At 36.9% G+C, this 286511-nt stretch overlaps 1 protein-coding gene across 1 annotated transcript; it reads left to right on the forward strand.

The window, feature by feature from the left end:
- The first annotated feature begins 32062 nt into the window (after positions 1–32062).
- On the forward strand, positions 32063–243375 carry RNF180 (ring finger protein 180). The gene is made up of 7 exons (XM_043591137.1): positions 32063–32174; positions 59844–59978; positions 81262–81357; positions 83237–84196; positions 178502–178727; positions 188703–188828; positions 242376–243375. The coding sequence occupies exons 2-7, from the start codon at positions 59844–59846 to the stop codon at positions 242573–242575; spliced, it is 1743 nt and encodes a 580-aa protein (XP_043447072.1). The 5' UTR covers positions 32063–32174; the 3' UTR covers positions 242576–243375.
- Positions 243376–286511: the final 43136 nt, after the last annotated feature.

Consider the following 286511-nt stretch of genomic DNA (forward strand, 5'->3'; position numbering starts at 1 on the left):
TGTACATTACAGTCACCTGGAGAGCTCTTTAATCAAATAACATGTATATCAATTAAATCTGAATATCTGAGGGTGGGAGTTAGTGTATACCAAAGTTTGGGAAACTTAGTACCATGTTACTAGATGATCAATAAAAAGAGAATATATTTAATAAAAAGAAATTAGGGCATTAGTGGGAAAAACTGAGCTTCTTGAGGGACTGTGAGTTAGAAACCTTCAAATGAAGCCTGCGAACAGGATGGAGTCTTTTGAGAAATAACTTGCTAGAATAAATTTTACTTGTGTACAACCCTGAAGATAAGAAGTAAGGACAGAAACTTTAAGAATAAATATACATTGTACATAGCATCTATCCAATAGATAGATGTCACAACAGCAATAAGGATAATGATCATATTATGTGGAATGTGCACTAACTTCTAAGAAGAAAACAAGACTCTATTATTTTATTCTCTTGTCAACATAAACCACTCTAATTCTCTCCCCGCCCTCTCACTTCTTTTCTCTTTTTGGGCGGCAAGGAGGATGCTGTATCCAGGGTCCTGGCCTCTTGTAAATATTGTGGTCAGAGCTGTGTCTCTTCCATTGACCGAAGGAGTGTGGTTATGTTAGTCTTGCTTAAGGTAATTAGTGACTTACTGGAGGAATCTGTACGGTAGGAAGAGCTATAACAATGGTTTTGAGAGGGTTTAATTAAAGAAGAAAACAAGGCCTTTCAACTTAGGTTGGTAGAACATACACTATTGTTTGAAGCAGTCCTTACGTAACTTTATCCACACTAGCAAGCACATTATTAGTCAACCAACTTAATAAAAGAAATGTTGTGTTTCATTAGACAAAAGGAGAAATAAATGCAAGTCAAAACATTGTGGGTGTTTATTACCACCCAGCTGTTAAGGAAAGAAATGGTATCTTTTGAAAGCAGCTTGTAAAAAAGATATAAAGATAAGATACTATAATAAACTCTTGTATTTACCTCAATTATCTGGAAATGCCCTCAAAGTTTCATTTGTATGAAGCCTTACATTGCCTTAGTATATTTATAATAACACATGCTTTTAAGTATATTTATAATAACACTCACAATGAGTAAAGTGAGTGATTTTCGTTGTTTTGTTTTGTTTCATTTTGAAGATCTTTAACCATTCTGAATCTTCCTTTGCTAACTTGTATTTGTCTAAAGTTAGGAGTCTCAAAGCCTTGGAAATCGATCTGTACCTTTCCTTTAGTTACACATATATTTTTAACAGCTTTATTGAGTTATAATTGGCATAACAAGAAACTGCACATCTATAAAGCATACAACTTGATAAGCTTGACATAGATAAACACCTGACAAGCCATCACTACAAATTCGATAATGAATATGTCTCACATCCCCAAAAGATTTCTCATGTATCTTTGTGATTCTTCCCTCATAATTTTCCTGGAATCTCCCCCCTTCCATTCCCTGACAAATGCTAATATGTTTTCTGTCATAAAAGATTAATGTGAATATTCCAGAATTTTATTTAAGTGCAATCACATACTCTTATTCTGTCTTCTCATCAAATTATCTTGGGATTCACCCATGTTGGGATATGTATAAATGAGTCCTTTCTTTTTATTGCAGAATAGTAGTCCAATATATGGATATATCAGTTTGTTTGCCCATGCACCTGTGGATAGACATTTAGGTTGTTTTTAGTTTAGGGCTATTAAAATAAAGGTGCTAGGTACATCTGATCAAGTCTTTGTATGGATATACGTTTGCATTTCTCTTGATCTGGAAGTGGAATGGCTGGCTTGTATATAGCTCATATATGTTTAACGTTTAAGGAAACTGCAAAATTGTTGTACAAAGTGTTCATATTATTTTAGATTCCAGTTAGCAGCATGTGAGAGTTACTATACCTACTCACCAACACTTGATAGGGTCAGTATTTATTATTTGAGCCATTCAAATAGATGTATAGTGCTATATAATTGGGCTTATAATTGCATTTCTCCCATGACAAGAAATGTTGAATACCTTTTCATGTGTTTGACCTTTGTATATCTTCTTTGCTGAAGCATTTGTTGAACTATTTTGTCCATTTTTTCATGTTTGTTATTACTGAGTTTTGAGAATTCATTTCATATCATGGATACAAGTCTTTGATCAGATATGAAGCTTACAAATATTTTCTCCCAGTCTGTGGCTTGTATTTCACTTTCTCAACACTGCCTTTGAAGAGCAGAAGTTTTTAACTTTCATAAAATTCTATCTATATTTTCATATTGATCATACTTTTGGTGTTGTATATATGAGAGCCTTTCCTAACCCAAGGTCACAACGTTTTTTTAGCTATTTGATTTTAAAAGTTTCAGACTATACCTTTATATGATGCAAGGTAAGAATCAAAGCTCATTTCTTACATATGGCCATCCAATTCTTCAAGCAACATTTGTTGAAAAGATAATCTTTGCTCCACCGAATTACTTTTGCACCACTGAAAATTGTTCATTCTTGGTGGTCCTGTTGTGTACTCCCTATTCTGCTATATTGACCTATTTCTCTTTGTGGCAATATCACACTGCCTTGATGATTGTAACTTTATAAGTCTTGAAGTCAGGAGTATTAACCTTCAAACTTGTTCAAACTTGTTCAAAGTTGTTTTGGCTATTTTAGTACATTTGCATTTCATATAGATTTTATTTTACTTTATTTTTAATGTTTATTTTTGAGAGAGGCAGGCAGAGAAAGGCGGACAGAGGATCTGAAGCAGGTTCCACACTGACAGCAGAGAGCCCGATGTGGGGCTTGCACTCAGGAACTGTGAGATTGTGAACAAAGCTGAAGTCAAATTTTAGAGTCTGGTTGTAAACCTGTGGAACAATTTTTGACTGAGATTGCCCAAAACGATAGAGTAATTGGGGGGAAAATGGTATAATAAAAATTTTGAGTCGTCTGTCTCATGAACACAGTATAACTCTCCATTTGCTCAAGACAATGGCAATGATGTGTGAACTTCACTGTACATGACACAGGCTGTAAGAGAAGAAAATAGAAGCATGATAAAAGTGCAAAAAAGTGTTGGGGTGGGGGGGGGACACTAGGAACTGGCCAGCAACATCAAGGACTTCTAGAGGCCCTGATACGGGAAATAGCAAAGTGTGGTAGGCATTGCATAACAGTGCTTGTGTTTGCCCTGGTGTTCACAGTCCTATTACTGCTACCCAGTACTTTAATTGCAATGAACAAAGAAGAAAAAGTCAGAGATAGAATTAATTCATAAAGAATGCAGTCATGCCATGTGAAGACCAGATGACTACAAAGTGAGTTATATGAACTCTGGTTTCATAAAAGTTCAAATAGAGAAAAATAATAGGAGAAGAATAGAGTCATATACCCCAAAGCAAAATGGACATTTAAATCTGAAATGAAGGTGAACCACTCAAGTCAGAACCATGTTCACGTTGCAACTGATAATACAGTTTTAGAAACAACTTAAGCCACATCGAATTAATATTCTTCATTTGTTCTCAGAGAGCTCTAACTACCATCTATAGACCATATTTCCCAAATTTTTATCACCACCTTACATTTCTACTCTCATCTCCAATTCGGTGAATGTCCAATAAGCATCTCCAATAGAACACTCCCAAATAACAACTTTTGTTCTCTTCTCTAGTTTCATCCCTCCAACCCGCCCTTCCCTAGATTTCTCCACCTCAATAAATGGCACCTGTAACCATTTGTTTGCTCAGCCATCTGGTCACCTATGAGCCTTCTCATTCACACCTGTAATTTAATCCATCAGGAAATTCTCTACCTTCAGAACATACCCAGAATTTGACCCCATCTCACTACCTTCATTCTACCATGCTGGTTCAAGTCCATATTACTCCTTACCTCCTATCAAGTCTCCTTGTCCTTTGCCACCCCTGCCGTCTTTTCACCATATAATCCCTAGAGTGATCTATGTAAATTTATCGTGTCTTATCTCGCTTCTATCCAAAACTCTCCATTAGCTTCTAGTCTGGTTCAGAGTAGTGTATGTATTTTACACATATAAATTAGATGGATGGATACATAGATAGATAGATAGATAGATAGATAGATAGATAGATAGATAGAGTTGACTGCAAGGCCCTATATAATCTGCTCCCTCCTGTGCAACCATAGCTCTCTGACTATGCCCTCCTACTCCTCATTATTCACTCTGCTCTAATGCTTCAGCCACACAGTCTTCCTTAATGTTTCTCAGACATACCAAACAGGCTTCCGCCTCTCTGTTTTTTGTTCTCTTGGCTACTTCCCTCATGTCCTATGGGGCTCAAGGAGAACCTTCTTGGCCTTATCTAAAATTCAAATGCCCCGCTCACTCCTATCTCCCTTCTCATCCTTATTTATTTTTGTAAAATTCCTGCAATAGCATTGGGAAAAGCATACAATTAAAATACAATTCCAGAATTCGTACCATCTTCCGTGGGCCTCTCATCTATGCTTGGCTCCGGAGAGTCCTTCTGCTAGTCTTCTGGCGGTTTTCTGGGTTATTTAGGCAGATGTGGGTGGAATCTAAGAGATCAGCAGGACGAGGTGAGCCCAGGGTCCTCCTACACCGCCATTCCTCAACAAATACTTATCAAGGCTTGAAACCAGAAGGGGGCAGCAAAGCTGCACCAGCTCAGTAGGTAGCTACCATGTTGGGTCAGCAATTCAGAGGCACAGCAGAAAATTAGACCCAGCTCACACTGAGAGTCTAAGCTGAAGAGAGTGAAACCAGAGAGCTGGTTCAGACGGTGTCCCCACCAAGAAGTAGGGAGAGTGGCAGGAAGAGAAGAAGACTAGGCTTTTCCAGGAGAATGAGACCCACAATGGGGGTCTATGGAAAGGATGGCTGGGTTGATACGGAACCAAATCAGGTGCCAGAGAATTAAGCAAATTATCCCTATAAGTCAGTCAAGCCTTTCGGTGGTGACCACAAGGAGGCACAAGTCTCAAATACAAGCCAATTTATCCGCATAGCCAGAATCCAGAGTCACTGACAGTGGACCTACCTCTGAAAAGACAGATGGGGAAATGTGCAGTTACCAACATATGTGATACCTCTTCCTTGAGGGCCATGTTTCTTTTGATCATTTAAATGTTTGACATTTAATATTTTGTTAAGTAAAAACAATGGCAAGTGCTTCGGTCTAGGTTACTGCAAAAGAAAAACAGATACTGCTGCATTTGCACTAACGAAACAGTTAAAATAGTTATGGCCAAAAGTGGTTAGAAAAACACAGGCACTTTTCCCATTATTCCCTCAGACTCTTGTCATTTATTCCCTAATAGATAGTCATTCCTTGAAGTAGGAAAAAAAAAAAGTATACCATAGTCCTGTCAATTCTCTGTTGGCTAGTGTGACTGAGGAACTGAATTTTAAATTTTATTCCATTTTAATTAAACTGCATTTAAACGCTCATGCTTGATTCATTTAAGGGGAAAATTTTAAGTATGTTTGGAATAACTTGAGTTACATGAATCTACTTTTGACCATAAATGGTATGAAATACAAATACATGCATATTTCCAATGAAAATTTAGCATCTGAACTAAGATGTTGAATTTTGATGACTTTGTGCAAAAATATATATTTTAGTAATAATTTTTATATTGATTGGTGAAATGATAGTATGTTAAATATTTGGGTCATTTGAAATATATTATTAAATTAATTTCATCTACAATTTCTTCTTAATGTGGTTGCTAGAAAAAATTTAAATTGTACATGTGTCTTATATTTTTATTTCACCATTCTAATCTGCGGTCTTACTGCTGAAACTGTGGTCTGTGTATTAGCAATAAAGGTGTCCTGGAACTTCTAAGAAACACAGAATAAAAATCTGCCTTTAAAAAAATCCCCAAGTGATTTATTTATCCATTAAAGCTTAAGATGCCTGGCTCTACACTGCAACTGTCAATCCTCACCCACCCACTTTACCTCTATATCTCTGGCATATGGAAGCCCCTCAATCATTAGTATTTAATTTCCCTCAAATTCCCTTCAAATGGCCAGGGTATGAGACCATGATCAAGCTATTTACTAAACAGCACTGGTCTCAAGAAATTGTTGCCACTATCTTTCCCTGGCCGCCACTGCCTTTCAGCTACCATAACCTAATCCAAACTCTATGTTTACTCCACATATTATAATCATGGATTCATATAGTGCTAGAACTAGATGATGACTATTACAGGTACATTGCCCTGAAAGCAGAGCCTGAGACAGGGATTTGTTTCCAAGTGATTTATTCACAATGATCTCAGATAAAAGATGAGTAAGAGAAGCAGAATAGGGCAGGGGGAAAAACCACGAAGCAAGGATTTTGTCTCCCCCGGAGACTAGCTTTGTCCTGATTTACAGAGATGGTCTGAAACCCAGATTTTACTACAGTACTGTTTGCACCTTCAGACAATCATAAGCCTTTTGTACCTTTAGGCTCGTCACTCATTGGCTGAAGTTGGGGGTCAAGGGTTAGCCTCCATGTTAGGTGGCTCCTTATAGCTGAAATTTTCTGTGTAAGGGGGCAGCTATGGGCTGTTACCAGCTAACTCACAGTGGTTTGGTAAAGGATATACCAGCTTTTAAAGGAAATTGAATTGAGCAGTGTCAGCACTGATTGCAGTCAAACCCCATTGCATAACAGATTTACTTGGTTTTCAAATTAAGTTCACTCCATCCAAGCATAGCTTCTCTAGGGTTCTGGCTGAACACGATTTCTGGAAAATCTTACAAAAAGAGGATTCTTAATGAAATACATTCCCAGCTGTTGTTTGGTCTTGAGGATAATACTCATACCATCTGCCTCCACCACCACCATTCTAAAATCCCTTCCGTTCAGCTAGCCCTTCTGCTGGTCTTGTTGTCTTGCCTGGAAAGTTGGCCCAAACCTTCATCCTTGAGGGGACTGAGGTCCTGGTTTCCATGCAGCTGTCAGGCCATGATTGCTGTATTGTTCATTTACAGTTATAACTGGGAATATACCAAAAGAAACCTCAGTAGATCACCTGAACACAACTATACTCCATCATGCTTTCATTTTGTAGCAGTATTTCTACCTCCTCATGATGGTTAGGATCAATTACATTTACTAGTGTATCACGTTCTTTCTTCATTTATTGCCAACTGTCATGGAGATCCTATTGTGACGTAAGCCATAAATTTAAGTTTGGTGGAACTCATACTGTGTACCCCAATAAATAGGACTGCTAAAAACACACAGAAGCTAAAGTCAACACATCAGGTGAGTCACTGGGAGTGACTTTCACTTTAATACGTTGGTTTCTGGACCCATGCATTCTACATAGTGGTGACACCATTGATTCATGATAGAAACGGAATTCTGAGGACAGTGTATTCCTGACATGGTGTGATTCGCAAGCTCTTACTCAGCTGCACGTTTAAGAAGCCATTCCTTTGCTTTATCCTGAGTTACAAGGTGAAAGATCCCTAAAAAATTTTCAAAAATGGAGGTTCCTGAATCTTTGTGTAGTTCATCTCTCACCCTCTGGAGCATATGAATGTTAACAAGCTATCCAGTGTTCTTGCCTCATGTTTTTCAGATCAAATTAATCATCAATATATTATCAATAATTTCAATATAGTGGACTAATGTTAAATTTAGCAGAATGATCAGATAGTGAACGTCTCTTCAAACCATATTAGGACAGAGAGCAAGAGGATTAACATAGCCCTGAGATAAGACCCTGTATATATTCTTGTTTTCTATCTCATGTGAATGTAAACTGCTTCTGATACTGCTTCCGATGTGGACTGACCAAAGGATATGTTCACTTGATGGCTTCTCCATTTTTAAAAATATCAGAACTGTTCAAGAATCTCCATTACTATAAGGGATTTTTGATCCCTTCCTCTACAGTTTGCTACAGCAGATCTGGCATCTCTACATTATTTCGTGTAGACAACCATTCTTTCCAAATGTCCAAAGGTCATTGCAGAAATGTATTAGAATCAATGACTTAGCACTATTGCTAAGGGTTTTAATCCTTGTTATAGGAAAAAAAAATTCTTATTACAGGAGAGTGCTTATTACAGGAGAGTGCTCCCATATCCTCAAACTGTCTCCTATCCAGCTTTATAGTCCTCCCCTCTTGATTTAATATTGGCATTCATTCTCAGGCATAATCTACTGGTTTGGATTGCTATGCATTGGCTAGGAATTGTAGCAAATTGGGCACATAATTTCTCTGCTTTCTTGGCCATACTTAGCACTTGTTCAGGATATGCTGAGGTTTTATTTTCTGGTGGCCAGTATACAATATAGGGCAGATTCTCAGAAGAGTGGGGGTTCTAAAAGGCACCTACCTCCTTTGAAGTCTCTGCATAGTCTTCAAGCAAAGGGGCCTTTATCTTCTAACAGAGAATAGGCCAGTCTTGCAGATTCAGAGCATTTAAGGGAATCCAGGAGGTCAAGGATCTCAAAGGTCCTCTTGTACATCTATGCAAATACCCCCTTCCCAACCCTAGCATCACTCCTGTCAGGGCACTCACTTTAATGTAAAACACTTGACAGCGTTGTGATTTCAATCTTCTCAGAATGTGTACTGCTTTTCCAATTAAGTAATGAGTAGTGTCTTGAACATGACATGACTTGTGGCTGTGGAAGATAAGAGACTCTTTCCCTGGTGCCAAGGAGGCCCTCTGATTCTCACCCTTTGCTTTGTATTGTTGATTAATAGATACGTTTTGTCATCTCTCAAACATTCATGAGCCACCCAATGTCAGTCCTTATAGTTATTTCTCCACTTTGTTCAACCCACTGAACATTGCGCCAGTAACAGATCTCTCCAGCTATATCCCATCCCAGTTCACTAAATAAAGTCTCAGTAATTATTCTGCTGCATTATGCTTGGGGCTGTCAAATTCCACCTACTGTCAGTGATAGTGTCCTTGTTGTTATCTAGCTGCAAAATAATCCAGAGTGAATGACAGAACTATAGAAACCCATCATTAGAGGCTGCATCCTAAAACCACTTCCTAGACTCATAAAATTGAAGCACTCAAAGATACCTGTTGTATTCTATTTCTCTGGAAGCAGACATGGATTCTTGTTCAAGTGATTCTCGATGAGAACTTTGAGAAAAAGAGGGAAAGAAGATAGAGCTTGCTCAAAGGTAGGAGAATTGATCCTACCTTGAGGTATGCCTATCTACCACATGCCAACTGGTCATTGGTTTGAGGGCTGCCCTGCCCTGGGTTAGACATTTGGGGTGGTGGTTTAGATAGCCTCCCAGGCAAGGTGGCTCCAATTTCCCTGAGGATTCTCCTTTAGAAGAGAAGACATCTTGAGTTTTATTAGCAGACACTGACAACAGCTGACAGGCAAGTACACAAGCCAGTAAAGGGGATCCGGCAGGCACCCATTTATCTATCTATCTATCTGTTTATTTATTAAATAAAAAAATAGCTAACTCAGTGATCTTTAAAGTTGTTCTGCCTTTTGCACCACATACTCCTTTAAGAAGCCATTGAATGTTGTGAATCCTCCCCACAGAAAAATCTGCATGCGTTCAGATATTTGCATATATTGAAAGGAGGTTGACAGACAAGTTAATTAAGACTCAAAGAATTTATATGACTCAGCCAAAATTTATGCTACAAGTTGGAGCAGAATGAGATGACCAGACCACCAAAGTTGTAAGCACCAAAACTTTTTGATGCAAAAAAAATTTATAATGTATTATACATACTTGAGGTATTAAAGCAATAAGATATCTGAACATTTCCCTGTTGCCTAAATTCACAGATAGGTTAAAGTCATGCTTGAGATCCTCAATTTTTTGTATTTATATATTGCTTCCTGTAACTTTTAAAACAATCATAAAGATGTACTCAGAAGTGGGTGTTGCGTTGGGGCACCCTGGTGGTTCAGTTGGTTAAGCGACCGACTTCAGCTCAAGTCATGATCTCATGGTCCGTGGGTTCCAGCTCCACGTCGGACTCTGTGCTGACAGCTCAGAGCCTAGAGCCTGCTTCTGATTCTGTGTCTCCCTCTCTTTGTCCCTCCTTGCTCACATGCTGTCTCTCAAAACTAAATAAACATTAAAAATAATTTAAGGGGGGCGCCTGGGTGGCGCAGTCGGTTAAGCGTCCGACTTCAGCCAGGTCACGATCTCGCGGTCCGGGAGTTCGAGCCCCGCGTGGAGCTCTGGGCTGATGGCTCAGAGCCTGGAGCCTGTTTCCGATTATGTGTCTCCCTCTCTCTCTGCCCTTCCCCTGTTCATGCTCTGTCTCTCTCTGTCCCCAAAATAAATAAATGTTGAAAAAAAAAAATTAAAAAAAAATAAATAAATAATTTAAGGGGCGCTTGGGTGGCTCAGTTGGTTAGGCGGCCGACTTCGGCTCAGGTCATGATCTCGCGGTCCGTGAGTTCGAGCCCTGTGTTGGGCTCTGTGCTGACAGCTCAGAGCCTGGAGACTGTTTGAGATTCTGTGTCTCCCTCTCTCTGACCCTCCCCCGTTATGCTCTGTCTCTCTCTGTCTCAAAAATAAATAAACGTTAAAAAAATAATAATAATTTAAAAAAGAAGTGGGTGTTCTGTTAATGGGACTAGGGGAAAGGATAAACTTTGAAGTACAACTAGGGCTCAAAAGTGCCTTGTTTTTACCAAAAGCACATATCTTAGTGGGGTTTTTTGTTTTTCTGCTTTCATCTTCATTTAGAATACTTAAAGTAAGAATTAAAGTTCACAAGTTCAGATGTGTTAAGAATGCCTGTTATACAATGCAAGTTTTTATAGTCCCTGTTTTCTCATTAGTGGTGTTATAGATTGTTAAAATGTAAGTACTTTTATAAGACAAGGAAACTTTGGATTTAAAAAAATTTTTAAATAAGTTTTAGTCTGTGTTAAGAGTATTGTATGTAATGAAAGGCTATTGACTAGTCCTTTGAAAATGGCTTTTGGATGCCAACTTGCTACTTGGGGAGTTAATAGGGGACAAATTGAGCCCTTTGGGAGTTTAACATCTCTGGTTTGATATTTGACCTCAAAGTAAATAATTACCTGTTATTAATAGATGATATGGTTTTAGAAGATGATGGTTGTGGTTTCAGAATGGTGATTTAAGACCCAGGAAAAATGGCTCTAGTTCTGGCATTTAACACGATAGGCTTTGGCTGCCTAAAATAACATGCATACCTAGTGACATAGTATATTTACATACATATTATATATACACACTCAGATATTCCTGTATTCTGCAGCCTTCCATACCTCAGTCATGCCCTGAGGTCTTAAAACTTTACTTTTGAGGATACCCAAGTGTGTAATATAGTGAAGGCTGTATTTTCTTGAATGCATTATAGAAATGACCTCAAACACAGGCCTGTCTTGCTGAAGGATGCTCTTAGGAGACTGACCATCACATCATTTTGTTTTGCAACAAATACTTAGGAATGGTCTTGCATTGTTTTCCCCTAGTTACCTCTACCTGGAGGGCAGGAAGGCCCAGAATACTAGTTTTTTATGCTAGAGGAATCCCTCTTCTGTACCAGCAGCATCACGCATAGCTAAAATCTCTCTGGGGAACTCTGGTATAGAGGAAGCTGTTGGTCCATCTGGAGGGGCTCTATGTTATCTCCTAATTTTTCTAGATCCTTTGCATCGTAAGTAAATGTACATCCTTTAAATGTACCCATTTTATCTTTCCACCTGTCATACCCCTTTCCCATTATGAAGCTCAAATGCATAATAAGCAAGTCATACTTTCTTAGTATTGAGCTGAATAGTAAGGAGTTAAAAAATAACACTACTGTTTTTGAAAGGGCCTAGAACACAGTAATGTTTAATGAATACGCTCAATATGTCATTTTGTCTTCCAGCCAAGTATTCATTTTTTTCCAATACTAAAAAATAATTAAAATTATTTAATTTATATTTCAAAATTACAATTTTTAACACTTGGACCCAAGGTGGAGACTTTGCAGTGGGCACTAATTTATTTCATCAGTGTGAACTTGATCATTTCTTTTGTCTTCAGTTCCTATCATGTTTGCTTCCTTTGGGCAACATTTTCTGTTTGATTTCTTTTAATTCCTTCTCTTTGTTCTCCTTGACTCCTCCTTGGGCTCTTTCTCAATTGCAATAATAATGGAGGTATGAAAGATTTCTGTTCTAAGAACAGGCATAGCATTTGTAAAGGGATTTCTCCTTTGTGTCCCCTGCCTTAAGCAATGAGAACACCTGCAGAAAATTAACTTGAAACTAAATATCTCTGCCAGTCATATTTCTAAAGACTGAATCCAAACTCTGACTCCATTTAGAAAATCAAAATTCAAATTCTAAAAAAAATATTTAGAATTATTTTATTTAGTAAATAGCTTTCAAATAAATGAATACAAATAATCAAATAATAAGAATTCAATGCTGTCAACTTGCCTACTTTACTGTAACACAACTATTCCTTAAATATGGCTATATTTTTTCTAAGAATTGGTTTATAATCTTGAGATTTAATAAATAAGGACTTAAGATTCTACACTAAGTACTGATAACTGACCTAAGCCAATTTGATCCTTCCTAATTGTTAGATATTTTTGGTAAATAGCAATAGTCTGGTTCAAAAGAGATAAGTAAGTATTATAAGTCTCTTCCCTAATGTCTTGTTACCAGATGGAATAATACAATGAAAACAAGGTTTAGACCAAAATTTGCCCAGCTATAAATCCTAGAGAAAAAGTAGGCCAAAAAAAAAAGGTGAGAAATGGAATAATATTCAGCCTTATAAAGGAAGGAAATTATGACATATACAAGGTAATATAGCAGTCAAAATTATAGAGAGAGAAATTTGAATGGTGATTGCAAGGGGCTGGGTGGAGGAATGTATAATAGGGAGTTTATTTAGTGTGTACAGAGTTTCAGAATGGAAAAATGTGAAAGTTCTGAAGATGGATGGTGATGATGGTGGCACAGCATTAATGTTTTTAATAACATTGAACTGTACACTTAAAAATCATTCAGGTGGTAAGTTTTGTTATGCATGTTTTACCACAATACAAAAAAATGGGGAAGAGAAAAAGGTCATTAGCCTATCATGTAAGCTCAGCGACATCCTATCCTTCGTACTTTAAAGCACTTAGCCAGAAAGCTTCACCCAAAGCAGAGGCAGTAACATTCTAGTTGTAGGGTTCTGTCCACCTTCTGGTAAGATCAAATAACAGACACATCCCAAAGTGTCTATCCACATCACCTAGTGGAGTTCGTATGCTTAGCGTTAGGCTATTCTAAATGCAAGGGCACAATCTCCTGGGATTAGTGAATTTGGATTACCTTTTCATGCAAGCATGGAGGTAACTGTGAAGTTTGTGGTTTTTTTGTTTGTTTTGTTTTGGTCAGTCTGTATACTTTGAAAACCACTGACAACATGAATAATCATTTCTAAGAGGTATGTACTAATGATCAAAACTTTGGGTGTGCCTCACTTGATAAAACTAGTCATTCTGACTAGTATTTCAAACATCTCAGTGATATGAATGCATTTAAAAGCCATTAACTAATTGTCCTACAGTATAGATTAAAAGTAGTATGCATATTTATCACATTAGTTTTCTAATTAGAGATTAATGGCCCTTAGTAGGTACTGGCTTGCCCTATTAACTCTTTTCAAATCTTTTGCTATTAATGAAGCATTTTCTAGGCAGAAAATTTCTACCTTCCTGACAACCTCTCCAAATAGTTCATCCACTCCACCCCTTTTAATTTCCCAGCTTTCTTTTTTTTTTAATTTAATATTTTATTTTTTTAAATTTACATCCAAATTAGTTAGCATATAGTGCAACAATGATTTCAGGAGTAGATTCCTTACTGTCCCTTACCCATTTAACACATCCCCCTTCCCACAACCCCTCCAGTAACCCTCAGTTTGTTCTCCATATTTATGAGTCTCTTCTGTTTTGTCCTCTCCCTGTTTTTATATTATTTTTGTTTCCCTTCCCTTATGTCCATCTGTTTTGTCTCTTAAAGTCCTCATATGAGTGAAGTCATATGATATTTGTTATTCTCAGACTGATTTCACTTAGCATAATACCCTCCAGTTCCATCCACGTAGTTACAAATGGCAAGATTTCATTCTTTCTGATTGCCGAGTAATACTCCATTGTGTATATATACACCGTATTTTCTTTATCCATTCATCCTTCGATGGACATTTGGGCTCTTCCATACTTTGGCTATTGTTGATAGTGCTGCTATAAACATGGGGGTGTGTGTGTCCTTTCAAAACAGCACACCTGTATCCCGTGGATAAATGCCTGGTAGTGCAATTGCTGGGTCGTGGGGTAGTTCTATTTTTAATTTTTTGAGGACCCTCCATACTTTTTTCCAGAGTGGCTGTACCAGCTTGCATTCCCACCAACAATGCAAAAGAGATCCTCTTTCTCCACATCCTCGCCAACATCTGTTGTTGCCTGAGTGGTTAATGTTAGCCATTCTGACAGGTGTGAGGTGGTATCTCATTGTGGTTTTGATTTGTATTTCCCTGATGATGAGTGATGTTGAGCATTTTTTCACGTGTCGGTTGGCCATCTGGATGTCTTCCTTGGAGAAGTGTCTATTCATGTCTTTTGCCCATTTCTTTATTGGATTATTTGTTTTTTGGGTGTTGAGTTTGATAAGTTCTTTATAGATTTTGGATACTAACCCTTAATCTGATATGTCATTTGCAAATATCTTCTCCCTTTCTGTTGGTTGCCTTTTAGTTTTGCTGATTGTTTCCTTCACTGTGCAGAATGTTTTTATTTTGATGAGGTCCCAGTAGTTCATTTTTGCTTTTGTTTCTCTTGCCTCTGGAGACGTGTTGAGTAAGAAATTGCTGCAGCCAAAGCCAAAGAGGTTTTTGCCTGCTTTCTCCTCGAGGATTTTGATGGCTTCCTGTCTTATGTTTAGGCATTTCATCCATTTTGAGTTTATTTTTGTGTCCAGGTTCATTCTTCTGCATGTTTTCCCAGCACCACTTGCTGAAGAGACTGTCTTTATTCCATTGGATATTCTTTCCTGCTTTGTTAAACATTAGTTGGCCATACGTTTGTGGGTCCATTTCTGGATTCTCTATTCTGTTCCACTGATCTGAGTGTCTGTTCTGGTGCTAGTACCATACTGTCTTGATGATTATAGCCTTGTAGTATAGCTTGAAGTCCGGGATTGTGATGCCTCCTGCTTTGGTTTTCTGTTTCAAGATCACTTTGGCTATTTGGGGTCTTTTCTGGTTCCATACAAATTTCAGGATTGTTTGTTGTAACTCTGTAAAGAATGCTGGTGTTACTTTCATAGGGATTGCATTGAATATGTAGATTGCTTTGGGTAGTATTGACATTTTAACAACATTTGTTCTTCCTATCCAGGAGCATGGAATCTTTTTCCATTTTTTTGTGTCTTCTTCCATTTCTTTCATAAGCTTTCTAGAGTTTTCAGTGTATAGATTTTTCACCTCTTTGGTTAGATTTATTCCTAGGTATTTTATGGTTTTTTGTGCAATTGTAAACGGGATCGATTCCTTGATTTCTCTTTCTGTCGCTTCATTGTTGGTGTATAGGAATGCAACCAATTTCTGTGCATTGATTTTATCTCCGGCCACTTTGCTGAATTCACGAATCAGTTCTCCCAGTTTTTTGGTGCAATCTTTTGGGTTTTTCATATAGAGTATCATGTCATTTGCGAAGAGTGAAAGTTTGACCTCCTCCTGGCCAATTTGGATGCTTTTTATTTCTTTGTGCTGTCTGATTGATGAGGATAAGACTTCCAGTACTATGTTGAATAACAGTAGTGAGAGTGACATCTCTGTCTTGTTCCTGACCTTAGGGGGAAAGCTCTCAGTTTTTCCCCAGTGAGGATGATATTAGCATTGGGTCGTTCATATATGGCTTTTATGATCTCGAGGTATGATCCTTCGATCCCTACTATCTTGAGGGTTTTTATCAAGAAAGTATGCTGTATTTTGTCAAATCTTTCTCTGCATCTGTGGTTCTTGTCCTTTCTTTTATTAATGTGATGAATCACATTTATTGTTTTGTGGATATTGAACAGCCCTGCATCCCAGGTATAAATCCCACTTGGTCATGGTGAATAATTTTTTTAATGAATTTTTGGATCCAGTTGGCTAAAATCTTGTTGAGGATTTTTGCATCCATGTTCATCAGGGAAACTGGTCTATAATACTCCTTTTAGGTGGGGTCTTTGTCTGGTTTTCAATCAAGGTAATGCTGGCTTCATAGAAAGAGTTTGGAGGTTTTCCTTCCATTTCTATCTTTTGGAACAGCTTCAAGAGAATAGATGTTACCTCTTCCTTACATGTTTGGTAGACTTCCTCTGGAAAGCCATCTGGCCCTGGACTCTTGTTTTTTGGCAGATTTTTGATTACTAATTCGATTTCCTTACTGGTTATGGGTCTGTTCAAATTTTCTATTTCTTCCTGTTTCAGTTTTGGTAGTGTATTTGTTTCTAGGAATTTGTCCATATCTTCCAGATTGCCCATTTTATTGGCATATAATTGTTCATAATATTCTCTGATTATTGTTTTTATTTGTTCTGTGTTGGTTGTGATCTCCCCTTTTCATTCTTGATTTTAGTTATTTGGATCCTTTTCTTTTTCTTTTTGATCAACCTGGCTAGTGGTTTAGCAATTTTGTTAATTCTTTCAGAGAACCAGCTTCTGGTTTCATTGATCTGTTCTACTGTTTTGTTTTTTTTTTTTGGTTTCGATAGCATTAATTTCTGCTCTGATCTTTATTATTTCCTGTCTTCTGCTGGTTTGGGGTTTTACTTGCTCTTCTTTTTCCAGCTGCTTAAGGCGTAAAGTTAGGTTGTGTATTTGAGACTTTCTTCCTTCTTTAGGGAGGCCTGGATTGCTATATACTTTCCTCTTATGACTGCCTTTGCTGTGTCCCAGAGGTTTGGGGTTGTGGTGTTATCATTTTCATTGATGTCCATGTACTTTTTAATTTTCTCTTTAACTGCTTGGTTAGCCCATTCATTCTTTAGTAGGATGTTCTTTAGTCTCCAAGTATTTGTTCCCTTTCCCAATTTTTTCTTGTGGTTGATTTCAAGTTTCATAGCATTGTGGTCTGAAAATATTCACGGTATGATCTCGATCTTTTTGTACTTGTTGAGGGCTGATTTGTGCCCCAGTATGTGGTCTATTCTGGAGAACCTTCCATGTGCACTGGACAAGAATGCATATTCTGCTGCTTTAGGATGAACTGTTCTGAATATATCTGTTTTTCCATCTGTTCCAGTGTGTCCTTCAAAGCCATTGTTTTCTTGTTGATTTTTTGATTAGATGATATGTTCATTGCTGTGAGTGGGTGGTTGAAGTTTCCTACTATTAACGTATTACTATGGATGAGTTTCTTTATGTTTGTGATTAATTGATTTATATATTTGGTTTCTTCCACATTTGGTGCATAAATGTTTACAATTGTTAGGTCTTCTTGGTCTATAGACCCCTTGATTATGATATAATGCCCTTCTGCATCTCTTGATAGGGTCTTTATTTTAAAGTCTAAATTGTTTGACATAAGTATGTCTACTCTGGCTTTCTTTTGTTGACCATTAGCATGATAGATGGTTCTCCATCCCCTTATTTTCAATCTGAAGGTGTCTTTCAGTCTAAAGTGGGTCTCTTGTAAACAGCATATAGATGGATCTTGTTTTATTATCCATTCTGTTAGCCTATGTCTTTTGATTGGAGCATTGAGTCCATTGATATTTAGAGTGAGTACTGACAGATATGAAATTATTGCCATTATGATGCTTGTAGAGTTGGAGTTTCTGGTGGTGTTATCTGGTCCTTTCTAATCTTTTGTTGCTTTTAGTATATATATATATATATATATATATATATATATATATATATATTTATTTATTTCATCTTTTTTCCCCTCAGAAAGTTCCCCCTTAAAATTTCTTGCAGGGCTGGTTTAGTGTTCACAAACTCCTTTAGTTTTTGTTTGGCTGGGAAACTTTATCTCTCCTTCTATTTTGAACAACAGCCTTGCTGGATAAAGAATTCTTGGCTGCATATTTTTCCAATTCAGCACACTGAATATACCCCACCGCTCCTTTCTGGCCTGCCTAGTTTCTGTGGATAGGTCTGCTGCAAACCTGATCTGTCTTCCCTTGTAGGTTAGGGACTTTTTCCTTGCTGGTTTCACGATTCTCTCCTTGCCTGAGTATTTTGTGAATTTGACTATGATATGCCTTGTTGATGGTTGGGTTTTGTTGAATCTAATGGGGGTCCTCTGTGCTTCCTGGATTTTGATGTCTGTGTCTTTCCTCAGGTTAGGAAAGTTTTCCGCTATGATTTGCTCACATAACCCTTACACTCCTATTTCTCTCTCTTCCTCTTCTGGGACCCCTATGATTCTGATGTTGTTCCTTTTTAATGAGTCACTGATTTATCTAATTCTTAAATCATGCTCTTTTGCCTTAATTTCCCTTTTTTTTTCTGCTTCATTACTCTCTATAAGTTTGCCCTCTATATCGCTGATGCTCTGTTCTGCCTCATCCATCCTTGCTGCCGCTGCATCCGTCTGTGATTGCAGCTGAGTTATAGCATTTTTAATTTCATTCTGGCTATTTTTAACTACTTTTATCTCTGCAAAAAGGGATTCTAATCTGTTTTTTACTCCAGCTAGTATTCTTATTACCGTGATTCTAAATTCTGGTTCAGACATCTTGCTTGTATCTGTCTTGGCTAAATCCCTGGCTTTCGTTTCTTCATGCTCTTTCTTTTGGGATGAATTCCTTCGTTTTGTCATTTTGAAGGGAGAAAGGGAATTAATGAGGTAGAAAAATTAAAATAAAAACAAATTAAAATTTAAAAAAAATTAAAAATTAAAAACACACACACATAAAAATCGAATAGATGATGCTAGATCCTAGGTGTGTTTTGGTCTGGGTGTTGAAAGTGGTTTGACAGATGAGAGAAAAAAAAAAGGAGGAGGGGAAAAAAGAAAAGGAAATTGTTTGAGAATTTGAAAAAACGAATACACTGAAGTAACTGAAGTAGACTAAAATGAGATGATGGGGGTAAAAGAGAATTTGAAAAAAATATACACAAGAGTAAAGAATATAGTAGAAAAAAATTAAAGAAAAATATTTTTAATAAAAATTAAAAATAAATATAATTTTTTAGTTTTCTGTATTTACGAAAAAAGAAAAGAAATGAAAAAGAGAAAAAAGGTAGAAAAGAAAAGAAAAAGAAAAAAGAAATAATTTGAAAATTTGAAAGAGTGAATATACTGAAGTAGACTAAAATAAAATGATAGGAGTAAGATAGAATTTGAAAAAATTTACACAAAAGTAAAAAATATAGTAATAAAAATTAAAACATATTTTTAATAAAAATTGAAAATAAAAATTTTTTCTCTTGCTTTTGCGGCTTCTCGTTCCCCACGTTCAGCTCGTCGTGCCACATACCTGCTGAATTCTGTGGTTCAGGTTGTGCACATTGTTTTGTTAATCCTCCAATCAGTTTTCTAGGTGTGTAGGATGGTTTAGTGTTGGTCTGACTGTATTTCATGGACGCAAGGCACACAAAAAACTTCCATGCTGTTCCATCATCTTGGCTCCTCCCTAATTTCCCAGCTTTCTTATTTTCCCCTGCAGGCTGATCTTTAAGTGTTTTAGTGAAGAGCCTCTATATTAAACCCAGTCTTATGTTCCTCCTCATACTATTCTCTCCCCTGCAGTGGCACTGAGACACTGAGAAAAGAGCCTGATTTCCCTTCTTTGTGGGAGAAATAAGAAAATGTTGTAAATAGCTCATGTAAAAATATTCATTATAATTTACAATATCCCAATGTCCTAGGAGAATGTGCCCTAGTACTTGGAGGGTCCTTTGTTGTCGAGTTCTGTAAGATGTGAAAGGTTAGAGCTAGAACTAAATTGCTCTGTAGAAGAAAAATCGAGAAGCAGAGACAGATTCCTGAGGAAGACAGGGCTAGCAGGGGCACCTGGGTGGCTCAGTTGGTTAACTCTCTGACTTCCACTCAGGTCATGATCTCATACTTCGTGAGTTCGAGCCCCACAGCTCTGTGCTGACAGCTCAGAGCCAGGAGCCTGCTTGGATTCTGTGTCTTCCTCTCTCTGCCCCTTCCTGCTCACACTCTGTCTCTCTCAATTCAAAATTTTTAAAAAGAGGGGGAGGGGTTAGAAGCACAGAAACCAGGGTCTCTAACCTAAGCCCAGTGAGATGTGAGGGCAGTAAGAGGAGTCTAGTGACAGTGTGGCCAGAAGCAAAGAATTGGGAACGGACAGCAAAGTGAGATTTTGAAAGAGACGCGGGGGTTGGGGGCGGGGGGCGTGTGATCCTGTTGGGATCCACAAAACTACAAGGATTGCAATATGCTTGGTGAGGTTGGATTTCTTGTGGAAAAAGAGAAGAGCTGACTAAGAAGAAGATGGACAGCTGACCCCTGGGTTATGTAAAGATGCATAAGATGCCTTAGAATTCAGCTCTTTGTCTAAAGGATTGGAATTTGTAACATGTAGGACTATGGAAAAGATAGAGCCATGTTTGCATATACCAGGGATAATGCAATCCCTGATACCTTCATACTAAGTACAGGAGCAGACACACAATGAATCAATAACAGGAGGAGTCTAGATTTACCAAAAAGCAGTAAACACACATGGTTGCTACATAACATTCTTCCCTTAGTCATTTTTTCAAGTAAACATTTAAAAGCATTTGGTACCTTAAAAATTTATTCCGTTTTTTGTATTTTTCTTTTGCTCCCCAATTCTGTCTCGTCAGTCTATCATACCAAAAGTACACAGCAGAAATAGGGAAGAAACATACCAAGAACAAAGAAAATAAGAAGACACAAGGGCGGCCAAAAATGTAAAATACGTACTAATAGCCAGGAGAACAGTCACAGCTTGGAGAGTGTTGTTTCAAATCACAGTCAGTACCCACTTATGATTCAAGATTTCCAAACTGAGCTCTTGATTAGTATTTAGCACTGCCTGATTTAATAGTCACCAAATTGGAGGGATACATGGAAAGCACATTACCAAATTTCACAGGGCTCAGAAATAAAAACATATAATAGAATCAAGATTTTTGAGATTTTGGTGCAGGTGCATCACAAAACAAAAGCAGTATGATGATCACAAGCTCCAGTGATGTGGAGACCTGTCTTGTGAGCTCGAGAACCACATTTCCATCTGCCTGCTTGCCCGTACTTCTTGGACATCTTTAGGGGCAATCTTAGGTTTCATATATCCAAAGTGATCCTCTTTCTTTGTAAAACATGTTTCTCTTACAGTATTCTACATTTATTTTGAATACAACCACCATCTAGCCAGTTATGCAATTAAGAACTATAGTGCAGTCATCATAGGCACCAACTTGGCCTTTTGTGACAATTTCACCTCAAGATCGCTCAGATAGGAAAGTTACTCTATTTCTTCCATAATGCCAACACTTCTTCCCAAGATTAGCACAATAGCCCCTATTGGTCTTATTGAATCTGTTCCTAACTCCCTCCAATTCATTCTCTACACTGTTGACAGGATGATACTTTCAAAACATGGGTCTGACACATTCATGCAGCTGCTTGAACTCTTTAACGGATTCTCACTGCTTTGGAAATAAAGAACAAAATATTTACCGTAGCCAGTGAGGCTCTGCAAGATCTAGCCTTTTTTTTTTATCTTGCTAGCTGCATTTTATATTATACTTTTACTCTGGCTCTGTGTCAGCCCCCAAGGGCTTCTTTCCAGTTTCTTGAACTGACAATTCATGGTTCATCTACAGAGCCTTTATATACTCTTTCCTTCTTCCAGAATGCTTTTAATTTCCCATTTCACCAAATTGCCCATTATTTTTTTTTCACATTTACTTTAATCATCATTTTCTCAAAGGAGCCTCCCTGAGCTCCCAGAGTTGGTCATATCCTTCAGGTATATTCTCTCCTACTACCTTATCCATGCCTCACGTAGCATTTATCTTTTTAATTTCCTTTTACTCGTGTGATTGTTTCCTAAACTAGGCTAAAACTTTCAGAAGAGTAGAAACCATTCTTGTCATATTGACCATTGGAGTCCCGTAGTATTTGACATAGTAGATGCCTATTAAATACCTATTTAATGAAAAGATAAAAGTTGATAGTGGTAAATGTGCAATTGTACATTCTGTTCCAAAATCTTAATGAATCAAAAGAATTGGATTTGAGTTTACGACAAACCTCTTATTAACAAAGAAGATGGCCATAACCTTTGACTACCCTGAAGAGCATTCACTGTACTCCCACACTATGTCTGAAGCAACATGCCTTTGTACTGGCTGCTCCCGGAGTGCTCGTGCCCTCAGGTAGACACATGGCTTACCTTTTTCTCTTTCATACCTGCTCAGATAGCACTCCCTCAGTCAGAGTCCCAACAGGAAGCTGGGAAGTACTTCCTTGGAAGTACATACATGGAAACAGGATACTTCAAGGGAAGTTTATGAATTGTAACCTCACCACCGCCCTCAGAAACATTTTGTTTCTTTCACTGCTTTACTTTTCTCCCTAGCACGTTTGGCTTTGTAACATACTGTGGACTTTATTTATTTATTTGTTGTCTTTCCTTAGGCAAATGTAAGCTCTACAGGAGAAAGATTTCATTTTGTTCACTGCTGTATCTTCCCACTATAAATGGACACATGAAAGATTATCAGGAAAAATCTCCTGAATGAATGAATGCACTAAGTCCTGGGTTCTATATTTTTAAGAGGGGCATCAAATATTAGAGGAGAGGTCCAGGATGGTGAAGTATCTGGCCTGCGTGTACCATAAATAGCTGAAGAGCTTGATCACACTTAACCTAAAAGTGAGATGGCAATGGATTGCCTTCAGATCTGTAAAGGGCTAACCTTTAAAGGTTAAAACAGACATTCTATTAATATGTTCCATCAGAGGACAGAATTAAGGGCAGTGGACAAAATGTTTTTAAGCAAGAAGCTTTCAGGATAATATAATAAAGAATATTTGATTAGTTAGATCTGCCCACTAATAAGACAAGGAAAATTTTGCTTTGTTCAAAAGTAAATTGGTCATCATTGGAAAAGCCCTAACAGAACGAAATGGCTATCTTCCAGAATATTATGGAAGAAATTGCTGAATGGGATGGAAAGTTTAACTAAATTTCCCATTGCAATGCACCAAATACACATTTTGGTTGAACAACGAAAGTTTATGTCAATATTTGGCCAAAGTCAAGGCCAAAACTGAAAATTACCATCATAGATTGAGTTCTTGAGGGCCTGAATAAAGCTGAAATTTTATTTCAAAATATTACTATGGGGAGCCTGGATGGCTCATTCAGTTGAGTGTCCAAACTTTGGCTCAGGTCTTGGTCGCATGGTACTTGGGTTCAAGCCGTGCATCGAGCTCTGAGCCTCGTGCCTGCTTTGGGATCTGTGTCTCCCTCCCTCTCTGCCCCTCTCCTGTTGGTGCTCTGTCTCTGTCTCTCTCTCAAAAATAAATAAACATTAAAAAAAATAAAATTGAACTGCAATGTTGTAATTAAATTTTATCATTTAAAAAGCCTCATATTATAGTCATGAATCATCACTTAGCACCACAGCTGCTAGGTGCTCATTACACTTGTGATTCTGAATGCTCATCTTCACATGAGCTTGGTGGCAATGCAAGATAGATGTCAGCTAGCTCTGTCAGTGCAATATACTGACCTTTTTGTTATTAATCTTTCCTTCCTCTCTGACAGGAACCAACCAAGGTTATCCATTCTTAAGTCTCCTAACCTATGCCTTGTTAATGCTCTGGACCCAGAGATTCTTGGATGCACTTTCACCGACAACCCCAACAATGAAGTCTCATTCCCTGACTGAATAAAATGTTTCCTGAGGGCAATTGTGTTAACCTTTTGTTTTCTTTCTTTCATGTACTTGTTGCTTTACAGGATCACTTAGGAGAATTTTTTTTTATTTCATTAAACTTTGGATATAGTAACATATCAAAATAGAAGGCAATTGGTTTTCAAAATAAAGAAGATGTCTATGTCACCAGAAATGACCCTCGAGTCAGCGTTTGGCTTTGTGGCCCTCCAAAGACCAAGGCCGAAGCTAAGGCCAGGGAGGAGTTTGTGCCATAGCTAACAACTCTCGCTGCAGGTGGACAGACACCTCAGAAGTAGAATCTGCCTTATGACTCTGATAGGATAAGGCAGGGCTAAACAAGCATCGGTATTCAGGGGTCTTCTGGTCCTAAAATTCTATGATTTTATTATTTTATAGATCAGGAAACTGAGGTTCATGCAGATTAAGTGGTTTGGCCTGAAACAGCACAGATAGTGAATGAACCAGGCTTGTGTCTTGCATCACAGTGGCATTCATTCTGTTCCATGGTGCATATTCCAAAGGTTAAAACTGTTAAATATCTAATTAAATTGCCCAATTTCATGTAGGCACTGTGTGTAGAATGTTGCTCTCTAGGCAATACTCTAAGAGTAAGTCTCTAACCATAACCTTTCAAAAAATATATTTTTTAACGTGTATTTGTCTTTGAGAAGAGAGACAGAGCATGAGCAGTGGAGTGGCAGAGAGAGAAGGAGACACAGAGTCTGAAGCAGGCTCCAGGGTCTGAGCTGTCAGTTCAGAGCTCACCATGGGGCTCAAATCCACAAACCGTGAGATCATGACCTGAGCCGGAGTCAGATAGTCAGACAGTTGGACACTTAACTCAGAGGAGTTGGATACTTAACCAACTGAGCTACCCACGCACCCCACCTCCTTTTTTTTTTTTTTTTAAGAATTACTGACTTGGGCATCTTTCCTTCAAATGAAACTTGTGAAAAGAGTACAAACTTGTCCGTCCTTCATTAAAGGATAGAAGTGACAGCCACTCTGAATACTAACAGTTTATGAGACCGTTAGGTATATGACATGATATGCACCAGTGTAAATGATGCTCTTTTGGTAAATTTGTGAATTTCATGTCCTCACTGTCTAAGACCATAAACTTAAATATCAGGATAGACTCAGGGTTGGGCCTTTTTCAGGGAAAGCAATAGTAGACTATCTGGTCCATTCAGACCCACTGCTGCCAGAGTGAGCTAGAATAAAGACTGTCAAAATATTTAAATGGTTATATTTACTTGAGTTACTTTGGCAAGGCAGCACGTATGAATCACAATTCTTTTTTTTTTCTTTTTCTCTCCTCTCCCTTTTTCTTACTCCCTGATAAATAACCATTGTTTTTGCAAACCAGTTTCATTTAAATTCTGAAACCAAACGACTAACATTTGAAATGGGTCCCCTAACAACGTTTGAAGATGGAAGGGATGTGTAACCTTTTTGAAACTAGTAATATTCTCAATTTTGATCAATGAATTTGTTTCAGTAAATGTACTGATGGAAAGACTACTTTGAGATATTCACTTAGAAAAGACAATGCAGGTGAGGGGCAGACTGATTAGGAAGTTATCTCAATAACCTGGAAGGAGCCACCACCTAAGAGTTAGTGTTTAAAACGTGTATCCTGGACATGTAGGCTAGCAATTACTGCTCAGTCCACCTAATGATTATTGTAGTAGCCCTCTAAAGAATAAATTGTTCCTACTGAAAAATTACCTATTTAAATGCTTTTGTTGTTTACAAGACACTGTCACATTTGATAATGACAACTGGATTAAGACATAGCATTTAAGAGAAATCAATTTAATAGTTAAGTAATCTTGGAAATAAAGTTATGTGATTTGCACAAGATCATGTAGCTCATAAATCAAGAACCCAAGTTTTTTTTTTTGGTATTTTCACAACATCATACTTTCCTTTGAAAGAAAGTTTTTCCCATTAGGTGTTTAAAAAATTCAGGACTGAACATAATTTATTCATTCTATATTTATGGTAAATATATATCACATATTTTAATTGGTATGTATAACTATGTTATATATAATTATAACTTATTATAATAATGTTAATAAGCTCCTGATTTAGTGTCACTGGAGTGTTTTCAATAGAATCACATTTCATTCCAATAGTAATCAAATCCATTTTTTAAAAGTATCTACTCTTGAGAGAGAGAATGCAGGTGGTATAGGGGTAGAGAGAGAGGGGGTCTGAGGATCCGAAGCAAGATCCAGGCACTGTGCTGACAGCAGGGAGCTCCCAGTGCTGGGCTTAGACTCCCAAACTGTGAGTTCATGACCTGAAGTCGGACACTCAACCAACTGAGCCACCCACGCACTCCATAGTAAAATACAAATTATTGTGTATTTAGTAATGGCAAATAAAAATCAAATTTATTCGGCTTTTTCAGATTTCATTTGGCCTCAGTTCCATTTTCAGTGGGTCCATTTAGTCTTACATGTCCTGAAGAGAGAGAGTTAAAAGTAAAAATGTGTAACCACTTTTCCTGAGGGTTTTTCCTTCTCCATGTGTGTTATCTACAAATCTCTAGGAGATTTGCCCTCTTTAATAATTTTGGTCTTAGTTGCTTAACTTTTCTTCTGCAGGTACAATGCAGATACTTAGGGATTACTTTGCCATTGTCTTTCTGGCCTCGTTGTATCCTTGCCCAGTCTGGGACCCATGTATTCACCAGCAGTTCTTTTATGAAACATTAATTCCTTTGACCTTTGTCTTTGGGCCCTGCTCACTTTTCCAAGTCTAGGCCTCCTATGAATCATATCATTGTACTGTCTTTGTTTTTCTTCCTGAGATGCTGAACATTTTGGAGGGAGTCTAAAAACCTGCATATAGACTTTTACCAACATTCCAGCTTCAGCCTGTGTCTTTTTCTGATGTCCAGTAATCTCTTATTCTGTGCTCCATTAATGACACAGTCACCACTTAAAATAGACACTTTTTGTTTTGAGAATTTGCCCACCTAAATATCTGTTTCTATATTCTGATAACAGTACCCAATATTCCTTTGGCGGATTATGCCTCTTCCACTTTCAACTTTTGTGATCTGAGTAAGGAGGCTAATTCCTCTCAAAACTCCTATCCCAACACATCCACACATGAGTTTTATGGGTGAGAAAATAACATCCAATTGGTGAAGTTGTTGGTTACGTCCTTCTAGTCACAGTGATTGATGGGAATGGGCATGCTGTCCAAGTCTGTATACTGAGTATCAGTTCTAGAACTTTGCTGCAACTATTGAGAAAGAGGCATTCTTCCGCTGCACTTGCTAAACTGCTTGAATTTCAGCCTGGAACTCCTGGTGGCCAATTGTGCCACCACATAGACTGATCCTGCCTAAAATAAAGTCAACACAGAGAAAAATAAGGTCGAAAGATTGAGATATCCTGCTGATGGCATCATTTGAGCACTTAGATCCAAATATGGATAAAACTATCGTAGACTTATTCCTATGAAGTAATGACTGTTTTCCTTGTGTCGACTTGAATTTGCTTTCATGTCATTTCACTGAAATGAGTCCTAACTAGAGTATTGTTCCACAGAAACTGTTTTCTTGAAAATTGTCGATAATAATAACAGCTGGTATTTGTTGAATCCTTACTGTATGTTAGGTGTCATTTTAAGCTCTTGACATAGACAAAATCATTAACACTTCATAATAACTCCGAATTATTTCCTACTTACAGACTAAGAAATTAAGGCAAAGAGAGATGAAGAAACTTGCCCTAAGGTTTTATAAATTTAAGTGGGATTCAAACCCAGGCATTATGGTCTTACAGTCCAACACCTAAACTCTATTGCCTTGTGCGTCATCAAACCCAGTTACCTTTTCTTATCCCCCTTAACCTCTTTGCTGTATTCAGCACTATCCACTTGTGCTTCATACTCTCATGGAAAGCCTTTGCTTTCCACAACATGGTTTTCTTATGGCTTTTTCCAGTCCTTCTAACAGGAACTTCTTTAATTCTTTTTCTGCCATGCCTCCTAAATGTAGAATTTTCCTAAGGCTTCTCTATTCTTCCCTTGGTGGTCTTAAAACTTCCAGTATCATTTCCATGAAAATGATGCCATTAACTCAAGCTTTTATTTCTAACTGCCTACTATCTCCACATCACCTAAATGTCTGCTCAGATCTCAAGTGTCATGAGTTGCAGCATGCATTATTGGGTTTCTAGGAATAATTTATAATAATTTGATCTTGGTTGGAAATTATAACTGAAGCCAGATGTTAGAAAACTCAACTCTCAGATAATGCAAAGCCTATTGACACAGATACTTTGAGATGGCTTCCTACTCAGCTAGCCATTCTATCTGGTTGGATGACAGGAACTGTTAGTAAATTTTGAGATACCAATTATCTAATAGTTAAAATAAATTAACACTTATCTGGGTCTTACATCATGACATTGTTATCTGTCATTTTACAAAAAAAAAAATGAAAGATCTTCTATGAAGAATTGACAATCATACTCTTCATTTGTAACTTGGAGATGATGAATACTTGTTAAGATGTTTATTGTAGAAAGTTTCACCTCAGGTTGTAAACTGGTAGAGAGGTTGTTTTTACTTCACCAAATTTGTACACATTAACTCCTCTCTAGGGTTCTGGTTTTCAACCTTGGTCATACATTGGAGTCACTGGTGGTCTCTTCGCAGGAAATTCTGATTGAATTGTACCAGGGTGACAACTGACATGGGTAGTTTGACCAGTTCTTCAAGAGATTCCAAGGTGCTGTCACGGTTGAGAAGCATCGTTTTGAGGGTTCACTTTTTAGGTTGCTATAGATCACCAGTTGAATTTTAACTTCTAACATAATAGGTTTTAGTGCTAAAATTTTAACTGGGCATCCTGGTTTTATTTGCCAAATTTGTCAACCCTGTCATTTCTCTGACTATATTCTGTGGCTTCATCGGAAATAAGAGGCTAAATTACATGTTTTATTCAGTGTTAAGACTTTCTGTTTTGTCTTTCTTCTTTCAGTACTGTTGGCAATAAACTTAATCCTTCTAAAAAATTTATTTCTATTAAAAAAAAAAGAACACTGGCTTCTGCTTCCATGAGCTGCCCACATTTTTCTTTGTGGCTTCCATATTGTTTTCTTTAGCCCCCACAAGACTCTGACTACAGCTGGAGAAGGTTTTCTGCTTCAGAAGGATCATGTGATTAGCTTGGGCCTACCTGGAAAATCTAGGATAATCTCTTTATTGGAATTCGTGACTCTAATTACATCTGTAAAGTCCATTTTGCTATGTAATGTAACATATTCAGAGGTTCCAGGGATTAGGATGTGGACATCTTTTGGGGGCCACTGTGCCTACCACGGTTGTCTTGGGTGTAATTTTCACTTTTCTAGCACACCCCCACCTCACCCCTTTTTTGTAATAGAGCACACCCTCCAGCTGTTTTCTGAGAAAGAATGTCTGAAAAGCATATTTAAAATGTCGCATAACTGAAATCTCTTTTTTTCATCCTCATGTTATTGATCTCTAGGTTAGAAATAATTTTCTCTCAGAATTTATCATTTATGTTTCTGTCAAAAAGTCCAATGTCATTTAATTTCTGAATCATAATAAATGATCGATTTTTTTTTCCTCCCTGGAACCCATTAAATTCTTCTCTCTGACACATGTGCTTTGAAATTTCACAAGAACACACCTTTATATAGATTATTTTTATCCACTGAGCTGAAAGCTTGTGTCCTATTGCCCTTCAGTTATGAGGACTGTTGTCTTGGTTTTCCTCAACAATTCTTTTTCTTCTATTTATTGTATTCACTCTTAGGTATTTGACCTTGCCTAGTCTAATTGCCCTGGATAAAACATGCAGTACAAAGTTGAAAAGAAGTAGCAAGAGAGGACCTATTTGTCTTATTCTTGATCTTAGGTATAAGTATCAATTCTCTCACCATTAAGTATGATCTTAACTTTGGTTTTTTTATAGATGTCTTTTATCAAGTTGAAGAACTTCAGTTAGTTGAATGTTTTTATCATGAAAAAGCATTAGATTTTATCATGTGCTTTTTCTTCATCTATTGAGATGATCCTGTGGTCTTTACCCTCTATTCTATCTAAGAGTACAACTTCAGGAAACCAACTTTGCATTCCTTAGATAAATCCCTGTTGATCATGTCATAAAATGTTTTTTTTCTTTTTTTTTTGTATGAAAAAAAAGTTTATGGTCCCAATGAATAAATTATTTTGATTATATAAAACAGACAAATCAACATACAGAAAATGCCCTCTGAGGTACCTTTTGAAATTTGTACCTTTGTGTATAATACCTATTCAAAATATAAATTAAGAAAACTCTAATGTAAGTTTGTTTTTAATTATTTAATTTATTTTTTAAATTTACATCCAAGTTAGTTAGCATATAGTGCAAAGATTTCAGGAGTAGATGCCTTAATGCCCCTTACCCATTTAGCCTATCCCCCCCCCCCACACTCCTTCCAGTAACCCTGTTTGTTCTCCATATTTAAAAGTCTCTTATGTTTTTGTCCCCCTCCTTGTTTTTATATTCTTCTTGCTTCCCTTCCCTCATGTTCATCTGTTTTGTATCTTAAAGTCCTCATAAGAGTGAAATCATATGATACTTGTCTTTCTCTAATTTTGCTTAGCATAATACCCTCTGGTTCCATCCATGAGTTGCAAATGGCAAGATTTCATTCTTTTTGATTGCCGAGTAATGCTCCATTGTGTGTGTGTGTGTGTGTGTGTGTGTGTGTGTCACTTCTTTTTTATCTATGAATCCATCGATGGACATTTGGGCTCTTACCATACTTTGGCTATTGTTGATAGTGCTGCTATAAACATTGGTGCATGTGTCCCTTTGAAACAGCACACCTGTATCCCTGGGATATCTCTGTATCTCCTGCCACTTTGCTGAATTCATGGATCAGTTCTAGCAGTTTTTTTGGTGGAATCTTTTGGGTTTTCCATATAGAGTATCATGTCATTTGCGAAGAGTGAATGTTTGACCTCCTCCTGGCTGATTTGGATGCCTTTTATTTCTTTGTGTTGTCTGATTGCAGAGGCTAAGACTTCCAATTCTATGTTGACTAACAGTAGTGAGAATGGACATCCCTGTCTTGTTCGTGACCTTAAGGGGAAAGCTCTTAGTTTTTGCCCAGTGAGGATGATATTAGCGTTTGGTCTTTCACATATGGCTTTTACGATCTCGAGATTTTTATCAAGAAAGGATGCCGTATTTTGTCCAATGCTTTCTCTGCATCTGTTGAGAGGATCATGTGGTTCTTGTCCTTTCTTTCACTGATGTGATGTAAAATGTTTCTTCTGTATTGCATTTGGTTTGCCCGTTTTTGGTTGTGGATTTTCTATTAATATTCATAAGGTATATTGGTCTGTAGTTTTCTGTACTCCTTGATGTCTTTAGTTTTTGTTAATGGTTTCATTGGATTCTCAGGTGGGAAATCATTACAATGCAGCTGTAGTCTTGGACAAGAATCCATCTCAGCCGCTTCAAGCAAATGGAAATTTCTGCATCTAGCAGAGAAAGCTATATAGTTTTTAGACGTTCCTCTCCTTAAAACTTCCTTTCCCTTCCTCAAACCAACTCATAAAACTTAGCCTTTTATGTTCTGAAACTTAGGTATCATCTTCTGATGATCTGTTCTCATTGTTCTGATGTACTGCTGAAAAGTCAACATTTACTGCAAAAGACCCCCTCTCTGAATAAGCACTTTTGATTTACCTCTGGTTATCCACTCACTTATACCAACTGTGATTGATCAAGAGCGAAGTCAAGAACACTTCAGTGATTAATCTCAATTGAACAAAAGTGGAACCGAAGGCACAAGAAGTAATAGGCCCTGCAGGTGGGATCAGAAGTCAGACCTCCAGGAGGGACAGGGTGAGGCCAAGATTGAACAAGGCACGGGAAACTTCAGTTGCTCTGGTAGGGGATGGCGAGAGAGAGTAAGTTCGCCCCGTCTCCCCTAGCGGGGCATTGCTGGCGCGGCTCCGGTCTGCACGTGGTCAGGTCAGGGTGGGGCGCAGCCCACACCCGGCCTGCGGGGGCGGGACCCACGGAGGTAAGGGAGCAGGGCGATCCGCGGTGCGGAGCGCCCGGGCGCCGAGACCGAGGCGAGCTCGAGCGCTTTCCGCGGGGTTTGGCTCCTGTCGCTTCCCGTCTCCCAGACCCGGCTTCGCGGCCGCCGGAGCCGCCGGGCGGCGAGTGCTCAGAGCCGGGCTGCGAGTGGCCTGGCGCGCCGGGAGGGGGCGCGGAGCGGGCGGCTCCCGGAAGCGGACGCAGGTAAGGGCCGGCGGCTCCGGGCCCCGCAGGGCGCGCCTCGCCGAGAGGGTCCGGCCTTCACCGGCCCTGAGCGGCCGCGGCTGCTCGGGCCGCTGCTCCTCCCCGAGCTAGGACTGCTGGAGGGCTGGCCTGGCCTGGCCGCGCCGCCCCCCGCCCCGGGCCTCAGGTGATGTGGCCACGGTGGTTTAACTTTCGCACTTAAGGCTCTCCGTGGAGTCCTCGGGGCGCGACCGGAGACGGGGTGGAATTACACCGGGTCTGGAAACGTGAGCCAGGGCGGTGAGCATCGTGGCCGGGGGGGGGGGGGGGGGGGGGGGGGGGGGGGGGGGGGGGGGGGGGGGGGGGGGGGACAGGGATCCGGCGGATGGCGGGGAGTGGGGGGGGGGGCGACTGGGTGGACTGTTGGCTGCCCTCCAGGTCAGAGTTGAGGAACTGAGTCCTCCTGGGGAGAGTCGGCACACACCCCCTTCCGTGGCCCGTTGCCTCTGCACAGAGCCACTTTCTTTTGTCTGGTCCTTTTTGGTATTGGCCTTTCAGCTGCTTTTGTTGCAGCCTTGGATCCAGAGTGTACAGAATTTGCTCGGCAGAGGTTAGAAGGAAGCTTTGTGCAGCAGCGGGGCGAGGTGGGCAGAGGGTTGTTGGGGGATGTTGTTATTAGTGCCATAATTAGCGTGCATTAACACGTGTTTATCACCGTGACCTTTTCCAGATAGTACTCAATACTTTTGTAGCATCTAATAGTTTGGACCCAAGACAATATTCATTAGCTAACTTCAAAGAAACGTTGTGTGGACAGGTTACTATTAAATTGCCCCATTTTATAGGCCAGGCACCTCAGGCACCCACGCCCAAACCTGATGATAAAACTAAGCAGTCAGCCCTTGAGGAAGAACTTGTCTGGCTGAGAGTCATCCTCGGTCCAGTCAGTCACTCAACCTTGCACAAAATGTAGGGCCCACAGTGCTCATCTGACACATTGTATTTTTGTTAAGTCATTAATTACTGAAACCTTTTGCTAAAAATAGAACTGAGCCCTTTTCTGACTCTGGGAATAGCACCCATAAAAATCATTTTAGTACATCAGAATCATTTTGTTACCAGAGCCCAAGTTCAGGGCCACCTGGGTGCCTTCAGACTTCAGCTCAGGTCGTGATCTCCTGTCTGTGAGTTCAAGCCCCCGCATCAGGCTCTGTGCTGACATCTTGCACTCTCTCAAAATAAATAAACATTAAAAAAAATAAAATAAAAACCCACCCAAGTTCAGCTTCCTGTTGCTGGGAAGGCTTAAGAGATGAGTTTTCAGTGGAAAAGAATATGAGCTTTATTCATGAGGCTGGCCACTTGAGGAGAAGGCGGACTCTTGTCCAAAGGCCAACTTTGAAATTTGTCTTGCCCTGATATTTTTAAAGTATGTTGATCAGTTAAGGGAATACAGTAGTCTGTGATGTTTCTTGATTAGGTGCAGACTCCACGATGCCAGATACAGAGTTAGCTTTGTACTCAGAGGTTGTGCAGAGAAGTTCCTTGGTGCCCCGGGTTGATTGTGCAAAAAGACCTGATTCCTTGGTACCCAGGGGTGGTTATACAGGAATACTGTTGTTTCTGCAAAGGAGGGCAAGGTCTATAGATGCACAAAGGGAGGTCAGTAAAGTCATTCGTGTGACCTTAAAAAGAAAAAAAAACATTTCGCTAAAAGAGGGCTGATCTAATCAGCAAGCTGAGGGGCCTTCAGGTGGACTTCCTGGCCTCTGTGGCCTGGGAAAGTTCTGGTCCCATATTCCCCAGGGCCAATGGTCTGCAAATCTTGGAGAAAGCCAGTTAGTTCTGTTACAGATCAAGGGCCTTAAGTCAGCAGGCAAGGAGTGTGTTAACTTGAAGCAAGTTAACCCTTAAGACCAGCTGGAGTGCTGTTACATGTTCAGTTGGATCAGGAGAGTAGTAGTAAGGACTAAGGTTTTGTTTTGTTTTTTGTTTTTTGTCTTTGGTCTGTCAAATCTTAAGCTCCTATATAAATACTGTGCCACTGGAAGCCCTAAATATTTATTTAATGAATAAGTGGAATAGAAGAAGTGAGCTCCTAGGTATCCTAGAACAATGTGCAGAAAGTTTTCCCAAACAGAAGAATTAAGCATTTAGGAGAATAGCCATTTTAATAATTTCAATGACATTTAACTTGTAATCGGGCACATTTATGTTGTACTTTTTTGACTCTCAGAACCATCGACAGTTCACCAGTTTTCCTAGGGTTTTCTCTTATGTGAATTTGCCAATAGATCTTTTACTGTCCATTTTTCTTCCTCCCTTTCATTTATGTATTTGGTTTTTCACAGTGAAGGTATTTTTTCTTCTAAAATCAAGTATTTAAAAAACAAGCATTCTTTCTTGGTAAAATAGACTCAAGTAGGACTTTTATGAGTGTATTTTAGGTTAGACACTAGCCTCTCTAATAAGTAGCTGTCAAACATCAAGCAAGAATTCTTTCAGACAAGTATGCAATGAATCTTTAATCATTTTAATGGAGCTCTGTAATATTTTATGACACATCTATTTCATATAATGCCTTTTTATCAAGCAGCATAAAGCTAAACATTTCATTAAAATTTTGCCAACGACAAGATCCTTAGACTTAATTATTGACTCATGAAATAAACACAATTCTTTGCCTTACACCACCTTCATTCATCCACTTGGGGAAAAAAAAAAGAATGATAATCTGGCCTTTCTGTCATTAGTGATATTTGGAGAGTTAATGAAGTAAATATTTTTAACCACATGGAAGAAAGATGCTCTGTGACTTCAAAGTGTGACTATAGAGTCATGAAACCCTGCCCTTATCCAAACATGCTGTTATTTATTTTTTAAGGGAGAGTGTTCATTCCAAGTGGTCACTTTAGGACACTACATGCCTCCAAAAGTTGCTATTCACAATTATTTTGAATCTTTTGGAATGTCTAGTCAATTTACAAGTAACAGAAACGCTTTCAGGATCGCTTTTATAAGTACTTGTTTTTGTTTGTGTTTTTTAATCAAACTATTAACTCCATTAGAACACCATTTTCATTTGCTAAATTTGAAAAATGATTTCTGCATGACTGTGAAACTCTTCCAGATTTTGCCACTATTAAGGATATTAAAAGATTATTTGAAAGGCTATGAAAGCAATTTCAAACCAGTGGTTTAAACATAGTTTCAAACAATGGCAACGTTGTTAGAATAACTTTGCATCCTTCCCAGAGTGACTACTCTAAAGGGGACAATACTTACTTGAAGGCTAAAGTTCTATGTCTATATGTGTATAGGCATAGATATACTTATTTTTTATATGTACATTTGCATGTTTGTTAAATAATTTGAAATTCATAATTTGAATTGTAACCTAACAATTTATAGTAGTCCACAATAAAATGGGGACATGAAATGCCCACATTAAAATATCTTGTTTTGGCTCTAGTATTCGATAAAGTGCATAAAAAAGGAATCATACTGATGAAAACAAAGTATTCTTGTTTCTTCAAACATCATCCACTTAATTAACAAGGTTTTTTTTTTTTGCTTTCTTAGATTTTGAAAATATTGGAGGAAATGACTTGAATGGCAAATCTCTTGGAAAAGCTAGCTAAGGAAATTAGATCTGTTGCATTTTTTTATCTTGATAATTTTCTCTGTAGCAAGCAGAAATATTATAGATGGTTATATTAATAATAGAACTGACCTCATTCTATAATCTCTTTACTTGATTATTTCACTGGTTTGATGGCTGGAAAAATTTAGAAACAATCAGTAGATCATTAGCACACATATTTAAAGCAGTTTCAAAACATCCTTCATAAAATTGCTGAGATAAGCATGAGAGTTATTCTGAATTAGATTTGCCTGACCTATTTAGAAGCCTGTTGAAAAAATTTATCCAAGGCACCAGAATTGAAGTGTGGACACCAATTCAGGCTGCTTTTTTTTAACAAATAGTATAGGCAGGTTGGCCAATGATGTGATGAATAAATTGAGAACTATTTACTTACTTAATTAATGGAGCTAGAAATTAAAACTGAAGTGTATTTTTCTGGCCATATTCTACTCAAAATTTTGGGTTTAAGGTAGAGACGGTTCTTTCTCAGACAACTTGTCTCCTGGAGAATATATAAATTGTGTAATAAATATTTATATGGCTGCACTTGGCTGATTTAAAACCAACTAAGGCTTTATGGTCCTAAATAAAGCCTTCTCTCTTCTAGTCAGGCGTTATTCTTTTTGCTCACCAACCATATCCTTTCCCAACTTAGTGTTTTGCCTTATATTATTTTCCTTGCTCAAGATACCTATTTCTCTGCACTCTCCTTAACTAATGCTGTCTACATCGTTTCTATCCTTAAGACCCAGCTGTAATACCACTGTTTTCCACAAAGCTTTCCCTGACTCCCTAGTTCTTGTTTTCAGTTTACCAGGCAGTTGTAGTTGTTGGTTACTATCTATGTTTTTTATTATTTAATTAACTTTGTCCTTGAACTTGTTCTCCACCTAGATTTTTTTTCCTTGAAGGCACAAGTCATACCTTAAATATATAAATTTTTTTCTGAATCCTATGCAGCAACTAGAACACTGGATAATAGCAGGACATATCGGCTTATAAGGTTAGATCTATAAGGTGAATTTATTAATCAGGTACTGAGGTAAAATTTCTTAATGCTTCATAATTGTATCAGTCATTGTTCTAGTGGAAAACAGATTGCAGGCTCAGATGGGGTAATGGAGAAGAGTTTAACTTAAAAGGTGTGCCTGGATTAAAATACACCAACAATGGATGGTGAAGTATCTCACGACTATCTGTAGTGGGAGCCATTATCATCCCTAGGCCTGAAGGGTAAGAGAAGAGAACCATTAGTGAAACCCAAAGACAGTAGCTATGTGGAGGGAAAGGCTGTGTGACTATAGCTCTGGTCTTTCTGTGATCAGGCAGGGGAGCAGCTGCAGGAATAAATACCCCAGCTTCACTTTCTTCCAGTCCTCTGATGTCCTGTTTCGTTCTAGTTTAATTCAGTTACTAACATGCAAGAACACTTTATTTATGAATGATGTATTTCATTTGAACCACCATCCTTTTTTTCCCCCCTTGTGATGTTAGTTGGTATGGTATTGGTATACATGGCATCTCAGTGATTTGTTTGTTTCGTCATGTGTTGTCTTTTGCTTATACTGTGCACAGGTGGAGACCTAGAACTATGTGCATGGTCATTGGTAAATCTCCCTTCACCATTCCAACCATTTGATTTGGCTGAATCAATCAAGGGTGCTCATTTTGTCTTTGTGCCATTTTCATAGATCATTGATTTTCAGTCTTGGTGTATGTGGTTCTGAGTGTCGTCATTCTGATTCAGGCAGGTTTAGGATAAGGCTTGAGCATCTGTTCTTTTACAAAGCATTCACATATTTCAGATACACAATACGTGAGAACCACTAGCAAAAATAGTCACTTTGACCCAAAGGTTATGGCTGTTGCCCCCTTTCTCCTCATTGTATACGTAGCATCATCAAGGCTCAAATGCAAATTTGATTGTGCTTTATGTACTCTTGAAAGCAAAATAACTGTCTTAGATTTTTCATTTTGTGAAATGCTTATGTTATAGGATGCAAAACATGTGGCTTCCATGTTAACAAATTTCAAGTTTAGAAAAATCATAAAACATTTCAAATAAACAATACAGAAAATAATATAATGAACACTCATGTTCTCATCCCTTAGTCTTATAAAAAATAGCATATTACTATTATTAATGATTTTTTTAAAAGCCCCTTTAAATCCCTTCTTAGAAGTTACTATTATCTTAAGCTTGGTGTCTGTTACTCCCTTTAGTATTTTTAAACTGATGCTACAGAAACATCAGTAAACAAAACATAACATTGTTGCACATGCCTTAAATTTTTTTTGTGACTGTTACTAAGCTCTGTGTGTCCTTCTTGAATGAGCATATTTCTGCAGCATTTTTTCCTTGTTTAACATAATGTAGAGTTTTTTCTAGATACATGTAGCTTTAGTTTACTTTTATTATACAGTATTACATTGTATCCACGAACAGAAATTTATTTGTCACATCTATTGATGACCATTTGGTATGTTTCTAGTGTTTTGCTACTGCAAAGTGTTGCTAAAATGAACATTCCTATATGATATATTTTTTAGGGTTTTTTTTGTGTACATAAACACTTAGATGTATAACTGTAAATCAGTAGATGCACGTTCTCTTACCAGAGTTTGCCAAATTGCTTTCCAATATGTTCGTGCCTCGTTGTGCTTTATGAGTCTCTTGATGCTGCTTCCTACCATTTTAATGTGATATTATCAGACATTTATATTTTTCCCAATGTAATGGTTATGAAATGGTGTCTTATTTTAATTTTAACTTTCGCAATTTCTGGTAGAATTGAGCACTTTTCATATGACTGCTAGCCATGTGGTTTTCCTCTTCTAAAAATGGTGTTTCTCAAAGTTTTGCCGCTTTTTACCTTACTGACCTAAATTGTTCCAAGATGAGTTATAAATAATATGAAGAAATAAATGTGGCATGCAGTTTGTCATTGGAATGTCCATAAAAGTATTAATCTTTTAACCAATTGTGTAAAAGAATTTCCCAGTTCAAAAGTGATACCTGAATAGCAGCATCCAGTGTAGTTTCTTCGCATTTTTCTTTAAGTTCCTCTGAAGATGCAGAGTAACATGAAAACTCAACATAAAACCACAAAACAAAACAAAACAAAACAAAGAAAACACACACACACACACACACACACACACACACACCCCACATAAAACACAAAAACCAGAGAAGTGACCTCAGGAAGCAGATTGTCCTCTCTGAGAACTTCCCCACATCAGCACCTTCCTTTCCTATGCTACTCTTGCCTGTTGATGCAGACTGCCTGGTGAATATAAACTCGGAGGCTTCTTTCTGCTCCCTCAGTCACTTCCCTCAAGTATGCAGGTCTTCTGCCAACTAGCAAACTGGGGAGACATCCCTCCCACCCTCTGAGATGCCACTCAGTGAGGCAGGGACTTGTGGATATTCCTTTACTTTCTGTGTTCCATGCAAATTGCAGGACGTGCATAAGCGGAATGTAGGGGGTTTGTGGTGGGTGCCACAGAGCATTCGGAGACCTGCAGCCCAAAGAACCCTGTTGACAGTGTATGGAAGCAGTTGTACTCGGACCTGTCTTCATGGGTCCTGTCAGTTCTCTCCCGGGGAAACGGATAGGCCATAAAAGCTGGTGCATGACATCCCCTCTGAAGAACACAATAGAGAACAGAGAAACAGGTGGCTGACACCCTGCTAGAGATAGCGAAACCATGTGGAACACTTTGTGTTTATTAGCAAGCTCTGCCACCATAGACCCGAGCAGGTGGCCAGAAGAGTGACCGTGGTAATTTTTTCACCTTGTCTGTATAACAGCAAGCCTAGGCAGATCTCCCTGGGATTAAAGGGTATAGGGAGAAAAAGAAATAAAACAAACTTAAATGGCACCCCTGAAATACCATGGAACAAAGGAAGGTTGATTATTAAAGGGGGTTGTGATGTAACAATAATTTCAAGGTCTTGATGGGTAGTAGCACCATGTTTTTTCCAGATTTTTATGTTTTATGCCCATATATTTTGTAGCCTTAGCCCTTGATTTGTGCCTCAAGGATTCTACAAATAGTGAAGGATCTAGCCCCTTCATTTATTTTGTCAAGTTGAAATTTTGGAAATCCTTATAAGATTTCGTAGGAGGGGAAAAGGGCAACTGCTGGTTTTCTCAAAATACTGAACTTAAAAGAAATTTCGCAAGTTGAATCAGTTTCATTGGGCTGTCTTACTAATCACCGTTAAAATTGTGTGTGAAATTATTGATGTTGGATTTAATCATGAGTAACTGTTCAGAATGTAGGATAAGTTAGTGCATCACATGTGGAGAAACATTTGAAGAAGGCAAGGGGAACCATACATCCAGTGGCCGCTGGGGGCCTCACTGAAGGGGAAGACAGAAGAAACAACCAGTCACCATGGCTGTTTCAGGATTATTCTTAAGTCACATCTTCTTAGTACACCATATAAGAGCATCACTGAGTTTCAGAGAGACCCATGCTGAAGGCCTGTCTATGCAGAACACCTGTCTGTAGAAGCATCTGTTGCCACATTGTGAGAAACTGGAGAATGATAACCCATTACCTGTGTCCTGATGTGGATTCCATAATTCTAAAGAAGGGCGGGGGATGGGGGGGGGGGAGGAATACACAAAGGCAGCGCAAACTTTAAAAGTGGAAAAGTACCACTCCCCATATGGTAAGCCAGGAGTGTGTGTAGTTTTTGTGGACTCTGTTAACTCATTGGAGCCTGTTTTATTTTTAGAAGAGTTGAAGGGGAGTACTTCTGATGTCACCCAAAAGCTGCTTAGGACTGAAAGTAGATCTTGAAGCTTGGAACTAGTTACTACTTCCCTGTCTTACCTCTGCTTTTCTTACTGTAGTCCTCCTGGATGCCAGCAAAAGGGGCGGGGGGGGGGGGTGATGTTTTTGCCTCCTTTGTTCCAATAAATGGCTTAAGAGAGAGCACTTTCCCCCAACTTTGAACTGTCTGTAAGGACTTCAATCCACTTCACTCCTCATATCCTTACAAATCTTAAGGCTCTAGAAAATAAGAACCTTTTCCTCACAAAGTAGTGAGAACAGTTCAGGAAGTTACTTGACTTCTCTAGGCCTCAGTTTCTTTATCCATAAAATGATCTTAATAATCCTTACCTCATGGGAATGTTCTGATGATTAAAGGAACTAATGCCACTTTATAAGTACTGTGCTCAAAATAGTATCTAGTATTTAAAATAATACTAACCTTTGACTTCATGTTTTATGATTAGAGATTTTAGTTTAAAAATAACAAAGTATATCTCTTTATGGCCCTTTGCTAAACAGAAAGATGGGGCGCCTGGGTGGCTTGGATGGTTGGACATCCGACTTTGACTCAGGTCGTGATCTCATGGTTTGTGAGTTTGAGCCCCGCATTGGGCTCTGCACTGGTGATGTGGAGCCTGCTTGGTATTCTCTGTCTCTTCCTCTCTCTCTGTCCCTTCCTCACTTGTGCTCTTTCTCTCAAAATAAATAAATAAAACTTAAAAAAAAAAACTTAAAAGAAAAAGAGCAAGGTTTTCTGATGGATTCCTTCATAGATGTTTATAAATAATTTGAATACATCCAGTAATCTATAGTTGTCAAACTACATCTGATGTCCTGAATCTCAGACTGTGTTCTAAGATGGAGTCTCTAAAAAGTGAATCTTTGTAAGCTTTATGAGGCGGGGACCAGCTTCCTTTGGTGGTGTTTGCTAAACTACCCTGGTGATGCCAGTAAATTGTGCCTTGACTTTAAGCAGAGTGAGGAAGTAATTTTTTTTTTTTTGTCTTACCTCTGCTTACTTGCTTATTCACTCAACTGACTGGTGCCCAACACTGTGTCAGCACCACAGTAAATTACACTGTCAAGGAGTTTGCAACTCAGCAGCGAAGACAGACATGGAACAAGTAATGAAAAGTGTGATGAATGTTCTGAAGGAGAACTAGAAAGGTATTTAGTGGAAAATAATCGTTTAAGGATGATCCCCACCTGCACCCCCTTCGGAAAGGGGTATTTATGCTGACTTGAGGGATATGGAAGTACTCTCTAGAGGGTGGACGTAAACTTTCTAGTGATCCAGCAGTAGGAGGCAGAGGAGGGAGCCAGTGGAGTGGAGGATATGAAGAAAGGCTGGATTGCTGGACTGTAGAGCCGTGTGGGGCAGAGTGTAGACAGCAGTCTGGTCAGCAGAGCACAAGGAAGCCTCTGAAAGAAGCAGCAGAATAATGATTTGTTTTGCATTAACATCTTGAGTATGGAGAATAAAATGTTTCAGGTTTTCATGGAGTAAAATTTTGGTGACTAGAACCATCATTTCTGACCTGGAGTTTTTGAAGGCACACACACATTTGCTTATTGTTTAGAGAGTACATGGGATGAAATATCTTTCTTTCCCCACATTTCTTCCTTGGTCTATTAGAGAGATTCTGTTCCACTCTCCCTTTTTGAAGGAACTGGTGAGGAAGCTTCTTCAGTCCACCTTAATCCTCTTCCCTCCCATTGCCCCTCCCTTTTGGACTGCGAAGTACTCCGAACATATTCTAAAATCATGACTTGAACTCTCAGTGACTTTACCAAATGACAGGAATAAGTTTTTCTTGCAGTAGTTAACAGAATGGGAAGCTTTCAGTTATAACCTGAAAACCTCTGCTACAAATAGCTTGAACTTGTCTAGAAACGTTTGAGTATGTATCATGTACATTCATGAATGACATTGTAACAAAGTAAAAGAAAGCTCTGGAGCCAGAAAGAACAAAGGGGGGCAGAGCTTGGAAAGTAGACACACAGAAACTATCCTTGCTGTTAGAGTGAGGTCACCTAGGTTCACTAACGGAAGGGCTTCTTGTTTTGTTCTGGTTTTGGTTTTTTTCCCCAGGGGCTTGGGTTTTAATACTCACACTCATCCAGGAGGCCAGAATCCTCAGGTATACATGAGGGCAGGCAGTTGGCAACTGAAACTTCCCACAAAGCCAGGATTTTGAAAGGCCAACATTCTCAGTGTAATAAGAGATTAGAAACAAAAAAACAACAACAAACAAACAAACAAACAAAAAACAAAAAAAACAATGTCCACAGACACAGAGAGATTATACAGAAGTCTGTATCGGTCTAGTTTGAGCAGATTATGGAGAAAAGTCTCATCTGAAAATTTGCTTTATGAAATTTTTTAAATGTGAAAAATTTGAAACATACTCAGAAATAGAATTGTATAATGAATCCTCATGTATCCATCAGCTTCAATAGTTATTATTCTTTCATTCTTTTTTCTACATTATGAAATATGTTTCTATATTATATAGTTGGACCTGTGAATGACCAAAGCTACAATATTGATCTCTAGCTCAGGACCTTTAAAAAAGACAACAGCATTATATAGCACATCCACATTGAACTTAGTTCATGTATAATTTTGCTCATTTGTTTCAAAAATCTGTATTTTTAAAGTTGATTTCTTGGATTTAAGATTTAGTCACTGTCTACACATTGCTTTTCATTGATATCTGATATCTCTTAAGTTTTTCCTTCCTCTTAAAAATTCATTTATTTGTTGAAAAAACCCAAGTTATTTGTTCTGTAGAATTTTTCATATTTTGTATTTGGCCAGTCATATCCTTATGGTATTATTTAACATGTTCCTTTATTCTTCATTTAGTAACTAAAATGGCTCTTAGATTTAGATGCTTGCTTGATTCAGTTTAGGTTGTTTTTTTTAAAGAATACTTTATAGATGGTGTTGACTACTTTTATTTAAAAATTTTTTTCTTTAACATTTTTATTTATTTTTGAGAGACAGCACGAGGAGGGGAGGGACAGAGAGAGACGGAGACACAGAATCCACAGCAGGCTCCAGGCTCTGAGCTGTCAGCACAGATCCCAACATGGGGCTTGAACCCACAAACTGAGATCATGACCTGAGTGGAAGTCGGATGCTCAACTGACTGAGCCACCCAGGCACCCTGGTGCTGACTATTTTTAATTGCACTGCATCAGGAGGCACTTGATGTTTGGTTGTTGTTATGGGCTGAATTGTGTCCTTGCAAATTCTTTTTTTTTTAACACTTATTTATTTAATTCAAGAGGGGAGGGAGGGGCACAGAGAGAGAGGAAGAGAGAGAATCCCGAGTAGGCTCTGTGCTGTCCGTCCTGCTATGGGGCTCAGTCCCACGAATGGTGAGATCATGACCTGAGCTGAAATCAGGATTTGGACCCTCAACCAATTGAGCTACACAGGTGCCCCACAAATTTGTATATTGAAGAGTTAATTCTCAGTACCTCAGGATGTGACTGTTTTTGGAGATAAAGCCTTTAAAGTTAAAATGAGTCTGTTTGGGTGAGCCCTAATCCAATCTGACTGGTGTCCTTATAAGCAGAGAAATTTTGGATTCACACAGAGGCATCAGGATGGGTGCCTACAGAGAAAAGACCATGTGAGGACACATGAGAAAGCAGCCATCTAAAACCCAAGCAGAGAGACATCAGAAGAAACAGTCGTGATGGTCCCTTGATCTTAGACTTCTACCTTCCAGAACTATGAGAAAAAAAACTTCTTTTGTTAAAGCCCCCAGTGCCACAGGGCACTTTGTTGTGGTAGCCCTAGCAAACTAATACAGTTGTTCTCTATTTAGTTATGATTTGCTTAGTTAAGTTATTAGGCTTGATCTTTGAGTTCATGTGGTACAGCCTTGTACCTACATTATAAAATGCTCCATCATCCTTTTTTTTCCCCTAATGTTTTTAGTATCTACTGATGGTGTTTTTTTCCTAAATCTCTCATTTTATTAAGGGGTGAAAAATGGTGATTATATTGATAATCCTACATTTATGTAGGGATCATTTGAGCATGATGCCTCAAAATAGCATGATGTCTCATGAGTTTTTCCCCAGCAACTATTTACTGTAAAAATAGTATGTATAGCAAAGGTAGACTTGATTCTTTTTATAATTCATCTGTTTTCAGATTAAGACCATCCTTTAAATAACCTGAGAATCCTTAACTTCAGATTTTAGGGCTTGAATTTATACTACCAGGATGACCCAAGGATCCCCAAACTGAGAAACTTAACTACAAAGCATTCTTTCGTTGGTGATACCCCGTTAGCACCTGGCAGATAGAAGGTGAAACTTTTCCCTGGAGGAACAGGTCCTCTAACAAGGCCCCACACTGGTCTCATGGTAAAGATGAGTTTATATTCTGAGATTATGAAACCAAAGAGGAAGTGAGTGAGAATTAATAGACATAACTGAAAAAAATTTAGATCCCCAGAAAATTTAAGTGGGCCCAGGGCTTATTATTTTGTTCTTTTCTGTTTCCATACTCACAGCCTTGTAGATCTCCTGTTTTGTGGCTTTAGAGAACCATCCTCATTTAAATCTCCTCCTCAGATACTGTAATTTACAAGTCCAGATTCTGGAATCCAGCTGTGTCCTTAATAGTGATCCTTGAAAGTCAAATAGACACCTCAGATTTCATGCATCCAAAACTGAGCTCCTGACCTGCCCCTCCTTTGTGTCTGCATCCTTGCCCATATCAGTTGATAGCAATTCCATCTTTAAAGTCGCTCATTCTAAAAAATTTCGAGCTATCTTTGATTCTTCTCTTAGACCCCGCATGCAGTCTCTCTGGAGACCTTGTTTCCTCTATTTACACTGTATGTCCAGAAGTTGACCATTACTTATCACCACCACTGCTACCACCGTGATCTGAGTCCTGTCTTTTGGCTAGATTACTGCAGCAGTGTTTTCCCATTCAAACAGAGTTTATCTGGTAATTGATAGTTTTAGTAACTGTATTTCTACTTTATACTTAGAATTTTTATTTAAAACTAAATCTTGGGGCACCTGGATGGCTCAGTCTGTTGAGCATCTGACTCTTGATTTTGGCTCAGGTCATGATCTCAGGGTCATGGGATTGAGCAACACCCCCCCCCCCCCCCCCCCCCCCCCCCCCCCGCCATCAGGCTCCACACTGTGGAGCCTGCTTGGGATTCTCTCTCCATCTACCCCTCTCCCCTCCTTGCTCTCTCTCTCTCTCTCTCTCTCAAATAAAAAAACAACAAGAAAACACACACAAAATATAAAATGAAACAAAATCTTATGCCCTGTCTCTGGGAGCTTACAATCGATAGGAAGAAACAGATGTACCCATTAGTGTAATACCTGGTGGTACAGTGACATGAGTACTGATCAGAGGCTTATGTAACACATGAACTACTCAAAGGTAAAGGCTGCTCAGGAAAGATAAAGCAAACAGTAATAGCACCAGGAGCTTTAAACCCTTTTGGAGGGAAAATGATAGGATAATTAACTAAATAAACAGGCTCAGGTATTTTTTTTTTTTTTTTTTTTTTTTTTTTTTTTTTCAACGTTTATCCATTTTTGGGACAGAGAGAGACAGAGCACGAACGGGGGAGGGGCAGAGAGAGAGGGAGACACAGAATCGGAAACAGGCTCCAGGCTCCGAGCCGTCAGCCCAGAGCCCGACGCGGGGCTCGAACTCACGGACCGCGAGATCGCGACCTGGCTGAAGTCGGACGCCCAACCGACTGCGCCACCCAGGCGCCCCAACAGGCTCAGGTATTTTGACTCTTCTAGGTCAGTGCTTTCTCCACTGGTACATACCCTTTTCTTTTTCTTTCTTTCTTTCTTTTTTCTTTCCTTTTCTTTCTTTCTTTTTTTTTTTTTTTTTTTGGTCTCTGCTATCAGTCTTTTGCAGTAAGCTAGTATGGCTGCCTCCATAGTCAACAAAAAGCCTTTCTGTGTAACTGTTCTTTTGGCCCAAAAGAAAAATGGGTTTTGAAGCCAAATCAGTGTGCTTTTCTGTGGTGCCACTTTCTCCTCTGAATCCTTTCTTGATAGTTGATACTTGACCCATCAAAAAGAATATAGCTGTCCAGGGGCGCCTGGGTGGCGCAGTCGGTTAAGCGTCTGACTTCAGCCAGGTCACGATCTCGCGGTCCGGGAGTTCGAGCCCCGTGTCGGGCTCTGGGCTGATGGCTCAGAGCCTGGAGCCTGTTTCCAATTCTGTGTCTCCCTCTCTCTCTGCCCCTCCCCCGTTCATGCTCTGTCTCTCTCTGTCTCAAAAATAAATAAAACGTTAAAAAAAAAAATTAAAAAAAAAAAGAATATAGCTGTCCAGTAAAAGCATGGCAAGTTAGCTACTTATTATCACCTTTCAGTTAAGACCGTGTGTCGTATCATGTTAATGTATTTCACATAAAGTAAAGATGTTTCAGCCCATTTTTACCTTTCTGAGAAATCAGCATGAGAAGCATCTGGGGAAGTAAGACTCTGTTTAATCTCAGGACCAATTGGTTATTGGGATGTTTCCCTCCACAAATCATGTCAATTTTGTGTCTTCTCTCTCACCCAATTGGCTTAGAATCCCTGTCACCCTCCCATATGTTTTCACAGTCCATGTATTTGTTATTCATTGTGTTCTCTCACAAAATAGTAGTAGGGCCTTGGCAAATACTTACTGAATGAACATCTGTAGCTTCAAAGCACAATTTAAAATTCATTTTATTTATTTATTTTTTCAACGTTTATTTATTTTTGGGACAGAGAGAGACAGAGCATGAACGGGGGAGGGGCAGAGAGAGAGGGAGACACAGAGTCGGAAGCAGGCTCCAGGCTCTGAGCCATCAGCCCAGAGCCTGACGCGGGGCTCGAACTCCCGGACCGCGAGATCGTGACCTGGCTGAAGTCGGACGCTTAACCGACTGCGCCACCCAGGCGCCCCTAAAATTCATTTTAAAGTATCACCTGATTTTATTTTTCTTCTTGCTACTGTCTCTTCTTGGTCCAATAAGGAATATTGGTGGTACTTTTATTTAAAATATGTTAGGCCTACTTTAGATTGCTCAAAAATCTCCAAAATGACTAAACCTATTCCTTGGAACAAAAAATTGCCGACATCATCTGGTGGTTTCTGGTATTTACATATGAATACAAATATACACACAGCATTTTTGTAAAGTGTATTTTGCTTTCCTCACAATTCTGTTAATTCTGTATGTAATTTCTACCCTTCCTTAAATTTTCCCCGTAAGAAAGTAGTGTCTGAGGAATAAGTATATGTATGGGTACTCCACACTCTTACCTTGATTCATCTTTAGAATTAATTCCTTCTTTTACCAAAGAATGGTAGCCGTTAAAATGGGTGACATTAATCAAATACAGAAGTTAGAAAATGTGCCTCTTCAGTACCTTTTTTTTTTTTTTTTTTTTTTTTTTTTTTACAATTCTTAAAAGTGTCACTTGTATTGAAAAGCTGCAGTGAGCGTTCAAGACTGAACATCTGACGTAGGTTTGGGAGAGAAAGAAAAGGAAAAAGGAAACATTTAAAAGAATAAAGAGGTGGTGTTGCTTTATAGTATGTAGCTTAAGAAGTTCCTGGAGAAGGTAGGAAATAACTGGTAGATACTACAACATCAAATGCACATTATCTTTTCTCCTTAAAGTTGAATATGCACTGCATCCTGCCTGAGAGTTCAGCAGTTCCAGGGCAAATAGGAGAGAAGGGAGAAGAGGGGTGAAAGGTAACTAGATGGGGATTATGTAGTTGGAATTATTCAGTACTTGGTTATCATCAGAAGTTGGGTGCTTTTCAAGAAAATGGTTTCTGGATATGAATACCAAAGTGTATGTAGAACCATTTAAGCAGTTCAAGTTATTGAAGTTGACTTCATCATGTTTGAATCCTGAAGTGTATAACATAAGCAGTTATTGAAGAAGATTGAGCTCTCTCTCTGTAATTTATGACAGTTTTAGAAATAATAATTTGCTGACTTTAATTACCATTTTAAACACCCTAGCCACCAAGTCTAGATTGGCAGAATTGACAGTTTAGAAATCACCCGATTCAGTCTCTTACTTGTTTTCCTAAAGCATCTCATACATACCATTGAGAAATTCTGAAAACTAATGGAAAAGGAATCTTTTTTTAAAAAATTTTTTAACATTTATTTATTTTTGAGACAGAGAGAGACAGAGCATGAACAGGGGAGGGTCAGAGAGAGGGAGACACAGAATCTGAAACAGGCTCCAGGCTCTGAGCTGTCAGCACAGAGCCCGACACGGGGCTTGAACTCACGGACCGCGAGACTGTGACCTGAGCCGAAGTCGGCCGCCTAACCGACTGAGCCACCCAGGCGCCCCTGGAAAAGGAATCTTGAATTGTAAGCCAGCTTTCACTAAATTATATGTGTTCCAGAGATATCTATTGAACCACAGAAGGCATGTATATTCCACTGGAATCTGGTCATATCTGTAAGACCCCTTTTTAATTTCTGCTTAATTTAAGATTACTTTTTGGGTCCTGTTGTGTTCTTACGTAGGTCACAAACAATTGTAATGACTATTAGTTTAAAAACTCATTTATATTTTTGCAACTTTTCATTGACAATTGATTGCAGTATTGATTAGTACTTTTTTTTTTTTAATTTTTTTTTTCAACGTTTATTTATTTTTGGGACAGAGAGAGAGACAGAGCATGAACGGGGGAGGGGCAGAGAGAGAGGGAGACACAGAATCGGAAACAGGCTCCAGGCTCTGAGCCATCAGCCCAGAGCCTGACGCGGGGCTCGAACTCCCGGACCACGAGATCGTGACCTGGCTGAAGTCGGACGCTTAACCGACTGCGCCACCCAGGCGCCCCTAGTACTTCTTTTCTTTGGCCTACTTGGGTTTGGCACATTTTATTCTTCTGTGTTCAAAACACATTAAGATTCACTATCAGCAAGGGGAAGTGGCATGGCCTCAGTTTATGAAGTAACATCTGTGCCGCTGACTCTCCTTAGAGTTATTACATATAATGTTGTACTCATGTGAACAGTCATGGTTCCAAAGCCCACTTTGGAACATTGGTGGATTACTTCCAGGGTAACTGTGTCCTATGTAAAAATGAGATTTCTCTTTCGTTAAGAACATTCTATTTTTTTTTTTAAATTATAAAATACATATATTCTCATTTCGTGAAATATATATCAAAATATACTATATATATGTATATACACGCGTATATATGCATATATATTATATAGTTATATAAAACTATATAAAATGTTCTCATTTCATGGAGACAGAATTCCAGTATACAATTCCTGTATACAACTTTTAGATGATGAGTTATGCCTTAGTCTACTGTCTAAAAATAGACCATGATGCTTTTAAGCCAGAAAATCATATACACATTTGTAATTTAAGCCCCCATAGGGTATGGCGAGTGTATTTCTCAATCAGTAATGGAATATTTTCTTTCTGATTTTTGTAGTCATTATCTAAAAAACCAATATCCTATCTCATCAGCATCAAATATGCTCCCATGGGCATATTTATCTGTAGACCTACTGCTTCTGAGCCAATCTTCAGCAGATATAGGAGGTATAGATGCTTCCTCATTTAGGTAACATGATAGCAACATGATACTGAGTTAACATGGTATTGAGTATTGAGGTTAATATCACCTCTTACTCTAGTGTGGTTTGATTAGATTTTTCTTAATATATCTAACTTTTTTTTTATTTGCTCTGAGATGGTCTAAATTGGCTAAAACAGTGTAGTGTTTTATTTTCTAATTTGGTATGATTACTCATTCCATATTTTTATCAATTTCACCTCCTTTGGTTCTAATTTTTAAGAAATTCATAGATAATTGATAAGGGACCTCTAAATTCTTTGTCCATTTTACTCTTTGGTATTTCTTCCTTATTCACTAACAGATGACTTTTAGCCCAAGGAAATTATTATTGAGTCTTAATATCTAATGAAATTTGACTTGCTAGGTTTGGACTTGCTTGGGACCTTTCTCTCCTTTTCTGTAAGATTTCTCTTTATATTGATTTTTTTTAAGTTTAACACATCAGACAATAAAAAAGACATTTTGTATTTCATGCATAGAACCGTGTCTGTCCTCAGCCTTTCCCACCATTTTATTTTAGAAGCACATAATTTCTCCGATTTCACAGGTTCACAGCTATAGAGAAATTTTGCCTCAGGAGTAATTAAAGGGTCACCCATACTTGATTTAGATGCTAGTTGGGAATTAGAGCTGATTCGTGAATGGGTAAAGATTTGGGGGCTATTAGGATAGGGTGGATGTATTCTGCATCTGAAAGGACATGTAATTTGGGGGGCCAGAGGAAGAAATGTTACGGACTGAGCTCTGTCTTCCATCCGCCCCCACCAATTCCATGTGTTTAAGTCCTAACCCCAGTATGATGGTATTTGGAGATATGGCCTTTAAAGATGTCATTATGCTTAAATGAGGTCATAAGGGTAAGTCCCTAATCCAATAGGTCTGTTATCCTTATAAGAATGGGAAGAGGCACCAGAAAAGTACATGCATGGAAGAAAGGTCATGTGAGGATAAAGCAGCTGTCTGGAAGCTAGAAAGAGACACCCAAATTCCTGGCACCCTGATACTGGATTTCTGGTCTCCAGAACTGCGAGAAAAGAAATTTGTATTGTTTAAGCCACCTAGTCTATGGTCTTCTGTTATGGCATCCCAAGTAACAGGTAACATATTGACAAGGTAGAAATTTTTCCTATATTTAGAAAACCAATGTTGATATCAAGTTTCAGAGGAAAAGCTATTTTGAATTGCATAACTACCAAGGAAGTAAATGAACCCTACTTTGTTAATGAATAATAACTCTGAGTAAATAGTGCTATGTTACATCAAAATAATTATATACTTTTTTTTTAAGAGAGTGAGCACTAGCAGGAGAGAGGGGCAGGGAGGGTGGGGGACGTGTGAGAGAGATAAAATCTCAAGTAGGCTGCACACTGTGCTTGATCCCATGACCTTGGGATCATGACCTGAGCTGAAATCAAGTTAGATGCTCAACTGACTGAGCCACCCAGGAGCCCCTTGATGTATTATTTTTAGCTAAAGTCTGTTGTTTACATTGGGGTTCACTCTTTGTGTTGTATATATTTCTATAGGTTTTAGACAAAAATAATACCTTGTATCCTCTGTTACAGCATCCTACACCATGGTTTCACTGCCTTCAAATCCTCCTGTGTACCACCTACTTATCCCTCCCTCTCTCTGCCCAAATATTAGATGATAATATAAAAAGATGATGAAATTGCTTGAAGTCACTAATTTACAATTGTCTTTCTTTACTGGTCTGATAGAAAAGTTAGAATTCTTTTCTAATGAAATGCAAAAATGCTTTTATTGATGTTGTTGTCTGACTAATGTGTTGAGCTTGAAAGTTGTCCCTGTGTGAGAGTTCTTTGCATTAGTTTTTTCTGTCTTGACCCATTCCCAATTGTTCAGGATTTGGATTACAAAGGGCTTCTTTAGCATTTAAACTATTCTTTGGTGGTGAAAGGGATCAGAACTCTTTATCTGCTCCCTTATAAACTGATTTTTGACACATCAGTATTCTAATGAGCAAGCCCCAGGGACACATTGCTCCATATTCCCCTGTTTTCTCCCATTTTTCCTTGGTGATAGGTAAGTAACCGCTCTCTAGGCAGAGGTAGGAATATACATCTCTGACTCCTTGTCCCATTGGAATTCCCTGACTTCCACCTGTCATAAAAACTGGCCTTGTATCCAGGACTAGATGATGAAAGTTGCCACTGTAGACATGGCACCATATTGAGCATTATTTACCTACTGTTTTCAATCAGAGGCAAGCATGGGGTCATATGGTGGTGGGAACAGAAGCAAGGACTGACTTTGAAGTCACTGCAAGTTTTTAAAGTAGTTCCTATATTGAAATATGATACAGTATGAATATGAAAAGCAAATGGATCACAAGTGTATAGCAATGAATCTCCACACTGAGAAACTAATACTGCATTAGAATTACTATATTACTAGTCCTGCATCACCTTAGTTTTTAATTTCCATTGTGTCCCAGCAGATTTCTTTGAGCAGCACACTCTTTGAATAAGGAAAACAGTGTGGGAAAATATTTTCCAGGATCTTATTCTGACCATGTAAACTGGTGAGAAATGTTCTTATGGGGTGGGGGAGGTGTCTTTCTGCTCATTAGTAATACTGGAAGTATTGAATATAAATCTAAAAGTTGAATTTAAACATTTAGACTGCATATATATACGAATACATGAAAAATTTAAATATGGTACCAAGTAAATGAAAGTGGTGCAGTTGAGATGAAAATCAAGAGAATGAACAATGTGGTAATGGAACAAAGAAACGTGCATGTATGTGCACGACAGAAGTATTGTTTATACGTGTTTTCTCCTCAGTTATCAAGGAACAAACCTGCTAACCAGTGTGATTTATATAGTTCTAAGAAGGTGGAAACATCTTCAGCCCCAAAGAAGAAAAATGATGCCATGTGTTATAACAGGAATTTAGTTTCCTTTTAACTTACTCCTTTCAATCCTTGAACCTTTAATTTACTTTCCTTTTATTGTGTTTGCTAGTAGTTCTGCTACAAAGTTGAATAGTGTGGCGAATATGAGTATCGTTGTCTTTTTTCCCTGATTTTCAGGGAGTGCTTTTAAAGTTTCATGATCAAGTATTAAAACTGCTAAAGATTTCAGTAAACTCTTCGTTTGGCCAGGTTGAGGAAATTTTCTTCTATGATGCAGAGGATTTTCATGTTTTAATTATGACTAAGTATTGAATTTCACCAGAAGTTTTTATCTTGCATCTTTTAAAATGGTCATGTGTGTTTTTTTTTCTTAAAATCCTTTAGTTTGTTGAATATATTGGATAGATTTTTTTTTCCCATTTTGTACCTTCTTTGAATCTCTGAAAATAATCCTGTTTGGTCAAAATGTTTTTTTTTTTTCTTTTAATTGATGGATTCTGTTGGCTAATATTTTAGGATTTTAGCATTTATGTTCATAAATAAATTGGTATATATTTTTCTATACTCTCCTTGTCTGGTTTATGTATCCTTACAGATGTAATGATATCCTTATGTATCCTTGGTATGTCAAGGTTATATTATTTTTTTGAAGCTAGTCTTCCTTTTATATAAGTTACATAGTTATAAAGTCATGTAAGTTACAAAGATTACCCATTTCTGAAAGTTTTGGATAATTTTCCAACTAGATCATTTTTGTCTGGACCTCCCTCCCTTTTTTATATCGGTTTTGGAGGAGATATATTGAATTCTATTTTAATTTTTAAAGTTGTGGTTTATTCATGTTTTCTAATTTTAGGTTAATTTTCAAAATTGATACATGTCCGGTTTAAATTCATGAGTAACAAAGAAGGTGAGCAAACCTTAGAGACCCAGGAGTGTGGAATTAGTCCTGTGCAAAATGCTGATATTTAACCATGAAAAAGTTGCAAAGGTAGACGAGGGAATGAAACTTATTTATGGAGGTTATAATTCAGTTGTTAGCTTTAGAGAAAATTTCAACTTAATTAATTATAAATATGTTTCTGCATAGGGACTCATAAATACTTCTTAAATATTTTAAAGGATATGGTGAAAAATAAGACTTTCATAGGCAACGTTTTGGGGATCACTGTTTTGCATAAAGTAACAATTCTCAGAACGTGGTCCACAGTCCCTTATGTCTCTAAGACCTTTGAGAAAATCAGGTCAAACTGTTTTCTTGGTAATATTAAGATATCATTTGACTTTTTAATTTACAATTTTTTAGAGTGTGCGAATCGGGGAGAGGGCCAGAGGGAGAGAGAGATTTTTAAGCAGGCTCCATGCTGCTCAGCACAGAGCCCAATGCAAGGCTGGATCCCACAACCCTAGCCGAAATCAAGAGCCAGATGCTCAACTGACTGAGGCACCCACGTGCCCCTTATTTACCTTTTTAAAATGTGTTAACATGTTCATTAATAATGCAAAACCAGTAGTGAGTATAACTGCTGATCCCTTAGTAGAATCAAGGCATTGGTGACAAACTGTGCTAGTACTCATTTTATTCTTCACTGCCCTCACATGCTGTTAAAAAACTGTTGATTGAAGGGGCGCCTGGGTGGCGCAGTCGGTTAAGCGTCCGACTTCAGCCAGGTCACAATCTCGAGGTCTGTGAGTTCGAGCCCCGCGTCAGGCTCTGGGCTGATGGCTTAGAGCCTGGAGCCTGTTTCCAATTCTGTGTCTCCCTCTCTCTCTGCCCCTCCCCCGTTCATGCTCTGTCTCTCTCTGTCCCAAAAATAAATAAACGTTGAAAAAAAAAAAAACTGTTGATTGAAGCAGTACATATTATTGATTTTATTAAATCTTTCCTCTGAAATCCATACTCTTTAAATATTCTGCGTGAATAAAAAAATAAAGAATGCATAAAGCATTTCTGCAGTACACTGAAAGCTGATGGCAGTCCAGAGGAGAAGCCCTTTCACATGTTTTAGTGGAGAGGTGCTCTGTACACCTTTCCCTACTACACCGTGTTTCCTTGAATGATTGACAGAATGTAGTTGTTCCCACTCGGGTATCTTGTAGTATTTGTTGCAAGTGATCGAATTTTAACTTTAAACAAAAATTAGTGCTTTGGAAAAGTTGTATCCAACACTGTGAGCTTGACTACGGTGCCATAATTAAATAACTTTTTTGCTGATGTTGATGGTGATATTAACACACATGGCCTTTTTGAAATTCTGTAATGAAATGTGTTGATATTTGAGAGATATGCATAACTCAGGAAACCTTTATTTCCCAAATCCCCAGTGCATTGAGGAAATGCCACAAAGTGTCAAAGTATCAGGATGGATAATGAAGTACGGCAAAGGGAAACCTATGAACAGGCAATGTGGAGATTAAGTAGGTATTATGAGCTAGCTTGGTCCAAGAGACAAGTGTGGGACAGGAGATAAGGTCAACATGACCAAGACTGTGACAGGTAGGAAGAACTAGGGTCCAAGGAGAGCACTCCATGTTAGAAAAATGTATATATCTGATCTGATCAGAACCGGAATAAGAGATGAGGAATAGGATTTGTGAGAAAAGCAGCCAAAGACTACTCTACCTGAATTCCTTAGGCCTTACCCACTTGTAAGTTGCATGGCAAGTCTATGAATAGTTAATATCAGGATTCTACACATTGTTATCCGCATCTGTTGACTCAGAACCCAGCCCCTCTGCACAGTCCCTGCATGTATTTCTGAGCATTATAAGATGGCCCCTATGTACTCAGGAATGAGATCATTTTTGTGTTGGACCATTTCCCAAGATCATCTGTCTCTGTTGCTTTTCTCTTTGTTTCGATAGTACTCTCTAATCGTTACCTCCAAGTCCTCACAGTGTTAAAGCCATGTGGTGTTAGGTGTGTGCTGCCCCAAATTTAGACTCGAGTGTATCACAGAGTTCAGAAAACAGTTTCCGGTAGTTTACTTCTACATTCCCCTCTTCCTATTACCATTACTAGTATCCAGGGTGCTGAGGTGAGGATGAGTTTGAGTTAGCAGCCAATAACTATGGTGTGTTCAGATTTATTCAGAGATGACCATTTTGGTAATAAGTTCATTTACCGTATTTGGCTGTTTCCTTGAGCATGGATTCTTTGACCAAAGCCACCTCACCTCTCTTAGAAATACATCACTGTTGGGTAGCTTCCGCTTCTCCTTTTAAGCTTAGGTACGTGTAAACATAGCTTTATTTCTTGGGCTCCTCACATCACTGGCAAAAGGATTTCTGTCCACTCTGCCCCACTAATAGTTGTCTAGACATATTTAACACTTGGTATTGGAAAAATGCAATTTGTAAGCCGAGCTGTCTCCCAGATCTTGTTCATCTGATTTCAGCAAATGTTTGTTGGGTGTCTTTTTTGGTACCAGGTACCATGTTTGATTGTAAGAATATGGAGTTGAAAAGAATACTGTGCTCTTGAGGAGTAAGTTGATAGGACACACGTACACAGAGATAAGTGTAATGCAGCATGACTAGTGCTGCTGTAGAGGTGTGTGCAAAGTACATTGGGAACATGGAAGAGGGAATGGTTGTATTTTCCTGGGGGCGCTTCTGTAAAAGAACGCTTTGAGCTCAGCCTTAAAGGGTGAAAAGTATTTCTTAATGTAAAGTCAGCGGTAAGAGAAATGACATTACAGAAGAGAGAACAGCAAATTTCAAAGTATGAAAGCAGAAAAAGTAATTTGGGGGAACTGCACAAAGATAAGCATTAGTGTTGATGTGGAGTATTCATGGAGGGGATACCAAGCTTGACAAACATCTTTGAGTCCGATTTTAAAGGGTGTAAAAAGGCTTTGTTTTTTGTTTTGAAGAGGAAAAACTAAATGATATTCCTATTATCCTTGAAGAAAATAGTCTTAGTCACTTGAAGAGGCAATCAAAAAGTATGCAAAAATATAGATTATAGAGGGTTATACAAATATGTTAGGACACTGAATTGGTAAAAATACTATGAAGTTTTAAAATTTGGACTTTTTACTGTATGTGGTAAACATTGTTTTAACTTTTTACTCTGTGATAGTTGTAGATTCAAGTGTGAATTGTTAATTATAGATTCACGGAGAGATCCTGAATATCCTTCACACCATTTACTTAATTGACATCTCACCAGTTACATGCACTCTGTTGTGTGTATTTAGTTCTGTGCACTTTTATTGCGTGTATAGATTCATGTGAGCACCATTGCAGTCAGATTGAGAGCACTTCCCCCACAGAGATCCCTTGTGCTACCTAAAGGGCCTTTTTTTGACACAATAGGGAGCTTTGACTGCATTCTGTGGGTTGGTGTCTCTCAAACTGTGGCCTTTGGGTCACTCTAACAATAACCTAGTGTTCTTTTTAAATATACCAATTCCTACCATAGAAACAGTTTTCTACCCACATTCTCTGGGAATGTGGCCCTGTGACCTACATTTAAATAACACCCCCAGGTGCTCCTTGTGATGAGAACATGATGCAAACACCTGCAAGGAGGAGGTCTGGACGAGTGTCATCTAACTGGAGCATGACAGAAGGTATACATGCACTTTAAAAATTCTGGTAGCCAAATCAAAGTAAAAAGAAACAAGTGAAATGAATTGTTACAAACATGAAATTAACCTAAAATGATTGGTATTTAATGATTGGTATTAGCTTTTTTTTCCTTCAAAGTATTCCAAATCCAGTGTGTACTTTGTACTTCACATCTCAGTTGAAATTAGCCATATTTGAAGTGCTCAGTAATACACCTGATTAGTGGCTACCGTATAGGGTAGCGCAGACCTAGACAACAGTCACTACAAAGGCCGTGAGAGAGATTCATACAGAGATGTGCAGTTGACATCTGGAAATTGAAGTTACTGCTCTAGAGCTTTGGAATAAGATAAAAATTAGATATATAGATTTATAAATCATTGATGGAAGAGTTGTGACACTGTAATTTTCAGTAATTCTCAACACTTATTAGACTCACCTACAGGGTTTTTTCTAACTGCATACTTGCACCCCAAGAAAGCATGGAAAATCTTGACACTTGGAGGAAAGGATGGAAAAATAGGGAGGCATGTGCATCTCAAGGAGAGGAGGAACATAGATAGGGAGTTTCTCCATCCTTGATTCTGATAGGACCCCTCCCTGCTGTCTCCACTCCTGGCTGAGAACCACTGGTGTTTAAAAAGGGAGATGAGGATTTAAGACACTTAGAAGGATCTAGAGCGAAGAAAGGAGTGCCAAAGAAGTAAAGGAGAGGGTTTCAACAACGAAAAAGGCAGGAGGAGATGAGACATTTGCAAATACCGTATTATTAAGATGGTTGAGGACCTAGAGTAGTCAACTGGACTAAGATGGTCTGTGCGGTTGTTGGTGGAGACAGAACTGGATCTAGCTACCTGAAGGTTGGAGGAGCTAGATTGGCTGTAAGAGGGTCATGCTGTGCCCTCCCAGGCAGTTCCTTAAATCCTTTCAGTTTGGTGAAAGTATATCAGAATTCTCTCTTTTATAGTCCTTAAGTCTTGCAGTTTAGCTAATTGTTTGTATAATACGTGTCTATCTTCACCCTGACCATAGGATCTGACCATAGGATCACCCTGACCATAGGACCACCCTGACTGTAGGATCCCTTGGGGAACTTTACCCACTCCTAACTCCCTCCCCATGTCCTAATAAGTCAAAATTTCTATGACTGGGGTGTAGGCATCATTTTTTAAAGTTTCCCAAGTGATTATAATGAGCTATAGTAGAAAACTGTTCATTACTTTGATCAGTTTTCTACCCAGTGAGTACATTTGTGACAGAAAATAAGTTTTACTCAACTTCTTGTCCCCAGAGTTTGTGTGGCATTTGGTTAGCTGTCAGGAAATGTTGAAGAATGAATGAAAAATGAAACAGCTAAGAAATGAGGAAATGTGGCCAGGGAACTAGTCAGTCCCTTGTGGATACCTTAATAAATAACATTTCCTTTCTTTCTAATGAATAGTTACCAGGCCCGTTATTAAATATACTGCACATATTTTGGAATTATTAGTGTGAAATTGTTCTGCCAAATTGCTCTAATTTACAGTATTTACATAAAATCTCAGGTATAAAAATAAGAGTACAAAGTTGGTAGGGTGATTCTCCAAGTGTTTTTGTTTGACTACATATACCACAAGATGTAGTATAATAATTGTTCCACTGAGTACAATATTTAAGAGAAATTACTGCATTTAGGATAAAGAATTTTTGCCATCAATTTAAAGAAAGTACTTACTATTATCATATAATTAACTACAACTCAAATTCTATTATGTTTAAAATTTAATGCTGTGGTTATCTAAACTTCCTATTTAGAAGAATATTTGTAGTTCTTTGTTATGGCTCTTCTAAGGCCACTGCAGTAACTTATTTAATTGACCCTTTAGCAGTTGCTTTTGATGACTTTTAGTGAGAGAAAGATGGAAAGAAAAAGACATAAAATGTTCTGCAAAAATAAAATAAGCTGGTAGTCACTAACAAAATTCATCATCATCATAATTGAATTTTCTATCCAGGACATAGTTTATAGAGTGTCCCTAGCCCAAGACCTGGTAGTAGGTACCTCAGTAAATAAGAATTATTTTTCTTCTGCTCCACATGTAGCTGATGTGGTGGTAAGGGTTTAGAAACTCAAGTTTATTCTGACACAGTTCAGCATTGAAAAGTGCATTCATCTTCCCACAGATGAAAAGAAATGAAGAATTGATAACTAAAAATCACAATCAAGAAGACATAAGTATTCTTCGTTGTTGGAAATGTAGAAAATGTATAGCAAGTTCTGGTTGTTTAATGAGATATCTTGAGAATCAAGTGATTACGGTGAGTACTCCAAACTTCAAACTATTTCCTAGTATACAAATGCCGCGAGCACGCCCACAGGTGCACACCTGTCCCTTAACACCTGGCTTAACTTCTTTTATGTTCTTTTACCTCACCACTGAAAACATTTTCAAAGTGCTATTCAGAAGGCTTCCCATCTTCCACAGTTAAAATTAATTTTATTTTTAGCTGCTGACATTAACATGCCCTTAAAATTTTAAGTGCAGTATCATAGATTTAAGTTGAAGATAATAGTCAGTGTTTTTCTTATTCCCACTATGAATGAACCTTAGTCATCATCACAAAATTAAATTCAAGATCCTAGTGAGAAATGGAAAACTTATTTTATTGTGTGTGTATATATATAGTGTGTATATAAAATAAAATAAGTTTTATATATATGTAACTGTGTATATAGTGTATATATATGTACACACATACACACACGCATACACACACACACGTGTGTGTGTGTGTGTATGCGTGTGTGTATGTGTTTAATATTCAGTATGGGCCTAGGAAGTTCATGTATAATTCAGAGTCAGTAGGAAAACCTGAATAATATTTAAAAGCATTTAACTGGTCACCCTGGCAAAAATAAAGGCTTTTTAAGCAACAAAACTAAAAGCCCTAAACTTCTCTAAGAGCATTATGAAAGAGGTGCAAACTAGATCATAATCCATAGACTTTATAGGAAGTTGTCCTTTCAACAAAGAGAGTGGCTGTAATCACCTGCCATTATTCACTTCTCCTTCTTCAAGAGATACTCAGGTTTTGGTTTTTGTTTTCTTTTTGCTTTCTTTCTTTCTTTTTTCTTTTTTGCTTCAGCCATGTGTAATTATGATTATTTCCTCATAAGTCTAACAAATTAGCCAACTGGAACTGATAATAGTAGATCATTTTGGTTTACATACTTAACTACATAACAGATACTTTTTAAAAACTGGCAAAGCATTTTAATTGGGAAAGAAAAACTGGTCATGCTAAGAGTATTTTGTTGGGTATAATTTACCTAGAGTAAAAAAAAAAATTAAGTATGCAACTTCATAAATTTTTTCAGTCCTGCCATGAATCAGATCAAGGTCTACATTTCCATCATTCCAGAAAGTTCTCTTGCCCTTTTCCAGCCAATTCTCTCCTCTCCTTCTCACAGTACAATTACTATTTTGATGTTTATCACCATAGATAGTTTTGCTTGTTCTTAACCTTGATTCGTTCACATAGAATCAGACAGTATGTATTCTTTTGTACCTGACTTATTTTGTTCATCATAATGTTTTAGACATTCATTCGTGTTTTGTGTTTGTAGTTTGTTGTTATTGTTTTTTACTGAGTATGTGCTATTGATGAATATACCACAATTTATTATTTTTTTCTGTGAATGGACATTTGAATTTTTAGTTTTGGGTTATGAATAAAACTGTCAGTATTTTTGTAAAAAACTTTCTGTGCTTGTGTTTGATATGTATTTTCTGGTGTATATGTAGGAATGAATTCTGGGGGGCACAGATTAGGTATTTTTTTTTAAATATATTTAACAAACACTAGTATAACATGCTATGTCAGGTATTGTTTCCAAATGCTTTACAAATATTAATTCACTTTACAGGCTTACAGATCTCAACTGTAATCCTAAAAGGCAGTAACTAGGCCTTCTCATGCCTGCTTTTTTTCATCATTCAGAATCTAAATTAGGGAGCTTTCCAGGGTTCTGCTGGAAAGTTAGTCACAGCTCCCTTCACTCATGTTCCAGGCTGCATCTTCCCAAACTTCATTGGTCAGTATTCCTTCCTGAATCATTAGAGTGGGTATGTTTTAATATTTTTTTTTTTTTTTTAGAAACTGCTACTAGTTTTCTAGGGTGAATATTAATTTCCAACAACAATGATGACAATTCCAGTTGTACATCTTTGTCAACACTTGGTATTTTCAGATTGTAATTTTAGCCATTCTGCTAGATGTATATTGGTATATCATTATAATTTTAATTTGCATTTTTGCATTTCCTTACTGATTACTGATGTCAAGTACCTTTTTTGTGCTTATTGGTCAGGCATTGTTATAAATGTTTTGTATTATTTATTGTTTATAGTTCATAAGAATAGATTATCTTGAGGAAGATAATTTCCATTTCATAGATAAGGAAACTGAGGCACAGACAATTAAATTATTTGCTCCAGTTTGTACTTTTTCTAAGCAGTGCAGCTACACTTGGACCTGACATTGAGGGTCCAAAGGGAGTACTCTAAACTCCACACTCACTTTGCTGCTTTGGCTCCTCCCTCAGGGTATCATGCAGTCTTACACTTTGTCAATAGAGTGGCTGCTACTTCATTTACCTGCAGAACTCCCAGTCATTAATTCCTTTAACAGTTACTTAATGAGCGAGAAAATTCTAGGTGCTACTTTAGGATGTATTGGGATGGGTTGTGGAAGAAACTGGTACGGAATACAAAAAATATTCTTGTCCTCTAGGAGCTTTGTTTCATTTTATTATTATTTTTTAGGAGCTTTAAATCCTAGTTCAAAACAGGTCAAGTGGTGTAGACTGATTTGATAAGTACAGTAACAGAGAGATGTGAACAAACTGCTGCCTGGGCTAGTCATGGAAGGCTTCCCAGAAGGAGCAAAAAACTACACCCACACATGCTTGTAAACCATAAAGTTCACCCATTGTAAGAATATGATTAAATGATTTTCAGTAAATATTTGTGTTGGGCAACCACCAACTACAGTACAGTTTTAAAACCTTGCCGTTACCCCGGAAAGTTTCCTCAGGCCTATTTGCCTGCACCCATGCCCAGCCCCAGGCAACTACCGATCTGTTGTTCGTCTCTGTAGCTTTATATTTAAAATAAAATGTATATGTATACATATATATATATATATATATACATACACACACACATATATGTATATATAAGTATATATACACACACATAAAACTATTGAAACTGTCATATTTATATAAAATAATTTATATTCAATACATATTTATAAAAATATATATTCATTGTTTATGTAAAATAAAATATATTAAAATATCTAATATGCATGTAAAATAACACCTACATAGGTAACATCTATTAAAAGCTAGGCTTAGGAATAAGTCAGTATCATTGTTAAGTCTGGAGAAAGGAGGAGTAGGTAATCAGGGGTCCTGATGGGGCTTCTAAAGTGGTAGTCGTGTTTGTCTTTACTAAACTGGGTAGTGGGTATATTGGTATTAGCTTCTTTTTCAGTCTTTCTTTAAATTATAGAAACACTTTACATTTTTAAATGGAAACGTTTCATAAAAATATTGAAGGTGAATAAAAGATCTGTTTTAATTAAAGTAAATTATAAAATAAAATACTGGAATCTGAACATAATTTTATCAGATGCTATGCTGAAAGAATGCTAAATTTGTTATCTGTTATCTTTATTTCCTATTAAACTACAATTAAAAACATGGGTATAAAATAAACTGTGTTTATTTCTGGAAGTGTTGTGTTGTTTTAATTTCTGTAAATGAAATCACACTGTAAGTAGGTGTTCTTCCAGAAATTGTTGATTTTACTTAAATTATCACGTTCAGTATAACTACCACTTATGTTCACTTTTGTGTAATGCAGTATTCTGGTGTAATTCATTCCACTTTTGATAATTTGAGTTTTATCTTGTTTTGTTTTTAAAAACAGTGCTGTTATGAGCTTTCTTCTACATGTCTTGACACAGATATTTTCTGTTGTAAATATCTTTTGCCAGTTTGCAGGAGTGTATTTCTAAGAATAAAGTCACAGCATCCTAGGGTATGTGCATATTCCAACCTCACTGGGAGGCACTAAACTTTTTTCAGATGACAGTGCCATGAGCAATGGTTTAGCATTGCTGTCACTCCACATCCTTGCCAGCATTTAACATGTCATCTCCGAGGCCATTTGTCTTTTCTGTAAAATGTCTTCTTTTCTGCCTGTTTTTAGGTGGTTTTGCTTTGGTTTTTGAAAGTCCTATGTGTATTCTAAATACGAATACTCTGTTTTTTTATTCTAAATATCTTTTGCCAGTTTGTAGAAGTTGTATTTCACTCTTTGTGGTATCTTTTCATGAACAGAAATTCATAATATACTGTAGTTGAACTTACTAATCATCTCCTTTATGTTTTGTACTTTTTGTTTAAGAAATACTTCTGTGCCCTCAGGGGAAGATTTTTTTTTCCCTTTCCTTTCATGTTGACATTAGCAAGTTTTCTTCTGTGTTCCTCTGAGCAACAGATTTATTGCTTGTTCACTCTTAAACTGAGGTTATAGCCCAACTTTATGTAGGCGTTCCCCTTTAGAATCTGCTCAACGTGAGCAAACCTCAGATTCTGTCTCCTGTCTTCATCACCCCACACAGATGTGAAATGGCCTTCAGAACAACCTAGAAGATTAAGAACCTAGGGAGACAGAACCTGAAGTCCATAGCTTTTGGCTTGAGAACCACACTTCTTTAGCCCTGTCCAATGCCAGGAAATGGAGGTTACGCTCTGCCTCTCAGCCCCCACAAAACTAAAAACTGGATACTGGGATCACAGTAACTTGTGCTGCAGAATAGTCAAATACCTTCAAAACAAAGCACAAATGCAGTCATCACGTATCTTTCCTAATAGCGATTGGGTATATCAGCTTGGTGGAAGCTAGGTATATGTGGAACTTGAGCTGTAAGGGAATCTGGGACATTTGAACTTCAGTTTCCAGCCACTAGCACGTAGGAAGGCATGTACCAGGGAATTTAGAGTGGAATTTCGAGGCAGTCTGCAATGCCCACATGGAGAAAAGGGGCTCCTACCCTACCCTTTAGGGCTGCAGCACATGAAATATAAGTAAGAACCAAAAGCAAAATAACAAAAACCCTAAAAACATAAAAATAAAATGACAGAAATGCCCTCCATTTGTGAAGTCTTTGCCAGTGGCTAGGGATGGTGTCCTCATTTTTAGTTTTTTAGTCAGCTTTGATGATACAGTTTGGACATGTTGAGTTTATATGGTCTATAGAACATTCCAATAGAGATGTCTAGGAGGCTACTGATTCTGAGGATGTGGGATTGAGAACATCTGCATAAAAATGTGGATTTGGGAATCATTAGCATACAAGTGGAGAGTGCAGCTATGACAGTAGGTGAGCTCACCATGCTGAGTGTGAATGGAGTAAGAGAGAAGAGGGTCTAAGGGTATTTAAAGGATGGATGGAAAAAATGAAGCTCACAGAGTAGAAAAAAGTAGCAAGAAAGGTAGGACTGAAAATCAGGATATAGTGTTAACAGAATTCGAAGGATGGATGTTTTCTAGGAAGAGAGATTGGCTAATAGCACTGGGTATTGTGGGGAGATATCGAAGAACAGACACTGGCTTCAAAGTACAGATTGTACACTGCACGATTCCAGAGGGTGCTGGTCTGTAAAAGGTGCCCCCAAGATTTGTGTAGAGGTGGCAGACAAACTGGTCATGTGTAGAGACCCTGCATGACAATTCACAGTGTACATTGGCTTTAGCAAAGAGGAGATCATTGGTCAGTGTTCATTATAGTTGAGAGAGTTGTGGCGACAAGTACCAGCTTCTAGTGAGTTGAGGAAAATGGGGACTGAGGAATAATCCAACACTTAAAAGCATTATAACTGACAAAGTCTGACTCTTTTTGAGCTACATTCTGTGAAGTGTTTCAGCTTTAAAACACCGTCCCAGCACCAAGGTGGCTATAATGTAATCGCTGAGTGTTGAATTGATTATTGGATTACACAACTCTTCCACCTTTTTGTGGCTACATATTTTGCTCATTTTCCCTCTGACTTTATTAATCTTAGGATATCTTTCCTTCAATGGCTCTCATATTGAAATAAATCATATTTATATTGTTTATTACATTTTAAATATTTTTATGTTCCCTTAGTGGCAGCAGATATTTCATACTCAGTTTCCACACGCTACAGACTTCATGGAGTCCTCTGTACAGGTTCATTTTGAAGTTCTATTACCCAGTGTGACTATCTGGAGATATGTCTTCAGGAGATAATTAGGATTTAAATGAGATCTTAAGGATGGGGGCCTAGCCTGAAAAGACTGTGGCCTTATAAGAAGAGGAGAGAGATGTGTCTTTATGTCCACCATGTGAGGCCACAGTTAGAAGGCAGTCATCTACAAGCTGAGAAGAGAGTTCTTACTCCTATCTGAGCTTGCTGACTGCCAGTTTGATCTCAGATTTCTAGCCGCCAGAAGTGTGAGGAATAAATGTCTTCTGTTTAGGCCACATGAGCTGTGTGGTATTTTGTTGTGGCAACTCAAACCGAGTAAGACACAACAAATAGTTCATGTAATAGACACTGGAAATTCAAACAAGAAGAGAGAGATGCCTTGTCCTTGTGAAGCTTTCAGGATAGTGGTCAATCATAAATATTTATTGGCCATGTAAGTGGCAAGAAGAAAAAGTATTGGGAACCATAAGAACAGTATGTAGACAGAATTGAAACTGCTTGTAACAGGAAGGTAGAACATTCTAAACTTTGAGACCGGCATGTTCAAAGACCTATGTTGGAGAGAATGTGGCATATCCATGAAACTAAAAGATTTCCATGATTGGAGTTGAGAGAGCAAGAGGAAGTTTGGGCAAGATTTGAGGCAAGAAAAACAAGTTACCAGTTAGATCATTTATGGTCTTGTAAGCCAAATTAAGGACTTTGATTTTTATTGTAAGAGCTGGAAAGTTACTGAAAAGAAGTGATATGACCACTGAATTTTAAAAAGATCATTTTGGCTATTGTGTGAAGAGTGAATTTTTAGAAAGCTAGGCAACAACAGATGTGGGAGACTGCCCTTAAGTGAGTCTTTTAATATTTTTTTTTCATTCATTCCGACCTTTTGAGTTAAAAAAAAATGTTTTTTTTTTTTCATCCTGAAGTGTCTTCTCAGAGTCCAAATAAGAAACAAAGGGCAGTGTAATAGAATTTGGTTCTTTTACTTTTGTAACACTTAAATATTCAGTTAATAATGTTAATGTAAGTGACATGTTTGTTACTCTGTCTTTTCCTTGTGTTTATTGCAGTAATAGTTAAGTGTATAGTTGGCTCACTTTTAATAAATTAGCTGAGGGAATATTACTGCTAACATTGGAAATGCCAAATGTTGAACATTTTTCAAAACATCTTGGAATATTAAATTGTCTATGTCAACTTTTTACATTGAACCTGTTCTGCTTGATTAGCATCGTAAAGATCATTAAATGATAAAAAGAAAACACATAAAATTTATAATTTTAAAATTAAATGAAGTTCTCTGTATATACAGCAACAAGAAACATTCCCTACCCTTAAAGTACAAATTAACAATGCCTTAGCTCCCCCTGCTGCTTGAAACTAATTATTTCATTTATGAAATATTTTGTCAACATTTTTCTGACAGCATTAGGTGAAATTAGCTGTTAACTTTTCATTCTTTCCTCATGTATAAATTTGAGACATGAGAAAACTGTCTAGTAAGGTTTTATTAAGTCCTAGTGATACAGTTTTTCTAATATTCAGTTTGATTTTTTTCTAGGAGATAACATCTCATGCCATTACTTGAAACGCATTAAATTCCTGAAATTGGAATCCTTCCATTTTGTCATTTGTCTTAAAATACGGTCATTAGAACTTGTCTTATCATATAAACTTGTATGATTTTTAAAACATTAGATGATTGTAGATTTATAAACTAAACATAATATTGTATGATATGTCCTACTTTACCGATAAGTCTATATTGGAAGTAAATATCATGAATAATATATATATTTTCTAGGACTGTGTGTATAAGTACAGGTGAAGTAGTTGGCAGTCTCATTATTTATAATTGAGGCTTCTTTGTTTACACTGGCTTTCTTGGTCCTTTCTAAGCTTTCTGAAGAGGAAACAGAACACTATATAGTCTTTATCCAGCCTTTACATTCCTCTCACCTGTATCAGTTGCTGTAACCAATTTTCCTTTTGTTTCTCTTGGCATGAAACTGTGGTTTAACTCAACTATTTAGAGAAAAACGTGTGCTTGGTTTATACTAATAGTTCTCAAATAAAGGTCAGGTTGGGGGGTCCCATATCAGAAGAAACTGTAGAATTTTTTCTAAATCTACCTTTCCTCTTATATAAGTTAGTGTAATGGTTTTGGTTAACTTAAAAATAAATTATGCCTCAGGTTTTTTTTTTTTTTTGGTTTGTTTTTTTTCTAAGGCTCAGGAAAAGTAGTATCACCTTAAAACATACTTATGCTAAAGATAACGGAAAGTTGATTGCCCTGAAAACAATAGTATTTATTACATGCAGGAAGTAACAATGGAAACTTAGTGACTCAGGACAGGAGTATTGAAGCCTGACTGCCTGATGGAAATCCTTGCTTTACTACTTAATATGTGACCTTGGACAAGTTACATAAAAGTCACTTAATTTCTCTTGTCTCAATTTCCTTATCTGTAAAGTAGTAAAAATCCTTAAAACAATGCCTGGGCATAGTAAACACAGTATAAATGTTAGTGAGCCAGTAAACATAAGTACCTTTTAAAATATCTTTTACCTACCTAGAATTGTGACTCCCAATTTATTCTCCCAAAAATATTCATAAAGCATCTCTACAGTTTGTAGTCGATGGTGGTTTCTTAGTTATCGTGGTCAATCTTAGGGGATTAAATATCATAATCACTTTATGATTAAATTAATGGAATACTCACAATGAAATAAACAAACAAGACAATAAATTTAAAGTACCTAGCCTAGTGCCTGGCATGCATTCATATATATATATAAATATTTATATTTGTATATATATGCGTTTATATATTACATATAAATTTTTACTCCCTTTTTATGGTCAACACTGGGTCTAGTAATCATGAAATAAATATTGATAGGTTGATTGCCATTTCTTACTTTGACATTAGTATCCTACTGCTTATTGTACCAATGTAGAATTATTTACTTAGTTCATATATAGACAGAAGCTTGAAAAGTCAGAAGTAGTTCTGGATCTAATAACAAAGTAAAGATGACTGTCTATTCGAATTTGTATTCCTGATAACAGCTTTTTAAAGAATTCATTGCATTTAGACTACTCTGAAGAACTCTCAGCTCCTAATGTAAGGGGCTAATGTGTTTGAGTATGGATGTTTGTGAGATTAATTATATTCTACAAAAATGTCATCCTTAATTTCATTTTGTTTCTAAGGCAAAAATATTTAGGTAAAGCTAGACTGCTTATTTTTATGGAGTCACTTCCAAATAGTTTCCCAAAGTTCTTTAATAAACAGATTTGTATAGTCCACTGAAATTTGTTACGATGAGCCTTGGCTCATATATGATCAAATTGTTAAGAATTCAGTTTCTTAAATGTATTTTCTTTAAGAATACAGAAAGGGAAAACGGGCACACTATCTTTGCACATTTGTGTCAGTCTTCACTAGTTTGAAGGAACTACTTTAAAAACTATAGGGCTCGGAAAGGTAAAGGTAATAACTGCAGTGAAAATTCTAAAAAATTGAGCACAGAATAGGCTTTCTTTCATTCATCAAGCATTTAGTAAGTGCCTGTTGTATTTCAGGGGCTGTCTTTTTATCTGAAGATACAGAGAGGACTAGGGTAGTATATGTCCTATGAAGCTTACCAACAAAATTGTGTGATTCACAAGTGTTTCTTAATAACTTTTCTTAAGGATACTTTCATATTTTTTAAAATCAGTTTTATTTGGGTGTAACTTACATGTAATGAAATGCACACTTGAATGAGTTTTGACAAATGTATACGTATTCATGTACCTGCAGCCAACGTGTACAGTATTCAGTTTTTTCCAGAGTTTCTATATATAGAAATTATATGTGTAGAGAGAAACTATGTATAATATATATATGTATACACACACACACTATGTATAATATATATATATATATATACACACACACACACACGGAAGCTATATGTGTAGAAAGTACACAAATATACACATACACAAATATATATGTATATATATTTAGAGAGAGAATATAAGTATATTCTTTCATATATAGTTTTTTTTATGCTCAGGATAAGTTTTTGAGGTTGATTTATGTTAACACATCTATCAGTAGTTGATTTCTTTTTATTACTGAATATTCTCTGTTATATGGATCCTATAGTTTACTGTAGGGATGCCATAGTTGTTTTGGGACGTTTAGGAGGTTTGCAGTTTTGAGCTATAATAAAGTTGCTATGAACATCTATATGCAAATCTTTACGTAGACATATATTTTCATATCTCTTGATTATTGCTAGGAATTGCTAGGTCTTGTGGTAAGTGTAGGCATAGCTTTTTAAGAAACTGACAAATGGTTTTCTAAAATGACTTTGCCATTTGCCATTCCTACTGGCAATGTATAAGATTTTCATTTGCTCTTTGTCAGTACTGATATTGCTGGTTCCTTTTTTCCTTCTCCTCTTCTTCATCCTCCTCCTCTTTTTCTTCTTTTTTAGCTTTTTTAATAAATGTGCAGTGGTATCATTGTGCTTTGAATTTGCATTTCTCCAGGGGCTAATGATGTTCTGCCTTTTTCATGTGGTTTTGAGCACTAGTATATCTCCTTCTGTGAAGTGTCTGTTAAAATCTGCACCCATTTACTATGGAAACCAATTTGACAATAAATTTCATATATTGAAAAAAAATATGCACTCATTTATTTTTTAATTACGTTTTTTTCTTACTTGGTTGTAAGAGGTTTTTTTTTTACATACATATTCTGGCTAAAAAGTTCTTGTCAGGTATAGGTTTATGTTTTCATTTTCTTAGTGACACCTTCAAACAGTAGATTGTTTTCATTTTGATGAAATCCAGTTTATCATATCCTCTTCTCTATGGTTTGTGTTTTTGTGTTCTCAGAATCCTTTTCCTATCACAGGGTTTCAAAGGTTTTCTCCTCTGTTTTCTTCTAGACACTTTACAGTTACAGCTTTTACTTTTTAGAACTCTGATCCATTTTGAGTTATTTTTGTGTGTGGTGTATGGTAAGCATCAAGGTTTTTTGTTTTGTTTTTTTGGTTTTCTTTTAACCTCAGTTGTTCCATCACCAATTACTGAAAAATAGATCTTTTCTCATTACATTGAAATATTTACCAAAAATTAATTGACTCTATATACAGGTCTATTTTTGGACTCCATTCCATTGATCTAATAACTGGTGAGATTAGATAGTGTATGGCCTTTACCTTTCTTCTTCTGTTGCAGAATTTGTTGGGGTGTTTTAGGTCAATTGCATTTTCACATAAATTTTGTAATCCATCAATTTTAATAAATAGATCTTCTGGGATTTTGAGTACGATTGTGGTGAATCTGTGGATTAATCTGGGAAGAATTGAGATCTTGAAAACATTGAGCCTTCATGGTATATTCCTTAGTTTAATTAGGTCTTCTTTAATTTCTTTGTATAGTATTTTGTAGTTTTCAGTGGACAGGTCTTAATTATGTTGTGTCAAATTTATACTTACGTAGTTCATGTTTTTTTATGCTATTGTAAGTGATACTTTAAACATTTTCACTTTTTATTTGTTGTTAATATACAGAAATGCGATATACAGAAATTGGTGTGTTGATGTTGTATACTGAAATTATGCAGATTTTTAGGCAGCTTTTTTGGTGAATTCCTTAGTATTTTTCATAGTATACTGACTGTGAATAAAAAAGTTACTATGTTCTTTTTTAGAAATTGTACTAAAATATACATAACATAAAATTTACCACGAGGGATATTTAGTACATTTGCAGTGTTGTGCATCCATCATCACTGTCTAATTCTAGAACATTTTCATCCTCCTAAGAGGAAAGCCCATACTCATTAAGCTGTCACTCTCCATTTCCCCTTCCCCCAAAGCCCAGGCAACTACTAATCTGATTTATGTCTGTAGATATGAATATTACATGCAAATGGAATCAGACACTATGTAGCTTTTTGTGTCTGGCTTCTTTTACCAGCATTATGTTATCAAGATTTATCCACATAATAGCATGTATAACTATTTTATTTCTCTTGAAGCTGAACAATATTTCATTTTATGGATACACCTCATTTTGCTTATACATTAATCAGTTGATCGATACATGGGTTGCGTCCACCTTTTGATTATTGTTATTAGTTCTGGTAAGAACATATGTGTACAAGTTTTTGTTTAAACACCTATTTTCAATTATTGTGGGTATACACCCAGGAGTAGACTCGGTAAGTAAATTGGTAATTCTGTTTAACTTACTGAGAAACAGTATTATTTACACAGTGGCTGCACCATTTTACATTCCCACTGCAAATGTTTGAGGGTTCCATTTTTCCATGTCCTCACCTACACTTATGTACTTTTTATTTTAATATTTTTTTTATTAGCCATCCTAGTGTGTGTGAAGTTGTATTTTGTTATTTTGTTTATTTTTAATCTGTGTGTCTCTTTTCTTTTTCTTGCCATACTCTACTAACTTGGAACATCAATACAATGTGGCATAGAAAAGAGTGAATTGTATATGTACACCACATCTTTATCCAGTCATCTATCATTCAACACTTAGATGGCTTCCATATCTTGGCTATTGTAAATAAGGCTGCAATAAACATAAGTGTGCATCTGTCTGCTCAGATTAGTGTTTTCATTGTTTTTGGAGGGAGGGAAGGGGAAAATATCCGTTAGTGGAATTATTGGATATATGGTATTTCTATTTTTAATTTTTTGACGAACCTCCATACTGTTTTTCACAGTGGCTGTGCTAATTTAGTGCACAGTACACTAACAGTGAACCAGAGTTCTTTTTTCTGCAACATCTTTGTCAACACCTGTTATTTCTTGAGTTTCTGATTTTAGCCATTCTGACAGGTATAAGGTGAAATCTCATTGTGGTTTTGATTTGCATTATTGATAGATGTCAAGCATCTTTTCATGTGTCTGTTGGCCATCTGGGTGTCTTCTTTGGAAAAATGTCCATTTGTCCTCTGCCCATTTTTTAATTGGATCATTTTGGAGGTTTTTGGTGTTGAGTTATGTAAGTTTTTTTTATATATTTTGGATATTAGCTCCTTATTGGATGTACCATTTGAAAATCTCTTCTCCCATTCAGTAGGTTGCCTTTGGGTTTCATTGATGGTTTCCTTCACTGTGCAAAATATTTTTTATTTTGATGCAGTCTCAATAGGTTTTTTTTTTTTTTTGTTTGTTTGTTTTTTTGCTTTGTTTCCCTTACCTTGGTAGACACATCTAGAAAAAAGTTGCTGTGGCCAATGTCAAATCATTACCTGTGTTCTTTTCTAGGATTTTTAGGGGTTTAGGTGTCATATTTAGGTCTTCCATCCATTTTGAGCTTATTTTTGTGTATGGTGTTACAATGTGGTCAAGTTTCATTCTTTTGCATGTAGTGTCCAGTTTTCCTAGCACCATTTATTGAAGTGACTGATGAGATTTTGCCATTTGCCAAAGCATGAATGGACCTAAAGGGTATTATGCTAAGTAAAATAAGTCGGACTGATAAAGCCTAATACCATATGATTTCTCTCATATGTGCAATTAAAAAAATGAATAAATAAAAGGCAGAATCAGACCCATAAATACACAGAACAAACTAATGGTTGCCAGAGGGAAGGGTTAGTGGGACAGCAAAATGGGTGAAGGGGAGTGGAAGATACAGGCTTCCAATTATGAAATGAGTAAGTCACAGGGATAAAAAGGTACAACATAAGGAATATAATCAATGATATTGTAATAGTGTACCAGTGACACATGGTAGCTACACTTTTGGTAGCATAGCATAATGCATTTTGAATCTCTGTGTTGTACACCTGAAATTAGCGTTATATGTTGTCTATACTGAAATGAAAACATAAAAAATGCCAGGCCCAGAACTGTAACTAGAAGGAACAGGAGCACTGAGATAGCTGAACCCCTAAGACACCGGGACATAGTGTGTGCTAAGACTGACAGAGCTAGGAAAGGAAGATAAATGTGAAGTAGGGTATAGCAAGGAAAAGCTGGCAACCTAGAAGATGAATAGAAACCTAAGTCGCTTTCATTATCTCTGTTCTTGATATTGTGAATATGTGTCAGAAACTATACCCCTTCATCAAAGAGTTAGATACACGTCTGTCTGGTCGAGGAGGTGGAGAAGCTGAACTGGGATTCAGGGGAAGATGGGGAAGTTTCAGGTTTGTTGAACTGACTATCCCACTTGAACAGGGTGAGCCAGCGTGATAAAATCATGGGAATGGAGAACAGATTGGGAAGTGGGGAGGAAAGTATTGACTATGAAGAGCCAGCATGAAAGAATTTGAGGAAGATAGTGGAACTGCTTTTGTATCTTGATCATAGTTATGTATAATCTACCCTATGCATTTCACAAAATCCAGGGGACTGTATACTACAGAGTAATTTTACAGTACATAAAATGTTTCAAATGAAGGTGAAATGAAAACTTTTTCATAGAAACATGTCCTCAAAGTACTCATCACCAGTAAATTTGAACTATCAGAGGCAGTTCTTCAGGTATTAGGAAAATGTCATCAAATGGGATTTGTATCAGTACAAGTGAATAGGGTGATCTTGAAACAGTAAATGTGTTGGTAAATGTACATATCCTTTTAATTTTCCTTAAAGGACAATTGTTAAAGCAGAATGTTAACAGTTTATCGTGTAATTGATAAATGCAAAAATAAAATGTGTGAGAACAATAATACAAAGAATAGGAAGCAAAACATCAAAGTACACTGCATAAGTTTCCAATCTGCACATACTGTCATATATTATAATTTAAAGGAAGACTATGATAAATTAAAGATGCATATTGTAAACAAAAGAACAACCACTGAGGAGGAGAGGAGAAATAATTAGCTCTAAAGCGCCAACAGTAAAAGACAGTAAAAGAAGAAAAACAGAAGAGAGATTATGAGACAAATAGGAAATAAGATACTGAATTTAAACTTGAACATATTGGTATTAACATTAAATGCAAGTGATATACATGCTTCAATTACAAATTTCAAACTATATGTTTTTATAAGAAATTCACTGAAATATAAAATGAAGTAATAACACATTTTTATCATCCCAACATAAATCAAAGGAGAACTGGAATTGCTATATTAATGTCAGGCAAAGTAGATTTCAAAACTACAAATACTATTAAAAATAAAGAGATAATTTTCATAATTATGAAGTAAGTAATACGCCAGAAACGCATAACAATTTGAAGTATGTATGTAACTAATATCAGAACTTTAAAATACTTGAAGCAAAAGCTGACAGAATTTAAAGAGTAAATGTATAAACCCATAATTATAATTGGAAATTTTAGGGTTTGTTTCATAAACAAATATTCTTCATATTCTGTAGAGTAAGAATATTCTACATATTCTGTAGAATAAGAAGACAGAAATTCAGTAAGAAAACATTACATTTAGACAACACAACTGATATTTATGAAACATATCCAACAACAGCAGAACAGGTATTTGTTTAAAGTGCAAATGTAGTATTCTTCAAGATATACCATTTGTTGGACCATTATTTAGATTTTAAAGAAAGTAAGTAATACCACATATGTTCTCTGAGGTACAATGAAATTAAATCAGAAAACAATAGCAGAAAGTTATCTGAGACATCCTCAAATATTTGCACATTAAAAAACATACTTTAAAACTTAAAGTCAAAGAAGAAATCACAAGAAAAATTAGAAAATACTTGAAATTAAATGAAAAGGAAAATGCATAAGCTATATATTGTAGGATGCAGATAAGGCAGCGGTCACAGGAAACTTTAGAGTGTAAGTACTTCTATTTGAAGAAAGGCCTAAAATCAATAATGTAAGCTTCCAGCTTGGTAAGAAAGCAAGAAGAGCACATTAAATCTTACGTAAGCAACAGGAGGCGTGTCTGGGTGTCTCAGTCAGTTAAGTGTCTGACTTCAGCTCAGGTTGTGATCTGGTGGTTCACGAGTTCAAGTCCCGCTTCGGGCTGTGTGCTCACAGCTTGGAGCCTGGAGCCTGCTTTGGATTCTGTGTCTCCCTCTCTCTTTGCTCTTCCCCTGCTTGTACTCTGTCTCTCTCTCTCAAAAATAAATAAACATTAAAAGAAAAAAACCTGAAAAAATTTTTTTAAAAAAGTAAGCAACAGGAAGAAACTAACACCTGTCAGAAGTTAATAAAAAGGAAAATAGAATGAAATCAAAAGATATATTTTTAGACAATGAAATTAATATGTCACTAGAGTGAACAAGAAAATACAGATAAAACACAAATGACTAATATCAGGGAAGAAGAGAGACATCATTATAGAGGCACTGACCTTAAAAGAATAATAACAATGTAGTGAAAAATTTTATGAAAAAATTTGATAACCTAGATGGAATAAAACTTGAAAGAGATACAAATTATTTAAATGAATCAAGAGAAAATAGACTTTACGCACAGACCTACATCAATTAAAGGAGATGAATTTGAGATGAAAACCTGTACCCTCCAAAAACAAACAAGTATTCTTTTTTTTCCCCATTCTTATTTATTTTTGAGAGAGAGAGAAGCAGGGAAGGGGCAGAGAGAGAGGGGGACAGAGGAAAAAAATAGATACTATTAGAAAAGATATCCACACATCAACACCTCTTATGAAGATAGTCTCAAAAATATTTGATAAAACATTAGTACAATTTAGTAATATATTATCATATATTTAGTAAATGCTAAGGAATTTACAAAAAACCAGCAAGGAGTGAGTTTAGTACGTTTGTAGACTATAAGGTCAGTATGGTAATTCAACTCTATTTAAACTAGCCACAGAAGACCGCAGTAAGCACCTGGTAAAACACCAGTTATGGCAGCATCAAAAAAACATGAACAATTTAGGAATAAATTTACACATTATGTAATAAAAATTAGCTTAGCATTCATAAATCAATCAATATTATTCAGTGTATCAATAGAATGGAGAAGAAAAAAATGAACATTTTGATACATGTGGCAAAATTATTTGATAAAACTCAATACCCATTCATGATAGAAACTCTCAGAAAATGAAGAAGGAAAATTTCTCAACTTGATAAAAGGCATCTGTGAAAAACCTACAGCCAAACTCAGTCATTGGTCAAAGAAACTTACTTTACTCTCTGATTGAGAGCTACAGGGCTTCATTCTCACTGTTCTTTTTTTTATCTTAAAAATTATTAAAATTTTTAAATTTACTTTTAAGTTTTTATTTGAGTATAGTTGACACACAGTGTTACATTTTTAATTTGGATAGAATTTTTATCTCTAGATATACCATTTGTTTGTTGTTACTTTAAGACTTTTCTGTTTTTGTTTTATTCATGTTTTACTTTTAATGCTTGAACATATTTATAATAGCTGGTTTAATGTCTTTATCTGCTTATGCAGTCATTTCCACTTTTTTCTGGGTTTATTTCTGTTGCTCGATTTTTTCTGTTCGTTATGGGTCATTTTTGCTTTGCACGTATCTAGTAATTTTTTTTTGTAAGTTGGACATTTAGTTTTAATATTGAGTATCTGAATATTATTATCTTCCTTTAAAGAGGTTTTTAGCAGGCATATAAATTACTAGTGATTGACTTTGATTCTTTGCAGGCCTATTTTTTTTTTCAACGTTTTTTATTTATTTTGGGGACAGAGAGAGACAGCATGAACGGGGGAGGGGCAGAGAGAGAGGGAGACACAGAATCGGAAACAGGCTCCAGGCTCCGAGCCATCAGCCCAGAGCCTGACGCGGGGCTCGAACTCACAGACTGCGAGATCGTGACCTGGCTGAAGTCGGACGCTTAACCGACTGCGCCACCCAGGCGCCCCTGCAGGCCTATTTTTAAATTTTTGTAGGTTGATTTCTAATGGGCTTTATTCTAGGGCTAATTTAGCTCTGCTCTTATGGCAGGACTCTTTAGAATCTACTAAATACCCAAGATGTTCATTGAGATCTTGCTACTCTGGCTAATTGGAGCATGAATATCTTCCCAGCTTGCTGTGATCCCTGTGTGAATAGTTAAATTTACAGTTCACTAGCAGATACCTTTTCCTTGGTAAATTTTCTTTATGTGGTTCTCTGGTATTTCACCCAACATGTGTTCATATTGGTATTCAACCAAAGATTTAAAGGAATCCCTACAGTTCTCTGGAATTTTTTTCTATTTGTAGGCTTCTCCTTGCCAGTACATTGTCTATAAACTCTAGCTATTTATCCTCTGTACACTTAGATCTTCATTTTATCAGCAAGACTTCTTCTATGTTCTTGGCTTCCTCCTCCCTACATCAAGATTCTAGAATTTCCCCACGGCAGAAATCAAGGGTGATTTTTAGGCTCCCCTCATTTATGTTTCTCTTCTCAGTGTTCGCAGTCCTGCCATTTATTTTGTCCAAGGTCTTATACAATTTTTTAAAAAATATATTTCCCTAGTATTATCTATTATAATGCTGAGAGCATATCTAATTCCACTTACTTTAGGATTGCCAGAATCAGAAATAATCAATTTATTTCCTTTTCACTTGAACCAATTTTTAAATAAAATTGTAATCGTGTAAGTGTAATTTAATATATTCTCCCATTAAAACACTTAGGAGAAAGTTAAAGTTTCCTTTTAGTAACTCCTACCCTTGGTCTTTCTTCCTTAAAATCTAACCAATGTTGGGGCACCTGGGTGGCTCAGTCGGTTAAGCGGCCAACTTCAGCTCAGGTCATGATCTCGCAGTCTGTGAGTTCGAGCCCCGCGTCGGGCTCTGTGCTGACAGCTCAGAGCCTGGAGCCTGTTTCAGATTCTGTGTCTCCCTCTCTCTGACCCTCCCCCGTTCATGCTCTGTCTCTTTCTGTCTCAAAAATAAATAAATGTTTAAAAAAAATTAAAAAAAAATCTAACCAATGTTAGCAACTTACTACATGGCCTTTTAGGGACTTTTTCTATCCATTTTTGTTTGTTTCCATAGAAAAGCCATAATACTGCTCATCTAATTTTAGGTTATATATGCTTTTAATATCATAGTTCAGAGTGCATTTATTTCTTTCACCTGACTTTTTTTTAAAAGAACAAAGAGTACGTAGCAGCGATGCATGTTATTGGTACAAACAAATCTAGTTCACATTCTTCATATGCTGTAGTACTATTTTTAGCAAGAATAGACATTGGTCCTCAGTAGCTCATCTTCTAAACTTGCTGCAAATGCTTTCCATCTTTTTTAGGCATCTCTAGCTACCCTGGAATGTTGCCCCATTTTTCTCTTGTCCAAGTACTCCTCTTGCCTGGAGGCAGACAGACTTACTCACTGCCCGTGATAGTTACCCAGGACCTTTTCTGTTTCTGGTTTTCACCTGTTTGACATGGACCATTCTTTGTGTTGTTCTCATCTATTATGTACTTGGAACTTAGATGCCTTGTGCTTTTATTTATTCACTAATCTTTCACAGGTTCCTCATAATTTCTGATTCATTGAAATCTCCCCATCTGTATTTCCTAATTCAGCGGTTGGGTTCTTTTTGTAAATGTCTTGTATTAGTTTTTTGTTTTGAGAGAGAGGATCAACTGGAATATGCACTCACTTTACCACCTTGAAACCAGTAATTTCTTCGCTCTGCCTGAAGTTTTCCATCTTCTGTTTCATGAGAATCTAGAATAAAATAAACCTTTTTGTGTCGTAGTATCTCCTCCTCTTTTCCTCACTTTGTTTCCATTCAGTAATATGTTCTTCATTTTGGCCTGGGCCTGCCTGGCTGTTTCTCATTATTCTCACTGTTGACATGGTAAGTTGCATTTTGTTAGCCAGAATTAAAGTTCAGGCATCATTAATAGAACTGTAAAGTAACTCTTTGGCCCACTATAAATCCTTTTCAACAGACTTTGTATTGGTCAGTGAAGTATTTTGTACTTGTGTTGTAGATTTTTAGAACATTAGAATTAGAAAATTTTGAAACCTTTTAACAAGAGTATTTTTTCTCCATTATAAATAAATATATATAAAATACAATTGTGTACAGTGTACAAAATAGTGAAATGTGGTCTAACATACAACAATATCTCCTGTCCTTTCCTCTTTTAATTTACTTCATGATTTTTTTAAGAGCCTGACAGAAATTAGATTAAGATGGCTTCTTTATAGATCTTTCTGATATATAAATACATCATACTGAAACTTTTCTTGTATATGGGGCCACCATTTAGTATCTTAATATGTATGAATGGAAGAGAAAAGTGATATAGGGCCCAGAGGAACCAGCTTGGGAGATTAAACCTAGAAATTCAGGGTGATCTTGGTTCCAAGTCACAATGTAAATTATTCATTGAAAGGTTCTTAAAGACATTCAGTCTTCTTTTATTCGTGTCACTATGAATACAAACTTAGAAAGGATGTTTAGTAATTTCCTTGTTTATTTTGTTAATCCAATTATAGTATCTAGTTGTGTAACTGCTTGGGAAATTTAAAAAGAATTGTGCAACTTGGAAATACTATATCTATGTAAAATCTCACCTTGGAAATGGGTCCGTGGGCAGAAGCCTTATTTTTCCCTGTTATTCTCAAGCAACTCTTTTTTGTCATCATAGAATATCATTCTGTATACTCAGAAGGGACCTTAGCAACTATCTAGAAGTATTTTACAGGTGAAGAAACTGAAACCCAGAGAGGTAAAATAATTGGCCTAAGGTTCACTAAGGTCATAAACAGTCCTACATCTCCATGCTGCTCTGTCCTGCATTTTTTTGATACGTGTATCGCTTCACCTATATATCATAGTTATTTTTACATACCTATTTCAGAAAGCCAAAAGTATCTCTCTTTGAAATATTTTTTGTTCTAACACAGCTGAAATTTAGTTGGGGCTTTTCCAGCTGCCTACACAATTCTTCTTCTCCCTCATCCTCTTGTACTTTTCTTGAGCATCTTGATAGATTATATAGCAACTCCTTTATTCTGTCATTAGTAAAGTACAGATGGAATAAGACATGAAAGGCCCAGGAAAGTTGTCATGAATGGCGCTGTTTTTTCTTACACCCGGGAAAAAAGAATAGGGTGCCAGATTTTTCTATTGAGTGACTTATTGCTAAATTTTAAATTTAATTTGATGCTTTTTTTTTTAATTCCCAAGTGGTTATTCCCTGAAAAAAAAATTTTTTTTGTCTTTGTGGGTTTAAGGAGGGAGTGAGGAGAGGAGAGCAATGTATATTTTATTCCTAGCTAAAACTAGATGTATATTTTTGCGTTTTACTCAAACATGAAATTCGTTAAATAAATCCAGAACCTGGTAATGACTAATATCATGCATTTTTATACAACAGGATAGACATGATTCAGCTGATGATCAAAATATTTGTCATGTGTGGCACATGGATATAGAAGCTCTTCCAGAATGGATAAACTGTCTAATACAAAAAGTAAGTTCCTTAGTTTCTGAGTACAATTAGGAATGTAATCCTTTCAAGTTTTTTTATCCTCATTCTAGAGCTATTTTTTATTGAATACATGTTTTCAAGAGATAAGAAAGGGTGTGTAACACTTGATTGCATTTACTGGCTTCATTATTACTGGAGTGTTATAGGTACTTTTCACCCTCAGACTTCGAACTTGGTATTTCCCCTTCCATGATTGCTCTTCCCACAATTAATCCCCTCTTCCTTCATTTCCATATGTCTTAATCACAATGAGGCATTGCCTGTGCAAACTATCAATTGCCCTTCCCCACTATTACCACTCTTCACACTTCCTTTCTCCCTTTTCTGTTTTTTTTTTTTTTTTAATTTTTTTTCAACGTTTATTTATTTTTGGGACAGAGAGAGACAGAGCATGAACGGGGGAGGGGCAGAGAGAGAGCGAGACACAGAATTGGAAACAGGCTCCAGGCTCTGAGCCATCAGCCCAGAGCCCCACGCGGGGCTCGAACTCACTGACCGTGAGATCGTGACCTGGCTGAAGTCGGACGCTTAACCGACTGCGCCACCCAGGCGCCCCCCTTTTCTGTTTTATATACCTATTTATATTTTACATATGCACACACACACACACACAATAAGTAATATATAGTACTGGTAAATATGCATACGTGTATATGACATGTATAAATATAAACATTACTGCGCGCGCGCACACACACACACACACACACACACACACACACACTTTCCCACATACATATATGGCTTACTGACCCTGTTAATTGCCTAGCTCCCCTATTAGAATATAAGTTCCATGAAGTCAGAAGTTTTTCTCTGTGGTTTATTAGTGTATCTTTTAGATACACCTAGAATAGTGCCCAATGACTGAATGAAATATCCTGCATCATTCGTGTATGTACACACATATAAAATAAACTAAATAAGTAATGACCATCAGTGGTACAATCAAAATCAAATTACCACATTTTTAAGTCTCCTTGATGAAATATTATAAGAGCAGGAACTCATTTTGTTGACATTATAGTATCATTAGTTCTTTCAATTCAAAACACCTATGTATTAGAAAACTATAAGTAATATGATTTTGGGAAAGTATAGCTGCCATTCTCCAATGACTTTCTTTGTTGTTGTTGTTAAAAAATAACATCTGATAGGTATCCCTTGCATTCATTCTCACATTGTAATGATTTCCTGGGAACATGCCAGTACGCTGGTTTTAAGTGTCCTGAACTTTAAAAAATGTATCAGGATGCTACAGATGTTCCACTACCTCTGTTGAAAAAATAATTTTTAGCTAGTTTATTATTAATTTCCCATTTGAATATAGAAACTGTACTCTGATGTACGCAACCAATATCTTTTGGTTGTATGTAAAAAGGCAGGAAGAGCTTTATTCTGTTGGTTGGGTAAAGTTCCCTCCCACAGTGTTTGGTATGCAAGAAGTGTATCAAAACAGACACTTTTCTGTGAGATTTTACTTGCAAATTAAGCTCTGTAGACTGATTTGCTTCCTGGTTCCATAGTGTATTTTTCTTTTCATTAATTCGCACTGCATCCATATTCAACCTATTGTTTGAGAGAGTCTTTTAGAATTCTTAGGAGTATTGTTGAGATGGGCATAACGTATGTTATCATTCTAGAACTTTGGAGTTGCTTATCTCTGTTTATTAAAAGGCTTATTTCCATTTATTGGTCTGTCTACTAATCAGAAAACAGAAAGCTAGCCTTTTCTGTGGCATAGAAAACTTTCATGTGGTTGGCTTAAAAAAAAAAAAAAACAAAACACAAAACAAAACAACTCACATTCTCTTTGGTTACTTTACAATGAAAGCATTGTCTTATTTTCCTTTATTACCTGTAGGCCCAGTGGACAGTTGGAAAACTGAATTGCCCTTTCTGTGGGGCCCGTTTAGGGGGCTTTAATTTTGTCAGCACTCCAAAATGTTCCTGTGGCCAGCTTGCAGCTGTACATCTCTCTAAGAGCCGGACCGATTATCAGCCAACACAGGCAGGCCGACTAATGAGACCATCGCTGAAATACTTGTCACATCCTAGAGTTCAGTCAGGTTGTGACAAGGAAACTCTGCTGACAGGTGGCACCTCCAAAAACAGAAATCACAGGCTTTTAAATATGGCCCAAAATAATAATGGCCCTGGAAGATTAACAGAAGCACTCTGCCTGGAGGTACGGTCAACATATTTTCAGATGAAGAATGAAAAACTGCTCTTCAAAGCATCAGATCCAAAATACCAGCTTTTTGTTCCTCAGCTTGTGACGGGCAGATGCACTACAAGAGCTTTTCATAGGAAATCACATAGTTTGGATCTGAACATCAGTGAGAAACTGACATTATTACCCACTTTATATAAAATACATAGTAAGACTGCTGCCTGTCCCAGGCTAAATGAAACACAGCCTATTCACCTTTCAGGCTTGCCTTTAGAATCTAGTAAAAATAACTGTTCCTTTCAGATTTCATCCAATTTTGATCCTAATATGCTGCTGCAAAGATTTTCAGTGACTCCCCGTGAGACCCAGACACAAAGAGGAGGAGAATTTCAGTGTGGTCTAGAAGCTTCCGCAGTGTACACTGACCATGCTAGTTCTAACAACCTGACTTTCCTGATGGACCTGCCCTCAGCTGGTCGGAACATGATAGAGGCCTCGGACCAGGAAGAACACCTCTCTCCACTGGACTTCCTGCGCTCGGGCACTTTCTCATTGGGTGCCATTAATCAGAGGCTCAATAAAAGAGAAAGGGGCAAGTTGAAAAATCTGAGAAGGAAACAACGAAGGCATGAAAGATGGCTACAGAAGCAGGTAATTCTTTTAAGAGTTTACTAAAAATTCTGTATTACTAATACTGTGCTCTGGAGAAAGGAGCTAACTTTGGATACCTCTATTATAAAAACATGGTTTTAATGAGTATTGAAAGGACATTTCTGTCTAGGTAAACTTAATAATCATGTACCTCTCTTATGATTGACAGATATAAGCCTGTCTCTGTGCTCACCTATGTTTAGAAAATGTCCTTTTGTGAGGTTTTCCCAATTCTAATATTTTACGCAAATATTAATCATGATATTGAGATGAGATTGTCATATTATTTTAAATTTATTCATGTTAGGATTGTTTATGGCAATTTTATTTCAGGTTAAGTTGAAACAAAACAGTTTTTCTAATTAAATCCAATCTAGTGCCAAATTCATTGACTTTCATCACTTTTAGCTTAAATGGATATTTTCAAGGAGCCTTATGTAATTATGTGCTCACATGATCCAGATATAGTTTACTGTGCTAAGTTATGAAATTCATCTTGATAATAATTGACCCTTACTGTAATTTTATAGGAAAGTGTGCTTCTCTATGGTTTAAACTTCTGTCCCTATAATGATTTGTTCAAAAGCCGTTATGTGAAGGCACTGAACAATAAATTGCAGGTGCTGAGACCAGTGGAAGCCAATGGATGAGGTGCTCATGAAAATTTGAAAGTTTAAGAACCAGTATTTTCTATGTAAACTTTTTTCAAAAATTGCCTTTGTTATTTACTTGTTCATAATAAATAGCAATCCTTATTAATCAGTATGTTGAATATCAACAATGTCCTTAGAGCTTAAATATAGAAAGCTGCAACTGTGCATAATAATTCATTATTTTAAACAAGCGAACTTGTTGTTTGTGATTCTAGTCATAGATTGAATACAATAAAATTACTGTGAGTGCTTCAATCAGGTTAATTATTTTTCATTGTCTGGTTGGATAGTATAATTATAGGTCATTACTACATTTTTGACTGGATGCTGACAAGAGGATTGCAGTTTGATTTATTTGCAAGTGATGGCATAATGTGGCATCAAGGCATATATTGTAGATTGTAAAAAAATGAATATATTTTAGCACCATTATACTTCACAGCTTAATTTATCGAATCTGTAAAATACAATATTTTTAATTGAAAATTTGACTTAAACCCATAGATACATTGGAGATGATCATATATTATGTTAATATTCAGAAATAATACCTGAAAAATAAGGTAGAGAGCTCTAAAATAATAATTTAACAAATAGAAATTTAAAAGAAGTATAATTATACTTGCTCTGTACTGTAAATATATACAGACAACATCCTTGCAATTTAAAAAATGTGTTTAGTTTTTAGGCTGGGTACTTCTGAAAAGTTCATCTATATTACCGATTCCTTTCAGCATAGGAACACTCTACTTCATACAGTTTAGAGCAAAGCAAGACCAACATCAGTGGGTTTTTGTTTGTTCGTTCATTTGTTTTTATGAAGTTACTTTTATTCATTCACATACGTGTATTTTAGCCAGCCTGCCTGGCTAATGGATCAGAATGAATGAATTCTAGTCAGATCTGTGACACTTCAGGATAGGGGGTAATATGGCAGGACCCTAAGAGGTTTGGTTGGTTGCACAGGAGCTATAGGCAAACAAATGCCGATAGATCGTCCGCTTAGCTGTAGCAGCGTGGAAATGACAGTTAGTGATGCAAGCACACACCATGATTAGAGCCGGAAAGAAGAAAAATTTTCAACTGTTTTGCTAAGTGAAACAAAAAGATAAATCCTAGAAAGATTTAGTATTTGAGATAAATTAATGGTTTAGCTATTCAGTTCATTCCGTGTTTAGTAAAGAGTAGTTAATTCTGTAAACATTTATCAAATATGTGTTTCATATACCATGCCTTTGAGTAATGACTTCATCATAGATCCTGCCCTTTTTTAAATAAGGAAGATAAGCATTCAAGATATAAAGGCAAAGTTATCCGTTAATGATAATTTTTTTTAAGTTTAAAATAATTCATTGGGAAATCTAGATTTCTGACTTTTATTTGATATTTTTAATGATTTTTTTCACAAGCTAGACATCTTTATGTGGCATTTACCTAGTGTTAATGACACTAGAAAAAGTTATTTAAATTTTTGAAGCTTTGGGGTATAAATGAGACTAACATTGAAACAGAAACTATAGCCAACTTTCAGTTTTTATTCAACAGATGTTAATTAAACATCTACTTTGGGGGAAGATAGTGCTGAGCGAACTTGTTTTTTTTATTCATCATAGTCTTTTTGAGTGTTTTGTTTTAGTTTTTGTAATTATTATGCAATAAAATTGATTTATTCTTGGCATATAGCTCTATGATCTAAATAGACAGGTTCATATAACAGCCACCATGATGGGGATACAGGATAGTTCCATCAACCTCAGAATCTCTCTTCTACCTCTGTAATTGTGCCTTGGTTATATCTTTATAATCATATCTTTGCCCTACCTCTAATCTCTGAAAAACACTGATTTGTTCTCTATTACTTTAGCTTGTCTCTTTGATGATGTTATAAAATAATAATGTAGTGTTATAAAAAATTAGAATCATATATAACCTCTAGAGACTGGCTTCTTTTACTCAGTACAGTTGCTTGTGAGAGCCGTCTAAGTTATTTCATATATCTACTGTTCTTTTTTTATTGTTCAGTAATATTCCATCATTATTAATAAACCAGTTTGTTCACCTGTGATGGCAGGTGAGTTGTTCCAGTTGTTTTGGCAATTATGAGTAGAGCTGTTAGAAGCATTTCTGTTCTTTTTGTGTGTGTGAACCTAAGTTTTTTCATTTCTCTAGGGTAAATACTCAGTAAGATTACTGGATCGTATGGTAAGCATATATTTAACTTTATTGGAAACTGTCAAATTGTTTTCCAGTTTGGAAATGGCTATACTCTTTTGTATTCCAAGACAGGATGTATGGGAATTTGCTTTGCTGTCACTCCTCACTAACACCTGGTAGTCTCAGTATTTTTTATATTGTCATAAGTAGACAGGTAGTTGTATCACATTGTGGTTTCAGCTTGGAATTCCCTAATGGCATTTTCCTAATGATATTGAACATTTTTCATGTGCTTATTTGTCCATTTGTATATATTGTTTAGTGAAGTGTCTGTTTAAATCTTTTAGTTATTTTTAGTTGGGTTGCGTTCTTTGTGTTGAGTTGTAAACGTTCTTTGTATAGTTTGGATGTGAGTTTTTCATTGCTTGTGTGATGTGTAAAGATTTTCTCTGAGTTTGTAGCTTGTCTTTTCGTTCTCAACATTTTTTTCCTGTAAAAACATATTTAATTTTGATGAAATCTGATTTCTCATTTTTTAAAATCAGTTATGCCGTTGGTGTCATATCTAAGATCTCTTTTGCTTAACTCTAGGTTATAAAGATTTTCTCCTGTGGTTTTGTCTAAAAGTTCCATAATTTTAAGTTCCCCATTAAGAACTAGGATTCATTTTGAGTGTATTTTCTTAATACGGTGTAAGGTTAGGTCAAGATTTATTGTTTTGCATAGAGATGCTCGATTGCTCCAGCACCATTTGTTGAAGACACTGTCCTGTGTCCATTGAAATGTTTCTGCAGCTTTATCAAAGATCATTCGGCTGTGTATGTGTGGGCCTATTTCTGGATTCTCTTACCTTCAGTTCATTTTGGGGTCTCTCTCATTGCCAGTAGTTCTTTGTCTTAGTTATCATAGCTTTATAATAAGGCATAAAAGAGGATTCTAGAATTCCTCTAGCTTGTTATTTTTCAAACTTGTTTTACTTATTATATATAGTTCCTTTGACTTCACATATAAAATTTAGAATTAGCCTGTTTATGTTTACAAAAAAACCTTGTTGGTATTTTAATTGTATTATATGAAATCTACAGATCAACTTCGGAAAACTGAAATCATTACTATGCTGATTTTCTTAATCCTTGAACGTGGTATGTCTCTCCTTTTATTTAGGTCTTTGATTTCTCTCATCCACATTTTTGTACTTTTTATCATTCAGAACTTGTGCATGTTTTGTCAGATTTATACCTACTTACTTTTTGGTGTTATTCATTTTTAAAAATTGTTGAAAATTGTGTATTACTAGTGTATACAAACACAATTGTTTTGACTTTGTGCCTTATGTTGAAGGTACAGATCTCTGACATCTTTTATCAGATTTATCTCTCAGTATTCATATTTTTTTATACTGTTGTTAAATGATATTGTTTTCTTAAATGTCAATTTCCAGTTGTTTATTGATAATATGTAGAAATAAAATTGAGTTTATATGTTGATCTTGTGTCTTAGAACTTTTCTAATCTTACCTATATGGATCCCATTGTGTTTTCTACTTAAATGATCATATCTGCAAAGAAAGACAGCAATACTTCTTCCTTTCCAATCTGGAATTTGTTTCTGTTTTTTGTGTTACTAAAGTAGCTAGAACATCCAGCACAATAGTGAGTAAAGATGAGGAGAACAGACATCCTTGTCTTTTTCCTCGTATTAGGATGAAAGCATTCAGTCTCTCGTCATTAAGTAACATGTCAGTTTTAGGTGTTGTATAGATGCGCTTTAGAAGGTGGAGGAAGTTTCCTTATATTCCAAGTTTGCTAAAAGTTTTAAATGGATGTTGAATTTTGTCAGGTGTTTTTTCTGCATCGATTGATATGATTATGCATTTTCAGTATTAGTACCGATTAATCAATCAGTCCCACAGTAAGCACCACTTTATTATGTTGTATTCTCTTCCTGTATGTATATAGCTGGATACTACTTGGAATATTTATTTGCGAGATTTTTTTTTAACCTCTGTACAGGAAGGATATTGACCTGAGGTTTTCTCTCTTTTTGTACTGTCTTTGTGTGTTTTGGTATCATGACAGTACTAGCATGTAAAAAGAGTTAGATAATCTTTCCTCTTCTATTTCCTAGAAAATATTATGAAGAATTGATGTCATTTTTTCTTAAATATTTGGCAAGGAAACTTTCTGGGCCTGAAGATTTCTTTTTTGGAAGGTTTTTGACTAGTAATTCAATTTCTTCAGTAGTTATAGGACAATTTATGTTACCTGTTTCATTTTGAGTACATTTCAGTAGTTGTTTTCAATTAATTATCTAAGTTTGTATTGTTGAAATTATGTGTTTAGTATTGTTCATAATATTCCTTTATAACTATTTTAATGTCTCTTGGGTCTGTAATGACATCTTCTTTTTAATCCTTACCATGCCAGTTTGTTTCTTTTTCTTTTTCCTTTTTTTAAATTTTATTTTAGTTTTGCTAGAGGTTTATCGATTTTATTGATCTTTTCAAAGAACCAGCCTTGGGTTTCAATTATTTTTTCTATTGTTTGCTATTTTTAAGTTCTTAATTTCTACTCTTACCTTTAATATTGTCTTCATTTTCCTTGCTTTGACTTCATTTTCTTTTCTCTTAGAAAAAAATACTTTGTGATAGAAACTTATCAAGTGGCAAGTTTTTTTTCTCATCCAAGCATTTAATTCTATAAACTTCCTTTTAGTTACTGCATTACCTACATCCTGTGACTTTTATGTTGTATTTTTATTATAATTCAGTTCAAACCATTTTCTAATTTCCTTTGAGACTTCTTTTTTGGCCCACCTTGTTGGTCTAAGTGGTTAGTATGATCATGAAAAGACTGAAATACTAGCATTTTGAGGAAATTAATAAAAAATTTCTTCCTGGGGAAAATAGTTCTTCCTGTCCGTTAAGGAAAGGTAAAGCTGTCTCTAGTATAGTTGCATAATATTTTTAAATTTAAGTCTATGTAATATGAATAAAAGAAAATATCTCTTAAAGAGATATCTTTAAGACCCCAGGAAGCTATTGTGAAAAGAGAATTTACCTTACCTTTCTGTGGAGTGTTGTGCATGAGAATATAAAATAATTTACCAAATATCATGATTTGTAATACATCATTGAACTTCTACAATGACTATGATATATTGTAGTCATACAACATAATTATTTTAAATGAGTTCAGACTCATTTAATAGAATTAAATTAATTAAATGAGTTAAGACTACTTGTATTATTACAAAGGTATGATTTAGACACTTGGGAGAATAGAAGCCAATAAATTATATTAAGGACCCGCTTATAGTTTATCTAGAAAAGATATTTTCCACAAGGTACTAAATTTCATTTTCATGGATTTGTCACAGTGATCATTTTGAACTTTGCATAAATTTCAAAGGAGTTCGTTTAATCATTTACACTTGATTTGTCATCTTCAAATTATTCACAAATCATATTCCAAATACATATTTGGTTGTCTCTTTAAAAGAGGATTTTTTGCATATCTGAATTATAATAGTAATCCACCTATTGAACAATTATTCCCAATTTTTTCTCTTTGTCCAGCAGAAAATTAATGGTTTATTGACAGAAAAAGCCTTAGTAATGAAAATCTGACATTTAGAATTACATGCCACAGATCTTACTGGTTTCATTAAACATAGAAACATAGTCACAAAATGGTCTTTTAGGAAAGAACATCATGACTTTTAGTTATAGGAAGACAAAGTAGTATTTATTTCTCTGTCTACTTTGTGTAAATTTATTTTTTCAGTTTAAGTTTGTCACTCTTCTTTTTTTTTATTGAGTTATAATTAACATACAGTGTTACTTTAATTTCAGGTGTACAATATATGATGCAACAATTCTATACATTACTCAGTGCTCATCAAGATTAGTCTACTCTTAATCCCATTCACCTATTTCACCCATTCCCCACCTACCTCCCCCCTGACAAACATCAGTTTGTTGTTTGCATTTAAGAGTTAGTTTTTGTTTTTCTTTTTTCCTTTGTTTATTCATTTGTTTTGTGTCTTAAATTTCACATATGAGTGAAATCATACAGCATTTATCTTTCTCTGTCTGACTCATTTCACTTAGTATTATACCTTGTCCATCCATGTTGTTGCAAATGGCAAGATCTCATTCTTTTTTATGGCTGAGTAATATTCCACCATGTCTGTCTGTATGTCTGGATACATATACATACACACCACATTTTACTTATTTATCTATTTATGGATGGATGTATACTTGGGTTGTTTCTCTGTCTTGTTTCTCATAAATAGTGCTGTAGTAAACATAAGGGTACGTATATCTTTTTAAATTAATGTTTTCATTTTCCTTGGGTAAATATCCAGTAGTGGAATTACTGAATCATATGCTAATTCTATTTTTGATTTGCTGGGGAGCATCCATAATGTTCTCCATAGCGGCGACACTAATTTGCATTCCCAGCAACAGTACATGAGGATGCCTTTTCCTACGTATTTTCGTCAGCACTTGTTATTTCTTGTCTTTTTTACTTTAGCTGTTCTGACAGATATGAAGTGATAACTCAATGCAAATTTTATTTGCATTTCCTTAATGATTAATAATATTAGACATCTTTTTTTTAATTTTTTTTTTACATTTATTTTTATTTTTGAGAAACAGAGTGAGACAAAGCGTGAGTGGGGGAGGGGCAGAGAGAGAAGGAGACACAGAATCTGAAGCAAGCTCCAGGCTCTGAGCAAGCGGTCGGCACCAATCCATGAACCGTGAGATAATGACCTGAGCCAAAGTCGGATGCTTAACCAACTGAGCCACCCAGGCACCCCATATTAAACATCTTTTTATGTTGCCTGTTGACCAACTCTCTTCATTTTATTAGTGTAACAACATTTAGGGCTTGCTGAATAAGTTGATACTTCTACATTTGTTCTACCTTCCAGGAAGTCACCCTCAACTGAGAAAATAAGATACAAATAAGTTGTCAAATAGGCATTAGCAAATACCTTAACTTTGTTCTCCTGCCATTTCAATTGATTTCAAAATACAGGTAAATGAATAACTGTAGATAGAGCAAAAGTATGTAGAATTGATAATTCCCTTATCTTAAGATCTAAATTTTCTAATGCTTAGCACAATACTCTATGCACAGTAGGTAATCAGGGATTTTTTTAATAAAAGCTTTTTTTTTATTTTAGCATAGTTTTTGGATTTTTTATAAATGTTGTGAAACTAGTACAGAGCGTTCCCCTATGCCAACACCTAGTTAACCCTATTATTAGTAACTTACATTAGTATGGTACATTTACAATTAATCAGTATTGATATATTATTATTAAATAAATTTTATATTTTATTCACAATTCTGTAGTTTTTATCTAAAGTTCTTTTTTCTGTTCTAGGATCCTATCCAGGGTACCACATTTTATTACATTTAGATACCATGTCTCATTAGGCTCCTCTTGCCTTTGCCAATTTCTCAGACTTTCCCTGTTTTTGATGACCTTGACAGTTTTGAGGAATGCTGATTAGCTATTTTGTAGAATGTCCCTCAAATAAGATTGCCTCATGGTTTTTTCATGATTAGACTGGAATTATTTTTAAACAATTTTTTTAAGTTTATTTATTTATTTTGAGAGAGGCAGAGCATGAGCAGGGGAGGGGCAGGGAGAAAGGGAGAGAGGGAGAATCCCAAACAGGCTCCATGTGGTCAATGTGCAGAGCTCAACATGGAACTGGGACTCATGAAACCATGAAATCATGACCTGAGCTGAAATGAAGAGTCGGATGGTCAACCAACTGAACCACCCAGGTGCTCCTAGACTGGGATTATGGATTTTGTCATGGGTCCCCAACACTACCTCCACATTCAATGATTCACTAAAAGGACTCAAAACACTCACCCTATAGTCACACCCACATCTGTGTATTATTACGGTATAAGGATACAAACCAACATCAGCAAAGGGAAAGGTGCATGGGGCAAATTCTGGAACAAACCAGATAGAGCTTCCAAGAGTCCACTGAGTTATGTAAAATGAACTTAATTATTCCATCAACAAGTTGTAACAACATGTTCAATGTTGTATGCCAGGAAATCTTATTATAGAGTCAATGCCCAGGGTTTTTATTGGAGGCTGGCCATGTGGACACCTTCTGCGTGGAACATACCAAAATTCTGGACTCCAGAAAGAAAGCAGATAATCAGCATAAACCATATGTTTTTTGTTTAGACATAAAGCACAGTGAGCCAGTCTTATCAGTTAGGGTGATGAGCCCTCCAGAAATTGAAATACTCAGATGTCAATCAAGGGCCAACCTTTTAAGTGTAGATAGATATGCCACATTAGCGCTTTTCTGGACATGGGTTTTAGGGAAGAAGACCACAGAGATAAAATGCTGTTTTCATGGCGTAACACATCATATCAAGGATATATACTACTGACATGACATCAGTACTGATGCTAGCCCAGGAATGGGGGAGGGGGAATAATAATAATTATCACACTTACATATCCCTTATGTATTGCTGCTGTAACAAATAACCAAAAACATAGTAGCTGTAAACAATATAGTTTTATCATCTTATAGTTCTGGAGGCCACATTCTGAAAATGGATGTTATGGGGCTAAAATCACTATGTTGAAAGGGTTGCCTTCCCCCTAGAGGCCCTGGGGTGGAATCTGTTACTTGGCCTGTCTCTGTTTCTTGGTTTGTGTCTTCCTTCCAGCAGCAGCATCATTCCAACCTTTGTTTCTTCTGTCACTTCTTCTCTTTGACCTATTTAGGGGCCCTCGTAATTATACTGGCCCACCTGGAATATGCAAAGTAATCTCCCTATTTTAAGGCATAAGTTGATCACAACTGCAAAAGTCCCTTTTGCCATGTAAGATAACATATTCAGAAGTTCAGGGATTAGGACATGGACATCTTTTGGGAGCCATTATTTTGCCTACCTCATGAAGCTTACTATAGGCTGGGTATTTTTCTGAGCTCTTGATTTCATCTAATTTTACACCATTTTATAAGTTCTATTGTCAACATTTTATGAATGGAGTAACTAAGTATTGGAGAGGTTAAATAACTTCCCGAGGCCCACAAACCTAGTATGTGGCAGATGTAGATCCCAAACTCCATGCTGAAAAGTGACCTCTCAAGAAAGATTTCCCACATGTTTTATCATTCTTAGATGATTAAGAAAACACTTTATCATATACCTTAATTTTTCTTTCATCCTTTTGTTCATTTAACTGGTATCTGTTGGGTAGATGACTCTTGGCCAGAAGCTATACTAAATATTGAGGTTACAACAATGAATGAAATATGATTCTTCGACTCAGAGACCTTTGAGTGAAGGGGGAAGGCACATATGAGTATCAGTGATCTTACGCATTTGCAGAAATGTCATATCATCATGATGTTTGGACAGCAGCTTTCTAAATCCAGGATTTTTTTGGATTTAACAAATGTTGGATTTAACAAACAGACCTTGAGATACACTGAGAATCCCAGAGCAGTCCCAAAGAAAGTAAGCTTGGTTGGGGAAGGGTAGGAAGATTATGCAGAAGTGAGAAGATTGATGGCATAGAAGAAAAGAGAAATGATTAACTGAGGAACAGTTATGAGGGAGTGGTAAGAAACATATGTTTGATTCTGAAGATGCCATGTGGTTGCTGAGTAATTTTAGGCTAGGTCCACAGTAAGAGCTGAGTAAGTAATTGCTGAGTACATGAATTGAACAAATAAATAATGTAGCCAATGCTTTACGCATGGAAAATAATTTAAGGGTCCTGGCTAACATTGGTTCCTTAACCCTGATTGCAAGTTGGAATCCTCTGAGGAGCTTTGAAAAACTGCCAGTGCCTGGGCTCTATCAGGTTATACTTCAGTTGGTCTAGACTGGACATCACTATGTGTGTTTTTGTATGTTAAAATGTATATACATACAGTATATTTTTAATTTTCAAGTGATCGTAATGTATAGCCAGAGTTGAGAACTATTGGAAAGAAGGGAGATCAATAAAGAATTTATTAACAAGAGCGACGAGAATTTATTCTGATGGATATTGCAGAGGAGAGGCAGCTGGCTAGAACCAGACTGAGGAGGAATTAGATGAAGAAACATATTGGAAAGGACAAGATACTTTGATCTTATACCTTCTAACACCTAATATAGCTCCTTGCATATAGTAAAAGACAGTACAAATACTTATGTCCAAGTGACATTTAATATCTTCACATAGCTTTTCTTAGCCTAGTATTATGAGAGTGAGAGTTCTAAGAGCAACCTGAAGGGAGGGAGTGGAATGAAGAGTTTCTGGCTGTGAGAGTGATGGTAGCAGCAGTTAGAAGTTACTGAGCCTGAGTGTATGCTAGGTACATTACAAGGTGTTTTACTTGTATCCCCTCTTTCCCATGAGCTGGTAGCTTGCCGGAGCAGGAGGAAGCTCTGAGGGAGGCAGGCTTTGGACACTAGAGAGGAGCATGAAGGCACTGACTTCCCCAGGCACTGATGGGAAAAGGCAGTGGGGTATAAGAGAATGGCAAGGAGGCATGCTATCCTTTCCCAAATTTTGTGTAAGACCATTTGGAAAAAGGAGAAAACAGAATCATCAGTAACCTTGTCCCAGAGTGACACTTAAGGAAAATTGGAGCTTATCACGTAGGACTGAGCTTAGTCTAGGTGTGTCGGGTGAATAGATCTAGACTGTGTCTTCAGTTCTTCTGGCCTCTTGTGCTCTGGGAAGATTGTGCCTGGTTTTCATTCTAAAGCTCCACATTTGGCTTCATTTACCACATTAACCAAAGTGGTTTATACACAGTCCACCTGTTGTCCCTTATTCCATTTCTGTACTAACCTATTTTTTTTTTGAGATGACAATTTAAGAATTTAAGTACCAGTGTATTCATAGATATATACTGATTTTTCTTTTAATATGCCAGGACCTGGATGAGACACATGAAATAAAGAGTGTGTGTGTGTGTGCACGCGCACGTGCGGTCTAGGCCTTGGGTGTAAAGACTAGAACTTTTCAACTCATTATAAAGATAACTGATGGTCATTTTACAATAGAGCTCTCCATGGAGTTTGCTAGGGCTGTCGTCAGGCATTCTACCTCAAGTTTGACTTCTACCAAATCTTGCTTTCTTTCCTTCCACAAGGATATTCCCTAATATCCTGCAAATTCCATCTCAGGATCTGATTCTCAGAAAACTCACTCTAGAGCAACTGGTCACACAGGTCTATGAAGCTTACTTCTCTAAGGGGGGAAATAGGTCTTACAGTACCTTTGATTTTACACAAAGAGAAACTTGGGCTGAGACATGAGAGGAGGCTCCACTCCATTAACAAAGCCTAAAGTAGTCAATCCATGTACTAACCTATTTTTTAAAACCATAGGGCCTTCTTGTCCTGCTCAAACTTCCTTGGAACTGCACAGTGCTGAGACATGTGTCACCCAATCTTCTCATATTTAAGAACGTCACAATGTCAGCTTCTCTTTGTCCCCAAACTGGGGATGTAGCTGGAATCCTCTCCCTGGCTCTGCATGACCAGTTTGAACTGCTGTCACCTGGGCTTTCTTTTACAAAGTAATATTTTAAAGGTAATTTTCAGTTTCAGAAGCAGCATAACAGTGTTAGAGAAAATGCAGAAAACTAAAAATTACATTTACATATCAATCGTTTAAATATCAAATTGAATAGAGTGGTTGCCTAAGAAGGGAAGGGAGAATATGATCCAGGGTGCTATATAGGGGGCTCCAGCTCTATTAATTATGTTCCTAAGATGGATAGTATTTTTCACAGGTGTTATCATTTGTTTTATTTTTTTAATGTCTCTAACATTGTGTAATACAATTGAAGCATCAATTATAAATCATAGCATCCTAATAATGTCATGCCCTTTTTCTTCTTTTTTTTTTTTTTTTTTTTTTGCCTCAAAATCTTAAACCATTCACCTTTGTTCTTGTTTTAAGGCTAGAGGCTACAACAGATAATATAGGCAAGTAGTCTTACCTAATAGGCTCAATTTTTTATATTGCTTGTCTAATACTCTATCAATAAACATTGATTAATAAACCAAAAGCAAAACTTTCTGCAAAAAAATAACTCTATATCTGTATTGAATTAAAATAAGCTTTTCCACTCTAATAATTGTGCTTTTATGACCCTCTCTGGAATGCTAGTTTGTAAAGGCTATATGGATCATCTAGTTTTCCAACACCAGAGGGCACCAAATTTCCTCTTGGAGCGAAACAATCAGCCATTTCTTTCCATCAAAGAATTTCGTCTACTGGGGTAGAGTATGGAATGGCATAAATTTTAGCTTCTTGTCAAATCAAAACAGTAGAGAATTTGTGCTTTGTGAGAAGTTTACAAAATAATAGGAATGCTTTCTCTTTTTGCCATCAGCTAAGAACCTGTCACTGTTTGTAGTAAGCTGCTTTTCAGTGGTATTTATTATGTTTATTAGAGGGAGTAACACAGGCACTCTGCAATAATATTTAGGATAAAGTACTTTGAAGGAGCTATGGATACTCCATATATTGTGGTTTAAGTTTCAGGTGGCATGTCTAGTTTTCTGGAAATGTACATGGCCCTAAATGCAGGATAAAATCAGTGGCAAATGTTGTGCTTCAGTGTGGAAGGGGATGCTGGCTGAGGGAAGTGAAATGATATAAGCTAGTAGATGACAGTGAACTGTTTACACCTTAATGTTTGGCAGGGTTTTGTTAACTTGAATCTGATAAATCCTCTTTCCCCTATTCTTGAATAAAAGAAAATTCAGAACAGGGCCATACTAGCCAGTGAGTTCTTTTGACTAAATTTTTTGGCCAGTTGAACCTTTAAATCTATTTTGCAGTGTAAGTTAAATTACTTAAAATTACTGGATCTTTCTTTTTCCCTTGTATCTTCAGGCACAGCAATTAATCATCTATGTTGTCTAATCACTAACAATTACAAATGAGGCAATTTCCGCTATCAAGCAGCAGCACAATCCAGTAGGAAAAATACCAAGCATGTATTTTAAGGAAATCAGGGTTTGAGCTCCTTCTGTGTACTTTGATGGTGTGTTGGTGGGTTTTATTACCTTCTGGAGGCTCTAGAAGAGAAACTGTTTTGTTTGCCTTTTCTAGCTTCTAGAGTCCACATTTCTTGGTTCATGCCTACCTTCCGTCTTCAAAGCCAACAGTGGCTGGTTAAGTCTCTCTTAAGATGCCATCTCTTTCCTTTTGACTCTTCTGTTGCCCTTTTCCCATTTAATGACTCTTTTAATTTACATCGGGCCCACCCAGTTAATTCAGGCTAAACTCCTTATTTTAAGGCCATCTGATGAGGAACTTTAATTCCATCTGAAGTCTGCCTTTTGCTGTTTAACATAACCACAGGATCCAGGGATTAGGCTATTGGCATCTTTGGAGGAGGAGATTATTCTGCCTACCACAGATGGTTTTAGTAGATTTTAGGAGTTAAGCCAATCTTGAGAGAAAAGTGGTAGCTGCTCATAGGTCTTGAAAGCTTGGGGGGAGAATTAGTGTTTTCTCTGACCTTCCCTGGAGTTTTCCACATTACTCTCTTCTGTAGTTTTCTTGTGTTTCTGAAGATTAATGTGTTTTCGTGGCATAATTAATTAATACAGTATTAGACATTACTACCATAATTTGGCTAAAGTGATTATTAGTCCTTCAGGTCTTCCCTAAGTTGGGTGAAGGGTCATTAAGTTTGGATGGAGAAGCTGGATCAGAAAAAGTAAGAGGCGCAAGGCATTTTTAAAAAAGGTTTAGTGGCCCTGAACATGGAAAGCAGCTTGAGAGCAAGGGCTAGTTAGGTAGAAGGTATGGTACTGAAGACAGCATTGATCTACCTTACAGCATTGCCTGGAGCCAGGAACATCCAACAATAAACCAGATCTTCTTGGCACATAAATAACACCCAAGTAGTAAGAGACTATAGCAATATCTCAGGCTGCTAGAGTCCATTTCAGTCCATAGAAACATACCACAGGTGTATTGATGATAGAGACAACAGCTTTCCTGTAGGATGTCCATTTTAGTTTCTTGTACTTAGTAGCCTCCTAAGTACCCTAAAAGACCAGTTTTCCTAATGTTTTTTTATACTACTTTGAAACAACTAAGTGCCATGTGAAAAGAAAGACAGTCATGATTTCTTCTCAGATAGTGTAAATCAGAAGGAGACTCCACAAATGTGCTTAGTTTGATAACGAAGAGTAAGTTCTCTTTCAGTTAATTCATTAGTTATCTAGGTCTCTAATCATTATGCTAAATGTAGAAGCTAGAACTTTGAGTTAGCCTTTAAACTAATTAGGAATAGTTTGGGGGAATAGTGCATGTTGTGATATGATCAAGAGTTTCGGCTTACTCAGAAGTGAATTGCTGAATTCTCCTCTTCTAGGAGGTTCTGAAGCATTCTCTGCAGTCCCTAACTTTCATGCAGTGCCATCATCTAACCTAGAGTAAATGAATGTGTTTACTATTGGGGTTAAACTGAAAGAGGAAAGAAAGAAAACAATGCCAGCTCATCCAAGAGAGCAAAAAGCCTTTGTAGCCACTATAGGTATGTGTGAGCCCAAGAGTGCTAAGTGACTACTTTCAGTTTTAGAATATTTTTCTATTAAGCAATGCTTAGATTTTATCAAAGTTCAGGGCTGCATACTTTAGAAGGAAAAAGTCTTCGTACACATTTTGTACGGCACCTGGTAGGTGATTGTTGTCATACTGAATGCCAAAACTTTCCTTTCCACTAAGGAATAATAAATATGGAGAATATAATGGTTTCCTTTTCACAAGGATCCCAAAGCATGAATGTTTATACTTTTAGCTTTATTTAATGTTTTTATTTTTGAGAGACAGTGAGAGAGAGAGAGAGAGAGAGAGAGAGAGAGAGAGAGAGAGAGAATGAATGAATGAATGAGCAGGGGGGGCAGAGAGAGGGAGACACAGAATCCAAAGCAGGCTCCAGGCTCTGAGCTGTCAGCACAGAGTCTGACGCAGGGCTCGAGCTCACAAACAGTAAGATCGTGACCTGAGCTGAAGTCGGACGTTTAAACAACTGAGCCACCCAGGTGCCTCTATATTTTTAGCTTTTGATACAACTTGATCTCAGTAACATGTTTAGGGAAGAGAGAGAGATTTTAATCTCTCTAAATAGGTTTTCTTTATGCCTGAATGAATTACAGTATTGTGGTTGTCAGATGCTCTGGACCAGCTGCATCAAAATCACTAGGGGAGCTTTTTATAATTCCTTCGACACTCTAGTGTCCTAAGTCTGGGACAGGTCCTAGACAGTTTTCTAAAAGCACCCTAGTTAATTCCAGTACACCGACTTGCTAACTCTTAGACACTTGTTCTAAAGTTGACTGAAGTTGAAGTTCACACATCTCCCCTGATATCAGTAGACTACATCTATAAAAAGTCATAAAATCGATATTGGTGGGAAAAAAGCTAGCAAACCTTCTTAAATGGTATGTCACATTTAAAGGATTGATTTCAAAGGTAATATTTTTACTTTGGAGTCAAACAATGGTAATGATAATGACAAAGCAACAACAGTGAACGCTCACATAGCACTGTCTCTGTGCCAGGTACTGCTTCATTCCCTTTAGTTATATTATTCACTTAATCTTCATGGCAGCCCTCTGAGGTACTTACTTCATTATTGCCATTTTACCAGGAAAGGTTAGATATCTTGTGCAATGTCAGCCAGCTAGTGAGTGGTAGAGCTGGGATTCACACCCAGGCCTCGAGGAATCTGTGCTCTTAATCACTGTGTTCCATCCACTGCTCTCCATTTTATCTCATGATTCCTTTAGGCCTTGGAGCGCCATGTGCGCAAGGCAAAGTAATGTAGTAGGGTGGTTTAAAACCATGGGCCTGTGGGCACCCTCTATAGCACTGGCTAGGTAATCACTTAGGTGAATGCCTTACCCTTTCTGAGCCTGGATTTTCTCATGCAAAAAATAAACTTTAAAATACGTTCTTTGTAATATATTGGTGAGACTAAATTTGGAAATATTTACCAAATATTGAACACATGCATTTTACTTAAGGAACACCCAATAATTGGTAGCGGTTATTATCATTATCATTATTGTATTTAGTTTTGAGGTATCAAACAGTCAAGAGCCTAAAAAGTAAAATATTTTGGCTAACGTGACTGGAATTTATTGACCGGTTAGATTTTAGCAGTTTTAGAGCTCTATGGATAATCTAGGAAAGAGACCAAAAAAGTCTGTAGTTTGTTGTGCAGAGATAATCCAGATGGACCAATATAAAGCATCACTATTTTTAAAGACTTGTGTTTTATATATTCAGCAAAGATGGTGTGTTGTAAAAGCTAAAAACAGAGATGTAAGCACCAGGACACAGGTGATTTATCCTTAGGCACTGTCTACTTCAGGGGATCACCAAAAAACCCTGGGGGGATTCAGTGGGCGTTCCACTATTATGTCTCCTGAGAAGATTTTGGTAACCAATGCTAAGGACTCCCAAGGAGCAGAGGATGTAACTGAGAAATATAGCCTTTGGGCATTTCTTGGTATCCTTGGTGATAAGCTGCATGATTTCCTTCATGTGAAGTCATCTTGCTCTGGAGCAGTAGGGAGGGAAAAAAAAAAACAAAACTGCCAGGACTTAACATCTTACTTAAAAGTTATTTTTCTGAATGCTGGTGCATCTGAGGAGTTAACACAGCATTGTCACACCACTACCTGTAGAAAGACCTAATGTCCTTAGGATTTCCTTTTGCTTTTATCCACCTTCTATACCTTTTATACCTTCTATATCTACTTTCTCTTGTAACTCCCAGGACTACTGTTTATTACAGCAAAAAATAAGTTTCTTCTTATTTGGACTATTTCACTGGCCTCCCAGCTATTCTCTCTTCTTTTTCAATTTATATTAATTTGTTTGTAGCTCCATATTTGTTGCTTTTACTGTCATATTCCCAAACCTCTTTGACTCAGACTGCCTACAGCATAAATGAATATCGGGGGTGCCATTCCCTGCCTTTGCAGATCTACCGTCAGTTGTATCTGACTTTCTGTCCATGTACCCTGTGTTCTAGCCAAGCTAGACTGCTTACTGTACTCTGAAATTTTCTCACCTCTTAGCTTTATTTTGTCGTTTTGCCTATTTAGACTGTCCTCCTGGAACCAGAGCATCCCTTTGAAATGCTAACCATCTCTTAAGGCACAATTAAAAGAACACTTTTTTTTCCCCTCCTCAGTCTTCTTAGTTATTTAGGCAGAAATGATTTTTCCTTTAGCTGGAACTCCCCAAATTTGTCTCATTCCCTCTCTTATGTCCCAGGTTCCTGAAAGTCAGTGAAAAAAATGACTAAACTAAACTTCTTTGGGTCTTCCTTATATAACATCTAAGACTGTGCTTTGCATACAGACACTCAATAAATAATTATTGAATGAATGGATTAATCTAAGAGCCATTTAGCGAATTCTTGTGAAAAGGAAATATACCAAAAACTTGACATCATTTTGAGTAATTTCATCAATGCACCCAAATACTGTATATTTTGTGTTAGGTGACCTTCAAAAAGTTTTGAGACTTAAGAGCTTTCTTATATCCACACACTTTTTAATCCTGAATCCGTATCATACATGAAATGATATAAAATTATTGTTACAGTAGTTTGTTGTATGTTATAAAAAGCCTTTTCTTATATTTTGATCTTGTATTTCAAGTTCCAACCTAAATATATGTTACTGAATTATTAACAGAGAAAACAGAAAGACTGTGTTTGCTAAATTCTGGGTTTTTTCCTTGTCTTTTTAAAATACATGAGCAAGTATTTAGAGCACATAAATACTACTTTTGGAGAAGTAGGAAATAATGTATTGCTTTGTCTTTAACATTTATTATGTTCATTAAGACTACTTTACTAGTTCTCTCTTGCTATAATGCTGCCTTAAAACTCACTGACTTAAAATCACATCTTTTTGGGGCGCCTGGGTGGCGCAGTCGGTTAAGCGTCCGACTTCAGCCAGGTCACGATCTCGCGGTCCGTGGGTTCGCGCCCCGCGTCAGGCTCTGGGCTGATGGCTCAGAGCCTGGAGCCTGTTTCCGATTCTGTGTCTCCCTCTCTCTCTGCCCCTCCCCCGTTCATGCTCTGTCTCTCTCTGTCCCAAAATAAATTAAAAATGTAAAAAAAAAAAAAAAAAAAAAAAATCACATCTTTTTATTTGTCCCCAACTCTGTTGGCTCGCAGTTTAGGCTAGGATCAGCTGGTCTCTACTGACACCAGTTTTGTCCATAGCATTTGGCACTTAACTTGGCCTAAAAGGACCAAGATGGCCTAATATGTATCAGGAGGTTGAAGGTTTTTGAGGTTTTCCTCTTTGTCCGTGTCATCTTTTATCCTTAAGGATTTTCATATGGCAGCATCGCCTTCCACGATGGCTAAAGTGAAAGCTGTAGACCACTTGAAATCTAGGCTTGGAAGTCACAGAATATCCCTTCTATATACTATCGGTCAAAGCAGATCATGAGGGTAGATCAGATTCATAGGAGGACAAACAGATTCTTCCTCTTGATAAGAGGAGCAAAAAAGTAATATTGAGAAGGAACATACGGCCATGAAAGCAGTTATTAGGGCCACCTTTGCGGACAATCTGTATTACATGTATTGTGCACTTCAGAATGTTGAAAGTTAATCCACAATTATCTTTTGTTTCCTCCAGAAGACTCCACTGAAAACTGGTTGCATCCTAAGTATGTACCCTCTGATGACTTTTGCCTTTTGGCTTACATGGATTTTTCTAGGGAGATTTTGAAATAGTACTTATATTCAACTCCCCTTCCCCAGAGTCCTATTAAATTCATCAGGAGTTGTCCTAGTCATTAGAATTTTTAAAGAGCTTTCTATGTCTATGTTATTTTAAAAATGTGCAGCCAGGATTTTGAGCCACTATCTTAGTGTTCACTGTATACTACTCATTATCTCATTTTTCTTTTAAAGTGGGCAGTGTCTGTGCTGGTAGGTCAGAAATTAGGTGAAACAATTGACAAAGAGCAGTTTGTTGACTTATTGATTTTCAAATTATGCTTCTAGTTTCAAGCGATGTGAAGTACTAAAATAGGAAATAAGACAGCCAACACAGATAATCTGTTTAAAGAAACTGGAAATGAAAGACATTTAAAAAATTGAGGAGCATTATAGTTGTAAATAGCACAGTGGGCCACGTTTCACTTATGGGCTCTTGTACGCACTGTCCATGAACTGAAAGACGAATTGCACGCAAGCCTCTGAGAGGAGACTTTAGATCTTCTCTCTTACCCAATATACATGGGGTGAAAGCACCAAAATCTCTGAAAGAAAACTAATAGCATTGGGAACTGAAAGAAAAAATGGTTCAGGAGCCCTAGTGAAGAGTGCAGAGTCACAGATGTTATCGCTGAAAAGGCCCACTGGAATTATATAGTCTACCACTCCACCTGCCTGGTTCTTCTTCGCCACCACTAGAATTGAGACTGACTGTCCTAAATAATCTCCTTACATTCTAAATGAGTATCCTAGGCCCTTTCAGAAACCTTGTCATTCATTGTGGTTTGTATTGAGGGGAGGCAGCATAGCATACTGGAAAGAGAACCAAAAGTCCTAACAGACTTAGATTTGAATCCTGGCTCCACTGACAATTTAGCAGCATGGTCGTACAATTCAAACACTTGTACGTGTGACCCTGGGTTTCTTTTACGTGTTTAGAGTCTCATCCACAAAAAGTAAAAAATGAGATGGGTAGATGCTACTGACATGTCTCTGTTTCCCCATTTGTTAATCAGCTAGTAAGGAGGTTTTTTTCCCATTTAATTAGAGATTAATAGCATGGTCATTGGCAGTACTATGATCTTAAGCTTTCTAACTTTATGGTCTTATATGCCTTTCTAAATAGCAGTAACCCTTTGTCATTTTACTACAACTCTATGAGTATTTTTGTTTAAGTTATTCCTTTCAAATGTTATGTCATAATGATAAATGGGGGAAAAGCAGGGTATAAAAGTATGTTTGTAGATAATTTGATCATAATTATGAAAATTGTTGGAAGAAAACATACCAAAATGTCACCATGTCTTTACAAAGATCTTTCTCTTTTTTTTCTTCCAAATATTTAAAATAAACATAGATTCGGGGCGCCTGGGTGGCTCAGTTGGTTAAGCATCCAACTTCGACTCAGGTCGTGATCTCATGGTTTGTGGGTTCAAGCCCCACATCGGGCTCTGTGCTGATGGCTCAGAGCCTGGAGCCTGCTTTGGATTCTGTGTCTTCCTCTCTCTCTGCCCCTCCCCGATTCGTGCTCCCTTGCTCTCTCTCTCTCAAAAATAAATAAACATTTAAAAAAATTAAAAAAAATAAAATTAATAAAATAAACATGGATTGCTTCTTTAACAAGAAATAAACAGTTCACACACACCCTCCTTAATGTTCATATATATTTTGCCAAAAGTAGCCACACTTTGAAACAGGTTTATGCGCTTATTTTGTGAAAGAGCTATTAAAAAAAAAAAATTCTAACGTTTATTTATTTTTGAGACAGAGAGACACAGAGCATGAACAGGGAAGGGGCAGAGAGAGAAGGAGACACAGAATCGGAAGCAGGCTCCAGGCTCTGAGCTGTCAGCCAGAGCCCAATGCGGGGCTCGAACTCACAGACCCTGAGAATGTGACCTGAGCTGAAGTCGGATGCTTAACCAACTGAGCCACCCAGGCACCCCTGAAAGAGCTATTTTTTTAAAAATTTTTTAACATTTATTTATTTATTTATTTATTTATTTATTTAAATTTTTTTTTTCAACATTTATTTATTTTTGGGACAGAGAGAGACAGAGCATGAACGGCGGTGGGGCAGAGAGAGAGGGAGACACAGAATCGGAAACAGGCTCCAGGCTCTGAGCCATCAGCCCAGAGCCCGACGCGGGGCTCGAACTCACGGACTGTGAGATCGTGACCTGGCTGAAGTCGGATGCTCAACCGACTGCGCCACCCAGGCGCCCCAACATTTACTTATTATTGAGAGGCAGAGAGACACAGAATGTGAGCAGGGGAGGGGGCAGAGAGAGGGGAGACACAGAATCCAAAGCAGGCTCCAGGCTCTGAGCTGTCAACGTAGAGCCTGACACAGGGCTTGAACTCACAAACTGTGAGATCATGACCTGAGTCCAAGTTGGTCGTCTAACCAAGTGAGCCACCCAGGCGCCCCGACAAAGAGCTATTTTTATAGTGACTGAAGCCACGTACAATTCTGAAGTTTTCTAAGACAACCCCAGAGTGGAAGTTCTTACCACTTTTCATGGATTTTCTATCTAAATTTATAGCTTCATTTAACCATTTGCCAAAACTAGAAACATGGGAATTTTTCATGATTCCATTTCCTTCATTACACATGTATTATTGGTTATCACACTCATAATTGGTTATTTAAGTTGATTCCTTCTTCCTTTAAACTTTTTTTCTACTCCCACTGTGTGAAGCCCTGTTTCAAGCCCTTATTACCTTCTTCATGAATGATAGCTAAAACATACCTGGTCACGACATTCTCTTACCTAAAAATCTGTGAATCCTTGTTTATGAAGATAATGTCCAAGCTCACTCACAGTTTGCTCCCACTCTACGGTTCTTTTTCATCCTACTCATGCTTCAAACCTCCTTTCAAATATGAACCTTTCATCAGTTTGCCCCAGCAAACTTAGCTGCTTCCCTACCTCCTAGGCTTTTTAAAAGCACCTCACTTATAACATGTAGCATGCTGTAAGATTTGCATACATGCTCAGACTAGACTCTGAGCCTTCAATGGGCAAGGCCTTTGTGCCTTTCATCTTGATGCTTATTAGTAGGTTCAACCATTGGATAGTCAGATACTAATTGTTTGGTGAATGTGATATAAAGTGGATATAAAAGTAGATATAAAATTTCCTCCTTCTCCTCTTCTTTCATGACTGAATCAGAATAGTTGGTTAAAGATCAGTCACAAATCTTAAATGTTCAAATAATGAAAAATAACAACTGAGAACAAGGGTAGTTGAGAGTATGCATATTGAAGTGGGGGGGAGAGTTTTCTTAAATGGAATATATTCTCTTAGTTCTATCACATAAAAAATTCCACCTTGTAAAGTTCTGTATTTCAAAACCAGTATTAAGACTTAGAACATTATTGTACTTGTACTAATGGTAATAATTTTGCTTTTGACTACATTCAAACCCCTAAATTCTGAAATTAGTGATTATAAGCTCTGTGATTAAAAAGAGAAGAGTGTGAGGCAAGTCATGTAACAAGTATTTGGTAGTGCTGAGATACAAAAGAACTGTTAATGTTTTAAAATAATCACAAAAAAGTAATGTTTAATTTAACAGTATGATGCAGTTGAATAATGCTTTAACTATGACATATTAAAACTATTATTATTGACATAATCTACAAATGAGCAGTCAACATTTTTCCCAAACACTAGTCTATAAAATTAGATTCTTATCTATAAATTCATTATCAATTTTTTTAATCCAGCCACCATTCCCCCCCACCCCCCACCCCCTGCCCCTCCTCACACGCACACTGATTGACCCTTCCCAATGCACTTAGTGCCAGTAGGCTGACACTTAGCAAGGGTCCGTCTTTCATCTACTAACTGCTAGTATGTGTCCTCCTTTGGGTTGCTTATATTTGGACTCAAAGAAGATGTTTGTATATTACATGTTTTTAAAGATACTTTCTTGTATCTGCATATCTTTATTTATGGATCAGCAATGTATATGTAAGAGTTTCTGACCGTTCCCATTTTTCTGATGTTCTGATTTTATAAAGTATTTTCTTTTTAGGTCACTGTGTGTCATGTAAATAATAATTTACTTTGTTCACATCTCGTCAAATACATTTATTTTTACTGCTAAAGAAGCAAAAAACATACTGAAGAACAAGTACTCTTCCAAATTCTACTTTCACATAATTCTTTTTTCATAGTTCCAGAATTTATTAAGATAAGTGCCATTATTAGGCTTGTTTCCATATTTTGTCATTTCCTCGGGAACGAGGGAACGAGTTTGTTCTTTCTTAAAAGCAGCTAAGACTGTGTTGAAAGTAGCAAGGTGACTTTGATTGTGAAAGGTAACATTTGGATGACTGAATAATGTGAGCTTTTTGTTATTGCTGTTAAAATGGCAATCAGTGCTTCTACTCATTAAAATAAAAATATTCAGTGATGTATAAAATTAAGACTGTCTCAGGAAGGTGAAGTTTGCATAAAAATTAATTGTTCAGAAAGGAAAGCTTGAAAGCACTATTAAGGGGCAGCTAAAGTTTACAAAATTAAAGGCATCAAATATATATGTGTATTGTATGCATGTCTATGTAAACATACTTTTTATGCAAGTAGCAAATAGGGGCATTTTCTATGAAGTGTTTACCAGGTACTGTCCGTACAGCATAAAATTCTAACTACTATCAACTACTCACTTTTATAAAGAAAATCAGGTTCATCATAGGTTTTAGAGTATAGCTTTATTCTATTTTGCAACTAAATTAATTGTAATATTTGGAACAGTTGCAGATCTTTTGTTAGTTCCTAGAGGACCAAAATTAATAAATACTCATCCTTTATACTGGTGGAATTTAATAGAAAAAGGTTAGAAAGTACTTGAAGAAAAGTGCATCCAATGAGTAGACTGACATAGCTGAGGCTTATACCCCGTGCCCCAAACCAGGGAATGGCAGAATCCATGTGAAGTGCCTGGCTGTCTAGACAGTCTCTTCAACAGGCGAGGCTGGGTTGAAGGCCAGAAGTAACCCAACCTGGCATGTGATCCACTAATGACAAAGGTCCAGAAAAATAGTTACAAGGGGGTAGGGATGGAACTTGGGGGAAAAAGCTGGGTTGCACAGGAGTGAGTGAGGTTAAGGTCAGGGAAGGAACCAGAGTCCAACAGGAAGGACTCAGGTTTTAGTCCTAGGACTCCCTTCCCCAAGAAGATTGTGAAGAACAAGGCAACATCTGATATGTCCAACAAGTTCAGTAAGGATGCTGACAGATAGCAGTGGGAGGAAAATGGATCATGGCCCCACTTACAACTGGAGTACATGTAAGAGCCCAGCCTGTTGATTTAAGTGATTTTTTTATTGTAGTCATAAATTAGTATGGCTCTTAGCTCAGGGCTTGAAGGTATTCTTGTATCCCACATGCATAAAGATGTCTAAAATAAAAGGAACAGTTTTTTTAATGCCTTGAGGATACATGATCACTGTCAGCATTGTTTTTCAGAACACTCCAAACTGTTTTGACCCACTAAATTGAGTTCTTGACTCCCTAATGAGTCAAAACCCACAGTTTGAAAAACACTGCTCTTGAAGGTGATGGATAGTAACTTTGCCTCTTCATCTTGGAGCCTGTACCCCCTGTTCAAAATGAGACAGTTTGTGAGTGTTGAGAGCCCTCTGATTTGTCTACTGCTACTGCTGCTTTTCCTCAGCCTTGCACAGCAACCTTTCTCAGTAGAATCTTCACAAAGAACAAAGAAGAGAAAAATAAACATAGTTGAAGCGAGGGATTCAGTTCAACACAGGTTTGTTGAGCGATCTCCTGCCATTTGTCAGGCACTATACTAGGCAGAGAGGATATGGGAACAAGTTACGCATGACTTTTTTCTTGGAGAACCTAGGTTAATGAAGGGAGAAGAATGGAAATAAAATAATGATGGGTGTTTTATCGGCTGTATTGTGCGTACAGAGGAGAAAGTATAATCTGTTCTACCTGAAAAAATCTGAAAATATTTCACAGGAGATATGGCGCTTGAGCTGTCTAGTAAGATGAGTAGATATTAAGTTATCTTGGAAGATGAAAGGTTTTTGCTGGTTATTGAAGGTGGTAAAGAACAGTCGAGGCAGTAAGAGTAATTTAAAGAAAAGTACAGAGAAATGAATTAACCTAGCTCTTTCTCTGAACCTCCATAGTTCAGTGTGACTAGAAAAAGACTGGTAAGGTTGATGGTGGGAGGTTGGGGGGGGTGGTGGGGATTCAATGACAGACTTCCAGGTGACGCTGAGGAGACCTTTCTGCAATAGGAGGCAGTGACAACAGTTTACATTTTAGTGAGATTACTCTTCAGGGTACATTGTGGAGACTGACACAAGTTGTCTGGAAACCAGGAGCTCAGAAAGAGGAATAGTCAAATAATCTGGTGAGGGCTTTAAATAAGACAGTATCGGTAGGGATGAGGAGAAATGTAAAAGAAATGGCAGAGAAAAAAAAAAAAAACCAAGGTAGAATTTAAGAAATGTCCTACTGAAGACACATATTTCAAACTTGAATTATCCAAATGCATACTAATTGAGTATACTAGGAACTGAAAATTGATCATCCTTAGAATCCATTCAAGCACCATATTACCAGGGTAATTGTCTCAGCCACACATTATTATAATTTTCTCTGAGTTTGATATTACTACTATGTTTGTATCGTCTGATTTGTTCCTAGAAAGATTTAAGGCATACAAAATATATTTTTAAGTAAGGAAAGATAGAGAACGACAAGCACAAATAACTAAAATAACATGAAGCTGTGGGTGAAGTTAGTACATAAAATTGACCCAGCTGGTACAAAGAGGGAAATGACTAGGTACACAATACATAGTGTCCATGAAGTAAAAACTGCTTGGAAAACTGATATTTTTGGCACTGGTGCAAAATCATCTCCCTTAAGCTCCTCACAAAGAGAATATTTGAAGTGGTGAACCATGTTCTCAGTAGCTCTCCTTGTAGTAAGTAGAAAAATAAATTTGGGAGAGATGTTTTGTAATGAGCCTCAATAAAAGTCCATAGCCTCATGCCAGATCAACAAGGAACCAAAGTGCTATCAACATGTATAGCTCCCATCCACTCATTCACATAGTGTTTGAGTCCCTGCATTACGTCCGGTTATGTAGTAAACACTGGGAATACAACAGAGCACAGATCAGACATGCTCCCTGCCCTTGATGGAGCTCACAGTCGATTAGTAAAGGTAGTAAACAGGCATGTTATATGGCACGAAGAATGCTATAATGAGGGAGGGTGGGGTGCCTGTTTACATATAGCAATGGAGTTTAGGGGTCCCAGCAGATCCCTGAGGAAGCGTTGTTGTCCTGAAGGATGCAGTGTTAACCAGTAGAGAAGAAAAAATGTTGTGAGCAGAAAGTGCCAGGGAGTTCAAGATTACACACTCTTGCTGATATTCTAGTTACCAATTAAACAAAAGTCTATGGGCTTTAATGTTTAATAGTCAGCCAAGCTGGAGGTAGGACCCCAGTACGATAATTAATTTTGATTAGTTTAAAATGTGATAAATAGTAATGGCGATGTGTGATCAAGTAATCTCATCTTTTAAGGTACCTTTCAATGTTTTCATCTATTCTCAGAATACATTCTCCACCAGTCCTTATTTTATAGAAGGGAAATTTAAGGCTCTCCTAGTATCAGAACAGTGTGCCTCGTTTCCATTTGTTCTAAAGACCATAACTATTTAAAGGGCAGATCTAGCGAGGCAGGCATATCTAAATGGCAGTTAACCAGGAACAGGCAACATGAAGCAGCACAGATGGTACTAGTTATATGGTGTTTACCTCATCATACTTTTCTGCCTTGGTTTACTGTTAACTGCTTTTCTCCTCCTTCCTTCTCCCATTCTTTTCTTAACACCAGTTTGCGTTTAAACTTCCTACGTGGGTGCCTTTCGAGTATATGCATACCTTTTCTCTCTTAGGCTCTTTCTCCCTAATATCTATATAATAGCTACCAATTCATTTATATATTTCTCTGTAACTAGCTTTATGTAGATAAACGTAACTATTTGGTTTTTATTACAATACAGCAAAAACGTGGGCTTATTGTTAAAGAGATAGCAAAAAAAAAAAATAGAAAGCAACTGTGTTCACACTGGTAATAGCTGCTATTAACATATTTTAAGTTTTTGTTTTAATTCCAATTACTTAACATACACTGTACCATTAGATCCTCATGTGCAATGTAGTGATTTAACATTTCCATACAACAGCCAGTACTCACCACAGCAAGTGCACTCCTTAATCCTCATCACCTTTTCAACCCACCCCCCCGCTCCACCTCCTTCTGGTGACCATCAGTTTGTTCTCTATAGGTAAGAGTCTGTTGCTTGGTTTGCCTCTCTGTTTCTTTTTTTCTTTCCATTTGCTTGTTTTGTTTTGTTTTGTTTTTAAATTCCACACAGGAGTGAAATCAAATGGTATTTGTCTTTCTCTGACTGGCTTATTTCGCTTAGAATCACACTCTCTAGCTCCATCCATGTCTTTGCAAATGGCAAGATTTTGATCTATATTTTTTATGGCTGAATAATATTCATATATATACTGAAATGTATGTATAGGAAATCTTTTTTCCATCAGATCTAGGATTAGGGTTTGGTTTAGGGCTAGGATAAGGGTTAATTTTAGGATTAGGGCCAGGGTGAAGCTATATGCCTATTGTCCTGAAGTTCAGAGATCTCTCCAGAGGGTAAGTTTAGGGTTAGGCTTACAGTTAGGATTAGAGAGTAGTTGTTAATAGTTAGGAGTTTGGGTAGGATTAGGTTTAAAGCTAGGGTTAGAGTTATGGTGAGGATATATGCCTCATATCCTGCAGTTCAGAGACGTCTCCAGAAGTTAGGTTTCAGTTTAGAGTTAGAATTAGGGGTAGAGCTTAATTGAGGGTATCTGGTTAGGAGTAGTGTTAGGTTTAGGCTCAGAGTTGAGATTAGGGTTAGGGTTAAGTGTTTATGCTTGGCATCCTGTACTTCAGAGACCTGCCCAGCGAATAAAACCTCAGACTTCTGTCGGGGTGAGAATAAACATAGTAAGTAGACAGTATCCTGTAGTAAAGAGGGGTTTTGGTGTCTAAATGCTCTTTAAATGGATACTCCATCAGTCTGTTTTGATCTCTGTCTTCACATCCATTTTCAGAAATACAACAAGTACTTTTTTTGTTAAGTATTTATTTTAATTCCAGTTAGTTAATATACATTGTAATATTGGATTCTGATGTACAGCATAGTGATATAACACTTCCGTACAACACCCGGTGCTCATCACAGCAAGTGCATTCCTTAATCCCCATCACCTGTTTACTATTTAACTCATGCTCCCTCCTCCCCCACCCCCATCCTGGTGACCATCAGTTTGTTTTCTATAGTTAAGAGTCTATTTCTTGGTTTTCCTCTCTGTTTTTTTTTTTCTTTCCATTTGCTCATTTCTTTTGTTTTTTAAATTCCACATAGGAGTGAAATCTTATGGTATTTATCTTTTTCTGGCTTAGTTTACTTTGAATGATACTCTCTAGCTCCATCCATGTAGTTGCAAATGGCAAGATTTCAATCTGTTTTTTGTGGCTGAGTAACATTCTGCTGTGTGTGTGTGTGTGTGTGTGTGTGTGTGTGTGTGTGTGTGTGTGTATGCACACACACACACTAGGATTAGGGTTTGGTTTATGGCTAGAAGAAGGTTTAGGGTTAGGACCAGGGTAAGGGTATGTGCCTATTATCCTTCAATCAGAGACCTCTCCAGAGGGATAAGCTGAGGATTATGGTTAGGTAAGGAGTTTGTGGTTAGTGGTTAGGGTTAGGGTTTGTGTTAGGGTTAGGGTTAGAGCCAGGGTTATGGTGAGTGTATATCCCTCATATCCTACTGCTGTTAACATCTTTATACATTTCCTATCACTTCACATTTTTGTACATTTTCTGTCACACCTTTGTACAAAATGAAGTTAAATTGCATGTTATTTTTAAAACTGTTTTTCTTTGGGTAATTATAACGTATCTTTTCATGTTGGTACATATACTCTATAACGTTTTTTAAATAACTGAATAGTATTAAAATGTCAAAGCATATCAAAATATATTTAATTTTTGGGCAATGTTTGAGCATATTTAAATGACATACTTCTACCTCAAGTTACTCTGTGTGTCAAGGATTGTTTCCTTAGATTACATTGTAGAAGTAAAATGATGCCTCAGAAATCTGCAGAATTTTGTGGTGCCTGGGTGGCTCAGTCAGTTAAGCATCTGACTCTTGATTTCAACTCAGGTCATTATCTCACAGTTTGTGAGGTCAAGCCCCACTTGGGACTCTCTCTATAGATAATCTCCCTCTTCGTCTCCCCCTCTACCTCTCCCCACTCCCCTGTTCGTGAGCATATTTTCTGTCTCTCAAAATTGTAAGGCTGTTGATACTTACCACTGAATTGCCTTGTGGAAAGATTGTCATATGCTGTCTAACTACATGAAGTATCTTATAGACTATGAACTATTAAAGCATTTTAAGTCTTCCCATTTGGTGAAGCAATGCCATTTTAAGATAATACTAGAAAGTAAAGCTAACTAGGGTTCAGTGATCAAAAATCATTAAAATGACATTCACAGAAATCAGAATTCTTGGAAGTATAAAAACTGTGTGGCATAAGCTTATTTATACAATGCCTATCCTATAAATGGTATTTCTAATTTTGTAGTATTCTGCATTTATTCCTCATTTACATATGAAACAACTGGAATACAAAGAGATTTAAAATGTGCTCAATGTCCTACTATTGCTATATGGTAAAGCTATGATTCCAAACCAAATCTGTCCAATTTCTGGGTCTGTGTCTCTTCAATAGATAAGTGCAGAGTAACTGCTTCACAGCATTGTTCAAGTGATTAAATGATATATGCCCTGTCCAGTCAAGGCCTTCAGTAGTTACTGTTGAAAAAGCGAAAGTAACAAATTTTTAGTAAGCCCCAGACCGTTGAGAGGGGTATAGAATACTAGGGATTGAGTTTGAAAGGCAAGTGTTGGGGCTCCTGGGTGGCTCATTTGGTTTAGTGTCTAACTCTGGATTTCAGCTCACGTTGTGACCTCACAGGTTCATGAGTTTGAGCCCGATGTAGGGCTCTGTTCTTGGGATTTTCTCTGTCTCACTCTTTCTGCCCCTCCCCTGCTCGTACTCTCTCTCTCTCTCTCAAAATAAATAAACTTTTTTTTAAACATCTTAAAAAAATTTAAAAGAAAGGCAAATATTACCAGTTTTCTTTGGTTTTGCCCCCCCCTTTTTTCTTCCATCTCCCAAGTAACACCAAACAGTGTAAATTGCTGTTACAACCTTTGCATCCAGACATATTGATTTGAAGACTTTGGAAACACACTAAATCTAATTCACTAGACCCAAAAAACGGGAAAATTCACGGATCTCTTTCACTTGGTTTGCACAAAAATACCACTAAGAGTATAGATAGAATCCCTAGAGAAGCAAAAGTGGTCCTTGTGCAATTGGTGTTAAATGCTTTATGTATACCATAACATTAGTAGTATATGTAAATGGCAATAATGATGATGATAATTGTTAGATCTCCTGTGCCCTTCTGTGCTGGGTCCTGCTCTGATTTTTTATAGGTACTGTCATTTCATTGGATCTGCCTTTGGCTCAGGCTAGTTGGTGTAGCATTGGTAATAGACATTGTGGGAACTACAGTGGGTGGGAGCTGCTTGTTCAGTAAAGGTCAGTATTTGGCCCCAGGAAAAGGAATTGATGACTCTCTTTAGTTCATTCTCAATAGATTGAGGCCGTACTTTGTTCAGTACTTCCTAGTTTTCCTAACAGTTCGTTTCTGAACAAACATCTATTTACCTAAATATTTTAAGCTTACATTTTTGGCTCCTGATGGTTCCATATGCTTGTTATACTTGAAGTATGTTAATTTATTCATACTTCAATTTATGTCTTTCAGATTTTAAAGAATGACCTCTAGTTCTAGTTTTTGGAGGTCAGAATAAAGTAATGGTGATAAGCATGGGATCTGGACCTGACTTTGGCTTTTAATCTTACCTTATCATCTATTGTTTAACCAGCTTCTCTGTGTGACTCCCTTTCTTTGCTAAAATGGGGTTATTAATACTACCCCTCTTATACAGTGGCTGTGAGGATTTCATGAGCTAATAAATGTGAAGCAGTTGGATCAAACACTTAAAGAAAAAAAGAAACAACAATAAGGGGCATCTTGGTGACTCAGTTGGTTAAGCATCTGACTTCAGCTCAGGTCATGATTTCACAGTTGGTGAGTTCAAGCCCCGGGTCAGGCTCCACACTGAGAATGTGGAGCTTGCTTGGGATTCTCTCTTTCCCTCTTTCTCTCTCTCTCTCTCTCTCTGCTCCTCCCCCACTGTGCACATGCTTTCTCCCTCTCTCAAAATAAATAAACTTAAAAAAAAAAAACAACAACACATAAAGTTAGCTATAATAGCAATAGGTAACCAATATAATATAATCAGTATAATATAATAATGGAGAACCAATAATAATCCTTAATGATAAGTAGCTCCCAATATTCTTGCTTTAAGACTTTTTACTTTTTAAGTAAATGTTTGTTTTGATTGTCTGAGAGAAAGCATTTATAGGGAATTTGCCCTTAACCACTATCTTGAGCAATGTGATAATACTTCAGAAGGAGTCTAACCAAGAGAGGGACTCTTGAGGGAGGAAATGCCTAAATATACTCCTTCTCCCTAATATGAAAAAAAAAAGTGAAGTGATTAGAGTAATTAATTTGAGATCATGAAGTGTACTATTTACATTTAAATTATTTAATATATATGTGTTCTAAATTATGTTTTGAAATTTACATGTAGATGGTAAACTTACAGGGCGCCTGGTGGCTCAGTCAGTTAAGTGTCTAACTCTTGATTTTGGCTCAGATCATGACCTCACAGATAGTGGGGTCGAACCCCATGTCAAGCTTCTGCACTGACTATATGTGGAGCCTGCTTGGGATTCTGTCTCTCCTTCTCTCTGCCCCTCTCCTGGTCATGCTGTCTCGCCCGTGCTCTCTCAAAATAAATAAACTTAAAAAAAAAACAGAAAGTAAACTTAATTTGTATCATTGTAGAGTGTACATAACAAAAATTTGGTTTCATTTTATAAAAACAAACAGAAGAATTACTTGGCGTCTTCTCCGTTTCCTGTATATAAATGCCTGGTCTGAGCCACCATGGAGTGGCATCATTTATTATGATATGCACGACAGCTCCTTGCAGCCAGTGACTATTTTTTCATTCATGTTTTTACCTGGCCTCTATTAGGACCTAAATAAATATATTTTTAAAAATTTTTTTAATGTTTATTTATTTTTGAGACAGAGAGAGACAGAGCATGAACGGGGGAGGGGCAGAGAGAGAGGGAGACACAGAATTGGAAGCAGGCTCCAGGCTCCGAGCCATCAGCCCAGAGCCCGACGCGGGGCTCGAACTCACGGACCGCGAGATCGTGACCTGAGCTGAAGTCGGACCCTTAACCAACTGAGCCACCCAGGCGCCCCAGGACCTAAATAAATATTAATCACATCTGGTAAAGGAGAAGAATACTTGAAAGGCAGTGGAATGTCACTTTTGAGAAAAGTAAAATGCATTATTGCTTTTCAAGTATAGGAAATAGTACAGCATGTGTCACTGTAAGGAAATCTAACAGCTTGATTTTTAGATGTTTTCTTACAGTTGCTGTATATATATCCTGAATGAGCCTGAGTAAAGACCCAGATAAATACAGCTTCGTTTATACCTTTATTTGAGGGTATAAACTGTTTCCTAGATACTCAGATACAGGGAATATAACTGACAGGAAATTTTCTTTTTAAATATTAAATCTTTATTTTTCTTTAAAATATCAAGTTCCTCCAGACTGGTCTATGCATATTATATTCAAAACCTTTAAAATAACATTGAGTTTCTAGTCTGTCTTGAGTTCTTATTCAGATACATTAAATGTTTTTTCAGCCATGTCCCATTGTTGAAAACTTAGATTGTTTACACATTTTCTTGGGGCGCCTGGGTGGCTGAGTTGGTTAAGCATCCAACTTCAGCTGAGGTCATGGTCTTACGGTTTGTGAATTAGAGACCTGCGTTGGGCTCTGTGCTGACAGCTCAGAGCCTGGAGCCTGCTTCGGATTCTGTGTCTCCCTCTTTCTCTCCTTCTCCCCAGCTTACACTAATGTCTGTCTGTCTGTCTGTCTCTCTCAAAAATAAACAAATGTTTTTTAAAAATTTTAAAAAAAGAATTTACTATTGCTTCTCCTGACAGTTAAATGTAACAGTATGTTTTAAAAAAAATTTTTTTAGTGTATTTCTTTTGAGAGAGAGTGAGCGAACATGAGTGGTGGAGGGGCAGAGAAAGAGGGAGAGGCAGAATCCTAAGCAGGCTTCATGCTGTCAGTGCAGAGCCCCAATGCGTGGCTCGATCTCACGAACTGTGACATCATGACCTGCGCTGAAACCAAGAGTCGGACACTCAACCGACTGAGCCATCCAGGTGCCCCAACAGTATGTTTTACAGAAAATATCTGAGTACTCTTCTGACCCTTGTAATGTAGTTCTCATAACAGCATTGTAGGGGTAGGGAATTTATAAAACGATGTGTGTTAGGGTTTGCCATAGAAGTGGAATCTACGAACAAGTAGCATCAGCCTCACCTGAGAACTTGTTAAAAGTATACTATCCTAGACCCCACTCTTCCTACTCAATCAGAATCTGCATTTTAATTAGTTCCCCCAGGTGATTCTTGTGTTCAAGCCACACAGGTTTGAGATTCTTTGCTTTAGGCTGTTTTGTACCCAGCTCTCACTTGTCACTTATAGAGAACTCACTTTGCTCCTCATACTAATTGCTTTTGCTGTATGTTGCATTTTCCTGTCTGCTAGAAAATACTGCCCTTTCTTTTTTATGTGTCTGGCTCAAAACAAGAATAGAATCTATTTTATAAGGCAATTGTCTTTTAAAGTATTGTTCCTCACTTGAGTTAGAAGCCATTGTATTGATTGTGGCATTTTAGAGCAAACTGAATTATTAATTTGGCTTCATTTGGCTAACAGAAACATTTTAAAATCTGAGATCTTATGAAACATGGTGCCCTCTGTCATAGAACTGTTATCTTTCTCTTAAAGATATGCTAGTGCTAATGAATATTTTATAATGTATCTGCCTGGATATAAATAAATAACAGTCATCTTAAAAACAAGCATTATATTTATCTGGGCTTACTTTGCAAATTCATTGTTTCAAGGACAACAAATGTACATTCAAAATAAGAAACATGATAAAAGTTTTACTTGAGATTACAATTTTCTGCTGAGTATAATAAAATGTTTTTAGATGTTATCTTTTCAAACCTTAGATGAAACTCCTAAAGTACTATTCATCCATCAGAACATACAGGTATTCCTCACTGTTTAACCTCAGGAAACAAATAGCTTTGAACACATTTTTTGGAGATCTATATTTTCTTTGTGTATTTTCTTTCATTCCTCACTATCTGAACTCAGGAGCCACATAGGTTTGAATAGCAAGTGATTCTTGTATCCTTCTTACACATTAAATGCACATAGGATTATAATATTTAGAAGTCTTTGATAGTTAGCTTTCCACAAAATGTTAACCTCTGTTTCTATAGTATATTAAATATAGAAATACTCTAAATTGTGCCCTCTTTTTGGACGCTCAAAATATAGATCAGTCTGGATGGATCCTCTCTGAAATAAGTGTGTGTTAAATCTTGCTTAAGCCAATATTGCTAACATGCTAAATGACAAGGACCAACAGGCCATATGCCAAAATGATGAGGCCATATTGTGTTTAGATTAGAGACTGTGAGAGCCTTAACCAGTAGGAGCCTCAGATCCCTCATTTGTAAACTCAGTTTTGAGTTAAAAATACTGACGTGTATTGGAGTGCCTGATATACTGTCACTGGTTTTATATTTCCAGTGGAAACTTGGTGACAGGGCTACCTCAGCCAGTGATTATTCACTAAAAGTGAGATCTACTCTAACACCCCACCCTGATATTCTGCCTTCTCTCTGATGGCATCACTGATCACTTGTGCCCTCGTTCACTCAGCTATAGCCACACTGTTCGCTTTATCGTCTCTTGTGCACACCAAGTGCTTGTTCCTTCTGCCTGGAAGAGTCTGCCCTCAGGTAACCACATGAGTCTGTGATCTCTTTCATAACTCTACTCAAATGTCACTTCCTGAGAGAGACCTATTTGATTACTCTAAGTGACCTGCCTACACCACGTATACATAACTCTATTTTCTTAAAGTTTATTTTTTTTTTGTGGTACTTACCGTCGCCTGATATATATTTATTTTATTGTTTCAGTTACCCCCTAGATTATAAGCTCCACAAGAAAAAGGTCTTTTTAGGTTGCGTTTATTGTTGTACACATAGGAATTCAATAAGAATGAACAAATGCATGTTATTTTACCAAGTATGTAGAAATAGATTTCTATTTGGGCCTCTCCCAGTTTATTTTTAACATCAGACATATAATTTTGGAACTATATCAAATGCAATTGTGGCAGACATTGTTAGTTCGCTAATTTAGCACCTGTTTCCAGCCACCTTCTTCCTTGCCTGCCTTTCCTATGGAGGACCCCCAAAATAAAACAAACCCTAGAAACAAACTCTGCCATTCTCCCCTGTAACTAGGACTGTGTGGCATAATTCAGATCAATGGAAAATAAGCAGATTCTTCCAAGACCTCTAGGAAAAGCGCTTTTTTGTGTCCACAAGGGACCAGTGTGTCTGCTCTAGACACTTCTCCTTCCTGTCTTAAGAACACAGTGCCTAGAGCTGTGGAAACCATCTTGCAACCCACACTTTCAGACTTCTTAGTGTTTGTTAAACAGTTATTCTGTTTATTACATATGATAAGGTTGCTTACCTCATACAAAATCTGCATGAAGAAGGTAAGGAAGTTCATTGCCTGACACACATACATGATTCTGAAGCAACTTTTATTACATTAATTTATGCCTTTGAATATTAAGGCTGAGGAACAGTCACACTCTAAATATTTTTAACCACCTAATGAATTTGATATTCTTATCTTCAGTGTTATACTACATTGTTAATTAAGGTTGTAAAAAAAATTAGTTTTTCTTTCCTAGAGCTGTAGTTATCAGTTACATAATTTAAGAAGTACAAAAGTCTCACTGCAACAGGTAATCTTATGAACTGTTTACTGAGCCTCTCCTCCTCTGTGCCCCTCCTTATTTTTCCAACACTGTTCAGCTGGCTGCTTTCTGTCGATGCATTGTCCACAACTAGAGGGCAAACAATTCAGAAAAAAAAAAATCAATGAAGTAGATTTTCTGGGTTTTTTGCTTGTTTATTTGTTTTATTGTTTATAGTGATACATTGCTTTTAATTCTTTGAAAAAACCATAGTTTTGAAAGCAAATGTTCTTGAATTATAAGAACTAGGCTTCTTGACAGAAAAAGAGTTTTGAGAGAATCCAAAGATAGTCTTAAAGGAGTTAAACATCAACTTTATGCCGTAAACAATTGATTGAAATGGAAACTGATATAGAAGCTTTTCTTATACTTAGCAGATAAAAATCTTCCTTATACTAGGGGAAGGAGACCTGCCCTCCCCAACCAGAGCCAGTATTGGCTCCCCTCCCACTAAGATTCCCTGATTCACGTGAGCTCTGAGACTCCCTAAGTCCTCTGAGGGATCAAGACTGAAAGAAGAGAAAGACATGATATAAGGACAGAATCCTGACTCTTGGCCACAAGAAACTGAGCCTTAAACTGGAGATGAATGATTTGCCCTGATCATTGTCCTAGTGTACACAGAGGAAATGAGAGCTAAATAGACAGGTTAGATTCACTTGCTTCGAAAGCATTGTGTTTTTTGTCCATATGAATTTGGTGACCTTGAAATTTATACTTGCTAGACTATAAACATGAAGCTCTACACTTCTATTCTAGAAGTTTTTCTTTCTTAATGCCAAGAGTTTAAGGTATGTCAGTGGATTTTAAGTGTCCTGTAGAATTTTTTATGATAAATTTGCATTTGAACTTTCACTTCGTATAAATTTTTCACATCATTTATATCCGCCTTGTCATTTAGCTATCATAACTGAAGTAACATTCTCTGTTAAATTACTAGAATACTAATATTTCTTTTTCTTCAAGAAAAAAGTTAAAAATTTGACATTTTCGCAGGTAACTCTTGTACTTTTGAGGAAATAAGGTAAAATTTGATCCCCTAGGGTTTAACATTTTTGTTACTAAGATATTACTCAGGGTGCAGTTTTTCAATCTGTGAAAAATACTCTCTGACTAAGGACTCTAATGTGTTTTATTTCTTCCATGAACCTGGCAAATGCAGTTGAGTCCTAGAAGTTACATAGACAGGGTAAAATGAAAATCTGTAAGATCGTAGAGTAAAAGTTGTGGTTAGTACTGGCGGATCTTTCACTTTTCTCTCCTCTCTATCTTCAAAGTGCTTTTATTAAGAGAAGCTTTCCTCATAACCCCTGTGTGCACTTATAAAAGGAGGGAGAAACCCCGAGTTACAATAATACAGACATATTTGACTTTTAAACAAATTTGATATATCAGAATCTGAATTTATATTATGGCTGAAATAAGGGCATTTTTTTTTCTTTTGCTTAAGTATTTCCTATAGGTTTCCTTGAAATATCAAACTTCTGTAACCTAACGAAAATAGACATTTTCTGTCAACCAAGTATAGTTGTCTTCATCTTACCAAGTATAGTTGTCTTTATATGTCCTGAATCCATTCTTTTTCATCTTCCAGCAGTAATGAAACATCATTGTCACTTGCCTCGTCCACCGCGCCAACTCACTTTATCTTCCTGCTACTGTTCTTGCTGCCCTTCCCTGCTATCCACTCCCTGCCCAACATCATAGTAGCCAGATGACTCAGATCATGTTTCTCCCCTGTATCAAAATGTCCTATGGCTTCCCATTGCCATATAATGGCACTGCCATAGAAGAAAATAAGAATTCCTCATCACAGTGTGAGGACTCTAGTGATTTGCCCCTACTCTAGCTTGAGTTCTTGACTCCCCCAAAGCTTGCTTACTTCATTTTGACTACCCTAGCCTTCTCGATGTTTCCTAGTTATGTTCAAACATAGCCCCACCTTCAGACTTTTCCTCTGCCCTTTATCGTTCTCTACCTGGCTGGCTCTGCTTGTTTTTGTCAACTGCTGCATTCTCAGAGAGGCCTTTTCTAACCACTCATAGCTCTCAACTCTCGGTTTTCTTTTCTTGATAGTACCTATCTTTACTTGCAAGTATCTTACTTTTTCATTTGTTTACTTGTATATTACCTCTCCTTTGTGGCAGAGAATTATTATATGTTTTGCTCCTGTAACCCTAGTGCATAGAACTTTGCCTGACTCCTTATAGTGCCCGGCCTAATAAATATTAATTGAATGAGTAAGTTCTGGGTATGTAGCTGAAAAGAGAAAAAATATGTCAAGTACTGATTATAAATCAAACCATTGAAAAAGCATTAAGCATAAAGTCTATTGGTTATTTAATGGGGTGCCTGGGTGACTCAGTCGGTTAAGCATCCGACTTCAGCTCAGTTCATGATCTCACTGTTTGTAGGTTCAGGCCCTGCATCAGAGCCTGGAGACTGCTTCAGATTCTGTGTCTCCCTTTCTGTCTGCCCCCTCCCACTCATGCTCTGTCTCTCTCTCTCTCTCTCTCAAAAATAAACATTAAAAAAAATTTAGTGCTATTTACTTTATAAATATCTTTTTCTTTTTTTCACATTGAGTAATACGTTAGTGAGCATAGCATGCTTACCTGGGAAACCTCTTGGCCTGCCAGTCTCCATGCTGCCAGGCTCCATGCTGCAGCCAGGGTGATCTTTACAAAACAGAGAAACCTACTCCCTTAGAAACCTTCCATAGATTTATTTCTCTTAGGATGAATATCTAACATGGCTAGAGAAGCACAGCCTGGTAAACATCCATGTGCCTCTCTAGCATCACCCTGTTGCACTCTCCACTAGATCCCTGTTCCTTCCCCTGGGCCTTTTTAACCTCTGCCTGGACCCCTTACCACCTCCTTCCCCGTTTTGCCTTTTGAATCCTGCTCATCCTTCATAAGTCAGCTAAAGGATCCCTTCCTTGGAAATCTTTCTGCATCCACCAAATTAGATCAGGTTCCTTTGTAATTTGCCTCAGGGATCATATTTCTTTCAGAGCATTTATCTCAATATTCATCACTATGTATAGTTAAAACTTACTTTTTTGTGATGAGAACTTTCAAAATACATTCTCTCAGCAACTTTCAAACATACAGTCAATGTTATTAACTATAGCCAATGCTGTACATTATGTCCCCAGCACTTATTTATTTTGTAACTGGAAGTTTGTGCCGTTTTACTACCTTCATCCATTTTTTTTTAATTATGTATCACATGGTTAGGAATCTAAGAGGTTAATCAGCTTAGCATAGTGCCAGCCCAGAACCTGGGCTCTGGAATCAGAACAGTTTTGCTAAGTCCTGGTTCTTCCTGTTAATAGCTGTCAAGTAACTCAACAGTCTCTGGACTTCAGTGCCCTTGTCTATAAATTAGAGATAATAGTACCCACCTCCTCAGGTTATTGTGGGGATTAAATGAGATAATACATTTGAATGTACTATATTTAAATGTGTTTTGCATATAGTAAGCATTTGATAAATGTCAGGTATTATTATTTAAAGTTATTTTTTATAGTAAATTTGCCCTTACCATTAGGGGTGGATCTTCTCTTCTTGGACTTTATCATATTCTTAATACTTACACCAATGTTATTCTAAAAAGTCAAATTAACATTTGGTCATTCTGAGCCTGAAAACAGCCCAAATTTTATCACTTCACTTTGATAAATGGAAACATTTAAAAATTCTGTTCAGTTAAATGAAATATATAAATATAGACAGATTATGTATATTTATAGATCTCTTTATAGATCTATAGATATGTTTTATATATATATATCGATTTTCTATAAAAATCAAGATTATGAAGGTAGTCACTTCTAAGCTTAAGGAGAGGTAATACCTTAAGCAGCTAAAACCTTTGGAGAACCAAACCCTTGTGAAGTCCATCTTTAGCTATTTTCTAGGAAGTTGCTATTTAAGAGGCAGGATCAGAATGGCGATAAATAGGGCCTGATGACGAGATGAAGATGGAAATTATAGAGACGGTTTCATCTAATGATTCCTTTTCCTCAGGGACTGACAGACCCCTATTGCTGTCTTGTTTCTGGTAAAGTACAGCTCTGCAAACTGGAATTGTTTACTTTATTTCTTCTTTTTTTTAAAAAGCAATAAAGAATTTTATACCTTGGGGACATCAGAAAATCTCTGGCATTTTGCATTGTGGTTTTATAACGTGTCATGTTACAGAAAGCATTTAGGAGAGTTTGAGCTGGAGGAAAATGAATTTATAAATAAACTTATTAAATAAAACTGGGTTTTGGAATGATGCAGTCATGAAGAAAGCCATAAGTAAAAATATAGGACAGTCTCTTGTGATCATCCATCCTTCTTATATAATCTCTTTGTTTGGATATTGAACACCGTAATGGACTTAGCTAACTATAGAATATGGCAAGCTTCAAGCATATTGCATACAACAAAATGCCTAAGAAAATGTAGAGAACATTAGTGAAGAAAATTTAATTCCTATGTTTTCCCCAAACATTAATTCATTTTCTACCCTGGATTCATATAAGGAACCTTAGAAAGTCATTTGGTAAGTATATCTGAACCGTCTGAAATGATATCTGATATCTTGATATTTAGGGGAAAAGAACCCACACTATCAGAAGTCACCTGCTACTGTTCTTTACTACATTTTTCCCACAAATAAATCATGCTTTCCATATTTCTAAAGAAAGATCACAATTGTTTGAACTAAGTTAAAAACAGAAAAAAAAACATTTCTGAAAAAAATTAAGCAGCCACTAGATGAGTTATGGATCTTTATTGAAAAAAAAAAAAATCTTAAACCATTCATCTAAAAAGTAAAACAGGTTGACAAGTCCCAAATTTTTTGATACATTTATTTACTAATACTGAACCCTTTCTGTGTGCAGAATACTCTCTTAGGGCTAGGAAAATAGTTAAGGAAAAGACATAGGGCTTGCCCTCTAGGAACTCACAGTCTAATAGCTGAGATGGATATAAGGCAGTGATGACATTATAACGTTGTCAAGTGCCGTACAAGAAATATAAACAGAATATTGGAAAAACACGCAACTCTGCACAGGAAAGATAAAGAGTCAGAAGATAGTTTCATCTAGAAGGGCGTTTGGGTGGCTCAGTTACTTAAGTGTCTGACTCTTGATCTTAGGGTCATGAGTTCAAGCCCCGAGTTGGGCTCCATGCTGGGCATGGAACCTTCTTAAAAAAAAAAATAAAAATAAAAAGATATTTTCACCTGGGAATCCTTGCATGAAGTTTTGTAGGACAGTCATTTAGGAGTTGAGTAGGAGGTGAAGCAGAGAAGAGCGAAAGGAGAGCACATGGCCTATTCAGAAACTAAGACGAGAAAACGGCAATGTTGGAAGAAGGGTGTAAATGGGAACATTTCTGTATAGGGTCCAACATGGAAAAGTGTGTAGAGGCCAGCATAAAAAGACAGTTTTATGCCTTGGTAGGAACTTGAAAACAAGATTAAAAATGACCTCATAAGGTTATGTTTTAGACATCAGTATAACAGAAGTGTGGAGAGCGATTGGGAGACTAAAGGTAGATAAGATTTAGAAAGGGTAATAATCAGAGAAAATAGTTAGGAGGTTATTACAGAAATCCTGGTAAGGGAGTTTAAATGACATTGGATATCAACAAATTTTAGAGAGACTGAGTGCCAATAGGACTTGAGAACTAACTTGAGAACTTGGTGAAAGAAGAAGAATAAAGGTTTGGTGGTGGATGAATTGAAGATGCAATTTCCTTGAACCATTACTGAAGGTTAAGGGGCAAGTTTAGAAAGGGGAGTGAGGTAGAATAGGTAGACACGTGGAGACTGACGTGTGTGGAATATATATAGGCAGATGAATTCAGTAGTTGATTTTATATATATATATATATGGTGATACATGTTTGAATTTAAAAAATGTCTTTGGGCTGAGATAGTTTCAAAAACATCATTTTAGGTAATTGATTATATCTGGGAGACTAGTTTCACTAAAAGTGGGTAAAATATCAGGGAAAAGCATACGTGCAACTAGAAAAACATCTTCATTAAGGGATGTGGTGCTTGTCAGAATGGGCTTTTTGAATGTGAAAGAACAGAGGTAGGTATTCGTAAGTGAGGGAGCAAAGAGGACAGCAGTGAGTAGAAGAAGCTTCTGTAGCCACATGTGAGTGTTATTAGCAGGAGTTTTGTTTGCTTGTTTGTTCTTCTCAGAAGTAGAAGAGCAATAATCTAAAAGAGGAATTCTTCTTCCTGGGAGGAGTGTGCTATAGGAAGAGCAGGCTATCATGAGAAAGCTGTAGAAGTGATGTGCTGGCGAAGAAAAGTTCAGGCAAGGAAGGAGGTATCTGTAAATTTGTGAAGAGGCTGAGAAGGCCTTAGTCCTTGTGTGATGGGGAGGACATATTAGGAGCATTCTATGGGAGAACCACAGTAAAGGAATGTACTGGAGACAGAGCACACAGGATGAGGGTGTTTGCAAGAGATCGATATCTAGAGGAGCAGAATACTTTTCTTGAAGCCTACTTTGATTTAGAGAGATTTTCTTGGTCCTAAGAAAACTTAAACTAGTCCACTCAGGTATCCATCTTGTGATGTTTAACATTGCAGATACTCACCTTGGCTCATACACTCACCAAAGCTTCTTAGAGATCTAGTCCTATTGTTTGACTTTTGAACATACCTATAATTTGTTTCTTTAAAGTTAAATGTCTGCGGCTGCTGGGTAGATCAGTCGGTTGAGCGTCCAACTTCTGCTCAGGTCATGATCTCGTGGTTTGTAACTTCAAGCCTCGCATCAGGCTCGCTGCTGTCAGCAAGGAGCCCACTTCAGATCCTCTGTCCCCCTCTCTCTCTGCCCCTCACCCTATCATTCCCTGTCTCTCCCTCTCTCTTCTTCTGTCTCTTTCAAAAAATAATTAAAAAGATTAAATAAATTTTTAATTAAATTTCTATTTTGCTTCATTTATGATTATAAGGGTTCTCTGTGCTCATTGTAAAAATTCAGGCACTGGGAAAAGAATAAAAATCTTTTATAATCCTATCTCTACAACCAAAAAACAATTACTCGTAACATTTTAAGATTATCCTTACCTCTTATAGAGTTTACACATGTACAGTTTAATAAACACAATAAATACATGAATATAGTATTGTGTCTGTATGCACATATTATGAAATATGTATATTTATACATGTAGACTTTATGTATATAGACATTTTGCCAAAAAGACTAACTCTGCATAGAGTCTTTTAAACTGCTTTTTCCCTCACTTAACTTCATGACAGTTTTTCTGGGTCTGGGACCTACATTCTCATTTTTAGTGGCTACAAAATATTCCATTGAGGGGCGCCTGGGTGGCTCAGTCGGTTGAGCGTCCGACTTCGCTCAGGTCATGATCTCTCGGTCCATGAGTTCGAGCCCCGCATAAGGCTCTGTGCTGACAGCTCAGAGCCTGGAGCCTGCTTCGGATGCTGTGTCTCCCTCTCTCTCTGGCCCTCCCCCCATTCATGCTCTGTCTCTCTCTGTCTCAAAAAATAAATAAATGTTAAAAAAGAAAATTAAAAAAATATATATTCCATTGAACAGTCATGCCATAATTTCTTTAGTCATTCCCCTGTCCATGAAGTTTTATTGCTTTCTGGTGTTTTATTGTAACTGATTTCAGAGGTGGTTTTTTTTTGGGGGGGGGGTATAGTTGACATACAATATTACATTAATTTTATGTATACAACATAGTGATTCAACTTGTCTGTATTATGCTGTGCTCACCACAAGTGTAACTACCACCTGTCACCACACAACACTATTATTATGATTGACTATAGTCCCTATGCTGTCCCTTTTATTCCTATGACTTATTTTTTCTGTAACTGGAAGCCTGTATCTCCCATACCCCTTCACCACTTTGGGCCATTCCCCCCCTCCCCCTGCCCCAACACCCTTTTCTCTGGCAACCATCAGCTTATTCTCTGATCCTGCTTTTTGTTTGCTCTTTTGTTTTATTAGATTCTATATATGGGTGAAATCATATGGTATTTATCATTCTCAGTATGACTTAATTGATTTTGAAGAGTTATTTATGAAAGAATAGTCTTTCTTTTGAAGTGAATTACTTTGTATTTAAGTAAGAAAAAAATTAATTTCTGCAATGTTTGGTTAAGAGCCTTGGGTTCTACTAACGTTATCTGAGTAGGTCATAACACTTCTCTGGCTTCACTTATCTCATTTGTAAAATTATCTATTAATTTAATTATCTATTTAATTCTTCAGTGTCTTCCTTTGGAATCATATCATTTTAAGATTGAGCCCTGGTTCCACAAGCGAGTAGCTGTAGGACTAAGTCACGTTTGTTTATCATCTCATCTCTGAGCCTTAGTTTCCTCATACATTAAAAAATAAATACATACATATATATATATATACATATATATATATATATGTATATATATATATATATCATTGTTTCATAATGGTTTTATTTAGGTACATTCAGAAATAGCAGATTTAACAGTTTTGGCGTTCTAGTGGTTCTGTTGTAAGCCCAGAAATCATTTCATCACTTAGCATACCATGCTTCTGCCCACAAGAGCAACTTTGGATAGAAGGGACTTTATTTTTTAATTGTGTTCTTATACATACTTCTAATATGAATATTCTTTATTCATTGGCTCTCAAAATACAGTACTTACATGAGATTATAGGGTTTTTCCCTTTTTTCTGAAACAAAACAAAACACCTTCCTACGCACAGTAACCTCATTGAGTGTCCTTCCCTGCCCCTCTCTCCTGTTTGGTTTCTTTCTTAAAGTGCCATTATCTGATTATATATTATAAACTTATGCTTTAAATAGCAATTTCTTTTGGGTTTCTTGTTAATGAATCCACATGGAAATAACCAAAGGTTATCTAAATGTGAATAAGTAAAGGCTATTTATTCTAAACTGGCTACAGTCCAGGGGTTGGCCATCATTACTTGTGTTTGGCAGACTCAAAGGCAGACAGGTGAATGGGAAATCTTTATAGTGGAAAAAATTGAAGACTTCAGCTGTATCCTGACTGGAATTTGTTGGCATGGAGAAGCTGTAGGTGGGCTGACTAAAAGCAGTGTATCTCAAATCTATTGGTTAGAAGTGAATATTTGGCTTTCTTCAGTTTGTCCTAAATTAGAAGTGGAGGCAAAAATTAGGGAAGCTGTTATTAATCAAGCTCTGGCCGTTTGGGGCCAATTGTTTCAAGGGTTCTTGCTTGGCTTTCTGGACTGGTTCATATAGATAATTGTCTGATTTCAAGGACTGATACTGTAGATGGTGGGTTGCTACTTCATACTGTAAGTAGTACTTTTAGATATATTTTGATATCACTTAATATAGTGAAAATATAAATTAGCAAGATATGTATTCCAGTATTATCAATGTTAAATATTAAAATAAATTCTTCATATTTTTCAGAGAGATTGGTAGCTGGGTACATATAGTGAACAATAAAAAGTAAAGGACATTGTGATTTAAGCACATAATGATTAACATTCATATTCTTGCCAAGTTTAAGGCATTATCCATAAATATGAATATTGCAATATCATGAAGTAAAAATAACAGCACATGCAGCCTTTTCTGACTTCTGGGCAGTCATCTAAACACCATATGAATATTAGCTAATTTAACCTCAAAACCTTCCTATAGGGAAGGTCCTTTTATGTTTCTTCTTTTGTAGGTACAAAACATAGGCATAAAGAAGTTAAGTCATTGTTCAGAGTTACTCATTTGGTAGTGGTGGAACCAAAACTTGAACTCTGGAAGCTTGGCTCTTTTTTGCTTGATGTATTTATACTGCTTGACAATAGGATTACACTACTTAATTGATGCAATTTGAGAGTCTTACTGCGAAACCATATTGTTATTGACCTCACAGCCAGTTTTATTGGTATTCTCAAGAACATCTTTTGAATTGTCATTTTATTATTATTCTTAAAAATGTACTGCACTTAGGTTACATTAGCAGCTATTAGATCCCCCTGCAATCTTCCTTTACTTGCAGTAGTGTCACCAAGGTGACACAAACTATTTGAATCTAATAAATAGAAAGATAAAGGGAAAACTGATACATTTATTTCAAAGCTAAATATAAGGTTGTTGAATAATGTATTCTTTAAGATTACCTTTTCCCCTTTGTTTTATACATAAATAAGTAAAATCAGTCTGGGGGGAATGAAAACAGGACCATCATTTACTGAGTGCCACCTGTGTGCTGGGCGCTGTGCTGTATGCCCAAATAAACCCAACTTACTTATATATTGCTCTTTTCAGGTTTCAAAATTGAATGGCCGAACTAGCACCCCCACTCTGAGGTAGTAGTAGAAATTGATAACCCATTCCTATTACCATGCCAGAAAGCCCAAACAAGCAATGAATGTGAATTTTAATTTTTTTAATGTTTATTTTTTATTTTTTGAGAGAGAGACACACACATTGCAAGCGGAGCAGAGAGAGAGGGAGTTACGGAATCTGAAGCAGGCTCTAGGCTCTGCACTGTCAGCACAGACCCCGATATGGGGTTCACACCCAGGAACCGTGAGATTATGTCCTGAGCTGAAGTCAGACGCTTAAACGACTGAGCCATGCAGGCACCCCCAGTGAATGTGAATTTTAAATACATAGTTTACCAGTAACAAAGTCTCAGTTAATTGCGTCATATTTCTTAAATACCGGAATACTTAAATAGCATTGATTTTTAGAAACACAATGGCATTGAGAAACATGAACTCTTTTCAGAGGCCTTTTCATGAGTAGCAAAGGATTTTTGTTTATTTCTTACCTGTCATATAGAAAGTTCATTTTAGCCTTGAGTGATTTATTTTTAGCATCAAAGCCCTTAAAAATGGTCCTGTAACATTTTTGTGAACAGCAGTTATTTTTTTAACCTCTAACCTTTTTTAGGTTCTCCAAAGGAGTATTTGTGATCCACTTACAATGATGTCTCTGCCCAACCAAAACTCCCACTGCAAAATAAGTGCTTCTGTATCAGCTGCTGCTTCAAATATCCTATGCTATGGGAGTCCTAACAAGATGTAAAACTGGGAAATAGATATGAAGGCAATGACAATGACATTGTATAAGAGCACTATAGTTAAGTCTTGGCTTTGAAACTTCCTCTCTCTGGGACTTTGGATAAGTTACCTGCTTGAGAATCAATTTTCTGGGTGGAAGCATGAGAGGTATTTCAGGGTGTTAGTAATGTTCTTTTTCTTCACCTCGACAGTGGTTTATACGGGTGTTTTCAGTTTGTTAGAATTCATGGTGCTTTTATGAATTTTCTCTATGCGAGTTAAGTTAAAGTAAAATTTTAATACTGTGCTGTTAAATACTTTTCTGCGCCGTGAGTGGGGGATGGAGGAGCCCTGACTTGTGGCATTTGTCAACTTCCATGGTATAAATACTCTTACCATGGGTGATTTCAAGCAACCTATGTGAAATCAGTGAATGAAGATTTGGAAAGAGATACGAACATTTGGCCCTTTGAGCTGATTCTAGTACATCATGTGTTTGGACTAGGTAAAGAACCTTTTAACCACTGACCTTTCCTAATTTATCCTGTATATTTTTATTTTTGTCATATTTTTAACAGCTTTGAAGTGAAAAATCAATTGATAGAGTAGCTTCATGAAGACCTGTTAACTTTTTTTTGATGTAAAACATTTCTTCTCAGTTGCTCAAAATTGGATTTTTTTTATAGAATATGACAAACCATCATCGATTTATGCACAACATTTAGTTGCTTTATTTTACTTCTTTGGGGTTTTTCTAGGTATTTATGATTTGATGAATTTTCATGAACGCACTGCCCAGCCCACAACTAGAATGTCCTCTGTTACATATAAAACATAGGTTTGTTTTAGTTTTATCACACACACGTGCACACACGTGTATACACACAGATGTGCAATCAGTATCTTATTTAGTTTTATTTATTTTTGAGTTTTATATAAAGATCTTAATGTTCTGAAATTAATGTTTTGATTTAACTTTGCATTACTAAGATTCACCTTTATTTTTTTCTAATATAGTTTATTCATTTTTATGGTATAAATCTACATACCTCTTACTCAGAGTTTACCATACGTAGTTAACATCATTATTAGTATAGTAGTTTAATTTCCCAGCAGAGCAAGCACATCATGCTTTGTTTATTTTACATGCCTCTTTTCACAAATTGATGAGTTGTGAAATGTCTTCTCTTTTCTATTCTCGCTTCTTCTTTCCAATATCTGTATTCTTTGGTAAGTGAATGTGTTTTCCCCAAAATGGGTCACACGTCACTAGAGCAACTTAATGTGTTAGTGCCACACAGAAGAAAAATGTTCTGAAGATTCTATCATGGTTCCAAAAAAAGTTCTATTAATAGCTATACTTAGAGTTCAGATTTCAGCCTCAAGTTGGTTAAGAATTATTATAACTAGAATAGTTATAACAGACTAGCTCCTCCTCCTTTATAAAGTTATGATTATGATTATAATGTGTATGTATGATATGTAACTGAATGAATACTTTGTTGCCGAGGGAACGTGCCCAGAATATTAGAGGTGACCAGCAGCCAGAAACACCACAGTCCTCACTAAAGAGGGTGTTGCTCTCTCAGAGCAATTATCTGTTGTCAAAATTTCACCACCTGATTTCTCTGAATTGTAGAGAAAGATCTAAAATGGTTTTCTACTACAAGTTTAAATGTTATAACCAAACCTCTAAGACAACACTAACAATCAAAACTTAAGAGTAAAAGAAAAACGTTATTAATTCAAAATCACGGAGTGGAGGAATAGATGTACATACGGAGAAAGAGCAGATAAATATTTACCCATACAAAAATAGGACCGCAATTCCTGATCACAATTCCAGATTCAACAAACTCTGGAAACCACAGTTTTTTATTTTGTTTTCATAATTCATTTGGTCACAAAACCTGTCCTGATTAGAATGCATTTGACAGTAGAACCTGGCTTGAAGTAGTGGAGAACCATTTATTGGTTTTATTTGTTCCACTTGGTGTAAATTTTCATCTGTTTTGCTGGAGAAATATTAGTATTTTGATTCCAAGATGACCTGGACCATGCTGGCACATTACATGCGGTTTCTCCACCTTTTTAGAAGTCTGAGTTCTTAATCATATCTTTCCCAAAGGATTCTATTAATGGATTGTGAGCTGTGGTAAAATGAATTGCTTTACTTTATATTTAGACCATGGGTAAGATCTTAACCTTTCTTGTGCCATGGACCTGTTTGGTAAACTGGTAAAGCCTGTAGACACTTTCTCTAAAAGAATGTTCCAGATTCATAAAGCACATGGACAACAAAGTAGATATATTTAAAAAGTTACCAAATGATACAAATTTGTGATATAGTAATATATATGCTTCTTTATTAAGGCATTAAATAACAGAATCTAACAGTGTGCCTAAATGTTAATGTAAAGTCATCACAGTAATAAGTATAAATGATATTTGGGGATATTTGTAATAACTGTAATGTCATGTCAAAATATCTTTGATTTCTCTTGGTGACAATGACGCAGGTACTACTAATACTGCTGATATTTGTCTTCTACGTTCATTGAAGGAAATGACAAATTTAAAATACAGGTTAGAGAAAATAGGTATTTAATTCATGCCCCATCCTACTTCATGTTGTCAACCCCCATCATTCTATCCATGGATCACAGTTTGAGAAACCTTGATTACAAGTACCATTCACCATTAATTTTACTGTCTTCCTTATTTGTTTTCCATGTCAATTCATTTAGGTTCACGAGATGATGAAGCTGGAATTTACATCGTGCCTTTACCTTCAGCTGGCATTATTTATTTTTTTACTGTCTATAATTTGTTTATTTTTTATAATTTACATCCAAGTTAGCACATGGTGCAACAATGATTTCAGGAGTAGATTCCTTAAGCCCCTTACCCATTTAACCCATCCTCCCTCCCACAACCCCTCCAGCAACCCTGTTTGTTCACTGTATTTAAGAGTCTCTTATGTTTTGCCCCCCACCCCCCATCGTTTTTGTATTATTTTTGCTTCTTCTCCCTTAGGTTCATCTGTTTTGTATCTTAAATTTCTCATATGAGTGAAGTCATATGATATTTGTCTCTCTCTGGCTGACTAATTTCACTTAGCATAATACCCTCTAGTTCCATCCATGTAGTTGCAAATGGCAAGATTTCATTCTTTTTGATTGCCAAGTAATACTCCATTGTGTGTGTGTGTGTGTGTATATATATATATCACTTCTTCTTTATCTATGAATGCATCGATGGACATTTGGGCTCTTTCCATACTTTGGCTATTTTTGATATTGCTGCTATAAACATGGGGGTGCATGTGTCCCTTCGAAACAGCACACCTGTATCCCTGGGATGAATTCCTAGTAGTGTCATTGCTGGGTCATAGGATAGCTCTATTTTTAATTTTTTGAGGAACTTCCATACTGTTTTCCAGAGTGGCTGTGTAGCATTCGCACCAGCTGTGCCAAAGAGATCCTCTCTCTCCTCATCCTCACCTCGCATTATTTTTTAAAGTTCATACTTTATTTTGAGGAGGTTTTTTTTTTACACAAAAGACAAAACATCTGAGTGTTTGTTATTTAGAGGTTTAATTCTAACTATAGTACTAGTTCTTAGAGTTTTTCCTCCTCCAGGCACGTTGTAAATTAGGAAGCAATGCAATATTTGTATTAAAGACTGTCCTTTTTTCTTAGTGTACAGGACATTGCGCTATTTTTCCTTTTCTGTTATAAACTTCCAAATGTCTTAGATAGAGAGAATCTTCATGGGTGGGAAAAAAACAATCTGTATATCCTGTGCTGACATTTCAACTTTGACATTTCTAGTACTACCATCTCAGTGACTTTTTAGCCTTTAAAATCAAAGAGCATCTTATACATGACGGAGAAGAGCATACCAAAGTAAGATTTTGTAATTTTCAACTTCAGAGAAGCATCTGATTAATTCCAAAAGAACTAATGTATTCTGATTTACTGGCTGAGAAAAATTTATCATCTGCTGTTGCCCATTTGTCTGTAACGCTACAGCCAAAAACTTGGTCCAGCCTGTTGTCATCTTATATTTGGACTGCAGCAACAGCCCTGGGGAAAGTGCCCTGCCTTTAGTCCCTCTTAGCTTCTGTCACTTACATGCAGAGCTGCTCCCTCTTCCTTAAGCACTCCTCTGTGTCACAAGAACCATTCCTCCAAACCTGTCCTGATTCACAGCACAGCCTCAAAATCCTCTATCAGGAAACCGCCAACCCACAGCCATCTCGTGTTGCTTTCTCTAATATCTTTACCTGTTGTTGCATACCTGTGTCCAGATTACTCATTCCCAGGCCCATAGTCTGCTCATGGCCATTCTTTATCTCTCATGTGCCCTTTCTCACCTTTCTTCAGTAGGTGATACCTTTCAGATCCTTTGAGGGATGATTTCAAACAACCCATCCAGTGAAACACTGTTCAATTAACTCCATCCTACTCTAGTCATTTTCTGGACATGCTTTATTTACTCTTTTCATGCTGTCATTATTTGTGTATCACTACTTCTTATTGAAAATATCATACCCCTCTGTCACAATTTTTAAGAGGAAATGTATGGTGGTTTTGTTTTTCCCAAAATTTTCCCTGTGATAGTCTGTCATAGCTGGCACCAGCCCACACTTAACAAATCGGAGATACCTTTTCTGTGTTTTTTGTGCCTCAGAGCACGCTACAGTCTGTCTTTAGTATTCTTATGTGCCCAGGTAGGGGCCTGAAAATTTTTGTGTGTTCCTTTCTAAGTAAAATTGAAAATGATTTTGAAAAATTTTTACTAAAGGCCCTGATGTGTTTGTCTGAGATAAATTGCTCTTCTAATAAGCTACTGTCCAACTAAGCCGTGGGGTATCAGAGTACATCACATGTGCCTTTGGAAATTGGGATTAGTGTCACAGTTGTTCACCTCTGACTTATTTTCTAACTTCTAAATCTATTTTTGAAATTAAGCTGATTTTCCAATGGAGCATGAATGGTTTTTGTCATATATGTGAAGTAATGACCTACTTTTAAAACTTGACTTTGGAACTTAGAGGCACCTATCACTCTTCACTTCTTACATGCATTCACATGGGCCATAAGCCCTGCCCGCCACAGTGACGTGCTGACATGAGTTTCTTCCTCTCTCCTCTCCGGTTTAGAATACAGGCACAAAAACAAAAGACTTCTCTAGTGTTGTTTTTTGTGTTTTGTTTTAAGGAAGTAATATATTTCACAGAGTTTTAAAAAGATGTCTGAAATAAATGGGTAAACTACTACATTTGTCTTACCTGTATTTATCACATTTTAGAGGGGAGTGCTAGTATTGGTAACCAGCCCTGCCCAACTGAGCAGAAAATAAACCAGTGTTATAGCACCAAATCAGCATATGCTTCTCTCTTCAATTCGACAGTAAATAGCTGGGCAAGGAAAAGGGAACTTGACCAAGTAAATGCACTCTTCATTTCCGTGTACACCCATCTAACTAGTAAGCAAATTATAGCAAAATCTTCTTTTCTTTCTTGCCTAAGAATTTGAGGTCAGATTCTGACTTATATTTGCTGAGTGTGCCAATGGCTGTAAAGGGGTCATTTATTTAATGTGCTCATGTATTAGGGTCTTTATTGGGTACTTTATGTGTAAGAGCTCACTTAATGTTTACAACAAATCTGTGGGGTAAGAGTCATTATTTTCACTGTGCAGATGAGTAAACTGAGCCTCGGAGAACTTAAGTAATTTATCTGTGATCACAAAATACATCAAGTGGCAAAATTAATTAAATAATGAAATAATTATTAATAATAATTATAAACATAATGATTTATATATTTATATAAATATATATTTATAAATATTTAATTATAAATAATAATTAAATAATTAAACTTATGCTTTTCTGAAGCATAGCTTTTTCAATTTAAAAAATGCTATATATTAGCTGTAATCAGTTTCCTTTTCAGCTCTTTGTCTTTTTTGCTTCCCCAAATTCAATTTTGAGCTACTGGGGAAAGGTTTTAATTTAGAAGTCTTGTTCGTGCAAAAAGATCATGTGAAGGTAAGTTCAGATGATTTTGATTAATATAAGGAAGAGCTTAAGATGTGACCACAAAATAACTGATGTATTTTTTGGTTGATCTTGTCCCATTGAGATCTCAACTAATAGTCTTGTGGATACTTTCAATTGACTTCTTTAAATTTAATTTCTGATCTTTGATCCCTACTGGAGTTGAAAGAGACAGAGCCAAATTAGGCAATAAAATGCTTAATTTGAAGAACTATGATATTTCATGTGCTTGGCTTTCTACACTTATGTAATAATCTGAAATAAAAGGCAAATAATTTTAAAAAGCGGGGGGGAGTGTTGCCTGGGTGACTCAGTTGAACACCCAACTCTTGATTTTGACTCAGGTCATGATCTCAAGATCATGGGATTGAGTCCTATGTTGGGCTCTGTCCTGAGCATGGAGCCTGCTTAGGATATTTTCTCTCTCTCTCTCTCTCTCTCTCTCTCTCTCTCTCTTTCTCTCTCTCTGCCCCTCCCGCCCCCCTCCCTCTCTCTCTCTCTCCCTCCCTCCCTCCTCCTTCCCTCTCTGTCCTTTTCCCCCACTCACATGCTCTCTCTCTCTTAAAAAAAAAAAAGAGGGCCGCCTGGGTGGCTCAGTCAGTTAAGCATCCGACTTTGGCTCAGGTCATGATCTCTCAGTCCATGAGTTCAAGCCTCTCATCGGGCTCTGTGCTCACAGCTCGGAGCGTGGAGCCTGCTTCGGATTCTGTGTTTCCCTCTCTCTCTAGCCCTTCCCCTCTCAAGCTCTGTCTCTCTCTCTCTCTCTCTCAAAAATAAATAAACATTAAACAATATTTAAAAATTTAAAAAAAAAGAGTAAATAGTTGGATTAGTGAAAGGAGAAATTAAACTATTACTGGGTATGAACTAGATTATTGTGTAGTATCTTTCATAAAAAAAAATCACAAAGTATAAGGTGTATGAATACATGCTATTGGTGTTTTCTGCCATTTTAACTATGCTTTTAATATTGAACATCTGATATAATGAATGTGTATGCTCCTTTTGAATATTAATTGCAATTGATACACATGACTTTCATTTTAGTTATATTTATAGTTTCTTTTTGTAACCAAGTATAAAAAGTAATTACTTCACTGGTAACTACTGCTATTCATTCATTAAATCAACATTTAAGTTTACTATGTGCAAGGCCTTGTGCTAGGTAATATAATGATAAGACAGACAGGGTCCTTGACTTTGTGGAAGTTATAATTTAGTGGAGGAGATACATAAATTGATGTAAAATTACATTGTAATAAATTCTAAGAAGAAGAGATTCAGAGTGCTGTGAGAACTGTAATTGCTGAGTTAAGAATTTATATTTCTGTGACTGAATGTTTAAGCATTGTGTGAAAGAATTTTCTTTGCTTTTCAAAAGCTACCCAATGGAAATACATCACAAAGAACTTTAGGAATATTAAAAGAGACCTTATGTCTCCCACAGACAAAATACAATGGAGATTTGGTAATATTTCTTCAGAAATTAATGACAATGTAATGTAAGATTTGATTTCACTTTCCATTGATGGCAGCATTTAAAATGCACTGTGCACTAAAATAGGGTTTCTCAACCTTCTCGCTTGACATTTTGGGCTGGATGATTCTGTTAAGGTGGCTGCCTGTACATTCTTGGATATTTAGCAGCGTTCCTACACTCTCCACACCAGATTCACAGGCACTAGTAGCACTCACATGTCCCCAGTCATCCAGTTATGACAATAAAAACTATTTTCAGACATTGCCCAGTGTCCCAAAAAATTATGCCAGTTAATAACTACTGCCCTGGAGTGTTTTGCATCCATTATGAAGGTTAGAAAAGAATCCAAGTTTGCAAAATGTCCACCATGGGAAAATATGTATATCATGATCTTATTTTTGTGAAAAACCATACATACCCACACCAAAGCCAAAATTCAAATAATAAAATATTACCCATATTTATCCTGGTTATCAAGAAAAAAGTGTTATTTGAGGTTGTATTTCCTTTGTGTTTTTCTTTCATTTATTAACCTTATTTCTGTGTTCGTTTGTTTTTGTTTTTGTTGTTTTGACGGAGAGAGAGAATACACACAAGGTGGAGAGAGAGAATCTTTGACAGGCTCCACACTGGGTCCACCAAAGTGGGACTCGATCTCACAAGTGTGAGATCATGACCTGAGCCGAAATCAAGAGTCAGACACTTAACCAACTGAGCCACCCAGGCACCCCTCATTTATCGCCCTTTTAATTAGAACAATAATTTACTTTATATTAAATTCAGCCTTTAAACGGATGATATGATGTCTTAGTCTGCTCGCACTGCTACAACAAAAATACCGTAGACAGATGGATGAGACAAGCATTTATTTCTCACAGTTCTGGAGGCTAGGAGGTCCAAGACCAAGGCACAAGCAGATGCTGTGTCTGTTGAGAGCCAGCCCACTTCCTGTTGATAGAAGGCCATCTTCTCATTGTGTTCTCATGTGTGGGAAAGGGCAAGGGAGCTCTCTGGGTTCTTTATATAGAGACAGTAATCCCATTCATGAGGGCTCCACCCTCATGGGTTAAGCACCTCCCACTGGTCTCCCCTCCAAATACCATCACGTCGATTAGGATTAGGATTCAACATATGAATTTGAGGAGTACACAAACATTCTATAATATATAGTAGTTTTCATAGATAGGCCAACATTTGAAAATTTAACTTAGAATATTATACACAGCATCATGCTTGAAGAGCTGAAGTAAATATTGTATGTGACCTGGATTTTTATTGATGTCCGTGCAACTGGAATAACGCAAGTGACTGATAATTTCTTCTTTTGTGTAACCGTCTGGATAAGGAACATAATATCCTGTAAACTTGAAGCACTGTTTTGGAGAACTGGATTGTTCTACTTTCTGCCTCTTATAGTTACTTATCAGAAAAACTTGCTTATTCCCAGAGGGGAGGTTAAAAGTAGGACACCACACAGTGGACACAACAGAGTAAATAAAATGTGACTTTCCTTAGTCACATGTTGCTGACTAGCCTAGAGGCATGCCCTAAGATGTCTTAAGATTATTTCTATTCTTTATAGACCTTTAAGTTTTATTTTGAAAAGCAAACAGTTTATTAAATGGGAGTCTAGAACAGCAGTCCTAAGGGGGGTGTGTGTGTGTGTGTGTGTGTGCGCGCGCGCATGTGTTCCCCCTTACTGGGACACAAATGAAGGAGAATTTCACACGTATTCTAAAGAACATTTCGGGGCGCCTGGGTGGCGCAGTCGGTTAAGCGTCCGACTTCAGCCAGGTCACGATCTCGCGGTCCGGGAGTTCGAGCCCCGCGTCAGGCTCTGGGCTGATGGCTCAGAGCCTGGAGCCTGTTTCCGATTCTGTGTCTCCCTCTCTCTCTGCCCCTCCCCCGTTCATGCTCTGTCTCTCTCTGTCCCAAAAATAAATAAACGTTGAAAAAAAAAAGAACATTTCCAGGTTTATACATAGCTCTCAACTCCCCACCTATAATCATTCCTCTTTTTCCCCAGTCAAGAAAGAAAACCAGAATGCACATAGATTTAGAGTGCAGGGATAATGAAATGCAATAGATGAGAAATAAGGAATTTAAAAACTAAACTATTTAAAAAAACTAAACTATTTAAAAACACTGATAATTTATTACAGATGTAATATTCAACAGATATTGATTGATTAGTTAGTACATAACAGGCAATATATTAGACAGAGGTGAAAGTCTAGTGGCAGTGGCACACCTTAATCAAACTCTCATACACAAATACGTGTGATATGAGAGTATGTAATTGGGGAACCTGTTTTAGATTAAGGAGCCAGAGCTTTCCTGAAAAAAAGTATCTTTTTAGCCAAGATCTAATAAGTGAATAGGAATTAACTAGGTAAAAAGATAAGGGGGCACAACATTCCAAATAAACAAACCAACTTGTGCCAAGATTTGTTTCTCAAAGGAGGAGGTCCATTTAAGGAAGTAAAAGGACAGACTAGATAGAGCTCAGAGAGCAATAACCTGAATGGTGAGGGTTGAAGTTGGTGAGGTGGGATGGAGTAGGAGGGACCATGGTATAGATGTTGGTTCTTTAGCCTTAAAGTAAAAGGAAACCATTGGAAGTTTTCAAACCATAGTGTGGTGTGATAAGAATGGCAATCTGAAAAATCATTTTGGCAAAGTATGCAAAACTTGTTAAGATGAAAAAAAAAAAAAGGATGTAATGACCAGTTAGTAGTTTATTGAAGTAGTCCAGCTGAAGAATTGTAAAGAATTCTATCTTTATCTTTCTGAAATAGAAATGGATTCAAGAGAAATTCAAGGACTAGAATCAATAGGATTTACTGATAAATTAGGAAGAAATATCAAGGATAACAGCTACAGTACTAATGAAGCTGGATGGATTCAGCAGGTTAAAGAAAATTAGAATTGGCTTGATTACAGAGAAAAGTGTGTGAATTTGAGGCATATTGAATTGAGGTGCTTTAAGACATCACAACAAAAATACCAGATGGACACTAGATATATAGATTAGAACTCAAAAGAGAGGCTAGGACAGAGCTATGAGTCTGAAAATCATCTATATACAGATATTAGCAGAGACTTTAGGTCCATTGCCTAGGGAAATTATATAGATTGAAAAGAAAAAACAGAAGGCAGCTTAGGACTAAACATTAAGGAACTCCCAACTTTGTGGGAGTAAAGAGGAAGATGCTCTTGAAGAACAAACAGATAAGAAAAAGAATGTTGTATTATATTTTTTATTTTTTTGTTTTTATTTTACTTCATTCCAGTTAACATACAGTGTTCTATTAGTTTCAGGTGTAAGAATGTTGTTTTATAAAAATCAAGAGAAGTGATAGATATTTCAAGGCATTTAAAAATGTTTAAGAACAGGGGTGCCTGGGTGGCTTAGTTGGTTAAGCCTCCAACTCATGATTTCAGCTCAGGTCATGATCTCATGTCTCTTTGTGGGATCAAACCCTGCATCAGGCTCTGCACTGTCATCACAGAGCCTGCCTGGAATTCTTTCTCTCCCTCTCTCTGCCACTCTCCTGCTCTTGCGTGCATGCTCTCTCTCTGTCTCTCAAAATAAATGAACAAACTCTGTTTTAAAAAACGCTTAAGGGGGCGCCTGGGTGGCGCAGTTGGTTAAGCATCCGACTTCAGCCAGGTCACGATCTCGCGGTCCGTGAGTTCGAGCCCCGCGTCGGGCTCTGGGCTAATGGCTCAGAGCCTGGAGCCTGTTTCCGATTCTGTGTCTCCCTCTCTCTCTGCCCCTCCCCCGTTCATGCTCTGTCTCTCTCTGTCCCAAAAATAAATAAACGTTGAAAAAAAAATTAAAAAAAAAACGCTTAAGAAGAGAATAATCAATACTGTCAAATGTAGCTGAGAGATCAAGAAAGATGAAAAGTGAAAAATATTGATTGGATCTAGTAACAGTAACCCACCAGAAATGGGTTGAAGAGTATTGCAGAAAATTTAGAAAACAAACAGGCAGCTTTTTAAGGTTGTGCTGTGACCAGAAGAAGAGGGGGAGGGTGGTAGCTAGAAAAAAATGGAGGACTAAGGGAAATCTGTAGTGTGTGTGTGTCAGTGTATGTGTGTGTTTAATGTGAGAAGCTGTTAGAGAAAGAGAAATGGTAGATCCAGGAAGAGTTGAAAGGAATGGTGAAGGTTTTAGAAGAGTCACATGAGAGAGCCTATCTGTGACTTAGTCTAAGTTAGCTAGGAAAAAATAATACATATATTAGAACTGTTCCCACAGATTTGACAGTGGCATTGGACACTGCCAAACTGAAGAGTATAATGCAGTTTAATTACTTGAAAAATGTATGGAGGATTATTTAAAAGAAATTTCTAGAAGAGCCTTGATTCTAGTATTGAATTAGGTTATTTTCTAAAATTCCTTGTAGCCCTCTCTTCTGCTTGGAGGAGTTCAAGGAAGTCTCTGTCTTCTCCAAAATAAGCTGAGAGTCTTAAATATTAATTGTTCTGTAGGTTTCTTTTAGCAATGTTTTATCACTTTACTAGTTTTATCTTTTTTTAAATGTTTATTTATTTATTTTGAGAGTGAGAGAGAGAGAGCATATGAGTGGGAGAGGGGCGGGGGGTGGGGTGGGGAGAGAGAATCCTAAGGAGGCTCCATGCTCAATATGGAGCCTGATACGGGGCTCAGTCTCATGACTGAGATCATGACCTGAGCCAGAATCAAGAGTGGGATGCTCAACTAACTGAGCCACCAAGGTGCCCCCTAATTTTATCTTTTTTAACCTTACCTTTTCATATATACTATCTCCATTTAGGTTCAATTTCAGATTTGCTTTTCCTGTTCTTGGCCTTTTTTATTATATTCTACTTTTGAAATCTCTTTTGAATGCACTTATTTTCTTATATATTTCTCGGTGATATGTAGTTGATCCAGTTAATTCTTCCATTAATACATCTACTTACACTTTTAGTTAGCAGTTTGTTTTATGGCATACTTAGTAATTTTTGACTGTAGACGGCCCTCAGTAGGGGTGGGTTCTTTGTGAATCTCAGGTGCTCTGAATTGTGGAAGAAACCCCTTGAGGCTAGTTTTGTGTTTGGCTTTGTTGTGATCTTACAGTTTTCACTAGTATAGGACTTAATATTATTTGATCTATTCACGGTTTCCAAGCTTCTTGGGAAGTGCTGATTGAGACCTCAGAACAACCAATAATGCAGGCTTGAATATCCTCTGGTCTCCTTCTGCTGACTCCTTGTCCAGAGTAGCTGGCTTTGTACCACATTCCACAGACCAGACAGCCATTCTAGCTTGCTTGCTATATATAGAGCCTAGGGTTTTGACTCCTAACCTATATCCTCAACATATAGATTAGGTTTTTAAACATTTTATCTAGCTTTTTAAATTTAATTAGCACTAGAGGGAGGCTTACTGCCTTGGCTTGGTTCCCCATGTTGACCAAAAATCTTTTTTGGCAATATAAAAATCTTTTCCAGTTGTTTCTTAAAATATATTTTTGATGACTGATATGGAAGCTAGCATATGTTAGAAATTCAAAACTGTCAAATTTGGAATATGTATTTATGCAAATTTGAAGTCATATTTTGAGACTAGACATACAGATTCCTATGACACAACAGTGACATTTATAAAAGTTTGTATTTCCTTAAGAATCAGAAAAAGGGTCTGTAATATATGTGTCTGTATATTTAAAGTAACTTCCATGTTTCATTTCTTAATCACTATTTTCTGGATAACCTTAATAACTAAAATTTTTCAGTAATATAGCATGGACTTTGTGTCAGGCATAAGAAAAATGCAAGAGAATAAGATTTAGAGAAAGTTAGGCATACTTCAATTTTATGAGAAGAGATTAAATGATATAATGAAAAGAAGAGAGAGGGAAGAATTTATTCTAGGATTGAATCATAATCTACAAAGTCAAATATTCAGGAAATTTAATTTTCCTTATTTTTAAATAAAAGTTGTTCGTATATGATAAGTACAGTGGGTATTTATTGAATAGATGAATGTATGAATGAATTTAATTTCTATTTTGAGCCTTTTTCTCTTGGAAGCTACAAACTCTTTTTTTTAATTTTTATTTAATTTCGTTTTTTCATTTACATCCAACTTAGCATATAGTTCAACAATGATTTCAGGAGTAGATTCCTTAATGCCCCTTACCCATTTAGCCCATCCCCCCTCCCACAACCCCTCCAGTAACCCTCAGTTCTCCATATTTATGAGTCTCTTCTGTTCTATCCCCCTCCCTGTTTTTATATTAGTTTTGCTTCTCTTCCCTGATGTTAATTTGTTCTGTGTTTTAAAGTCCTCATATGAGTGAAGTCATATGATATTTGTCTTTCTCTAATTTCGCTTAGCATAATACACTCTAGTTCTATCCACGTAGTTGCGAATGGCAAGATTTCATTCTTTTTGATTGCTGAGTAAATCCTAATCAATACAGGATTGTCTCCCCTCCTATCCCCCTAGGTCTGCATCCTAAATTTCTAGTCTTCCAAGTATCAGCATGCTGGCAGATGGGATGGATATTTGGCCTGGTTGGTACCTATTGAGCTGTCTACCTGCTCACTTCGTATTGACTGAAAAATCTTCACTACCCACTCTGCCAAATAAATGCCAACCATTTCTGCTCCCTTACCATGCTAACCAGGAAAGAATTCTGAGACCTTACTTCCTCCTCAGACTCTTTTCTGGAGATTGGGGATTGTAGGCTTCCCTGTAATCAAAACCCTAAACCTGATGGGATTTTCTTTCCTGTCCATCATCCTCCCACCAGTTTTAAGCCTGGGCAAATATGTTGCAAAGTACCTTCTCAGAGACCCACCACATTCTTGGCCCAGTCTCTTAGAATCTTTGTCTAGTATATCTTGAGCACAAGGGAAAAGGGATAGGAGGAGCAGAAAAAAAAAAAAATCTTCCAAATCTATCATTTACACTTAGGATACTAGTCTTTTATAGATCAAATGCCAAAAATTTAATAAGTAAATTTATTTGTTGTGTACATCCTGCTGTGTCATCCATTCCTTGAAGCAGGGAAGGAACAGTTTCTGCCTGAATGGAGAAGAAGGGTCATGGATAAAGAGAACTGAGAACAAAAAATATGGTTAATACATAAATTTTTTTTCTGCTACAAAGAAACAAAATAAGGGAGAACAAAATAAGAAAAAGAAGCCCAAGTGGCTTAGTAGAGAGAAGACTGAAAGACCTCTTTACTCTCTAAAGTAAAATGTGAGATGCTGTGATTTAGGATTAGCTGGATTCAGTGGATCTGGACCTGACTGGCAGGTGTCAGGATTGTTGCTGGAGGCTGAAACATGGCTTTTGTTACAGAGCTGTGTTCTCTCTCAGTGGTAGCTTAATGGGACTTCTCACATGCCTGAAAGTCAGAAAATAATATCCTGGACCTCTTTTTAAAAATGTTCAAAGGAAATAGGGAATGCAAATCAAAATAAAAATGTGAACTTAAAAGATAGGATTATTTTAAGGTTTTCAAGGAAAAAAAAATCAGACTTGTTCATTATCAAACCAATGTATATTCCTCCACTCAAATGAAAATTAGGTCTTAAATTTTAAAAAAATGTCTTAAATTTCCGGTGCACCCACTCTAGTTCAGGTCCTTGATACCTCATTCCTTAACTTTTCCCTCTTTCTGCCACTTAGCACTCATGTTCTTGAAAATACCTCCTCTTGACACTTCTTTTTTAAAGAATTACTTACTAGGTCTTGCTTGGTAATTTCACAGCAGCATCTCTAGTGTCTTGTGTACCCCTACTGTGGGCTAAATTTTGCCCCTCCCCCATCCATATGTTGAAACCCTAACTCCCAATGTGACTATGTTTGGAGATTGGTTTTTTGGATGTGTGTAAGGCTAAATGGTTATAAAGGTGGAGTTCTGATCCAATAGGATTGGTGGCCTTATATGTAAAGGAGGAGAGAGATTTTGTTCCACACACACATAAAGGAAAGGTCTTATGAGCACAAGGCAAGAAGGCAACCATCTGCAAGGCAGGGAGAGAGCCGTCACCTGAACCTAACTATGCTGGTACCCTGACCTTGGATTCCCAGCCTCCAGAACTGTGATAAATAAATAGCTATATTTAAGCCGTCCAGTTAATGCTATTTTATCATAGCCCAAGCTGACTAAGAAAATCTCCAGAGCTCAGCTGACTCAACAAATATTTTTTGGTTTTTGTGGATATTAGTATATTACATTCAGAAACATGATGAGACTTCTTAGCCTGTCAGGTAATGGCCTGGACTGTAGACTTTGCTGAGCAAACAGTCTCTGTCACATCTACTTAGCAGCCCTACACAGTACCTAGACAAATGACCATGGTTGTGTTCCAGAGAAATTTTATTTATAAAAACGGGCAGCACAGGCCATATTTGGCCCGTAGGTTGTAGTTGCCCATTCCTGTCCAGTAGCAGTGGTCCATGTCAACAAGGGTCTTAGAAATGTCATAGAGGGAGACATGTAGACAGTCAATATAGGTATTATGGAAGGTATAAAGAGAATAGTAAGGACACAAAGGAATGGGAACATTTTACAAAGGGTAGAGTAGTAAAATGACAATGATCAGGCCTCACAGAGGAAATGATGAGGTACAAGATGGAATGCTGCAGGAAATGAGATGGGCAGATGGGACAGAGGATCAAGACTACAGAGGGCAGGGAGTGGGAAGGCAAGCAAAAAAGGAGCAGAACAAGTCTGAAATATAAAAAGCAGTCAGGGGATCATAGTATTTATGTAAAATATGTATGTATTTAGGTTAAAAAATAAGAGGAAAATAAAAATCATGATGTACTAACATGATATGTTGGTAAGTGAAAAAAAGTGCCAGCAGAGTATTTATATGTACGTGTGCTTTTATATTTTGTGTGAGCCAACATAAGTCCTGAAAGGATTCACCAGTGTTGCCTTGGGGGTGGTTGCATCTGGAAGACAGGGAGTGGGCAGGCAGAATAGAGATGGTTATTGAGATTATGTCTGTAAATAAAATAAACTTGACAGCAGCTTGACAGGTCACTGTTTGTTTGTTTTCTCATATAAAAAATCTAAATATAGTTTCTGCAATCAAGGATATAGATTGTAATTTTGTTCCACTTCTGTTTCCATGCATGTTGCCTCATGTTGTAAGAGAGCTGACAAGATCCAAATCCTAGGATCATCATGTTCAAGGAAAGGAAACAGACAGTATCAGCTATTTCTGCCCTTTTCATCCAGAAATGCAAAGCTTTACTGGGAATTTTCAGCATACTTTCCTTATGTCTCATTGGCCAAAGCTGGGCCAACTCGAGTTATAAGAAAGCCTAGATAAACAACTATTTAAGCTTTCTGGCTCCTATAATGGAGAACAGCACTTAAAAAGGAGAAGAGGTTTGAGAAAAGTATTGGGTTATCCAACCAGTAGTATCTTCCCTAATTTGCTTTGCCTGCATGAGTTATTATATTGTCTTGTTTCATTTGTTAACCATAAGCATGTATTCCTTTTATAATTAGAAAATAAAGCTCCAAATTCATACTTGCCACCAGCCACCAAGCTGGCCTCTCAACCTAAAAGTGTCATATTTCTGAGCATTGTAGTATCCTCTGAAAATGGAAAAGATGGTGGCAGGGCTTGTATTCTTAACATAGTAACCTTATCCACCAGTTCTGATCATGGTTTGATCAGTTATCTCTAAAGTGATTTACCTGATTTGTGTATTCTTTACCTGAAGCTAGATGTAGGTTCCTCTGGACTGAAAAGGATGGTGAAAATTTCTCTTCCCTGTAAGGAACACAGATAGCAATGTATTCTAGATTCCATTTAGAAAGATCTGTCTGGCAGCAGTATAGCGCATGGAACTGTAGCGGTCATGAAAGAGGGGTAGACTCTAAGTCCAGGCAAAAGATTATGAGACCTGAACTGAGACATTAACAATGGGAAAAGAAAAAGGGAATAAAATATAAAGTTTTGAAGCAACCTATATAAATTGATTGATATTATTTGATTGGAAGATGTAGAAGATGAAGATAAAGGAAGAATCTAAAATGCTAAATTTCGTTTTTGGATAAATAACAATTGGATTATGGTAACAGTCACTAAGATTTTGAGTGAGGTACAGGTTTAAGGAAAGAGTTAAATTGCCTTTGAACACAACATGTTTTCCTATGCCTAGGTGGCAAATCCACAGAGAGATGGATGTCTGATAGACTAGTGTATATCCATAGACTAACAGATTGGGCATCCAGGAGAGTGATCTAGGCTAAAGCTAGAGATGATTGAGTCAATATACCAGTAGCTAAAACTGTAAAAATGAAAGATGAGATTGCTTAAGAGGAAAAGGTACTGTTAAAAAAGAAAAAATCCAAGCCTGGAAACTACTGAATACCAATATTTAGTGGGTGGGCCAATGGAAGAAAAGCCAGAAAAGGAACTAGGGTGAGAAATTTGAACCTCCATTCAAGTGGCATTCTTGAAAATGACAATTTTTAAGGGAAGGAATTGGCTGAGAATGTGAAATGCTGTGGAATTATCGTGTATAATGAGAACTAAAAATAATCCATTGGATGTCATAATTGGGTCTTAGATGACCTTTGGTTACAGCAGTTCTAGTCTAATAGTGGGTTAGTGAGAGAGAATAGACAGAACCGATATTCTTTTCTTTCCAGGAACTTGACTCTGAAGGGAAAGAGAGAAGTGATTGTAGCCAGATGGAAATGTAGCATCAAAGAAGAGGTTTTTCGGTTGTTTTTAATGGAAGAGATTTCTGTATGTGTATCTCCTTTAGGAAAGAACATGTGGAGAGAGGATAATCTTACTTTTTAAAATAAAATTTATTTATTTTGTGAGAAAGAAAATGGGGGGACGGGGAGGGGGAGAAGGTGAGAGAGAGAATTCCAACCAGGCTCCACACCATCAGAGCAGAGCCCAATGCAGGGTCTGAACTCATGAACTCTGAGATCATTACCTGAACTTAAATTGAGTCAGATGCCTAAATGACTGAGTCACCGAAGTGCCCTAATCTTATTTTTTTAAGAAAAATTTAAAGGTATGTTTATACATAGGAAAAAATACTAGTTATATCTATAGTATTAGTAATTATTATGGCTAATGGTTGGTTTTCATTTTTACTATGTGTTTTTTCTTTATTTTCCACAACATTTTTCTTGATTTTCCACAATAAATATTGAGACTTCAAACATATTTGAGAACATTTAGAATTATCTAAACTCCTAAACTGTTACTTCTACATTCTGTTGGTAAATTAATGAGGAGTTGACTGAGTCTGTTGTTAGTATCTCATCTAAATATAGTCTGTCCGGGCAAGATGGTGGCTTAGGAGGACGCTGGGCTCACCGCACGTCCTGCTGATCACTTAGATTCCATCTACACCTGCCTAAATAACCCAGAAAACCGCCAGAGGATTAGCAGAACAGAGTCGCCGGAGCCAAACGCAGACGAGAGGCCCACGGAAGAGGGTAGGAAGGGCGGCTAGGCGGTGCGCGCTCCACGGACTGGCGGGAGGGAGCCGGGGCGGAGGGGCGGCTCGCCGGCCAAGCAGAGCCCCCGAGTCGGGCTTGCAAAAGCGGAGGGGCCGGGCGGACTGTGTTCCGACAGCAAGCGCGACTTAGCGTCTGGGAGGTCAGAAATTAACAGCTCTGCTCGGAAAGCGGGAAGGCTGGAGGACAAAGGGAGGGAGAGCTGCTGAGCCCCCTGACAACAGAGCTCAGTTTGGTGGGGAACAAAGGCGCTCGCCAGCGCCATTTCCCCCGCCCATCCCCCAGCCGAAATCCCAAAGGGAACCGGTTCCTGCCAGGGAACTTGCTCGCTCCGCGCAAACACCCAACTCTGCGCTTCTGCGGAGCCAAACCTCCGGCAGCGGATCTGACTCCCTCCCGCTGCCACAGGGCCCCTCCTGAAGTGGATCACCTAAGGAGAAGCGATCTAAGCCTGCCCCTCCTGCCCCCGAGCACCTTGCCTACCCACCCCAGCTAATACGCCAGATCCCCAGCATCACAAGCCTGGCAGGGTGCAAGTAGCCCAGACGGGCCACGCCACTCCACAGTGAATCCCGCCCCTAGGAGAGGGGAAGAGAAGGCACACACCAGTCTGACTGTGGCCCCAGCGGTGGGCTGGGGGCAGACATCAGGTCTGACTGCGGCCCCGCCCACCAACTCCAGGTATACACCACAGCACAGGGGAAGTGCCCTGCAGGTCCTCACCACGCCAGGGACTATCCAAAATGACCAAGCGGAAGAACTCCCCTCAGAAGAATCTCCAGGAAATAACAACAGCTAATGAGCTGATCAAAAAGGATTTAAATAATATAACAGAAAGTGAATTTAGAATAATAGTCATAAAATTAATCGCTGGGCTTGAAAACAGTATACAGGACAGCAGAGAATCTCTTGCTACAGAGATCAAGGGACTAAGGAACAGTCACGAGGAGCTGAAAAACGCTTTAAACGAAATGCATAACAAAATGGAAACCACCACAGCTCGGCTTGAAGAGGCAGAGGAGAGAATAGGTGAACTAGAAGATAAAGTTATGGAAAAAGAGGAAGCTGAGAAAAAGAGAGATAAAAAAATCCAGGAGTATGAGGGGAAAATTAGAGAATTAAGTGATACACTAAAAAGAAATAATATACGCATAATTGGTATCCCAGAGGAGGAAGAGAGAGGGAAAGGTGCTGAAGGGGTACTTGAAGAAATCATAGCTGAGAACTTCCCTGAACTGGGGAAGGAAAAAGGCATTGAAATCCAAGAGGCACAGAGAACTCCCTTCAGACGTAACTTGAATCGATCTTCTGCACGACATATCATAGTGAAACTGGCAAAATACAAGGATAAAGAGAAAATTCTGAAAGCAGCAAGGGGTAAACGTGCCCTCACATATAAAGGGAGACCTATAAGACTCGTGACTGATCTCTCTTTTGAAACTTGGCAGGCCAGAAAGAATTGGCACGAGATTTTCAGGGTGCTAGACAGAAAAAATATGCAGCCGAGAATCCTTTATCCAGCAAGTCTGTCATTTAGAATAGAAGGAGAGATAAAGGTCTTCCCAAACAAACAAAAACTGAAGGAATTTGTCACCACTAAACCAGCCCTACAAGAGATCCTAAGGGGGACCCTGTGAGACAAAGTCCCAGAGACATCACTATAAGCATAAAACATACAGACATCACAATGACTCTAAACCCGTATCTTTCTATAATAACACTGAATGTAAATGGATTAAATGCGCCAACCAAAAGACATAGGGTATCAGAATGGATAAAAAAACAAGACCCATCTATTTGCTGTCTACAAGAGACTCATTTTAGACCTGAGGACACCTTTAGATTGAGAGTGAGGGGATGGAGAACTATTTATCATGCGACTGGAAGCCAAAAGAAAGCTGGAGTAGCCATACTTATATCAGACAAACTAGACTTTAAATTAAAGGCTGTAACAAGAGATGAAGAAGGACATTATATAATAGTTACAGGGTCTATCCATCAGGAAGAGCTAACAATTATCAATGTCTATGCACCGAATACCGGAGCCCCCAAATATATAAAACAATTACTCATAAACATAAGCAACCTTATTGATAAGAATGTGGTAATTGCAGGGGACTTTAATACACCACTTACAGAAATGGATAGATCATCTAGACACACGGTCAATAAAGAAACAAGGGCCCTGAATGAGACATTGGATGAGATGGACTTGACAGATATATTTAGAACTCTGCATCCCAAAGCAACAGAATATACTTTCTTCTCGAGTGCACATGGAACATTCTCCAAGATAGATCATATACTGGGTCACAAAACAGCCCTTCATAAGTTTACAAGAATTGAAATTATACCATGCTTACTTTCAGACCACAATGCCATGAAGCTTGAAATCAACCACAGGAAAAAGTCTGGAAAACCTCCAAAAGCATGGAGGTTAAAGAACACCCTACTAACGAATGAGTGGGTCAACCAGGCAATTAGAGAAGAAATTAAAAAATATATGGAAACAAACGAAAATGAAAATACAACAATCCAAACGCTTTGGGACGCAGCAAAGGCAGTCCTGAGAGGAAAATACATTGCAATCCAGGCCTATCTCAAGAAACAAGAAAAATCCCAAATACAAAATCTAACAGCACACCTAAAGGAACTAGAAGCAGAACAGCAAAGGCAGCCTAAGCCCAGCAGAAGAAGAGAAATAATAAAGATCAGAGCAGAAATAAACAATATAGAAACTAAAAAAACTGTAGAGCAGATCAACGAAACCAAGAGTTGGTTTTTTGAAAAAATAAACAAAATTGACAAACCTCTAGCCAGGCTTCTCAAAAAGAAAAGGGAGATGACCCAAATAGATAAAATCATGAATGAAAATGGAATTATTACAACCAATCCCTCAGAGATACAAACAATTATCAGGGAATACTATGAAAACTTATATGCCAACAAATTGGACAACCTGGAAGAAATGGACGAATTCCTGAACACCCACACGCTTCCAAAACTCAATCAGGAGGAAATAGAAAGCTTGAACAGACCCATAACCAGCGAAGAAATTGAATCGGTTATCAAAAATCTCCCAACAAATAAGAGTCCAGGACCAGATGGCTTCCCAGGGGAGTTCTACCAGACGTTTAAAGCAGAGATAATACCTATCCTTCTCAAGCTATTCCAAGAAATAGAAAGGGAAGGAAAACTTCCAGACTCATTCTATGAAGCCAGTATTACTTTGATTCCTAAACCAGACAGAGACCCAGTAAAAAAAGAGAACTACAGGCCAATATCCCTGATGAATATGGATGCAAAAATTCTCAATAAGATACTAGCAAATCGAATTCAACGGCATATAAAAAGAATTATTCACCATGATCAAGTGGGATTCATTCCTGGGATGCAGGGCTGGTTCAACATTCGCAAATCAATCAACGTGATACATCACATTAACAAAAAAAGAGAGAAGAACCATATGATCCTGTCAATCGATGCAGAAAAGGCCTTCGACAAAATCCAGCACCCTTTCTTAATAAAAACCCTTGAGAAAGTCGGGATAGAAGGAACATACTTAAAGATCATAAAAGCCATTTATGAAAAGCCCACAGCTAACATCATCCTCAACGGGGAAAAACTGAAAGCTTTTTCCCTGAGATCAGGAACACGACAAGGATGCCCACTCTCACCGCTGCTGTTTAACATAGTGCTGGAAGTTCTAGCATCAGCAATCAGACAACAAAAGGAAATCAAAGGCATCAAAATTGGCAAAGATGAAGTCAAGCTTTCGCTTTTTGCAGATGACATGATATTATACATGGAAAATCCGATAGACTCCACCAAAAGTCTGCTAGAACTGATACAGGAATTCAGCAAAGTTGCAGGATACAAAATCAATGTACAGAAATCAGTTGCATTCTTATACACTAACAATGAAGCAACAGAAAGACAAATAAAGAAACTGATCCCATTCACAATTGCACCAAGAAGCATAAAATACCTAGGAATAAATCTAACCAAAGATGTAAAGGATCTGTATGCTGAAAACTATAGAAAGCTTCTGAAGGAAATTGAAGAAGATTTAAAGAAATGGAAAGACATTCCCTGCTCATGGATTGGAAAAATAAATATTGTCAAAATGTCAATACTACCCAAAGCTATCTACACATTCAATGCAATCCCAATCAAAATTGCACCAGCATTCTTCTCGAAACTAGAACAAGCAATCCTAAAATTCATATGGAACCACAAAAGGCCCCGAATAGCCAAAGGAATTTTGAAGAAGAAGACCAAAGCAGGAGGCATCACAATCCCAGACTTTAGCCTCTACTACAAAGCTGTCATCATCAAGACAGCATGGTATTGGCACCAAAACAGACACATAGACCAATGGAATAGAATAGAAACCCCAGAACTAGACCCACAAACGTATGGCCAACTCATCTTTGACAAAGCAGGAAAGAACATCCAATGGAAAAAAGACAGCCTCTTTAACAAATGGTGCTGGGAGAACTGGACAGCAACATGCAGAAGGTTGAAACTAGACCACTTTCTCACACCATTCACAAAAATAAACTCAAAATGGATAAAGGACCTAAATGTGAGACAGGAAACCATCAAAACCTTAGAGGAGAAAGCAGGAAAAGACCTCTCTGACCTCAGCCGTAGCAATCTCTTACTCGACACATCCCCAAAGGCAAGGGAATTAAAAGCAAAAGTGAATTACTGGGACCTTATGAAGATAAAAAGCTTCTGCACAGCAAAGGAAACAACCAACAAAACTAAAAGGCAACCAACGGAATGGGAAAAGATATTCGCAAATGACATATCGGACAAAGGGCTAGTATCCAAAATCTATAAAGAGCTCACCAAACTCCACACCCGAAAAACAAATAACCCAGTGAAGAAATGGGCAGAAAACATGAATAGACACTTCTCTAAAGAAGACATCCGGATGGCCAACAGGCACATGAAAAGATGTTCAGCGTCGCTCCTTATCAGGGAAATACAAATCAAAACCACACTCAGGTATCACCTCACGCCAGTCAGAGTGGCCAAAATGAACAAATCAGGAGACTATAGATGCTGGAGAGGATGTGGAGAAACGGGAACCCTCTTGCACTGTTGGTGGGAATGCAAATTGGTGCAGCCGCTCTGGAAAGCAGTGTGGAGGTTCCTCAGAAAATTAAAAATAGACCTACCCTATGACCCAGCAATAGCACTGCTAGGAATTTATCCAAGGGATACAGGAGCACTGATGCATAGGGCCACTTGTACCCCAATGTTCATAGCAGCACTCTCAACAATAGCCAAATTATGGAAAGAGCCTAAATGTCCATCAACTGATGAATGGATAAAGAAATTGTGGTTTATATACACAATGGAATATTACATGGCAATGAGAAAAAATGAAATATGGCCTTTTGTAGCAACGTGGATGGAACTGGAGAGTGTGATGCTAAGTGAAATAAGCCATATAGAGAAAGACAGATACCATATGGTCTCACTCTTATGTGGATCCTGAGAAACTTAACAGGAACCCATGGGGGAGGGGAAGAAAAAAAAAAAAAAAGAGGTTAGAATGGGAGAGAGCCAAAGCATAAGAGACTGTTAAAAACTGAGAACAAACTGAGGGTTGATGGGGGGTGGGAGGGAGGAGAGGGTGGGTGATGGGTATTGAGGAGGGCACCTTTTGGGATGAGCACTGGGTGTTGTATGGAAACCAATTTGTCAATAAATTTCAGAAAAAAAAAAAAAATTTACCAGGAAGAAACAACTCTCTTGGATTTAGAAGAGGAAAAAAATAAATAAATAAATAAATAAATAAATAAATAAATAAATAAATAAATAAATAAATAAATATAGTCTGTCCCCTAGTGATGAGTAATCTTTCACAGTTCATTCATTCAACCAATATTTATTGTGTCCTGCTACATGTGAAGCACCGTTTTGGGTACGTGGGGTTATATTAGTAAAACAGACAAAGGTTCTTGCTCTCTCAGATCTTACATTCTAGCATAGAGGTCAAACCATAAACATAGTAGATAAAATTGTGTTTATATTTGAAGTTGATAAATGTCATGGAAAAAGTAGAGCAAAATAGGGATGTCAGAAGATGGGGGTCATGCTGTGGTATTAAAAAGTGTTAGTTAAGGTAGATCATATTGAGAACATGAGAATTGATCAGAGACTTGAAGGAGGTGAGAAAACTATCTGAAAAAAGCATTCTGGACATAACAGTAAATGTAGAAATCATAACGCAAGAGTGTTCTAAGAGTGATCCAAGATAATAATAGGACCAACAAGCAGGTCACTGTGACTGGAGCATGGTGAGAGGAAGATACTGGTAGAAGATGAGATCAGAGAAGTAAGGGTTATTGGGAGGGTTCATGCAGGACCTATAGGCCATTGTAAAGACTGTAGTTTTTATTCCAAGTGGTTTTATAACGTTGTCAATTTGAACAGTCTTGTAACATGGTGTGACATTTTAAAATGACCCCCTAGTTTCTGTGTTAAGAATAAACTATAGGAAATAAAGAGGGAGGAAAGAGAAAATGTGTGTATCAAGCAGAAGGAGGGAGAACTAGTAGGAGGCTGTTACAGAAATCCAGGCAAAAGATGATTGTGCCTCAAACCAGGATGAAGAACGTGTATTGTATGAAAACTATAGGAAAAACTTCTAGAGAAAAAAATTGTGATTCAATGCACAGTATTCAACTTCGTGCATTGCAATATAAAGAAGTGGTTCGGAGTTGGAGTTTGTAGGCTAAACAGAGCTGTGGCTGACATAAGTCTTCTTAGCCTTAGTCACTCTGAGCCTCAGTTTCCTAATCTCTGCAGTGGGGATTATCTCAGTCTGCCTGGGCTGCAGTAACAAAATACCATACATAGACTTGGTAGTTTGAACAGCAGACATTGCTTTCTCACAGTTTGGGTGGCTAGGAAGTCCTAGATCAAAGTGCCAGCAGATTTGATTCCTGGTGAATTCCCCCTTCCTTGGTTGTAGACAGTCACCTTCTTGCTGTGTGTCTACATGGTGTTTCATTGGTGCTTCTGCATAGAGAGATAAATTCTGTCTCAGTCTTCCTCTTCTTATAGGGATACTAAGCCCATCATGAGAAGTTCCCACCCTCATGATGTCACCTAAACTTCTCAAAGGCCCCATCTCCAAATGTTATCATATTGAGGGTTAAAGCTTCAACATATGAATACTGGGGGGACACTACCATTCAGACCATAACATGGAAGATAATCATTGTTTTGAGCATTAAGTACGGTATTATATGTATATAAAAGCACTAAGCACTATGCCTAGCACATAGTAAATACAAAATGAATTATTATTCCATAACAGCTGATTAGTTTATTATTATTATTATTATTATTATTATTATTATTTTACTTAGAGGTAAATTTGACTTTTTTCTTGAATTTTTAAGACACCATGGATTGACAGTCAGTTTAATTAATAAATCTTTGGAGAGAGGTGGGAAGATTTTCAAATTAAAGACCTGTGTGTATCTGGATAAAATTACATATGAATTTCAGAAATGTTAAAATGCCAAGAGAAACCAAATCACAATAAAAGATATACATAGTCACACATAGATCCTGTAAATCATTGCCTGCCCCAGCTTTGCCAAACTCATTCTCACATGTCATCTGAACCAATCTTACCTACTTGTTAATTTAGGAGGTACCACAGGATAGGTCAGAAATCGTCCTGCTACCAAGTATGGCCTGTGGCCTTCCTTGTTTCTAGTCATGTTTCAGCTTGGACTGGAGCTCTGATTCACTTAGCTGGTGCTGAAATAACTTCGTAGCTCTCTTTTCTCCCTTCCTTCTGGCTGTCAGATGCTTTCACCTTGTCCCTACCTTGTCTAGAGGCTTACCTCAAATATGTGAAATCTCTGAAATGCCACAACTGCCTTTTTTTTTTTTATCAGAAATGCCTTTTATTTAGAAAGTAGAAATTTGAAAAGTTGAGATATAAAGGACTTATTATAATCCTGAATGGTGGAAAATTTCATAAGATAATAATCTATTAATATATTTTCTAGTTCCCAGAAAGCAGGATACATGTCCTCTATTTTTTTTTAATTTTTTTTAATGTTACTTATTTTTGAGAGAGACAGAGTGCGAGCAGGGGAGGGGCAGAGAGAGAAGACGACACAGAATCCAAAGCAGGCTCTGAGCTGATAGGCCAGAGCCTGATGTGGGCTTGAACTCGCAAACCACGAGATCATGACCTTAGCCGAAGTCGGATGCTTAACTGTCTGAGCCACCCAGGCGCTACCTGTCTACTATTTTTTGAAGGGTCCATCTGATTTAAAAATAATTATAACATTTTATTTACATTTCACTGATTCATGTAATGTCTTTCTAATGCTACTTTCTATTAAAACGAGATAACTTCTGGGGCGCCTGGGTGGCGCAGTCGGTTAAGCGTCCGACTTCAGCCAGGTCACGATCTCGCGGTCCGTGAGTTCGAGCCCCGCGTCAGGCTCTGGGCTGATGGCTCAGAGCCTGGAGCCTGTTTCCGATTCTGTGTCTCCCTCTCTCTCTGCCCCTCCCCCGTTCATGCTCTGTCTCTCTCTGTCCCAAAAATAAATAAACGTTGAAAAAAAAAAAAAATTTAAAAAAAAAAAAAAAAAACGAGATAACTTCTTTTCACCTGGATAGTAAAGATGTAAATAATGAGAGTAGTAAGTGCATTATTCATTCCGTACACAGTCAACAATTACAGAAATGTTTCATATCCATATAAAATAGAATGATAGATATTTCCAGATGAGAAGTCTGATTGCAAACATCACAAAACAAGTGCAGAAGCAGAAACCAAGATGGAAACACCCAAAAAAAGAAACAGCTCATGTTCATAAGAATGTTTAAATATTAAAATATATTTGAAAATCATCTTGGCTAACCATGGCTTTAAAATGTTGAACTGGCTTCAGAAACATAATTTTATATGAAATAAGATTCGGAGACACTAATAGATGATTAAATCTTAAAATACCAGAATGCAAATACTGCTTAAATGTTACTTAGTTCTTATCCCACATTTTGCAAATGAAGACATTTGTGAAGTAGGTATAAATTTTATAGTACTTTCTAGAAACTATAGGAAAATTTAATTTTGAATATATTTAAATTATAATTATTGCTCCATGATATTTACACTAAAAAGCTAAATTACCAGCCACACTATTGAGTACATGAATATGATTTTTAAATCATAATGCAAAAAGTTCTTTGTTGGTAGAGATTGTTTTTTGAAGTAGACATACAGTGTTTCATTGGTTTTAGGTGTACAACACAGTAATTCCACAACTCTGTACATTATGCTGTGTTTACCACAGATGTAACAGGGTAACTTCTGTCCCCCTACAATGCTATTACAGTACCATTGACTGCATTTCCTGTGCTGTACTTTACATCCCTGTGAGTTACTCATTCCATAACTGGAAGCCTATACCTCCCACTTGACTTCACCCATTTTACCCACCCCCAAATCCACTTCCCCTCTGGCAACTCTCAGTTTGTATTCTGTAGATATGGGTCTGTGTCTGCCTTTTTTGTGTGTTTGCTTATTTTTTAGATTCCACATGTTAAGTGAAATTATTTGGAATTTATCTTTTAAGTCTGACTTATTTCACTTAGCATAATATCCTCTACATCCATTCCTATTGTCTCAAATGGCAAGATCCCTTTCTTGTTTCTTGCTGAGTTATACTGTGTTGTATACAATGTATATATTATATGCTACGTCTTCTTTATCCGTCCATCTATCGACGGACATTTAGATTGCTTCCATATCTTGGCTCTTGTAAATAATGCAGCAGTAAACATAGGTTGCATCTATCTTTTTATTTTCTTGGGTAAATACCTAATAGTGGAATTACTATCATGCATTATTTCTATTTTTAATTTTTTAAGGAACATCCATCCTTTTCCACAGTGGCTGTATCAGTTTACGTTCCTGCCAAAGTGCACAGGGTTCCTTTTTCTCCACATCCTCACCGACACTTATTTCCTTTTGCTTCTAGATTCTAGTCATTCCAAGTGCTGTGAGTATCTCATTGTGGTTGTGATTTGCATTTCCTTGATGATTACTGATGTTGAGCTTCTTTTCATATGTCTTTTGGCAATGTGTATATCCTCTTTGGAAGAATGTGTGTTCAGGTCCTCTTGTCCATTTGTAATCTGATTATTTTGTTTTTATTGTTGAATTATGTAAGTTCTTTATATATTTTAGCTACTGACCCCTTATCAGATACATCATTTATAAATATCTTCTCCCATTTAGTAAGTTGCCTTTTCATTATGTGGGTGGTTTCCTTCACTGCACAAATGCTATTTTTTTTAATATTGTTATAGTCCCAATAGTTTATTTTTTTATTTATTTCCCTTGCCTCAGGAGGCATATGTAGAAAACTGTTGGTAAAGCCAATGTATAAGAGATTACTACATATGTTTTCTTCTAAGGGTTTTACATTACGTATCTTACATTTAGGTATTTAATGAATTTTGAGGGCTTTTTTAAGTTTATTTATTTATTTTGAGAGAGAGAGAGAGAGAGAGAGAGAGAGAGAGAGAGAGAGAGAAAGAGAAAGATCACAAGCAGGGGAGGGGCAGAGAGAGAGAATCCAAAGTAGGCTCTGTGTTGTCATCTCAGAGCCTGATGCAGGGTTTCAACTCAGGAACCAGGAGACCATGACCTGAGCTGAAATCAAGAGTCAGATGCTTAACTGACTGAGCCACCCAGGCACTCCAGATTTTGAGTTTATTTTTGTGTATGGTGTAAGAAACTGGCCCAGTTTCATTCTTTTGTGTCTAGCTGTCCAGTTTTCCCATTACCACTTATTGAAGAGATTATCTTTTCCCACTCTTGCCTTCTTTGTCATAAATTAATTGACCATATAAGCATGAGCTTATTTCCGGGCTATTTTGTTCCAGTGATCTACCTGTCTGTTTTTTGTGCCAGTACCATTCTGATTTGACTGTTATAGCTTTGTAGTACATCTTGAAATCTGAGATTGTGATACCTCCAGCTTTGTTCTTGTTCAAGATTAGTTTAGCTATTTGGGGTCTTTTGTGGTTTCATACTAACATTAGGATTATTCTATCTGTGAAAAATGCTGTTGATCTTTTTTTTTTTTCATTTTCAAATTTTTATTTAAATTCTAGTTAGTTAACATACAGTGTAATATTGCTTCCATGAGTAGAAATCAGTGATTCATGTTGATATTCTTCTCATCTATGATCATGGTAGGTCTTTCCATCATCTTCAGTTTCTTTTGTTACTGTTTTACAGTTGTCAGAGTACTAGTCTTTCACCTCCTTGGTTACATTTATTGCTAAGTATTTTCTTCTCTTTGGCACAATTTTAACTGATATTGTTGAGGGTGCCTGGGTGGCTCAGTCAGTTAGGCATACAACTTCAGCTCACGTCATGATCTCATGGTTCGTGAGTTTGAGTCCCACGTTGGGCTCTGTGCTGACAGCTCAGAGCATGGAGCTGCTTCAGATTCTGTGTCTCCCTCTCTCTCTGCCCCTTCCCTGCTCGCACTTTGTCTCTCTCTCAAAAATAAATAAACTTTTAAATTATTAAATGAAAAAGTAAGTTAAATTGGTTTTTTTAGTTTCTTTTTCTGTTACTTTTTTGTTAGTGTTAGAACTGCAACCAATTTCTATATATTGATTTTGTATCCTACAACTTTATTCAGTTCAGTAGTACTTCTCTAGCTTTTTGGTGGGAATCTTGAGGACTTTATACATAGTCTCATGACCTGCAAATACTGAGAGGGTTACTTCTTTATGGCCAATTTATAGGCCTTCTATTTATTTTTCTTATCTGCTTCTTATGGCTAGGTCTTCCAATACCATGTTGAATAAAAGTGGTGAATGTAGACAATTTTGTTTTGCTCTGGATCTCAGAGGAAAAGTTCTCAGTTTTTATCAATGAATATATTAGCTGTGGGTTTGTCATCTATGGACTTTATTATGTTGAGGTATGTTCCTCTAAACCCACTTTGTTGATACTTATTTTTTTTTTCACGAAGGGAATGTTGAATTTTGTTGAATGCTTTGTATGCGTCTACTGAAATGATCATACGATTTTTACTTCTTGTTTTTTTGATGTGGTGTATCATGCTGATTGATTTGCACGTATTGAGCCATCCTTGTATCCCTGGAATAAATCCAACTTGATTATGGTGAATGATCCTTTCAGTGTGTTGTTGAATGTAGTTTGTTAATATTTTTTGAAGATATATGCATCTGTATTTATTATGGATATTGGCCTGTAGGTTTTTGTTTTTTCTTGTAGTGTCTTTGTCTGGTTTTGGTACAAGAGTAATGCTAGTATTGTAGAATGCATTTGGAAGCTTCCCTTCCTCATCTAGTTTTTGGAATACATTGAGAAGAATAGGTATTCTTCTTTAAGTGTTCGGTAGAATTCACCATTGTGGGTCTGGACTTGATTTGTTGGAAGTGTTCTGATTACTGATTCAGTATTGTTATTAGTAATTGGTCTATTCAGATTTTCTTTGTCTTCCTAATTCAGTTTCAAAAGATTGTATGTTTCTAGGAAATTACTGATTTCTTCTGGGTTGTCCAGTTTGTCAGTATATAATTGTTCCTAGTTGTCTCATAATCCTTTGTATTTCTGTAAGTGTTAGTTGCTACTTCTCTTTCACTTCTGTTTTACCTATTTTGGTCCTCTCTTTTTCCTGATGACTCAGGCTCAAGGTTTATCAATTTTCTTTATCTTTTCGAAGAACCAGGTCCTGGTTTTCTTGGTCTGTTCTATTGTTTTTTTATCTCTAATTTATTTATTTCTGCTCTAATCTGTATTATTTTCTTCCTTCTACTAGCTTTGGGCTTTGTTCTTGTTTTTCTAGCTCCTTTAGGTATAAGTTTAAGTTGTTTATTTGATATTTTTCTTGTTGCTTGGGATAAGCCTGTATTGCTCTAATCTTCCTTCTTAATACAGCTTTTGCTGCATCCCAGAGATTTTGGGCTGTTGTGTTCTCATTTTCATTTGTCTCCATGTTTTTGTTTTTTTTTTTTTAATTTCCTCTTTGATTCCTTGGTTGACCTGTTTGTTATTTAGTAGCATGTTTTTAGCCTCCATGTATTGATGTTCTATCCTGTTTTTTTTTCCTATAATTGATGTCTAGTTTTATACCGTCATGGTCAGAAAAGATGCATGATATAATTTTAGTCTTTCTGAATTTATTGATACTTGTTTTGTGATCTAACATGGGGTCTATTCTAGAGAACGTTCCATGTGCAGTTGAAAAGAATGTATATTCTACTTTTTTGGATGGAATGCTCTAAATATATATTTTAAGCTTATCTGTTGCCTTAAAGCCATTGTGACTGATTTTCTGTCTGTATGATCTATCCATTGATGTAAGTGGGGTGTTAAAGTTTCCTACCATTATTAACTACCTTTGTTAATAGTTACTTTATGTATTTAGGTGCACTTATGTTGGGTACATAGATATGTACACTTGTTATATCATTGTGTTGCATCCATCCCTTTATCATTATGTAAGGCCCTTTTTTTACTCTTCTTACAGTCTTTGTTGTAGTGTATTTTGTCTAATAGAATTATTGCTCTCCCAGCTATTGGTTTTGGATTTTTGGTTTTTTGTTGTTTTTTTGTTTGTTTGCTTGTGTGTTTGGCTTTGGCTTTGGTTTGCATGATGAACGTTTTCCATCCCTTCACTTTCAGTCTATTTGCAACTTTAGGTCTGAAGTGAGTCTGTTGTGGGCAGCATATAATTTTTTTTTTTATTCATTTCATCTACTGGTACAACTTTCCATGGAGATAAAGGCTGGACCAAGCTGTTGACCTCATATCTTTTAATGATGAATCTCAGACTGTTCTGATTGCCAGGAGCAGGAATTTACTTAGAAGCTAAAGTATCAAGAACAAGCAAAGCTGGGTTAGAGATGTTTTTGTCCTCAACCCTGCTGGACAGAAACGGGGTGTGTGTGTGTGTGTGTGTGTGTGTGTGTGTGTGTGTGTGTGTGTGTTACCTTCCATAGAAACATTATAATAACATGCTATACTAATACAAATATTTTTAGATCACCAAACCTTTTTAGGTATTATATATAATGTTATAATACCTATGAGCACATTGAGAAGCAGATTAGGGAAAAAAAAAACTATTACTTATTTATACAAACAGAAGATGAAACTTAAGTAGTTAGCCTATTATTTTCTAAAGTCATTGATAAAGTGTTACATTTGGTGTGTGCATTGGGAGATGCTTTCATTTAGATAGCATCTTCTGGGAAGGACTCTGGGAAGTAATATGTGAGCTGAGACATAAAGAAATAAGAGAACACCACCAGCCATTCACAGAGACAAGAGAAGAGAGCACTTGAGGAAGAGCAAATAGCAAGCATGAGATTACGTGAAACAGTTAAAAAGAGAAAGGCAACTGCTCTAAATAGCTAATAACTGGAGCTTATGTAAGCAAAACATAGAGTTGCATTACTTACAGCCTTTCAATATATTGTTTATTGTGAGATTTAGTATTATGGGAATTTTTAATCTATCATAGCACATGAGAATGTACAATCATAATTTTAATACCATATAATTAGAAAGATTATTTTAAATTAAAAGAAAAATATAAAAGAAAGCATACGTAATATCAGAATTTTATTTGAGAAGTGGAGTCATCGGTGATTTATTGCTGATCTAGTTGCCATTATTTTACACATTTTCTGCATGTTATTTCCCAACTTCGTTTCAAAGAAAGTTCTCAAACATCTTTCATCAAAAACAGCATTATCCTGAATATTGAAATTCAATTAAATATTGGTGTGTCATGAATATAATTTCTGAAAAGTGACTATATTAAAAAGGTTAAGTATCATATTGCTACCAAAGAATCATCCCTTGCATATTTTGTAAAAACTTCTAATATTAAACATACTCATACTGGTCTTATAAATACATTTAAGGGGCACCTGGATGGCTCAGTTGGTTAAGCATCCAACTCTTGATTTCAGCTGAGGTCATGATCTCACAGGTTCATGAGATCAAGCCCCACTTGGGATTCTCTCTCTCCATCTCTTTCTGCTCCACTCATGCTCTCTGTCCCTCTGTCTCTCAAAAATAAAGAAATAAACATTTAAAAAATAAATACATTTAAGAAAATAAGATGGTAGCTATATGTGCATCATGTATGCATCTCCATACTTCACACCACCTGGAGGTGTTAAGTGGAGAGAGTTCCAAAATTTGTAGACCTCTCATAACCACCTGCCAACAGTTTCAAAATTGTTTTGTTTGTTTATTCCTAACCAGTGACATTTTTTAAAATTTTGTGTTTCAGACAAAAAAGTAAAAATAGTTTGGGACATACATTGCCACATTGAATTTGGATCTTTTTACGATTTAATCTCATTTTTATATTTTCTATAGGAAGCATATATTGCTTTTATGTTTGTTTTTGAATGATTAATGTAAATACTGCCTTAGTTCATTTTTTAACTTAAAAAAATTAAAACATTTTATAAAAACCATAAAAAGCTAAAGACCTTTTAGCCAGTACTCCCAATCTAAATCATTTTCCATTACCCACAGAAGGGATCATCCTTAGGAGTTTCTTTTATAAACTTGACCTTGGCCTTTTAAAGAAAAAATATATATATTTATATGTGTGTGTGTGTGTGTATACACACACACACAGATATGCACATCATACTTATACATGTGTGTATGTACATATATAGAGTAGTAACATATATAGACATATATATCTAGAAAGATAAATGTCTAGAAATATATATAGAAAGATACATATCTAGAAATATATATCCATATAAAATATGTGGCATTGTTCTGCCTGTGTTATTTCTGTAAAAGTGGTATTATGCTGTATTAAATTGTGCCACATTAGTTTGTTCCTGTTGAATCATATTCCGTTTCCACATTTTTGTTTGTAATTTTTCTTCTGATACGAATTTTATATACAGTAAAATATACAAATCTTAGATGTTCATTTACTATTTTAACAGATGCACACACCTGTGTTTACAATCTGCACTAAGATGTAGGATATTACATCATTCTGAAACGCTTCCTTGTTCCCCTTCCCCACTAATTTCTCTCTTATGTGCCAGAGGCAAGTAGTATTCTGATTTTTTTCAATCATAGTGTAATTACACTTATTCTAGAATTGTAAAAAAATAGAATTATGTGCTGTGCACTCTTTGATGTACGGCTTTTTTTATTAGACAGTATTCTAATAAACATGAACAGTTTTATTCATGATGTTTTATATATAGGTAATTTATTTCTTTTTATTGCTGAATGGTATTCCATTTTAGTATATGAATATACTAACGTACATTTACTTGTGCCACCAACGACTCCAGCAAGAAGATTAATAGCATTGTCTCATGGGGCTTTTCTATTGTTACTGAAGCATCAGATGCAGTGAAGCCCACTTGGTTCTCATGTGTGAACCTGGAAGTGAGAGGGTGTTAATGCCCAGTGGGGCACATTTTGGATCAATAGGAGATGGGCACCAGCAGATAGATTTTTCTCCCTTCATCCTTCAGCAGACTATAGATCACACTATATGTAGTTGGGACACTGTATGTAGTTCAGAGCCCTCTCCTAAGACCGTACTCAATACTAGTTCAAGGCCTACTCAGAAGTCTGTCCTCTGATATTTTTTCTTCCTCTTTATCTTATTTGCTCTCTTTTTCTCTCACAATTGCAGTCTCTAATAAAGTAATAGAAAATAAACCTCTGCCATAGTTTGGATTCTGGATAATCCCAGTTAATGCATCCTGTATGTAGAGGTTGATGTTATTTTTAATCTTTTTCCTTGTGTTGACCTGAAGTGTTTCTCTGGTGTCTTTCTAGTATGGCAAGTACATTTTCTCTTTTACCAATCTTCCTATTCTCTCACTTAAGTCATATTTACTGACCATCTTCTACATGCCAAGCCTTCTTCTAAGTAATGGAATACAGTGGTTAAACATAATGTTCTTGATTCCTTTTTGATGGCCAGAAGTTACATAGAAATGGTTTGAAGGCTATTGATTAGCCATTTCTAGTCACCTCTGTTACCTTGCTTCCATTGTTTTGCTCTGACAATAGCAGAAATAATAGTATTTTTAGAAACATGAATATTGGTATATTTGTAATAATTTTAGATTCAAAGACCTTTATACCTAATGTGACCACAGGCTATTTTAGATTCCTATGACAAGGACTTGGAAGTGGATAATAGATGTTCTGTAGAGAGAATCTGGAGGACACTTTGGTTCACAGGAAGTGCAATCTCTCAAGTTGGCCGAGTGACATATCAGGATTAGCCCCCTGGTACTCATCCCATACTGTTTCCCTTGAATCACTTAAACCCCATTGGAATACATAGTTATGTCTACAAGTGGACGATAGGTGAATTTCCCAATTAAAAATCAGTAAGTTGTTGGCAGAAGATAGGAGTGGATGCTGGAGAGGTTTCCCCAGAAGTGTCCACTAAACCAGACCATATCAGATCTGAATGGTGTGTAGGTATTAGGGGAAGAACAGAGGTAAAGGGATATGTTAGGCAGAAGGAACAGGTTATGCAAAAGTTCCAAAACCGGTGAGGAATTTGGTATAATTAAGAAAGAGAAAGGATAGGTTTTAGAGGTGTCGTTTAGGGTACTGAGTCAGTTCTTCCCTCAAGCTAGATGTTCTTCTAGATTTTTCAACTACTGGTACCACCAGATTTCATTTTAATTTTTGAGACACTTTGAATTGGGTTTTCTTTCACTTGTAACAAAAAGATTTCTTACAAGATCTTGACTTAAATGTTGCTGCCTCAAAGAAGCCTTTCTGTACCCCAGACTAATTTGAGTTCCTCTGTTTTATGCTTTCTTAGCAACCTTTTATTCTCTTCCACAAGACCAAAAGCTCCATACTATATCCTCAGAGCCTGGGAAAGCGACTGGTACATAGTAGGTGCTCAATAAATATTTGTTGATTGAACACAGGGATAAAAACCTGAATGAGGAAGTAGCAACAAAAATAAAAGGAATCATGGCTAAGGAAGTACAGGGGAACATTGGAACAGTTGAAGAGCTAAACTTGGCAAGGATTAGATGTGGGAGGTGAGGAGAAGGAATCAGATCTGGGGGAGAAATGAATTCAAGTTAGAATATATTAAGATTGGAGTCCTAGTATGGTGATTTACAAAAGGCAGTTATAAATTTGTATTTGGAGATTAGAAGAAGGATAATAAGATTAAACCAAGATTTTGGTGGCATCAGCATGAAGGGAATAGATACCGAGGACAGTAAGAAAGGGTAAGTACACCTAGGGAAGTAGAAAGTGCAGAAGACAATTTCTGTAAACACCATTACTGAAAGGACATTAGACAGAGAAATGCATATATAAGAAGTAAGTAGCAATAAACAAAATGTGATATATCCATACAATCAACTGTTATTCAGTTATAAAAAGGAATGAAGTGCAGATACATACTATAACAGAGATAATCTTTGAAAACAGTAAGAGAAAGAAGCCAGATACAACAGGCCATGTATGATTTTGTTTATATGAAATGTTCAGAACAGGCAAATCTGTAGAGACAGAAAGTAGATTTGTTGTTGCCAAGGGTGGGGTGTGGAAGGAGGGAAGAGGGAAATGGGAAGTGACTGACAATGGGAATGAAATTTCTTTTTGGAGTGATGGAATTTTTTTAATATTAGATGGTGGTAATAGCTGTACCACCTTATGAATATCCCAAAACCACTGAATTGTATACTTTAAAATGGTGAACTTTAGGGTATGTGAATTATATGTCAAAAAAAGTCAGTAATAGGCGGAAAATATACACAAGACATACTTAGAGAAAAAGGTAGATAAATCAGATGGGCAGTTACAGTGAAGCCAGAAAAGACAAAGGGAAGTTCATCCTCCCCCCCCCCCACCTGTCTTTGCAAGAAAGCAAAATGTCTTCCATAGAATAATTGCATTTTGTAGTCTTTTAAGAACATGGTGACTAGTGCCTTTTAACAATGTGGTCGTGTATAAGCAACATAAGCATAAATAAAGATATTATGTCTTAATATTTTCCTTTTGGAGCTAACCATTGAATTGGAATTCCCATTTTTCTTCCCTTAAGTAAACATGGCAGAAGCTTTTACAAATAAAGTGAAAATTTCCCAGAATTACTAATGTGTTAGAAGTATTACAAAGCAAGACAGTCTTCCTTTCAGACAGAATAGTAATATTTTTAGTGTATGTGATTATTAAATTTAAATGTTTGTACAAAAATATGCTGCATCATTTATCATTTTATAAAGATCTAATAACTTGTGTAGAACATGTAAAATTTTAAAAATAAGTGCTAGCACATCCTTGGTTTTCAAAACAAAACCAGAAGATATTCTCAAAAAATGACCATCACTACAAAATATTGCAAACATTTTATTTCAAATGCCAAAAATGGGGGTGGTGAGCAATACAACTTATGTAAAGCAAAAGTCATAAGATTTTCTATAAAAAACGGTAAATTTTAGAGCTCATATGTACTCTAAAGATAGCCAGAAATGGCAGAAATATACTCTTTAAATTTTGCTGAGGAAAGGTTTTCATTCTAATTAATTGCTTTTAGCCAAAACCAAACTTATTTGCAAAAATTTATAAATTCTAGCCTGAGCATTTGGAATTATTCGCTGTGAATGTGGATCATTTTCAGTTCTTTCAGGGTAAGGACTGTTTCCTTAATTTTTTACTTTATTTAACTTGATTTTTGTATTTTAGAAGTAAACTGATTATCATTTTGGTTTAATATTCGTATTGATTAGGAAAGCAAATAAGTTGTGGAAAGTTGCATTCCCCAGAGCTTTTAATGGGATAAATAGAATTCTTCCAATGGTCAGTATAGAGAAAATGATATTATGTACTTTTTGAGAATTTTTCATTTCATACATTCATCAATAAATACAGTGGAGCCCTGAAGGGATTTTATTTATCAAGCAACATAGTGAATCAATGGTTTCTGAATAACTCTGTATCTGATGGCCTGGGCAATACTGAGTATTATATTAACCTGCAAACATACAGAGAAGGATGATGATGAGTGGAAAAAAATATTCTCAGCAGTTTTGGTTACCTCCTAGAGGCATGTAAAATCTTCCTTTAGTCTCTTCCTTTCTCTGAGTATGTTAGTAAATTATAGGAATAAATATTGGGAAGTTTCCCCTCAAATTTTTGAACTTCACGACCCCAGTCTTCGTTTGAGACCCCATGAATTATGTTTTTTCCTTTACCATGGGTTGTAGGGATTTAGTGTGTTTCTTCTTATATATATTTTTTTAATGTCTTGTAATCTTTATTTTTGAGAGAGACAGACAGACAGAGTGCGAACGGGGAAGGGGCAGAGAGAGAGGGAGACAGAGAATACAAAACAGGCTACAGGCTCTGAGCTGTCAGCACAGGGCTCGAAATCAGACTGTGAGATCTTGACCTTAAGCTGAAGTCAGATGCTTAACCGACTGAGCCACCCAGGTGCCCCGTAGTGTGTTTCTCCTTTGATAGCTACTAACTACTGACACATGTACTCAAGACCTTGGGGTGTTATTTTAGATTTTTTTTTAAGTAAAACAAACACTCAGGCCAGGACAGCTAGATCATTTTGGCATAGATCCTAGAGCTAACTCTAATCTAAAGCTGTATTTCTGTCTTGAAAAGTGATTGATGTAAAAAACAATTCAGATATAGTAATTATCAGTCTATCTAGAATAGCTTATTAATGAGATGTTTTAATTAGTTGAATATTTGTATTAAAGAACCCCATATGAATCACCAACTATCAAATAATTTTAATGTAGAAAATACACCTGTAGCTCTATTGAAGATCTTTAATCTTTAATCTTTAATCTTTCCTTGATGCTTTAGAGGTCACCTCAGAGTATTATAGTAGCTCTTGCTTTCATTTAAAAAAATTTTTTTTAATGTTTATTTATTTTTTTGGAGAGAAAGAGCACGAGTAGGGGAGGGGCAAAGAGAGAGGGAGACACAGAATCCGAAGCAGTTTCCAGGCTCTGAGCTGTCAGCGGGGCTCGAACTCATGAGCCATGAGATCATGACCTGAGCCAAAGTCAGACACTCAACCAACTGAGTCACCCAGGCGCCCCTCTTGCTTTTCATTTTAAATAAAGTTAGTTATTATCTAATAGAACTTTAAATATTAAGCTGATTGATTTTTATATTGATACTATGATGTATCTAGATGTGGCTTTTTGAAGGAAATGTTAATCTCCCTCTCTCCTTCTTTACAGTGTGCCTTTTTTTTTTTTTTTTTTTTTTTTAGTAGTCCTTAGAGCTTTTATTTCTTTGGATCCCAAGTAGATGAGAACTTGCCATAATTTAGATGCTTCTCATTATTTTTTCCCCTAAATTGTCTTGCTTAGTATAATCACTGATGAGATTATTGTCAATATTGCCAATTTACTAAATACTTGCATACTTCAATATAGTATCTACTATAGGCCTACGGCCCAAATCACCTTTGCTTTCTATCTCCTACTATATTAATTCTCATACTTCTGGTCTCAAAATCCCTGTAAAATATTAAAAGTTATTGAGAACCCTAAAGAGCTTTTGTGTATGTGGATTATAAATATTTACCATATTATAAATTAAACAGAAAAAATTTAAATATTAATTCATACAAAGATAATAATAAACCATTATATGTAATCATGACATATATTATGAAAATAATTTAATCAAAACAAAAATTGAGATGAATGGTATTTGTTTCATTCTTTCAAATATCTTTAATATTTGGCCTAATAATCAAAAGATGTATTCTCACGTCTGCTTCTGCATACAATCTGTTGCCATAAGCTGTTTTGACTGAAGTATGTGAAGAAAATCCAGCCAGACACATAGTCAGAAAAGGGAATAGTATTATAATAGCTTTTCAAGATAATTTTGGATAGTTGTCTTTGATACTATACCAAAACTTGACAAGTGCTAGATTATTAAAGTCTATTACAATATGAAATCTGACACTTGATGTGAATGTTAAATACTCTGTTACATTAAAATCCATTAGTCTGTTTTTACACTTTGAGTGGTTCATTTACTCATGCATAATTTTGTAATATCATGTATGCATCATTTTATAATATCCTGCATTAGACATTTGGAAACTCCTGGTTCACTGAATTACCTAGCTCTCCTAACTGTTGTCATATTTCATTAAGCACTAGCAAAAAAACTGCTAATACCATCTTTTCAGAAAAGTCTGTAAATACTGGGAAGCTATAAGTATATAGAAGTTTTACAAAATTTTGATTTTGTTGCTTGAAAGCTAAAATTTTATCATTTTATTTGGTGACAGACACTATTTGTTTGCCTTGAAGTGACAGATTTGCTTTGTTCATTTTTGTGAAAATGTCTGCCAAATAACCAATTCTGAATACTCAGTTTTCCTGGCCATTGTTCATTACATAAAGATGATATTTTTCCATGGAAAAACCAGCTAGTTCAGCTCACAACTAAAACATTAACAAAGGTTCTTTTTCTTAAAATAACCATTATGCTTTGGAATGCAACAGAAATGCATTCTGTGTACTTCCTGTTTCTCTCACATGGAGCATTATAAGATAAATATTCAATTAGTCAAAGTTAATCTTTTTCCTGCTTCATCAAGGGCATTCTGGTTTTTTTTAATTTTTAATTTTTAATTTTTTTTTATTTTTGAGAGAGAGAAAGAGAGCATAAGCAGGGGAGGGGCAGAGAGGAAAACAGAATCAGAAGCAGGCTCCAGGCTCTAAGCTGTCAGCATAGGGCCCGATATGGGGCTCGAACCCATGGACTGCCAGACCATGACCTGAGCTGAAGTCAAATGATTAACCGAGTGAGCCACCCAGACACCCCAAGGGCATTCTTAGCAGAAATTGACTTTTGTTTTTTTTTTTCTGTCTCTGCATGTGGTGGAATACACATAGACACACACACACACACACACACACACACACACTAAAATTAGGTATAAAGTTTAACTTACTGTAATTATATTCATTGCTTCCTTTGGAGACAATTTTAAGTAAAATAAAATTATAATATTAATGTCAACTTATACTTTTAAATAAAGTAGAATTATAAAAAAATATATCTTTAAAAAGAATAAATATGTAACACTGCTGGAAAATAAGACTGCATAACTTGAATGGGCCACAACATTTCAGGAGTATCTAAGGGTAGAAGGCAATTTGAATTTATTTAGAAATGAAGCAAATTAATTGTTTTTTAAAGGCCAGGGAATAAACTGATATAGAATTAAGAGCAGTTCTCATTAGAGACCTGGAGTAACTTCACGATCAATTAGAAGGAACCTCAATGCGTATCGGTAGGTGAAAGAAGCTAGTCTGAAAAGACTACATACTGTGTAACTCCTATTATATGACTTTCTGGAAAAGGAAAGCTATATACAGACAGATCAGTAGTTGACAGGGGTTGGGGAAGAGGTAAAATGGATGAATAAGTGGAGCACAGGGGATTTCATTCAATAGTGCAATGAAACTATTCTATATGATACTGCAATTGTGGATACCTGACATTATCTATTTGTTAAAATCCATAGAATGTACAAAACCAAGAATAAACCCTAATGCAAACTATGGGACTCAGTTAATAGTAATGTATCAATATTGGTTATTAACTTAAAAAAATGTACCATAATAATGGTAACAAAAGGTTAAACTGTGTGTGTGTGTGTGTGTGTGTGTGTGTGTGTGTGTGTAAGGAGGTATGGGGGGATTGTCTATTTTCTGTACAATTTTTCTGTAAACATAAAACCACTCTCAAAAAAGCCAATATTTAATAATAAATATGATTGAATACAATGACAGCAGCAAACATTTACATTCCAGGTATTGTTCGGAATGTTTTGTATACATATTAACTCTTTCTTCAACAACTGTGAGCTCGGTACTGTTAGTATCTCCACCTTAGAAATGAGAAAAGTGATACTCCAGGGAGTTAAGTAATTTGCATAAGGTCACACAAGCAATAGTGTCAGAGCCCAAACAGGCTCTGGAGTCTTGCTCCTATTCACTGCCCTACTAGCACCTATTAAAAAATAGTAAGTTAGAGGAATAAGGCCAAATATAGCAGTAATCACAATATTGTAAGTGAGCTAAATGGCACTGCTGCTTTGTTATTACTAATAAAAACTCTTGGTCTGTTAATTTTTATGCTAGTTTTTTCCTGAATTTTTTGAAGCTTATTGTTTTATATTATTTAGCAGTTTATTTTCTCCTCTTCTGAGACTGGAAGCCCCTGGAAAGGAATGTGAGAGACTGAGTGTGTTTGTTCTTTGTAGGACAGTTTCCATGGGGTCAAAAGTAGTTGTACATTGGGCACCTATATATTCATCTGCTAATTTTGATAACAATGCCTTGAAATTTTACTTCCCTGTAGATCCTAACTAAATTTGTCTTTTTCTTTAAACCTACGTCATAATCATCTCCAGCTAACATTTATTATTTGCTAGTATGTTTTGAAGTACACTGACTCACGTAAGAGTGTGGTAGTGAAGAGCACTGCCCTAGGTCCATATACTGGCTTTTTTTCAAATGCCAGCTTAACCACTAGAGTTAGTGAGCTCTCAATTTCTCAGTTTTCTTTATTCTAAAAGATGATGATAGTAGTAGTACCTGCTTCATAGGGGTTTTGTGTTAAGGAAATTAGTTAATGTATACAACTTTAATTCTCTTATTTCTAAGCCTCACAGTATTTCATGGGGAGCATAAGATAAATGGTGAGCTCCATGACAGGTGTACTGTATAAGAGTGGCCATTTTAGGCTGTGCTCATGTCGTTTGGGTTTATAAATAGGTATTTCTCTTACAATCTATCGCCTCTTCACATCCATTTGCTTTTAGATCTAATCATAAAAACTCCACAGAGGAAAATCAGGATCTTTGTCATACCAATGCGTGTTTGTTTATCTCATCTCCTGTCACTATTTTTCTGAATGAATATCATGTTTTAACTGTACTTTCTAGGAGGTGGTTTCAGAACCCATGCTGCTCTGGCCTTCGGTGTTTCTGTGGATGACTCTCATTTGTCTGTGTTCCTTAGAGTAGCTACAAACGTGTTGTGATCGTTGTACAATGAGAGACGCATAAACCCACACTACACTGCACTTCAGGTTTGATTGGCTTTTTAAGTAACTACATCATACACTGAGCTTAGTTAAGTCAGTTAAAATCCAGATAAAATCCCTAGCTCTTCTTCACATAAATTGCTTTAGCTAAATTTTATTCATCGTATAGGTGTGCAGTTTCTTTTAGAGTCTTCAATTAGGAATTTGTATGTATCTGTTAAATTCAATCTTGATTTCAGCCCAGCTACCTATTGAGACTTTTTAAAAATCTTGACTCTGCCAACTGGTTTAGCCTAGTGTACATTTTTATATTATTTGCTAATGGCATACCTTATTCCAGAAAGGATTTTGGTCCTTAATTAGCCAGCTATCTTTCCTGTCCCCTTCCTTACATTTCTGATAAGCATTTCTGGGGTCTTCATCTATGACCATTGAAATATTGAGGAGACGAATATGAGTTCTTAGACATACCTATTAAAAACCTCTTTCTATGTTGGCAGTGATCCATTAATGAGTATTAATTTTTAAAATATAATTGTTCAACTAACTGGAATTTAAATAAAAACTTAAAAACGTAACTTCCCATCCAACAGCAAATTTACTATCATACAACCCTCCATCGCTTCAATTTGGAAAAATACCCACTGGTATTCTATCCTTGAGATAATTTGTTTGTCTTTTTGTATAACAGTATTTATTACCAGACAGGTGCAGTTTTCTGGTTAATGAATTTAACTCCCTAAAACGTAGTGAATTTTATATACGTTATTTCTGTTTTGAGGATTGATTCACTTAGATCAAATAATAGATGAATAGTTCCAACCTCATTTTCTATTTTCAAACTCACATCAAGTTTATTTGCAAAATACTGTGTTTTTAAAGAGCAAAGCTTTTATTTCCTTGTGTATTTTAATGTGGTCTAGTTACTTTTGTTGGATATGTAAAGTACTTTATAGAAATAAAATTCTGCACAAATATTTGGGTCACAATTTGAAATGCTTCAAGAGGTTCCACAAATGATGGGGTTTTTTTTATGCCATGGGTTTCTTTAAGGTTAATTAGTTCAAATCTCAAGGCACAGTCCTGAGAGTATAATGCAAGCAGAATAAGCTGGCATTATGAAATAAAATTTAGGTAAGTCAGCATCTAGGTCCATAGATGTTTTTATCTGGGGTGCCCAGTTCACTACTAATCATTTACTTATACCTTTCATTTTGCAAATATCTTTTCAGTTTAGGAAAGAATATTCATGTATCAAAAATGAACAAAAAATTATGGATTCTGTTGCCTTTCCTACAGATTTTTCTTTATTATTGTGCAGGTCCTAGCTGCAAGCTTTCTTTTGGAGAGAGACTTTTACTTCATGTCCTGTTTTAAACTTTGTTTATGTTATATGGGATTTCACAGAATGCTTGATATCTAGTGGATTACCTCATTTAATCCTCACGTCATCCTCACAGATGGGGAAATCGTGAGCCTAAGTAACAGGCATTCTGTTACCAGGCCTCACGCTGCTAACCTCTGAGCTGCCTCTTTCCTAACTACAGCTTTCTTAACTATTCTTTTTTGGGAGGAGGGAAGGGACTCATCCCATTTCTCAGCTACAAGGCTGATCCCCAAATTGCTACAAGTCTCTTTGCCTTGTCTATTTCCTGACATATGTTAGTCTTTGGCCGTTTCTTGGCCTTGGGGTCCACGAAGGGACAAAGTGTAGAATAGACAGTGCATGCCTGGTCTGGGGATGAAGCATATATGGTATCCTCTTGTCCTTTTTATCATATGCAGATGCCCATATAAGGCTCTATCTATAACCTTGTGACAATCACTTTATTTGCTGTGGTGGGAGTAGGATCAATGGGGAATCTGTAGTCCTGGGACTAGTATACCTGACACATACTTAACTAGTACTGGTTAAATAGAGATAGGGGTTACTTCAGTATGTTTGGACAGATTTTAGCATTTAGTATTATATAAAAATATGAAAAGTACCTTTTAAAAGAATAATTAAGACTTCTGGATTTTTCGTGTGCGTTTTGAGTTTCTTGTCACTTTGCAAGATAGCCTTTCTGTCACTTGAAATATGTCACAGAAAGAGATATTATGTGCTTCTCATAAATATTTTTATTCATTTTAACAAAATGTAAAGGCAGTCTCTCTTTCTCAAGGAAACCAATCTCATACTGAACTGAGAGAAATTATTTTTGCTTATGTTTTACAGACTTTGAATAATGAGATGAGTACAGATGATGACAATGAATATGCAGAAGAAAAGGAAAGTTACATCTGTGCAGTATGTCTGGATGTTTATTTCAACCCATACATGTGTTACCCTTGCCACCACATCTTCTGTGAGCCCTGCTTACGGACTCTTGCCAAAGACAATCCTGCAAGCACTCCCTGCCCGTTGTGCCGGACAATTATTTCCAGAGTCTTTTTCCAGACAGGTAACTGTTCTCTTTCACTAACACGATTGCCTGATTGTGCTGACTACAGCTTTGTTCTCATTCTTAAGGTACTTTATAAATGATTATAGAACATTATTGAAAATCATATACAGGATGATTTCTTATTCTCTACTCTAAAAAACAGTGCTTGCCCAACTCATAGAACTGTGTGAAAATCATAGAATCCTAGATGAAAAGAAGTTCTCATGTCTAATCTCCTACTTTATGCTGAGATCTTTTCTAAGATATTCTAACCAATTGTTCAGTCTTGGCTTGGACATTTCTTTTTTTTTTTTTTTAATTTTTTTTCAATGTTTATTTATTTCTGAGACAGAGAGAGAGCATGAGTGGGGGACGGGCAGAGAGAGAGGGAGACACAGAATCAGAAGCAGGCTCCAGGCTCTGAGCTGTCAGCACAGAGCCCGACGCGGGGCTCGAACTCACAAACCGTGAGATCATGACCTGAGCCAAAGTCGGTCGCCCAACCGACTGAGCCACCCTGGCGCCCCTTGGCTTGGACATTGCTAATGGCAAGGGCATTTCATTAAAACTTGAAGCAGCCCTGTTGATTATTTATTCCTCATATCTGCCTTTTACTGCTACTCATTCTTTGGGCCTTGTTATTTCCTCTGGAGTCTTTGAGAATAATTCTGTAAATATCTGAGGAAAACTCATGCCTTTCCCCCCACCCTCCATGTCTTTTCAACATCCTTATTCTTAAGGTTTTTCTTCTTGAATGAGAAGAAGCAAAATTGGAGCAAGGATTTGTTTAACTAATTATCAGTAAAGATGAAATATAATTTTTAAAACATACTAATGGAGGGGCGCCTGAGCGGCTCAGTCAGTTAACTGTCCAACTTCAACTCAGGGCATGATCTCTCATTTCATGAGTTCGAGCCCCACGTCGGGCTCTGTGCTGACAGCTCGGAGCCTGGAGCCTGCTTCAGATTCTGTCTCCCTCTCTCTCTGCCCCATTCCCTGCTCGCACTCTGTGTCTCTCTTGCTCTCTCGCAAAAATAAATAAACACATTACAAAAACATACTAATGGAGACAGGAAAAACTAATGAATGTGGAACGTCAAGAATTGCTAAGGAAAAAGGGAAGAAGGATAGAAGTAAGTAGAGCTAATATTTATGGAGGGCACTACTCTGTGCTACCCATCACAGGAAAAAATGCTATCTCCATGTTGTGCAGGTGAGGGTGGATGAACAGATACACAAGCCAGATGATGCTACCTAGTAACTATAATTAGGTGAAGTATTTGGTTTTAAATATTCTGCCACCTGAGTTAAAATAAAAGTAAGGACACAATTAAATGATTCTCATGATTCATTAAAAGAAGTATCCTACTTCCCAAGAGTAAGCAAAGGTTTTTCTGGTGCTTGAAAGGGAATTTTTTATGTGATTTCTCTTCCAGGGCATACTAAGAAGTGGAGTAGGCAGTGTCCTCAAAAACATCTTCAGAGCAAGTGGCATATCAGGTTTCCTGACATCTTCTGATATACTTTGATAAAAGCTCAGGAAATACCAGAGTATAAATCAGGGAAAGTGACATTGCTAGTAGCCAAAACGTTATGGTCTAATTTTCTTATAGAAATAACTTTTTAAATTATAGAAGTAATACAATTTCATTATGGGAAAAATCAGAACATCCAAAGTTCTAAGCTCAAAAATCCTCTATAGTCCTAACATTTAAAGACCACAGTGAGTGAGTATACTTCCACAATATTTTACATACATGTACTTAATTATTTTTCTTACAGAAAAAAATGTGACTATATTGTACGTAAGGCTTTTAACCTGCTTGGATTTACTTAAAACTCTTGTGATTATATCATGATCTACTTAAACTACCAATATTATGGGACATTTAGTTATTTGTCATTTACTTAATTGCTGATATATGGAGATAAATATTTGCACACATCTCTGAGCATTTCTTTGCGAGGGATTTCAAGAAGTAGAACTGGTAATTAAAGCTGTTATGTGTTTTAAAGCTATGTGTATGTTGCCAAACTGTGCTCAAAAACTGTTATAAGCAGTATTATACAAGAGCTTATTTTCTCCACATTCAGGGCATTTGTTTTTCTTGGCCATGACCTTTGCTGATTTTTCTTATGGTTTGTTCATCTTTTTCTTGCTTATTAACAAGATTTTTTTTTAATTAGTGTCAGCTTTTGTCCTATGGGGTAAATCATTTTCCTGTTTTGTCATTTGTATTTTAGTTATGTTTGTATTTTATGGATGTGCAGAACTTTTATGTGGTCTCATGTAGCAACATAGGTCTTTAATATTTCTAATTTTAACGTTAGGAATTAAAAGGCCTTACCTATTAACTACAGAATTATATAAAAATTCTCTTTATCCACATTTATTTTAGGTTTCCACTTTGTCCTCCTATCCCATATTTAACTCCATTTAGCATCTTGTATGATGCATGGTTTGAGTAAGAATGGAGTACTTTTGGGGCACCTGGGTAACTCATTTGGTTGAACATCTGACTTTTTTTTTTGGCTCAGGTCATGATCTCATGGGATCTCAACCCCTGCATTGGGCTCCAAGCCAACAGGGGGAGCCTGCTTGGGATTCTTTTTCTCTCCCTCCCTTTCTGCCTCTCTCCTGCTCATGCAAGCTCTCTCAAACAAACAAACAAACATTTAAAAAAAAAGAACGGAGTCCATTTTCTTCCATATCCTTAGACATTTATCCTAGTATCATTTGCTGAACAATCCTTTTTTCCTATTCTAGTTGAATTGTCATTCTTTAAAAAGTAATAATAATTACTACAATGTAAGTGTGTTTCTTGACACCTTTTTCTTTTCCATTCATATTTCTATCTTGCCCTATACCTCTTAAAATTATTCTAGACTGTGTTTTAATAACTCACAAGTGAATTAAAATTATAAGTTATTTGGAGATAATTCATAGTTTTTAATTGACATTTATATATTGGGTGATTGTTATTGGATGTCATCTTAATAAATTTCTGCAATTTCCTTCCTAAAGGCTCTGCACAATTCTTATTAGTTTTCTGCCTGTATATTTTTTGTTGTTGCTATTGTAAATGATTTTTTTTTTCCTCTTCTGGTTTCAAATGCTTTTGGTGATACTTTGGAGAAGTTAGTTTACAGTCTTAGAGTATTCTCTTAACCTTACTGAACCCTGACAGTTACTTATTAAGTGAATGAATACTCTCAGTTACTTAATGTCAGCATTCCAGTTGCGAACAAAAAGGGATAATTACTGTCAAAGGTCAGAGCGGGAAAGCTGTCATTTCCTAAAGGAACTCAAGATATTTGGCCAATGTTTTAGGGGTTGGTTCTAACATAATTCTGTTACAGTAACTCAGTGGATAGAGATAATAATGAAATTCCCCCCAGATTTATTCCATAGACTGTACCTCAGCAAAATGATTTTAAACTTGTACTGTAACATTCACTGGTTAGGCAATTGTGCTTAAATTAACAGTATTGGATGTGATCTTGATAAAGTAGTTAACACATGAGAAGTTGAGAAGAGGAAGTGGGAAAGGATAAGTAGAAGAAAGGGTAGAAGGAGTTGATACCTATTTTTTTAAGATAAGTCAAGATATACTGTTGAAAGTTGATCGAAAAAAAGTTGTAGCAGACACTCTTGGTTGCTAATTAGTACCATTACATCCTTCTTTTCTAATATAACTCTGAGTTTTATTCTCAAGTATTCAACTCTCCCAGCATAGACCAGGTGGCTCCTGGGTAGCAGACCCCATCCTTGGCTTCCTTTGCCAGTGATTGGTTTACAAATCTGCATGTGGTCCAGTTTTGACCAATGACATGAGAAGAAAGTTTGTCTTTACTCTTAAGACATGAGATAGAAAAGCCATTCTCTCTCCCATTGGACATAAACAAGAAAGTGTGTAACAGTTTTTGGCAGCCATCTTATGAATAAGTGGGGAACCCGCTTGGTACAAAGCCTTTATTTTTGAGAGCACAATGAAGGAAAGAAAAGAACATGAGGTCTTGGGGTGCCTGGGTGGCTCAGTTGGTTAGGCGTCCGACTTCAGCTCAGGTCACGATCTCGCCCTCTGTGAGTTCGAGCCCCACGCCGGGCTCTGTCTGATCTGACAGCTCAGAGCCTGGAGCCTGCTTTGGATTCTGTATCTCTCTCTCTCTCCCCTCCCCTGCTCATGCTCTGTCTCTCTCTGTCTCAAAATAAATAAAAACATTTAAAAAAAGATTTTTTTAAAAAGAAAAGAACAGGGGCGCCTGGGTGGCGCAGTCGGTTAAGCATCCGACTTCAGCCAGGTCACGATCTCGCGGTCCGTGAGTTCGAGCCCCGCGTCAGGCTCTGGGCTGATGGCTCAGAGCCTGGAGCCTGTTTCCGATTCTGTGTCTCCTTCTCTCTCTGCCCCTCCCCCGTTCATGCTCTGTCTCTCTCTGTCCCAAAAATAAATAAACGTTGAAAAAAAAAATTTTTTTAAATAAAAAAAAAAAAAAAAAAGAAAAGAACATGAGTTCTTGATAACCTCATTTAACCACTGAGTCAGCCAGCTTTGAAGCCCACACTACCTTTGGATTTCCTGTTCCATTAAATATTAAATTTACTAATTAACTAACACAGTTTGAGTAAATTTTCTGTTAGTTTCAACCAAGAGCATCCTAACCAATAAAAGCATACTAATAAAAGGTAGTCAACAAAGAAACTAAAAATGATATGATTCACAACATTTTGAGAGGCTAAAAGATAGTTTAAAAAGACTTAAATCCTCTTGGAAGGACATCAATAATATTTAAAGATAATAAATAGTAAAGAGGTTTCTGGAATGGTTGCATGAGAGGCTCAATCTTTACTCCAGTAAAACAGCTATTTAACTGATACCACTATACCACTATTCTTGTAAAAGGTTTTACCATCAAGACCTTGTAGCATTTGGATATCCACATGCAAAAGAAGGGTGACTTTGGAGCCACACCTTACACTGTTTACACATACACAAACATACACACACACACACACACACATGCACACACGCTAATTAAAATGGAACAAAGACCTAAATGTAAGAGATAAGAATATAACCTCTTAGAGAAAACATAGGTGTAAACTTTTTGAAAGTGGATTAGGCAATGGGTTCTTAAATGTTGCACCTAAAACACAACCAAAAAAAAAAAAACAGATAAATTAGACTTTATCAAAGTTGAAAGCTTGTGTGCCTCAAAGGGTATGATAATCAAAAAGATAGTAATAAATATTGACAAGGATATGGAGAAATTGAGACTCATATATATGTTTGTTAAAACATAAAATGGTGAAGTCACTTTGGGAAACAGTAGGATAAGTCCGGACATGGCAGATTCTAAGTTTGCTTAGGAGATTGGGAAAGTTCTGGTGTGTCCCAAATTAATTAGAGTCCTTTTGTCTTGAAGGTGAGAATGACACCAGTGTAAGCAGGTTTAATCCTTTCAGACCAAGAGCTCCCACATCAGCACCCCAACTCTAGGTCTCTACAGGGAGGTGCTACATGCCACATAAGAGGATCTACAGGCCACCTAAAATCAGCAGGCCAAAGACAGGAAAAGGCCATGGTATATAAGCATTATGTGGGGTAGGAGTCATCCAGGTGAGAGAGGAGAAATCCCTCAGCCAAGGATATCATGGGAAGGTGTCATATTTTCTTGAATTGACTATCTGACTGAAGCCTTCAAACCAAGCGTGTCACTTCCCCTATTGTGGACTGATACCGAATGATCTTCCTGTAGGCAGTCCTACTACAGACCCAGTATCCATTGATCCAGGATCCCAACCCATGGTTATATAGTAGATGGGAGTGTCCCAGGTATTGCAAAGGGTGCCACAGAGTGAGTGTATCCTACTTCCCAACTGTGAAATGACTCACTCCTGTCCCCCCTCCCATTCAGATGCACTCAAACCTCAACAAGAATGATTTCCACTCTTGTTCCACCATTTTCCTCCACTCAAATTCCATCTCCATTTTAACCACACACAACCCCATACCCACTACTCTTGTGCCTTTACCTGGCAGAATTAGGTGCTGATGAGCAGATATCCCAGTGAACTCCACTGGAAATAGGAAAAGGAAATACGTAAGTCTTTACCTTATGTATAGAAGTCCCTAACTAAATAAGGAAATGACATTTAAGCTAATATAGAATTTTAAGCATGGAAGAGGCCTATGATGTTTTCACCAGGGATATTTTGGCTGACTCAATAAATGGGGGATGTTACTGGCATCTAGTCACTAGGGACAGGGATGACAGATATCCTAGAGTGTTTGGGCCAGTCCTGCACAGTGAAGAATTATTCTGTGTTCTGTCTGATTTCGTCATGTCCTGCTGGAATTTGTCCAGGACAGATAACTCATCCCAAAGAATATCTCACTTCCTCTTTTTATCTACTGTGACAGTCTATAATTAATTGGTCATGGTCTATTATCCCTATTAAGAGCATTTCACCCTTTCTCTTATTCTCTACCACTGAGTCTGGTCTGTTAATTCTTCTGCTAATAATGGTTTTGTTCTTGTGTCCATCCATGCCTCTTTTGTTCTTCTGTTCATTTTGTACAGAATAGTCACTAAGCCTGAAATCCAAACTCATTCTTTTTATCAGTAAGAGTACCTAATTTTGTCTTCCAGTGCAGTCATTCTCGAGCTTTAATTTGTGGATTATTTTTATGATAAAAAAAGAAATATCAAAGTAAGCATAATATTTAGAGAAGTGTTTCTCAAACTGTGTCAGTGAAAACCCACAAACTGTCTTAAAATCTTCAGGGATTAAAAGGCAATGCTTACTTTGCACCCGTGTAAGAGGGGCAAGAAAGTGCCATTTGCCAGGGGCCTTAACTTTCCTGGTGAAACTCATTTTGTACCCCTGTGGTACCACCTTTACAATTTTTACTGTATCTGTGTACCACCTGAATTATTTTTTTAAGAAGTTTCCTCATATCAACACACCTTTTTTCTTAAATACTTATATTAGCTTCATCCTTAGCAATGTATTTGTGAATGTATGTGTTTGATGCTCTACTTAATATACATTTTTTTCTAATGTACATTAAATAGGTAACTTTTAAATGTTTAAACATTTTCATTCAGTATCACCCAAAATCATTTCACATGTTGCTAGTGTTTTGCAAACCAACTCTTGAACACCAATGACTTATTCTTACAGAGGTTAATCTCCAGAAAACAAAAACAAAAACAGGAATGCTTAAATAGTCCCTGGGGATTGGGAGGGGAGGTAGAAATAAGAAGTAGAACAAATCATTGTCATTTTGTTTTTTGTTTCGTTTTGCCCTTCTGTGCTGTTGGATTTTTTAAACCAGAGCTATATGTGACTTTGACAGTTTTAAAAGTAATAAACCAAACTGCATCATTGGCTATGATGTGGTGCACAGGGAAGATGGAATTTCTTTCTTTCTTTCTTTCTTTCTTTCTTTCTTTCTTCCTTCCTTCCTTCCTTCCTTCCTTCCTTCCTTCCTTCTTTTCTTTTCTTTTCTTTCTTTCTTTTCTTTCTTTCTTTCTTTCTTTCTTTCTTTCTTTCTTTCTTTCTTTCTTTCTTTTCTTTCTTTCTTTCCCTTTCTTTTAAATATAATTTATTGTCAAACTGTTTTCCATACAACACCCAGTGCTCATCCCAACAAGTGCTCTCCACAATGCCCATCACCCACTTTCCCGTCTCCCCCACCCCCCTGTCAACTCTCAGTTTGTTCTCAGTATTTAAGAGTCTTTTTTCACACAGAAGACAGAATTATAGATTCTTCGAAGGCAAGGATGGATGCTGTGATAACCTTTTGAGGATCTAGTAATATATCCCTATCCCTAGGATTTCAAAAGCCTTTTTCTAAATCTTGAAATGTAACTTTACGTACAAAATAATAACAGGATGCATCATCACAGTATAAAGTACTTAACATTTTGTCTTTATCTTAGCAAGAGCTCGGTAAATATTGTGGGTAAACTGGGCTTAATTTAATAGATCACCTCTTAGTCTTATAATTCCTCTAGCAGAGGGTAAACTAGCTATTCTTGGGTGATGAAACAGTTACTGAAATGATTCTTGAGTGCTCCAAAGTCATTAAAGGACATCAGTAAGTATAAAGTGATCACAGCTGCTTGAGGTGAAAGCTTGGATAAATGCTGTCCCCTGAGAAAGTCATAATAGTAGCAGATTTCTCCTGGGCCTGAAGGGTTAAAAATGATGATAATTACTTTTTCATTATTCTGGTATAAAATTATGAGAACAAAATATTGTAGCAAATACTAAATGGACTCACTAAATTAAAATGGATAAGTCATTAATTATGGCTTACCTAGATATTAAAATAGGAACTCCTAAATATTAACCTCAGTTCAGCATAAATTGTATAATTATAATGATTCACATATTGTAAAATCTGTAACTCCATTTCAACAGTATCATATTTAGAATTTTGGGTTTGGTTTTGTCCCTGTTCTATATGCCTCTGCCATCATGGTGCATATTTAGCTGGAAAATGGGACTTCCTAAGCAAGATTTTTAGCTTTGAACAGCTTATGAGTAAAGAATATGAAAATGAGGTTTTAATTTATTTTCCGAGGACACACAGATAAATACTCATCAGTGCTGGATGAGGTATTCCTGGTTGGCCTCCCTTCCCAGCATGCAGAGCTTTTCTGGACCCCAAATTCTATAGGGCATGCACTTACTAGTAGACCTTACAGCCACCCAGGGTGAGAACCTGCGAGGCCTGAAGAGATTTATATTACTGTATTTCTTTGATTCAAACTAGTCCTATTCTACTGAATGCAGGCTGTGATAGCAGCTTATCTTTTCCCCTAACTTGTATTGTTCCCTTTAGAGGTGAGCATTTTTTTCTCTATGTGCTTAGGCTTTCCATGGCTCATATAAGAGAGAGTTCAAGTACTTTCTAGAATTTAAAGTGAATATCATCACATCTGTTCTCTGATTGGTCTGTGTTTACTTCCAATGAATATTTTCTTTTTCACTCATAAGGAAGTCTCTGAAAGGTTGAGAATTTGATTCTGCATTTTTTTTTAACGTTTTATTTTTGAGACAGAGAGAGACAGAGTATGAACAGGGGAGGGGCAGAGAGAGGGGGAGACACAGAATCTGAAATGGGCTCCAGGCTCTGAGCTGTCAGCACAGAGCCCGACACGGGGCTCGAACTCACGGACCATGAGATCATGACCTGAGCCGAAGTCAGACGCTTAACCGACTGAGCCCCCCTGATTCTGCATTTTTTTTAAACTTTCTCCAATCAGCAGCATTAGATTCAGTAAATTCTTGACCATCACATATAGAATGAACTAAAGAGATGATGCAGTAGGAAAAATTGTAGAAGATTTTTCCCTTTTATCCTCTCTCCTGAGCCAGGATTGTACTCTGGTTATTCTCTTGCTACACCTGTAACACATTTTTCCCTTTTTTGTCTACCTGTTTATTTCTACCTTTTTTTTTTTTTAAGTTTATTTATTTATTTTGAGAGACACAGAGACAGTGCAAGTCAGGGAGGGGCAGAGAGAGAGGGAGACTGAGAATCCCAAGCAGGCTTCACACTGTCAGCACGGAGACTGATGCAGGGCTCAAACTCACAAAACCACCGTGTGATCATGACCTGAGACGAAACCAAGAGTCAGTCACTTAACTGAGCCACCCAGGTGGCCCTGTTTCTATCTTTTAATCTTGAGTCTTATTGAGTGCAAGGACTGGGTTTTTCTCTTTGCTGCCTATGGCATAATAACTGACATAGGAGATTCCCAGTAGATGTATACTTTATGTGTAGACACATCAAACTTGCATCTAATGTGAATTTGAGGGAATTATGTTCGCTTGAATTCAAATTTAAAAGTTTACTTTTGTTTTCTTTCTTAAAGAGATCTAAATTTGTTGTCAAAATACTGTAACAATTTTTCATGCTCTTGCCATTTTAGTCAAATTAACGTCTAAAACTACTGTTTTCTTTTGCTTTACTCTAGAACTGAACAATGCCACAAAAACATTCTTTACTAAAGAGTATTTGAAAATAAAACAAAGCTTTCAGAAATCCAGCTCTGCAAAATGGCCGCTCCCAAGCTGCAGGAAAGCCTTCCATCTTTTTGGAGGTAAGGAAACTAATGCAAAAATGTTTGGTAACTTTGTCTAATGTCTCTTTTTAAAGCGATTTTTTCCTAACTAAAATGTTAGGGGAAACATTTCTGCATTGGTCAGGTTTAAGTAAGGATTTTGCCAAGTATCTTCTTGCTGAAAGCATTAAATATAATAATAATAATAATAATAATATATGAAGAAAATAGAAAATAGAAACTGTGTAAGAGCAAAATTTGAGAAAAACACATGATTAAAGTACTGTGCCTTGGTGTCAATAACATTTAATATGTTTAATAGATGAATGAAATTCATCTCAAAAGTAACAGATTTGACAAAAGCTGTATTTGACAAAAGCACTAGTATTCTTTATAAAGATCCTGAATAATTCATTATCACAGGTAAGTTGATTTAGTTTTATTATTTTACAGTTGTCCCACAAGTTTATGACAAGTAGCAAATAGCAGAGCCTTGGTGTACAGAGTGTCTCACAGGTACACAGTGGAATAGGAATACCAGTTTCTGGGTTCAGGTTTAACTAGCTGAGTGACCTCAGAGGTGTCATAATAACCTCTTCTTTTGTTTTGATTTTCTCGTATGTAAAATGGGAGTATATATATGTGTGCAACTGAATTAGTATAGTTGTAAGGATCAAAAGAGCGAATGGGAAAGCACATTCTAAATTATAACTATACTACAGGTAGAAGAAATTAGCAAAATAAGGGCAAGGAAATTTCTGAAACCTTTTTTACCTTTGAGAATTTGTTACCGTAGAATGATAATCATACAATATGGACATAAAATATAATTTCTCCTTTAATAAAACGATGGCCAGAGCATAAAATACTGTGTGGTTTTAGTATTTAACACTTGTGATATTATGGGATCTGTTTGGAAAGCTCCAGATATGATCGTCAAGGAATGGAGCCAGGGAGCTTCTACAATAAGACCTAAAAAATCAGTACCCCACAACATAAACCAAAAGGAGATAGAAATGGAGCCTGTATGGTTGAGGCAAAAAATAAATTGATTTATGAAATCCCTGAGGTACGAAGAAAGTAGTTTAAGGACAAATATAATTTTATAGAGAGTCTGAATGAAGAAAATAGTTGAAGGACATTTTACACACGTATGCTATTTTATAAAGTAGTAACTGTAGAAACTCATCCACAAATTTGGTATAGACACATTTAGACATATGAAAGCAAATAGAAAATGAATTTTCTTGAAAGATCTCATCCCAAAGAAGAGAAAATTTAAAGGATAACTTGTATGCTTTAAAAGATTCCTTTGGGTCCTACATACTCCTGTGCACACAAATTTTAAAAAGAATGAAGCACCTTTCTGATAACCCCACAATTTCCTTCACCTTTGTGTATCCCGAGATACTGATGCTATAATTTAAACACTACCTTCTTTGTGATTTCATTATATTTTTCCTCCCCATAAGAGTTCCACAGAACTTAAGTTGTTAAAAGTTTTTACGGAGGAGGTTCAAAGTAGCTTTGTTATACAACCCAACTTAAGAAATATATTACTATCAAAAAAAAAAAAAAGAAAGAAATACATTACTGTCAAGGGTCTGTGGAGCTAAACAAGAGTTGAGCTGTCAGGCTCAGCCAAAATTGAAAGAGTTAAGCCTTTGATCACTTGGTGCAGTGGTATAAACAGGAGTCTAAAACTGGAGGAGATGCTGATTCTCCTTACTTCAATTCCATTTTGGAACAGTGCACTGATCCAGATTCAGGCAGAGCAGCACACATGTCGAGATCATCTGACTAATGAGGGGTCCCTAAACAAAAGGCAGTGGCAGTTTTAGCCCTGAAGGTGTACGTAGGGGGAGGGTGGAGGGGTGGCAGTCAGCTAAAAGCAGAAAAGCACTGGGTGCTACTTAAGGGGGCGGGGGGGCGAAGTGTCTTCCAGTTTCCCTGTTCTACCCCTTTTAAAGGGGTCCCATTAGAGGCACCTGAACAAGCCTTCTGCCCAAGGCCTCATAGAAAGAACCTAGGAATGCCGGTGTTGGGCCTAGGGATGTAAATATGTAAAAGAGCATCACTGGCCAGGGAGACATAAGGGCAGTTTGTCCTGTAAGGTCTGGTCTGTCAGGTAAAGCTTCTGTGTTTGCTTATGGTCAGGCCTGAAAAACCATTCATAGGATTTTAATCATAAACCAGACTCCTTATTTGTCTGTATTCCTGAATCACCTTCTGTCCTTTTTGTTTACTTCGTGTTCCTCTGAATTTTGCATTATTTCTTTATACAGGTACACACATGTATATTTAATCAATGCTATTTACTTTTGCTTGTTTTTTTAACTTTGTAGTGGTAACAGTATATATAAATTCCTCCACATTTGCTTTGTCACTCAGCATTATATTTCTTGGATCCATCCATTTCAGTCCATTATATGAATGTGGCACAATCTACCCATTGTCCTGTTGATCAACAATAGAGTTAGCCAGTTCTTTATTATAAACAGCTGCTATAAACTTTCTTTTCTTGTCTACTGGAGCATGAGAGTTCCTCTAGAATAAATGTGGGTAGAATACTTCTGGGTGGTAAAAAAAGCAACATTTTTACCTTGATTACCTAAACCAAATCATTTTCCTAAATGCCGATACTGATTTATCATCACCTTTGTCTCCCACATTCGGTGTTTTCAGTCCTTGAGATTTTACCAGTCTGATAGGTATAAAATGGTATCTCATTGGGGTTCTAATTTCAATTTCCTGATTACTAATGGAGAATAAACATAGCTTTATATGCATATTGACAATTGAGTTTTTTCTTCTGTGAGAGCCTATATAAATTTTGTCCATTTTCCTATTGATGGTATTTTTCCTGTTAATTTTTGAAAGTTTTAAAATATTTTCAGAGCAGACTCCTTTTTCTCTTAATAATATGAATAGCAGCTATCATTTCCCAGTTGTGGTTTGTATTTTCTCATTATGATCTCTTTAGTAAATTGTGGCTTCACATTTGCTTCATGATCTTTCCAGTCTGTATTATCTGCCTTATGAAATTCTTCTCTATCTCCAGTGTCATACAGGTATCTTCCTGTATATTTTTCAAATAGTCTAAAGGTATTTGGAATTGACTTGTATTGTTGTTTTCTAAGTTCTGTGAGGGTTTTTGTTTGTTTTGCTATATTGTAGATAGGGATTCAATAACTTTGGCCTTTTTTCCTATTTACTTTAGCTACCATTTGTTGAAAATAATTCATCATTTCCCCACTGATGCACATTGCTAGTCTGTCATATATTAAATTTCCATGTATGTGGGTCTATTTCTGAGGTCTTTATTCGGTTCTGTTGGTCTTTTTGTCTAATTCTTGGCCAAAACCATACTTTTTATTAAGTATAATTGAAATACAATGTTATGTTAGTTTCAGGTGTATAGCATATTGATTTGACAGTTCTGCTCTTGGTTGTCTTTTTCCTTTGCCACTTTAAATACATCATGCTATTCTCTTTTGGCTTGTAAAGTTTTTGCTAAAAAGTCAGATGATAGCCTTATGGGGTTTCCCTTGTATATAACTGTTTTCTTTTCTCTTATTGCTTTTAAAATTCTCTCTTAATCATCACTTTTTGCCATTTTTATTAATGTGTATTGGTGTAGACCTTGTGGTTCATCTTGTTAGGGGCTCTGTGCTTTCTGGACTGGGATATCGGTTGAGAAGTTCTCAGGTATTTTTTTCTTATTCCTCTTTCTCTCTCTCTTCTCCTTCTGGGATCTCTGTAGTGCAAATGTTATTATTCTTGATAAGGTCACAGTTTCTTTAATCTGTTCTCCCTCTTTCTGCCAGTCAGCTTCATTGCTTTCCAGTACCCAGTCTTCCAGATTGGTGATCCATTCTTCTGCATTAACTAATCTGCTGTTGATGCCCTCTAGTATGTATTTTATTGAATTCATTATTGAACTCATCAGCTCTGACTGGTGTTTTTAATACTGTTTGTCTCTGTATAATTTCTCAATGATTTCATCCACTTGTGTCTCAAGTCCAATGAGTATCTTTAAGACCATTAATTTTTTTATTAAGTATTTTATTTTAATTCCAGTGTAGTTAACATACAGTGTTATATGAGGTGCATGTGTACAATATAGTGATTCAGCAATTCCCTGTGTCACCCAAGTGCTCATCTCAACAAGTACCCCCCTTAATACCCATCCCCCATTTCACCCATCCCCCACCCATATTCCATCTAGTAACCATCAGTTCTCTACAGTTAAGAGTCTGTTTCTTGTTTGTCTCTATCTTCTGTTTTTTTTTTTTTTGCTTTTGCTCATTTGTTTCCTAAATTCTACATATGAGTGAAATCGTATGGTATTTGTCTTTCTCTGACTTGTTTCACTTAGCATTATACTCTCTAACTGCATCCATGTTGTTGCAAATGGCAAGCTTTAATTCTTTTTTATGGCTAAATAATATTCCATTGTATATATATACCAACCACATCTTCTTCATTCATCTATCGATGGACTTTGGGCTGCTTCCCTAATTTGGCCATTGTAAATAATACTGCCATAAACATAGGGGTGCATGTATTCCTTTGAATTAGTGTTTTTGTATTTTGGGGGTTGATACCCAGTAGTGCAATTACTGGATCATAGGGGAGTTCTGTTTTTAACTTTCTGAGGAACCTCCATACTGTTTTGCACAGTAGCAGCACCAGTTGGCATTCCCACCAATAGTACAAAAGGTTCCTTTCTCTCCATATCCTTACCATTATTTTTTTCTTAAGTTTTTGGTTTTTGCCTTTCTTACAGGTGTGAGGTGATATCTCATTGTAGTTTTATCTTACCTTTCCTTGATGATGAGTGATATTGAGCATCTTTTTAGGTTTCTTTTGGCCATCTTTATGTCTTCTTTGCAGAAATGTCTGTTAATGTGTGACCATTACTTTTAATTCTTAATCAGAAGTACTGCTTATCTCTGATTAATTTAGCTCTTTTACTGTGATTTTACTTATTGTTCTTTCATTTGGGATATATTCTTCTGTCTCTTTTTGTCTCACTCTCTATGTTTGTTCTGTGTATTAGGTAGTTCACCTGTCTCATGATAAGGAAAGTAGTGGCCTTGTGTGGAAGAGGTTCCATGATGCCCTATAATGCAATTCCCCCTGGTCACCACAGCCAGGCACTCCAGGAGTGTCTCTTGTGTGGGCTGCATGTGCCTTCCTATTATGTCTGAGCTATGATTATCTTCAGCCAGCTGCAACGACCAGCTTTGCTTGCTGTAGGCACACTGGGCAGGGTTTGCTCCTTGAGTGGTTGAGAGGCCCATGTGCCGAACAGGGAGCTTATTGGGAGGTCGGTTAGCACACAGCCTAGCCATCTACGGTTAGCCTCTCTGCCATAGCTGCAGGCCTACTGGAGGGCAGGGTTTGTTCCCTGTAGAGCCAGCTAAGAGGCCCAGTGGCAGACAGTGCAGGCATAGTGGCATATGGGGTTATCTCCCTCCCTTTCCAGGGCAGGATGCCTTTCGGAGTGGCACCATTTTGGCAGGGGCCGCCTGCAGGATGTGTTAGGGCTGGAGCTGCTTTGGACGAATGCCTGCCAAGGCAGATGAGTTGGATTGGACAGGTTGGCAGGGGAACGCTACGGCAGGGCACACAGTGCAATCAAGGTAGATCAAGAGTATCACCACTGGTGTTCCACCTATTTAGACTGGTGGAGAGGAAGAGAAATGGTGACCACCAGTACTTCTGTTCCCTGACAAATCCACAGATCCCTGCCCCTCTGGCACACATTCTAAGATTAGTCAATAAAACTTCTTCATGTATACCCCAAGCACTTTTCAAACTGCTGCTTCTGTGCTGTGTCTCAGGGTAAATGATTTAGTTTGCTGGCCCTTTAAGGGTGGGGACTCAGTTTTCTATCACCCTCTGGCTCTCTGGGGGAGTTAAGCCCACACTGATTTTTAAAGCTGTCATATTTAAGCCCTGCTAGTTTTTAAAACTAAATATTATAGGGAGTCATCTTCTCAGTGCAGGACCCCAGTGCCTAGGTTGCCTGGCATGGGGTCTGATCCTCTTACTTCTCTATGCTTGTGATGTCCCTTCCATGTGTGGCTGGTCATGCAGGGACTTTAGTTCCCAACAGTGTCCACCCCTCCTATCCTTTTCAGTGTGACCATCTTTCTAGGTTTAGCTCTGGAAGGTCTATTCTGCTAGTCCTCAGGTTGTTTTCAGGGTTAGCTGCACAGATGCAGTTGTTACCTCATCATGTCCATGGAACAAGGTGAGCTCAGGATTCTTTTTTTTCTTTTTTTTTTTGAAAGAGAGAGAGCGCTAGTGGGGGAGGGGCAAAGAGAGAGAGGGAGACCCTGAATCTGAAGCAGGCTCCAGCCTCTGAGGTGTCAGCACAGAGCCTGATGCAGGGCTTGAGCCCATAAACCGTGAGATCATGACCTGAGCCGAAGCTGGACGCTTAACCAACTGAGCCACCCAGGCGCCCCTGAGCTCAGGATTCTTTCTCCACCATTTTTCCAAAACGTCAGTACTATACTGTGTTAGTTACTAAAGCTTTATAGTAAGTCCTGATGTCCCCTTTCAAACTTGTTATGCTGGAAGAGTGTCTTGTTTTTTGTGTGGGCTTTTTGTGGGGTTTTGTTTTGTCTTGTTTTTTGGGTTTTTTTGTTTTTTGTTTTGTTTTGTTTTGTTTTGTTTGGCTCTTTGAATTTTAGAATTATCTTGCCAAGTTCTATGTAAAATTACATTGGATTGAAGGAGAGATGTCTTATTCAATGTATGGGTCAATTTGTAAAGAATTGACATCTTATAGCAATAAACAGCTCTCCCTGTCTACTAACTAGTTTGTAATCTTCTTTTATTTAGATCTTCTAAATCTTTAATACCATATGATAAAACTTTATAATTTTCTTTACAAATGTCTTAGACATCTTTTGGTTAGATTTATTTCTATGTACTTGCTGTGTTGTTGTCTTCTCCTTTTCTGAACCTTGAGTGCAGAGTTGGACCAGTTGTACTTCTTAATTAACAGCATACCATCATCACTAGACCACATTCATTGGTTTCCTTTTATCCCCATATTCTACTTCTCATTAAGTTTGGTTTACCTTTTTGTTTGTATTTTTATATAATGTTATGTTATTTTTGTTCGTATATTTTAATTAATGGAGATGGTATTATATATTGCATTCTATTTCTTTTTTTATACCAAGCTTTTAGATCCATCCCCGTGGCTATGTGTACCTCTAATCCATGGGTTCTAATTCATGCTCTCCTAAGGTGTGCGTCTACCACATTTTATCTATTCACTGACTGGAATACAGAATACTTTCTACTCCCTGCCACTGCATATAACTTTAATGAATATCCTAATGTGAACCATGTGAATATTTATTTAGTATGTAGAATTAGGAGCAGAATATCTGCATCATAGAATATAAATACACCTAACTAGAGTAAATAGTGCCAACAGTTCTCCCAAGTGACCAACATACATATCTGTTAACAGTGTGTGAGGGTCAGGAAAAATTAGAACTCTGGAAAATGACAAATGTTAGCAGAGTAAAACTTAGGAACCCTCATTATTTTAATTTTTATTTATCTGATCTCTGATAAGTTGAAATCACTTCAAATGCTTGTCTTTTGGATGCTTGTTTTTAAAATGCTTTCCTCATTTTTCTAAGGGGGTTTTTGCCTTTATCATTTTTCCCAAATTTCTTGCAGATTCTAGGTATTAATCCCTGATCAACTTTAGACATTACAGATTTTTATCCCATTTTATTATATGTGTATTATTTATGTTGTCCTTTATTGAAAGAAATACTTTGATGCAATTAAAACCACCCTACTTTTGTCTTACTGTGTTTTGAAGTTCCCACATCACAAATGTTTCCTCTTAAGGTTTTTTTTTTTACATATATATTAACTTTATAGTTTTACCTCCTCATTTAGGTCTTTATATAGAATCCACCTCTTACATTGTGTTACAGAGTGTTCTATCTTTCTTTAAATAATATCTCACTTTTCTGAATATTACACAGTAGTGCTGGGTTTTTAAAAATTATTCTATAATTATTGTTGTATAAAAATGCAATTGTGTGGGATATTGACTTCATATTTAACAACCTTCCTAAATTATGTTCACTCTCATTACAGGGTTTGGAGAGCTTTCAGTGAAGACAATCATATCTGTCTTATCTGTAAATAAAGACAACTTTGTATCTTTCAGTCTAATACACTTTTTTCTCTTTTATCTTACCATACTTTCTGAGCTAGCACCTCTGTTTGATTTTTAATAGGAAAAGTGATAGCAGCATTTCTGATGTTAAAGTATGCACTTTTAATATTTACCAGTAAATAGAATGTTGCTCTTTGTTTTTGGTGGATACTCTATATTAGGTTTTAAGAAATTTACCATCTATTCCGAATTTGCTAATAATTTTGTCTTGAATAGATTTTTAATTTTGTGATTTTTTTCAGCATTTCTTGAAATGATTATAATGGCTTCACTTCATCAATCTGTTAATGCATTGGATTACATTAATAGATTTTAATAGGTTTTCTAATGTGAAGCTGCTGGTGTATTCCAGGGGTAACGCAATATGATCATTTTTGTGCACTGCTAGAATTGGTTTGCTAAGATTTTGGCCTGAGATTTTTACATCTATATTTATGAGTAAGATTGTCTCTGTTTCCATTTTCAGAATATGTTTGTCAGGGCGCCTGGTTGGCTCAGTCGGTTAAGCGTCCGACTTCAGCTCATGTCATGATCTCACGGTTTGTGAGTTGGAGTCTCACATCTGGCTCTGTGCAGACAGGGTGCAGCCTGCTTGGGATTCTGTCTCTCTTCCTTTCTCTCTCTCTGCCCCTCCCCCACTTGTACTCTGTCTCTCTTTCTCTCTCTCAAAAATAAATATTGAAAAAAGTTTGTCAATTTCTTCTTGAGTCATTTTATATAATTTATCTTTTTGACAGAAATTTGTCCATTTTTTGTTTTAACATTTGTTAACAAAAAGTTATTTATATCTTTTCATCTCTCCTATATCTAAAGTTGTTTTCTTTGTATTATTATTATTTGCTCATGCCCTGGGTTTTTTTCTTTTTTTTTCCCCAATCTTGCCAGATAATTTTCAAATTTTATTATTCTTTTTAAACAACAAATTTTTAAAATTGACTCTACTGTATCTTTACTTTCCCCTTCATTAATCTTTGCTCTTTATTACATCCTTATTGCTGCTATCTTTGGATTTATTCTATCCTTTTTATGACATATTAAGGTGGCTTTTTAGGTCATTAATTTGTATCCTTTTTACTTTAAAAATTTTTTAATGTTTATTTTTGAGAGAGAGAGAGAGAGAGAGAGAGAGAGAGAGAGAGAGAACAAGCAGGAGGAGCAGAGAGGAAGGGAGACACATAACCCGAAGCAGGTTCCAGGCTCTGAGCTGTCAGCACAGAGCCTGATGCAGGGCTTGAACCCACGAACCATGAGATCATGACTTGGGCTGAGTCAGATGCTTAAATCACCTGAGCCACCCACCTATCCTTTTTACTTTTTAAGAATTATTGTTTAAGGCCACAAATTTCCTTCTCAGTGATCCTATACATTAGGATCATATTTGAAAATTGGGGTCTGTGATTCCCATAGTTATACCACCCTCCTCAATGTACCATGCCATCCTTGCCATGTTAATGGTTTCCCTAAGACTCTTGAGCCTAGTTTTCTGAGATCAGTAAGAGGAAGTAAGGTGGGAGAGGGATCTTATGTCAAAGAATACACATTCCCAAAGATGCCTCTGGATCCACAGAATTCGTGTTGTTTCCACAAAAATAAAACATTTTAACATAATTTTAGATTTACTAATCAATAAAGTTCATATAAACTCTTACTGAATTCATTCAGCCGTATCGCTAACTCACACTTAATAGAGTAGACCCGTTCCTTTTTACCCTATCAAATAGTGTCTTGGAAATATTGATGAGTTACTCTAACATGTTTTAAATGTTTTTTTTCTTACATGTCATATTTTATGCATGTATACATAAAATGGGTAACGTGGAAAGGAATGGAAGTATTCTAGATAATATAAAGCTAGCACTTTATATCTGCTGTCAGGTACCGGTTGTAGTGATGACTGTCACTCATTGTTCTCTTAGCTGAAGTGTCTACCATTTGCATGCATTGCATCCTCAGTTTATCTTATCCGGTTGGCATGATTTCCAGCCATGCCGTGTTGCCTGGTTCCCTAAGAAACCACTTTTGCATAAATATACATGTAATGCTAACTAGCTAAGAGGTTTTACCAAGATCTTTTGCCAAAAAACAAAATTTCCATGCTCATTTTTTTCTTGGTATACTCAAGTCAAAGAAATGGAAAAAAAAAAGTCATGGCATAAAACTCTATGTCTTAATCTCTCTGGCAGTAATAAAAACATGGAGCTGAAATTCAGGTGTCTGAGATCTCTCTATGACAAATTCATCCATTTCTTGTAAAAGCCTGGGGATCTATTTATGACAAATTCATACATTTCTTGTAAAAGCCTGGGGAATTGTTTTATTTGGTCATAATTTTATCTGATGGTGTTAGAATAATTCTGCAAGTCTACACATGCTCAATATAAATGAAGGAATATCCACATGGAAAAGAATGCTTATCTCGAATAGAAAACAAAACAATACATGCTCCAGCAGCAGGAGTTTCAATATAACCCAGAAATCTTCTTTCTCAGAAAGTTGGAGTTAAGTCAGAGAAATTTTAAAATAGGCTACAGACTTGGTGCTGCCTTTTAGCAGAAAGTGCACTAACCTTTACATTTCCTCTGAAACTGGAATAATTTTATTCACAAGGTAATTTTTTGAAAGATCTTACATCCAAAGTATCTTTTCCTTTCTGTTTATTTTCCAATGGCAGAATCAGACCCTGTTTTTGCTGTAGATTTACTTATGAGTTTAAAATTTATTTCAGAAGCCAGAAAAGTGTCAAAGCCTGACAGTATCGTAAACTACTTTAAAAATAACTAGCTATATACATTCCCATTAAAATGTAAATTATAGATTATAAGGAGTTAGAGAGGATACATAATGTAACTGCTCCAGCCAGTACAAAATGACCTCAACAGTCACACTCAGAGATGACTTCTGTACTTTGCTTCTCAGGGGCAGTGATAGGGAGCTCACTACCTGTCAAAGGAAGTTTGTACATTTTACCAACTCTATCAGACAAATCCCTTTGTTGAATAAAATCTGCCTTCTCACAGTTTTCTTTTATTGGTTCAGGTCTGTCTCAATCTTTCTTCATGGAACTGTTCTTAAACTATACAAAGACACATTTGATATTGTTTGCTAGTCTTCATTCCACACATGAAATATTCACATTCCTTCAGCTTCCTCATGGAACCTGGTTTCTAGGTCCTAGTTGCTTGTTTCAGAGATAGTAACAGAACTGGAAACTATGCCCTTTGGAAACTAGGTACTAATAAAATAAACTGAGGATGAAGTATCTAGAGGTAGTAGTTTTTTCAGGGGAAGGAACTAAGATCGACAGAATCGTAAGTAAAACTACTACTTGATAAGAGATGTAAAGTGCTCACTCATGATTATTTAGAATACTTCCATCCTTTTCACGTGACCCAGTATTATTCTGCTGTTGGGTCAATGAATCCATGGTCTCTATGTAAGGCAAAATAGTTCACTTTGGCATTGAAATCAAAATTAGAACATCTTTTACTTCTGTATTAAATTAACAATCCAAATTAATTAAAATACAAATTGTACATTTTGTTCAAACACCACCATTTCATAGTTCTTATTTTGAAAACTACCAGCACTTTCATTCTCTCACTCTGTCTCACCTCTCTCACATGCACACACACAAATTTCATCCTGTTTATCATTTTGCATATACAGAACTTGCTTTAATTCCCTGTGAAGTTGGATGTTGGCAGACAATACTACCTTCACTTACAAACACTTGGATATATAACATTAATGTATACATATTCACAAACATTTAAAACCTACCCCCAAAGACCACGGGACATCTGAAATTAGCACTAGAGACAAATGGTGGTTGCTGCACCTAACCTTGGCCCTGATCTGACAATTTTAAATGCTTTCCCTAATACCAATGCATTCCATAACTACCATGCAGAATATATGACAAGAAGTTAAACTGCTGAAACATGAAGTAAGATGATTCTGGTACTGGATGGACACTAGATTTTTGAACCTCTGATTAAGCTAGAGAGGAGGTAAAGGAACTTAGCACAGCCAAATTCAAACTGGATTGTCAATGTCCAATAAATGGTGTTATTTGATTATAAAAAAAGATTTCAGCAATGTTGAAGTGTTACAGTGTTTGACCACTGGATGACTGCTTTGTTGGGGCACTGGGAAATATATGTATTGACTGTGAATCATCCTGGGAATCTGTGGTCAATTTTGGAATAAAAAATGAAGATTAAGGAGGTGGACCTTAAGAGTGGTAATGGAAAACTTAATCCATCACTGAGATACCTAGTGATCACTTTAACCTATTCTATGATCACGGTGTGTGGCATAGTCTTATGAGTGATGACAGAGGTAGGCAGAGAACTTAAAGGTACTCTGAGGATTCTGGGTCAGTGCAGTGGCTGCAGGTTATTGTTTGTGTTTTATTACACCTTTTATCCCAAATGATCAGAAAATGTGAAAAATCTTAGTAAACCTCTACTGTTTTATAGACCTGTCACATATTTGAGATACAGTGACAAAAGAGGATGCAGGGTTATTCTCTCTTGGTTCAGCACTGGAAGAATAGCAAGCTCATTTGATCATAAGCAAAAAAATGGATGTGACAGATGAGAAGACCAGATTAGAGGGGTATGTGGGACCAGATTCAGACTGCAACAATGAGAAAACAGCCGTAGAACCCTGAAAAATAGCAGGAATAGATACAAGTCAAGTTTATTATTTCTGGTAATGACAGCAGTGGATATTTCTTCTTCTAGGATACAGAAGTAAGAAGGTATAGTAAAAAATAATAAATGATGGGAAGAATCAGCCTCACTGATAGCATCTTGGGGGGGAGGAATGATAAATTACAAAAATCATATTAATAAATCAGAGAGCTATGGAATTTAAGAAAGCAAACAGAATTAAAATTCCACTGTGGACAAAGTCCCTCAAGAAAGCTAATATTGCCAACTATTTGCATGACTGGGAATATTTCCTAAGTCTGGGCATTACCTCAGGATCAGTCTTGCCATAGGCAGAGGAGGGCTCTACTAGGAGTAAGAGAAATGAGCAGAGGTTTTGATAACCATATGGACTGACATGTCAGAATGGAAGAAAAGTCCAAACATATGGCCAGTTTTCCCCATGATCCATTTGCTAAGAGCTGTGGCAGTACTAGAGACAAAGTCGTTGGCCCCAAAAAGCAATTTCCTGCAGTTTTAGAGTTTAACAATCGAGTCATAATATAGAAAGGGATCTGCAACAAATCCATAATAAGAATTCTCTTTAAGACATTTCCCTTATTTTATTTTATTTTATTTTATTTTATTTTATTTTATTTTATTTTATTTTATTTTATTTTATTGATTTTATTTTAGTTGTAATTCCAGCCTAGTTAGCATACGTGTTATATTAGTTTCAGGTGCACAGTATAGTAATTCTTCAGTACCGTACAGTGCTCCTCACGATACATGCCCTACTCTTGATCCCCTTTACCTATTTCATCCACCCCCTTCTACCTCCCCTCTGGTAACCGTCAGTTCCTCATAGTTCGGAGTCTGGGTTTTTTCGCTTGTCTTTTGTTTCTTTGTTCATTCTTCTTTCTTAAATTCCACATGAGTGAAATCATATGGTATTTGTCTTTCTCTGACTGACTTGTTTCACTGAGTATTATACTCTCTAGCTCTTTGCACATTATTGTAAATGGCAAGATTTCATTCCCTTTAATGGCTGAGTAATATTCCACTGTATATGTATACTGCATCTTTATCCATTCATCTTTCCATAGACACTTGAGTTGCTTCCATAATTAAGATATTGTAAATAATTCAGCAGTAAGTATACAGATGCATATATATTTTTTCAAATGAGTGTTTTTATATTCTTTGGGTAAATACCTGGTAGTGGAATTACTGGATCAAATTGTAATCCTAGTTTTAAATTTTTGAAGAACCATCACACTGTGTTCCACAGTGTCTGCACCAATTTGCATTTCCACCAACAGTGCACACGGGTTCCTTTTTCTCCACATTCTTTCCAGCACTTGTTGTTTCTTTGTTTTTTATTTTAGCCATTCTGAGAAGTGTGAGGTGATATCTCCTTGTGGTTTTGATTTGCATTTCCCTAATGATGAGTGATGTTAAGCATCTCTTCATGTATCTTTTAGCCATCTGTATGTCTTCTATGAAGAAATGTCTCTTCATGATTTCTGCCCATTTTTTAATTAGATTGTTTGGTCTGGGGATGTTGAGTTGTATCAGTTTTTTTATATATTTTGGATACTAATCCTTTATCAGATATGTCATTTGCATAGAGGTTATCCCATTCAGTAGGTTTCCTTTTAGTTTTGTTGACAGTTTGCTTTCTGTGCAGAAGCTTTTTATTTTGATGTAATCCCAATAGTGTATTTTGCTTTTGTTTCCCTTGCCTCAGGAGACATATTCAGAAAAATGTTGCTATGGCCAATGACAGAGAAATTACTGCCTGTGCTCTTTTATAGCATTTTTATGGATTGAGGTCTCACATTTAGATCTTCAATCCATTTGGAATTTATTTTTGGGTATGACGTAAGAAAGTGGTCCAGTTTCATTCTTTTGGATATAGTTGTCCATTTTTCCCAATACCATTTGTTGAAGAGATGGTCTTTTTCCCATTCCAAGTACTATGATGAATAAAAGTGTTTGGAGTGGAAATCCTTGTCTTGCTCCTGATTGTAAGAGAAAAGTTTTCAGTTTTTACCATTGAGTATGATGTTAGCTGTGGGTTTTTCATATATGGCCTTTATTAGGATGAGGTATGTTCCCTCAAAACCTACTTTGTTAAGGTTTTTTATCATGAATGGATGCTATAATTTGTCAGATCCTTTTTCTGCCTCTGTTAAACTGATCATATGGTTTGTATCCTCTGTACTATTTTTGAGGTAGACCTGTATTGCTATAAACATCTCTCTTAGGACACCATTTGCTGAAACCCAAAGACTTTGGACCACTGTGTTTTCATTTTGATTTGTCTCCATATATATGTCTGTTACTCTCTTCTCTCATGGTTTGTGGGCTTTCCTTAGTGAAATACCTGATTCCTTTTTATTTTTTGCATATCTGTTACTGGTTTTTCTTTTATGGTTACCATTAGGTTTGTATATAATATACATATAGCAGTCAATATTAAGTTGATGGTCACTTAAGTTTGAACCCATTCTGACTTTTCTCCCACGTTCTAGGTATATAGTGTCATACTTTACATCTTTTTATTTTGTGAATTCCTTGACTGATTTTTGTAAGTACCCCTAATTTTACGGTTTTTCTTCCTCCTCCCCTTCTTATTCCTTCTTATGGTCTTTCCTACCTACTCAAAGAATCCCCTTTAATAGTTCTTGTAGGGCTGATTTAGTGGTGGTGAATTGTCTTAACTTTTGTTTGGGAAATTCTTTCTCTCACCTCCTATTCTGAATTATAGTCTTGGTAGATAGAATATTCTTGGTTTCAGGGTTTTTTTCTTGAAGCATTCTGAATATATCATGTCATTCCCTTCTGACCTGCAGAGTTCTTGCTGAAAAAGTCACTAGTTGTCTCTTGTTCTTTTTAAAAATCTCTTTATCACTACTTTTTGCCATTTCAATTACTATATGTCTTGGTGTGGAACTCTTTGGGTTGATTTTGTTGAGAGCGCTCTGTGCCTGTGGGATCTGGATTTATGTTCTTTCTCCAGATTTGACATGTTTTTACCTATTATTTCTTCAAATAAGTTTTCTGACCCCTTTTCTCTCTCTTCTCCTCAAGAAATCTCTATAGAATGTGAATGTTATTATGTTTGATAGTTTCACTGAGTTCCTTAACTTACTATTTTTTTTCTCTCACCTGTCAGCTTGATTGCTTTCCTTTACTGTCTTCTCCAGGTCACTTAGCCATTCTTTGGTTCCTCTAATCTATTTATTCCATCCAGTGTATTTTAAATTTCAGTTATTGAGTTCTCATCTCTAGTTCTTTTTTATGTCTTCTATGTCTTTATTATGTCTTCTATCTCATTGATATCCTCCACATTTTTCTCAAGTCCAACAAGTATCTTAATGACAACTATTTTAAATTCTCAATTGAGTATATTACTTATCACTGTTTTATTTAGCTCTGTTGCTATGGTTTTATCCTGTTCTCTCATCTGAGATACATTCCTCTGTCTTCTTATTTGTCTAATTCTCTGTATGTGGGTTCTGTGTGTTAGGAAAGTCCGCTACATCTCTTGCTGTTGAAAGTATTGAGCTTATGAAGAGGTCCTGGAGTGCCCTGCCATGCAGTGTGCCCTGTTCACCAGAACCTGGTGCTTCAAGGGTGTCTCCTGTCTGTGTTCTGTGTGTCCTAGTATTGTGGCTTCGGTCTGCAATGGCTCTCTATGCCTGTTGTGGGCAGTGTCTGGTCCCTGTGTTGTTAGTGGGCCTGTCTTGGGCCACACTGGGCTTGAGTTGCGTCAGCCCAGGCATTTGCCAGAGAGCTGGTAGCAACTAACTACAGAGTGCTTTCCCTGTGTTGGTGGGGCCTGCAGTCTGACCAGATGTCCCCAGCCCTCTGCTGGGGCCGCAGTTAAACTGGTGCATGTGCCTGTCTCCCCCACTCCCTGAGGCAGGAGTCACTTTGGAGCAGTGGTGGCTTCTGTCAGAGCTACTGGCACACTGCCAGGTTTGTAGGACTGCTTTGGGTGGGCTCTGGCCAAGGAAGTATTGAAGGGGTCAGGTCCACAGGAGAACATAAGGATAGGGCCTGTGGTGTTAGCAGGGTTTGTGTGGGTCTGCTGTGGGAGGGGACTTGGAGTAGCTTTAGTAGACTCCTAAAGTGGCAAGGCGGGAGGGGGTGAGTGTGCAGGAGAGTGTGGGGGCAGGGCACACAATGCCAACAGGGTCTACTAGGAGAGGGCACCTGCAGCTGCACAGATCTCCTGCTGAGGCCACCTGGGTTGGAGGGGTAGATCTGCAGACATGCACAGGGGCAGTCCACTCTGGTAGTTAGTAAGCTACGTGGACAGTGTTTGCACTGTGCCAGTTCCCGCAGGTGTCAGTGTATCGAGGCTGCAGGGAGGTAAAGAGCACCCGCCAGGTCTTTTGTTGTTGGAGAAGTCTCCCAAAGATCCCTGCCCCTTCCATACATGCTCTGAGGTTAGTAAACACACCTCCCTCCAGTATAGCCCATGAGTTTTCAAAACTGCTTCTATGCTGTATCTCAGTGGGGCTGTTTGTTTTGCTGTCTCTTTAGGAGTGAGGACTCCTTTTCCTCTACCCCTCCCAGCTCTCCAAGAGCTGAGCCCACTGATTTTTAAAGTCCCAGGGCTTAAGCCCTAACGATTGTAAGAACTCATGAAATTATGCCCCTCTGGCTTTCAGATGCAAATGTTGGGGAGATTTGCCTTCCTCATGCAAGTTCCCTGTATCTGGGGTGTCTGGTGTGAAGGTCCGTTTCTTTCCTCACTCTGGACCTGCAGCATCCCACCCTCCCACAGTCCCACAGGTCTGTTTAGCTTTCCCCCATACCTCCACCTTTCCTACCCTCTTTGATGTGGCCTCGTTTCTATGTTTAACTGTAGAGAGTCTCTTCTGCCATTTTCTGGATTATTTACTCTTGAGGTGTTATTTTTAGTTGTATTTGTGCGATGAGGTGAGCTTAGGCTCCTCCTACTCCACCATCTTCCCCAGAAGTCTGACACTTCCCTTATTTTAAACATTTTAGGGGAAAAGTCTAAAGAGTTCCATTTACAACCTCTGAAAAGCAGACCTTTCAGGTTAGCAGAGATGGAGACCTACTGAACTCTTAACTAAAATACCAGAGGACCATGCTTAAGGAGGAGTGACCTGAAAAAAAAAGTACAAATCTCCTGTAATCGTGGGGCTTAGGAGATAAAGTCCCATTAAAGGACTCAGCATGCAAAAAAAAAAAAAAAAAAAAAAAAAAAAAAAAGTAGGATAGGCCTTGCCCTTAACCCATTCGAAATCAGAGGGAGACTATATGTGAAAGCTGCAACCTAACTTCACCTCCACTCCAGCTTATTAACTATTGGGTTCCAGTGATCAGCCCCTCACCCTATCTGCCTGACAAGAGAGTCAACCCTCTTGGGATGGAAACTCTATCTACTTCAGTCTCCATGAATCATTTATACAAAAAGAATTATGAAAAAAAAAGAAAAGAATTATGAGACATGCAAAGGTTAGGAAACTGTGACCAATGATCAAGAGACGAAGCAAGAAAAAAGGAGTAGATCCCCAATGATCTAATGTTGGAATTAGCAGACTAGGACTTTTAAACCAATGGGCCTGGGTGGCTCAAGTTAAGTGTGCCACTCTTGTTTTTAGCTCAGGTCATGATCTCACAGTCATGGGATTGAGCACCGTGTCAGGCTCTGAGCTGAGTGTGGAGCCTGTTTGAGATTCTCTCCCTGCCTCTCCTTTTGCTCCTCCCCCACTCACACATGCATGCTCGCTCTCTCAAAAAAAAAAAAAAAAAAAAAGTAGACATTTTCAGTAGAAAATGGAAGCTTTAAAAAAACAATAAAAAAGACACTGTGGGAGGAGCCTGGGTGGCTCAGGTCATGGTCTCGTGGCTTGTGGGTTAGAGCCCCTCGTTGGGGTCTGTACTGACAGCTCAGAGCCTGGAGCCTGCTTTGGATTCTGTGTCTCCCTCTCTCTGCCCCTGCCCCTCCTTCACTTTCCCTCCCCCCACCGTCTCTCTCTCCCTCCCTCCCTATCTCTCAAAAATAAATAAATGTTAAAAAAAAAAAAAAAAGACACTGGGAATGGACTGTCACTAAGCCATATGTTATCAGTGGCCCAGGTCTCACAGTCATTGCCTTGGATGGGCATATTCTATTTTCCTTCCACTTCTGCTTCCTGCACTCAAATATAATGGGTGCCCTTGCATTCTATCTCAGAACCCAAGGAGGACCTTTTTAACCAATCCACTATACTCATTCTTTCTAACTTTTATAGGTTTTATGATACAAACCTGGTATACTTCTTTGAGTTCTACTTCATCCATGCATCTGGGCTGATTAAGTGGCCTAAGAGATCAGTCTATAGCCTTAGTTCTGCATCTTAGTCTGTGTACAGATCCCAGATCCCAAGTTGAAGACAAGAGGAAGAAACAAGAAGCCCTTTTTTCTTTAATCCAGTTTATATAGCCCCGGATTTATGAAATTGCCTGGCGATTGTATTAATGAAGCCATGTTGTATTTCTCATTTGGCTAGTGATCCATTCACCAGAATCTAGATAATATAATTTACAAAGCATAGCTTACTCATCTTCATCTTCACACACCTCCCCATAGAGGATCATCTACCTGAGTTTACCTCCTCCACACTTCTAAGTTAGGAAAGCAGTCAGAGCTTTGAAATCAGGAATGCCACGTTGCAGAACCCCAAGAAGCACCTTTTATGTGGTTGTGTTTTGGAAGGGTGCTCCCTGGAGTTCTGCAGTGCACAGTATAAGTGGACATGTGTAGCCACTTCCTATCTTGTGTCTTTTCATGATAAACAGGGCTTATACTTACACTTATGGCTGCTTGACCCTTAGGACAGTCTCTCCAATGAGAAAGATAACTATCCACAAGAGTATTTCATGCCTGTGTATACTTAAGCCTCCAAGCATAACTTTATTAAAAGGACCATAATAACCTAGAGAAAAATAAAGTAACAAGAAAGTGCTCATTAAATACAATTAATTTAAAATGTATTAATTGCTTAAGATGGATTGAAGAGATAGAATCTAGAGTCTCAACAATTCCTTAATGAATTTATGCTCACTGCTCAGCTATAAATGATTTGAAAAGTAGAATTTCTCTGTAAAATTGGGGCACATCCAACCAAGAACATTCATACCACCTGTCATGACAGATGCAAAATAGAACAAATTATAAACAGTTTGCTTTTCCTCATATACGATTGTGTAACTATCTACCATTACTCATGTTTACTGACCAAAAGCCCTCCATGGTTCTTAAGTTATTTTAAGTGTATAGAAATCTTATAAACTTTATTTCAGACTAACAAAAATTCTGAAGTTATGGAAGGAATTTTTGTGTTTTTTTTTCTTTTTGCAGAGTATTATATTTGCATAGACAAATATTTTTTTTTTCAAAATGACATAAAATAACCAACTTATAGGGGATTTTGTTTGTATCATGTATTGCATGGAGAAAGTAACCTGCAAACTAGTAATACTCATTTCAGTCTGTCAAGTGAGCATTTAGCTTGATTATACTAATAAAAAAGAACTTGCAAAAGAGCTAACCATCAGCATTCGTAATCTTAACAGAGAATTTCAGGAATTGGGCTATTTAAAATAGACCAACTACAAAATAAGACCATTATTATGAAACAGAACTTCTCATCTAGGAAAATCCCCAGGTCGTCAACGGACTTGGACAGATGAAAAATAATTTTTGTGTGTGTGAAGGAAGAGAAGAGCTAAGGTTTTGCTTTGTTTTGGGAAGCAAAACAGTCTCTGGTATTAGTTTCTATTATATCCCACTATGACCGTGAACAAATCCTGCTGCCCTAGCCATTTCCCAGACTAATTAAATCAGAATCTCTGGAGATGGATCTTAAATATTGATATTTAAGGCTCCCCAGGAGAATCCAATGTGCAGCCAAAGCACCAAAGTTGAGGTCCATTGCTCTAGAAACTGCCAGGACTTGTAGCTATATAGCAGTACCAACTTATGGACTCAGAATGGAAAGATATCTAAAAAGGTCCTTTTATTTATTTTCTGGGTTCCAAGCAGTAACATATTCATAACATTATGAAGAGTAGATTAATTAGATGGCATACAGTGCTATAAATAAAGGAGATGAATGGTGTTTGTCTTACACTGAAATGACATTAACTCTGGCATATTGTACTGATAGTTTAATAGCCCATGGCAGCTGTCCATTTGTTTTTGATAGCAAATACAAACAACTGAAACTACAGTGCATATTAAAGAAATCTGCAAGTAATTGCACAAATTAGAGTTTAGCCAATATGTTGAGAGCATTTCTTTGAGGAAAATGCCATGGCATTTGGGGATACCATAAAGTAGTTTAATGCTTCCATATTGTATCCAAGGCACTAAGTCTATTCGTTTGTTCATCTGTAAAAATACATATATATACATATATATGTTTAAAAAATATACTTGTTAAAAGATGAAATTGGGTTGAATTGGCTATCAAGGTAGTCTCAAATGAGAAAACAAATTCCTGAATGAGAAAAAAAAATTTCTAGGGACGTTCTAATTTGTTCCTTTGGGGACATGATGAGTATGCTAATAACCTGAAGATAAGCTTGAAAGTTCCAGATCGCTTTTGCCAGCTGGTGAAACAACTGCCATGATTTACTATACCATAGGAGCTGTAGCTGCGTCTTTTATTGTGGCAGTGCACATGAAGTAGAAGGACTTACTTATTATGGCCTAAAATAGGTTAATATTAAATGAGAGATACACCTACAAATTTTAACAGCTATTAGAGTATTAGCTCATTAAAATTAATAGGATAATATGAAAACATTGTAATGTTTCCGGATTTATAATTGGATATTGAAAACTTTCAAATGCCTGAACAGAATAAAACTTCAAATTTTTCCTTTACCACAATCAGGTTCATGTTACAATTAACCAAAGCAGCTTGAGATATTTGAAACTGAAAAACTTCACAACTGTAATGGTAGTGAAATAGTTTTTATTAGGCAAGTCCTCCTCTACATACATGCTTTAACTTTTCTAGGATTGCACTGAAATGATTCAAGGTTGGATGGAGATATTTTAGGTACTGTTTTGTGAATATTTCTCTTATCTTGGTAATACCATAGAGGTGCTTGCTGTATGATGTTATCACTTAAAATATATGCTCTCCTGCATTTCTGATGGGCTGAAATACTTGATAGGTAGAGTAAATACAATGCAAGGTTGTCTATAAATTATAGATTTTATAGTAGGATCTGATAATCTAAAAAGATTTGGTTTCTATCCTGTCATTTTTTTCATTATTACATTTAAATATCCTTTTCCCTAAAATAGAAAAGAGAGGAAATAATAATATGGCACAGGGACTGCTTTTTCTTTTGTTGCTTTTTCTGGTCTGCGAAAATGAAAGACTCTAAGGATAATTTCTCAAAATATGCCAAAATAAATTTAAAGAGACTGATTAAATAACGAGAAACTGAGTTCACTCAGAAATAGGTATTACGCTTTCAGGTTTTTATTCTGCATTGCTTATGTGGTATGTCCTAAGAGTTCTCACAGAACAAAAAAATAATAAGGTTACTAGTTCATTTTTAAGAGAGCTTATACAAACATGTAGTGGCCAAATATGAAGCTTTGCAAGCTAATTTGGTATGACTTCCTGTCAAATCGGTACTGATTTGTCAGGAATACTAGCAGAGCCATGAAAAGGTAAGATGAATCAGAAGCAATAGTGCTTTTTCTAATTCTCATAAGGAAAATAATTTCCCAAGCAGATAAAACGTTTTCCCAAATTGAGTTTTCATTAAGTTAATGGAGTCTGACTTTGCTAAACATTTTCTATCAGGATGATCTTCAAAATATTTAACAACTAGTATTTCTATGTAAATCAAAAATTAGAAAATATATCCCTTTTTATTTGCTTAAGTGACCATACGTATTTATAAAACTGATTTACCGAATGATGTAACTCATAGCATAAATAACCAAGTAATTCTAATCATTTATATTTGTAGGCTTAGAAATAATAATTGTTTGTACAATATAGATAGTGCTATTTAAATCATGCCCTGTCTGAACTGTGATCTGAGAAGGTAACTTTAATAGCAAACTTTAGTTCTGAATTTAATCACCCATGGGTCATTTTCCTAACTCCTTATTTTGTTTCAAAAAGTTAGATTGCCAAATGAGTGACCCCTCTAGTGTTTCTTACAAGGACTCCCATTGGTCATTTGGTCAGGACAGTTCCTCACTGTATAAGACTAAGTCAACACCACTGAACAGGACACCTGACCAGAAGTTGATCCTCACATTTATTATAACAGAAATGCCCTCAAATATTTTCAAATGTCCCCCAACATCACCCCATGGAGGCTAAATCTAGATTCAAACAAGAAAGGTTGCTCTGTTTTCTTCAGCATTACTGACATTATTGACAAAAAACTATAAAATATTTAGGGTAAAATGTGATAATTTGATAAATATATACATTGTGAAAGGATTCACAACCCACCAACAATTTATGCAGCCATCACCTCACTGGTTTTTTTTTTTTTTTTCGATGAGAACATTATGTTCTACTCTCTTAGTAAATTTCAATTATACAATACAGTGTTAGCAACTGTAATTACCATGTTATATATTAAATCTACAGACTTAATTCATTTTATAACAGAAAGTTTGTACCCTTTTACCAGTCTCTCTCTGTTTCCCACACCCCTCAGCCCAGTGCAACCACTTTTATACTCTCTGTTTCTGTTTTATTTTGGTGGGGTTTTTGGTTTTGATTTTTTTTTAACTGAAGTATAGTTGACAAACAATGTAACGTTTGTTTTTGTATACAGCATAGTGACTTCACAAGTTTCTATGTTATGCTGTGTTTATCACAAGTGTAACTATCGTCTGTCACTGTACAACACTATTAGAGTACCACTGACTATATTCTCTATGTTGAATCTTTTATCCCTAAGAGTTGTTCATCCGTAACTGGAAGCCTGTATCTCCCATACCGTTTCACTGATTTTGCCCATCCTCCCACCCACTTCCCCTCTGGTAACCATCATTTTGTTCTCTTTATGTTCTATTTATTCTCTCTACCTTTTATTTGATTTGTTAGATTCCACATATAAGTGCAATCATACGGGTTTTTTTGGTCTTTCTCTGTCTTATTTCACTTAGAATACTACCCTCTAGGTTTGTTCATGTTGTCACAAATCACAAGATCTCATTTTTTATGAATATTACCATATTCCATACACACACACACACATATGCATACATACATACAATATCTTCTTTATTCATTCATCTATCCGTAGACACTTGGGTTGCTTCCGTATCTTGGCTGTTGTAAACAGAGGGATTCATGAATCTTCTTGAATTCGTGTTTTCCTTTTCTTTGGCTAAATACCCAGTAGTTGAATTATTGGATCATATGGTATTCTCAGTTTTTAATTTTTGAGGAAACTATACTGCTTTCAACAGTGGCTCTGACAGTTGACATTCATACCAATAGTACATGAGGTTCCTTTTTCTACACATTCTTGTCAACCCTTGCTACTTCTTGTCTTTAGCTATTCTGACACAGATGTAAGGTGATAACTCATTGTGGCTTTGATTTGCATTTCCCTAATGATTAGTGATGCTGAGCATCTTTTAATTTGTGTTTGCCACTTGTGTATCTTCGTTGAAAAAAATATCTGTTAATGTCCTCCACCCTTTTTAAAGCGAATTTTTGGATTTTTGTTGTTGAGTTGTATACAGTTTTTTATACATGTTGATATTAACCCCTCTCTGGATATATCACTTGCACGTATCCTTTCCCATTCATTAGCTTTCCTTTTTATTTTGTTGATGGTTTCCTTTGCTCTGCAAAAGCTTATTATTTTCACATATCCCAATAGTTGATTTTTGCTATAACATACTTTACTTTTCCTATTATAATTATACTATTTTGTCTCCTCCTTGCCTGAAGAGACATCTAGAAAAATGTTGCTAAGGCTGATGTCAAAGAGATGCTTGTGTTTTCTTCTAGGAGTTCTATGGTTTTAGGTCATTAATCCATTTTGAGTTTATTTTTGTGTATAGTGTAAGAAAGTGGTCCAGTTTCATTCTTTTGCGTGTAGCTGTCCGGTTTTCCCAGTTCCATTTGTTGAAGAGATTGTCTTCCCTGTTGTATACTCTTGGTTCCTTTCTTGTAGATCAGTTGAGCAATAAGCATGGGTTTATTTCTTGGCTTTCCATTCTGTTTCCTTGGTTTATGTGTCTCTGTTTGTGCCAGTATCATACTGTTTTGATTACCACAGCTTTATAGTGTATTTTGAAATTGGGATTGTAATACTTTCAGCTTTGTTCCTCTTCCTCACCATTGCTTTGGCTATTCAGCATCTTTTCTGGTTCCCTTCACATTTTAACAATATTTGTTCTACTTCTATGAAAAATGCTATTGGTATTTTGATAGAGATTGCATTTTAAATTGGATTATTTTGTTTTTGGGTGTTGTACCAGTTCTTTATACATTTGGGATATTAACCCTTTACCAGCTGTGTCATTTGCAAATATCTTCTCCTGTTCATTAGGTTACGTTTTAGTTTTGTTGCTTGTTTCCTTCCCTGTGCAGAAACTTATTTTTATATAGTCCCAATAATTTATTTTTGCTTTTATTTCCCTTACCTTAAGAGACCTATCTACAAAAATATTGCTATGGCTAATGTCAGAGAGATTACTGCCTGTGCTCTCTTCAAGGATTTTTATGGTTTCAAATTTCATGTTTAGGTCTTTAATCCTTTTTTTTAATACATTTTTTAGACCTTACTTATTTTGAAAGAGAGAGCATGCATGCAAGCGGGGGGTCAGGGGGAGAGTGTCAACACAGAGCCCATTGCAGGGTCCAAACCCACAAACCATGAGATCATGACCTGAGCCAAAGTTAAGAGTTGGACACTTAACCAACTGAGCCACCCAGGCACCGCTAATCCATTTTTGTGTATGGTGAAAGAAAGTGGTCCAATTTCATTCTTTTTATGTGGCTCTCCAGTTTTCCCAACACCATTTGATGAAGAGATTGCCTTTACTCATTGCATATTCATTCTTCCTTTGTCAAAGATTATTGACCATGTAACTATGGGCTTATTTCTGGGTTTTCTGTTCTATTCCTTGATCTATGTGTCTGTTTTTATGTCAGTACCATAATGTTTTAATTACTAGCACTTTGTAATGTAACTTGATATCTGAAATTGTGATGCCTCCAGTTTTGCTTTTTCTCTTTCAAGATTGCTTCTGCTATTCAAGGTCTTTTGGGTTTCATACAAATGTGAGGCTTGTTCTAGTTCTGTGAAAAATGCTGTTGTTATTTTGATAAAGTTTGCATTAAATGTATAGATTGCTTTGGGTAGTATACATTTTAACAGTGTTTGTTCTTCCAACCTATATGCATGTAATATCTTCCCCTTTTTGCATACTCTTGAATTTCTTTCATCAATGTTTTATAGATTTCAGAGTATAAGTCTTTCACCTCCTTGATTAGGTCTTATGTTTTTTGTTGTTTTTGATGAAATTGTAAATGGAATTGTTTTCTTATTTTCCTTTCTGCTACTTCATTATTAGTGTATAGAAATGCAACCAAGTTCTCAGTATTAATTTTGCATCCTCCAACCTTACTGAATTCAAAATTCCTACAATTTTTGGTTGTCAAGGGTTTTCTATGTATAATATCATTTCATCTGAAAATAGTGACAGCTTATCTTCTTTCTTAGTTATTTGGGTACCTTTTATTTTCTTGTCCAATTGTTACAGCTAGAACCCACAGTATTATGTTGAATACAAGTGGTGAAAGTGGACCTCCTTGTTTTTTCTATCTTAGAGAAAAAGGTCTCACCATTTTCACCATAACTTTTTCATCATTCAGTATAATGTTAGCTGTGGGTTTGTCATATATGGCCTTTATGATGTTGAAGTATGTTCAACTTGAAAGTTTTTATCATGAACACATGTTAAATTGTTTAAATGGTTTTTTGCATCTATTGTAATAATCATATATTTATCCTTCATTTTGTTAATGTGATATATCACATTAATTGATTTGTGAATATTGAACCATCTTTGCATTCCTCAAACAAATCCCACTTCACTCTGATGAGAGATCCTTTTAATGTATTGTTGAATGTAGTTTGCTATTATTTTCTTGAGGATTTTTGCCATAATTTTGTTCATTGGGCATATTGGCCTGTAGTTTTCTTTTTTGTAGAAAGTATTTTGAAGTTTTCTTTACTCTTCTATTTTTTGGAATACTTTTGGGAGAATAGGTTTTAGGCGAATAGGTATTGATTAATCTTCTTTAAATGTGTAGTAGAATCACCTGTGAATCCATCTGGTCTTGGACGTTTGTTCCTGGGAGTTTTTTGATTACCAATTCAATTCTTTCACTTTTAATTGGTCTACTCAAATTCTCTACTTCTTGCTGACACAGGTTGTTCAATTTCCTAGCATATAATTTTATGTAGTACTCTTTTAAAATCCAGTCTATTTCTGTGGTATCAGTTGTTACTTCTCTTTCATTTTTTATTTTATTGGTGTCTTCTCCTTCTTGATGAGCCTGGCTAAGGTTTGCCAATTTTGTTTGCTTCAAACAAATTTTTTCTTGGTTTTATTGATCTTTTCTGTTGTTTTCTTTAGTCCCTATTTTATTTCTGCTCTGATCTTTATTATTTCATTCCTTCTACTATCCTTGTCCTTTGATAGTTTGAGATTTTTCTTGTTTCTTGACATAAGCCTGTATTGCTATATATTTCCCTCTAAGAACTGCTTTCATTGCATTCCAAAGATTTTAGATCATGTGGTTTCATATTCATTTGTCCCCATTTTTTATTTCCTCTTTGATATATTCATTGACCTGTTGGCTGCTTAGTAGCATGTTGTTTCACCTCCATATATTTGTGGTTATTCCAGTTTTTTTCTTGTGATTGATTTCTAGTTTCATACTGTTATTGTCAGAAGAGGTACATCATAAGATTTCAATAGTGTTGAATTTATTAAGACTTGTTTTGTGGTGTAGCATATCTATCCTAGAGAATGCTCCACATGCACTTGAAAAGAATACCCTGTTTTTGAATGGAATGTTTTATTTTTTTTAATTTTTTACATTTTTTTAAGTTTATTTATTTTGAGAGAGACAGAGACAGAACAAGTGGGAGAGGAGCAAAGAGAGAGAGAGAGATGGAGAGAATCCCAAGCAGGCTCCATGCTGTCAGCACAGAACCTGATGCAGGACTTGAACTCACAAGTTGTGAGCTCGTGACCTGAACTGAAACCAAGAATTGACACTTAACCGACTGAGCCACCCAGGTGCCCCTTGAATGGAATGTCTTATATATATCTGTTAGACCAGATGAACATAATGTGTCATTCAAAAACTGTTTTCTTAATGATTTTCTGCCTGGATGTAAATGGCATGTCAAAGACCCTTACTACTAACATATTACTGTCAAATTCTCCCTTTAGTCTGTTTATATTTGCTTCCTTTATTTTTGGTGCTCCAATCTTGGATACATATATATTTAAAATTGTTATGTTCCCCTAATTGATTCATTATTTTATCATTATGTAATGCCTTTGTCTCTTGTTGCACTATTTGTTTCAAAGTCTTTTTTTGTGTGATAAAAGTTTCCTTTCCTTTACTATATGTGGCTGTATGTGCCTTTAGGTCTGAAGTGAGTCTCTTGTAGGCAGCTTATAGTTGGGTGTTTTGTTTTGTTTTGTTATTTGCATTTGGTCACCTGTGACTTGATTGGAGCATTTAAGCTATTTACTCTCAAAATAATGATAGGTGTATCGTTTTTTTAGTAGTTTTCTGGTTGTTTTTGTAGTCCTTCTCTTCCTCCTCTTGCTCCCTTACCTTGTTGTTGATACTTTCTGGAATTTTATGATTGGCTTTCTTTATTTTTATTATTTTTTTTTTGGATATCTATTACCAGTTTGAGTTTGTGGTTACCATAAGGTTCATATTTAACATCCTATGTGTATAAAAATAACATTCTATGCATATAGCAGTCCATATTAAGTTGATAGTCACTTAGGTTTGAACACATTCTAAAAAAACTTTTTTACTCCCCTTTCCAAGTTTTATACATATGTTGTAATATTTTACATGTTTATATTTATAATTTTCATGTTCCTAATTAGGGCCTTTTCTCCTTAAAGAAGTCCCTTTAGCATTTCTTGTAAGTCCAATTTAGTGACGAGTTTGCTCCTTTAACTTTTGTTTGGAAAACTCTTGACCTCTCCTTCATTTCTGAATGATGACCTTGCCAGGTACAGTATTCTTGGGTGTAGGTTTTTCCATCTAGCACTTTGCATATATCATGTTTCTTCCTTCTGACTTACAAGGTAGCTTCTGAAAAATCTGCTTATAGTCATAAGGGGCTAGTTTTTTCTCTTGCTGCTTTTAAGATTCTCTTTTTTCATGAGACAGTTTTTAAAATTTTAGTTGCTATACTGTGCTATATTGGTTTTAGGAGTAGAATTCAGTGATGCATCACTTATTTACAGCACCTGGCAGTCATCACAACAAATGCCCTCCTTAATAGCCATCACCCACTTAGTGTCTCTCCCACCCACCTCCTTCAGTCAACCCTCAGTTTGTTCTCTATCATTAAGAGTCTCTTGTGGTTTGTTTCCCTCTCTTCTCTTCCCCCTCCTTTCCATGTGTTCACCTGTTTTATTTCTTAAATTCCACATATGAGTGAAATTATATAGTATTTGTCTTTCTCCATTTGGCTTATTTCGCTTAGCATAATACATTCTAGCTCTATCCACATCATTGTAAATCCCGCGACTTCATTCTTTTTGATGGCTGAGTAATACTCAATTGTGTGTGTGTCATCAATTGATGGACATTTGGGCTCTCTGCATAGTTTGGCTATTGTTGATAATGCTGCTATAAACATTGCAGTACGTGTACTCCTTTGAATCTGTATTTTTGTAACCTTTGGGTAAACACCTGATAGCGCAATTGCTAGGATGCAGGGTAGCTCTATTATTTTTTTGAGGAACCTCCATACTGTTCTCCAGAGTGACTGCACCAGTTTGCATTTCCACCAGCAGTGCAAGAGGGTTCCTCTTTCTCCACATCCTCACCATGACCTATTTCTGGGTTCAGCTTTCAACTTTATCCAGCAAAACCAAGGGCAGCAGAAAGGATTACTCAAGACTCTATGCAAGTCAAGAGAGGTGAGAGGAAGGCTAAGGGAAGTCTCCCCAAGCTGCTGTCAAGCTCCCGTATTTATTAATACATTTAAGGAAACATTGTGCAATACGTCAGTGGGCTATATGCCAGTAAGAACATATTGAAAGCATGCAGAAAAACAAGTTAAGGCATTCCCCAAACTACAAAAGAGCAGATGTAGAAAACAAGATGGAAAACAAGATAAAATAATCTGTATGGTAACATGGTCTAAGGAATTTATGAGCATAGGCAGGAGCCAACCCCTAGATCTACATTAACTAGATAAGCAACACAAGGTGTGCCCCCTTAGATACACATTAACTAGGTAAGCAAAACATGGCCCACTGTTTTCAGCAAGGCCAGAAAGCAGTGGTCTGCTTTGCAATGTGTACCCTATAATTTCCTAACCCAGGACATCACTATTTGATTTCTCACACCTGTTGTTTCTTGTGTTGTTAATTTAGCCATTCTGACAGATATGAGGTGCTATCATTGTGGTTTTCATTTGTATTTCCCTGATGATGAGTGGTGTTGAGCATAATATCCTCTTCTTTATCCTTTAACATTTTAAGTATTATGTATTGTGGTATGGACTGCCTGGGGTTCCTCTTGTTTGGAACTCTATCTCTTCTTCTTCTGAGACCCTATAATGTGAATTTTTGTTTGCTTGATGTTGTCCAACAGATGCCTTAACTGATCCCACTCCCTTTTTTTTTGAGTGTGTGCCGTTTAAGTTTGGGTGCTTCCTATGATCCATTCGTTGGCATCCTATAATCTGTTAATTCCTTGTAGTGTATTTTTCATTTTAGTTATTGTGTGTTTCAAATATGATTTTTTAAGTATTTTTTTCTCCTTGTTGAAGTTCTGAGTCCTTGCACTCTTATCTCCAGTCCGTTGAGCATCTTCATGATCATTACTTTAAATTCTTTACCAAGCATATTGTTTATTATCCATTTCAGTTACTACTTTTTCTGAGGGGAAGGACTGAGAGGTGCCTCATTTTTTGTGTTCCCTCTGCCTCAAGCTTTGAAGGGACAGCCATGGCAGTGCTAACATGCCTATTAAAAATTGCTTCTTTACTTGGCTATCGTTTGGTAGATGTCACTGATAAAAGTTCTTTGGGGTTTCTGAATTAGGTGCTTGCTTTCTACACAGAGTAAACTCACCGGCAAGTGGCATCAAGGAGCTGGATGAATTAAAAAAAAAAAAAAAGACCCAACATAACCTCAGATGACTCACTTCAGCTCTACATATACGTATAAATAAAAAAGTGAAAAAAAAAAGATGATATTCCAAGCAAGCAAAAAGCAAATGGATGTAGCCATACTTGTATCAGAAAAAAAAAAATTAACAGTAACAAGAAAAAAGGTCATTATATAATTATAAAAGGGTCAAAATACATCAAGAAGATATAACAATCATAAATACATATACTCTCAACACTAGAGCACCAAAATATATTAAGTAAATATTAACAGGTCTAAAAGGGATAAAAAGACAGCAACACAATAAAAATAGGGTACTGCAGCAGCTATCAGCAATGGATAGGTCATCTAGACAAAAAATCAACAAGGAAACATTGGTATTCAACTACACTTTTGCATTTTAAATGTAAATAGAATAATCTATCCAGCAGCAGCAGCAGAATATACATTTTCCAAGTGCACATGGAACATTATTCAGATAAATCTTAACAAATTTTGATTGAAATTATACTAATTGTCTATGAAACTAGAAATCAACAAGAAGAAAGTGAGAATATCTACAAATATATGGAAACTAAACAATAAATTTCTGAACAATGAATGACCCAAGGAAGAAATCAGAAGAGAATTATAAAAATTAGGCTGTACTTGCATTTTTTCAACATATCAATCATATGAGGTACAGCAAATGCAGTTCTGAGAGAAAAGTTTATAGTAATAAACACATACAAAATTATATCTCAGACAACTTAGCTTTACACCTCAAGAAACTAGAAAAAAAAGACCAAATTAAGTGCAAACTTAGCAGAGATAAGGAAATAAGATCAGAGTGAAATAAATGAAATAGAGACCAGAGAATCAAAACAAAGGATCATTAAAACTAAGAAATGGTTGTTCAAAATTGTAAAATTGACAAACCTTTAGCTAGACTTACCAAGAGAAAACAAACTCAAAATTAAAACTAAAACAGGAGAGGAAACTGGGTGGCTCAGTCGGTTGTGTGTCCAACTCTTGATTTCAGCTCAGGTTATGATCTCACAGTTTGTGAGTTACAGTCCTGCATCGGGCTCTTTGCTGACAGTGTGGAATCTGCTTGTGATTCTCTTTCTCCCTCTCTCTGCTGCTTCCCCAGTTGTGTTCTCTCTCTTTCTCTCCCAAAATAAATAAAACAGGAGATGAGTGCCTGGATGGCTCAGTCAGTTAAGCATCCAACTCTTGATTTCAGCTCAAGTCATTATCTGATGGTTGCATTCACAGCACAGAGCCTGCTTGGGATATTTCTTTCTCTCTCTCTCTCTCTCTCTCTTTCTCTCTCTCTCTCTCTCTCAGAATAAATACATAAAACAGGAGACATTACAACTGATACTACCAAAATAAATAGGTTAAGAGATTACTGTGAACAATTATATCAAAAATTATGAAACCTAAAAGCAATGGATAAATTTCTAGAAACACACAACCTCCCTAAACTGAATCAACAAAAACCTCTTAACACAGAAAACCCATGACTAGTCGGCTCCATTGGTGACTCCTACCAAACATCAGAAGAAGAATACCAATCCTCCTCAATCTCTTCCAAATTCATACGACAAGCTTGGCATTACCCTGATAACAAAACCAGGTAAGTATACCACAAGAAAACTATAGACCTATAATATCCCTGATGAATATAAATTTAAAAAAATTCTCAACCAAATATTAGCCAACTGAATTCAAGAACATAGCAAAAGAGTTATACACCATGACCAAATGTGATTTATCCCTGAGATGCAAGGATGATTCAACATATGCAAATCAGTTGGTGTAATACAACATATCAGTAAGATGAAACATAAAATTCACATTACACTCAATGGATAAAAATTGAAATGTTTTCCTCTACTGTCAGGAATAAGTGACCACTCCTACTCCATATAGTCCTGGAAGTCCTAGCTAGAGCAATTAGGCCAAAGAAGTAAAAATCATCCAAGTCAGAAAGGAGGAAGTAAAACTGTTGCTCTTTACGGATGGTATGATCTTAGGTACAGAAAATCCCAAAGGATCAACCAAAAAAACTGTTGGAACTAGTCAATAATTTCAGTTTTAGATTTAGATTCTCTAAATCAACATAGAGAAATCAGTTGTGTTCCTTTTCACTAAAAGGGGAAACACCTGAAAAAAAAAAAAACTATCCCTTTTACAGTAGCATCAAAAATAATAAAATACTTAGGAATAAATTTAACTAAGGACGTGAAATGTACAATGAAAACTACAAAATTTTGCTAAAATGGAAGAAGACTCAAACAAATGGAAAGCCATTCCATGTTCATGGATCAGAAGAATTAATATTGTTAAAAAGTCCCTGGGGCACCTGGGTGGCTCAGTTGGTTGAGTGACTGACTTCGGCTCAGGTCATTATTTCACGGTTTGTGGGTTCGAGCCCCACGTCAGGCTCTGTGCTGACAGCTCAAAGACAGCCTCAGATTCTGTGTCTCTGCCCCTCCCCCACTTGTGTGAGCTCAGTCTTTCTCTCTCAAAAATAAATAAACATTAAGAAAAAAATTTTTAAGTCCATACTACCTAAAGCCATCTACAGATTCAATGCAATACCCATCAAAATACCAAAGGCATTCTTTTTTTAATGTTTATTTATTTTTGAGAGAGAAAGAGTGGGGAGGGGTAGAGAGAGAGGGAGACAGAATCCCAAGCAGGCTCCACACTATCAGCACAGAGTCTGATGTGAGGCTCAACCCCACAAACTATGAAATTCTGACCCAAGCTGAAGTCGGGCACTCAACTGACTGAGGCACCCAAGCACCCCAATACCGAAGACGTTCTTAACATATAATAGAAGTAATCATAAACTTTGTGTGGAACCACAGAAGACCCCAAGTAGCCAAAACATTTCTGAGGGAAAAAAAAGAACCAACCTGGAGATATCATACTTCCTGATTTCAAACTATAATATAAAACTAGGGTAATAAAATCAGTGTGGTGCTGATCATATAGACAAATGGGATAAAATAGAAAGGCCAGAATAAAATCCCAGCATACAGAGTCAACTAATATTCATCAAGGGAGCCAGGAATACCCAATGGGGAAAGGACAGTCTCTTCAATAAATAGTGCTGAGAAGTCTAGAGAAACAAATGCAGAACAATGAAATTAGGCCCCTGTCTCACACCACTCATAAAAATTAAATGGATTAAAGACTTAAATTTAAGACCTGAAATCGTAAAGCTCCTTGAAGAAAATGTAGAGAAGTACCTTCTCATCATTGGCCTAGGCAGTGATTTTTTGATAGGACACCAGAAACACAGACAACAAAAACAAAAATCAACAAAAGAGACTACATCAAACTAAAAAGCTTTTGCACACCAAATGAAAGGGGAACCTACAGAATGGGAGAAAATTTTTCAAACATATATTGGATAAGGGGCTAATGTCCAAAATATATAAGGAACTCATATAGCAAATGGGCAGAAGAACTAAATAGTTTTCCAAAAAGACCATCAAAATGGCCAACAGACTTAAGGACAGATGCTCAACATTACTAATTATCCCAGAATAGTAAATCAAAACCACCATGAGATAGCCATTCTAACAAGTGTGAGGTAATGTCATCAAGACAAGAGACTACAAGGATGTGGTGAAAAAGAAATCCTTACATACTGTTCAAGAGAATGTAAACTGGTGTAATAACTATGGAAAGCAATGTGGAGGTTCCTCAAAAAAGTAAAAATAAGCAATTTTTACATACAATCCAGGAATTCTTCTAGGTATATATCCAAAGGGAATGAAAACGGGAATTTGAAGAAATAATAGGCACACCCATGTTTACTGCAGCATTATTCACAGCAGCCAAGATATGAAAACAACCTAAATGCTCACCAGTGGGTGAATGAATAAAATGAATAAAAAAGATATATGTGTGTGTATATTATTATATATTATGTACATTATATATATTATTTAGCAATGAGAAAGAAGAATATTATTCCAAGTAAGATAAGTCAGACAAAAAGTATTGTATGATATCACTTACATATATAGAAACTGAAAAAGTCAAATGTACCAAGAACAGTAAAAGGATGGTAACCAGGGGATGGGGGATGGATAAGGCTGAAGTTGCTTAAGAGTACAAACTTGCAATGAATAGTAAATAAGCCATACAAATCCAATACACAGCATAAGGAAAATAATCATCATCATCAAACTCTGTTAAGCATCTAAAAATTATCACAACCATTAAAAAAGATAATTATATAATATTATAGAGGTGCTAAATACAACTGCAATTATATTACAATATATAAACATCAAATTAACACATTATACATCTTAAATTTACACGTTTTATATACATGTGTGTATATCAAATATATTCAATTTAAACAAAAAAAAACTCAAGTTGAAGATTAAAAAAAGCAGTACTCAAAGGGAAATTTATAGCTATACAACTACATTTTTAAAAAAATGAAAGATCTCAAATCAGTAATACAATTTGGCATCTTGAAGAACTAGAAAACTAAGAGCAATATAAACCCAAAGCTAGCAGAAGGAAGCAAACAGTAAATATTAGAATGGAGGTAAATGAAATACAGAATAGTAAAGCAATAGAGAATCAATAAAAAAAAGTGTGGTTCTAAATCAGAAATGAAAATAGAGATATTACTACCAACCTTAGAGAAATAAAAAGGATTATGAGAATGTATAAGCAAGTGTATGCTAGGAAATTAGATAACTTGCTTGAAATGGACAAATTCATAGAAAAAAATTATCCAAACTCCCTCAAAGATTAATAGAAGAATCTCAACGGAATTATAACAAGTAAAGAAACTGAAGCTATAATCAAAACCATCTCAACAAAGAAAAGTCTAGGACCAAATGACATTACTGTTATATCTACCAAAATTTGTAGAAGTAACATCAATCCTTCTGAAGCTGTTTTGGAAAAATGAAGAGAAGTGAACACTTTTCCATCTCATTCTGAGGCCAGCATTACCCAAATATGAAAACCAGGTAAAGACATCACAAGAAGAGTATACCAGTATCTCACATAAATATAGATGCAAAACTCCTCCATAAAGTACTGGAAAAGTAATTACAGACTGTGACAAAATGGTATTTATCCTAGGAATGTGGTTCAGTGATTCAAAGAAAATTAATGTAACATACCATATTAACAAAATGAAGGGGGGGAAATACTAACTTGATTGATGGATAAAAAGTATTGGACATTCTACTCTATTCAAGAGTAGAACGCAGGGATTCATCACTTACATATAACAACTAGTGCTCATCCCAACAAGTGCCCTCCTTAATGCCTCCTTATATGCCATTATCCATATAGCCCATCCCCCATCCAATACCCCTCCAGCAACCCTGAGTTCTCAATTTAAGGGTCTCTTATGTTTGCCTCCTTCTCTGTTTTTATCTTATTTTTCCTTCCCTTCTCGTATGTTCATCTGTTTTGTTTCTTAAATTCCACATATGAGTGAAATCATATGGTATTTTTCTTTCTCTGGCTTACTTCACTTAGCATAATACGCTCTCCTTCCATCCACATTGTTGCAAATGGCAAGATTTCATTCTTTTGATTGCCAAGTAATATTCCATTGTGCATATACATGTATATATATAAATGTGTGTACATATATATATGTGTACTGTATATGTGTGTATATTATATACGTATATACCACATCATCTTTATCCATTCATCAGTCGATGGACATTTGGGCTCTTTGCATAATTTGGCTATTCTTGATAGCGCTGCTATAAACAGTGGAGTGTATTTTCCCCTTCAAATCAGCATTTTGAATCCTTCAGATAAATACCTAGTAGAACTACCCTACAACCCAGCAGCTGTACTATTTTTAATTCTTTGACAAACCACCATCTGTTTTCCATAGTGGCTGCACCAGCTTGCATTCCCACCAACAGTGCAAAAGGGCTCCCCTTTCTCCACAATCCTTGCCAACATCTGTTGTTTCCTGAGTTAATTTTAGCCATTCTGACAGGTATAAGGTGGTATCTCATGTCATAATCTCCAAGTCGGGGGCATAAATATTTACAATTGTTAGATCTTATTGATGGATATACCCCTTCATTATGATATAATGCCCTTCATCATCTCTTGTTACAGGCTTTGTTTTAAAATCTAGTTTGTCTGATATAAGCATGGCTACTCTGGCTTTCTTTTGACATCCATTAGCATGATAGATGGTTCACCATCTCCTACCTTTCAATCTACAAGTGTCTTTAGGTCTAAAATGAGTCTCTTATAGGCAGCATATAGATGGATCTTATTTTTTTTTAACCATTCTGATACCCTCTGTCTTTTGATAGGAGCATTTAGTCCATTTACATTCAGAGTGATTATTGAAGATAAGAATTTAGTGCCGTTGTGTTACCTGTAGAGTTGGTCTTGCTGGTGAACGTCTCTGGTCCTTTGTAGTCTTTGTTGCTTTGGACTTTTTTTTTTTCACTACGCAAACTGTCCTCCTTAAAATTTCTTTCAGGACTGGGGCTCCTGGGTGGCTCAGTCAAACATCCGACTCGTGATTTTGGCTCAGGTCACGATCTCAGAGTTCATGGGTTCGACCTCTGCGTCAGGCTCTGCGCTGACAGTGTGGAGCCTCCTTGGGATTTTGTCTCCTTCTCTCTCTCTGCCTCTCCATCACTCACATACTCTCTCTCCGAAGTAAAAAACTTAAAAAAAATTTCTTGCAGGGCTAGTTTAGTGGTCACGAATTCCTTTAGTTTTTGTTTGTCTGGGAAACACTATCTCGCCTTCTATTCTGAATGACAGCCTTGATGGATAAAGAATTCTTGGCTGCATATTTTTCCCATTCAGCACGTTGAATATTTCCTGCCACTCCCTTCTGGCCTGCCAAGTTTCAGTGGACAGGTCTGCTGCTAACCTTATGTATGTCTACCCCTAGGTTAAGAATTTTTTTTTTGTCCCTGGCTGCTTTCAGAATCCTCTATCTTTGTATTTTGAAAGTTTTACTATGATATGTCAGGGTGTTGACCTGTTTTTGTTGATTTTGATGGGAGTTCTCTGTGCTTCCTGGATTTGGATGTCTGTTTCTTTCCCCAGATTAGGGAAGTTCTCAGCTGTAATCTGTTCAAATAAACCTTCTGCCTCTTTTTCCCCCGCTCTTCTTTTGGGACTCCTAGGATATGGATATTGTCTCATTTTATGTGTGTATATTATATACGTATATACCACATCATGAAATTCTCTAAGTCTCCCCTCATGATCTAATAGTTTCCTTTCCCTCTTCTTTTCAACTTCGTTATTTTCTATAATTTTATCTTCTGTATCACCTCTTCTCTCCTCTCCAGTCCTCATTGTGACTGTATCTAGTCGGTTTTGCATCTCAGTTATAGCATTTTTTAAAATTTTTTTTTAATGTTTATTTATTTTTGAGACAGAGAGAGACAGAGCATGAACAGGGGAGGGTCAGAGAGAGGGAGACACAGAATCTGAAACAGGCTCCAGGCTCTGAACTGTCAGCACAGAGCCCGACGCGGGGCTCGAACTCACAGACCACGAGATCGTGACCTGAGCCAAAGTCGGCCGCTTAACCGACTGAGCCACCCAGGCGCCCCTAGTTATAGCATTTTTTAATCCAGCCTGACTAGTTTCCAGGTCTTTAATCTTTATATCAAGGCTTTCTCTGGTGTTTTCTATGCTTTTTTCAAGCCCAGCTAATAGTCTTAAGACTGTTACTCTAAATTCTTGTTCAGATATATTACTTACATCTATTTTGAGCAAGTCCCTGGCTGTGATTTCTTCTTGACCTTTCTTTTGGGGAGAATTCCTTGCTGTGTTTCCTATACCTGAGAGGAATGCTGTATTAAAAAGGAGTCACAAACTGTCCAGGGTCTGGCACTTCAGGAAGTGTTTCTGGTGTATGCTGTGTGCACTCTGCTATTGCGTTTTGGCTGCTCTTTCCCACTGGTCCATCCTCTGCAGAGTTCTTCCTTGTTTGCAATGGGGAGTGTTCAGATGTTTTACTAGGTGTGCTTTGATTTGTTTGTTAAAATAAGCCTGGAAAAAAAGGGAGAAAAACTCTTATCCCAAAAAAAGAGAAAAGGATCGTAACAAAAAACAGAGAATCAAAAAACTTGAAGGCTAATTCCAAAGAAACAGAATAAAGAAGACTGATCCCCTCCAAAAAGAGAAAAGGAAATGAGAAAGACAACAAACTATGAGCCTGATTTCAGACTAAAAAAGAAAAAAAAGTCAACCCAGTCCTGTTTCCACCAGAAATGCAGGTGTCGTTTTGAAGCACTTGATTCTCAGTATACTTGGTGCGTGCAGGGTTCTGGCTGTGCTGGTGTTCTAGAAGAGAGGCCTGCTGTGTTGGCTCAGAGTCAGCCTTGCCCCAGTAAATAAGCAGTTGCCAGGCATGGGGAGGGCGGGGAGGGTTTGGTGTAAGCGAGTCAGGCTTCTGCATTGCTCTCTGAAGTCCCCCCATGTTGGTGTTGAGAGGAAATAGCACCACCCCAATCTCTCATTCCTAGACATTACCCCCCCTGCTGTTCGGCAGCCTTCACAGACTAACAAGGGCAGGCAGCTCACCCTGTGCCACAAGTCTGCGTTTTTTCTGTGGCATGCAGCTGGATTTCAAAACTTCAAGTCTTAAAGGATGCACCCCCTTCTCTGACGCAGAGCCTCTTCACACTGTGTCTGAAGTCCTTTGTCCCTGAGCAACAGTCCCACACCTGCACAGTGTGCACGGTCTATGGGGTAGTAGCACTAAAAGCTGCAAAGTTTATATTTCCTCTGTGTGTGCCTATCCTCTGCTGATGACAGGCTTTTTGCTGGTGCCTACAGGGTCTTATGTCCTTGGGGAGGAAATAGACCCTCTTACAAAAGTACTCCAAGAAGGGGAGTGTTCTCTCCCAGTGCACCTCGGAGATCTCTACACCCCACCAATGCACTCCAGGGCCACCAGTCCCTCCTCCCCAGGAGCACATGCCACAGCTCCACTCCAGAGAAACTCAAAGTCACATACTTCCAAAACATCAGAGTTTGAGCTCCAAATGCTCATTGCAAAAACCCCTGCAACACTCAGTACTCCTTGCTCCCCAGTCCATGATCCAGAGAGGTTTTTCACTTGTGCAAACCCAATGCTGTACTCTTTCAGCCCGTCTCCCCTTCTCTCCCTTTTGTCTCTCCATGAAAGTGTTCCCTCCCCTCCACAGCTCTGCTGATTTTCTCTCCCCCAGTTCACTTCCATGCCCTTGCACCTTCCATGTTCTCTCCCTCCAACCATGGAGCTCCTCCTCCCAGTCCACAGATCAATCTCCTGGATCTTCGAAGTGATCTTACCTCAATACAGCTGTGTTTGAGGAACTAGAAAAGCCCAGGGTCCCCCTGCTTCTCTGCCATGTTAACGAACTCCTTCTCCTCAAACATCTTTTTTTTAAAGGAACTCAGAAAACTAGGAATAGAAGGTAACTTTCTAAACATAACAAAGGGCATACATGAAATACTCATAACTGACATCAAACTGAAGGCAAAAGACTGAAAGCCTTCTCACTAAGATCAAGAACAAGACAAGGATGCCTGCTTTCACCACTGCTATTCAATATTGTGCTAGAAATTCTAGCCAGAGCAATTAGGTAAGAAAAAGAAATAAATGACTTCCAAATTGGAAAGGACAAATTATATTTATCTCTACTCAGCAATGAAATAATCCTATAGATAGAAAATCCCAAAGAATCTAAAAGAAAGTTATAGAGCTAATAAAAAATTCAGCAAAGCTGCAAGTTACAAGATCAACACACAAATATCAGTTGTGTTCATCAACAGTGAACAATCTGAAAGGATATTAAGAAAGTAATTTCACACTATTGTAAGCATCCTTTTAAAAGACTAAATATGTAAAATTTTAACCAAAGCTGTGAAAAATGTGTACACTAAAAATTACAAAACACTGGTGAAATAAAAAAAAAATAGCATAAATAGATGGAAAGTTATCTCATGCTCATGGATTAGAGAACTTAATATTAAGATATCACTACTACCCACAGCTATCTATTGATTCAGTGCAATCCCTACCAAGATTATAATAGCACTTTTTAGAGCTATTGTAGTAGGTGTGATCCTAGTGTGGTTTTCATTTGCATTCAAGGGGCCCTGAATAACAACAACAAAAAATAAAATCCTAAAAGACAAGTACAATTTGGTAGGATTCTCACTTCCCAATTCCAAAACGTATTGCAAGGTTAGAGTGATCAACACACTGTGATACTGCCATAAGGACATAGAGATCAATGGAACATAAAATCTAGAAATAAACCCTTTTGTCTGTGACCAGTTGACTCTTGACAAGGGTGTGAAACTAAGTCCATTAAATGGGGAAAGAGTAGCTTCTTCAGTGAATAGTGCTAAGACAACTAGATTTCCCTATGCAAAAGAATAAAACTGGACCTCTGCCTCATATAATATACAAAAAAATAACTCAAAAGGGATCAAGAGCCTAAATATAAGAGCTAAAACCTTAGAGCTCTTAAAGAAAATATAGGAGTAAATCTTCATGACTATTGAATTCTTACATATGATACCAACAGCATGAACACTATAATAAAATTAATTGAACTTCATTAAAATTAAAAATATTGTGCATCAAAGGATTATCAAGAAGGTACACAGGCAACCTAAATAGAAAATATTTGCACATCTTTTACCTCATAAGGTCTTAATACCCAGAATATATATAGAACTCAAGAAGACAACCCAGTTTTAAAAAGGGCAGCAGACTTGAATGGACATTTCTCCAAAGATGTACAAATAATCTGTAACTACATTAAAAGATGCTCAACATCATTAGTCACTAAGAGAATGAATGCAAATGAAAACCACAATGAAATCACACATACTAGACTAGCTATGATAAAAAAGTTTTAACACAAAATTATAAGTGTTGAGAAGGATACAGAGAGATAAGAATCCTCATAGATTGCTAGTAGGGATGTAAAATGAAGCATCCCACTGTGAAAACACTTTGGAGTTTCCTCAAAAAGCTAAATACAGAATTACCATGACTTCAGTTCCTGGATATACACCCAAAAGAAATGAAAGAAGGGATTTGAATAGATAGTTGTATCTCAGTGCTTACTATTTATGAGAGCCAAAACATGGAAGTAACCCAGTATCTATAAACAAATTAATGGATAAACAAAATGTGGTATATACATAAAAGGGAATATTATTTAGCCATGAAAAGAAATGAAGTTATGATACATGCTACAATATCAGTGAACCTTGAAAACATGCTGGATGAAAGAACCAGATACAGAATATGAATATTCTATGATCTGATTCATATGAGATATTTAGGGTTGGCAAATTCATAGAGACAAAAAGCAGAATAGAGGTTAGTAGGGACTGAGAAGAATAGGAAATTGGGAGATTATTCCTCAGTGACTACAAAGTTTCCCTTTGTGATAATGGTTGAACAATTTTGTGAATGTAATTAATGCTATTGAGTTGTATAGTAAAAAATGGTTAAAATGGAAAATTTTATGTTCTATATATTTTTTACCACAATAAAAAATATTTTTAAAAAGGAATCATGGTATTCATTTTTACCTGGTTAACAGAAACAAAAACTTAAATATTTTTATGATTTGGTTTGGTAACATTATAAACTGTAGTTGACCCTTGAACATTTGAAAATGCAGTTGAAAATGTGTGTTTAACTTTTGACTCCTCCAGACTACTAATAACCTGTTGACTAGAAGCCTTGATGATAACATGAACAATCTATTAACACGTATTTTGTATATGTATTCTATCTTGTATTCATACTGTAAAGTAAGCAAGAGAAAATCATTAGGAAAAGAAAATACACTTACATTATGCTACACAAAGTAAGTTAGTCAGAGAAAGATATCATATGATTTCACTCATATGTGGAATTTGAGAAACTTAACAGATGAACATAAGGGAAGGAAAAATAAGATAAAAACAGAGAGGGAGGCAAACCATAAGTGGCTCTTAAATACAGAGAATAAAATGAGGGTTGATCGGGGTGGAGGGGTGGGTTAAATGGGTGACAGGCATGAAGGAGGGCACTCTTCAGATGAGCACTGCATGTCATATGTAAGAGATGAATCACTGGTTCTACTCAAGAAGCCAAGACGATACTGTATGTTAACTAACTTGAGAATTAAAAAAATATTTTAAAAAAGTGTATAGTTATTGGAAAAAAAATCCACTTGGAAGTGGCCCTACACAGCTCACATCCATGTATATGATCAACTATATACAGGATCAACTGTATACTGAAAATCAAACCAGTGTTACAGAATTATAAGTAATCCACAGTGTACTTTAACTTATTCAATAGAAAATAATTGATTCTGCAGGATTTATACATTTGACTCTGGTATCCTAAAAAAATATAGGAGATAAAGATGACATTTGAAACCCATTGTGTATTAGCTTTTCAAGTATATTAACAGAGTAACTCTATACCTACTTTGACTATAAAAATATCACTCCACCTCTGCTAAGGCCTATTTATATCAATCAACTTGACACTACAAACGTCTTATGTAATAGGATAATACAGAGCAGTAAAATACCGTGCTTCAACCTTTTGTCTGTCCCATCACACATGAAGGATAGCACACATATCTTTTTTTTTTAAAGCATCTAACTACATGTAAGCTGTAGGATGGGTAAGATGTAAGATGGGTGAAGCTGGAAGGTATCTTATTGTCCTCATTCTTCAACTCCAGAAACTCAGTAAGAAAGGTGAAGTAACTTGCTCAGGATCACATAGTTGTTAACTAGCAGAACTGGGACTCAAGCTGTCCCCAAATGAGAGAGAAAGAACTAGGTTCAAATCTTAATATAAATTACTTTACCTCCATAAACCTTAATTTCCTTATTTGTAAAGTGTTGATGAATTCAGTGCTTACTGCAGTGAAGTAAGAACCAATAAGTCAGCATGAACTCTGAGCATTGAACTCTGAGCATGCAGTGTGTCCATCTAGCTTACCGATTTATCTGAGGGCTTAACCCAATGCTTGGCATATGCCAGATGATTTTTTTTCCTTTTTAAATACTGCTCTGAGTAATAGTAATTCATGATAGCCGCACTTTTGGTTTCAGGGAGGAAAGCTTTATTAATTACAAGGGAAAGGGAATAAAAGGAATTAAACAATTATAGTAAACCTAAGAGGGAGAGAAGAACAAAGAAGGCTTTGTCTAATGCATCAAATCAGGTACTCACAGCATCCAGCCTTCTGGCTGCAGAAGCCCCGTGGTGAACAGCCAGGTTGGAGTCCCCACTGAGGGTGCTTGGCAGACTGGCCTCCCCTCAGGTGAGACTTGCAACCAACTATTCCTCCAGGGCATTATATATATACTACCTATGTATGATTTGTGATTAGTCATTAAGTTTGCCTAACTGCAGTCCTGAGGGAGCTGGATTTTTTTTTTTTTTAATTTCTCTCTGTTTCTCTTACGTATCTCACAGTCTTAGGAGCCTGGGCATGTGCACATTTCTCTTCCCTCCCTGATGCATCCCACGGGGCCAGCCTGGTCTGGCTCAAGGAGGTGATGACAAGTTAATCCCTCTTGATATCAGGAACAGAAGGACCAGTTCTGATCCCAAGGCCAGATACAGAGTACAAACCAACCAAGTGCCCCCTGATTGTCTATGTGCAGCTCTGGGCAGAAATACATGACAAGTCACACAAACAACTTCTGTGCAGAACACATACTAATTTCAAAGCTCTCTGAAGTAACCTCTAAAGGATATTTTTTCTTAAGAACTACAAAATGTATCTCAAATACATTCCTAATAATATTCCATTCCAGCTAAAAATATATTTGGGAGTCTTGATTTGAGCCATTCTCAAAAAAATAGGCTAATTATTCATTCTATTTTCTGATGTGTTTCCTTATATACAGGCACTCACTCATCCATCCATTCAACAAACATATTTAGTGCCCAGTATAAGCACTGTGAAAGTTGCTGAAAATTGAAAAAGATGTATGAGATAATTGTTCACAGTCTTTATGTCTCTGAAAGAATCTTCAAAATAATGGAACCTACTTTATGGTCTTTGATGTTGAATGTAAATTTGAAACTTATTTGGGGGGAGGCAGGAAGTGATAGCCTTTATCTTCTAGGACATGGGAGAAATCCTTCTGGGGTAAAACTGTTTTTATAAAGTAGAGTTTATAAAGTGGCAGAAGTACCTGTTTGAGATTCAGAAATCCTAGTTCTTCTTTATACACTTGCTCAACCTGATTGTGACTTGCAGATTTTCTTCACAGTCCTTTCTCACTATTTTAAACAGTTTGACATTTCTCCAAGGGGACTTTTCCATGTGTAGGAAAAAAAAAAGAAAAGAAGTCAGATTCAACTCTTGTGATTATTACCCTTTTTCTCTTTTTGGTAGCTTTAAGGGTTACTCTGTGATTTTCAATTAGAATTGATAGTAATGTTGAAATATTTTCCCCTTGAGAACTCTGCTGGACATAATCTTAAGCTTTAGGACCTAGGACAGCTGAGCAGCCTCTGTCTGGTATATTGGTGGCTGCTGTGGAGGAGGAAAAAAGACTGATGCAGCCTCTCAAACTGATAAATGCTGTACCCCGAAGTGATGCACAGTATTTTGTTTGAGCAGTCATTTTCATTGGTAATGTTTCACGGCCGTGCCTAACTTCTAAGGGGCAGGGAAGTGCACAATAAACCACGTACTCAGAAGGAGACCAGATTATTTGTGAAGAGCCCTAAATGCACCACAGTTGTGCAAATTTTAGTCCAATACATTTGAAAACTGGGATAAAATGGAAAATGTCACGTAAAAGTTCTAAAACCAACTCAAGAAAAACTTAGAAAACATGAACAGACCAGCAACTAATAAATTGATCCAACTAATAAAGAATTGGTATTTAAAAATTTACCCCTACACCTAAAAAGACAGTGGACCCAAATCATTTTACAGGCTGTATTTACCAAACCATCAAGATTTTAATTTTATGCACATTGTTTCAGACAGTAAAAAGGGCACAAAATTGTCAACGTTGAGAACCCTTAAGGGTCTAAGATTTACCCTATTTGCAAGCTAACAGGTTAGTCTTCCAGTTTCATGGATGCCTGCAAAAAGCGTAAGATTTCTGGGTCAGAAACAAAGGATGGTCTATTACTCAGAGAAGTAGCCAAAACAGCAGAATTTGTGGTGGGCACCTGAGCCCTCTTTCTCACAGAGCATATAGGTAGGCCCAGGCGATAACTACACACAAAGTGAAGTGTGTTACATGGAGCTCCGAGCTTATAAAATTCAATTCTTTTATAACAGCATTAAATATGCTATATTCTAAGGCTACAAATCACACCTTCCCAGAGGGAGACATACTATCTGCCAAAAGTGTTTGCTATAGGAATATCTTTCAAAAAATAGTACAGAACAAAGGCAGTTATTACTTCTGTTTGCAAGATATGCAGATACACAGAGACCCATGTAAAATTGTCACCTATTTGCCAAGACATTTTATGAAGCCAATAAAATCATGATAAACCAGGCAAACATAACATAAAACATAAAATTATACACCAATCATCCTTACAAACATACGCATGAAAACTCCATATAAAATAGATAAAGCTGAATTCATCAGTGTACAGAAACAAATATCATGAATATAAGGAATTTATCTAGGTATGAAAGGAAGGATGAAACATTAGAAAATCTATCACTTTATCACTTCAGTAGATTTTTTTAAATTATTCAACATTTTAAAAAATCTGTGTGAATTCATCACATTAACAGATTAAAGAAGAAAACCATATGAATATCTTGAAAGATACAGGAAAGCTATTTTGACTTGACTAAACGAGTATGTTTAATATTGGCACAAGAATCCAAATTTTCTGATTTCTTGATAAGAATGACTTTCCCTGCACTGTGCTTTTTTTTTCCCCCACTATAATATCGGGGTGGGGGGGAAGAGTTGAAGTTTATGTCTTTATTGTGTTTTTTTACTTTAAAAATAGCATAGTTAGAAGGTAGTAATATTATTAGATACTCTTTAAACCATGTCTAATACCAAACTAATCATTACTGGTTTATCACCAGTGGTAGGTTGTGGTTAAGTTCATGTAAAAGTGAATTCCTGGTGCAGAAGCCTCTCAGGCTATTAATCCCAATCCAAACTTTCTTGGAATAAAGTAGTTGTCTATATTACAACATTTACATTGAGTATTGTCAAAATGGTTTTAGGTGTATTATCTTCTAGGCTATGCATGTTAAATGAGGGCAAAAATTGGTTTGGGGGGCACCAAAAAATCCTAGATAATGCATTAGTTTGTGGCCCTCAAAATCTCAACTCCACCTGACAAAATGTATTCATTCCTATGTAATTTCTCTCATTAGGGAGAAATCAGATTTAAGTTAATTTAATTTATTGATTAGAATAGTTAAATTTAAATTTAACTTATTTTTCCCCTTATGGAGGTGATAATTTAAAAACGAAGCTTGAGAAACATTTTTAAAAAGACTCATTGTTTTTTAAAACAGGAATTATGTCTTAAAATATCTTTAAACCCTCAGCCACTAACAGATAGTAAATACACACTCTATAAATATTGACTAGATCTCAGAGTTTCAGTATCTGATATTCTGACATTCTATTTAAAGTTAGTCACTGCCTTAAGAAAATCAACTCATACTTGAAGGAAATAGAAACCATTTTGTTCGAACCATCAGTGATTGAATCAGAAAAGATAGATGTAATATGAAGAACAAGCTCTAGCAACAAAAGGTAGCTTCTTTCTCCTAAGAAGAGTAGTAGCCAGAGTAATAATAATAATAACAACCTAACAAGAAGAAAAAAATCTACCAGTCATTGAACCAGGCCTTCATAGTGGACCAGGCCTATGCTTTATGTATGTTAATTCACCTAATCCTCAAAATAGCCCAATGAATTAGGCCCTCTCATTATGATCATTTTACAGTGGAATCAGTAATTAATCACTGGTTAGTATAATGGCAACTTTTCTAATGTCATAATGTACCTAATACTTACCAAGTAACAATATCTATAATGTGATCTTCTTTTCGTCAGATTTTGATTGAGAAAATTGCAATTATCTCACCTAATTTATAGCTTTGGAAATTCCAAAATTGTTATAAAGACCTACTCACTAACTCTCCACTTAAAAAATTTTAAGAAATTAATATTAAACAAGAAATGATCATTATCCACCATACCTAAAGAACTTACTGCCCTGAGCCATCTTGGGTCACCATCACCTTCTGGTATTCAAAGCTGGAAATTAGCACAAATGAGGCTACCTGAAGAATGAAAGGGGAACTATTAGTAGTTATATCCTGACAACAAGGGTAAACAGACACTGTCCTGGAGAATAGCATAGATGATCTCTCTACTCATCTTTCATGCCATGTCTACTCTTAGCTCTACTTTTTTCTGTAGCTATTCCATTAATACCATTATGCCTTTGACCCAAACAAGTGAAACTTGAATCTGAAACATCTAAGGTTTATAAATAATCCTTTAGGTCAGAAAAATCACTTATTTTTTACATATGATAATTATTTCCATTAACAACGTTACCTGTTCTCCAGCCTCTATTTGTGAAGAAGTTTTTGAAAACGTATATAAACTACTTTAGGAATATTTGGGTTATGTGTTAGGATAATTTTTGAATGTGAGAAAAACTCTTCCCACTTCCCCTCTATCCTATACCAACATGTTATGATGGTATGTAATGTTAACTGAGGAAAACTGGAAGTCTGGTAACACAGAAAGATTGATTTCATTAGTTTGTTTTCTATGTGTTACAATATGTTGAAAATTGCATATGCCCAGTTAAATGGATTTACAGTATGTGTGTATATATATATATATATATATATATATATATATATATATATATATATAGTTTCAGATAAACTACTAGCACAAAGTAGACAAGAGCCTTAATTAAAAAGAATTCTATTAAGGGGTACCTAGGTGGCTCAATCGATTGGATGTCCAACTTCAGCTCAGGTCATGATCTCGCAGTTTGTGGGTTCGAGCACTGTGTCAAGTTCTGTGCTGACCGCTTAGAGCCTGGAGCCTGCTTTGGATTCTGTCTCTCTCTCTCTGCTCCTCTCCTGCTCATATGCTCACTCTCTCTCTCTCTCTCTCTCTGTCTCTCTCTCTCAAAAATAAATATTAAAAAATTCTATTAAGAAATCAGATTAGAGATAATACTAATAAGGCAAACAAAAAAAGTAGAGGGGATGACACATCATCCTAGTGTAAACATTTTCTCAGCTATAAAAATTAATTATAATATAAAATATTATAGGAAGTTAGCCAAAAAACATAAATTATTAAAAATATATTTGAACTATGGTCCTCTAATTTATTCTAAAATATCATTTCACCTTTATCTCATCCTTTAAAATTTTATGTTTATAATCCACATAATGCAAGTAAATATAATTTATAAATCAACACTGAAAATATTAAAAGTGACTGGAAAAGACACAACTAAATAGAAGGCTATTCCATGTTCATTGGTTAGAAAACTTAATATTAAGAAGTCCATGCTACTCAAAGCAATATAAAGATTCAGCACAATCCCTATCAAAATACCAAGGGCATTTTCACAGAAATAGAAAAAAACAATCCTAAAATTCTTATGGAACCATAAAAGAATCCCAAATAGTCAAAGCAATCTTGAGAAAGAAAATTCCTGATTTCAAATTTTATCGCAAAGCTATAGTAATCAAAACAGTGTGGTACTGGCATAAAAATAGACACCTATACCACCAGCTAACTTTCAGTAAGGGTGCCGGGGATACACAATGAGGAAACAATAGTCTCTTTAATAAATGTTGCTGGGAAAACTGGATTGCCACATGCAAAAGAATGAAATTGGACCCCTATCTTGTACCATACACAAAAATCTACTCAAAAAAAGTTAAATAGATCTGGAACCGTAAAAGTCTGCAAGAAAACATTGAGGCTAAGTTCCCTGACATGAGCTGTGGCAATGATTTTTGGTTATAACCACAAAACTCAGGGAAAAAAATGAAAAATAAACAAGTGGGACTACCTCAAACTAAAAAGTTTTTCCATAGCAAAAGAAACAACAAAAATGAAAAGGCAACCACTACAGTGGGAGAAAATATTTGCAGATCATACATCTGAGAAGAGACACTGGAAATTCGCCAGTAGAGTAGGCTTTTACGTGCCTTTATATGGAATATGTCTTACAACTTAAATATGTACAATTTTTATTTTTAAATGTAAAATAAAACCTATAAACAGTAATCTAGAATTGTCCATCATCCAAGAAATTTGACTTTAAATAACTGTACTAATACCCAAGTGAGTGTAACCTTGCCATCAGAATAAGCAGCCTGATCTAGAGCCTAATTTTTAACATTTCTTCCATTGTTAAGAATGGTGAACCACAATCTGCTTCAAGCTTGAGACTAAGAAAACCTTTATCACCAGAGTTACTAGCAACTACCAAAATATTCAAGCTGTAAATAATTAGCATGCACATATTAAAAAGAAAAAGGACAACATTTCACAAGGAGATACAATAATTCTAAGATATATATTTCATTTAGTCATAAAAGAACTATCACTTTTTTAAGGTGGGTACTGGCAGTTTATTTCCTTGGTTTTTCATTCCGCCTCAAAATATTAATGTTGTACCCTGGGAGATTAGAAATTTTAGATTTCCTTATTTGAGGCCCTCCCTTGAGGTCTATTGCATGTATCTCTCTGTAGATATAGATCTAGTCCTAAAATCCTTCCACAGCTCCCCTGCCCTACCCTGTCCTTCTTTCAGATCTCTATAGGTACAGATCTACCCAAAGCTTCTGTAGACAGAGTGCAAGTGTCTATTACACTGCCTGAACATAGTGGGCTATAATGTCTGAAACATACCTGGCCAGGGTGGCCTCAGAACAAATGGGACTTTAGCGTTGTCTAGGGAGCCATGTGGAAGAATGGCTCCCTTAATAAAGTAGGAGGAAGGCTGTGTCAGAGTGTTTGGAAGGTCTCTGTACCCTTGGGGACGGCACTTCTGTGTGTATTACACAGAGCTAGAAATGGGGCTGCAGCCACACTGGAGTCCACCACCAGCCACCCCAGAGGAATCTCAAGTCCAGGAGCCTGTACTGTCAATGGGTCTGTGCCATACATATCTGTAAGCTTTCGGGGTCCCTGGCTTGGTTCCCTGGTGGAACTTTGCTGGATAGTGGGTTGTTGGTAGTTGCGTTTGAGGCTGAGGCCCCAGGGGCTTTGATCTACAAGGATATCCTCACCCAACTGTACAAACACCAGGCTGCCACAAAATGATCCTGTCACCCTCTCATCACCTTGACCTGAGAATTAGGAACCAGGATCCACCTGTCTACAAGACATTCTCCTGGCACTCGTAGGGTGTTGCAGTCTTAGTGATGTTCAACCTCAGGCACTGCCTGGCAACTGCCTTCAATGGACGGACAAAAAAGATCCACAAAATAAACACATCACAATGCAAATGACCATTTGGCCTGATCAGCTAAAATTGGGACTCAGCACTTGGACCATCTTGGGCAGTTTATGCTTTCCCAAAATGTTCTGCATTTAGGACCCCACCCCCGAAAGAAGGTCTAATGCACTCTGTGTCAAGTCCCCCTGCACACATGTTTCCTTATGCTGTAAGGTAGCTCTCAAACAATGCCAGATGAAAACTGAAATCGAAGAGCCACCAACTGCCTGGGAAAGATCCCATGGTGTTTCTATTAGATGGTCCCTTTATTTATACAGATGATGTTTTCTTTAGCTAAAGCCAGTGGTTTTTCTGGAACCGAAACACATAAGCACTGACAAACACACAGTCACATACAAACACGCTCACACCTACCATTATTAAATGCTAATTGACTGTATTTAATTCCTGGTATAATTAGTCCCTTTACCAAACACTTTTGTTTAGATCCAGTTGTCTTCTTATAGTGCAAATAGTTCACTTTCAGAGCCCTGGGAGGCAAAAGGATATAGTAGGGGATTTTTGGTCTGTTTGTATTTTTTTGTATGTTTGATGGTTGGTTAGTTTTATAATTTGCTAGCACTTGGAGTTCACTAAAATAACTGACTGGTTGCATTTTTCATCCAGTCTTCCTTTCAACCACTGATGTGACTTTAACCATATAAGGAGGTTATATTTTTAAAATACCTTTTAATGAGATGTAAAATGGTACTTCCTGTTTCCGTTGTTTTCATGTATATGATTTTCTTTATGCACTCCCATGTTATCGGAATTGTCTTTTCCTTCTCCCATGTTCGTAAGCAGTGCTTTCATTTTAGAGCTCACATCTCTCTTGAGGTACCCTGCAAAGAGCAGTCAAGAGCATGAAAACCCAGGTAGAGCCAATCAATACACAAAGTAATGGAATCTAACAAAGAACCAACTATTTTCTATAAGTGAAAAGTAAGGAGGCCTCACTCACTCTCAGACTGGGAATAGAATCACGTCCACTGCACAAGTACCTGGTAGCATCTCGATTTAGCCCAGACGTTCCACATTCACGTCTCCCATGTATTTTCTTCAAGGTGGTTGCTACATTATCACTTACTTTTGAGTTTTCCTTTTTATATACCAGTTTCCTTAAGTAGGCCCACGCTTCAAAATTTATAAAAATTAAAGCTAAATTTCTTCAAAGGCCTACTGTTTTGTCTGCGCAGTTTATTCACTGCTGAAATGAGACATTTTTTTCATCGAATTTTGCTCAAATAACAATGAACTTCTTACAGTAAAAGATAAAAGGTTAAGTTAGTGACCAGAAGTTACAGAGAGCACTTGTGAAAATAAAACCTGAACAAGTTTAAACTTAGAAAATGCTCTCATGTGAAAAAAAATTAAAAATCTGTGAGGATCAAAGGTAATCAAGTTATTAGATGGTGTAGATGAGAAACTGGGAGACCCAAAGTGATCAAATAACTTGCCCAAGAAAGTGACAGAACAAGGCTTGTCTCCTGACTCCATATCCCATACTCTGCTAATTTTACTGTTCCTGCCCTAAAAACCCTTAACTAGAAGAGACTTCTCCTAGTTCTTATCATTGGCGGGGGCCAGGCGGCAGGGCGGGGAATGTCAGGAATACAACCTACCACTCAATGGAATCAAGATACCCTCTGTTCATGGTACCAGTATTCATAATGCAGCTTCCTTTCTGAGCATTTGTCTGAATTCAGTGAGCATTAAGATGTGTTCATACATCTTCTAGGTTTCCACAGACGTGCAGCCCCAGTTACAAGGAGGCAGTTCCCACATGGTGCACATAGAATGGATTATCTGCACTTTGAGGATGACAGCCGCGGATGGTGGTTTGACATGGATATGGTGATCATCTATATTTATTCAGTGAACTGGGTCATTGGATTCATTGTTTTTTGCTTTCTTTGCTATTTTTTCTTTCCATTTTAGGAATTTTCATACTTGACTACAGTTGAACAATCACAAATGATGTAGATAACAATTAAACATTTTTAAAATGAGATTTTATAATGTTGCATTGTATAAATTGTTGGTGTTTATAGAAAGTCTGAGAACAATGGACTTATTTATTAATGTTTTTCATGTAACAAACTAAGGTTTATTCAGGAACTAGTCTGTCTAGCACTTAGCAGTGATGCACTATTGATTTCCTAGTTCCTCTTGGTTTAGGATTTATGGGCTCTAATTTTACAATACCAGTTTTATACTTAATTGTAAAGACTGAGGTTTCCCCTCCTTGTAAAAATACAAAACAAAATTATAATCTGGGTAGATAGTATCTTTATTGACAAAATATTTAGCCAATCACCACTTATTCTTAGGCAAATTATGTGCATTAAAGATAAGTTATATTTCCTGGGAACTAATCTAGCAGGGTATACTCAGTTTTGGTTTCCAATTATCTCTGCTTATTTCCCATTCTGTTATCAGGAAAGCTGGCTGTTTTTTTACATAGACCTAATAATAGCTAGCATTAGTACAACATGTTTTATTAGTATAAGAACAGAATAGTAAATGCAAAAAATCTGAGACTGATCCCCACCAACAGAAAGAGAAATATATTAACTCTCCGAATTGCAGGATTACTCATTTGAGGATATAAAAAATTTACCAATTTTCAGTAGTCTAAAAGAGCAGTGCATGTCCAAAATGTATCTAATTTAGTAATTTAACGCAGAGATTGTCAAATATACTGTAAATGTGCAATAAAGAGTGGCTTTTAAATTTTTTTTCATTGTTTAAGGTGATTTAATATCTGGAATAAAGAACTGTTGTTAATAGGCTTATGACATATACAAAGAAAACCTGGCATTTCTTTTTATTGTTACCATACCATAAGCCTTGGAATTAGTTTTTCCCTTAATTAAAAAAAAAAAAAAAAAGGAAATCTGAACTGTCCCAGTATAGGAAACAATTAGGGCAAGCATCTCAGTTTCAAAAATGAGAAAACTAAAGCACAAAGAAATAAGCTTCCTTATTTCAGTCACTCACGTGGTCTTTGTGTAGCCTATGAGAACACAGGAACCACTCAGCCAGCATTCCTACGCTATGTCATCACATTTCTGATCATGCAATACGCATATTTTACACAAGGTAAGTGAACCTGTCATGGCACTTAAAAAATAATATAACCATCCAAACTGTGGCTGACAAGGCTTCGAGAGTTCAGTCTAGGGAAAGTCCAAATTCGGCCTAATTACTACTGACTGTATTTGAGTAAAAACAGCTATCTGATGGTATGTGGTGTTCTGGGAAATGGGATAGAATGATACAGTGAAAGAAAACAACAATGTACATAAGACATTATCAAATTTAGAAAACAGTAAACTACATACAGTTTAGAACCATCAATTTTTTGCTCATGTATTAAAATATGTAAGTAAGTTATGCTGTAGCCTAGTGACATATAACTAGTATCTTGGTAAAAGATGTCTTTGACAAAGCTCAGTATTACCTTACAGAAATAAAAATCGGTATTTATAATCACTAATGTATTGCTCAAAGTGAAGGCAAATTAACAAAACACCTATGAGGGGGGCGGTATTTTAGTAAGTTTAAAATAAATTCCAGCCATTTCCCAAGCAACTCCTGGCTTACCATCCCTAGCAAATAAGCCTTCATTTCTCCTAAACTTAAAAGTTGATTCTAATTATATGTGAAGCAAAGTAGGTAGTGTAAAAAATACAGATTTATCAGAGGAACAGATTCGATTCCCAATATGTATTTATTCATTCAGTGATAATAAGTCTATAGATCTGTATCTACAAACCAAATACAAATAAAAATAACACCCTTAAAAATAATAAATATACCCTTAAAGAAAAAAGAAACCATAGTCTAGAGGAACACACTAAATGGACTGATTATATATGACTGTTATTAACTTGATCTGAGAATTACATCATTTGCCATATTAAAATTAAAAGTAAATTTAGAAAATTATAAATTGCTAATTTTACTTCAAGATATTTAAATTGTATTCAAATGGAGCTAAAAGCTGCCAAGTATTAAGTGCAGTGCTCCCTACAGCTACAGTTTATTCGAAGCCAGATAAAAGCTGAGATGAAAAGAAACCATTTTCTTCCAGTACCTATCACACAGTAGCCACCAATAGATTATTAATAAATTTATAAATAAATACATGTATGAGCTTTAGAGTGACAACAAATTTTATGTTCTTCTTGTTTGGTGTCTTTCACAGTATCAATCACACAGAAACTCATTTTCCAATAAAGAACAAAGGGAAAGAAGAAAAATCCTAAAACTAATCAAGTACAACATTTGCCCTAATTATTATTTAATAGGTTTAATTTTCTGAGTTATGTCTCTCAACAATTTCTATTTCTACTGAGCTCAATTACTGTGAAGGTTAATTTTCAATACTCTCACACATGCGTTTAAAAAAATGGCCAAACCTAAGTTACATTTTTTAATTCTTTCAGCAGGTAATTTATTGCTTGATTAAAAAAGAAAAATTCACATGCCAAGATCAGTTCATTTTATACTCATTAGAAGAGAGGGGAATCTAAATTAGACAAAATGTAAAAGGAACAGAATTTGTTATACAAAGACCCTATCACTTTGAATCACCAAATTCAAGAATAGGAAAAAAAAACAAAACCTACTATTTCTCAGTCTGCTATACTACTAATACCCACTCTAGTATTAAAAGCTAAATATAGCAACAAAGCCAGTATCACTTTCGTTTCTGCCTTAGAATCTTGCTTCCAAGATACCTGGAATGGCATGACGAAAAAAAAAGCCATTTAATGAAATTATCACTTGAATGTCCTCTGTATGTTTAAATGAAAACAGAGGTTTTTTAAAACTTAATTTTTATCTGGATCATTTCTTAAGGAATGCCTTAGAAAAGAGAATACTTTGATTACATGCAATGACAATTAGTCTTTGACTCTTCATAGAATTCTGCAGTTGAAGGCAGAGGGCATTGTCATACAGCACAGTATTCCTAAGATTCTGAATATTTTATGCTCAACTTTCACTTTCTTGAAAAGTTTCTGATTTTCAGTAATTCTCAATGTATGCACTCAGTAAGTTCTATCAGTGTATGCTTTTCTCCAGGATGCATTTATTTTCCTTTTTTTGTTGAAGACAACACCTATAGTAAGAATTGCTTTTATACATTTCAGTTTTTACATAGATCTTATGATGAACATCATTAAGAGGTACCTTTAGGCCATGGTTTTAACATCCTATGAGAACAATATGTATCTATTTCAATGTGCATTTATCTTATAATCATGCTTCTTTTACAGGGTCAGAAAACAAATTCTTTCACATTCCCACTTTTGTTTAGGATCTCCCATACCATGCAATAGATATATGTTGAGAATTGTTGGTCTTATTTCAACACTTCTAAAATTAGTTTTTGGACCATTGTCACCAAGTTTATGGTTACTTCTCCTTATATACATAACTGTAAATAAATTAAGTGCTGTTAAGACAGAGTCCTCTTAGTTTTTTTCTTCCTCTTTCACATTTTTATAAGTCTAAACCTCATCCAAAGAATAGTAAGTACACAGACTGCTCAATAAAATGCATTTTTGTTATTGACAGCATAGGAAAAGATGACACTGCTCTTGAAAGAACCTGGCAAATATTTTAATTGCTTTACCTGCATCACCTTGTCTACCAACAAAACCATAAAGAGGAAAAGGCAAGTGAGAAAAGATAACATATATTTATGAAACCACTCTTAGATACTTGGCCGGTCACATTACCCTGTCTCCTCAATACTCTTTGAAAAGGATGATGTTAACCTTCTATTATAGATGAGGATGACAAGTAATGTGACCAAAGTCACACAAACTCAGAAGTGATTAATACTGCAAAAGGAGCACTGGGAATAAGAGATTATCTAAATCAAGAATGCAGGAATGAACTACTTGCTCCTTGTCTGTAACAATTTTCATTGCTTATACTAACGAAAAACTTGGTATCTGCAGGACACTATTCAATACACAGTACTATATTTGATAAGAGCTTTCATCCTGTGTGCCAACTTAGATTGATTTATGGTGCTTACCTTTACTTAGAAGGATTCTGAGGTTACATCTTGGCACCGTGAGGAAAAGAGTGCTCTGATCCACTGGCATTGTCCCTCGAATAGGGAGGAGGAAAGTGATGGGGAAGAATCGATCCAGGTCAGGTATTTGGATAAGGAGGTAGAAAGGCATTTAGGTTTTAGAAGCAGGCCTTACCATTTGTTGAGGGAAAAAGAAAAATGAAACTAAGTAGCTATAATTAATAACATTATGATATATGCTGTTATATGAAATATAATAGTAAACTACAGTCCTTTACTTTTCATTTTGCCTTAAAACAGAATAGGTACCTAGCTGTGAATTACATATATTTTTAAAACATAATGGTGTAGTCACAATGTGATTTAATTTTCTCATACAGAGAAATTTTAACCCATCATTAAAAAAAAAATAGTATATAGAGGTACCTGGGTGGCTCAGTCAGTTAAGCATCCATCTTTGGCTCAGGTCATGATCTCACAGTTCGTGAGCTCGAGCCCTACATCAGGCTCTGTGCTGACAGCTCAGATCATGGAGCCCGCTACAGATTCTGTGTCAAACCTCTCTCTCCCCCTCCCCCACTTGCATTCTCTCTCTCTCTCTCTCTCTCTCTCTCTCAAAAATAAATGCTGAAATATCAAAATATATATTTTTTAAAGTATACAGTCCTGATTCACAAGTTCCGAAGAACTAAATAGATGTTGCTGGTAATGTCTATTCTGAGCCCAATATCTAAAGGTAAGAAGTAGAGTGTAACAATCAACCTAGGCCAAAAGTCAACCTCAATATTACTTCTTAAACCTTCATATACCTACATTAAATCTTGATAAAGCGCGTATTTTTCAGGTGTGGATTAGGCTTGAGTTTCTGCATTGCTGATAAGCTGCCAGGAAGTACAGATCCGCCATGAGCCACAGTTAGAAAAACAAGGAACTTAAAAAAATGCAAATGAAAAGAAGGTAATGAATCTTGCGTTTCTGTCACCTAAAAAGTGTTCCCAAAAGATAAATTTCTCATTGTTTTGGCATTTGAGAATTATACTATACCAGTTATCTGATAATATGGGAATTATAAGGAATTGTGCTGTAAATAATTTTATATAAGTACTGAATAAGCTTCTGAAATTACTCGGTGGGTTTTTAAGTCGAGGCAGCAATATGTCAGTAGTTTATTTAAAATCCACAAATCAAACTTTTCTCCTTTTTTTAGAAAAAAATCTTTCTCCTCTTTTCCCTATTTTCTCCCATTACCCCCTCTTTGACCTTCATATCTTTATCTAGAATCCACTTGAATAGAACAAATGTGAGAGTATCCTTATAACTAATAATAGCATATCTGGAGATATAAAATATACTGTTACATTTCTTCTTACCTCAAATTCTTACTATTCATTATAATTGCAAGAATCAAGAGAACTCATTATCATCCTGGGTTCCACTACTAAAATTTACTTAACCTTTCTTTCCTCATTTTCATCACCTGTAAAACTATGCTGAATAAAACAGACCTTCACAGGATTCCTCTGGGATAAAATTCAGTTCACGAGAAAATTAGGAAACAGATCTAAAAGTTCTTTGAGAAACAGTTTATGCAAAGACCACTTATTTAGAAATAGGCAAGTTATTTAACCAATCTAATTTTGTTTCTTCATTTATAAAAAATAAAAAGAAAAAACATATTATGGATTAAGAGATAATGCTAGTGAAAGCAAGCGCTCCGTAAATGTGTCTTTCCCTTATTTAAAAACTTTCCCTTTCCCTTATTTAAAAACTTAACTTTGAAAAAGGCCATAGGCAAGTTTTTCTTTCTTACAGGATATTAGTAAGGTACAAATGCCTTATTGCTGTTCATGCACCATCTTTTTTTCAAAGATTTTTTTTTTTAATTTTTAAGTGATCTCTACACCCAATGTGGAGCTCGAACTCACAACCCCGAGATCAAGAGTTGCGTGCTCTACTGACTGAGCCAGCCAGGTGCCCCACAACTATCCTCCTTAATTGCCACGAACTAAAGCTAACATTCCCTTAAGCTGACAGCCACAGAACATAGTATAGAAAAAAATGAGTCATTAAGTGGGCCCTTAGGCAAAACTGAATTCTAAATCAAGTTTTCTAGCCACCGGAATGTAGGGCTATTTCTCCTCCTTCATGGGCCCTACTTTGTTTGAACCAAAGACTTAGTAGCATCATGGCACATGGCCACACCAAGAAAAGTATTTTACTGAGAACCTAAAGCAATTAGGCTAAATATTTATCATTTTGGCATTTGTTTCTTAACACTGAAAATGATACCAGTGATATCTACCTATAAAATTTGAATCACTGTGCCACTTCTTGTAGCATTTTGTAAAAGTACTTTATTACCATAAACTCAATCCTCAAACAGTGCTCTTGTTCATTTTTTGCACCTTTTAGATACAGCAAGCCATTCCATACCAATTCAGAGGAAAGGGGGTCTCATTTTACTTACAGTTTTGTGTAACAGTACTATAAACTTAATAATCCAGCTAGTAAATCGTAACATTTACTCAGAGTACATCACTGAGCTGTATCTCGGGTCATAAACCTGAGAATACCATGCCAAAGTATCCTTAATATCAAACAACCCTTACTACATTTATTTCAAAAATATTTTCATTATTTTATTTAAAAATTTGTTTAATGTTTATTTATTTTTGGGAGAGAGAGTGTGAGCAGGGGAGGAGCAGAGAGAGGGAGACACAGAATCTGAGGCAGGATCCAGGCTCTGAGCTGTCAGCACAGAGCCTGACGCGGGTCTTGAACCCATGGACCGCGAGATCATGACCTGAGCTGAAGTCGGACGCCCAACCAACCGACCAAGCCACCCAGGCGCTCCTTTAATTATTTTATTTTAGAGAGGGCAAGCAGGAGATAGGGGCAGAGGGAAAGGGAGAGAGAGAATCTTACGTAGGCTCCAAGCTCTGTGCAAAGCCCCACATGGGCTCAGTCTCACAACCCTGGGATCATGACCTGAGCCAAAATCCTTAGACTCTCAACTGACTGAGCCACGCAGGCACCTCTCAAAAAGATTTTATACATACATGGGAAAGACAATAAAGGATTTATAGACTAACATATCATTTTCGATTATAATTAAACTATTTCTTCGCATAAGGCTATTCTTGATGTAATAATAAGGTCATTTTTTTAATATTTTGTATTCAGTTCAAAGCTTCTGTTTTATAGGCACTAAATATTTTACAACGTATTCTACAGTGTTTTCGTTTCCTAACATAGTACCAATCTTGAACTAAGAACAAGTTGTTTTCACAAAATCTTCGAAGTTTATTTTTCTTGGAAATTGGAATAGGAAAAAAAAGAATTGTAGTACTATTTCAATTCCCATGTTAGTCCACAAAGTCTCATATAAGCCTATATGAGGTACGAGAGGTACAGCACTCGTACGGCTTGTCAACTCCAGCTAACCACCACCACAGCATGCGTTTTCCCCAGTGTGGCTCTAGACGCCTGGAAAGTATTTATACAACATCAACGCCTGCCCAAGATGTGATAAGGTGGTGGATAAAGAAAGGAAAACCCTCCTTGTAGCCACCAGCACATAAAAAGCTTATCTATATAATATGTAAAAATGAGAAGAGACTGAGATTAGTGCTGTCAAAGAGATGTATACTGCGAGCCCTCTGTAATTGTAAATATTCTAACAGCCACACATAAAAGTGAAAAGAAACATTAGAGTGCGCTTAATCTAATTACATTCCACATGGTATCATTTTAACATATAATAGATGAAAAATAATGAGAGACTTACAGTGTTTTTGGTATTAAGTCTTCAAATCCAGTGTTAGTTCCAAATAGCACATCTCAATTCAGACTAGCCTCATTTCAAGTGCTCAGCGGGCACGTGTGACTAAGAGGTGGCCGCTGTATTGGACAGCAGAGGCTTTTATCAGTGCAGCAATCAAGGTCCAGTCAGGGAAGAAAAATCAAGATCTGAGTTGCATTATGGAATAAGGAACTTATCTAGGAATTAGACCTTCCACAGTTGTGGGAAGAGCCAGGGAAGTAGAGGTCTAAAAAGGAGAAATGAAAATCTGCGAAAAATCTTCCTAAAACATTAGAAAAAAAGAAGTATCCGGGAAATGAGGTAGCTAAGCCAATCCAGCCTTTAAAGTGGGCCCACAAATTCCTGTGCAGGGATTTCTTCGAAGAAAAGGTGCTGAGCCCGGAGCGCCTTCTTGGTCCAAGGACCAGCAGTCATGAAGAGCTGAAGGCAGATCAGGAGACGACAGGGCCAACTGGAACCTGCTGGCCCCTCCACATCAGCTTCCGGATGCCTCAGACCAGAAAGGTCTTCAGAGTGTAATGGCAAGCGTTTTGCTTCTCCTTTTCAAATCTCGTGAACATTTCTCTTTTTGAGGCGCCTGGGTGGCTCAGTCAGTTAAGCATGCAACTTTGGCTCACGTCATGATCTCACAGGTCCTGAGTTCAAGCCCTGAGTGGGGCTCCGTGCTGACAGGTCAGAGTCTGGAGCCTGCCTTGGATTCTGTGTCTCCCTCTTTCTCTCCCTCCCTCTCCCCCTCCCTCTCTCTCTCTCCCTCCTCCCCCCCATTCCCTCTCTCTCAAAAATAAACAAACATTTAAAAAAAAATTTCTCTTTTGGCCAACTATACCTGGAACCATATAGGAAAGGAAATTCTGGGAAAGGTATTTTGAACTTGGCTAAACAGGAGTAGTACAAAACCACTAGAGCAGAAACATACAGAAAAGGGCCTTTGGGCAACATAGTTGCAGCTTAGCCAAGTTGACACAGTAAAAAGCACCACAGTGATCTAGGCCCAACTGATGACAGAGTCAGCTCTAAACTGAAAATCACAGGCTCCCCAAACGTTTGTGTAGGTGATTCTACATAGCAGGAGAAACTAATGTCTGTTCGATGATACCCTAGAAGACTTCTACTACAACATCCACTGTACAGAAAAGACAACTAGAGCTAAAAGAGGTTCGGCAACTTTTCTCAAGTCACACAGCTACCAAGTGTAACGGCCAAAAGCCGAAACTAGACAGGACTATTTCTTGAGGCTGTCTTCTTTTCCCTACAGGTAAGAAGTGCAGTTCCTAATGTAGGGACTTTAACAGTAACAAAATAAAACAATTCACAGGCATTCCTCCTCAGTGAAATTTTGAGAGGTCCAGCATTTTGTAGCATGTCAAGATACCCCTTCTAGTGTTGAGCGGTACTAGAACACGGGAAGGGTCTTCAACAAGTCCATGCTGCCATGCAAACTGCCCTGTCATTTGAGCTGTTTGATCCAGCACACCCAAAGGTGTTTGGTCACTAGCAGAGGGGATGCAGTCAAACTTCTGGCAAATGTAAATAGATAAATGCCAGAACAGACCCTTAGGAGTTTGCATGAAAGCGACACCATCCCTGTGGGTAACTATTCTCCTTTTGAGAAACAGCTTTCGGGCCTTGTGCGTGACCGAGCATTTGACCATGGTCCACCAAGTTGCCATGATACCCGAGCTACCCATTACGAACTGGGTGTGGTCTGGTCCATCAAGCCATAAGGTTAGGTGTACACAGCCAGCAGCATTTCATTATCAAATGGAAGTGATAGACACAAAGTTGGGCTTGAGGAAGCCCTGAAGGCCCGCACGACTTCCATGAGGAAGGAGACCAAATGTCCGTGGTCATTATTCCTGCTCTATTATCCCCACCCTCTCAGCCCGTAACTATGTCTTCCTGTCTAAGAGCAGACAACTGAGGAAGGAAAGACTCGGGGCTGATTTACAAAGGGTTCTGAGTTATTTGCAGGTACCAAAGGTGGACAGCTAAAACTACAGCCTTACTTTGGTTATCCCTGAAAGGCAATGGGAAAAGGAAATTCTCCCAGTGTGCTCAACTTCAGGCAGTGCACTAGGCTGTTTATTTTTCCTGTAAGAAGGTACAAGTCAATCTGCTTAATTGGCTCTAAAATGAGATTGTTTGTATAAATATTACCAAATATTGTTGTTTTATCTCGGCCTTACCCTGTCATCATCTAACGTAAGATGTGTTCATAATAGCTAACTTTGTATCACAAGATGCACTGATGATAATTAATCTCCATATTTAAATTACAAAGGAGTAGAGGAACGTCCCCCAATGATTTTCTATCCTGTTCTGGAAAGACCTGGCATATTTGCGGTGGTATATGAAATAGCTGACCACGTTAAGCAGTATGGTTTAATGAGATGGTTTACCAAAGTGACAAGGGGCAAACTGTGATGGCTTTGTGGGATATCATCATGGCTAGGCCAAATTACAACCCCCCAAATTCTCTTTGTCCAATGCACAGTTAGCCTGGTAAAGGATTATACGTCCCTTTAGGGGAAGACTGGGAGAAAGGTTAACAGTATATATTTTTGGCATTGTAGCAGGGTATGGGGGTCTGGGTCTATAATCAGCTCAAATCTGGAATTTATAGAAGGCAGTGACTCTGTGTTTTGGTGATCTAAGTCAGACTTCTGTTCAGTAGACATAGGACACCTCTATTTATACATCTCAATTAAGAATTTAATACATGGACATTGAGGAGGGCACCTGTTGGGATGAGCACTGGGTGTTGTATGGAAACCAATTTGACAACAAATTTCATATTAAAAAAAAAAGAATTTAATAGACTGGCCATCTATTTCTGTTCTGGAGACATCATAATAACTGGCCAAACCCATAAGTCTATGTTAGTCTATTCTGATTACTGTTCTGATTTCTGTTCATTATGCTAACCCCTGACATCCCAGTGTCCCATTACCTCCACTGTGTAGTGATCCTAATTCAATGGCAGTGGTTTCCTCTGCTATTTCTGACCTACCGAGAAGAGAGACCACAGAATTTTTTAAAGAGGCTGAGGTCCCTCCATGATTTTTTTTTTCACAGCTACCGTACAAGGTGTGTCCTTCCATGGCTGGAGAGCAGGTCTTACAGAATAAATATACTGCAACATTACAATCTCCTTAAGCCTTTGGATACCTTCCTCTACAACATAATAAAGGATTTTGACTTCATTTAATGTGGGTCACACTTTGGGTCTAGCCAAATGACCAACCAATCAATGATTTAGAGCCCTTCCAAACTCTTTCAGCTGAAACACTGAGTCCAGAATCCCTGATTAGGGAGCCTATGTCAATAAAGTGAACATGATCTAACTTTACATCCCTTCCACCTTGATGGCACTATCCATCCTTACATACACCCTCTACATTACACCTCTTCCTGAGTCACAAATAGCACCTCATCTTTTGAGAGTTGCTGTGATTTGAATCTAGCTATAGATCTAGAAATACAAAAGGGGTATTAAGTCGTAGGTCCTGAGGAGGGTCAGGAGTGCATTGTAGGCAACTACCTCAGGTGAAGCCATTCCAGGTTCTTCAAGTAAGAGGGGGAAATCTTCCTGTGTTTGAGTTCTCCTGAGAAACATACCAATAGGATAACTGTAAAGATTACTATAAGGAATTGGCTCATGTGATTATGGGGGCTGGCAAGGTCTAAATCTGTACAGCCCTTGTCCCAGTGTGAGCCCCAAGTCCAGAGGCTGCTGTAGCACCAGGAAGAGCCAATGTCCAGTTCGAGTCTGAAGGCCAGCAGGCTGCTAAAGAAACATGAAGAGGTGATATCCAAGTTTGCAGGCTGTCAGGTGGGAGAATTCTCTAACCCAGAGGAGGGTCAGCCTTTTGATCTATTCAGGCCTTCACTGGACTGGCCAAGGCCCACCCACATTATAAAGGACAATCTGCTTTACTCATTATACTGATTGAAATCTTCATCTCACCCAAAAACACCCTTACAGAAACACCTAGAATACTGTTTGATCAAATATCCAAGAAGCCCGTGGCCCAGTCAAATTGACACACAGAATGAACCATCACACTTCCCTCGGGCAGAGGCAGGAGAGCTGCTACTGTTGGCAAAGATGATTCCGTTTTATCCGAGAGGTTTAGATCCTTAGCTTTACCAGAATCTACCTATACGTTCTCACTCCAGTTTGGAGGAACCCATTCCTTCACAATCAGAAACCAACATTTCAAATAGATGGCTGGGAATTCAATTGCCAGGTGGACACTCTGGCTTTAGTTTTCAGAGAACCCCTACAGCAATGGCTGTAAAGTTACAGACTAGGACTTCTTTGAGGGTAGTTACAGACGTTTTCAGGTCATTCATTCAGAGTTTGAGCTAGGAATTTAAAGCCCCAAGCTCATCTTTTTCATTGTACCCTTTCTTCTGGGCAGGTAGGAGTAGTTACCCAACTCCAATATACACCTCATTTTGACAAAAATGGTCTAGGGGAGGTCACACGTAGGCACCCTGAGCCTCCTGCAGATACTCAGAAGTATCCAAACATGATGATTTCAACAACCCTTAAAAAAAATTTTTTTTAATATTTATTCATTTTTGAAAGACAAAGACAGAGCACAAGCAGGGGTGGGGCAGAGCAGGGGTGGGTGGAGGACACAGAATCTGAAGCAGGCTCCAGGCTCTAAGCTGTCAGCACAGAGCCTGATACGGGGCTCGAACCCACGAACCGTGAGCTCATGACCTGAGCCAAAGTCAGATGCTTAACCGACTTAGCCCCCCAGGTACCCCTCAGCAGCTCTTTAGCCACATCATACCATGGACAATCAATGCCCTTTTCACCACTGAAAAGGCTCAACAGTGCTTTTAAATCTTATCAGATTAAAGAAACAATCCCAAAAACTCAGAACCTATTCAGAGAACTCATCCTTAAGCCTTAAGCTCTGTTCTCCTGGAACCACTACTGGTATCAAAATATGTGACACCAGAAGTCTGCTAGAACCAATAGATGAATTTAGCAAAGTTGCAGGATACAAAGTCAATGTACAGAAATCAGTTGCATTCTTATACACTAATAATGAAGCATCAGAAAGACAAATAAAGAAACTCATCCCATCACAATTGCACCAAGAAGCATAAAATACCTAGGAATAAATCTAACCAAAGATGTAAAGGATCTGTATGCTGAAAACTATAGAAAGCTTATGAAGGTAATTGAAGAAGATATAAAGGAATGGAAAGACATTCCCTGCTCATGGATTGGAAGAATAAATATTGTCAAAATGGCAATACTACCCAAAGCTATCTACACATTCAATGCAATCCCAATCAAAATTGCACCAGCATTCTTCTCGAAACTAGAACAAGCCATCCTAAAATTCATATGGAACCACAAAAGGCCCCGAATAGCCAAAGGAATTTTGAAGAAGAAGACCAAAGCAGGAGGCATCACAATCCCAGACTTTAGCCTCTACTACAAAGCTGTCATCATCAAGACAGCATGGTATTGGCACCAAAACAGACACATAGACCAATGGAATCGAATAGAAACTCCAGAACTACACCCACAAACGTATGGCCAACTCATCTTTGACAAAGCAGGAAAGAATATCCAATGGAAAAAAAACAGTCTCTTTAACAAATGGTGCTGGGAGAACTGGACAGCAACATGCAGAAGGTTGAAACTAGACCACTTACTCACACCATTCATAAAAATAAACTCAAAATGGATAAAGGACCTGAATGTGAGACAGGAAACCATCAAAACCCTAGAGGAGAAAGCAGGAAAAGACCTCTCTGACCTCAGCCGTAGCAATCTCTTACTTGACACATCCCCAAAGGCAAGGGAATTAAAAGCAGAAATGAATTACTGGGAACTTATGAAGATAAAAAGCTTCTGCACAGCAAAGGAAACAACCAACAAAACTAAAAGGCAACCAACGGAATGGGAAAAGATATTCGCAAATGACATATCGGACAACGGGCTAGTATCCAAAATCTATAAAGAGCTCACCAAACTCCACACCCGAAAAACAAATAACCCAGTGAAGAAATGGGCAGAAAACATGAATAGACACTTTTCTAAAGAAGACATCCGGATGGCCAACAGGCACATGAAAAGATGTTCAGCATCGCTCCTTATCAGGGAAATACAAATCAAAACCACACTCAGATACCACCTCATGCCAGTCAGAGTGGCCAAAATGAACAAATCAGGAGACTATAGATGCTGGAGAGGATGTGGAGAAACGGGAACCCTCTTGCACTGTTGGTGGGAATGCAAATTGGTGCAGCCGCTCTGGAAAGCAGTGTGGAGGTTCCTCAGAAAATTAAAAATAGACCTACCCTATGACCCAGCAATAGCACTGCTAGGAATTTATCCAAGGGATACAGGAGTACTGATGCATAGGGCCACTTGTACCCCAATGTTCATAGCAGCACTCTCAACAATAGCCAAATTATGGAAAGAGCCTAAATGTCCATCAACTGATGAATGGATAAAGAAAATGTGGTTTATATACACAATGGAGTACTACGTGGCAATGAGAAAAAATGAAATATGGCCTTTTGTAGCAACGTGGATGGAACTGGAGAGTGTGATGCTAAGTGAAATAAGCCATACAGAGAAAGACAGATACCATATGGTTTCACTCTTATGTGGATCCTGAGAAACTGAACAGGAACCCATGGGGGAGGGGGAAGGAAAAAAAAAAAAGAGGTTAGAGTGGAAGAGAGCCAAAGCATAAGAGACTCTTAAAAACTGAGAACAAACTGAGGGTTGATGGGGGGTGGGAGGGAGGGGAGGGGAGGTGATGGGTATCAAGGAGGGCACCTTTTGGGATGAGCACTGGGTGTTGTATGGAAACCAATTTCACAATAAACTTCATATATTGGAAAAAAAAAAAAAAGAAACGGAAAAAAAAAATGTGTGTCAACATTCAACCAGACAAGCAAAACCAGTAGGAGATATCTAGCCATTCCTACATATGCATCTATGTATCTGTATGTATCCTATATATGTATATATACATAGAATACATATGTGTTTGTGTATATATACACATGCACATAACAAGGAATTGTACAGTTTTAGGAACTGGTCAAGCAAATCCAGAATCCATTAGGGCAGGCAGTCAGAAATGCAAGATCACACAAGAAGACTGGCAATGCAAAGACACTGGTCAAAGCTCTTGACTACAGGTAGCTTCTATTTCTTTCTCCAGGAAAGGTCTTTGCCAGAACTTTCAACTGATTAAGTCAGGCCCACCCAGTTAATTTTCCTAATGACTGATTACAGACTTTATGTTTGTTAAATCTCTTTACAGCATTATTTAAAGTTTTATTGACTCATTAAGAGAAAGTGTGTATATGCTAGGAATAGGTGATATTTCCCTTCCAACCTCCAACTCTTAGAAAGCAATACCTCTTATTCTTTATCCAGAAACCTACTGGAAAAAAAAAAAAAATTCTGGGAAATGTAGTTTAGTATAGCCAAACTGACATACCACAAAGCCATCACAAATAGTATGCTGAACTAACTGCCCTTCCACTAAATTTTATCTCTGGGCCATTTATATTAAATGACCAATGGTAAAATGAGGATAAACTCAAGATTATAGCATAACTGGTAATATAATGCTTCTCCAGTGCCATAAAAGTATTTAAATGCTCTACATAGGTGGTCTGTTTATCTACTGCTGGGCAACAAACTATCCCAAATTTTAATAAATAAACAAATCAATAAATAAATATTTTTGTTTGTTTTGAGAGAGACAGAGACAGAGTGTGAGTGGGGGAAGAGCAGAGAGAGAGGGAGGCACAGAATCCGAAGCAGGCTCCATGCTCTGAGCCATCAGCACAGAACCCGATGCAGGACTCGAACTCACAGACCATGAGATCATGACCTGAGCCGAAGTCAGACACTTAACCGACTGAGCCACCCGGGGCGCCTCCCCCCCAATTTAATGTTTAAGAAAACAATCGTTTTATTATGTCTCACAATTTTGTGGATCAGGGGTTCAGGCAGGGCTCAGATGGAGGATACTTCTGTCCCCGTGGGGTCAACAGAAGTCAGCCGGTGATACCTGGCTGGGGGGAGACTTCCTGAGGGCCCAAGACAGCTCCACTCACTGGAATCAGGAGGGACAACTGCAAGGCGGGTCCAAATGAATTCGTCAGTGGCTCTCTAGCCTAGCGGTCTCAGGGTGGTCAGACAGCCTACACGGAAGCTCCCAGCTCCCAGAGGGAGTATTTATGAACCCAAGGCAGAAACTGCTAAGTGGCTCATCACCGGCTTGTCACCAGAAGTCCCAGAATGACATTTCTGCTGCTTCCTGTTGATCAAGAAGGTCACTACGACTGTCCAGATTCAAGGCAAGAGGAATTAGATTCTTGGTGGAACAAGTATTATTCTATCACTGTAGGAAATCATGGTGTAGGGATTTAAAAACGTGAAAATAATCCTTGGTAAAAGGATTATAAAATCAAAAAATGTGTCAACTGTGTCATCACTCTTGACTGCCTATGTCAGTAAAGAAAAGTATCAAGGGGCTTAAGACTTAATATCATCAACACGATGTGTATCAGTGCTTTTCACGCTTTTCACACATGGACTTGACTGTCCATGTGAATCACTGATGGATTAGGTGTTAAAATGTTAGAATGCAGGTCTGAGGGCCTGAAATTCTGTATTCCTAACAAGTTCTCATATGATCCAATGCTACTTGTCTACGAAAACATGATGACAGTTCTTATCACGGGCCAATAAGCCCTTTTTTTTCTGTAGAGAGTAGTATGGTATATATTCTAGGCTTTTGGGCTGCCTGTACAATCTGTCACATATTAAAAAACAAAATGAATCCAAGAATCCTTTCCAACCCTGTCACTGGTTTTCAAATTTGCCTGCAGAGTAAAATCACTTGGAGAATATCTTTCAAGATACTCATACCTAGGGGTGCCTGGGTGGCTCAGTCGGTTAAGCATCTGACTTTGGCTGAGGTCATGATCTCACAGCTCATGAGTTCAAGCCCTGCGTTGGGCTCTGTGCTGACAGCTCAGAGCCTGGACCTTTCTTTGGGTTCTGTGTCTCCATCTCTCTCTGCTCTTCCCCCACTCACACTTGGTGTCTCTCTCTCTCTCTCTCAAAAATGAATAAACATTAAAAAAACTTTTTTAATTAAAAAAATACTTATACCTAGGTCTACCCCTGAATATTCTGATTTAATTGGTACAGGAATAGGAATTCTCTCAAAAGTTCCCTAGGTCAAATCGAAAATGTGGCAAAACTTGAGAACTAATCATCTTGTGTCACTTTCTATTCTGTACCCCTTTGTACCTTTTGGTCTTTAAATCTTTTTCGAAGACACCTGAATGGCTTACTTAATACAGATCTTATTCACTTCAGCACAAAACCTGATTATCCAATTAAAAAAAAACAACTAAAAATAAATGTTTCTGTCAGCACACCCTGGTCCCAATAGGGAGCCTGCCCCCTATGGATGTTACTTGTCAGTAAAGTAAAACTAACTTGGATGCTGAATTGAGGGCTGACAGAAAATGATGAATAAGTAGGTTGCTAGGGGAGAAAAAAGTGAAATACAGAAAACTTGAGGTAAGTAAAGTGGAATATTCCAAGGCTATAAAAATTATCAACTACCATGAACCTCATCATGTCAAGATAATTAGGGAAAACCCAAAGTGGCTCAGCTAGTTGAGTTTCTGTTTTAAAGACTAAAGATCTATAATAAGCATGTCAATATATAAATGGCTTGAGAAGCTGGCTTAAAATATTCTTGCTTTTTAAACTCTCATATTTGTGTACTGTATATTTTCATGGTTTATAAATGGTTTCCAAATAAAGTTATATGTCCTTAATCAACTTTGTATAAATTAATATGCATTTAAATCAATAGATACTTTTAAAAGCATCGTACCTGCTACGTTTCTAAGCAAATAACTTTAACTGTAAAAACCCTATTTTATTAACACAATCTGAAAAGCCATTTTACATTTGCCATGTTTCCCAGCTAAAATTATGTAATATATAAGGTTCAGAGTTAATATCAATAAATTATTAAAGAAAATACTAAGCTATGGGGCGCCTGGGTGGCGCAGTCGGTTAAGCGTCCGACTTCAGCCAGGTCACGATCTCGCGGTCCGTGAGTTCGAGCCCCGCGTCAGGCTCTGGGCTGATGGCTCAGAGCCTGGAACCTGTTTCCGATTCTGTGTCTCCCTCTCTCTCTGCCCCTCCCCCGTTCATGCTCTGTCTCTCTCTGTCCCAAAAATAAATAAACGTTGAAAAAAAAATTTTTTTTAAGAAAATACTAAGCTGAGTGTAGCCAGGTAAGACTCCATTTTTCACTACATGCTACCTTTGTTTTTATCCTTTATGATACTCTTCTAGTTTTTTCTGTGCATTAGCTCTCTTTGGTTTTAAGCTCCTGGAATGCATTTCCCTCTACTCCTAAAACTTTCATATAAAATAGTACATATTCCCCAAGGGATACAGGAGTACTGATACATAGGGGCACTTGTACCCCAATGTTTATAACAGCACTCTGTGTACCCCAATGTTTATAAGAGCACTCTCAACAATAGCCAAATTATGGATAGAGTCTAAATGTCCATCAACTGATGAATGGATAAAGAAATTGTGGTTTATATACACAATGGAGTACTACGTGGCAATGAGAAAGAATGGAATATGGCCCTTTGTAGCAACGTGGATGGAACTAGAGAGTGTTATGCTAAGTGAAATAAGCTATACAGAGAAAGACAGACACCGTATGTTTTCACTCTTATGTGGATCCTGAGAAACTTAACAGAAACCCTTGGGGGAGGGGAAGGAAAAAAAAAAAAAAAAGAGGTTAAAGTGGGAGAGAGCCAAAGCATAAGAGACTCTTAAAAACTGAGAACAAACTGAGGGATGATGGGGGGTGGGAAGGAGGGGAGAGTGGGTGATGGGTAGTGAGGAGGGCACCTTTTGGGATGAGCACTGGGTGTTGTATGGAAACCAATTTGACAATGAATTTCATATATTGAAAAAAAATAAAATAGGGCAAGATGGCGGCTTAGGAGGACGCTGGGCTCACCGCACGTCCTGCTGATCACTTAGATTCCATCTACACCTGCCTAAATAACCCAGAAAACCGCCAGAGGATTAGCAGAACGGAGTCGCCGGAGCCAAACGCAGACGAGAGGCCCACGAAGAGGGTAGGAAGGGCGGCGAGGCGGTGCGCGCTCCACGGAGTGGCGGGAGGGAGCCGGGGCGGAGGGGCGGCTCGCTGGCCAAGCAGAGCCCCCGAGTCTGGCTTGCAAAAGCGGAGGGGCCTGACGGACTGTGTCCCCACAACAAGCGTGACTTAGCGTCTGGGAGTCATAAATTAACAGCTCTGCTCGGAAAGCGGGAAGGCTGGAGGACAAAGGGAGGGAGAGCTGCTGAGCCCCCTGACAACAGAGCTCAGTTTGGTGGGGAACAAAGGCGCTCGCCAGCGCCATCTCCCCCACCCATCTCCCAGCCAAAATCCCAAAGAGAACCAGTTCCTGCCGGGGAACTTACTCGCTTCACACAAACACCCAACTCTGTGCTTCTGTGGAGCCAAACCTCCGGCAGCGGATCTGACTCCCTCCCGCTGCCACAGGGCCCCTCCTGAAGTGGATCACCTAAGGAGAAGCGATCTAAGCCTGCCCCTCCTGCCCCCGTGCACCTTGCCTACCCACCCCAGCTAATACGCCAGATCCCCAGCATCACAAGCCTGGCAGGGTGCAAGTAGCCCAGACGGGCCACGCCACCCCACAGTGAATCCCGCCCCTAGGAGAGGGGAAGAGAAGGCACACACCAGTCTGACTGTGGCCCCAGCGGTGGGCTGGGGGCAGACATCAGGTCTGACTGCGGCCCCGCCCACCAACTCCAGTGATACACCACAGCACAGGGGAAGTGCCCTGCAGGTCCTCACCACGCCAGGGACTATCCAAAATGACCAAGCGGAAGAATTCCCCTCAGAAGAATCTCCAGGAAATAACAACAGCTAATGAGCTGATCAAAAAGGATTTAAATAATATAACAGAAAGTGAATTTAGAATAATAGTCATAAAATTAATCGCTGGGCTTGAAAACAGTATACAGGACAGCAGAGAATCTCTTGCTACAGAGATCAAGGGACTAAGGAACAGTCACGAGGAGCTGAAAAACGCTTTAAACGAAATGCATAACAAAATGGAAACCACCACAGCTCGGCTTGAAGAGGCAGAGGAGAGAATAGGTGAACTAGAAGATAAAGTTATGGAAAAAGAGGAAGCTGAGAAAAAGAGAGATAAAAAAATCCAGGAATATGAGGGGAAAATTAGAGAATTAAGTGATACACTAAAAAGAAATAATATACGCATAATTGGTATCCCAGAGGAGGAAGAGAGAGGGAAAGGTGCTGAAGGGGTACTTGAAGAAATCATAGCTGAGAACTTCCCTGAACTGGGGAAGGAAAAAGGCATTGAAATCCAAGAGGCACAGAGAACTCCCTTCAGACGTAACTTGAATCGATCTTCTGCACGACATATCATAGTGAAACTGGCAAAATACAAGGATAAAGAGAAAATTCTGAAAGCAGCAAGGGATAAACGTGCCCTCACATATAAAGGGAGACCTATAAGACTCGTGACTGATCTCTCTTTTGAAACTTGGCAGGCCAGAAAGAATTGGCACGAGATTTTCAGGGTGCTAGACAGAAAAAATATGCAGCCGAGAATCCTTTATCCAGCAAGTCTGTCATTTAGAATAGAAGGAGAGATAAAGGTCTTCCCAAACAAACAAAAACTGAAGGAATTTGTCACCACTAAACCAGCCCTACAAGAGATCCTAAGGGGGACCCTGTGAGACAAAGTCCCAGAGACATCACTACAAGCATAAAACATACAGACATCACAATGACTCTAAACCCGTATCTTTCTATAATAACACTGAATGTAAATGGATTAAATGCGCCAACCAAAAGACATAGGGTATCAGAATGGATAAAAAAACAAGACCCATCTATTTGCTGTCTACAAGAGACTCATTTTAGACCTGAGGACACCTTTAGATTGAGAGTGAGGGGATGGAGAACTATTTATCATGCTACTGGAAGCCAAAAGAAAGCTGGAGTAGCCATACTTATATCAGACAAACTAGACTTTAAATTAAAGGCTGTAACAAGAGATGAAGAAGGACATTATATAATAGTTACAGTGTCTATCCATCAGGAAGAGCTAACAATTATAAATGTCTATGCGCTGAATACCGGAGCCCCCAAATATATAAAACAATTACTCATAAACATAAGCAACCTTATCGATAAGAATGTGGTCATTGCAGGGGACTTTAATACACCACTTACAGAAATGGATAGATCATCTAGACACACGGTCAATAAAGAAACAAGGGCCCTGAATGAGACATTGGATCAGATGGACTTGACAGATATATTTAGAACTCTGCATCCCAAAGCAACAGAATATACTTTCTTCTCGAGTGCACATGGAACATTCTCCAAGATAGATCATATACTGGGTCACAAAACAGCCCTTCATAAGTTTACAAGAATTGAAATTATACCATGCATACTTTCAGACCACAATGCTATGAAGCTTGAAATCAACCACAGGAAAAAGTCTGGAAAACCTCCAAAAGCATGGAGGTTAAAGAACACCCTACTAACGAATGAGTGGGTCAACCAGGCAATTAGAGAAGAAATTAAAAAATATATGGAAACAAATGAAAATGAAAATACAACAATCCAAACGCTTTGGGACGCAGCGAAGGCAGTCCTGAGAGGAAAATACATTGCAATCCAGGCCTATCTCAAGAAACAAGAAAAATCCCAAATACAAAATCTAACAGCACACCTAAAGGAACTAGAAGCAGAACAGCAAAGGCAGCCTAAACCCAGCAGAAGAAGAGAAATAATAAAGATCAGAGCAGAAATAAACAATATAGAATCTAAAAAAACTGTAGAGCAGATCAACGAAACCAAGAGTTGGTTTTTTGAAAAAATAAACAAAATTGACAAACCTCTAGCCAGGCTTCTCAAAAAGAAAAGGGAGATGACCCAAATAGATAAAATCATGAATAAAAATGGAATTATTACAACCAATCCCTCAGAGATACAAACAATTATCAGGGAATACTATGAAAAATTATATGCCAACAAATTGGACAACCTGGAAGAAATGGACAAATTCCTGAATACCCACACTCTTCCAAAACTCAATCAGGAGGAAATAGAAAGCTTGAACAGACCCATAACCAGCGAAGAAATTGAATCGGTTATCAAAAATCTCCCAACAAATAAGAGTCCAGGACCAGATGGATTCCCAGGGGAGTTCTACCAGACGTTTAAAGCAGAGATAATACCTATCCTTCTCAAGCTATTCCAAGAAATAGAAAGGGAAGGAAAACTTCCAGACTCATTCTATGAAGCCAGTATTACTTTGATTCCTAAACCAGACAGAGACCCAGTAAAAAAAGAGAACTACAGGCCAATATCCCTGATGAATATGGATGCAAAAATTCTCAATAAGATACTAGCAAATCGAATTCAATGGCATATAAAAAGAATTATTCACCATGATCAAGTGGGATTCATTCCTGGGATGCAGGGCTGGTTCAACATTCGCAAATCAATCAACGTGATACATCACATTAACAAAAAAAAGAGAAGAACCATATGATCCTGTCAATCGATGCAGAAAAGGCCTTTGACAAAATCCAGCACCCTTTCTTAATAAAAACCCTTGAGAAAGTCGGGATAGAAGGAACATACTTAAAGATCATAAAAGCCATTTATGAAAAGCCCACAGCTAACATCATCCTCAACGGGGACAAACTGAGAGCTTTTTCCCTGAGATCAGGAACACGACAAGGATGCCCACTCTCACCGCTGCTGTTTAACATAGTACTGGAAGTTCTAGCATCAGCAATCAGACAACAAAAGGAAATCAAAGGCATCAAAATTGGCAAAGATGAAATCAAGCTTTCGCTTTTTGCAGATGACATGATATTATCCGATAGACTCCACCAAAAGTCTGCTAGAACTGATACAGGAATTCAGCAAAGTTGCAGGATACAAAATCAATGTACAGAAATCAGTTGCATTCTTATACACTAACAATGAAGCAACAGAAAGACAAATAAAGAAACTGATCCCATTCACAATTGCACCAAGAAGCATGAAATACCTAGGAATAAATCTAACCAAAGATGTAAAGGATCTGTATGCTGAAAACTATAGAAAGCTTATGAAGGAAATTGAAGAAGATTTAAAGAAATGGAAAGACATTCCCTGCTCATGGATTGGAAGAATAAATATTGTCAAAATGGCAATACTACCCAAAGCTATCTACACATTCAATGCAATCCCAATCAAAATTGCACCAGCATTCTTCTTGAAACTAGAACAAGCCATCCTAAAATTCATATGGAACCACAAAAGGCCCCGAATAGCCAAAGGAATTTTGAAGAAGAAGACCAAAGCAGGAGGCATCACAATCCCAGACTTTAGCCTCTACTACAAAGCTGTCATCATCAAGACAGCATGGTATTGGCACCAAAACAGACACATAGACCAATGGAATAGAATAGAAACCCCAGAACTAGACCCACAAACGTATGGCCAACTCATCTTTGACAAAGCAGGAAAGAACATCCAATGGAAAAAAGACAGCCTCTTTAACAAATGGTGCTGGGAGAACTGGACAGCAACATGCAGAAGGTTGAAACTAGACCACTTTCTCACACCATTCACAAAAATAAACTCAAAATGGATAAAGGACCTAAATGTGAGACAGGAAACCATCAAAACCTTAGAGGAGAAAGCAGGAAAAGACCTCTCTGACCTCAGCCGTAGCAATCTCTTACTCGACACATCCCCAAAGGCAAGGGAATTAAAAGCAAAAGTGAATTACTGGGAACTTATGAAGATAAAAAGCTTCTGCACAGCAAAGGAAACAACCAACAAAACTAAAAGGCAACCAACGGAATGGGAAAAGATATTCGCAAATGACATATCGGACAACGGGCTAGTATCCAAAATCTATAAAGAGCTCACCAAACTCCACACCCGAAAAACAAATAACCCAGTGAAGAAATGGGCAGAAAACATGAATAGACACTTTTCTAAAGAAGACATCCGGATGGCCAACAGGCACATGAAAAGATGTTCAGCGTCGCTCCTTATCAGGGAAATACAAATCAAAACCACACTCAGATACCACCTCATGCCAGTCAGAGTGGCCAAAATGAACAAATCAGGAGACTATAGATGCTGGAGAGGGTGTGGAGAAACGGGAACCCTCTTGCACTGTTGGTGGGAATGCAAATTGGTGCAGCCGCTCTGGAAAGCAGTGTGGAGGTTCCTCAAAAAATTAAAAATAGACCTACCCTATGACCCAGCAATAGCACTGCTAGGAATTTATCCGAGGGATACAAGAGCACTGATGCATAGGGCCACTTGTACCCCAATGTTCATAGCAGCACTCTCAACAATAGCCAAATTATGGAAAGAGCCTAAATGTCCATCAACTGATGAATGGATAAAGAAAATGTGGTTTATATACACAATGGAGTACTACGTGGCAATGAGAAAAAATGAAATATGGCCTTTTGTAGCAACGTGGATGGAACTGGAGAGTGTGATGCTAAGTGAAATAAGCCATACAGAGAAAGACAGATACCATATGGTTTCACTCTTATGTGGATCCTGAGAAACTTAACAGGAACCCATGGGGGAGGGGAAGGAAAAAAAAAAAAGAGGTTAGAATGGGAGAGAGCCAAAGCATAAGAGACTGTTAAAAACTGAGAACAAACTGAGGGTTGATGGGGGGTAGGAGGGAGGAGAGGGTGGGTGATGGGTATTGAGGAGGGCACCTTTTGGGATGAGCACTGGGTGTTGTATGGAAACCAATTTGTCAATAAATTACATATATTAAAAATAATAATAATAATAATAATAATAATAATAATTACAGTCAAAAAAAAGAAGAAAAATAAAATAAAAGGTAATGTAAAAAAAAACTGAGAACAAACTGAGGGTTGATGGGGGGTGGGAGGGTGGGGAGGGGAGGTGATAGGTATTGAAGAGGGCATCTTTTGGGATGAGCCCTGGGTGTTGTATGGAAACCAATTTGACAATAAATTTCATATACTAAAAAATAAAAAAATTAAAAAAAACTAAATGAACATTTAAAAAAATAAAAATAAAATAAAAGTACATATTCACACAGTAAAACTGAATAATAACACCTAGTTACATATAAGGTCTCCTTATTCACTCATGCATTCAACAAACAAAAACAATACATGCTGAGTCAGTACTTATTGAATAAATGCCCACTTGTTCTGTAAAAGATGTTCGATTCAAATTTGACCAGATCTAAATTCCACTTAAAATGCCAATCACATATCCTGAGGATTTCAGATTTTTATTACCTAGGGGTCTATATACTTTGCCTAATTTAAAAAAAGAGTTTGGGGTGTCTAGGTGACTCGGTCGGTTAAGCTTCCCACTCAAATTTCAGCTCAGGTCATGATCTCAGTTTGTGGGATTGAGCCCCACGTTGGGCTCTGTGCTGAACATGGAGCTTGCTTGGAATTCTCTCTCTCCCCCTCTGCCACCACCACCCCCCACCACAATTTCTCTCATGCACAGGCACACTCTGTCTCTAAAATAAATTAATTAAATAAACTTTTATAAACAAACAAACAAATAAATAAAATAGAATTCAGAAATCTACCTGGTATCTGATTATTCACATGAAAGCTAAAAATTAGTGCTGCAAAGTTTTATCCCCCTGTCTGTTTTCTGTCACCATGCATTCATCACAGATAATCAGTATATGCATAGCAGCGCATGCATTTCAGCTTCCAAGGACTAAAAGCAGAGGGAGATTAAGTGAAATGTGCACCACCTCTACTAGATGAAGCACCACTTAGGTTAACAATGTTACTATACATAGCTCATGGTCATTGCTATTCAATACTCCTAATCCAGACATTAATCAGTTGTGTCTTTTTCCTTCTACAAACTAGGAAAACAAACACATGACCTCCCTGGAGAAAAAAATGTCTCTTTCCTGTAACTATATATATGTGTATATATATGTACGCATATGTGTATATATGTACTATGTATATATGTATATATATGTGCATATATATGCACGTATATATGTATATATGTGTGCATATATATGCACGTATATATGTATATATGTGTGCATATATATGCACGTATATATGTACATACATATATGTGTGTATATGTGCATATGTGTGTATATGTATGCACATATGTGTGTACATATATGTACATGCATATATGTGTGCATGCATATATATGCTATACGTGCATATATATGTATGTATATGCATGTAAAGCATATATATATACAGCATATATATACAGCATGTATATATATATATACACATACACATACAGCTTAAGGGTGAGAAAAAGCAGGAGGTACATTTTACTTTCATGAATTGTAAATTTAAATCAGAGAAGAAGTATATTTAGGGAGTGGTTATTTTATCAATTGAATTATAAACCATATGTAAATGTGGCACAATCTCATTTTATTTATTTTTTTTTTTTTAGTGTTTGTTTATTTTTGAGAGAGAGACAGAGTATGATTGGGGAGGAGCAGAGAGAGAGAGAGAGGGAGACACAGAATCTGAAGCAGGCTCCATGCTCCAGGTTCTGAGCAGTCAGCCCAAAGCCCTGTACAGGGCTCGAACTCATGAATGAACCACGATCTCACGACCTGAGGTGAAGTTGAATGCTTACCTGACTGAGCCACCCAGGTACCCCCAATCTCATTTTAAATTACTGCAAGGTGAATTTTTTGTCGTGATTTATTGATAAATTCTGCAATATTCCTTCCTTTCCGCTGGGAAGAAGAAAAACTGTTTTAAATGAAAAGATAATAACAGGTAAACAAACTGCAATAAAAAATATATATTGTCCATTTCATTCAGATGAAAAACTCAGATCTTCTAAAACTATAGTATTTAATATCCCATTGCTATACCTTATAGATTCATCATCAAATTTACTAGAAAAAGACTTACTCGTGTAAGGATCAGAGTTATATATATTCATCTATTTTTTTCCTATTCTGAATGAAGTCAGATTGATAAATGAGGGTGAAAATAAAGCAGCAATGGGAGGAAAAGAACATACATATCACATCCAGACAGAAAAAGTAAGCAAAGAAAGACTAAGAGGAAAAAGAGTATCAGTAAGTACTGTGAAAAGGTGAGCATGGAACCATAATCTGCAAACATTATGTAATGCATATACTTAAATCACAAACAACATGCTTATGAATGTAGATGTATTGTTTTCTGCATAACACACTGAAGAGTTACATGACTTGATAAGAATCAAATGAAAGAAGAGCTTTTAGAACAACATCCCCAGAATTAAAATTAATTCTAGAACAATACAAAACAACCAAAATTATATAATATACTTAACAATGCTAAAATTTTGTCAGATTTATTTGGGCAATGACAACAAAACATGTGATCTATATAGTATTGAAATCAGAATCAGTATTTTTACATCCATTATCACTAATAATGAGAAAAATTCTGACGCATTGTTTTCTTGCAGTTCTAAGTTGGTGCAAATGTTGTTTTATGTTCCGAGAAATATGGCAAGTTTGTCCTTCTTTGTGGGGTACTTGTAATTACTGCTGCTGGTCTATCTGATTTTTCCCCAAAAGCTGTAAGTCCAGTAAAACTGGATAAAATGCATGATGTCTCCAAAGTAAATTCTCCAAAGTAAAATTAAACCTAAAATTTTATTATGATCAATGATTGAAATTCAGATCAATCATACAATTTAAACAGAATTTCTCTGAGTAGTCATTCTCCACAATCAGGTATAAAATCATGAATAAAAAAATTATCAATAGACATTTACTAGGTTCAAATATAATCAAAAGTATATTAATTCTTGGGATGCCTGGGTGGCTCAGTCGGTTAAGCGTCTGACTTCGGCTCAGGTCATGATCTCACAGTTTGTGGGTTTGAGGTCCACATCGGGTCTGTGCTGACAGCTCAGAGCCTGGAGCCTGCTCCAGATTCTATGCCTCCCTCTCTCTCTCTCTCTTCTCCTCCCCTACTTGAACTCTGTCTCTCCCTCTCTCAAAAATAAATATTTAAAAAAATATATTTTTAAGTATATTAATTCTTGGTTTAAAAGATGGTGCATTTCACTTTCAAAATTATAAGTTTATAACTTTCACAAACTGAGTGTATCATAGGGTTGCAATTATTTTATCAAACCACCAACGATAAAACCCGTATGAATTTAGTCCAATGTTGTTAAATCATTGCTAAGTAATTTTTTTAAATAAATAAAACTTCTAAACCAAACAAAATGAGGTCTGTATGCCAAAGTACAGTGTTTATTAGGTAGGAAAAGGCAAGATGTTTTATAGGACACTTACTAAGCTAATTAGAATGGCTTGTACACAATAGAAATGACATGGAAAAAATCTCAAAAGGTAGTTAAGATAAAATGGTGAAGTAGATGATTTTGAAAAAGAGGTATTCAAAAATTTGTATGGAACCAGAAAAGACCCCAAATAGTCAAAGTAATCTTGAAAAGGAAAACCAAAACTGGAGACATCACAATTCCGGACTTCAAGCTGTATTACAAAGCTGTTATCAAGACATTATGGTACTTGCACAAAAACAAGATCAATGGAACAGAAAGGAGAACCCAGGAATGGACCCACAAATGTATGGCCAACCAATCTTTGACAAAGCAGGAAAGAATATCCAATTGAAAAAAAAAATCTCTTTAGCAAATGGTGTTGGGAAAACTGGACAGCGACATGCAGAAGAATGAACCTGGACCACTTTCTTACACCATACACAAAAATAAACTCAAAATGGATCAAAGGCCTAAATGTAAGACAGGAAACCATCAAAATCCTAGAGGAGAAAACAAGCAACAACCTCTTTGAGCTCAGCCTCAGCAACTTCTTACTTGACATGTCTTCGGATACAAGGGAAACAAAAGCAAAAATGAACTATTGGAACCTCATCAAGATAAAAAGCTTCTGCACAGCAAAGGAAACAATCAACAAAACTAAAAGGCAACTGAAAGAATGGGAGAAGATATTTTCAAATGACCTATCGAATAAAGGTTGAGTATCCAAAACGTATAAAGAATTTATCAAACTCAATACCCCAAAAAACAATCCAGTAGAGAAATGGGCAAAAGACATGAATACTTTTCCAAGGAAGACATACAGATGACTAACAGACACATGAAAGCATGTTCAACATCACTCAGTATCTGGGAAATACAAATCAAAACCACAATGAGATACCACCTCTCACCTGTCACAAGGGCTAAAATTAACAACACAAGAAACAACAGATGTTGGCAAGGATGTGGATACAAGCAAACACTCTTATACTGTTCGTGGAAATGCAAACTGGTAAACAGTATGGAGTTTCCTCAAAAAATTAAAAATAGAGCTACCCTATGACCCAGCAACTACACTACTAGGTATTTATCCAAAGGATACAAAAATCCTAAATCACAGGGCCACATGCACCCCAATGTTTATAATAGCACTATCAACAATAGCCAAAGTATGGAAAGAGCCCAAATGCCCATAGACAGATGAATGAATAAAGATGTGGCATCTGTACAATGGAATATTACTCAGTGATGAAAATGAATCAAATCTTGCCATTTGCAACAACATGGATGGAACTAGAGTGTATTACACTTAGTGAAATAAGTCAGAGAGTGATCATATGATTTCACTCACGTGGGATTTCTGTTACAAAATAGATGAACATAGGGAAAGGAAGGAAAAATTAGATCAAAACAGAGAGGGAGACAAACCGTCAGAGACTCTTAAATACAAAGAACAAACTGAGGGTTGATGGCAGGGTGATGGGTGGTGGGATGGGCTAAATGGGCGAGGGGCATTAAGGAGGACATTGGGTGGGATGAGCAATGGGGGTTCTATATAAGTGATGAATCACTAAATTCTATTTCTGAAGTCATTATTACACCACATGTTAACTAATGTGGATTTAAATTTAAAAAATTTAAATTTCCATTGTTCTTGGTTCTACTGCCTACCAGCTGTAGGAAGAGGCTCCCACCAGTCCATAAACATAGCTACAGAAGTCCAACTGTTGGGAGGTCTGTTTAGACTAAATCCCATCTTAAACCTACTATATGGCTCTCACTGGAGGGACCCCACAGCCTGCACTTTTAACAAGCCTCCTACCACTACCCTAACACGGCTCTAGACTTGCATATTCCAGAACCCACTGAGCTAAACTTAATAGTCCTCACAGATTTTAGTGACCCAAGTTTTATTGTACATAACTAAAAAGGACATTAATAATGAAGACATATTAAAAATATGAACATTAAATGTGTTCTTTGACTTACCACTAAACGTAAAGGTCTGGCTATGTTTACCAATCATTTAGAGAACCGTGTTAATAAGCATAAATTTTGGCTGTTCTACATTTTAAAATCTGATAATATGAAAAAGAGCAACATGAAATCATGCCTGCATATAACAGATAAAATAAACCTAATTCATGAATTATCAATAAATGCCACCAAGGGTCTGAAATAGTCAGAAGAAAATTGTATGTGAATGTGGGCACGTACCTGAATGTATGTGCCTGCTTCACATTAAAACATAATTGTAGCATCTATTGAAAAACAAGAACTCCATCAAAGAATGTTTTCACTATCTGTTAGTTGACTACTCTAACTTAGCTACCATTCATTCCCTGTTAATTAAAAGGTGATCACATGGTTTTTGGCTCACTTTCCATGTGCAACAGTATATATGAAACGGGGAGACCTTATACTAAGTGAAATAAGCTAGACAAAGACAAATACTATACAGTATCAATTATATGCACTAAAAAATAACAGCAAGTCACTGAATTCAGGAAAAGAGAGTGGGATGGTGGTTGCCAGGGGCTGGGGTGTGGAGAAAATAGGAAGCTGTTGATCAAAGAGAGACAATACTTGCAAACCACATTGTCTGATAGGACTCAGATTTAGAATATATGAAGAACTTCCAAAACTCAACAGTAAAAAAATGCACAACACAATTAGAAGATCCCACCCACCAAAAAAAACACATGAAAACACAGCTTACCAAAGAGGATATATAGGATATATATATAGTATATATATATAGGATATATATATATAGTGTGTATATATATATATACATATATATATATAGGATATATATATATATATATATATATATATAGGATATATATATAGTAATCAATACTTCAAAAGATTTTCAACATGACTATCCATTACAGAAATTAAATTAAAACTACAATATCACTACATACCTACTAGAAGAGATAAAATGAAAAATGGTAACATGAAATGTTGGTGAGCATGCAGAGAAACTGTGATCTGTTATATGCTTTTGGTGGGAATTGTACAGCCATTTAGAAAATAGTTTGGCAGTTTCTTAAGAAAGTAAATATGCATTTACCATATGTTCTATCAACTGCATTCCCCGCATTTACCTCAGAGAACTGAAAATCTACAGTCACACAAACACGTATACCCAAATTCTCATATCAGGTTCATTTGTGTTAGCCCCAAGCTGGAAATGACGACGATGTCTTTCACTGGTGAACAGTTACACAACTTGTGGTTCATCTATACCATGGAATGCTACTTTAGTAACGAAAAGAAATGAACCACTGATCTATGTAATAACTTGGGTAGATCTCAAGGGCAGTATGCTAAGTAAAAAAGCCAATCTCAAAAAGTCACATTATTTAGGTTACCATTTTTGTAGTATCGGAATGAAAAAGCTATAGAGATGGGGAGAAGAGTAATGGTTGCTGGGGATTAAGGATGGGGAGGGGGAGAGGAATGGGTTTGACTATGAGGAGGAGGTGACATGAGGGAGATCTTTGTGGTGGTAGGTATGTCATGAATGTGGTGGGGGTTACTCGAATTTACATGTGAAACAATGTGAAACAGAATCACATGCACAGACTGTACCAATATCAATTTTCTGGTTTTGATCATGTACTATATTATGTAAGATTTAACTTTGGGGAAAACTGAAGAAAAGGTATAAGGGACCCCTCTGTGCTCTTTTTGCAACTTCCTGTTAATCTATTGTATGTAAAATATTTTTTAAAAGCAAGTCTGAAAAAAAAATAACCATTTCTATTTGAGATATTACATATAGACTCTTATTTTCTCCTTTAATATTTTTTCTGTATTTTAAAAACATTTTCAGAGACATAGCTAAGAAAAAAACTACCACATATATTGCACCTTTAAATTCAAATCAATCGATTATTGTTCTTTAAAAATGGTTCTCAGCAAGGAGATGTGAGAATGCCTGTATTCATGTACTAGGGATGCCATAACGAAATACCATAAACTGACTAGCTTAAGCAACAGTAATTTATTTTTTCACAGTTATCAAGGCCAGAAGTCCAAGGTTAATGTGTCCTCAGTATTGGGTCCTTGGCAGTGCAGTGATGGAGAATACGTCCCTGAGTTCCATGCCTCTTCACACGATGTTCTCCCCATGTGTATTTATGTGTTCAGATTTCCCTTCTTTATAAGGATACAGTCATACTGGATGAATGGCCCATGCTACTCTAACATAATGTCAACAACAACATTATTTTTAAATAAAATCCCATTCAGAAGTTCTGGGCATTAAGACTTTAACATGAATTTTGGCAGGGGAATACAATTCAATCTGCCACAGTGCCTACCTCTCATTCCAAGACAATTTAAAAAATCAAAAGAAAAAAAATGCATAGAAGCAAATGTAATTTGTTTGGGCCATGTGTTACATTCTAGGTTTTGGGTTTTGACATTTTAAAATGACAGAGACCATTAACAGAAGAGACCCTGATAACTGATGAAAATTATGTCAGTAAATTTAATAGCATTACCGAAGAATTTACACCTTTTCTCTCCTTCCTTCCTTCCTTAAACAAATATTTAAGAATATCTAATGTGTACACCAAGTGTTATTCTAGGAGCTGGGAATATAAAAGATAAAAATCTTTGCCCTCAGAGTTTCCACAATAGTGGAAGAGACAGACAATAAAATAAATACATTAAATATACTGCATGTTGGACAGTGATAAATTCTTAGGGAGGAAGAAAGGGGTACGAAATGTCAGAGTTGCATTTTGTAAAGGGTGACTCAATGAAAAGGTAACTTTTGAGTAAACCTTTGAATAAAGTGAGAGAATAAGCCATCCGTGTATGTAGCACAGTATTCTAAGCAGAAATACAACAAGTGCAAATGCTCTGAAGCAAACAGAATTTCTTTTTCCAGTAATCATACTGGCAAAGAGGCCTGGGTCACTAAAACAAAATAATCATCAGGAGAGCGGTGAAAGATGGGTCAGAAAGGTAACAGAGAACAAAGCATGAAAAGACTTTGACTTTTTCTCTGAATGAGATGGGAAAACACTGGAGACTTTGAGGCAGAAAAATGATACAATCTAACTCAGGTTGTGAGAGGATTCAACACAAACTACACCTTCAAAGACTTTACAGTCCTGATGAAACACATCTATTTTCTTGATGGTTTACAACTTTCAGTCTGGCAAGTACCACTAAATCAAGTCCCTACAAGTTTAAAACAGGTTGACGACTCTTCCTTGGGCTAGTGCTCTGCAGTCTTATAAAATAAAATCCTTAAAGTTAGAACATTTCACCATACACAATTCAAGAGTTCTTTGCAATTGTCCACTGTTTATTCTTTTTTTGTTCACCCTGTTTCATGTTTCTCGTCTCAATTACAGGCAATAGGATTTACTCAAAGACGTTTGACTTTACCTCAACCATCTCTCTTGCGATTGGCATAGCACAGACTTGTCTCGTGTGTGCAGATTCACTCTTCAGATGGTAATTTTTCGTCTACTTATACATTTTACATTAAATTGGAGATGGGAAAGTTATTTTTCAAGAAAATAAGTAGACTCACAAAGAAACAGCATCGTGTCAAATCTAGGAAACGCAATGAATGTGAATACACTGAAGTGTAAATTAAGTGCAAGACTAATAAATTCTGCAGAACAACTGAATCCGTAACTAAGTGACTGATTTAAATGCCCCCCAAATAATTGTATTTCTTGTCTCAAAGCAATTTAAGAATATCTGACAAGACCTCTGCATCCAAATCTAAACAAATTTCTGATGACATCTCTATATACAAGCAAAATCCAATTTTAACTGGTGCTGATTATAGCTGAGAAATATGTCCTGGATACATCTTCTCCAGCCCCTCTGAACATATTCTCTACTGTCACTGCCATGAGTTATTCTTCTAAAATATGTATCAGATCATGTCACTCCACTGCTTGAAATTATATGACAGTTCCCCTTAACCCACAGTGAAAGGTCTCAAATATTTAGGACACGTTTTCCCAAAGTTGGCCCTATCTTGCCTTTCAAAACTCATCCCACTTTCTCACATTCAGTGTCTACTCCTGCTACTCCATTTACTAAAAACCACTTCATTAACTCCCAACGTAGCAGAACTATATAGAGCCTGCTACACTATAAGCTTCTCCTAGCTATAAACCATGCCCTATCTATTTTTTAATCCCAAGAATACTGCCTACAACACAGGAGCCACTCAATAAATATGTAATAAATAAAATAACTTAATAATTGGTATTGTTATCACTGATTTTCTTATTTTTTTAGAACCACTAAGTGATCTTTTCAAATCATAGGTTCACCACAGGATATCAAAGCTATTTTTTTAGAACACAAGTCTAGAATTCACTACAGAGTAGTATTAGTGACTAGGAATGGTTTTACTATTTTCCTGGTCCCCCATGCTACCACATGAAGTCAATCTATGGAAAATGGCATTATTCAGAATATGAAGATACTTGATGAGAGAAGCGATCCATCATGCAAGTACAATGCAGAACTTTCAATTTTATAGTTAGATAATCTTCTCAAATGGTGCTAACAAATAACAACAACAACAAAAAGTAAACAAAAAAAAAAGGAAAATTCTGGAGAAGAAATAAATCACTTATGAAAAGCTTCAGCCTTTGATTTGTTAATTAATTTTACCGAAAAGCAGACATGCTATACAACCTAAAATGTCTTACCCTTGTTTGTGTCTCATTCTACCATGGTGAGAAAAAAGGCAAGCATTAACAACAAAAATGTATCCTCTCCCAAGGGAAATATATGCTCAAGAGACACACAAACGCCCAAGAAAAATTAAAACATAAGTGCACACAGAAACTTGTACATGAATGTTTATTATACATCACTTAAAATAGGTGAAAAGCAGAAATAAATATTCATCAACCGGTGGATAAATAAAATATATTACACACGCACAATGGATTATTATCAATAAAAAGAAATGAAATTCTGATGCATGCCACCAGATGAATGTATCTTGAAAATACTTGCTGTGTGAAACAAGCCAATCATAAAGGCCACATATTACATGATTCCACTTATACAAAACAGAAGTAGACGGGTATTGCCTAGGACTGGGCATTGTGAGGGAAAACCAGGAGTGAATGAAAATGGGCACAGAGTTTCTTCTTGGGATGATAAAAAAGGTTCTAAAATGGATGATCATGACGATTATCCAGCTCTGAAGCACTAAAAATCATTCAGTTGTGTACTTTAAATGGGTGAATTGTATGTTATATGAATTACACCTCAATAAAGCTAGTATTTTTTAATTCATGTATGGAAATTTTTCAAAACAAAAACCACCTCAATCTAAGTGGGTACCTTTTTTCAACACAGGCGAATTCTTTCTGTGATGGCTTACATCACTGATATTTGTGTTTGCACCTAATATCTTCGGCACATTACTCAAGGTTAATAATGATGACCTTGAGTCATTAAGAAGGGTCAAATTTAGTAATACATTTAAATTTTTTTAATGTTTTATTTATTTTTGAGAGAGAGGGGGGGAGATAATGAGCACAGGAGGGGCAGAGAGAGGGAAGGGGGCACAGAATCCAAAGCAGGTCCAGGCTCTGACCTGTCATCACAGAGCCCAAAGCAGGGCTGGAACTCATGAACCACGAGATCGTGACTTGAGCCAAGTCACGTGCTTAATGGACTGAGCCACACAGGTGCCCCGAGTATTACACTTGAAGGCAGAAAAGTACACAGTACGTTTTAGTACATTTTACTAAGTTTTCATCCAAAATGGTAAAATTTAAGTTCCAGTAGGAACTCTTGGCAGGAAAAAATCTGGCTTTTCCTAGTGACAGACCTGGGATCTCAATAACTGAGGATGTTCCTAAAACATAATATTTTACACTGAAGAATACAAGAATTTGCATACACAGAAATTTCTTAATTACCTAAGACAGGGCACATGCAAATGTTTGTCCAATAGCTATTCAGTGAGAAAAGCCAACAAAGTACTGCCATATGCCTGAAGCTGAGTTGATTTTGGCATTTGACTCAATCTCCTTACTTGCCAACCCAATTAATGCTGACAGCCAGGATGCCTTTTTAAGTGAGCTGACCTCCAGGCAAACAAGAGCGCCTGGCAACTCTTTCAGATTAGTTTCACTGCTACAACATCCATTAGATGCCAAATAAAGAAATGGAAAGCATCGCTAGGTGTAATTACCCCCCCCCCTTTTTTTTTTACTGCTGCATCCTTCCTAATATCATTTTAACCTTACCAAATCAACATATTAGTATTTGACTAAAACCCAGTCAACAAAAGTAAAGTCTAAAATAGCATAAAATAATTTTTAAAACATTTTTATTTATTTATTTATTTTATTTTTTTGAGAGACAGAGAAGGAGTGAGAGAGGGGCAGAAAGAGAGGGAGACACAATCCAAACCAGGCTCCAGGCTCCTAGCTGTCAGCACAGAGCCTGACGCGGGACTCAAACTCATGAACCATGAGATCATGACCTGAGCCGAAGTCGAACGCTTAACCGACTAAGCCACCTGAGTGCCCCTAAAACATTTTTAGTTGTGACCAAAATTTTACCTTGCTTCTGCTATGCCCTCCCTTCACCAGGTCTTTATTCCAGGAAAATAAGTCAGAATATTATTAATTCCTACCTAATCCTAATTTCCTACTATCTTATAAAATTAATGAAGAATTTATAAAATGCCCTACTGCGTGCAAGATACTGTTTTTGGTATATGAACATTCAAAAAGAGAAATGATACAGAATAACTTTATACCAGGGGAATTATAAAATTTTCAAAAATTGCCTTAAAGATCAGAATATACATGGGAGCCTCATAAATTCTATATCCACCCATCTGTAAAACTTTCCTGGAGCAAATGACCAACATGAAAGGAGAACATATGATAGGAAGCTACAAGGTCAAGTAATAAAACTATAGGTTAAAGAAAAACCAACAACATATATAAAGTAAGTCTAAAATCTAGGCTCAATGAAAATCATGTTGGAAACCGCTTTGTGGATTTACATAACACTTAATATCAAGAAATAAACTACGTATTAAAAAGACAACACAACTGGCTTAGCTTCATCTTCTTAACTACACTAATTGTGGGAAATAAGCATTTCCACCTTTGGGGGAAAAAAAAGGCCCTTATAACACTTCCTAAGCCCTTCACATTAAACTGTACACACAGAGAGCCAGTTATATTATCTTAAGTTTCTCAAGTTTATTCTCTGCATTAGCATCAGATTGGTTTGATGTTAAAACATAATTTACTCAACATACAAGAAAAATTGTGTTTCTATACACTATCAATAAAGAATACAAAAAAGGAAATGAAAAGAATTCCATTCATGAGCACATCCAAAAGAATGAAATACTGAGGAATAAATGTAACAAAACAAGTATGATATTTATAACCTGAAATGACAAAACATCTTTTGAAGAACTAAGTACATAGTAAGACATCCTGTGTGGATGGACGGGAAGAATTAACATTAAAATGGCAATATTACCCCAAATTTCTCTACAGATTCAATGCAATCCATATAAAAATCTCAGCCCTCTTTTTTGCAAAACTTGACAAGCCAATTCTAAAGTTTGTATGCAAATACAAGAGATCCAGAGTAGTCAAAAGAAACTTCAAAGACAAGAACAAAGACTCTCACTACCCAATTTCAGAACTTCCTACCAAGCTCCAGGAATCAAGACAGCATGGTTTTGTGAATAAGGTTAGACGTATAGATCAATGAAACACAAATGAGATTCAGGAAATAAACCATTACATTTACAGTAAATGATTCTAGACAAGGCTGTTAAGACAGTTTAATGAGGAAAAATAATCTTCTCAACAAACGTTCCTGGAATAAATGACATCCACACACAACAGAACAAAGGTGGACCTGTTTATTACACCATACAAAAAAATTAACTCAACATGGATCAAAGAACCAAAGGTAAGAGCTAAACCCGTTTAAAAAAACAAAAACCCTCTTGTAAAAAGTACAAGCATAAGTCTCTAAGGTCTTACATTAGGGCATCGGTTTCATAGACATGACAACAAAAGCACAAGCAACAAGAATATTTAAGAACGTGGGCTTCTTAAAAATTAAAAACTTTTGTGCTTCAACGAACACAATCAAGGGAGTAAAAAGACAAACCACAAAATGCGAGAAAATGTTCACAAATCATATATGTGATAGGAGACTTCTATCTGAGTGATACAAGAAACTCCTACAACTCAATAATAGAAAGACAACCCGGGGCACCTGGGTGGCTCAGTCAGTTAAGCATCTGACTCTTGATTTCAGCTCAGGTCATGATTTCACAGATCTGACAGTGCAGAGCCAGCTTGGGATCCTCTCTCTGCCCCTCCCCTGCGCATGATCTATCTCGCTCACAAAAAAATAAATAAACTTAAAAAAAAAAAAAGAGGGTATTACTTAAAAAAAAAAAAAAAAGACAACCAATGTTTAAAAGGGCGAAGGATATAAGTAGACTTCTCCTAAGGAGATAAACAAAAGGACAATAAACACATGAACAGATGCTCAACATGAAGGGCCATCAAGGAAATGCAAATCCCAACCACAATGAGATCCCACTTCATATCCACTAGAAAGGTGATTATCAAAAAGACAAGTGTTACAAGAAAGTGGAGAAATCGAAACCTTTATACTCTTAGGTGGGAGTGTAAAATGGTACCACCACTCTGGAAAACAGTCCAGCAGTTTCTCCAATGGTTAAATTACAAGGACCATATGACCCACCAATTCTATTCCTAAAGATATACCTAGAAGAAATGAAAACATATATCCACACAAACACTTGTACCTAAATTCCCCCCCAAAAAATAGCCCCAAAGTGGAAACAACTCAAATATCCATCACCTGATGAGCCAATAAGAAAATGTGTTATCATCCATACAATGGAGTATTATTCAGCTATAAAAACAAATGACGTAGTGACACGTGCGACAACATGGATGAGACATGAAAACATACTAAGTGAAAGAAGCCAGTATAAAGGTCACAAGTTGTATGATTCCATTTACATGACATGTACAGAAAAGGAAAATCTATAGAGACAGAAATTAGATTAGTAGCTGCCTAGAGCTGGGACTAGGCTCAGGAGGAAAGGCAGAATGACTGCTAATGGCTACCAGGTTTCTTTAGAGAGTGATGAAAATGTTCTAAAACTGATTGCGGGGATAGGTGCACAACTCTGAGAACACTATAAAAACACAATGAACTGTACAATTTAAGTGGATGAATTGTATGGTATGTGAATGATAAAGCTTTTTAAACAAAACTTCATTGGTAAAACATTTTATAAAACCAAAAAGAGTTTTCTATAAGCTTTCTTTCCAGATGGTGTCACTCTATTTTTAGCCTCTTGTTAACTTCGGTTGCTAGGTACACTAGAATATGTACAGTAAATAAATGGTATAGTTCACAATATCACGTTTCTGCCATGTCATATAATTTGGTTACGGGGTAGAGGAAGGGAGAGGAAGACCTCAGTCCCTGAAGCCTACTGTTCCATCCTCTTTACCTAAGAATTCTATACTGGGACTTAGTATAAAGCCAGCCAAAAAAGTAGCATTTCTCAAGAAAGAAAAAAATTAATTTTAGATAGATACTGAAATTAAGGACCAACTCACATACGCCAATATTCAGCTAAAAATAGTCTGAATTTTTAATAGAAACTATAATTTTTACTGACCAATACTTTGGCAATCTCAGGCTACTTATTAGAAAAATAATTTGAGATATTCTAAATTTCCTTATGCACAATTAAAATTTTATAAATTTAAATTTTAAAATGTTAAAGGCTACGTATGGGGAGCCAGGGTGACTCAGTCAGTTGAGCGTCAGACTTCGGCTCAGGTCATGATCCCATGGTTCGTGGGTTCAAGCCACGTGTCAAGCTCTGTGCTGACAGCTCGGAGCCTGGAGCATGCTTTGGATTCTGTGTCTCCCTCTCTCTCTGCCCCTCCCCTGCTTGCGCTCTCAAAACACAAGAAAAAAATTTAAAAAAATAAAACAAAATAAAATGTTAAAGTCTATCTAAATTCAGAGATTTCTTTCAGTTCTGTTAAAGGGAAAAAAAGGAGTGAATTCATTACTTAGCAGAAACTTATACACATACCTCCCCATCTAAAAATGGGTATTTATAAACCCCATTTTCAGGTGCTTCAGGAAGCTGTGCACCTGTTATTCTCACAACTAAAACAGGGTCCACAACGGAAAGGATAGCCACAAGATCATACACGGTGAAATTCCCTCCTGGATGCTTCGAAGCATTAAATACATACATTCATTGATTTTTTTTCCCCACAAAGTGTCACCTTTATCATACAATATTATGTTCAAAACTTCAGAATTTGTCATCATATTGATGAAAATTTTCTCCATGTTTTTTTTTCCATTCCTTCCTTACCCTATGTTTCAATTCCCTTCTTCATCTTTACTTTTATCTTAATTATGTAGCTATAGCTAGAATATTCTTTTCTGGAAGATTTACTTTCATGTTAGCCACCATTTTCTCCTTAATTACAGATGGCTCTCCCCATGCTTTCCCACAAGATCATACCTAAGGCATCTCAAAGCAAAGATCTTCCATTTCTGAAGATGTCCACAGGGGCCACTCCAAAGACTTGCTAAGGAAAGGATTCCAGAGTTTAATAAACCTCTCCCTTAGGAAGTATTTCCACAAACTAGCCTAAATTATTCATGCAGAAGATTAAGATAACTTATATTTCCAGCAAAAAAGTCATTATAAGAGGTATGTGGTTGAGATGTTACAAGATAACACATTCTAAACTTTTGAAATAATAGGCACCTCATCACTGTGACTAGACATGGTGACAGTGTCTAAAGTTCTGGATTATGGCATATGAATCAAGGTGGGTTTCAAAAACGGGTTGATCTTCTATTGGCTGTAAAGATTTAATATCATATAACCCATAACAAAAATGGATAGGTTAGGGAGCAGTCCACACTCACCATAAAATATTTCTTTTACCATGTTCCCTTATTGCACAGGTAAGAAGGGAAAATTGGTTAAAGGGTAAAAACGTGAGTCAAAGATTTCAATCCACTGTTTCTCATATAATCAAGGATTGAATGAACACCAAGTTTCAAGTACATAAAAGACTGCTACCATATCTTGGCTATTATAAATAATGTTGCAATAAACATAGGGTGTATATATCTTCTCACATTAGTTTTTTTTTTCTTTGAGTTCCCAGTAGTGGAATTTCTGGATTATATGTTATTTCTATTTTTAATTTTTTTGAGAAAGCAATGAAAATATTCACCAATAGATAAATGAGTAAGAAGATGTGGCAAAGATATGCAATACAGTATTACTCAGCCATAAAGAAAGAATGAGATCTTGCCATTTGCAACAACATGGATGGACCTAGAAGATATAATGGCCTGAGAACCTCTTCTAACGTATACTCAAACGAAGAAAAAAGTAAGCTACCTAAAACCAATATTTCTCCTTTTTAAATTAATTTTTCCCCTCTTGACTATTTCTCCATTACCACCAACTCAACTTCAGGTAATTTACTGAATGCTTCCTCTCCAAATATCAAAGTACCAAAGAGATACTAAATTACTATGTATTTCAATAATCATTAACTTTTCAGAGCCATCCAACATGTAAGTTATAAATTTAAAGAGCCTGCTTTTATACCTTTTAGAGCCAGAAAACTGTTATAAAAATATTTAATATCCATGATACCAAGCTGATGTGAACATAAAGTCATCCATTAATACTTAGACAAAATCATGGGGCATCTGGGCAGCTCAGTTGGTTAAGCGTCCAAGTTCGGCTTAGATCATGATCTCGTGGTTCATAGGTTTGAGCCCCACCTCAGGCTCTGTACTGATAGCTCAGAGCCTGGAGCCTGCTTCAGATCCTGTCTGTTTGTCTGTCTGTCTGTCTCTCTCTCTCTCTCTCTCTCTCTGCCCCTACCCTGCTCGCTCGCTCGCTCTCTCTCAAAAATAAATGAAGATTAAAAAATTTTTTTAAAAAATACTTGGACGCAATCAGAACAGATACCTCCATTCCTATAGAAGCAATTTAAGCACCAGAGGTTGTATGAGATAATGCATGCATAAATGTAACAGATTTTGGATCATACTTCCCATTAGCTCTTGCAAATGTAACACACACGCACACCCCTAGGGCATAATTTTGCAATGTGCGATGGGGATCTGGAACAAAAGACGATCCTCAAGGCCTCAAACACATATAAAAGTTTGTGGGGCCTGATTATAAACCAGTCACAGTGTGAAGCCATTCTGTAAGAAAAAAGGGAGGAGGGAGCTACTTTTCATTACAAGCTGATTTAAATTCATCTTTTTTTTTTACTTAATTTAGTGATGCTTAAATTTGAGTCTTAATTCCTTTATTAAAGAAATAAATTCTTTCATAATTTGGAGTGGTGAAAAATATTGTCATAATGATGGTTACGGTAAGTCAAATATTAAATTGGGTATAATCTCTGTTGCTTATAAAACCAAAATAAATTTATAAACTGATTATAAATATTAAAATCCAATGAAGTAAATACTATCATTTATTCATCATGATGGAAAAATGATATTTGCTATATCGGTTATAACCTTGAGTTATCACCTTACATCTGTCAGAATGGCTAGAATCAAAAACAAATAACAAGTGTTGGTGAGGATGTGAAGAAAAGGAAACACTCTCGCATTGCTGGTCGGAATGCCAACCGGTACAGCAATGTAGAAAACAGTATAGAGGTACTTCAAAAAATTAAAATAGACCTACTCAATGATCCATTAATTCCTCTGCTGGTATTTACTCAAAGAAAATGTTTTGAGTCGTCAATACTATGATCCTTCCCCTATGGTTTCTCTTTCTCTCACCCCAACTTTGTAAATAGCCATGTTATTAAACCGTATACTCTACATAGTCACTACTAAACCCAAAAGAAACTACAGCTGACTTTTGTCTTTTACATATATCGGTGACCAGAATCATCACCCACTGAAACCTTCACAGGCTATGTTTAATTCTGAAAGACTTCACTACAAAAGCAATGGATTCTACTCATGCTAAACGTGTATTGGGTTTAAGAACTCATGTTTATGTTTTAACTCTGTGAGAGAAGTACAAAGCAAACAGTGTATCATGAGAGGCATAGCTCCAACCATTTGAGAACCTAAAGGAATGTGATCATGCTAGCTAGTACAGTCACCATGAAGTCAGATATCATACGATGTTCATACTGCATTTAACATTCAATTCTTGTTTAGGTAAGTAAAAGAAAAGGTCTTCCATAATCTTGTAGATCTCCCATTTATCAAAACCCTACCAACAAATGCCTCAGATTACATGTGCTTTTAACGAGTAAGATTACATTTTTTAAATGCTCCCCCATTTCAAAATGTGATGTACTACTTAATTTCATCATTTTGGGAATATTGAGTTTCATTAAAATGAATTGTTATCAGTTAATCTCTCAGAATTAGAGCGATAAA

Source organism: Prionailurus bengalensis, chromosome A1, assembly GCF_016509475.1.
Source record: "Prionailurus bengalensis isolate Pbe53 chromosome A1, Fcat_Pben_1.1_paternal_pri, whole genome shotgun sequence".
In the NCBI taxonomy this organism is placed as follows: domain Eukaryota; kingdom Metazoa; phylum Chordata; class Mammalia; order Carnivora; family Felidae; genus Prionailurus; species Prionailurus bengalensis.

Excerpts from the sequence above, each read along its gene's own strand:
- RNF180 (XM_043591137.1), top strand. The coding sequence starts at position 59,844 with ATGAAAAGAAATGAAGAATTGATAACTAAAAATCACAATCAAGAAGAC. Across the intron at positions 81,358-83,236 it reads TAAACTGTCTAATACAAAAA|GCCCAGTGGACAGTTGGAAA; the intron begins GTAAGTTCCTTA and ends TATTACCTGTAG. Across the intron at positions 178,728-188,702 it reads CAGAGTCTTTTTCCAGACAG|AACTGAACAATGCCACAAAA; the intron begins GTAACTGTTCTC and ends GCTTTACTCTAG.